This window comes from Poecilia reticulata, chromosome 15, assembly GCF_904066995.2.
Source record: "Poecilia reticulata chromosome 15, P_reticulata-male-v2, whole genome shotgun sequence".
Lineage (NCBI taxonomy): Eukaryota > Metazoa > Chordata > Actinopteri > Cyprinodontiformes > Poeciliidae > Poecilia > Poecilia reticulata.
In genome coordinates, this window is record NC_088844.1 from 15,281,312 (window position 1) to 15,508,192 (window position 226,881).

A 226,881-nucleotide genomic window follows, 5' to 3' on the forward strand; every position below is an offset into this window, starting at 1 on the left:
TTTGCCAATTTCTTACATTTCTGAAAGTTTTCTGGAATTGAATTCATTCTTTTCCAGTTCCCAGAAAATGTTTACAGCATTTTACTCTGCATTTTCACAGGAAATGCAATTTTTTTCTAGTTTCAAATACTAGAAAAACTTGTTAAGTCCAAAGGAATCCTTCTGGTAAAACAGCGATGCAATCTTTCTTGAAACACCCTCAGTAGCCTTTTTAATTTTGAAATCCACTTATAACACCAAGCACTTTTTTTTTCAAATTAATTTTACTGACGTGCTCTAAAACTGCTCTTCCATGTTGGCTTTGTTTAATGTGCCAAAGCCGTTTTACAGCTGCTATCAGTTCCACAAACCCCCGCCCGCCGACCCCCAACCCCACCCCACCTCACCATTATTGACTGCAGTGCAGAGTCTTCCTCCACACTACTGTAGCCAGCCAAGCGCAGCGGCCAGTCTTTGTAGTCATGTGTGTTGAACAGCATTTTAAGTGAAATCAACAAGGATTTTTTTAAAAAGTCAAACAGTTCACTGAACAGCCACACAAGTTGACTTCAAGATAAGAAAGATGGACAAAATATTTATTTGTATGCATTGAGCAAAATGTGAAGAACCTAACAACAAAAAGTCCACTAGTTCCTGGCATTGATGCAATCTAACAACAAGCACTTTTATGTACAGGCATTTTGTTGCCTGCACACATTTTAACCTCTGTTCACAATCAATGATCTAAAACCCAACACCTCACCATTATTGACTGTAGTGCAGATCCATATAAGGTCTGGAATGATCCATATTAGGTCTGGAGGATGGAAAATTACATCTTGGGTGACACTGTTAAGATTTAAAAATTACATCACTGCCCTCTGCTGGCAGGGAAATTCAACAGTGCACTGGTACTATCAGAGTAGCCATGGAAACACCTTGACAACTCTGTTTTTAAAGAGTATTCAAAGACTTGAATACATAGTTTCTCATTCATCAGGTTAAGTTTATCAAATCTCTAAAGTTCTTACTAGCTGACAGGTTGTCAGTTCATACTTCTAGTTACGCATCCATGTTTTCTGTTGCTCCGTTTTTGCTTGCAAAGTCGTATTTATTGGTGTTTGTATTTTTCTGCACACTGGTGGTAAAAGGGTTGGGATTATACTTTTTGTCATTTTGCAATTTAAACTTCACTGTGGAATTTGATAAGTTTTGCAAATGCTATGGGTGACATCCCCTGTATCTTCACAGCTGGTTTTGCATATTTTGCATTAACAAATCAAACGACACAGTTTTTTTTTTTTGTATTTGCAATTTATTAGTTGGCATGCCGAGTTTTACAACAAACACTAACAAGCACACTGGCACAAAACCCCCTGAAATATCAGTTGCAAACACAACACAAATATAGTAAACAATAATGTATAACTGGAGACAAATCACTTATTAGATTATACATTTTCCATCATGACCCTTTAACTTTGGTACTTAAGCATTTCTTGAAATCAAAAAACAAGATTATTTATGTTTAAAATTTCTTTTGACATGTAATCATGATGGCACACTTGTAATAAAAATCCTTAAAAAATATATAGCAAAAGTTTAGATTTCAAAATATATATGTCATGGTAATAAACAAACTATCTGAAAATCCTGAAAATATATGGCAAATTAAAAAAAAAAAGTCTACATAGAAAACAGGTGCTGCTGTGTAAATGTAGCGTTTAGAAGCATTGGCATGGTGAGCAGGTATGTCATTTTGGATATAATTCATACAGTGGAGGCAGGAACATGATATTCATAGAAACATCTTAATGCTGCAAATGCACCTGACTGCTCATGGTCTACTGCAGGCTACGTCTCCTGTTCAGTCATTGCCACCGCAGAGCTTACTCAGCAGCTTCTTGTAGTCTCCTGATGTGTCTCCCTGTTAATTAGAAGTATAGCAAATTAATGTTGATATGCATCTTGCAAAAGCATTGCATTTAAAAATAAATAAATACAATATTTCACAACATTTCTGAATGAGGATAAGTACTTACCTGGATGTGTGTGTACAGCGATTTTCCATAGTTCTTAACGTATTCCTGACGGATATCCAGCATGTCAATCTCCGAACGGGAGACCATAACCCGGATCAGGGTTCTGTCTTTAGTTCCAGCTCCCTACAAGAGTTCCATATTTACACATACTTAGATAAGTGTTTGGACAAAATATACATGCAGACATAACTCAATAAATTAGGATAGCATAAAAGTACATTTGTTTCAGTAATTCTAATTGAAAGGTGAAATTCATATTTAATTTTTGGTTTGATTATTAATGTTTGCTGTACCTTCATGGACTTGTAAAGTCTCTCTGCGAAGTAGCCTGGTGTATTTTTAATGCACTTCACTGCAAACAGACACATCAATTATTGGCAATCAAAAACAAAAATGCTCAACACAGCGAAAACCAGACTAAAACACATCACGCAAAACACAGCAAAAAATAATTACTACGGGATAACAATAAGAAAAACGGATAAAGGAAAATAAGTGAAACACCCTGGGGGGGGAAACTATTTTTTTTTAAAAACATGCATCCGATATGTTAATTTCTGCAGTGAAATATCTATCGAGATACGGCATGTCAAGTGAAATGAAACAAACCAACAGCACCAGAATGTACACGCACGCACACACACACACACACACACACACACACGAGTGGATAAAATCTAAATAAAATGTGATATCAATATTCAAATAGGTTACTGTACCATAAACCTTATAAATGTTTGCAAAATCAAAAAGAAAACAGATTATTAGCATTTCCTCAACATTTTTAACATCAAAAGTAGGTCATGGGCCATAAAATATTAAAGCTGTAATGAACATAATATTTGTGCAGCCATTTTAGCAGATAAATGTTCCATCAAACATAATATGGTACACTTAAAAAAATAAAAACAACAAAAAAAATGCATCTAATTTATGGAAAAATACCAACAGCTGTGGTTGCCAGAATTTTATTGTACTTATACCGTAGTCGTTGATATTTTACCGTAAGTTAGAGACGTCTGTTTTTTTTTTTTTACATTGTAGTCTTCCATGATAATACAGGTGGGAAAAAGGGGGATACCAGCACTGAAAAGGTGTCAGGAAAAACTGGAACCGGTGAGAATGCGTTCTTCTTACCCACTGCCAACATGCCGCTCTCGAGGTCTCCAGACATCTCTCTGCCGATGCTTTTCTCGATATCTCTGCCACACATCTTCTGGTATTCATAAAACACTATACACACAAAACGCACACAGCGAATCAGAAACACAGACATTAAAGTGGAGATTTGAAGGGGTGTAAAACAAATGACATTTTTAATGGTATTTGGGTGTTTATGTCACCACCCAATTCTAACTAAATTACAAACTCATTTGGAACTGGGATTCTTAAGTAACGCCATGAAGAATTTAATTATGTTTTTATAAGTCAATTATAAAATATGTATTCTTTTACTTTTGTTTTCCAAGCCCGAAGTTGTAAATTTAACCTTGCAATGTAGTCACATTTAATAGAACCGCTACTCTAAAAGCAGAGAAATGGGCCGACAATAAATGTCCGACATCATGGAGCCGAGATTTTGACGGATAAATTGAAATAATGAAATGACTCGTGTATTAACAGGCTTGGCTGACTGTTACATTACTTTGTGTCAGAGGTGAGAGTTTTAATCAGCCTTGATCCGTTCAAAGCATGACTCAGCCGTGCTGGGGCAGGGATGCATTTAAAAGCTGCAGAGTAGCAGCTCTCAAAGCCTGCACCTCAGCACCTCTGCCCCACCGGCTTGAGAAGAGAGCTACTGCCCCCCGCCCCCCGTTCTTTATGAATTCTAACAAAAGCATAGAACACATTTTCACAAGAAGCCTGGGCAGCTTGTGAACATGGGAATAATGGCTCTCGAATGTCTTTTTATGTTTTTTAACGTTTACCTGGATTGTGTTTAAGGGACACAACAAATACTTTCTTGCAAAAGTATCAATAGCCAGCAAAAGGTTTTCACATTTTGTCACATCACCACAAATTTTAATGCCATTTATTGGCAGTTTGTGTGAAACATCAATACAAGGTTTTGCATTCAGTTGTACTAACAAATGAAAAAAAAACAAACAAACAAAAAAAAAAAAAAACAGTCTACCAGCTTTGCACACACTAACAGAAAAGAGAAAATAAGGAATAAAAATTATTATATGGAAAGGGTGTGTTAACATCACTCTGGACTTGAACTGGACCAATCTAAACTACACATCTGCTTCGATCTCAATCTGAAGTCTTGTGCAGCTTTTCATTCTTTTCTTTTAGAATTGCCCCATACTTGATTCCTATTTCCCTTCCTTGACCAGCTTTGCTAGCCCTCCTGAAGAAAAGCATATCCACACCATGTTGCCACCTCAGTCATGTCAAAGGGATGCGTGTTTAGGGTAATAGCATTTTTGCATGGTCTTCCACTTGTTTGCTCTGTCCCCCAAGTTTAGAGTTCATGACTTGTCATGAACTTTAGAGTTCATGACTTGTCATGAACTCTAAACTTGTGGTTTTCTTGTAGCCAGTCTTCCTTAAATAACCAATCATAATTATGCATAAAAATATGTTCAGAGAGAAGAGATTAAAAGGAACTAAATGCATACAAACTCCACACTTCTCAGATTTTTGTCAAAAAACGAAAAGAAATCATATGTGCTTTTCCTTTATATTGATGCATCACAGAAAATTCCAATAAAATACATTGACGTTTAAACATGTTATGTGACAGAATAGCTTAACAAAAAGATATATTCTATTAAGTGTTGTCTTTGTACCTGTTCGGAGATGTGGTTTGCTCCTTGCACACAAAATGGCATTGAATTTGGACTCATCTGTTCCAAGTTTGTTTTCTCCAGCAGCATACAGCGCCTGCAGCATAAAAAATAGCACATGTATATAGAATCATGTGCAAATGGCAATGCTGACCAATTGGAAAGGATTGATCCCAGCCCATTTTTTTTTAAACAAGAACCAAGTAGGAAGTAAATTGTAATCTGTTGGCTGTTTCATGCAGCGTACAAACAGTAATCCCCCACATGAGATCGGACTTCACCTGAGCATCTTGTTTAGCCAGATCGGCATCAATATTCTCTCTTTCATCTCGATTACCCTGCAAGATACAAAACGGCAATACACTCATTAGATTTGACACGGTTATGGCAACAGAGCAGCTGCAAAGTTAGACAAGTCTTTTTACAACACGGCTGTACCTGAGCCAGAGAGATCAGGAGACGACGGAAGTGGCCTGAGGTATCGCTTTTGATGGCATCTTCCAGGGATTTCTTATTGTCTGAAAAGAAGACATAAGACAATGAATACAATCAACCTGTAGCTATAGCAAGCAGGTGTTTTTCCTGACCGATTAATATTTTCCCAACAAGACTGGAATATTTTGATGTTTCAATCATTTTTCAACATTTAATAATTCCTTTTTTTCCACATAGCTTCACAGATATCAATGATTGTGCTTTTACATATTGAATTGCATTATTAGAAAGCTGCATATTGACAGTCCTGACATCTCTTACTTTCTTTGTAAATCCGGTTTATTTCTTTGATTTCAGCATTGGAGCGCGAGGACAAGATCTCTATCATGCAGGCTTCGTCGGTTCCAGCTCCCTGTGAGGAAGAACAGAGCAACAAATATAACTCTTTTTCTTTTTTCTTCCAGAACAGTTTCCAACATTTGAGGATAAATGAACTCAGTGGAATCATCATATCTCTTTCTGAGCACTTGCCTTCATGGCACTGTGGAGTTCAGAGGCGTCAAACTCAGCCGGGCTTTTCAGCATGGCCATCACCAGGTTCCTGAAGTCTCCAGAAAGCTCTGAATGCAGATCTTTAATCAGGTCCTGGAAGCGGAAAAGAATTTGAAATGACTCACAGTCATTGTGAGCTGGAAGCTCCCTGGTCAAGTCGACCTTAAGGATATGGGATCTTCCCTCCATTTTACTGCTGGAACCAGCAGCAGATGTCTGCCTGTCGCTCATTTCAGTGGAATGGACTTGGGGCCATGTCTGTTACTATATTTGTAAATGGTGTCAACTATTTTTGAAGGAGGCTATTCTAGAAAGCAGCTCTGTAATAATAATAATTATAACCACAAACAGAAACGTTACCTTCCCGTAGGACGTTTTGTAGGCTTTGAGTAAAGGTACCCGCTGCTTATTGGAGCGACTGCCCAGTAGGTCGATTATGGCCTGCTCGTCAGTTCCTGCGCAGACAAGTCGGAAATGTATTGCCAGGCTCAAATCAGACAGAAAAACGTGGCCTGATTAACATTTAATAGTCTAGTTTTACAGACAGGTTTTATTTAATATTTCTGTACAGTGTGATTGGTTCATCAGTCCAGAAAACTCACCAAAGCCCTTCATAGCTTTCCTAAGGACCTCCACATCTTTCAGCGGATCAGCTCCTGGGAAGTCTTTGATTGTTCCCCTGAATACTCGCTAATGTAAAAGCACAGAAATCAAGATTTTTTTAGGTAAAAATGTTTGCATGCGACAGACAAATCAATTTCTTCTACTTTTGTTTTGCATCCCTTACATTGTTGGATGGAGCGACCGGCATGGCTCCTCCTCCATAGGCTGGCATTGATGGATTTGGTGACGGGGCTCCTCCAAAGCCAGGCATTGATGGATTTGGTGACGGGGCTCCTCCAAAGCCAGGCATTGATGGATTTGGTGAGGGGGCTCCTCCAAAGCCAGGCATGGGTGGGTTGGGTGACGGTGCTTGGGGGTAGACGGGCATCGTCTGTCCAGGTTGACTGGGATAGCCCATCCCAGGATACTGTTGTTGGGGCATGGTGCCTCCTGGCTGTGGGTACAGGCCACATGACTGTAGGTTAGGATAGAGGGCACCGCTTCCACCCACATGGGGGGCAGGTGGGTACCCCCCAGGTGCAGGTGGATACCCCCCAGGTGCAGGTGGATACCCCCCAGGTGCTTGGGGGAGCATGGATGAGTTTGGAGTAAACACCCCCATACCAGCAGAGATCTGGTTGTCCTGTGAAAGATTGGCATTTAATTTAATGTTATAATTATTCGTGGTTTATTTACTGCAGAGAATGTGTAGCAGTTCACACCTTGTTTGCATCAGTAACACATATCTGTGTCTTAAAGTATAGATTAATCCCACAGAAGAGAAACTTAAGTTATTGTTTCTCCTGGTTTTTTTGTTGTTATTGTTGTGGTATTAATTGATATGAGTCTTAGGCATCCAAAGTGTGATCACGCTAATTAAATGCACTTTTTTGCAGAAAATGAGAACCAAAACAGACATAGCGATGATGAAAACAATGCAGGAAAGAGAAAAGAAGCATCAGATTAATGGGAAAATGTGCATGAATGAGACTTTAGCACATGACTGATTTTCATGCAGTAGAACGAGAGGAAAGTTGGCAAAGAAAACTGTAATGCTGAGAACTTTAGGGAGTATGCCTCTGGAGGGAAAAAATCTTACCGTTAAATGTAAGAGCATCAGTTTCCACTACAGGCTGTGCAACTCAGCCTAACTGCAATACTTAACGCAATAACCTGAATGCAGTGCATTACAAGTTTATTTTAACAAATGTATGTTTAACTAACACTTTAGGGCTAAACTCACCATGCCTGCATTGTATCCGGGGTTGGGATAGCTGCCAGGAGCAGTGGAGGGATATCCACCAGAGGGGCCGCCTCCCCACGTGCCTGCAGCAAAAAGTAAACATGCAAATGTATTGTGGAGCAAAGTGCCCAATAAAGTTGACGGACATCCTCCTCAGTGGATTTACAGTCGTTCTGTTTGTTTAATATCTTGATGTAAGAGTGCTGGACAGAGAATGGGAGCAGTATGTGAACTGTGGACAGCAGGATTTACCTCTCTTAGCAACCGCAGAGATGTTTGCTTTTGAGGGGAAAGCCAGACTAACAAAGGGTCCTGTCTCATGACTGTTGTTGCCAGTAAACACAACTTGGCTTACAAATTCTGCCTGAAAGTGTCCCAAAACTTGAGGGCGGGGTATTCAGGAAAATACACTTACTTCCTTTATTTAATATTCCTTTGCGATCAACAAAGTGTTTTTGAATTTGAATTTCTAAAGACATGGATAATACAATCTAATTTCCTTGCATGTATACTGCCAGAGTTTTAAATAACTTTTAAGTTAATAGACTTAATTGGCATTGCTATTAACCGATGTATTGTGGCTTGGTTATTTTATTCATAGCTTTTTAAAAAAAGGATGCCCTATGAGTAGACAGCTAGGGAAAATAAAACACTCCCAACAGGCTATAACAGAATTTAACTTCTATCACAAATATCCAATACTTTACAACAAGGATAAAGTATTTTTGAGCTGTTCTTATAATTGTAAGATGATTTTAACCCAATTATGCAATCTTGTAATTCTGAAGTCAACCAACTAAAACAAAAATGGCTTTTTATTTTCTTCAAATGTTTGCTTACCTGTGGGTAATGGTGCTGGGTAGCCTCCAGCCTGAGGAGGATAGGTTCCGGGCTGCGGAGGGTAGCCTCCTGCTTGGGGAGGGTAACCGCCTGCTTGGGGAGGGTAACCGCCTGCTTGGGGGGGGTAACCGCCTGCTTGGGGGGGGTAAGCCCCAGGCTGAGGTGGGTAACCAGCTGGTTGTTGTGGAGGGTAAAACCCAGGCTGCGGTGGGTATGTGCCAGCCGGAGGGGGGTATCCTGGGTAGCTCATTGCTTTAAACACAAAAATGTAAAGCTAATGAAATATGGTGCCTTGCAAAGCGTGAAAACATTTCACATTTGTGACATTCAAACTTTGTGTTTTAATGTGGGGGATTTTATGCGAGCATGACGTAGAGCATTATTGTCAAGTTACAGTTTTCATTTATTTTGCAATTAAGTTTAAAGAGTGGCACGCATTTGTATTTAATCCTTTACGTCAATACTTTGCAACAACCACCTTTCTCTCCAATCACATCTGAAAGTCTTGGAAAATGTCTCTATTGGCTTTGCACATTTAGGTGAAAAAGAAACTTCCATCCCAGTCATAAGTCTTTTGCAACCTCTGACCAGCTTCCTCTACTCTGATAAAGAAAGCCACCCTCACAGCATGAGGCTGCCACCATCATGTTTTACATTGGAGATAGCGTTATCAAGGGAGAAGTGCAGTGCTAGCTTTTTGAAGCACAGGCAAATATATAGGCCATAAAGTTTTATTTAGCAAGAACATCTCCCACATACATGTCCAAATTTGGAAATTCTTAATTCTCTTGGTTGGTTCCCAGATTATCGGTATTCTTGCTAGATGAAGGATTGAGCTGTGCTCTGCTAGATGTTCAAGAAATTGTTTTCTAACCTAATCCCCAATATTACTTTAAACTTTTCCATAACTTTTATCCCGACCAGTGTACTATGTGCCTTAGTCTTCATGATGATGTTTGTTCGCTAATTTTGTCTGACAATCCTTCACAGAACAGCTGTGTTTATACGGAGATTAAATGACAAATAGGTTGGACTTGATTTACTCACTCTGTTCTGAAGGCAATTTTATGCCCAGTTTATGTCTGGAAACTACCATGTCTAAAGCCTAGTGGTGTGCCGATTGATCGGCCAACGATCATAATTGACCAATTTCGGTGAAAAAGTATCTGATTGGTGATTGCCGATGACCGTCTTTTGTTGCCGATCATAAACTGGTTTACCAGGAAGTATCAGTGATTGAAGAACACTTATTGATATGTAGCATTCAAGCTGTTTTAAATACAATGAAGTAGTAACAGGTAACTGGAAATATCTTTTTTCCCAATTCGTTTTATTTAGAGAGTAAGTAATATGTATTACGCATGTACATATGAGTTTGACTCTTTGTACTATGCATGCAAATAAAAATTTGACTCTGTATATGCTGGCAGCTGGAGTGAAAATATTTGAGTAAAGAGGAAAGAGAAAGTTTCCTTTTAGTTGCATTTGGTAAGAGAAGTCTGTGCTTCACTGGACTAAATTGTTCCATGGTAAAACTGACCTCACTGTAGACAGCCTTCAGCTTTGCATTCCCAGTAAAAAAAAAGTTTGAATAATCCCATAAAGCAAATAAGATATCCAGTTAAATAGACACACTTAAACCAAATGACATAAAGCCGATAGTCTCTACTGTTCATATAGGGTTTTCTAGGATAGTAACTTTTGAAGTTTATTTATAGCTTCTACAAATATTAAATTACTCTTCAAACTCGAGTTGGTGGTTTTCAAGTTAAACAGCAAGTATTTACTGTAAAAAATAAATAAATAAAAATGACCATAAGAGTACAGGTATATAGTTTCCAGGCACAAACTCTTCAAGTTCAAACAAATCTAATTTATTCTGCAAGTTGTCAATAGAACAAGCCTCGGGCCTTTCCAAACCTTCTACTGTGGCGGTGACAAGCTAGCAGATTCACTTTAATCTACCTAGCTTCTTCGGCTACATAGCCTTGTTCTAAGTATCTATCCAAATTTGCCAACTATAAAACAAAGAACCACTGTAGTCTTAGCATGAAAAAGGTAGTGCATAAAGGTGAAGCTATGGCAACTACGTGGCTTAGCTAAAGGAAGTAACACAGGCTAACTAACAACTTCAAGTACGCAGGAGTAGTACACTCCGCAGATAGTCGACACACAAACAAATTTACTCCTCATAAAGCGTAATACTGAGTACCATCAGTTCTGATATTTGAATTAACTTAGCAAGTACTTACTTTGCGTCCGCTTCTCTTCTCTTCCTGGAGTGCGAAGATCTGCTAGGGTGAAGTAGTGTGTCAAATCTTAATGGGTGGGACTCAAATTTTCCATATAGGGGAGCCGCCCATCCCTGTAATGACGTAGCTTTGACACGGCAACTAACAGTTATTACGTGACACCAAGCAGCAATGATATATATATATATATATATATATATATATATATATATATAAAGAGAGAGAGAGAGAGAGAGAGAGAGAGAGAGAGAGAGAGAGAGAGAGAGAGAGAGAGAGAGAGAGAGAGTTGCTATGCCATGTTGCCATGTTTGGTTTTTAGCAAACACAGGAATATAATGACCACATGGATTTTCCGCCCTTCAGACAACAAATCAATTGTTACGCAGATCAGGTGATTCGTCTAAGTGTAATAAGGGATGTCACATGCTATTTTTAGTGACCATCGTTGGAAAATTTGCACAACAAGCCAAACGTGTTCCTGCTCCATTGTAAGTATGAGTAATGACAGTTAAACATGCGAACAATTAGAGAAAGAACACTTGGGATTTTTGCTATTTTAAGTCTCACTGTGTCCCATTACCGGCTTGGAAAATATATTTTATCTTTTTTTTTTTTTACATTGACCTAATAGCTCATCTATGATAAATACTGAGTTCTACTTTATTTTGATGTTTGGTAATGTCTTCCCTGTGGCTCATTAAGGTAGTGTTGGGGTAAGGAGTAGCAAGCTTGCAAGCGTTATGGTAAATTTGATTCTTTTGATTGTCCTTAGATGTATAAGTAGTAAGGATTTGCGTAAATATTATTGGTGCCATTTATTGTTTTAGATTCAAATTTATGTAAATATTGTTTTCTTGGTTTATGATCGCTCCCTTTCCCAAGGTTCACTCCAAGTATTTTGGATACAAAAGGCAGCTAGAAGTTGTTTGTGTGTGATGTTGTTGATGAACACATGACATACTGTTTGAAATAAATCCAACACACATTTATTTTATTGTCATGCTTCTCTATTAAGCATTGAGACACCACTTGTGTCTCAAAGGTGTTTCGGACCTGCAGAAACTGTGAGAATGTCCAAAGTACTTACATATAGCTAATTGCTTACTACTGAATTAAAATCTGTTATACCAGCAAAATCACAGCACTTAAGTGTCATTAAGTGTCTCAAGGCACTTGCTAGTAAGAGCTCTAATTCTGCTTAAGGCAGATTAGCCACAAGAGGGAGCTCTTTCAAAAGTTTTCCTCTTTCACACTATGCAACGTCTCAGATGATGTGCAACCCTTCGGTTTTCTGAATGCATGCAGGGAAAACCAATAAAAATAAATATACGTGACAGAGAACTGTAACTCCTTAGTTGACACTACTTGCCTGACTGTTGGACTCAGTGATCATTGCTAATCTTACATGAAGATATCTTCAGAAAGCTGAGAATGAATAATCATAACCAGAAAGTGACCAAAGCATAACCAAACCAAGCTGCTGCTTAGGGTCTGCAGAGGGTTCTTAGGAATGCCCAAATTCTTACAGATTTATAAACATGAAATTGTTGTTCTCACTTTGAAAAAAATGGGCCCATGCTTATTTGAAGTTTTACAAATAATTTAAAAATATATAAATGATTTGATATGTAAAAGAGCTTAAAAATAAGATGGCCCTGTGTTTGAATTGTTTGCCTGTTCTCCTCATGTATCCCTGGGTTTTCTCTTGGTACACCAACCTCAACTCCAAAAACATGCATAGTGGGCTAACTGATCTCTTTAATTTTCCCATAGGTGTGAGTGTGTGCATGCATGATTGTTTGTCTGGTGTCTCTCAGTGTTTTACTGCGATTGACTTCCAATCTGTCCATGGTCCACTCTGCCTCTTAACCATTGATCTCCGGAGATAAGTTTTTCGCTAAAAGTTGCCGTTGTATAGCCTAAAAGCTAACAACTCTTTTGTCCATTTAGGATTGTGTCACTTAATGAAGAAGCTTGTCACTTAAATAGCTTTGCAGTGCAGTGTTTCATGCATGGGGTGGAGGACAGAGTCCAGGAGTGTTGTTAGTTTGGCTACAGTTCTCCAGTGACACACCAACTGCACTGGGTCGAGGGGACATCCCTGCATAGATATGCCCTTCCTGATCAGCTTATCCAGTTGTTTCCGCTCAGCTGTTGATAAGAAGCAGCTCCAGGAGACCACGGAATAAATTACTGACACCACTGCAGACACGAAAGGTCTTTAGCAGCAATCATGGACTCCAAAATACCTCAGTCTCCAAAACCCTAATTAAAAAAAAAGAAATAAAAAGCCATTTAGTGATAAACTTTCCACTGAATTTAAATTCTTGTAGAGAAAAGAAAAATCCCACTTATATCAATTACAGAAAATCATCCAGATTCTGAAGAAGAAAAACATTTTGCAAGTTTTGATATGTTTTGATCACACCCTTCCAGAAAGTTCAACCATCTTATCTTTCAGAACATGTTCCCTAAGGTCTCAGGGATCATCAGTTTGCTTTGTCAATTGTGAGATTGGTCTGTTTGATTTCAGTTCATGAATGAATGAATGAATGAATGGGCATCCTTTATTAATCTTATAGAGAGAAAGAAAGATGTCTTAGGCTGCAGCCCTTCACCTAGAGGGAAAGTGCCACCCTTCAGTATGATTCTATTCATTTTTTAAGCTTATACTTTAGCTTGGCTTATTTCTACAGGTTAGTAAAATTGAACTTGTATGAAAAATATTGCTGTTACAGAGTGGCCCAACCAGACTTCAGATTTGAATCCAATAGAGAAGCTATCGAGATAGCTCAAGATTGGCAAGGAGGCTTTCCAGCTTTTGTAACTTACAGTTTATTGTAAATAGCAAATATAAATCATCGATGTCAGTGGAATTAAGTCAATTAAGTCAAACCCCTGAAACTTTAAGTAGGGCTGTCATGTGTGTCCATATATATTTCAGAGATGTAAAAAAAGAAAAGAAAAAAAAAAAACAAAAATCAAATTTGATTTAGTTAAGTTTTTCATTTCTTGCTTCATCTACCAAAACATGTATGAAAACTACTTCATAGAATATTGATACACTTTACGCTGATTGGCTGTACGTCCAAGATGACGCAGAGCGCACTCATTGAATATTCAAAAAGAGCGTCTCTGCCCTGCCGCCGCATTAAAGTCGGATAGCGGACCATGGGGAGAAAAGGAAAAGTTTTAATTCTGAGATGTTAGCGCAATGACTTTTTAGTAACAGTCATATGGGACGAGGCTCCCCGGCGTGAGGAGGGCAGGGTGATTTACAGGAAGAAGCGACACCGACTGCCGGGGCAGGGTGAACGGGACAGCGAGAAAACTTGGGAGAGTTGAGACTAGTGCAACAGTCAGCGGTGGAAAATCCAGCTTGCGCCTATTGATTTGAAAGATGAGCTTGCTGTCTGCCATAGATACGAGCGCCTCCGTGTACCAGCCCGCGCAGCTTCTCAACTGGGTCTATCTCTCCCTGCAAGACCCCCACCAGACCAGCGCCTTTGACGCGTTCAGACCCGAACCCAACTCTTCCCACACGGATCTCAGCTTCAGCAAGACACCCGCAGCGGCGGACCTGAGCTCTTCCCTGAACTCCAACTATCTCAACAACTTTTTCCAGCTGCAGCGCAATGAGGTGAAACATGCTCCGCACACACACACACACACACACACAGATCTGAGCCTGTTTGAGATCATGTCAGCTGAGCTGTGTGGGCAGCGAAATGTTCCAGGGGGTTTCTAGCAGGACGGCTACGCAGAACACCATGGACTTTTTTTAAAATTATAATTACTGTTTGGTGGACAGCTGTAGAATATGCCTTTAAACAGTATTCGCTATGAAAACATAATGTTTATATTTATTTACAGGGCCGATCCTATTGTTTTTTGGGCCGTACTTAACACTGTCAGTCACTGGAGCTCCACTAATACCACCCATGTTTATAGTAGTTTGGTTATTATTCTGTAGTTTATAGGATTATATCATGTAAACAGGTGGGTTATATAAGCTGCAAGGCTACTCCATAGACGTTAACCTATTCAACATAAAATATTCTACTTAGTAAAAATTTTCTCCAGTCTGACTACATGATTTTACATAGAGATGCCTATATTAAGCACCCAAAAAACCTTTGTAAACCTGACCTGTGCTAGTACTCTCTAGGACCCCCCACTGGTTTTGAAGCAGCTGCTTTGATTTTGGGCCCTTCCATATCACATCTCGATTATTGTCATCTTTATATTCATAATCCCTTATTTATGCATTATGCATCTAAGATCATTATTGTTGTTATTGTACAACAATAGAAATAACTATGTGTCAGTTGTGTGACCATTCCTATACTCTCTGTTGCCCACTCTTGGGGCCAATACTTAGTTTTTCTATGCCTTAAGTTGATTATTCTCATTTTGTAAGACAGTTATTTCATTAAACTTAATGCAAGAAAACAAATTATATTACTCTAAAAGTGGATCCCTCTTCATCCACAGAAAGAAATCTGGTAAAATTATGAAAACTTTGAGATGTTCACATCATAACATGAAGAATTTTTTTTCATTCAAGCACACAAACTTAATTTACCCTTCTTTCCCCATTGTCAGTGAGTAATCCCTTAATAAAGGGGTCCATTTTCTACATGTCAATATGTTTCAATTAAGGGTGAATTAGAAAATATTGAGTTAAAATATGCATTGCTTGGATATATTTCCTTAGCTGCAGATGAAAATAGAGCTCCTCTCTGTCTGGAGAGAACCGGTCCGCTGCTGGGGTCTGCTGTCTCTCCCTCCTTCAAATAGACCAGGTTGTGCAAACAAAAATCTGTACTTGTTTACATATTGTCTATTTTTGTAGCTCTGTGTAATTTTAGGGACAAATATGCTTATAATGTGTACCGGGTGCTAATCTGATACTCCAGACCGCAGTGTGCAAAAAACAGCACCCAGGCAGGCAACCGCACCCCTAAACCTCAGCCCTGTAAACACACATGTGTACATGCAGCACGCCATTAAAAAACAATTACATACTGAACATGCTAGTGCAAAAAATATACAGCTATAAGTGTTAATTACACATCAGTTTAGTTTACCTGAGGTCAAGGTTTGGACACACCAGTACTGGATGGAGGATGAATGCACCAATTGGGCCTAGCATACTTTAAGAGCTTTTCAACTCATTTAACATGAGAAGTCTGCAGGAAACTGCATTTTCATATTGCATGTCACATGCAGTTGCTTAATTCTTTCCAACCCATATGGTTCTGAAGTGTTTTCAAACTGTGAGAACACACAGAGTCTGTAAACTGTTTAAAAGGTGGGGTCATTTTCAATTTAATGCACAGATCAAGCCAAGTGAAATAACCCACTGCAGACTGGTAATGGATGAGATGAGTAATGCTGAATGCCATTGTTTTTGCAGTCTAATTGGAGCGAAATTGGAATATATTGTTCCAAGGCGCATTCCACAGAAAAGATCTGCTGTCAGTTTAGATTTAATATAAGCTAGTTTTTGGGATAATATCTAAATGAAACTTTTTAACCTTTCTCAACATTTTGTGCAAGTCTAAATCCTTCTACACATCAGTTAAATCCTCTAGTCGGCTCCATCCTGCTTTAAACATATCAGTGTTTGATTAACCTCCCCACATCACATTGTGACAACTCATCCTTTGGATCTGTTTAAACGGCTGCAGATGTGCTGGACTTGCTCAGATCTCTTCAAGCACTTGCTTAAAGAGAGACGGTTCAGAGGTTTTTAAGCGAGGTTCTATTTAAAGGTTATAAGCAGTTAATGCCTAGCCGTGAGTAGATAACTCTCAGGATGTCTTCATTTAGTTTAAGTCAAAATGAGTAGAACCCAGAGGTTGAAGATAGCAGCCAGAGGAGACAGATTTGACTTCTTCAGTCTTAAATCAATTCCAGTCTCCAGAATGCCATGGCGGGTTTATCTGAGTGCCGTGATGCGAATCATGAAGCCATTGTCAAGTGTTCAGTGGGTTGTTGTTTACACAGAGACCAAGGGTTATTTACACAGAAAATAAAGTTAGAGGGAGATGAGGCACCAAAGATCTTCTTGGATGAAACGAGTAATGAACATGTTAAACTTTTGAGATGAGGAGTCTGCGATTTCACAACTTCATTTGGTTTGGTTCTCTTTCTCAATACACAACTGACGAGACCACCTTGGAAATGTTGTGCAGTTACAACATCTGCTTGTTTGTGGCGATATCACAAGAAGTTGTCCAGTATGGAAAGCCATTAGTACATTTAATCGAAACCTATTTCTGATTCCTATTTGAACTATAGATAACTGAAATGAGAGTATCTCCTGGTACATGTTAAGACTGAGCTTTCACATTACTAATTCTAGGCAGGGCGGATATGTGGATAGGTGCAACTGCGAGTCCAATACCCATGAAAGGGTGAAGTTATTTGACCTTGGGAGAATGAGAGAAATATTGATTATAGATAGAAATCAGATCCAATTCTGCAGGAGTGTAGAAAATAAAATGGAAAAAGAGCTGGGGTTACACAGACAGTGAGCACATAAAATTTTCAGATCACACAAACGTGTTCTTTGTGTGTCTGCTCTATCTTCTCAAAGCTACAATTGCAACAGATGGGTGCTAAAACTGAGCTGGGTTCTGCTAGTGGACTCTTGCTAAAAGGGAGATTTTTCCTTTCCAGTGTTTCCACATGCTTGCTTGGGACAGGGGATTGCTGCAAAGTTAAGAAATTGATTCAATTTACTGTCCATCATTAGATAATAAACCTTTTTACCAACTTGCGTAATAAACTGAGCCTGATTGCATTTTCTCATTAGAAGGATGACGTTGGAATAATATAATCGGATTTTAATCTCTTCATATAGTATGAGTGAAATGGAATATATTTATATTCATAAATGAGATCCATTTATTTTGTAAATCTCCTTAATATGAATTTTCTTATAAATTGGCACTAGATAATTACAGTAAACGGACTTGAACTGAACAGAGCATATTAATGTACATCACATGCATTAGCAACTTCACTTTCCTGTTGCACTTTCACTGCAAGAAAAGCAGACCGAGGTTCACTTCCAATTAAACTGTGACCCATACTTTCAGATGAACCAGCCCTTACTTGAACCACAAGTAAGAGCTTTCACACTGACCCAACAGAAGCAGACGATCCAAGGAGTCAAACTCTAGTCTGTTTAAAGCAAACCAATCCAATCAGAGAGAAAGTGAGAAAGTGCTCCTATAGATTTGCACTCTAAAAACTCAAAACAAGATCATCTTAGTCCGGATTGTTCAAGAGACTCGAGTTTCAGCTCTGGCAGAAACGCTCATTTCCTACCATGGAACGGTGGGTTTGCTTTATTAACCATGGACAGGTTCTCTGAAACTGAACTCTGTATTAAATAACCTTGGGTCATTTAAAAACAAAATAAATGTACATCATCTCTGACATCTTGTTATCTCGCTGCTAAGCTAGTCCCACTACAAAGACTCCTCAGGCGTCTCTTTTTGTTTTGATTTGTTTTTGCTTTTAAAAAAAAAACATTAACCAGTGTTTGTTTTTGCTAGTTTTCTTTTCTCGCAAATACATATGAATATTTGTAGTGGGGTAAATAGTATGTCCTACTTTCAAAATTATTCACAACAGATAACAGCATTTATTTATTTAGATGTTAAATTGAATGTCTCAAACTAGATTTATGTGTAGAATGAGAAGAATTTAAACTCAGGAAGCTAGAGCAGCGTTGTGTTTCAGTGAGACTAGATGGAATGCCTCCAATAGGAGAGTCTTAATTTCAGTCATTAGAGACCTGGGACTTGACTTGGAAAAAACAATTTAACTAGTGTTAATAAATCCTGGTCTAAGGAGTGTGTCAAACTGTCTGCAGAGCTGCTGGTGCCAGAAGAAAATCAGCTGGTCGGGAAAGTACAACATTCACGTTGAATCCCACTGAATTAAATTAATCTGGGGATGATAAGGACATTTGTTTGCATGATTACTGAGCCAAATAATGTGATTTGTATAGTTAAGCTGAGTTCCTGTACAGTGATCATCGGTGTAAATTCAAATTAAAGTAGCTCAAACACTTAATTATGTTTATTTCAGTTTATTAATATGGCGCCACTTCAAAATAAATATTACCTGAAGGTACTTTACAGAAAAAAAAAAAAAATCAATTACATTCTTTGACTTCAGATGTGGTGCTTATAGAATTGTAATGTCATGGTGCGGCACTTGCTCTTGGCAGTGCAAACCAAACCAGTTCTTCCAGAACCAGTAAAGGTTCTGAAACGGCTCTGCTGGAAAACCCGCACAAGAAGTTAAACTCCTTATAGCTGTTTTATAGAACCTCATTGAAAAGATTCTGAACTCTCCCTCTGAATGGCAGAGTGCTTCCTCTTTATCTTTATCTTTTGTAGCCACTCACTCAGACACACAAATACACAAAATAAACAAACTCTTCCCCTCCATTAGCGGAGGTGTGTGAAATCTCTTTCTCTTGCGTAGGCAGATAACGGTTTGAAGCCAAACAGAGGGGGGAAAATGTGACACATCATAAACAGAGCAAAGTTTCCCAATTTGTGTAATTGTTGAAATAATTTCACAATCCTCTCCAAATTTTTTCAGGTTACAGACGGCAGAGAATCGAAGCGGCTCCGGGCAGCAGAGAAGAAACACATGGCAGATGGAAAACTCTAAGAAACTAAAGAGCTGTAACGCTTGATTTACAAAGGCTGCATGTAATAAATGAACATGAGTCTTAAGGCTGGAGCTGTTTAGCAAGACAATCTTACAGCCTCCAGATAAAGATTTGGCTTTCAGTCGTGGCAAAGCTGCCAAGGCTAACGTTTCTTTGCTTTGCAACATTAAACACCAACAGTAACATTTCAAGCCAGACATAAACCTGAGTCTCAAATCTTACGGAATGGCTGGGAGTCATAAGAAATAGTGAAAGTGTGGATTTCACTCTGTTTGTACTTACAACTTGTGTATCAGATATTTGCTATAAGTGAAGTTCAACTGCTCAGATTTAAGGCAGATGTCAAGCAAGATTATCTATTGCTACGTTCCCTCATGGTTAATGAGACGACTTTGTGAAAAATGAAAGCTTGTTCTATAACAGGCCTAATTTCCCCGAGAAGCGGGTTGCTGTCTTGTGTTGTGTATTGCAATTTAACTGGGGAAGACAAGGATGGAGAGGAAAGGAGCTGCTGCAAGCATTGCTTTCCCCGTTTTTAATATTCAGAGGGCATCCTCTATGAATTCACTGGGCCTGGTTGCATGCAAGGCTGTGTTCTGTCGCTGACAACAAACCGACAGAGGCTAGTTTACCGCCAACAGCGTGTGGTGACATTGCTGATGGCTGATGACTCTATGGCTGGCCATAGAGAGCATGTCTCTCATCTTGTTTACAGTGAGTCATCCGTCGTAAAGCCCTGTCTTTCTCCATGGCCATGCTCAGTACTTTTCCAGTTCATAAGCACAGCTGGGCTCATTGCCAGATGTTCTGAATTAAATAAGAGAAATGGTCTTGGAGGCCTCACATGTTTTTCTCGCAGCAGAAAATAGAACCGTTAAATATGTCGTGAAAATCTGTTGGAGGAAAACAAAGACGGCATGCTGTGTAAAAGCACTGTGTTGAATCAGAGTCTTGTCTGTTCCTGTTTCGTAGGCCTTAAACAACAACGTGTATAAGAATGTATCTCCCTATGGCTCGCTGAACAACATCGTGGACGGACTCAACTCCCTTACGGACCATTTCTCAGACCTTTCCCTTTCTTCAGAGCCGAGGAAACCCAACAAAAGACCCCCACCCAACTACCTGTGCCACCTCTGCTTCAACAAGGGCCATTACATCAAAGACTGCCCTCAGGTGAGACACACATGTACTCTGGTCTTCTAATGAAACTAATATTATATATATAACAATGGATTTATCAAATGGAGGATATAGTTTTCCAGAACTTACTTAGTAATATTACATCTTGCATTAAAAAGTTAAGCATTCATATTTTGCCTTTCTACTATGTAATGTATAGTATTGACACTCGTTGAACTTTATCACATTCTCTCATGTTAGAAACACACATTTCTATTTTTTATTTTAGTGAGATTTTATGTAATAGACCAACACAAAGAGGTGCATAATTGCTGAACGAAAGGAAAAGGATGCATGGTTTTCAAAGTCAATTTGCAAGTAAAATCAAAAATTGTGCTGAGCGTCTGCCCCATGCCCCTCAGCCAGCAGGTTTAAGGGTTATACACCTACCAGCCTGAGCCTTTTTCTTGACACACATAAGGTGAACCTCCACTCCAGTTGCAGCCACCAACTGACTTTTATGTCTACATTTAGCTATAACCATTTTCTTATCCTCGCCTTGCTTAATATGTGTCCTAAAACCACTACCATGCTAGTGCTAAACTATAAACAGGGATTCTTGTAATTTCTTTTTTCTTTTTTTTGTCAGCAGTGACTTTCTTCTTGTCCCTTCTCCTTTAAAGCCAGATATTTGATGTACACAATTTATGTTCGTCTTTAACAGACCCTCCCACCTGAACTGTGGATCACTGCAGCTCCTCCAGAGTTAACATTCTGGCTCTACAGTATATCTGATTAATGCTCTCCTCTCCTCACCAAGCCTGTCAGATTAGTTGGACCTCCATATCTTTGTAGATTTGCAGTTTTGTAGTCTTTTCTTTTTAGGGTGATTGGCTGTGCTCCATGAGAAATTTTTGCTTGATGTATTACTTTATTACATAACCCTGCTTTAGACTTCTCTATAACACCACCTCAGACCTGCCTGCTGTGTGCCTTTGTCTTCATGATTGTAGTTGTTCTCTAGTCTTCTCCAACCAACCTCTGATGCCTTCACAGTTTTTTATCGATAAAAGATGTTAACCTTTTCACAAGTGGAATGAAATACATCGAGGTTTGTGGTTGTAACATGGCAAAAATGGGAAAAAGTCCAAGGGGTGTGAATACATTTGTAACACGCTGCTAGCCAATGATCTTGCTTCAGTCAGCTCCTGCCTTTCTCTCTCTCTCTGTTTCTCTTGCTCTTGTTGGACCTGGGCTGACCTACTTGTTGAACAGGCTGGCCTCTGTCCCCTCCAGTCATGTGTGTGCGCGTCTGTACATACACTTGTGTGCATCTTCACAGCAAAACACTCACTCTGACTAAAAAGACGTTTAACAGCCAATAATTTGTTGAGATATTTTCATTTTTTTCCAGATAAGAAGTTGTTCTGTGTTGCATCATTAATTGTTTGTATATTTAAGAATCAAGGACCACGATCAGTCACTCAGGGATCCATGTTTTGCTAACTCACAATCTGAACTTGTGTTAACCTTTACCTAAAGAATCTTGAGGTTTAAGCTTCTGATTTACTATTTGCTGAAGCTAATAAGACAAGGTCTTTGTTTCTGTTAAATGGTCCCGGGCGATGCAAGATGCGCATATTTAAAAGTTCTAAAATCCACTGGAAAGAAACAAAACAATGACCCAGTTACTTTACATTCTGCTGCATAAGCTACACAATATTCACACGTCGCAGGAAAAAGACCTCCAGGTCAAGTTGCTGCCGGCTGCTGTTGGCAGGATGAAAGAAGCATCCTCACACATGAGGATATGGGGACACACGAAGTTCAGAAAGGGAAAATCACTACAACAGGCCCAAATGAAAAAAAAAATTGTATAGTCTTTTATGCTTTGTACCTGAAGATGGGATGAAATTTTGTCACGTACAACTGTAGAAACCATGGATTGGTGCTTATTTTTCATTTCTAGTGTTAGTTGTTTTTTTGCATTTTGCATCAGATTTAGTTTGATAAATGAGTTACAGAAACAGTGTTTGAATGATTGCTAGTTGAGCGATTGAGTAAATCCTCTAATCTGAGCTTCAGCTTCTATAATGTGTTGATATTTTAGAAAAAGAATAACTTTCTGAAGGATTTTACTTTTTTCCTCTCCATAGATTGATACCTTCCATCAATCTATTGAGGACAATACTTAGCTCTCTAATCAATGGTGACTGTTTCAGCCACTCATTACTAGGGGTGCATAATATATTGCTAATTTATCACCATTGCAACTTTCATATTGCAAAGAACCACTTGGATTGTAATAAATGTTATCTAATTATATGCCATGACGCTAAAGCAGACCAACATCAATACTTGTAAGTCAAAATGTCATTTTGACATATGACTTACATGATATTCCAAAAACATTGCATGTTTTTATAACTTGCAATAAATCATAGAAACATATAAAAACACATTTTTGTAATACATGCAATGTGTGTATTATAAAAGCATGCATGTATTATAAAACATGTATGCACAGTATTATAAAAATGCTGCATGCTCTTATAAGACTATGCAGCCCTACTCAGTTAGCCTGGGTCACAATAAGGCATCATGGTGACTTTACTGGTCCTTTTTTTGTTTTGTAGGCAATTTTGAGAAACAAAGTCACAAATTATAATCTGTAGCTCACCACTTAGTATGCAACTACACTGACAAGAAAACAAGACAGATTCTAGCTTTGTAAAAAGCTAGCATGTTCTTACAAAGCTATAGCTTATATATAAGTGCAGTACATAACTTTTATGTGTACTTGAGCAGGTACTGTGTAGCAGCTGGGTTGTCACTGTAATAAAGTCCCTCATGAAGGCAAACTTCATAGTTGGGACTGAAGCCTGAATATGATCTAATTTTGTAAAGGGAACAGCATGGCACTTTCCCATGGATGTCAGCAATGTTTACATGGAGATGTATTTTTTTGTGATTTGACTCAAGCACTTGCTAATCTTTGTTGGTTCAATTCCTCCCTTTTTGCCTCCTCTCCTTTGTCCTAGTTGAGTTACAGTTCAGCCCAGGCCTCCTAAATTACGTTTCTATGAAATAGTAATGAGGAGCACATGTGAGATTAAAATGTTTTGACTTGTTTTGTGACATGTGATGACTGGTCTCCGGCGGTCTGTAAAAGACCTGTGTGCCGATAAATTTTTTTTCCTGGACAGCTCAGAGCTTAGTGTGTGGGAATTAGATCATCTAATAAAAACTCTAATGGGAATTTCAGGTTTTATATCATGCAACATGTAACATTTACCTTTGTTTTTCCTTGGAGTAAATCTTCACCTTTGACTATTAATGAAATTATATTACTTAATAAAGGGAGAAGGTGTACTCCAAGTCATCTTCAGTATTTACCTGATGAATAAATCAGTCTTATTGTCCATCAGATGTCAGATGGATGAATTCTTGCTTTGTCTTTACCAGACAATTCAAAATTACATGGATTTAATTAAGCCACAATAAATACACAAACTGCGGTGTGAAGAATAATAATCCAAATTTTACAATTATATCAGATGAGAAGAGAAAGCATTGAGAAGGAATTGAAATGTTGAAAATATTATTTAAACTTATTAAAGATTATAGTGTTTACTAGTTTTCATTAGATTAAATAAAGGTGTTCAGGATCTGATTTTAGGAATAGAACAGAAATAGAAATAGAAACAGTCTTTATTGTCCCAGAGAGGGGGATTCAGGTGTAACAGCAGCAGGTATATAGGTCCACACAAAGAAAAGTTCTTAAAGTGTTAAAATATCTATCTATCTATCTATCTATCTATCTATCTATCTATCTATCTATCTATCTATCTATCTATCTATCTATCTATCTATCTATCTATCTATCTATCTATCTATCTATCTATCTAATATAAAAACAAGAATAATAACAACAACAACAATAATAGTACACTGAAAAAGAAAAACAAGTGGTCCAACTTAAAAAAAATGAAGTAATTTGTTAAGTCGTTAATTTAAATGTATCCAAATACATATATTAAGTTTATGAAATTGTCACGCTAAACAAACGTAAATAAATAAAGTTTGGCAAACTTAATTTGATCACAAATTAACTCAATTATTTTTAAGTTGGAGCTCCACTCTCTTTTTCCAGTGTAATGACCACAACAGAAAATACGGTGCCAATAAAACTATCGGACTCATGATCCAAGGGATGTGCAACTGAGTCGGATCACTTTTCCAAAAATGTACATAATATGCATGTGCATTGAACATAAAAAAATACAGACTATTTACAGTACAACATGTCAGTTCAGAAAAACAGATGTGCAATAACAGCGGAAATATTATTTTAAATTGATTTTGACATATTTTCTACTTATATCCAAGAGGGACATAAATGGCTGGATGGCTTAAAAGTATCAAAACTACTTTTAATTGAACCAACAGAGCCCTCACTGATCTAATTGAATCACTGCAGGTGTGTGGTTCCCACAGTCCCATCTCTCAGCTTGACTTATGGGGAAATATTGGCATGAGAAGCTGTTGTTCCAGCTGGAAGGTCACTCAGGCTGGACGGCTGATTGTTCAGTTCCAGTTTGTTGGATGTTTTGGTGGTTCCACGATTTGGATTCAGACCTGGGTTGAGTAAAACAAAGATTTTTCTTCAATTAGGTTGCAAAGTGATGAGTGATTACTTTTGAGGTGTGGTGTAAAAACAAAGCAAAAGTCTTGCAGGAAAGTCACAAAGTTTAGATGCATGGAGTAAAGGATAGAGCATAGACAAGAACATTTGTTGCAAGCAGTTTCTGCAGGGTAACGAGGCTTTCTGACTCAGTTAGCCTGGGTCACAATAAGGCATCATGGTGACTTTACTGGTCCTTTTTTTTGTTGTTCTCTCTGTCATAGTAGTCAGAAACCCACCTCAGCTCTTGACAGCATGTGCTTCCTGAAGAGGAGTTGTCAAGATGGTCTGGATCAACCAATCACAAGTGGACTAGTTTTAACATCAGAACTATTTCACATTGCAAGGGCCAAGGAAAAGATAATAGAGATAGAGATCTATAATAGAAACTGTCAGGATAGTAAAAATACCTATTTCACCTGGAGCTAGTTTCATATTTAAAGTTTCAAACTTAATGTTTTTTCGAAAAAAAGGCTCACATTTTACGATTTAAGAAACCGGTGAATATTTATTAAAGTAATTATATCTGTATAATTCAAAAGTCTTCTGATCTTCTAACCAAGTAAAATTTGCCAATTTATGCTAGAAAAGTTTTGACATTATATTCGCAGGCATTGAAACTTATGGGACTCCACTTTTTATCCACACATTATGTGAAATATTAAGTCTCATGTGTTCACTTGCGCCACAGTTGTGTCATAAAATATGCAAACAGTACTTTTTAAAAAATTAAACTGATACAAGTTTGTAAAAATGCTGCCATACTACATGAAAACAGTTGGACAGCTGGAGCTTTGCAGCTGATTTAGGAATTCATCTGAGCTTGTCAAAATCACTCTCAGACATCCTCTGGTTTGTATTTCAGCTGGTCATTAAACTGCCAACAGTAACTCAAAAACTACCAAAGTCTCCAAACAGGCTCTACAGTTCAGTCCCATTGCAGTTATTTAGATTTCTCCTGGGTTTTTTTTTGTCCTCCATCAATTTACCTACCACATGTGCAACGCCTTTTAAACTCTCATTGAATGCTTTGCCAGCGGACAGTTATGCCTTACATCTGGCCCTTTTCCATCACATAAGTTCAGGACAATGATTTAAGGCTGGTGTTTTTCTTCAATGATTTTATGGCTGAGAGTATTGTCTAAAGCTGGCACTTTATGTACTTATGAAATGAAATGTTGATTAAAGATAACCGGAGTAAACAAAAAAAAAAGCAGTTTACAACTCAATTTCATTTTTCAAGCAAGAAAGAGCTTTTAAAAGCAACATAGCCTTTAGTAAAAGGATAGCAGGATAGTTAATCCACGCTTTTGTTAAAGCGTGGATTAACTGTGTTTACCATTGTCACTAGCCACATCAAGGCCTGATCTCTGGTTGACATTTAGACTTGAGAAATTACTCATTTAGCAGCTGTCTGACAACACAAATAAGGCAGAAAGATCTCTCAAAAAGCAACGCAGTCCGGAACAGTCTGGAAATGGTTACAAAGCCATTTGTAAGGCTTTGGTACTCCAAACACAGTGAAAGCCAATTTACACAAATGGAGAAAACACGGAACAGTGGTGTACATTCCTAGGAGTGGCCAAACCTACCAGAAAGACTCCAAGAGTGCATCAACAACTCATCAAGGTCACAGTAGACCCAGAACATGTAAAGCACTGGAAGCCTTAGTTGCCTCAATTAAGTTTAGTGCTCATGATTAATCAATAAAAAAAACAGCACAAAGAGCTGTCTTAAATTTCCAAAAGAAAACATTTTCATGATCCCCAAGAGTTTTTGGTCATGTATTCGGAGGACTGATGAGTCAAAATAGAACGTTTTGAAAGGTGTTCATCACATCTGGCCAAAGAGTGTGATGGTCGAGGACTATTTTGTTGTTTCAAGACCTAGATGACTTGAATCCATTAATGCAACCATGAGTCTTCTCGTTTTTTTTTTTTTTGAGAATCTTCAGGGAGAAAATTTGCCCATCAGATTGAGGTTCTAAATTCAAGCACTTGAGTTGTGTAGGAGGAAAATGATGGTAAGCACAAGTCAATTTCTAAATGTCTCCAAATGCACAAAAGCAAGATTTTGGAATTGTCTATTCAAAGTCTGGACTTCAGTCCAAACCCAGTTGAAATGCTGTGACCCTGAGCAGACCATCAGACTGCTGAAGCATAGCAGCTCTGCAAAGCAGAATGAGTTGAAATTCCTAACACAGCAATGTTCTCGACTTTTTGACAGTTATCACAAACAGTTTTTAGGGTTTGGGAGCAGCTACTTTTTCCACCTTTTTTTCCCTTAACGGATGCCATCATCTTCCAAAAGCAGAATTTTCTATTTACTCACTTTATCTTTGTCTAAAATTAAGATTTGTTTGAATATCTGAAACATTTACGTGTCACAAAAAAGGGGGGAAAAACATTTATAAAGCACTGTGCAGTGTTCCACCTCTACTATACACAAGCTAGGACTTTACAGGTTAGCAGAAATGATCTTTTATAGATTTTAAATATATAACATTATTTATTCTTATTCATTTGGTCTTACTTATTTTTCTTCTCAAGCATAAATACTGAAAGCACGGAGAGTAGGCATGTGAGAATTGGAAGAAAAATGTGTTGAAGGCTCTCTTGTAGCTGAGTGAAAGCCACAGGCCTGGCAGCAGCTGCCCAGTGCTCCCTGTCATGGGGACAGAGGTGTTATGTAAACTGGCTTTTATTCGGAAAATGAGGTCGGTCCCGTAGTTATGAGCAGAATGCCTCTCATGGCTGTGCTTTGGCAGTAGTTCAAGATGTCTTACACTTTGCACTTACACTTTGGTTTTTGCTCAGAGGCCTGATTCCCTCAGCAGCTGGACGCGGCTCTGATTTGAGTGATCAGAGCGATGGCATCTACTTGCTCCCTGTAGGAAGATTAATTCAGAGAATGCATTCACCACGGTGTGGGTGCGTGGGGGTGAGTTCTGTTGCCGTTCATGTTTTTTTTTTTTTTGTCGTGAAGAGAGAGCGGGCTCTTGAGTATTATTCCTGCTCTTCCTCAAATATTCAGGTTCTCATTCATATCCTTCTGAGTAAAAAGCATGTATTTTTTATGCATTTCTTAGAAAAGCACAAAGGAAATTCCTGCGGCACTATCGGTCACTAGAACTGACAATTTGACCCATCACTCTCTTCAAGTATTTTGCGTTTTTAAATGTAGAGATATGTTTGAATAAGTACATTTTGAATACATCTAGAGTACCTAAACCAGCATTTATGTTTTAACATAAACAAAAAATTGCATTATTTTATATTCTTCTTTACATGGCTTGATTCTAAATTACTTCAATGTCTTGCTTCCTTCCAAACTACAAGCAAGCATGTTTAAATGAATGTGCAGGACAACATGATCAGGGCAGCTGATTTATACTGCTGAGGCTGAAAAAACTCATGTGAATTACCAATAAATAGTTATAAATCCTGAACAATATGCCACTCCGACTCCCTTTGAGATTTCAGTTTGTGATAAAGGGCATCATAAATAAAATAGCTCCCTATTATATTATTGTGTTTTTTTTTTTAAATCAACATAGCATGTTTGTTGACTGGCAACAAACATTTAAGTGAATATAAATATAAGTATATTTTAAACCTGTATATATGTGTAAAACATGACACAGAACTATCTAGCCTTCCCACAAATTGTTTTCTATTGCTCTACATCTATAAAAATCAATAAAGCGCAACAGAAAGTTTGAGGGATTTGTAATGAGACAAAAGGATTAAGTCTAGGTCCCGTTCTGTTCTTTGTTTATGTTCTTCATCCTGCCCTGCTCCTCTCCCAGCAGTCTTGTAAATCTTGCAGGTTGTCATTCTGAAATTATATTCTGTATGGCTCAGAAATTCCTCCCTTCTGTTGATGGAGCTACATTTCAGTGTTTTTAATTATTTGAAAATCTCTCAGTCCTTTTGGCTCAGAGCAGCTAAATATGTCAGACTTGAGCATAATTAAAAATAACCTGATTAATTTTCTCCAAAGTTTACGGTCATATTTGTTAATGCGTTCTGGGACATCAGCCATACGTGTTATTACATTTGCAAGTGATACCGCATTAGTTATCCTAATAATCCTTTGTAAATAAGCTGAGGCATATTTTCTCAACTCTTTACGAAGCTCTCCAGGAAAATGACAAACATTTTTTCATTCAGTCCCAATTCTTACATGGGTTTTTAGATTTTCCTTTGTCCGGAACGTATTCACAAGTGAGCAAATTTTTGCTCAACTTTTTTGTTATCTGCTTAAAGTGTTGCTGTCTCTCGGTATCACTTGGCATACTAATTACTTTTAAATAGCTGCTTTTGCATGTCCTCTGAGCTGTTGTTTTAACCACTTCATTGTCTCCCTTACATGTAAGTCAATGGGTCCATGTAGACACAAGTGTCATCAAGGCAGTTAAAAAGTAAAAACAATTTTAAAAAACCCTTAATGGTACTGAAAATAGATAACTTAGTAAAAGAGTCTACACTGAGGGGTGTTGCTGACTGGAAAATGCATTTTTGAGTTTTCAACTAACCAGTCACTGGTCAAAGCTGATAAAGCTGAAAATCCTCTGATCAAAACCACAAGACAAATTCTCAGGCCATCTCTAGTTCCTTCAATAGTGTTATCAGGCTTTATGTATTTAAAGGACAATGTTTGCAGCGAACTGGAGCAAAAATTGTTTGTTAAATAACTGAGGATGGATGTTATTTTATTATCTTCCCTCCCCCCACTGTTGCTCAGGTTAACCTGAAATGTATCTGCGGCCATATGTTATCCCAGCTCCTGTGATACTTCCTCACAACTCATGTGGTGTAAACTTCAGCAATCGTCTGTCCTCTTTAGACAAATGGTCACCATGGTCTCCCCTAGCAGTGTAAGGACACCCAGAGGGCCTCTTCACACTGAATGCAAATCACACTTGGAGTAAAGTGTGAGTTGCCAACATGTGTGCTTTTCCTTCAGTCCTGGTAATAAACATAATGACTTACCATTACAGCCCACCATGACAAATCTCAGTGGCTGTTGTTCTCACAAAACATGTTTGTTTGCCAGTGCTTACCTCTGACAAAGCTTTGATGCCTTTTTTTTTATTGGCTGGTTGTCATGCTGGGATAATTTGCAGCATCTAAAAGAGGTAACGTAGAGGGCATTGTTAGAATAAGACAGTAAGAATTCAAGATATGTGTGCGTGTGGGTTCAAACTATGAATGTGGGTAAAAAAAAATACTACAACGATAGTTACCTTTTATTGTACCATGCATGATCGTTGCATTGAATCGTGTTTTCAAATTTAGTGATTTCATGTTCTCTTATGAAACCAAAACTGGAAAAAAAAAAAAAAAAAGGATTGTCCAAACAGCAAACGCACCAATCCCAACGAACATTGAAGTGTTGAGGTTTGAGGATCGATCAAAAATGATCAGTCATTGTCACGATAAACCAGATTTGTTTTGATTGTAATGATAAATTGTATTATGATTATCTTCTGTTGGAGATATGAAAAGAAAATGCACACAATCACTGAAGCAACATTTATTACAGTTTATAAGGAAATTGATGGGTGACAGCTTTTTATATTAACTTGTAGCTAGTATTCAGAACATCTCTGCGTGAGGTTATAAATCCTTGCACTAAAATCCTGCAAATAAATGCCTTAACTGGATTGCTGGTTTGTTCTTTTATACACAGTCTAGTGCAGGGGTCACCAACTCCAGTCCTCAAGGGCTACCATCCTGCAACTTTTAGATTCACCTCTGCTCCAAAATGTCTGAATTTCCTCACCAGCATTCATTCCTCTCTGCAATAGGCTGGAAATGAGCAGTTTATTTGATCCAGGTGTGTTTGAGCAGAGACGCATGTAGAAGTTGCAGGACGGTAGCCCTCGAGGACTGGAGTTGGTGACCCCTGGTCTAGTGCTTCTACTGTTCCAGGGGTTATAATAGCCTTGAAGTAGCTGAAAATATTGTAAATATTTAAATGAATCTGCATATTGAAAGCAGTGCAGATGTTTAAGAATCATATCGTGTTTGCTCTTGCTTTAAATGACATTAACAAACTTAAAGGGAGGGCTTTAAGTATCCATTGATTTGTCTTTAATTCCATCCATAATAAATGTCGTCAACACAGAGTAGGTACCTTTGGATTGAGTTTGACAATCGCATTGTCTTTGGGGCGAATTGCTTTCTAAATATGCTTGTTAAACCTTTATGTGGATCCTAAAAAGGGCCCCTCTGAGTTATTAAAGCAAAATTGGTACAAGGATTAAAGAGACATTACAGTAGCCAACATTTAATTGCAGTTTATCCGGATGCAGACGCTGTGAGCTCCTATAGTGACGTATAGCTTCTATCTCACATTGAGAACAGCTCTACCTTAAATCTGCGGCTCAAGATGTGTTAGTTCTCGGTCTGGACACATGCAACTGAATTTATTAACAGTCTTGGTAGCTCTCTGTTTGATACTCAGCCTTCTGCTGATTTTACTGTAGTTCCAGGGATTATGTGGCCTAGACGTAGCTTTAGATATTTCCTGTGTGAGTGGAAAGAGCATAGATCTACATTTTTCCATTAGTTTTCTGTAGCGGGTCTGTTTAACCAGATCGCACCAGAAAAAGCACAATTTTGCATTTCTATTTCTTCTATATTCTCCCTACTGTTTGCCTCTTGTGGCTCGCTAATCCATTTTTCACCAGCACAGTCACACTTCAGCATTTGTCAGGAGAGAAGGCTTCACATGTCACCGCCGCGGTCCTCGTCACTCTACAGAGAAAGTTCTGACGTGGTTGTGATTATTTGCTGTGACTAGCAGGCACTTTAGGCGGGTCCCTGTCACGCCACTCAGGGTTTTTGTGTTTGCATGTGGCAGGTTTTCACAGCACAGTCTTGAGAATGGCACTGAATCTGGGAGGCAGCAGGAGACAGTGACAGGGGAGTGAGGGCACTTCCCCTGAAAGGAAATCAAAGTTAAAAGAATGATAAACGTGTTGTTTCCTGCCAGCTGGTTTGTGTTCTGGACAGAAATCCCATTCTTCCTCTCAATTTTTGCTGAGACAACAATCGCACCACTTCCTGTTTTGTTAACCGTGACACTGAAAACCCCGTTTCTGGGAGGCGCCGCGCTGCTACAGCAACTGAAGTCAGGTAAAGTTACAATTGGATGTGGAAAACACTGATAGCTGATTTAAAACCACAACTGTTGTTAAAGGACAAAAAAAAAAGGGTATCTACTAAATAAAGTCTAGTTGACCATCAAAAAAAGAAAATGTAGGCTGTAATTTACCAAGATAGGAGTACGAGATACATTTAATGCTCAGTCTCTCCCCTCACAGAGCAGATGGCTTTAATTACATACTGATACACTCCTGTAAGGTCCAGCAAATTTGAGGAACTGTGATGCCTCCTTTTTCATGCCAGGTTGCAGTATTGCTCGCTTCTCGATCTAAAAAACGACTTTCTGTTTAAAAAAAAAAAAAAAAAAAAAAATCAAAAATAGCAGGTACAGAAATGACAAAAACATAGAAACATATTCTATTCTCAGTCTACAAACAGATCAGGATGGTACTTTTAAATCGATGGGCCATGTGGATTTTTTCAGTTCACTGCTACAAATTGCAAAAGACACTGGATTGATTCATAGAGTAGCAGATTTTTTTCCAAGAAGTGAAGTTTAACATTTTTAACAGCTTGAACAATTATTACATGTATTTTAAACTAATACTCATTGTAACAATTTACGACATAATGTTAGGATCAAAAACAAAACACAGCGGTCATACATTACTGTGAACAACTGGTATAAAATCCTCATGATATGATTACTATATGTATAAATACTTTGGAATCATGGTACATACAAAGATTCAATGCAAAAATGTATATATTCATTTAATGGTTATTACTTTAAACACAAAAGGCACCTGAATAAGAGTGTGAAATGCCGTGACTTTCTACATGACTACTGACTCAGTAGTCTGCTATGCCCTGGTGCTGCTCATCAGCACCAGGGCATAGCAACAAGTGGTGGAGGGGCAGCGCTAAATTACTCTTATTTGCCATACAGGTAGGCAAAGCTTCAGCAATTCTCATTTTCTCTGGGTTCTCTATAAGAAAGACTTTAAGCAGAAGCACACAGTAGGAAATGAAGGAAGAATTACACTTTCTGTTGTATTCTACTTTTGTTTTATTTTCTTTCTGTGGGTGAAATTAACCGCCTGCTTTCAGCTGATTGTAAACATTCCTCACAATCTGCTTGTCCTAAACAGCACTAGTCTTTGAAAATGCCACGATTTCAGCTCTGATTTACGTAAATATGCATGGATTTTTGTGGCCTTTTTTCAAATGAATGCATGATTCTGCATTTAAATGCGGAGGAACTGGGTCGGCACGTAGGGCATTTGCTTGGTACGTACAGTTTTAAAAAGCAGATTTATGTATATTTGGATTTTGCGAATTAAATGGTGGCAAATTGGCAAATTGCTTTGTGGGTTTACCTGCTGGGCATTGCTTTGGGATGCTCAGATGTTCCTGGTCAGTTTTTTTTTTTTTATAAATGAATTTTGCACATTTTACCTTCTGATAAATCAATTTCTAAAAAAAAACCTTAGAATAATGATATTCTGTGAGACTGCTTCATTAGCCTTGTCTGTGTTTAGTGTGTTATGTAAAACTTTGCTGAAGAATAATTTTTTTCAGACACACCGTTAAGCCAACTCTGTAAAACTGAAGCTGGTATAAATACAAAGCAAATAAACAGCAGCGTGTTTGGGGCATTCACATTACCTTATGTAATTTGTTGATTTCAGCATGAAGCAAACCAGGTCAGCTCTCATTTTAGAATGTAAGTTTTTTTTAGTATTCCAGCATTTTCTTTAGTTAACCACAACACAAAGGCACCTTAAAAGTCTACTTTCGTGTTCCTGCTGGAAACAATTTGACTTTACCTACGACCTGCGGTGGAGAATATATGGCGACAACAGCATTTATTGTGAAGCGATAACATTTCAGCCTGGGGTTTTAACACTGCTGCAGTGTAACAGAGGCCATTATGGCATGGAGTTGACTTGAACTTGAACTCACATACGACGGGGCTACTTTTTACTGAAGGTGTTGGGTACGCTGGGAGTTCAAAGGTCAGAGTTTCACTATTTCTCACTAGAGTTTGACGTATTTGTCAGTTACAGGAAAATGTTTCTTTTTAAATGATATGAGATTATTCTATTTATCTATGTTTTCTTATTTATGCAGTGAAGTAACTTAATTTTAAATTGACTTTTATTGCTCTGTATATTTGTTTGTGACTAATGGTAGGCTAAAGTAGGAAAAAAAAGTTACAAAATGTGCCTCTCCATTTCAAATTCAGGAAAAGTGCGAGATAGGTGGGATTTCTGAATGACCCAAACACTGAACAAGTGATTTCCCTTATCATCCCAACTGGTTTGTTGGAACTTGTTTAAACTAATGAGCCACTGCAGCACCTTTGAGTTTTGTCAAACCGAGACAACAGCTTCCTTTGCGACGCGAGCCTGGACTGAAATACGGAGACGAAGACGAAGACGAGACGAGGCTGAAGCTGCGAGCGTTGGCTCCCTGGACAGGAGCTGGTGTCAAGAGATCAGGGACTGACACTGCTGGCTTTGTGTTACGCTTGAATGGGCACCTCAGGGAGAGGCTGTGGTTATGAATGGCCACCACTGGGGAAAGACCTAGTGGTGGGAATGGAGTCTAGTAATTAAGGCAGTCATTGTGTGTGTGTGTAGGATATGCTAGAACGAGAGGTCAGGAAGGCAGGGCTGTATTGTTCCCCCAGCAGAGCCCTCTCAGCATTGCAGTGGTGTGCCAGACTCAAGTATGTTTAGGCAGAGGTTTTACATCCTAGCAGGGAAAAAAAAAAAGAATTTCAACAACAAACATCTCTGTTTTGGTCCTGTATTGTCTTCTGCTATGTAGGAGATTGAGGAGCTTATGTAGTTTGATTTTGTTGCACATTTTCCCACTTTGTGTTGACATCCACCTTTTTCAGGTTGCAAACAAGCTTTACTCCTTTTACATGTCATTGCTGTTTAAATAATACCCCGTTATACTTTTACTTTGTCCATGATACATAAGAAAATGGGAGCAGGCAGACAACAAATGTTTCATTTTTGAAAATTTGAAATGATAAGTTAGCCGTTGAGGAAGATCATGCATGTTGTAGAGGTTTCCCTGGACCCAACACCTCTGAATCAAATGCAGTAAATAGATCCTTAGCAGGATCTCTCTGAACCCGTCAAGGAGATCATTCTTGCCTCTGTTGGTTTGTCAGCTAGAAATATTTACCAATATTTACCATTTTGTTATGGTATGTAATTTGACTTGGCTTGGCTACTTTTGCCTTTCTTGGTTTCCTTAATATTTTGTATCCCTCAAATTTTTTTTACTTAAATTTACTCTCAGTCCATTGTAGCACCTGGACTCAAAGTAATATCTGTCTGCTAAAGGTGTGCAAGATCCTGTCTCTTTGGGACAGAATGCCTGATCATTTCACCAATGAACAGACTTGGACCAGTTGGAATTTTGTGGCAGATTTCCTTTTAAGAGTCAAAGGATAGAAGAGCGGCATTTAAAATGTTAGTTGTCCAGCACTGCTATAGGCTGTTGCTAATTATTTTTATTAGTTGAAAGGTGAGGACACACTGTGTGCATGTGTGTGAGAGAGAAAGAGAACTCCCTCTAAAACATGGTTTTACTACTATTTTAAAATAAGGACAATTGGATTACAGAGTTCTCATTATTAACCGTCTCTTGCAGTTTATGTTAGCAAGTTGTGCAGCTAGCACCTTTGAAACAGCAACCTCCCTGTTTATTCTTTGGTTAATGTCGATCATTGTCTTGACTTAGAGGTTTCCAAACATTTCCAAGCATGTTTTGAAAGGAGAACATGGGGTAACTTTGCTGTCTTCCTTAAATGCTACTGAAAATAGCTAAGCTTGTTGTTTTTTTAGTGTTGCTGTCTATGCAACCCAGAAGCACGTAAGTACAGTGCGCTCCCTGATCAGAAAATCATTTGCTTTTTTTAATTTCCAACATGTATAAGGTAGAATAAATGGACATGCACAATCTCGTCACTGATTTTAAAACCAAGTTGCTGAAATAAAACAATCTACAGTCAATGTTTTCGCTATAAATACATAAAAGGCTTGAATACAGTTCCTTAGTTAAACTTTAGTTACTTTTTTTTGTTGGTTCGTTTGTTCTGTAACCACGTTCTGTCACCCAACTTTAATCGCGGAGCTTTTTGTGGTATTGCTTACTCGTTGCTATTATGAAGAAAATTTAAAAAAGACAATTTGCGTCTAAATAACGAGTGTTTTACCGAGACACTTTCTCTGTCTCTGTATGCACTTCCCTGTTGAGACGTTCCTGGCAGGGATAAGAGCTTGGGTGGGGGGAGGAGCTCCATGGGAATGTTTTCCAAGTTTGACCCCTGATCTTCCTTCCAGTTGCAGCGAAGGCGTCTGTCTCTTCCCAAGCACTCACTCTGTCAGGTTACCAAAGACCGGAGCCTGAGAGCAAGCCGAGGCCCTTCTGCAAACAGATAAGGCTTATCGCGGATGCAGGGGATCTGTATTATCATCTGTGTTTTCTGTTTCATTGTGTCACATCAGGCAGAGGACCATCATCACTGCAAATAACTCCCGACTGTCGAGATGTTTTATTTTTGAGGAGTTAAACAGAGAAGGCGCTTGTGCTGGGCTTGCCATTGAGAAACCATATAGGGCCATAGGTCCAATATAGAATTCAGTATGAGTGACACTCAGATTAGCAACACACATGCACAGCGTATCCGGTAAAGTAACTGTCAGAAAGGTGACACTCAGACACACTCACCCACATCAGAATTACTGCAGATCTCCTCCTGCAAGTTACATTTAAACCGGACAGCAAAAACACTCACTTCCTGTGACAATGTTTTGTGCACCTCTGTATGTCCCAGCGTGTGTGCCCAACCTGGCCTTGTCATTCACTGGACTGGAAACATAACCCTGCAGCGCAGGAGCACAGCTTGCTGGGACCAGCGGGACTGTGGTTCAGTCCAAGGCCGAGAGAGGGCAAAGGGTAAACCCGTACCCTCAGCTTCACTTTGCAGTGGCCCTCAACACGGAGTAAATGCGTTAAGTGTGGGAGCAGGACAAGCGTAGCCTACGACGACTTCTGTGTCAAGCCGGTGCGTGTTGATTCAAGCGCACCTCTGTGCTGCTCTGTGTTTGTGCTCTTTATGAATATGGCGGGAAGTACGAAAAACGATCCAGTGAAAAACATCAGGTTTTGAAAGAAGAGGGTGTCTTTGTTATGAATCTAAACACCCACACGCTCGACTCTCAGGGGTATCCATCCGTCATCTAAGAACATGACACTGAGATCCGTGGCCGATTAGGGAAGCTGCGTTGTGGAAATCTAGGAATCTGGGAATTTGCTTTTGGCAAAACGATTCTGACCTGAAGATATGTCTCTGCAGCTGTCTTGGACAGCAGCAACAGTGGTGTGTTACTGAAGAGAAAAACACAGATTTATATGGTGCGCATGGTGTTTTTGCATCGTTTGGCAGGTCTGTAGTTTAGATTAACAGCTGAACTTTGGGGGCAGACGAATCAGTGGAACTGGGGGTGGGGTGATCTCGTAAGTAAACGAACCTGCAGTATTACCGTAAATTAAAATCAAATAAGTGCATTTCCTGTACCTGCTTGCAGAAAATTCATTATTAAAAAAAAAAAAAAATCCACCTTCAGTTTATGAAAACAAGCTAAAATTACAGGTCATGACATTCAATTTGTGAGGAATAAAGTTAATAAAAGGGACTTAATGAAGATTTGGTTTAATCTCCATCAACAGATCATCATATTGGATGCTTAGCTTCCAGAGCTTTGTTTAAAAGCTACATTGGTCCTTGCACCTCAAAAGATGTATTGCTCTTTTCCCTGAATTTTACTGTTTTGTCACGTTACATCCAGAAACCCTGGTGCGTTTTACTGGGAATTTTATTTTGTGACAAACCGACAAAAAGTAGAACAAAATTGTGTGTTTTTTATTTTTGGGTTTTCTTAAAATGTTTTACAAATAAAAATCTGAAAACAACAGTGTGCCTCATTTGCTCTCAGTTGTCTTTTTTCTATCACAACTAAATCAAATAAAGAGAAACCAAGTGCCTCAAGAAATGTCCTAATAACTAAATAGACACTGCCTCTGTGTAATTTAATTTCAGCATAAATCCAATAGTTCTGTGAAGGCCTCAGAGGTTTGTTAGAAAACATAAGTGAACAAACAATCGTACCGACCAAGCAACACCCGTCTGGTGTCTTTAAGGTTTTTTTATCCTGGAAGCAGGTTTACGGTTATGAAACCATTTGACAAATATTGAAGCACTTTGACATACTGTTCAGCCCGTCATATGAAAACAGAGTATGGCACAACAACAAAACTCCCAAGACATGGCCATGCACCTAAGCTTACAGGGAGAACATTAATCAGAGAAGCAGCCGAAAGGTCTATGCTAACTGCAGGAAATGCATAGACCCAAAGCTCAAATGAGACAATCTGCTGACAGAAAAAATACTAATACATTCCACAAATCTGGCCTTTGTAGAAGAGTAACAACAGCAAAGCCTTGTGTAGCATTCAAAGAAGCCCATCCAAGTTAGGGTGGTTCTACAAAGTATTGTCCTGTATGCACGCCACTGATTTTAGATATTTGTGAAACGTATAAAAAGAATGTTTCCTTCAACTGTATGATCATAAGTGTTAGTCTGTCACCTAATACCCCTACAAAATACATTTAAATTTGTTGTGATGTGATAAAATGTATAAAGGCTTTTAATACATTTCCAAGAACTTGCAATGATTGTCTTTTTTGGGGGGTATTTTCCTCCAACAAATGAAACTTCTCTATTGGGATTGATGCCATTAGCAAAATAAACCAACATAAATTTTTTGTGTACTTTTGAGCAACATGTCCCAATCTATCTGGATAATTGGAAGCAGTGAGATGTTTTCGTCTTTGCTACAGCTCGTCTTGATTTAGCTGTTTTTTCTGGGTGATATATCTGCATGTCAAAGGACAGACTAAACAGCAATGATTCTCTCATTACTGTTACATAATCCCTCTGCAGTCTGAAAAAAATTCCTAAAAGGAGATCCTTATTCAGGTTTAAGATTGTGTGTGTGTGCGTGTGTGTGTGTGTGTACTGTGGCCTAGGATCAGTCTCCTGCAGCGCAAACGCACAAGGCAGGACTTTGATGTGCAGATTCTCACTGCGAGCTTCTGCCAGTCAGGACCATTTACTAGAAGAAACTGTGTTTTGCCATTTCTATCGCTCTGGAAATGGACTTTCGGCAATGGCTAATATAATCGTCCTCCCCTTCACGTCACAGTGAGATAAAACACACATCTACGAAAACATGTGATCACAGAGGTTAAACCCAGAAGCACATTAAGGAGATCCTGAATGCCACTGCTCGCATAAAAGTAATCAATCATATGCAGACTTAGCTGCTCACCGCTCTGTTTAGACACATCCATTTGGGTTTTTGAGGCTTTTAGGAAATGTTGCTCGGTAAGAGTGCAGTTTTGAAATAGCTGTGGATTTGATTACATACCAAAATTGTTCTGAGTTTTTTTTCCACATACCACATTTATCACATCTTTTTTTTATTTTTTATCCCAAATGCACCATTTTGGTTCAATCAAAATGGTACCTGACGGAGATTACAAATAAAAATCAGCTCATTTTGCATTTTGAGATCTGAGAACAGGTGGGTTCTACTGCCTTTTTTAGAGTAATAAATGGCAACATATATAAGAATAGCTAGAATAAAGAGCTTTTAGAATATGAAACCAGTTTTTTAAGAATAGCCCACAGTGACCCACATGAGTTTAGAGCAGGTGCAGAGGAGAGCTCTCTGAGTAGATGACAACCGTGATGAAAAACTTAGAGGGGAAGTCGTATTTAGTGAGAGGTCATTCCATCTGATGACTAATATTAGAAAATATAATGAGCGTCTGTCTGCTTGCGTATTTATATATCATATTCTGGCTTCTTTATTATTAGAGCCTGAACATTTACAGGCAGCATATGTGAATGTTTCTGTCATCTTTTCAAACCATGTATGCTCACCTTGCTGAAAGTTAAAACTAGTTTATTTGGTGGGACTCAACTATAATGGACATTTACAGGTTGATTATATTCATTGCTTTAAAAGGATAAAAAAAATAATATTTCTGCAAGTATGTATAAAATCTTCAGCGTAAACATATACGCTAAAGGTTTACCATGTTGGTATTCATCGAAGGAATATGATGGTTGGTGCAAATTTACACATGTATTTTAGTCCAGAAGAAAATCAAACATCTTTTCATAGATGCTCAGATTATCACAGCAAGATTCTGCCAGTCAGTAGATTGGCAGCTTTCTTTTCACTTTGTGTTAAACATCCCATTTCAGGTGATGTCTCTTTAAAGATGCTTTATATTAAAGAGACACTGGGAAGTTGTAATTGTTGGCTATGATTGCTCAAATCTGACGAATGAGAGAACTGGTCTTTCTCTTCTTAAGCTTTATGACCCTTTCAACGCAATTAAAATATGTAAAATATGAAAGAATCATTGGTTATAGTTTTATTGCTGAAGATTTTTTCTTACATTTACAGAACAGCTACCCTGAGAAAAGTTCAGGGTAGCATAATGAAAAGATGCTTTAAGAAAAACAACCTTCTTTTTCTTATTTTTGTTGACATGTACATATCCAGCAAACAGTGATTATTACACTATATATATACATAATGCATGCCAATGCAACATCAGCCAATCAGACCACGTTCTTATTTGTTTTATGTTTTGGTAGTATATTAGTTTGCGCTATTTTTTCATTTTTACCTTGAAGTTTTACTGAGTGTTACTAGCTTAGTGAGTTTGTTGCTTAAAGTATTTTAACTGGAAGGTTGAATTATTTTGTTATAAACATATTTTGGAGAGGAGCTGTTCATGTTTATGTAGTATGTGTGTAGACCTTTCTGTTCAGATATGTTAGTGATGAATTTAAATCTTTCATCTGTTGTTATTTAATATCTTAAGCCATTCCAGGCAGTTATTCATAGACCTTAAGTGAGATTTACCTCAAACAACTGTGGTAAGATTAAAGATAACCAGAGACTGTTATTTGTCTACCTGGAGCATCTTGAGTGTCTTTTATGCTTGAACATAAAATTAAATCTGCCAAAATGTTCCATCACCTTAGCTAAAACACCCTTAGGTTTACAATTGATTTCAAAAGGACTATATCACTCGGCGCAGTCAGTTTTGAAAAGATTTTTTGTAAAAGTGCATTTTACTCACTAGGATCTTTGAACTTCCTGAGACGCTAGGCTAACGTTAGCCTGTGTCCTCTCTCACTTGTCAATAATTTGGCACATAACTAGTTTTGTTAGAGTTCCCAGTTAGTTGAACATGGTGAAAACTAAAGAGTTGTTCTTCTATTTTATAAGCTATTGCCTTGAAACTCAAAAATATTAGCATCTGGTCTCAAAGCTGCATTTTCTGACATGGTTGCTGGGTGAGCTTCAAATGAGCGTGCCCTAAAAATAAGTTGAGTGGGTTGACTTGCCCTCTGGTGCAAAAGGTCCCCTAACATAATGACTGGTTCCATTGCGTCTGGTGAGGTTTATTAGACACATTTAAAAGTCAATTATAGGTAAGGCTACATTGTCGAATTATCGTCATTTGCTATCATTTCATTTCATGAGTTTGATAGAAACCTGTGACGTATTATGACTTCTATGCTTTGTGAAGCTTGAGCAGACTTGGAGCCACACTCCATGTTCTGTGTCTGCAAAATAACTTGCAGGGTTCGTTAGGTGTGCTTGGTGGTGCAGCTATTAGTAAGCGATTGAGGTGGTGTGCAGCAAATTATGTGTGATTCTATAGTTTATATTTAGAGACAGTTAAGGAAGATAAGACTGCTTATCTCGGCTGTGTGGCGAAGTCTGTACACAGCGCACACAAGCATCAAAGAGGTTCAGCCTCTACGAGCAACATGTTGGAAATTTAGGCTGAAGCAAAAGCAACCAAACCACATGATTAATAGATATGGAGTTACTAAATCTCTGGAAATATTTCCTGTGATATCTTAGAAAAGAATCAGACTTGATTGATCCTTTGATCCTTTTGATGTTTCGCAGAGGAGAACAAGTTCTCAGGTTCAACCTCTTGTCCAAGTTTCTGCCCCTGTAGCATTCATCACAGAGCCAGGGCTAGCACGCTAACCGAAACCACATTAAAGCAATTAGAAGCCTTATCAGAAATACCACGCTTAATGAGCAAACCAAACAAAAACCCAACGCAGAAAGGCCGAAAGCTAACATTGTGAAGTGAACCCTGTCCTCGCTATCTGTCAGCCTATCCGTTTCTGAACGTCAGCCAAGCTCAATACAAACTCTGAGATGAGGACACAAGACCAGACACAGGCGCACTTTTCCCACTCACGGGCACATGGAAATGCAATACACACAAGTTGAGTGCCGTTTTGGCATTCCTGGGCTGCTCTCTGAGTGATGTCCTGGGGGATGTGGAGAGTCAGAGCGTGGCCTGAGCTCCTTCGCTGCTCCTTTGTTTACACTGATGGTTTCCAGATGCGAGCCGGTGACTGGAGCTCAGCAGAACACTGGGGAGCGGCCCAGCAGTTCAGAGGCAACTTGGACTGAGGCAGCTCCATCGTGAACGCTTGAAAAACAAACCGAGGCTCATTTAATGACTCTGCAATTGTTTCCAAAGGGTGAGAGGGTTTTGTGGGGTTGGGGGGAAGCATGGGGGGGAGTCTGTATATGGTTTGGTTTGTCCTCATTAACATCAGCGTCACGTGCAACTGCCAGTGACGTCATGGGCGATTAGAAGTAATTATTAGTTGCAAAATGTAGACCTGGATTAATTTCATCTGACTGCAATTAACATACTTGTTTTCCAATCTGATTGCATGTTTCTTTTAAAGAGATACTAGCCAAGCCTTTGTTCTGAAGCTGATTGCAAAGGAAAATTCTGCACACTATAATTTACCCCGACTTGTTTTTCCTGTTACTTTAAGTACATTGTCTGTCTTCTCTGTGCACCCTCTCCTTCAGATGAGATTATTTTCACGAACAGAGGTGCATTGTGCTCGATTAAGGCCGAACGTATCCCTCAATCGGCGCACCTGTTCCTTCCATCACTCTCAGCCTCAGCCACTTTTCCTTACAGGCATTATAAAGAGACAGCTGCACCAGCAAAGGAGCTGACCAGAGGGAGGGAAGGAGGTGAGAAAGACTTCAGGGAAAAAGAGGGGAGGGGAGAGAGAGAGAGAAAGAGAGAGAGACGAATGACCAGAAAACAGTGGCTGTATTTAGAGCTTGCAGTGCATGGTGGGATTGATAAACAGTTCCCATAATGCACCTGGCTGAAGTTCTGGCATGAAGCTGCAGCTGTTTACCCTAGTGGCGGAAACAAGCAATAAAAAATGCTTGTCCTGTGCGCAGTGGGACACAGCTGAGGTGGTGACAGTGCCATTCTTTTGAGGTGCTTGAAGTTGCGACCATCTGCACGCCCCCACTTGGTCCAGAGTTCTGGCCGACAGGCGCCCTCAGATCTTTTTTTTTCTGTCATCTCTGTTATGTCAGACAACACATTAAACGTGATGGTTCCACAAACTCCGTTTTCCTGTTTTCACAGTGACAGGTATACATATCTCTTCCACATGTGTGTTGCCTTCATGTGGTCTACAAGACTGGCCCTAAATGACCCAACAAAATGTTCTTGCTTTTAACTTTGTGGTCTGTAAAACAGCCTCAGACATTCTCTTTGAATGGTTGACACTGTCTCAGTTTTCACAAAACTTTATACTGTGCGAATAGTTTAACACGTTGAACAAAATCACATCACAGAGTGGAGTTTATGCCGCATCGTTAACTTGACTTAAGCATTAACAAGTGGAAAAACTGAGAATGTAATTAATTAATTACAGAGGCTTAGCGGAATGTACAGCAGTGTGAAGCTTAGAGTTGCCTTTTTATATCTTTTAGCCTACTTCATGTTGTCAGACAGATTCTAGTTTTGGTGTTGCTATTAAATGAAGCCAAACACAGCTGTCCAAAGAATGTGGTTTGCTACAGTTAATTTATGATTGAATGTGTGGGAGACTTTTTCCACTTGCATGTTGGTTTGAATTGCTTGTTGCCTTTAATAAACGAAGTAATTCGAAAACAGTTGTTTGTATTTAATCAAAAATTGTTCAATGATCTGAAAAGGTGTGGCTAAAAACAAAGACAGACTAAAACTCTAAAGCTCCATATTCATTCACCTGTTGGTACTAAGAAACAATAGAGTATTGGTAATATGTAGCATAGAGGACAAGGTCACCAAGTAGATAACAAAGCACAGACCAGGTGCAAAACTGGTGTGCAACTCTTGACTGAGAAAAACTAAACAAACAGGTAATAGGCTTATTGTATCAGCTCAGCTGCAGTTCTTCCAAGGGACCGAGCCATCTGTTCTGTCATTGATTACAAGTGCAAATGTTTGCACTGAAAAAGGTCACATAGGTGAGGAGATTTGGCGTGAAAACCACGAGACTGCTTCAAAACAAGGTAACGTACTAATGTTTACTCAGAATAGCCTAGTGAGCAGAACAGCCTAAGTCTTACCTAAACTTTCCTTTAGGTCAGATGCCAACTTACCCAACATTCTTTACCTTAAAAAAAATAGTATGACATGTCACTCTCACACTTCCCTCTCAAATACCCGTAAAGCGCATTTTGAAAATTAATAGTAAACTCTGGTCCTCATCCAGCCTCTTTTGTCACCAATCGAGTTGTTTTAGGCTTTTTAAACGATGGTCTTGTAGCCGTTTCCTAACCTGTGAAGATCGACGCATGCCTGTCTTACTTAAAGGCATCTGCTCTTGTCTGTCTTTTTTTCCCCAGGAGTAACTGGAAATGGTCGTTTATTTATCAAATGCATTAAAAATAGTTCTGTTATGTTTGTTATATATCGGGGTGACTTTGTACTGCAATAAAAAAAATACATTTACAGATTAGATCATTTTTATAGATGCCCTAGTTGCTTTATAAACCACTTTACTCAATTGTTTTACTCATATAATGCTGAATGAGATTAGACATTTGCACAAAACGTTCTGTAGACTTTTTCTCCTCATACTTTTTTTGTGGTCTGACCTCGGGTTTAATATGAAGTCCTCACTGTCAAAGGTGCACGTGTTGTCCGATATATTTTGAGAAAGTATGAAATCTTGTCCGCAACCTTGAAAGCAGCAACCTCGGTGATGATTCCTGTTGGGTTTGACTTGGACGAGGGTTTTAACGTTAAACCAAGGCTAGCCTCTCCTGCAGACAGAGGATTAAGGTTTCAGGTTTTGGGGAGGTGTCTGCAGTCTGGGGTCTGTCTGCTGGTCATTATTCGTATTGATATACGAGATCAGCTTCGACACCACCTTTCAGCCTCAGACAGTGGTCAGGGTTGCATTTTTGTCCGTGGTCGGTGATAGAAATATGCTTAAAACGTTCACTGAAAGAAAGCTTTTACATGGGCTTTGTGGCAAAACGAGGTTGAAACTGGAATTTTTTGATTAAATGTCTGAACCGCATGCCTTTTTAATCAATTTCACCCTATTAGCTGGGTGTCGTCTTGCCTGGAATAACCAATTTAGCAGTGTACATAGAAATGGTGCTCGTGCCTTGGATTCCTGATATCACTCTATTTGTGCATGTCTGACACATGTACAGTCCCTCCTGAAGATTGCTTTTTTCTCACTGCATTCCTTCACATAATGGGTTCAATCCAGTGTCGTTGTGGCCAGAACTTCAGTGGTATGTTAACACTGTTTCATCCCCCCACCTCTCTGTTTCTGTGTCTCTGAAATGTAAGGTCTAATTGAAAGCAGAGCAGCAATTTTACGACAGCTCTCAGTGTTCTGCCCCTATGGAGGCCATCTGCTTTGGATTTGGATTTCCTCCTCCTCCTCCTCCTCCTCCTCCTCCTCCTCTCTCTGTTTCACCTCCCCCCCCGCCCCCCTCTCAAAAATTAAAGGCTGATTGGAAGGTCTTTCTATAGTTGCTTGTTGAATTTATCCGCTTTCCTTTTCAATCACTCTGCAGGTTTTTAAGTGTGTTCATCAAATCCTAAAGAAGTTTCTCTCGCTAGAGTGTCTCCTCCTTCTCTCCCATTTTTTTGTTTTTTTTGTTTCAGTGTTTCAAGTTCAGCGCTGTTTATTCTATTTAATGCAGTCTGTGAGCTCATTAATCCTGCGATACGAGCCAAGGAACGACTTGTGTACTCCTGGGGGGAGTGGGGTGAAACAGAGTAGGAGTACTGCCGGAAACTGTGCGCTGAGACTTTCCAGTCGGGCCCTTGAGAGTGTATGAAAACCCGTGGATGTGGGATCTGTTCGGTTTGCGTGTGTCCACTCTAAAGGACTGGGAAGCAGTATTTGTCCGTGTCGGTGTGTGGCCACGCTAGTCTTGACGCAGCCTCTGTGAGTGCGTGCATCACATATGCGTACATGCCTCAATTAACATCTCGCTGACCCAAAGTGTGAATGCATTTGTGTGCGATACGAGGACGTGTTTCTTCTCCGAGCACTCTGTCCTCTACACACTCTCTGACCCTTATCTTACTTCAGCTCACAGGCCTTCAGCCTCGGGACTTAAACAAACACCAAGCACTGTTTAAAAAAAAAAAAAAAAAATGCAGTGACAAACTCCACTTGCTGCCTTTTGGCACAGAAGTCAGCAGCTGTTTTGCAATGTTTTCCTGGTTGACAGACAACTAAAATGCTCCAAATTGCTGAAATATGTCCATTTAGGTTTTACTCTAAGCTTTTTATTGAGTAGTCCAAAAGGAAAACATGCACAAAAAAAAAAAAAGACTTCCCATGCAGTCTCATCCCCCATAGTGCTGTGTGGTGTGATGACGCAGTTTAATCCTATTACTCACTGAGCTGAGTGCATTGTGTACAGTTAATAAATTCAGCTTTTCTGGAAATCAACTCTAACTAAAACATTTACAGTGGAGAGTTTTAATCTGCTTTTCACCGCATAAGTAAAAACAGAATGACAAAAGTCTCTATATGTATAAACAAACCTGTTTTCCTCTGCTCTCTCCATTTCTGCCGGCTGTTATGACACGGCCGTCCAGATGTTGTTGTGGCATCGTTTCCCACGTGTTTTGTGGGGGCCCAGTGGATTGCACAGCACCAACCGGGCCTGCAAAGTTGGTGACTTCAGCTCCTAAACTCGCTGCTTTTGCCTGAGACCTCCATGACAGCCAGAGTGTTGCAATGGCCCCGTAACAGCTGACCACAGTTTGAGTGCAATGCCGAGATTTACAACTCCAAGTGTCCAAACGAGCTCCGTGGTGATTTGCAGCTATGCAAAGCCAAATTTGCACAGGGAATGTACATAAAAGTGGATCATTTTAAAAATGAAATATAATAAAAAATGATTAACACACTTTTCTACGAGAGGATTTAACTGAACAATATTCCTGAAACTTCATGGAGGATAGTAATAGAAATTCCTAATTTAATTGCTTAGTGGTTGATTTTGATTTGAACTCGGTAGTTTAGTGTTTTGGTAAATTAAGAAGATAAATGTTTATAAAATACTAACATACACAGTTGAAGACAGATTTTTACATACAATGAATAAACAAACTTTTTTTTTTTTTATCACTGAAGATCAGACGAAACATTTCTTGTTTTAGCTTAGATAGAATTACCAAAATTATTTCTATTTACTAAAAGCCAGAAAACTGTGAGAATATATTTTAGAATATTTTTTGTAACTTCTCAGTGTCAGAAGTTTACATTCCTTTGTTCAGTATCAGGAATAACTTGTATTTCAAAATGTATGACTTTGGTTATATAAATAGGAGAAGTTTGTGTTTCCTTCCATAAACTTCTGATAAACTTCTTTTTACTGGTGAGCAATTGTGAAGTGGAAGAAAAACTGTACTTTGTTTCACATTAGAGTTAATTGGAGAAACTCCTGTGGATGTAATTTAAGACCACATTTCCGTCTTGCTTGATATGATGGGAAGGTCAAAAGTATCAGCCAAGATATCAGGAAGAGAACCAGCTGCACAAATCTGGTTCTTCCTTGTGAACAATTCATCAATGCTTTAAGGTTCTGTTCAAACAATTTCATAGAAGCTCAGAAATAAGATGGATTCTGTGTCCTAGAGATTAATGTGTTTTGGTTCAATATTTGCAAATTGACTCCAGAACAAATCCAAAGAACTTATGAAGATGCTGGTTTCTCACAAGGACGAATCAGACTTGTGCAGCTGCACAATCCTCTTCCTTATATCTTGGCTGATTCTTTTGACCTTCTCATTGTGCCAAATAAGACATTGATGTGTTTCAGGTGTGGCCTTAAATTACATCCACAGGTGTGACTCCAATGAACTCAAGTGTGTCAATTAACATATCAGAAGTTTGTGGAAGAAAGTCCAGAAAGTTTAACCCAATTCATATAAAAAAAATAAATAAATAAAAATAAAAAAAACAGTCATCCCTTGAATTTCTTTGAATTCAAGAAAAGCTACAAAAAAAAAATCTAAATATTTTCTTGCTGGGTTTTCTGACATTTAGCAAATAGAAATAACTTTAGTAATTCTAACTAAGCTAAAACAGGAAACGTTTTGTTTGTCTGAACTTCCGACTGTCATAAAAAAAAAATTAAAAAAAAAATACATGTATATGTGTCTTTTATTCAGTGTATGTAAAAATCTGGTTTCAGTTGTAATTTCATTTCATTTTGGAAGAATGAAAATGTTCTATTAATGGTTCGGCCCATTTTCAACCTTTGTGATATTATACACTTTGAGCCCCGATTAGACCAAAAACACACCGAGTGACCAAATTTGGCTGGAGTAGATTACGAGTAGATTGTGGAAAGAATACTGAAATCATCAGCTGTCCGCGCATGTGAATAAATTATTCTGTGTACAAAAAGTTCCCAATGAAAGTACTGTACATAGTGAACCATGTTATGTTCTGTGTCAAATATCTTACTCATTAAAAGTCAGGATGTGTACAACATGATCAGAGGTTTAAAAATGTAACATCCATCTTTTTCATACAACACAGCTTGGTTGTCCAGAGAGGTCTGAGGTAATCTGAAAGTCTTAAAGCAAAGGCAGATTGCGATGTGCAGCCAGAGGCCAAGGGCCAGATTCTGGAAACTAGCTTTGAGCAAAATAAGGAATGGTCATGAGGTGAATGAGTTCTGTTTCTGTTCTGCTCAGTCTTGGCTGCAAAATCAGAGATTTTAGCTTTCACATCAGGACAAACAGATCTGGCTGGAATTATCCTCTGCGTTTGGGTTTCTAAAGGAATCTCAAGGGTTAAGAATATACCCTCTGGGTATTAATCTCAGTGCTCCCAGACATCTCCATAGTGTTTACATCATCGTATTTAGGCTTTTACAAACGAGAATGTCAGCTGGTTTATACTTGGACCATATAGTAGATGGATAATTTGCAGGAAAAGTTTCCAGCAAAACGTTCTCATAGCACTGATTGCATTAAGCGAGCAACACCAGGCAGAGTGAATGCGAACCGCTGTGGATAAGGCCAGCAGGAGTCAGATTTTCCAGGCTGCATGCGTTCTCAGTTGAAGATGCAACACTGACAGTTGGGGCTTGAGGTCATGGTCCCATAGAGCCAGATGGAAGCCCAGCCCTGCATACTTACTCTGGACCTGCTAGTGCTGATGCAGAGTGCTGACGTCTGTTTGGAAAGCACCAGATGCTGCTGATTTAAGTTTCTATTACTCACACTCAGGCTGGGACTCGCAGCGAGGAATGGCCAGGAATACGGTGCCTTGCATAAGTGTTCTTAGGCCTTGAACGTTTTCACATCTCTTTACTTGTGAGCAATTGTGAAGTGGAAGGAAAACTGTTCTTGGTTTCAGCATTTTTGATGAATTGATCAAGCAAACCAAATCATCTGAAAATAAGCAGCTGCGAAAATGCCAATGTTTATTTGTCCGCCTGATCTGACCGGGTAGAAAAGGAGAGCAATGTAAAGTTTATTATTCCCAAGGGTAATTTGCTTAGAAAAATACAAATACCATTGGTAGGAATACAAATAACCACATTCATGGTACAACCAGGAAATGAACATAGGCGTCTTTGTTTGTGTCTATCAGGTCAAATAATTTATGAGGCTCACACTAACGGGAACAAATTAACATTTATACCGTTTTTCATTGCGCTATATAACCACATATCTGCAAGTTGATGGCATCAACATGTAGCTGATGTGGTAAAGAGTGGTTTACGTCAGCAAGGGGAACTTTGACCTTTCTTGAAACTCTAATTCAGTGGAACTGACGGAGCTCTACAAGACTTATTCAAATTATTTTGATGCACATTTCCACAGTACTGTTTGAGCTGTGCTTATTTTTCCACCAACAAATAAAAAAAGTAGTTTGTAGATACGCAAATCAGGTCAAGACAAAGACTGTAACTGTAAGCTGTGGTGCTATAAGGAATTAAATCAGGGGGATGAGTAAAAATGCATGTTTTTACAGATTTTTAAAAAATTTGTTGAGGATGGATCATATATCATTGTCCTTCGCTTATCAATTGTGTGTTATAAAATTATAAAACGAAGGCTGCGGTTCTAATGTGAAGAAAAATGTGAAAAAGCTCAAGGAGTTCACGTTGGCAAGGCACTGCTCCGACTGTCACCTTCCTTCTTGTTCCCATCCGCCCCTCATCATCCACATCCAAGATGTCCAAAAATGATCTTGCTTGGAGTCAGGAGTGTCAAGATAGTTTAGATATCACTTAAAGGCCAAAGAGCTTCCTGACTTTTTGGAAAGCTGCCATCAGCTGCATGCATGCTGTGCATCAAGATTTCTCTTTTTTTTTTCTCTGCCACATCTGATATCACTCGGTGCAAAAAAATAAAAAAGGCACGTTAAAAATTTCCCTTGATTCCACTTATCTGACAGAGAGCTGGAGCCGAGCAGAGATTTCAGATTGATAATGACACGCTCTAACAAACCAACAGATACATTTACATTCGGGTTTATTTTGGCAGCCTGCGATTTATGCTGTTGATGTCATCTGTGGTGTATGTTTGCGACAATCTTCTATATGGGGGGAAAAAAAATAGTCTCTTTACTAAATGTTATTATAATGGCCCAAATACAGCTGCCAACATGAAGTCATGGGGCGGCGCCTTTTGACAATATCGTCCTCGGGCCCATGCTTTTTTTTTTTTTTTCATGGCTGACTGACTGTTCGCAATCATCTCCCTGTTGAGAATCAGAGGAATAATTTAAGACAGCTGTAATGGAAGCAAACGTCATTTATATGACCGCATATCGAGCCAAAACCGTGTGTAGGAGTGTTCCGCGTGTGATGAAGTTTGATATACGAGTGCAACAAAGATGGAAACACCCAGTTGTTACCCGTGTGCTACAGAAGTGTGTTTTAAAATGTCCCTCTGCAGGACAACAACAACTTTGGGCTGTTGCTTTTTTGTTGTTGTTTTATCATATCAAGGATCTAAAGCCGAATGAAATTCTTATTTTTCTGCCGTGACAGGCCAGACCCAAGGGGGAAGGACTGACACCCTACCAAGGGAAGAAAAGATGTTTCGGCGAGTACAAGTGCCCCAAGTGTAAGAGGAAGTGGATGAGTGGCAACTCCTGGGCCAACATGGGACAGGAATGCATCAAATGCCACATCAACGTCTATCCACACAAACAGGTACGTCAGCCAACGTATCGTGACTTGATCAGAGTGGGAAAATGTTGCACACGGAGTCTGGCTCATTTCAGCTGAAGTTAACTGAATTCAGACTCTGGTTCAAGGATTTCCCAGATGGCCTCACTTACGGGAAATAAAAACCTCTTTATCTACACTGATGTACAAACGTTGAATAAACAAATTACATTTCCTGACGCATAAATGCTTAGAATTAGGCAGTTAATCTGCTCAAGACTCAAAGAAAAACGCATTTATGAATGCCTCACTTAGAAATTTATGCCATTAAGGAAGTGACAAAAAAGTCATGACATGTTCAGGAAGATAACATGAAATCATTTTAGCCATAAGGTTTTTTAGTTTTTTTCCAAACCACACATGCTGCCATTAACATGCTGCACAAACAGTGTTTTGCTTTCTGTCCAAAAAATGTTTCTCAGAGCTTATTTTGGTGCAGAGGCAAAGAAAGAGTCCACTGTTTTCCAGCTGGAGATATATTTATCCCAAACACTTCATCTTTTAATATTTATGCTTCTCCACATTCCTACAATTCCACTTCCAGAAATAAAATTAGGCTGACTGCTAGAGGCCCAGCTCTCTGTTAGCCTTTGCAAAAACTGAAGCTGGAAATAAAAGATTTCCCCCCATGTGTCACAGGTCAAACAATTGAAAGAAAAGCTTCAATTTGTCAATTTGGTTTTAATAAAAATGCAACTTTGTGAAATGCTTCCTCATCCAATCCCTGAGAATATTGACCAAACTAACTTCATTCTTCTTTTGTAATCAATAAACTTTAAATTGTTATTTTGATTTGAACTGTATCTGGTTACTGCTGCTGCTAGTCTGGAGGAATTGTGTGGGGGAGGGGTGCTCTGTGAGGTGGAGGCTCTGCTGGAGGCTGCCGCTTCAAGAAGGACTTTTGAGGAAATAGGTGGTGCTTTGTGATAGCAAACGTTCAGGTATCTACTTTAGGATAGCGGCATTTGAAGTGAACAAAAAGCTCAACAACTAAATACCTAAAAAGGTGCCATTTTAAACTATTTTTTTCAGCATTTTAGTGATTGATGGCCTTATGAAACACAGACATGTTCCAGATCCTAGAACACACATAACTTTTAACAGAGTGCTGACATTTCTGCATCGCATTTTCTCCCTCAAAAATCTAAACTAAAACAACTTTCTGATATTCAGTCAGCTGCTGGATTTATTTCGACATCAAACAGAACCACTCCTGGATTGGGATTATGTATCTGTGGCCTCACCCTGATATCTGATCTAAGAAAAACCCCAGATTGGATCAGAACAGTCCCAACTCTAATATTTTCACACTTCGTCGAATCTTGATTTCACGGCATCCCGCTGTTACATCACACACAACTAGTTTTCAATAGGACAATAGTAGCCAGTTAACGTCCTCAGTCTGAATGAGTCTCTTGCTCCACTGCAGTTCAGCAGGGGAAAGAGCGTCCACCACGATTCCCTGAAACCACTGTGGGAGCACCATAAAATGTCCATTAGATTTTCCAGTTTTGCTTTGGGACTTAACATCTTTGACACAGCAGTAGTAAAGCCCCAGATCTTGCTGGAAGAGTCATTAGTGGAAGTCTGAAGTATCTCTTTGTAATGACCCATACTAACCGGGTTTCCTTTAGTTAAAGCAGTTGGAATAAATAAGTGTTTTGAGGTGGGGAAAAAAAAATATAATAATCCAGAGAAGAAAGGAATAAATGAGAGGGAAAAATTTCCAGATGGGCTGTTAAAATCACCTCCAAACGTGCTCGCTCTGAAACGTTTCCTTTGTAGCTGATAATGATTCCAAGAAACCTGATGCTATTATTTCCAAACGGTCCATCATAATCAGATGAAAATTTCCCTCGTTTCTGGTACAGCTAACGCATGCTGAGGCTTTACGTATCTCTGAGCTGACTGTGCTCAGTCCAAACCTGTTTTATGAAGAACTTCCATGTGGTGTGCATCAGGCCAAACATACTGCTGATAAAACTGTGTAGTAACTAACAGCTTTACTTGATTTAAATGTGCATAATCAATTCAGTTTTATGAGTCTCCATAAATCATTTTGAAATTTGATTTCCCCCCCCCTTCTAAGTGAAGGATTTCTATCACAAATGGGGGATTTATTTCTGATTGACATCAAAATGTTTACGCCTCAGTTAAAATGGAGAGATTATAAGAAGAAGAAACTTTGTGAACAGGATTTGATGTAAACGTTTACCACCGGAGAGGTTGCGCCTGCCGATTTAGGGAAGGAGTTAACTCGTGGGACTATTCAGCCAATCAGAGTGTGGGCTCTGGTATCGATGTGTAAGTATTCTGCCAGAACTGAGAATAACACTTTAGGACATAAAAACATTCAGATTTGCACCATCTGTTGGCAATAAGAGGTTATGACTATATCAGGATCTGGCAAACGACCTGGTGGAAAGCACTTCCTTGCAGGTAACAGGTCAAAACCAAAGTGTCATTCTTTACTTAATTAGCCTGACTCACTATTTGTTTTGTTTGTTCCTCCAGCGACCTTTGGAGAAGCCGGACGGCCTGGATGTGTCTGACCAGAGTAAAGAGCACCCACAACACCTGTGTGAGAAATGTAAAGTCCTGGGCTACTACTGCCGCCGCGTGCAATAATCATCTCTACCCAGAGGGAAAGAACCTTCCCATCATAACTCATGTTATCTGCCTATTGACAAGCAGGTCTTCCCCTCTTATCCGCTCTGCTTCCAGACGGTAGCTCTAGTTTGCTCTTTTTATTTGACACCTTCCTTCTGTAAGATCAGGATCATTCATCTTGCACGCAAATTGTAAAACCATGTACTAGAAACCGCATTACTCCAAATGTGTATTTAACTCCAGCAAATTAACGTGTCGATGAATTAGCACCAAGCATGTATCGTATTGGTGTCACTGACGATATGTTTAGTGTCAATACCTCACCGTGGGGTTCGTTGGCTTTGTGTTTACAGAGATCTGCTTTCCTTTTTCCTGCCAAGTGAAGTATGCGATGTGGTGAACATTTTAGTCAGGGGGCTTCTAGCGATGGTAAAACAAAAAAAGAAGGCCTTCGACCGTTCGTTTTCGGGGTCAGCAGCACATCTTACTAACTGTGAATTAACTGAGGGATAAAGTGCCATACATCCCGAGCTTACATTTCACATATTTATTTCCTTTTTCTTCTAGTGTGCAATTTGAATTTTAACTGGGACATATGGAATATTTTTTTTTTCTGTTTGTGTATCACATTGTGTTACTGCGTCCATGTGTATTTAGGAACTACTGTAGGTTCAGTCGTATAGCGTCGCTCCTCAGATGGATTTTTGAAAATGTTGACAGAAGCGGTTTCACCGAACCCCTCTGGAGATTTTTCTTAGCTTTGCAAATTTGGAGATAGCTGTATTGAGCAGCAGCAGACGTTGGACAGATTACTGAAGCTTCAAATCAAAAGAAGAGTCGATCTATAGGACAAGTTTCTCTCTGAATATGATCTTGTTAAACAGTATTCTTTATAGCAGTGAAGTTCTTGCCATGCTTTATAAGTTTAAAAGTTAAACTGTCACACTAGCATTTGACAAGCCAGTAAAGGAATTGAAATGCATTGTAGTTATATCTTGTAGATATTTCCAAAGCCTTCACCATTGTGTCCAGTAGCTAACTGCTGAGTAGGGAGGCTATGCAGGAATCTAACGGTATGGCTCAGGGTATTTGAAGAGAGGTTTTGTTTAAAAGTTATGTGACGCTTGTTTGCGTTTTTATTTTTGCATAAATCCAAATTAGTTGAATCTATAGGCTGAAGCTAACCACTAGTCTGAGAGGGGCCAGCAGTTTGTAGGAAAAATGTCTGGTATGAACCTTTAAAATGCTATCTCTTGTACAGTGGGGGTTATCTGCACAGGAAATGGAGGTATGAGGCAGTGCACCACCAATGATCTTCCTGTGTGATTCAGGTACTGAAAATGCCACGTAGGGGTTTTCTTGCCAGGTCAACTTTGTGATAAAAAAAAATATATATATATATATATATATATATGTGCAATTTTATGTATTTTTGCACTGCCTTACTTTTCTGTCAGGTAAATTACTCTTGGTAAAAATTTGGCTTATTAATACTGCGCCAATTCACAAGAAATGTCTCCAGGCGATTCACAAAATCTTTTTTCAGTTCAATCACACTTACATTCCAATTGATCCTAGTTATCAAACAGTATTTTAAGCTCAGTTTATTATTCAGTGTGATGTCAAGAGGGGAAACCCAGCATCTAGTCTATGACTTGCAGCTTCCATGCCTCCTGGATGAGCTCGTAGCGACAGTAGACGATCACTTGCGTTGTTGTTGACTTCACAGCAATCCCTCATACCGAGCAATCATGTTGCAACAGGGGAGAGGAAAAATGGCCCTTTAATAGTAGCAGGAGAGGGAGATCGATTAGTTGATGGAAGCATTTTCTCAGCCGACGCCTTCCTCCAGGAAGGTACTACAGCGGAAGCAAAACCAGACAGAAACGGAAACGGACTAGATGTAGCTCCTACGGAGAAAAAAAAACAACACAGGAAACAAAAAGCTAACACTTGAAATGTGAGCAAATAATACAAATTATAGAGTAGAAGAAAGCACAGCATGATTTTATACAGGAAGATTATTGGTGCTCTGCCTCCTACTTTCATTATTTTCCTAATATTAAAAGTAATAACTGACTTTTGTGTAAAAGCAACCCAATGCAAACGATTTAAGGGTTTACAGGTTCATTAAGTAGTGCCTGCTTAAACTAAAAGTGTTGGATTTGGCAGTGGGCAGGAGCTGGTTTCTGATATTTAATCTTCCTGAGGTTTCAAAGATACAATTTCAGTACCAGAAAATGTTTCCATTATGCCGTTCATTCAGTTTAAATTTTTTATGTTGAGATTCAAAAGAGACTGCAGAAGTCACCAGCGTCTTCTTGGACAGCATGGAGCAATAAGTATCTTTATGCTCCCCCTCCCCCACATGTTACTGTGGACTGCCAGATGTGTGGCTGAAAGAAGGATACTAACCTTCCCAATTTTACTCCAAGAGTAAAATCATAAAGTCAAAAGGAAGTATAAGAACAGAAAAACTACTACTAAATCTTATGGGTGTTTTTAGAGTTTTTAAGTCTCTTAAAATAACTGTAAGCAAATGTAAAATATAAGATTATTATAGCAATAATTAGCAATATGTAAATTATTTAGCAGCAGTTAGAATAATTGTCATTCTCCTGTTATAAATTAATTAGACATGATATGCATTTTATATATATGTATTTTTTTATTTTTTTCATTTTTGTGTAAATACTGCGATACTCTAGTATTGTTACTCAAGCTTATCATACTGTGATAATCTAATACTGGCATGTGCCTTGTGTAGGATGGTAGCTGTTTGCTTTGGTCTTTGCTTTTCTTTTAGGAAGTTATCTACTGCTGGTAAGATGTTGGTTAATTATAACTTTTTAATGGAACCTCACTTTGAAAATCCTGACGTATCCGTTTTAAGATCAGAATAAGTGCAGAGATCATTTCTAAGTGGAGGAACTGAATTCAAACTCTGGCTTGCGAAAGGCAAAGCTGATAATTGTTATGTATACTGAAAGTGATGTAACACAGTCCGTTTTTCAGTGCCTTCTATCATAAGCTTTGTGACGTCGGGAGGTATTATCAAACTGTAGATCTGAAGAATTACAGAGGGACTTTTGTATTAGTTTCAAATGATTGGAATCTACCTTTCAAGGATTCTCTTCCATGCGAGTTGTGACCCCAGTTATATGTACTGTATCCGAATGCCTTTTAAACGCTGGTTGAGTATATTTTTATACCGTAACATGTACGTGCCTTCAAAAGATTTCAAGAGTGACGGGTGAGTGCCGTGGGCTCAGAGGTGGAACTGTGTATGTGCGAACTGTGATGTTCAGAAAGTCTGATGGAGGTTCAAGATGTGACAAAGGATGAGAAAAAGATTAAAGCCCCTCTATTAGCGGTTGAACTGGCATGGCGGGTGTTCGCTTCAGAGCAGTTTGCTGGACCAGCGTTTCCAGCTGGCAATAACAATCCCACTGTGGTCTGTTGTCATGGAATATCAACATAGATGTTATTTCTTTTTAGATCCTCACAACAGAACAAAATGCTTATAAAACTTTGGACCTCACGCTTTGTTTTGTTTTTCCTTATAATCTGTTGTGGTTGCATTTATCCTAGAAAATATTGCTTTTGTCAAAAAAAAAAAGAGGAAAAAAAGCACAAAAAAACAAAAACACGTACACATTTACTTGCAGTATTTGGAGTCATACTGGTACATTGCTGTGTGTGTGGAAATGAAGCTAAATGCCAACTTTTCAGTTAAAAGGGCGCTCCAGGGATTTAGTCCACAAAGCTGAAAGGCTTAACACTAACAAAAGCAAATGTCTTATTCACTTTCAGTCACTTGGAATAAACTCAAATTCCCACTAACTTGTTTTCCATATGGTCCCATAACATAATATTTTATAAACTACACTGCCTGTTAAAAGATGACATCACACCTGGCATTAACTTGTGTTTTTGGGGATGATTAAATCACATATGGAGAGCTGAAAGTACATCGACTCATGCCTGGCATAAATGTGATGTAATCTGATTTTCCTGCTAAATACAACTAGCTTAGAGGATATTTGTTTGCAAAGACCAGATGGTTTTTTTTGTTTTTTTTAACCAGTTATAGGCTTTAGTGCATTTTCATTTCTCATCTGCTTGCAATGAAATGCTTATGCAAACAATTGGCACCTAATTGTAGCACAGAACTTGTTTCTTATCGAGTACTAAAGGCATCTGGCCATATGTCTACATAAAGACCACCTCTTATTGTGCCATTAACAGTAGGATCACGTTGCATTCACAGGACAGGTGTAAAGATCCCTTGTGATTTGATTTCCTGTGAACGCCATGTGGTGTCAATGGTCAAGATGCTAATATTAGAGATCTCCAACCTGTTGCTGATCATTTTCACCAATTCTGAGTTCTTTAAGAGCTGTACAAAATAAAACAGTGCTTTCCGCAATCGAAATAGAATGCAATGAAACATAAAACTAAATGACGTTCTCCAAAACCAAAGTTAGAGCACTGAAACTTACTATTTCTAACTGTAAACAACAGCCTCTTTGTGTGCATTTGATGTAAAAATGAATGGACTTTTAGCTGATTTCCAAAACAAAGCCAACACTTTCAACTCCAGTACACTTCATAACAGGCAAAACTGGATTCATCAAAGGGGAAAAAAAACAAAGGAACCTAATTAAATATGTTTGGCTCCCTGTTATCTGCAAATGTCTCGCTCCCTGTTTTAAAGTAGCAGTCTGCAGGAGGAGGCAACGTGTCTCTATAGAAAGTTGCTCCTTTCTGGAATCTTCTCACAGCCTCTGTGCTTTACTTTAGATCACCTTAGCAATACCGGAACAGCTGAGTCTTCTTTCCTCCGTTACAACTTCCACACTGAAGAGTGTTGTCAGTGTAAACGGTTGACTTAGCTATGACACATTCACTGACGTGAAAAATGATCAGGTGTATAGTTTTTTTTAGGGATAAAGTCAGTCCTAGTCATGAGTTGTCTTCTTGATGCATTTCTGCTTAAAACTCAGAAGCCTTTTACTTGGCATTTTCAGATTAAGTGAGATTACGTGTCATTAGGACGCTGGTGACGTCATTTTCTCAGTCTTGAAAAGGTGTTACTTTTTCAAAACCTGAGAATGGGCTAACTTTATTTATTAAACTGGCGGAGTGCCCCTTTAAACAGAAGATTTGGGATTTTTTTTTGTTTTTTGAAATTTTTTTTTTTTCAGACTTCTTACAGTCATTCGTTAATGGGAACAATCCATTTGTCTTACTGTTAATGTTCTCCTTTTGCTTTGTTCAGTGACACTAACTGGTTTGCCAGGCTACATACCAATGATGCCTTATAAATTAACCTCATGAGTAACAGTGTTATTTGGTTCCACACAGAAACGGGACATAATGGTGCCATTATAAATGACATCTCTAGAATCAAATGACAGAAGACATTAAAAACAGAGAATGAACTTGTAGACTATTTTGAATTTTCTAGTACATCATCAGATCAGAATTTGCTTCTTTTTTTTGTTTTCTATGAATGAGATGTGTATTTTGGAAACATTGCTAGATGTTGAAATTTCTAAAGCAATCTGCAACTTATTTCCCTGACTAAGATGTTTTATGTATATATTTGATGGCCATGAGTTCCGATGTTTATCGATATATAGCTTTTTTTTTGTTTGTTTGTGTCTATGAAGAAGGGCCTATTGCTGAGAAATAATCAAAGCTGGGAAATCGTTTTTGTTTTTATTTTACACTCGTCTGGAGGAATATCCTGCAGAAATATTTATGGAAAGACTTTTTACAACACTTTTTGTATAGAATATGCAACAAAGTTTCACTAAGAAGGAAATATTGATGTCTACATAGAATGTTATTAGAGAAAAAGCTGGTACATAATTAATACCCTTTCTCATTTATAAGCCATTGTATTTTCCACGTGGTAGCAGTGATAAATAACCCACATTGCTATGCGACTAACCCGCCTTAAGGCCGTTTGTATTCTTTTTTGTAAACACTAATATGCAGATTCATTGTGTTAACATGCAGAGATTATGTTTTAGTTGTTTCTTATTTAGTGATGGATATTCACCACTGTATAAGCACATTAAACTGTGAGATGTAGTTTGCTTAAAGCAGCGACGACAGGAAACTGTTAGAAAAAAAAACAAAACAATTGTTTGTAGATTAGGACGTGCTATGCTTTTGTCAGGAAGGTGTGTTTGACAAAGAACTGTCCCGAGTTTGCATGTGCATGTGTTTGGATTTGGATGAAATATTACTTTGTGCAATTTACACTTATTTAAATCCTTTACAGTAGTTTTAACATTATCAGCAACTTTAGTCCTGAAGTATTTCATTTAACAGAAGTGTAGCCTCTATGATTAACACATATTTACTGAATGTAATGTGTTAATACTTAAATGTGGTCGAGCTGGAATGTTCTGTTTCTCTCTGTGCTGTGTGCGTGCGTGTGTGTGTGTGCGTGCGTGCGTGTGCGTGCGTGTGTGTGTATCTCTTGAGATGTTTGCAATGCAATATTGCAATAATGTTATGTTTGAATTGGACGGAACGCAGGCGAGAGGTGAATGATTTAAAAAAATTTTTTTTTTTTTTTGGGAAACATGGACCGGAGAGGTTTGGAGCGTCGGCTACAGGTCTGTTTTTCACGTCCATGAAACGGCATTCCAAAATGTGCCTTATTTGATAGATGGGAAAACATTTTAGTGCTTTGGAGCTGTTGAGAGCTTGATGAATAAAAGGCAAATTTATAACTGCTCAAAGTGTGTTTTGTTTTTATTTATCTTGTGTCGGTTTTCAGCCAATACCTCCTCATTGATTCCTGATGTCTCCAGTACAGTGTAGAAAAACTTTCTCACATTTTAGCATGTTGCAACAACAGATGAAAGTAGTTTAAAAGGAATTTATAAACTACCAATGGAGAGTGGTGCCATTTACTGTAGTTAGTGGAAAGGATACCTGAGTTCTCAGTTTGTTATTGTTTTTACAGATAAAAGACGAAAAGTGAGGTGTGCATTTGTATTTAACCCTCTGAGTTCATAGCTTAAAGGAGCGTCTTTGGAGGATGCCTCTACCAGTTTGCACATTCAGTGACTTTCTCCCACTATCCTTCCAGGCAAAACAGCTCTAGCTGCTCTTTTGCTTGACCATTTTAATCCTTTAATAGGTTTTGATTTAAAACCTGGTTCTAATGTTTGGGGTCATTGTCCTACGAGAAGGTTAACCTTCCCACTCAGTCTCAATTCTCTTCCTGGCTCTAGCAAGCTGTTCTTCCAGCGTTACTCAGTATTTTTGCTCCATCCACTTTCCCATCGACTCGGACCGGCTTCACTTCTGCTGGGAGACGAAAACTTCCCCAGAGCACGGTGATGTCACTGCCACTTTTTATTGCTAGAATAGTGTGTTCGGGGTAATGTGCGGTGTTGGTTTTCCTTCAAACAGCACAACGCATGTCATTTTTAGCACCTCCTGTATGTCTCTTGTAGAATACACGGTTTCTTACGGACCTTTAAACGGGGTTTCTTTTAGCTTTTGTTGTGTGTTGCCTGGTCTTACTGATGCCATTTGCTCCCTAATGACCCTCTGACCCCTTTACAGAAAAGCTGCATTTGTACTCGGATTCAATTAGCCACAGGTGGATGTTGGAAACTAACAAGGTTGTAAGCAATTGGCTGCACTGGATTTTATCAAGTGATATCAGAGTAAATGGTGTCTACACCCTCTTTCTAACACTTTACAGTAAAGCACTACTTTATGTTGGTCTATCACATAAAATCTCAATAAAACGCAGTGAAGTTTGTAGTTGCGATATAACTTAAAGGCCATAAATAGTTGTGCAAAAATCTGTTTTACAGTCGCTTCACTTCTATCTTCGAAGGCTCTAGCGCCCACGCAGGACATAGATTACGGTGAAGAGGTTCCTAATGGATTATCCGTGGTAGTTGTGTTACGCAGTCGAGTGAGACATGTTTAAAACCCCTTTTTTTTAAAAAAGAAAAAAGAAAACATTCCGTGAAAGTGCTGAAAGATAGCAGACAACATAAAGCTGCCAGGCCTCGCATTTCAACACCCGGAGTCTGGCTGTGGATAGAAAACCCCCCAAAGACACATAAAAAAAGAAAAGAAAAAAAAAAAAGGACACTCGCTGACACGGGTGCTGGGTGATAAATGCGAGTCGTTTCGCGGAGAAAGCGGCCGGTCCCAGCTGTCAAGACGTCATTGTTTTGCACGTGTGTCGAGAACAGCGCCGCTCTCCTCCGGGCTGAGCGTTCTTATTCACAATGTTGAGCCTGCGATCCAAATGGCTACAAACTAAGATAGGGTGGAGACCCAAATTATACCAAGTTTGTTACAACATCTTTTAGCCCAAACAGAGCGTGAGCAGGAAAAAAATAAAATAAAATAAAGTCACTATGGCAACAATGTAATCTGAGAATTCAAACAAACGATGGAAGGTCAGGACACATGTGCTTTCATTTAGGGGCGAGAGCTTGCCTTTTCACGTCGCTTCATTATTTACTTTCATGAAGTATTAGGTTGATGAGCAGCACCACCCACTCTCAGGCTTTCGGGTTGGCCCGGGCCTCCTCCCCTCTTCCTTCTGCCTTTCGAATAGAGATCCTACGTGCAAATCTAAACACATCCTCAGGTTCCTCTGTGGTTCCAGAAAAACCAAATCACTTGCACCGACTGAACCCGGAGTACATATACCGTAGTTCTCATGTTCATCATCTGGTAACTGTATTCAAATCGGGGGGATGTCACATCCTGCTCCAAAGGACAGGAAGTCGGTTGTGCTGAAGTGAGAGTCTAAAAAAAGCAAGTGGAACGTTTTTTTTGGGTTTTTTTTTTTTTTTTTTCCTCGGGAAGCTTTAAAACCAGCAGGATCGGTGGCACAAGGGAGCACATGTCCTGTAATCAGACCGCAGCTTGTAACAATCTATAAAACAGCTTCTTAGTTGTGCATGAAAGTACAGAGTACGTCCTGCTTTTAAAATCTCATCTCTAAAAATAAGGAGACGTTGTAAAACGTCATTCAAGTAACACAACAACGGAGTTGAGCGAGTATGAAGAAGTGCATGGTGTGTGTAGCAGTTCAGTTATTGACAAGGTTTTGCAACAAAAGGCGAGGCCCTTCAGAAAACCTTTCCACCTCACAACCACTAGCTTTATGGATTCTATTGTATTTTATACGATAGAGGAAACACACATTAGTGCATAGCTGTGAAGTGGTAGAAAAAAATGTTTCACCCTTTTGTTTTTTCTACTAATGACAACCAGACATTTGTGGTATGCATTTGTTTTCAGTTCCTTTTACTTTGATATCCTTAACTAAAATCCAGTGCAACAGCCTAATTTAGTATTTAGAGTCTCAATATAAATAGTTGTAAAAAAAACAAAAAAACATTACTAAACATGCAGACAAGAGCAACAGAATGACCCAGTGACAGTCCAGACCTAAATCACATCGAGAATCTGTGGCAAGAAATGAAAGAAATGACATTCACAGTCGATCTCCTTCTGACCTGGCTGAGCTCGAGCTCATTTGCAAAGAAATGTGGGCAGAATTTTCAGACTCTGGATGTGAAAAGTTGCAAAGGCACATATCCTAAAAAAAAAATGGGCAACTGTTTTTTGCCGGAGAAAGCTGGTTCCACAAATACTTTTTTTAAAATACACAAATTTAAAAAAAAAAAAAAAAAAAACACGATTATTCCCATCTGATTTTTCTTTCATTTCACAATTATGCAACACTCAGTGTTGGACTGTCACAGCAAATTCTCATAAAAAATGTGTAATGAGAAGCTAAAACATTCAAAAGCTCTTAGCTTTTGAAGGTACTGTAGAAGCCAAGCTTGAGTATTTTGTATGTAGTAATAACAAAAGATATTTGATCCTTCTTATCACACGGTAAGGAAAGTTAATAAAAGCTGTATTTGTCTGTATGGTCTTCAGGTGTTACTGTGTTTAGGGAAGCAATCTAAAGAAAGAAAGTGTAAGCCTATGGCATTAAAGCTTGACAGAGGCTGAGGAGGAAAAAAAAAGTAAAAATAACTAAAGAATAGGAAATTGTATTTCACTCTGACAAATCTGGGTGCTGCGTTTAAAAGCTGAGAGCTACAGGCTGGAGTCATTCAGTATCTCAGAACCCAGCTGTGACTGTGTGTGTGTGTGTGTGTGTGTGTGTGTGTGTGTGCGTGTATGTGTGTGTGTACGTGTGTGTGCGTGGGTGCATGGGTTCTTGGGTTAGTTGCACATCTGTGAAGTCCCCTCTTCCCCACACAATAATGCTAAGCTATATTCCATACACACGTTTTGGACCAATGCAGTCACTGTTCCCACGCAGGTGACATATTTGGGAAGGTTACATTTCAGCAGAACCTACATCGAAAGTATCCATAAGGAGAAGACCTTCAGTAGCTGAACAAGCTTCCTTCACACACTGACACATCTGCCTCGCCACAAACAAAACAACAGACGCAGATAGCTTGACTCTTACGCAACAGAAACCCCATACCAAGAGAAAATTGCAAAACATTTGTGATAGAAACAGGGTTCAAAAACACAGAGGATGTGGAAAAAAACCCCATCTGATTTTATTAAACGTATTGCATAGATAAGTCGGATTGTACAAAGTGTATTCTTAGTGTATTTTACTGAGCAGCACTCTCAGTAACAGGAATATGTCTCAATAGTACTTATTGCATTATTATATCAATAAAGTCTGTACACATTTCTAAATGTTCCTCACTTGAGATGAATCACATTGTTCCTGTTTTGACCAATATCTTGATTATTTCACATACAATGTTAAAGATAAATATCATTTTTAAACAAATCCTAATCATAGTGATCATAAACACAGAGAGCATAACTACTGCATTCAAGAGTAGCCTGTGCTTTTTATTTGATCTCTCCACAGTCAGTGATGACTATTGTCTTGAGCACTCCTCCATCGTGCAGACCAAAGGACTGCATCTTCATGACTGCATCCATGCCGTCCGTCACCTGCCCGAAGACCACGTGTTTTCCATCCAGCCTGCCAATTGAAACGCAACAGCTCAGCCCCGCAAAGACACACACTTGGATGCCACGGGATTCTGTGAAGACGTGCGAGTACCTACCACTCGGTTTTCGCTGTACAGATGAAGAACTGCGAGGCGTTCGTGTGAGGCCCCGAGTTCGCCATCGAAAGCGTCCCTGCGGAGATCGAAACACCAGTCGGAGCGTTGTCGCGCTCCAGAACACCTCTTTTACTTTGCCCCTTATCCGAGGACATTAAGGCCTCACTGAAGCACATGATAAAAGTCAAGAAATGTGTGAGGAAACAAAAGAGGCCTGTTTTTCTTCCCCCACAACTTACGCAATTTCTAATCGCACAACAGAACGAGCCCTGAAAAAAATAAACTCCATGTGAAAAAAAAAAAAAAAAATGTTGATCTGAGAAAATAAATTATTTTGATTTGTGCATGTTGGCTCATTGAAAAGTAGGTCATTCACATCAGGATTGCAAAATCTATATGACCAGAAGTTTGTATGGCTTCATGAGCTTAAGAACTGCCATCTAGTGGAGAGGAGCAGTAAGTTCATCATATATATATATATATTATTGCCGAATAATAATTGCATTTATGGGAACTGTCAGTCTAACTTTGAACAATATCACAGCAGTAAAATGACGTTTAAGAGTCCTAGATGACTGCCTTTTAACTGTTGACTCAGCCAAGTCTGCTGTATTTAATTATTGTATTGCCTTCTGGTTTCATCTTTAGAAGGGAATCTGTTCTTTTCACTGCTTTGCTGGTGATATTCACAACCGTTTACATATAAACCTGATAATAAGCTACTTTTTAAAAGTGTTTATATATATATATTTTTTAATATTAAATTATGGCAAAAATTTTTGTTATGTTCGTCTCACTGAAAACAAAACTGAAATCTTTTTGTATGGGAGGCCACGCTATATTCTAGAGGCTCCTTATAGTCTTTCCCATGTGAAGGACCTTAGGTGTAATTCTCGACGGTTCTTTTAAACATCAACACAACAAACAAACTTTCCCCAGTCAGTCTTCTAGTCACGTTAAAGTTCTGTTTGGGTCCCAGAAATTTGGAGAAAATCTTTATCACAACTATGCGGACTGATCTAACTCTGCGTACAGGCATCACTCAGTCATCGTCTGCAGCTGGTGCAGAATGTGGCGTCATCTTAACTTATCACAGGAACTTGGGAGTGGGGGCGTACAACTCCAGAGTTGGCTTCACTCCACTGGCTTCCTATTCAGTGTGGAAATGCCAAAGATTTTAATTTTAACTTATAAGGTGCCTAACGGTCTGACTGCGTCGGGTCTTTTACGTTGCCAACTTTAATGTAGAACACTGAGGGCTGATAAAAAACAACACTTTAAGTTGTTTTTTTTAACAGTATAGGTCTCAGATGTCTTCTGTCCTGCCACTTTTAGATGTGTCTCTGATGGCATTAGCAGGACTCTGGGGAACTGGACGGCACCGAGAAGCTAATTCAGTCATATGATTCAGGTGTGTTGGACCAATTGGAACATCTAAAAGTTGCAGGACAGTATCCATCAAGCCCTGGAGTTTTACACCCCTTTTATAGTTGATCACACCTCTTCTGTTACTATTCCTATGTTGTGAAGCGGCTTGCCTTTTCTGGTCCCTGTCTTTCAACTTGAGCATAGATTGGTGACATGACTTTATATATACACCTTTGTTTGTATTTTTGTTTTATCTCAGCTACATTTTATTGTCTTCTGAAATTGACTAGTTAATTTAACACTTTTATTTCTTTAGTTGTTATATAAATAAAGTTGATATTGACCATAAAACCAAAACCCAGGCGTGAGAAACCTGGAACAGAGGGGGTTTGTTAGAAGATTAACGATAAGTTAAGACAATGTACTTCCGACCGATGGGCAGAGAACCACAAAAAAGTGGTTTACCACTTCAAGATTTAAAAAAAAAAATTTTTAATCCGTGTTTATTAATGATGTGAAATAAAAACGTGATAGCAAAATGTGCTGACTTATACCTGGACGGGTGTGTTTTAACTTGAAGTTCTCATCTTTGAATGTTTTTCCAAATATAGACTTGCCTCCTGTGCCATTGTTGTTGGTGATATCTCCTCCCTGTGACAGAAAACACAGAGAATGGTCACCGCTCTGCAATTAAAAAAACAAACAAAAAAAAAAACATCACTTTGCATCATTTTGTCTCTTTTAAAAAAACCTGACCTGACACATGAAGTCAGGGATGATCCTGTGAAACCTGCAGCCTCTGTATCCAAAGCCATGTTCTCCTGTGCACAGGGATCTGAAATTTTCTATTCACAATTAAATTTGCATTAGAGTTATAACAAATAGATTTTTTTTTTTTTTTGCATGTTTATTTAAAATTATACCTGCAGTCTTCGGCACTACATCCGCGTTCAGCTGCCAGATAACACAGACAAATGCGTTAATATGAGTTATGAGAGTGGAATCGATGTCTATGTCAGAGAGGCTAGTGTGCTAACTGGAGCTGCTACCTCAATGATTACTTTTCCAAGAGGTTCGCCGTCGGCCTCAATGTCCAGAAACACGACGGGGTTCTTGACGGGACCTGAGGAGACCAGCCTGGCAGCAGCGAGACCCAGCGGGCCGTACCGCAGGCGGTTTTTAATTTGTAACATACTCACTGAAAACAATGCAGAGGAACTACCAGCTGCTTCTATGGTTGTGGGTGCTAGTGCTGTTTACATGTGACGTCACAAAAAGGAGGCAGACCTGCCGCAGAGTGAAACAGCGACACCACGAGGAAGGAAGTAAAATGACAAGACCAACTTTATTTTGTTACCTCTTATTTGCTCCAAATGTTGGCCTATTTCTAGCTCACTTCAAAGCAGGTCAGTAATGTTAATGATTTCCGCTATTCGTGCAAAAACAAAGAGTAGGGCTTTTTTTACATTGTAACACTTTATTTGGCCCTGGATGTTGGCAAGATTCTACAACTGACATTAAAATAAAGGAACTTGTATTTTCAAGAGAAAAATACACATTTTTAAGTAGTGAACATATACGATGCTGTGCAAATTTTGTGTGCCATCCAAGCACATAGGTTTTTCTTGGTTTCTTCAATTAGCATAAATCCAGATCAGTTAGTCCTGGAAGCTAAAACTAACCTGAAGGAGCCAAGGGCAAAAACTTACCACTTTCTCCCCTCCCCCTTTAAAGTTTATGCTAACTCCATTTTGCGAACCATTCATCATGTTTGCATTGGATAGTTATTTAAGCCAATGATGATTTACACAGGAAATAGAAGTAGGAGGTGGTGCACCACCAATGATCTTCCTGTGTCTGAGAATGGGACATGTAAAGCATTTCCGCTCAGAGGAACTGCTTAAAAGAAAGGTGAGGCCATGTCAAAAAGAGAAAGTAAAACAATAGCCTTCACCTAAACTACAATATATATTTGCTTTTCACACTAGTGACTTTAAATCAGGCACCGATTCAAATGCTACACTTAGGAAAATGCTGCAATAGTCTCTTGCTGATTCTGGTTTCTGTGACCTAATTGTGGACTCGGTGTACCCCTCTTGGTTTAAAAAAAAATAAATAAAAAATTTAGTCTTGTATTCTACATACATGGGCAAGTAAAACCAAGAAGACATTAATTTAATATTTTTAATGCTTTTCATGTTCTGTCCTGAAATGATGTCGAAAATGTGCAAAAATGAGTCATAGTATAATATGACGTCTAAAAAGTGTATAAATGACTCATAGTATAGTATGATGACCATATATGAATGGTTTTCATATCATATATGAAAACCATGAATGGCATATTACCTCCTACATCTGTTTCCAAAGTTAATAGTCATTAACTTTTTATGAAAAAAAGAAAACAACTTGTTGACAATATAGGAGTCATACAATTCTAGTTGGCCCTTCTTGAACTACCTGTTAGCTTCACCTGGCATGACCAGCTAACATTGATTCATACAACATGAAGACACCGGGACATTTGGTAATTGTAAGATTTTTCTGTTTATGACGTTTAAACAGAGCATTGCTTCAGTGAATCTGAAATATGTCTTTAAATATGATCTCAATGTTTCTTCAAGCATGTCTCCAAATTTTAATTTTTCTATCATATTTTCCTTCATTCTGTTTTATTTCATTAAATAAAAATAAAAAAACGTGACAAAAATGTTTTATTTCTCATACATATTATAAGGATTGTTATATTTCTGTACTCTTTTTAATTTGTGAGTTTTTGCTCACAACAATTAAATGTGCTAAAATTCAATTTCATTAATTATGTTATTCTAATAAGAAATGATTATAGTTTTAGTCTTTGTAAATATTTTAGTTTGTACAGATAGCATGTTAAAATAAAAGCCCATAAAGCAGTTCAGTGTGTTTCATCTGAATACATATTTATTAGATAAATATTAGGATGTCACATCATCTAACTACATACAGATTTGCAAGACTAAAAATCACAATGTTCTTCTGACCAGTTTAGAATATGAAATGATTGTACACAGAATGTACAAAAACCAAATAAGACAATTGCCACTTGTGCCAATCGCTTCAGATTGTACCTTAACAGCACATTTGCCAAATTTCAGAAAAGTTACAAATTTGACAAAAATTTTGTTTCTACAAACTGTAAATTTTTGGATGCCACACTCGGGAGCCACCCGAGACTCAGTTATACCTCAAAAGCTTCCTTTTTTTTTTTTTTTTTCTTCTTTAATAATTTTGTAGCACCTTTAAAAAGTACACAGGTAAGAGTGAAAAACACAGAGGTTTAACATTACGCAAAGCAAAACCCTCTTTTTTTTCTGTTCCTGAATCCCGTGAGAAAGGTGGCATTAAGTATCTTACATTGAACAGGCGTGGTTAGAGAGGTCTGCACAGAGGCAATCAAACAATGCAACGTCTGACAGGAGGATGCAAGCTTTACAAATTCTAAATACACTATGCACACTCCCACTGGAGAAAAATGAATACACTTCTGTTAATGTGTCTCTATTTTGTCATTTACATTATGTACAAATATCCCTTACATCCCCACCCAAAAAAATCCCCCCTGTAAGGAGAATCCTCCTCTGAGTTCTTTTTACAATATCAGCCATCCTCTCTTTGAGATCCCTCTGCTTCATTTTCAGCATCCGCCATCAGAAAATACAAATCGGATTGCAAAATTTACAAGACATGTTTCTGTGAGAGCTTATATGTATCATCACACACTGTGCAGGGGGTGTAAAATCTCCCAACGCGGCAGTGCATCGTCTTAAAACAAAATTTGATTCTGGAAGGTGATCTGAACTGAAATCGGGAAGCTTCAAATCGTTTTTTTTTTTTTTTTACTGTATTATAACTGCATAAATCAAATCAGACTGGTCGTAAAAAGACAAACAAAAAAAGGAGACATTGGACAAGAATAATTTAAAACAATAGAAAATATGACGAAAACACAAATTCTGCTAAGTGTGGAGATAAAACACTCGATATCAGGTCTCGTTTTGCACATTCTTACTTTAAATAAAGAGGACGAGTTTGCATGTTACAACAGTAAAGAAAATGTTTGTTTTTTTCCGGACAAATTTGGACCTTGAAGCTGCATTAACAATCCTGTAGAAAGAAACACAGAGCTCAGTTAAAGCTAATCTGATTTTACACACATATAGAATATAAAAATAAGAAAAATACCTCAGAATAGCCTGCAGGATAGTTTTAAATATTCTTTCTGCTGATGCATTGTAACAGGTTTGGAGGTTAAAATACACAATACACTCAGTACAAGGCCAGTGACAGTGCATAGGGATAGATTTCTTACAATATTAGGTTGTTATCAGGGATTGTGTATGTGTGTGTGAGCATGTGCAGGCCTGGACAGACACACAGTACCATGACGTAACCACTAATAGTTTTAGGTACAGCACTGTACAGTCACAAGGGGATATAATACACACGACAAGTCTGCTGGATCATCATGCACGATGGTTGTTTTTTTTTTTTTTTACCTAAAAGTATGCCGTTCAAAGGTAAAAACATGACAAAAGGAAATCAAGTACACCTACACGTTTGTTTTCCTTTACAACACGGCGATTTAAAAAGGTCGGATCGGATTAATTACAATGAGCGGTGACGGTCAAACGTGAACAAGGACAACGAGGAGGAATTAAAACCATGAGATTTAAAATGAACCCCCACGAATGAAGACACGATCGTTTGAGCACGTTTGGGCCGGACGAAGACAACAAGGGGTGTGTTGGCACACATGCACTTGTGATGGAAACGGTGCAAAACTTGACAAGGAAGGGCAAATCATCACGGGGGGCGAGGAGTACAACAATGCCACGATCGCTCTTCTGCTTTTGGGCTGCTGCTTTTTTCCTCCTGCTCTCTGCCTTTCACATGAACTCATAAGGGAAAAAAAAAACTGGACGTGTTCAAGTGCATCTCAATGAATCAGAAAACCATCAAAAAGTGGATTTGTTTCAGTAAAGCTACAAGTGAAACTCACTGTGTAAATTCAGTACACAAACTAATGTGATTCTCACATGCATCTCTGTTCATTTTGATAATGATGACTTACAGTTGATGAAAGGCTGCACAACACTGTCTGAGAAAATTATATTATATGATATAAATTAAAAATATGTTTATGTAATGTACGGTATGCTCTCAGTGCTTTGTTGGGGTTTTTTTTGTTGCATCAATTACTGCATTTGTGAGAATGATGGTGCTGAGAAAACACAGGTTGCATTTGCATTGATAACTCTTCTCTCTCTCATCTTCCTGTGAAGCGCACCGTTTGATGAGGTGAGTTTCCTGGCCAATCAGGTACAGTGGTACTATGATCACACTTACCTTTATTGTTGATGGTGTCAAATCAGTAGTTTTCCTTATTATTGTGTAGGCCAAAATATAAAATGTCTACATTTACAAAAACAAGTTTTTCTAGTCTCATGTAACATTCAAATTTTCTAAGATTCTGAATTCTGGGTTTTCATTCACCAGTAGGATATGATCATCAAAATTAACACAAAACGTTTGAAATATTTTACTCAGAGTTTAATGCTTCCATGTAATGTGAGATGTTTATGCATTTCTTTATGAGATAAACGCTTTTGCTTTGGTCAGCACAAAAACAAGAACAGAAATCAAGAAAGAACTTGTAGGATAATCCTAGCACAGCTTGCTGCTTTTGTGGTGTTTCAGAACTACATTTAAACATAGTTAACATTAATTTTAACAAAAGGTCTGTTTATTTTTTACACTTTTATGCTAGTAAGTGGACTGGGTCAAACATAGGTACATGTGACTTTGTTTCACATTCAAATTTTATTTTATAATTCGCTGCAAATGAAATTGCCCTGTGTTGTCAATAATAGCCAGAAGCTAATAAATGGTATAAATTGAATTGAGCTTCCCTATTTTAATTCAATTAAGGATATGTAATAAATTAACCTTTCAATAATATCCTAATTTATTGACATGCACCTGCATACAGACAAACATGCAACGCTGCACAACATGCGCTCACTTCCTCCGCAGACACAGATATCAGTGCTCTGAGTCAGAAGAGTTACTCAGCTGTCACACACACATACCGGGAAGTCTGGGGTTGTGTGTGTGGAAGATTTGGAAGAACAAATTTAGTTTGGGTTCAAAAAGACAATTTTACAACACAATGGCTTTCCCTCTGACTCCTCTTGTGTCAAGGGGAAAATTATATATATATTTATATATATATATATATATGAAAGAAAAGAAAGCTACAACACAAGGCTTCTGTCTGTCTCCTCTGTGTTGTCATATATGATTATAGCTGCACAGTTTTCAGTTGAAAAGTCACATATATATATACATGTATATATATATATGCTCATATACACATATAATTTATGTGTATATAATATATAAATATTTTTATATCAATTTAGTGCCCACCAACATGGCTACGGATGGTGGAGCCAGAGGAGGTGGAACTGGTGTGTGGAATCTTTACACAAGCTGAGTAAAAAGGGGGAGGGAGGGGAGTGCAGGGATCGAGTGTTGACGTCCCGCTTCCTTCACAGCCGCGCTCCTGCGCCGCACGCCCGTCGTCAACACGGAAACAGTTCGAGCAAGTCCGCGTGCGTGAAAACAGGTAGCTGCTCCAAGTGTTCACAGGAAGAGGGCGAGGAGGGGCTAGTTGTTCTCGAAAAGGGAGAGTAGGTCGTCGTTGCTGTTGGAGGGAAGGTCGGGGGGGTCCAGGTAGGAGAGTAACTCTTCCGGGTTGGCTAGCTCTGGAAGCAGCTGAGAGGGGAAAGCGGGAAAAAAATAAATAAATAAATAAATCAGTGACGGCAAGTCGCCTTCGATATCTAGCTTCAGTTCAGTTGTCTTCACAAGCGATTTGTGGTAATCAAAGCAGACAGCAAAGAGAGATGAGAGCAGCTGTAGCAGACATTGTTAGCTGTTAAACAGGTAGCTTACGGCACCCAGAGCAAGGCTCACTTACATCCAGGGAGGGTTCGGGCATGTCCTGAGCTCCCTGAGCCATCTGCGTGTCTGAGGAGGGGTTAAAGCTCAGGTCGCCGTGGGGATGGCTGTTCTGGCCAGGGTGCTGCTGCTGCGGCTGCTGCTGCGGCTGAGGCTGCGACTGGCGAGGCGGCTGTGATGATTGGGCGCTGTGATGCAGGGGCTGCCCTGACTGGCCGCTGTGATGCAAGGGCGGCCCTGATTGGCTGCCAGGGTGCGGGGACGCATGCATGCTCGGCTGCATGGAGTTATGGGACTGATCTGAATGGGACATCTGCAGGTGCGAAATGCAAACAGAAAGCCAGAGAGTGAAAAGGAAGGATAAGGTACAAGATCGGAAGACACAGAGGAGCAGGAGGAGGATAACGTGTTAAGGCGGGAGGAGGAGGGGAGACTAAATGAGCATGAATAATGTGGAGCAGGCCTTTAAGATGGAAGCATGAGCATGTGAGCATGACTGAGCACACATGCTGGCTTACAGGGACAGGCTGCACCTTGTTCAGATAACAAGACTGGTTTCATTTTAGCATGACATCTGCAGTTTCTTCTCATAAAATGGGACACAAAGACGGATTTACAGGATACGACAGCAGGATTTATAACCCTGACACTTTTCTATTTCTTATTTTGTCACGTTATAACTGCAAGTTTTACTTGAATTTTACGAGAATGACCGCTACAAAATAGTGCATATTTGTGAGGTAGAAAGAAAATGAGATAAAAATTGTTCTACGATTTTGTTTTACAGCAAAATCTGAAAAGTGCGGCCTGCAGAAGTCTACACTCCGCTTTATTTAAGTTCCCCAGGAAAATAGTCACACAATAATGAGTTTTTGCTGCTTTTCTTCAGCAGTAGCAGGGATGGCTTTAAGCTGTTCTTGCAGCTAATGTGCTTTAATAAAGTGACTCAACACGTCATAATTATGTACATAAAATCCTATTAACTCATGAGTTTTCGGTCGTAACATGGCAAAAATGTCAAGCTACTCTTTCGAGGCATTGCTTATTTCAGGACTCGAGTGCAACAATCTCTTTTGTCACAAGTTATAGCGATGTACTCACTGCATCGTTCATGCCGTGGCTAAGCGGCTTGTCCTGGGGTAGAAGACCACCGGGTCCATCAGGGGGATGGGAGAGCTGTGGGCCGTGGATGAAATCATTCATGGGAGGACCGCCTCCTCCTCCTCCTCCTCCTGCTCCTCCTCCTCCAACGCCACCGCCAGCGGATGGGTTCCCGTTAGGGAAGTCAAAGCTACCTTGATTGTGGTAGCTGTTGCCTTCAGGAAGAAAAAAACAAAAGAAAAAGCTTGTTTGTAACAGAGAACATGTGCCTGAGGGCTTTAAAAAAACCAGAATGTGTAACAATTTTTACTTTATTATTGCAGAGAAACAAGTATCAGAGAAGAAACAAATTAAAGCGGCTTTTCCTTCTGGCTGTTCGTTTGTTTAAAACACAGGAGACACACCTGTCGTTTCAGCTGAGGACAAAATGGAAAAAATAAAACAAATACAGGGTTCTGCTATATTTTTAAGACTTTAACTTCATACTTTTCCAGATTCAAAGTGATAAGAGTTCCTGACCCAGTTTGGATTCATTTTTTTTAAGCAGACATAAAAAAATCATTATGAATTTACCACTGATATGGACGGATGTGGGAGGAACAGCGGAAGGAATGTGAAGATGGATTGACAGACAGGTGACAGAGCAGAAGACGGAGGGATCCATGACGGACGTATACAACATGCAGACGATGGATGACGGAATAAAGTGTGGAAATGAAAACAGTCATTTTCTTTCCACTCCGAATAAACCTTTGTCCCCCTGACTGCTTCTTGGTACCTGCTCCGGGGTAATCTCCGTTTCCGCTGGGATGCTGTCCAGGATGGTGGGGGTAGGAACTTGGACCTGGACCTGGCCCCTGCCCGGGTCCCGGTCCGTGTCCTGGACCGGGCCCCAGCTGAGCGATCATGTCCATCACGTTGGGCATGGTCATCTGACTTGGACTCATAGTCTTAAAGCGCTTGGCCAGCGGTCCGTCTGGATCCTCCTTGATGTGCAGCTCAGACTTGATGGGAACTGGCCTCCAGCTACATGTGGGGTCTATAGTGACCTCTTCAAAGTCTGAACTGTTGGAAGAGACAGCAGACCATGTTGGTTTGAGACACACAGATTAAATGAGGAATAATTAACCTTTTAAGAAGAGAAACTTACTTTTGGATGGCATTAAGAATACCCCACATATACTGGTCAACCTCCAGACCTTCTAATAATGCTGTTTTACTAAAGGGAGGGGGAAAAAAAAAACCCAACAACTATTAGAGTAATTCTCAATAACTCCAAGTTTTACTTTCAGAAAATACCAGATTTTCACCTACTTGCACACAGGACACCTCCATGTCCCTCTCTCACAGTTGAGCTGCAAGTAGGACTCCAAATCGAAGCACTGAAGAGGGCGACAAGCAGCTGTTAGAAAAACCTTTCTGTCATTGTTTTTTTTATCTGCTCTCCGAGGTCAAAACAAACCTGCACGTGTTTGCAGTCGTGGCCCCTCGCGGGCAGCTGGATGCGTCGAAAGGTAATGGGACATTTTAGCGACACTTTGATGGCCGTCTGCTCCACGCCGTCCTCTCCGTTGAGAGTGGTGTTGCCCGCCGACGCCGCTACGCTGCTGAAGTTCCTCTTAACTGCGGACGAGTTTCAGAGGGAAATTTGGTTTGCGGACAGTTGGCGGGTGATTGTTGACGGCTGTTTTAGAGAATGAACAGAAAGAGATCCAAGCTGCAGTAATGAGTCATACTCTTGGTGATGCAGTGCTCTGCAGGAAGGAGCCTCTTCTTCAGGAGTCCCTGGAGGACGGAGCGCACAGATGGCCTGTGGACCAGCTGCAGCACAAACAGGTGGGACTGAAACGCAACAAGAGACAAGAGTTAGCCACCTGCTTCTTCTTGTGGAGCACACCGACGTTTTGCTGAATGGAAAGAGATGCATCTGATAGTGCTCGCTGTGAACACTCACACAGCAGCAGGCGGTGACCGTGATCTGGATGGTGTTCCTCCCCGGCTGGCAGACGTGCTTCAGGTGCAGTGGCTTGTGGGAGGTTTTGTTGTCGCCTCTCTCGATGGTGAGCGGCGTGGCGTTCACGCTGACCTGGACCGAGGCCGGCCAGTTGGTGTTCATTTGTCTGTCTTCGTGATGGTAGCACTTAAACTGGAGCTCAAGGTCTGACCTGCAAGAGGAGCAATAACATGGCAGCTATGTATGGTGTATGGATGACTTGATAATGCATTAAGAATCATTTAACTTTTATTTATTTTTACATTTTTGGTGTTTACAACCATAAATGTCACTGCAGTGACAGACTGACACAAAGTAGTTGAAGTGCAACAAACAGGATAAACTTTTTTTTTCTTAGAATAAAAATCAGAAAAGGCATTTTCCTGTTCGTGTAGAAGAGCAGCACTGCACCAGGCTGCCTCTGTCATGTTTTAAAGTGGCGGATGCATGTTCTTAGGGACGTGCAGTGTTTGTTTTACACATCTAATATTAATCAATAATTAGTTGGACTGAATTTTGGTCATGTCAAAGGTTAAACATAAACGTGCAATAGAGTTTTCATACAGTATCTTTTCTTTTCAGTAAAAACTGTTGAAAAACTGCACACCCTTTTTCTTTTGCTTACCAGTTATGCACTACATTGTGCTAGTCCAAAGAAAAAAATAAATAAATAAAAAATCCACAGCAATGCATGAAACTTTTAGGTAGCAAAATGTGAAAAGGTGTAGGAAGAAACACACTCTGCATATAGGTGAAGTGCACTAAGCTCGTGACTAGTTTCTCTAACACGGCTTGGTTTAAACGCACCTCCACATGAGTGTCTGGTGGACGGAGGGTCGCAGATGGAAGACGTGGTTACTGACAGCCAGGTTGTGCTCCAGGCGGAACGGTTCCAGCACCACCCCGTCCCTGACTGGGAACGTCAGCCGCAGCTCCTCGTTTGGGTTGCCTAAAACGGAGAACACTCTTTAATCCTCGCACGTAAAAAACTAGCAGGGAAAAAAAAAAATAAATAAAATACTCATAATATGTGAACCCCTTTGTTTTAGACTTGCTGCCTAACTCACCCGGAGGGGGCGGAAGTGCTGTCATATTTGGTTTCATGTCAGGTGGAAAGGGGGGCTTCACGTCCTGGTTTGGCGACAGATAAGGAGGAATACTGCTTCCTGGGGTCATGGGAGGAGTTGGGTTTCCAGGGACTGGAGAGTGTGGGTAGTTACCAGGCCTGGGGGGCTGCGACAGACAGGAAAAGTGCAATAATAAAAATAAAACTACACAAAGTAAAATAATTTGTTCAGGGCACAGCTGAAATTGAATGGTCTGAAAGGAGGAAGTTAAAACACACCCCACTGCCTTGGTTATAGGAGTATCCGCCTCCAGTGAAGCTAGTGTTCTGACCATTGAATGGTTCTTGCTGTGGGTGTAAATAAAAACCAACGATTGTTAAAGTTCCCAGGCAGCTACAAAATAGTTTGAAGCTGACTGTGGCAGGAAGTGTGGAGAGTAAAGCTGATGTGGGAAAGCTGACCTTGTAGTACTGGCTCATGGCCATGCCAGGGGGGTACTGTCCTTGACCCTGCTGCACTGGCATCCGCTGGCTGGGGTAGTTGGGGGAAGGCAGTGGCCTGGAGGCATTTGAGGGGTACTGTCCCTGCTGAGGCTGGAACTGACTGTTTGGCCCGTACTGCTGACCCCCGTAACTCCCCTGGGTAATTAAAGTCAAAGACATTCAAGTTGGAAACAACAGGTGGCGTTATTCTGAAAGTGGTGCAGTTGCTCGAACGTTTCACTGACCTCCCCGGGATACGGCCTCTTCATCCCCTGCATGGGAATGCCTTGTCGGGGCCCACCAGGGTAACCTTGCTGAGGCATCCTCTGACTGGGACCTCCAAAAGGCCCCATGCCCGGTGTTCGAGCCTGGCTCATGCCCAATGGAGGGCCACTCATGTTGGGGTTGCTCATGCCTGAGCCCATGGCGGCTGGGTTCATACCTCCAGGAGGCCCTCGGGGGCCCGGCTGGTTCATGAACTGGCTGTTGTAGGCTGGTGCGGGGCCCATCTGGAACGACGGGCACATCTGGCGGGTAATAAAAGGCTTAAGTGTTAAACAGACTTTATTTGGGTGACAAGCAGGCAGATGGATGGATGTTCTCAGGCGGGTTCTGTACCTGTCCGTACTGGTTCATCTCTTTATTCTGCGTTTCCTGCAGAGCCGCCACAGTGGCAGTGGCTGTGGCCGTGGCTGTGGCAGCAGCTGCAGCTACGGCTGCAGCAGCTGCTGCGGCAGCAGGGGGAGTGAAGTCACCAGGGGGGCGTGTGTGGGTCGTCATTCCCATACCACCAGGAGGGGCGTTGGGGCCTCCAGAGTAACTAAAAAAAAATTAAAAAAAATAAAAATCAATCATTACACTAAAGTTTAATCAGTTTTCTGTTTGAGTATTAACACCTGACCTCACTTTTCACAGCTCTAGTCAGGCTCCCTACCAATCTACTTCAGCTTCAGTTGTATTGACCCTCTATGACAGTATGGCGATCTGAGTACAGAGTGAGTTTTAGCTTAGTTACACATGGGGGGCTCCCACCAGCAGACACACAGTGCACAGGAAAACAGTTGCAAAAACCTGAGTTTTTTTTTTTTTTTTTTGCCAAATTTAGTTTTAACGCCTGTTATTCTCGCTATGTTGTCCACCGATCAGTAGACAAGATCGGTTTCACAAGTAAGCATTGTCAATCACCCAAAGGAAATTGAGGCCATCAATCTGCGCACCCCTAGAAATGCCCCTTTGCCACTCACTAAAGCCCCTCACTGTTTTAGCAAGTGGACATAAAAGGTTTGTGAAATTAAACATACAAACCTTTCTCTTCCAATCAAACCACAAACACAACTATATCCTGCTAATAGTAGCCTTGGTTTCTGACCCACTGCCAAATAAATATTAGCTTGAGGAGTGTCTCACCTTCCACTGTACCCCCCAGGACCACCGGGGTAGCCGGGCCTGCCGTACATGCCCTGCTGCATGTACGACTGGCCGGATCCTCCTTTGCTTGGGAACTGCTGCTGCTGAGCGCTGAACTGAGGCGAACTGAGCCCTGCTGCGCTGGCCGATATACCCGATCCCATGTGGTTTCCCCCGGGATTCATGTGGTTGTTGCTGTTCGCCATAGGATTACACAGCACCTACAAACAGAAGTTAACTGGTTTCACAAAAATCATGCTTATAAAAAAGTGAATGTATAGCTCAAGTCTGCAGAATAATACGCAAAAAAACAGAGAGGCTGCTTTGATATGGATGGATACCTGACTTTGTGACGTATTAGTCACACCCCACACTGTTGTAACCACGGACAGTGACCCTGGAGGCTGGTTGGTGTTCTGTTGCCAGGGGACAGAGTCATACGGAAATGATCCATCACTGGAAAACAGATAAAAACATTATTATTGTGGTGTTTTGAGGCAAGATAGCATACAAAGAATGGAGAATAAAAATCTTTCATTCATTAGACACAGAAAAGGAACCAAATACGAGCAATTCTTACAGCTGGGGAACAAAATCCTTTACATAAATAAGAAGAAGTGAGCAGGAATTTAAGTAATTTTGAATTAAACAAATAAGACAGAGTCTGGTACATCTAATAAATAAACTACAGCCTCTTGGGTAGAGACAAGTGGTCTGTGCGGAGGGGAGGGAAATGCTGTTTTTGGAAAGCAGTTTGTTTTCTCTCCGAGGCTAGTTCTTGGAATGGACGACATGTTCAATATTTCCTCATAAAAGGCACAATATTCCCCCAAAGATCCTCGGCGGAGGCAAACAGCACTCTTAGCTAATTCCAGGATTTTCTCTTAAGAGGAAAAGAAAAGCAAGAGCACACAATGTTCCACAAAAATATTACTTCACATCAATGCTGGTTTGCCTCTCCACCCCAAATAAATCCCCTTTTGCTCCTTCCTCAGTGATTCTGGCTCTTGGCAGAACAACGGGATTTTTTTTCTTTTTTCCTTTACTTCATAGTTGATAGAATGTCTTGGTGGCAATTTCTTTTCTTCTTTTTTGTTTTTATTAGCCATTCTCCTTTGTTCTTTTGACAGAAACACATTCTCACACATGTGACTGACCTGTGTGTGAGGCCAGGCTTCATGCTGTTCATGCTGGGCTGCATGGGAACTTTTCCCTGTGGTTCGTTCTGCCTGTTCTTCTGATGACGCAGCAAGAGGAGACGGCCCAGCTCCTCACACCACGACGACAGCAGAGCTGCGTGAAAAGAACACACATATGATACAAACACGTTAGTCAACTCTGCATGTTTACGGAACAAGACAGCAGCTCTGATTATTATATTTAACGTTTACTGCAGGAATCAACTTTAGTTCCCAATTCCAACACTGCACAAAGCTCTATTTGTTCCCATTGTTTTAATTCTGTAATTTGGTCATTTGTGAAGGGTCTGGTGTAGAGCCACTCCTGAAACTAATCTTTGTTCTAACAGGTTCTCAACTCAGAGACTAATAAATTCAGCTGATTTTTTTTATGCTGAGACAGGTCTACTGTCACAAAAGATCACGTAAACACAGTAAAGCTCACTTCATATAAATCTTAGCAATCTAGATAAATAAAAATTATTCTTTAAACCTAACAAAGATGATTTGTTAAAATTAATGAGAATATATGGGTTTTTTAAAAATATTGTATGAAAATGTGTTTTTTTTTACCCATTTGCATCCACAACAAAAAACTTGTTCAACTCTCTTCTTTCCGGGTTAGAATATTGCTGCATGTATTGCGTATTCGCGTGGTTTTAAATTGGTCATGTTCTTGGTATTTTTTTTTAACCAAGCATAAAAATAAAGTTTGGAAAAACAGCTTTTTCTTTTGCTCCACATTTTTGAAATTCCAAAAGCTTTTAAATTTTAACATGGACATGTTGTGCTTTTAAATCCTTCATTTTCACATATAAATCATTCACTTGCGGTTTATATATGAAGGAGAACTGCAATGCTTCTCCTTTACGTACAGAATCATTACATAAAGGAGATCTGCAAGTTTTAGAGCAACTCGTTTTACCTTTTTAAATGTGAAAGAGGCATTTCAAGCCCCGCCTACTTCATGTCGCAGAGCGTTCCACTCCACCCAGTTTGTTCGATAGCAGCGATACAATTATCTATCAGCAGCGAAACGTTTTATTCCCAAGTTGATTAAAGATGTCAACAACAGAAAACTTGACCATCCAACGTTACATGCTGGAATCGGATTCTGGCCCAGAGCAGGGGAATGAAGACGACAAACCTGCAGAACCATGCACTCAAATGAATGCATAGCAGTTTTGTTATTACTGTATTTACAACGTCTTCATCCATACCAACTACCTACAATGCAGGAAAACAAATTTCAATAAAAACTATTAAAATGTAACATGAAAGCATAAGATATCTACACAGCACCATACTCAAAATACACAAAAAAGATTTATTTAAGTGCTAAAAATCTGGACGCTCCCTTTAAGACATGTTGTTTTTGAAGATCTCTGTAAAGTGAAAGAAACAAGCAACTGTTTCAATTGGCCTTTTATTAGTAAGTAATTTCATTGCATTTTAGGTTGTTTGGATTCTAATATTTCTATAAACTTATATAATTGCAGTGTTTCTTTTTTTATTAACCTCCTTTTATCTTTCATGATTTTTTTTTTCTCCCCCAATGAAACTGCTTCATTTTACGTTTTATGCTCTTAATTGGAAGGGATTCTCTCATCAGCTGCTTCCTGGGTAAATAAAGGCTTTATTGTGTATTCTATTTTAAAATAGAATCACAGAAGCCTGGCTGTGAGCTGGTCTGCCGTGTCAATGCTGCACTAAAAATGCATGCTTGCTTCCAAAGCCTCCAGAGGGCAGCCTAATGCAGCACAACCGACTCGGATTATCTGCCGCTTTTATATTTTCTCTATGCCATCATATCTACCTGCAGTGTGAAATCAATCTGCAATACAAAAGGGACCTCCTGGCTCTCTCTCTCTCTCTAAGCGAGAGGCAGAAATGTGGCGCGAGAGCCGAAGAGAGAGACAGAGCGACTGGGGTTACAGATAAGATCAATGTAGGAAGTAAGAAAAAGTGATATCTCCACTGTCCTTCACTTCCTGTGTTCAGCACTGCCACTCTACGCCAAGAAGCATCTTCTCAGATCTCCCAGGTGTAATCAGACTGCCTCAGCAAGAAAGCAAGACATTTCTTCCTTAGGCATTCGTCCTAATTTAACTTTTTTTAAATACCTTTTTAAATCTGTCTTTGTGGTCCATTTAAGTTTAATTTTTATCTCCTCAGACAAAATGCTATGAAATAAACAAAACTCATTAATTCTTTAACTTTTTACATATAAAGATTTTCCTGAAAAATAAATGGTTTGTCGGACAACCGACTGCTTACTCTCAATATAAAAATAGAAAGAATAAAGTGCAAAGAAGAGAAGCAGCAGTGATTCCTTCTGTAGGATGGAGAGAGCCAAGCCTCCTTGTTAGAGTGGAATTATTCCACCCTGCCATTAAAATGAGCTTATCTCCACACTAAATCACCACCTCCACACAGTGCAACTGTCTCTTTAACTAGCAACCCACCATTCAGAAACCAAACTCTGAGAACGAGTGGCAAAATCCCTTTAAAATACAGATGGAGAGGACTGAAAAGTGTTAGCCAAATCAGAATAGAAGCAAATTGCAGAAGCCGCCTGCAGTCAATCACAGGAATGTTGGGTCTGGACATTGTGGAATATTCCACCGAGTTTATTTGTGTGACCTTTATCTGACCTCACATTCCTTTTGTTTGTGACAAACCCCCCTTGAAAACACCATCAAAGTCTGGGACTATGTTACCACCTCTTTACAGTTCGTCTCTTTTATTTACTAAATACCACCAGTATGAAGTCGTCTTTCTGAAATCTTCCTCATTAAAAAGTTTGTTAATGTTGTCGGCAGAAAAGACAAAGCATCTGATGCCAAGAGCGGAGACAATCAGCCAACAAAAACGGGAATGAAAAAGCCAAGGTCTCCGCCTAATTACGCCTCTCTTTCATCTTTTCACTTATTCCGATTTCATTTACACTGAAGTCTTTACAGTTTAATTGCATACTTTATAATGAAGACGCTAACAGCAGCCTGATGAAGATGAGTCAAGGTTAACTGCTCACTGGCTTTCTGTTAAAGACTCCCCCCCCACAACCACACTCATATGGAGCTTCACTGGAGAAAACGACAGACTCCAGAATTATTATTTTTTTAATTACATGAATGAAAAAATAAAATGAATCAATCAATCAATTTTAGGTTATTCTTTTAACCCAAATGGTGGAGTTAGACATTGAGCAATTTCCACCAATCAATTAAACAAAAGGATGTGTGGGTTCATTCTGTTAAAGAGACCACCGTTTTGCATAAAATGACCTAATCTGATTTCACTTTTTTTTTAAAATGGTGGACGACATTTCAAAGTCATCGCTGTGTCTTTTTGAGATGCCAGTCACTCACTTGAAATAAAGCGACTTCTCCTGGTCCAGATAAGGTACAAGAGGACGCCGTAATACATTCATATTAAATAAGTATGACATGCGTATTCTGCTGTGCTCCCCCCCTTGTGCCTGTTCTCTGTCTCACTTAGCAGAGCAGCAAAGAAGGAGCTACTGTGTGCATATAAAGCAGATCAATAGATTCAGTTTGTTCATAAGTGTCATAACTCTGGTAAAGAAAGAGAAACTAGCTCACATAAGAAATTTCAGCTGTAGAGTTGTAAACAACACATGTCCCTTTCTTTGTTTAGTGTTTATTTTTACAGTACTTAAAGTAGCGTGCTTGGCTTGAGATAACAGCTGGACTTTTAGTCAACAAAACAACTTGAGTTTAAGTAACATTTGAAACATACAATCACATTTCCATTGACAGTATTGTAGGTCACGTTTGTTGTTGGTTGCAATGTTAGCCGTTGCTAGAATTATATCCAATTTGTATTTAGTGTATCATGTGTATCATGAAACATAAACTCGAAAGCTCGTGAAAAACAACAACTAGCTTTTTTGTGCTTTGAAATGAATTCTGCCACAGACAAGATCAATAAGCCGTAACGGTTATGAATAATACATTTCTTACAATCTGCATAAGCCATTTCTCATAACTGCATAGTGTTTCTGGTTGTATATTTGACCTTACTGTACAATCTTTTTATTATTATTATTGCTTATCTTTATGTGTATCTCTGTGCTTCCGTTTGGCTGTCACTGTGCTGACGATACACCCGAAGGATAGAAAGGATCATTAAATTTTTTTATTTTTTTACACCAAAGTGGGATAAAGTCAAGGTTCCATTATCATTATCTTCCAAGTCTTTACATGCAGTTTGACCATAAAACTCCAGTTTTTTTTAAACCTGACATCTACAGCTGGTAACAGCCTGGCTACAGCTTGAAAATGTTTCAACACTCCAGAGCTATGGACAAAAACACAATGCTGCTGCACTGTGAAACAGAAAGCTTATTAGAAACATGCTACATTGGTCCCCGAGGGCTTATCCTCCTGAACTGAAGGGATGTTTGTTGCTGCTGCGCATTGAAACACTCGACAACAACTCAAACATGAGTGTTTCTGTCTTTAGCAGCCTCTACAGGGAAGTTAGGTGGTAGTTACACAACTGTGGTGAATTGTAAAATATGTAAATGGTACCATGGCTCCACTGTGGATTGAACAATGTATTTGCTTGCTTAGCTCACTCATTCTACGACAGAATGTCAAGGTATCTTTGGTAAAAAAAAACAAAAAAACTAAACATTATAGGCAACTAAAATATGTGTTAAGATCAAAATGTTTAATATAAAGTTGAGCACATCTGTTCTTCCAAAAAAAAAAAGAAAAAAAAAAAAGAAAAACCCTTGTTTTTAAACGTTGTTAAGAGCCATTAGGACACTTATCTAAATAAACACGGATGAATACTAAAAACATACTTATGAATATTTTGGGCTTTATTCTCTATACTGTTAATCTAATATCAAGTAAACTCCAAACTTAGTAATAAAAATATTAGTAGAACAACAAAATGTTTCACGAGATCCGCCCAAAACTAATCTTTTAAATTCTTATCTACTGTTTTGCGAGAAAAAATATCTCTGCAGGTCATCTGAAGCTCCTTTTCACCGTACACCAACGTGCTCTCACCAGCTCCTTTAACAGCAATAACAATACACCAAATTTTCATAGCGCTTTTCGGGACACTAGGATATGCTTCCTTAACAGAGCGACTCTGTAACAAGTGCTCTGTTCGTTTGTCCAGCAGTGACATCAGGACTTAAGCCGGAGCTCCCAGGAAGCTCCGTTTCTTAGAAGCTGAGGAGTTTTAATTGAGTAATGCCCGGTAATGACACATGGGACATATGGGTCCTCCACACTCAAGCTGTATTTAACGTTGTGCAGCTGACTGATAGATAGCGGGAGCTCTGGCGCGTTCTCACCTCAACTCGACCGCTCCTCCTGGGAGCAGCCGGGAGAGACGCAGAAAGCGAGCCAGGCCCATTAACTAATGACAGAGTGGTAGTACAAGACCTTTTTTACAAGGGAACCCAAATGCTAATTACTATGAACTGTGAGGGTGCTGAGCGTGCACAAGCATATGCGGATGTGTTGGGGATTTGCTTTTTCTGTGCAAATATTTTGTCGAAGAAATCACAGCCCCCCGGATGTATTTAAAATGTGCCTGTTCTAACATAAAGCTGCTCAATTGGTAATCTCACTTCCTTAATGAGCATCTATTGTGTTTTAAAAATAAAGATGTTGATCTGCTACATAATCAAACACACACACATGCACGCATACATACATACACCAACACTACGCTGATGCAGAAGCAGCAACAGAAAAGTGTTAATAACTTGCATATTTCCCAGATGTAAACTGATGCGTAAAGCCTGATGAAATTCTACAAAAAAAACTAGTTTTAGAAAATGAAATCCAATTTATGTCAATTTCTCTCAAACATTTATGACTAACTTCAGTGTGTTATATTCTCTTCCATGTAACCAAGCAGGAGGTGTTGTCATTTACTCCACAATTAGAAGAACTTAATCATGAAATATGGCTTAATCTTGAGATAATCAACAACAATAAAACACGGTGCTGCAATCACTGGTTTGCCACTTGATTTCTACAGCAGTGAGTTCATCAGCATGAAGAAATTTTATTATCAATCTTATAATAAAGGCTAAAAATAACGCAGACTACTGGTACTGAAGCATGACAGTTTCAAATGGTTCAGTTTTGGTCCTTTTAATGAGACGGTGTCGTCGTTTTTCTCTGGGGTTTTGGAGCAATGTAGCAATTCCCTTCTCCCACTTGTTGCAGGTGCACTTCTGGTCAGCTGGCATAAACATAAGGCCACTACTTTCTTTGCATATCAGATAAATTTGCCTGTTTGAAAATGTTTCCAGGTTGTTTCAAATTTCCCCATAAACAACAAGAGGAAAACAGAATTTAAAAAAAAGGTGGTGTGGCGTTGAAAGTAAAACAGAACAAACCACCACTATTCTTTAGGGTAATGTGGAAACTGGAATTGCTGCCTGAGGTTCAGTTGCCGTCACACTTGAGGAAATGAATTTGGAAAAGCACTAAATTCTGTCATGTGCAAGTGTTTTTGTGCTCCATTTTGAAATTATGAATTTGGGTTGTCCAAGTCCAACTTGGAACTTGCCATGTTTAATCGTGCAGGACTAGGCATATTGGTTTTGCCTTTTCATCAACAGTCTCATTTTAATTTTATTAAATTACCCTTCAGGAATTAAACTTGAATGCTTTACGGGAGCACCCGTGTTGTCATTTAATTATTAGCAGAATTAATCAGAAAGTAGGTCGTGGCATCTGTATGACTTTCAGCTTCCAGCATGAAACATGCTGGTGTAAGTGAAGCGTTTGCATGGACTAGGCTGACATGAAGGAATGTTGTTAGCGAGATATTTTGATTTTGCAGCCTTGGTGAATATATGGAGCTCACATGAACTGTGAAAGGTGTGACTGTTATGTAGCTACATTTATCCAAGCAACAAGTGGTGCAAGCTCTGCCTGAGATGACAGCCTGACTAATTAGCCAGCTAGTATAGGGATGCTATCTGTACAAAGAGCAAAATGTCAAAAAAAGGTGTAATAATCTGCACATTTGAAAACTACTATTAGACAGGGTGGGCCACAAGTTTCCATACATAGAAAAATGTAAAATGTATATTTCTTTTATATTTCAGATATCCAAGAAGATGCGTTTGACAAAAGAGCAAATAATTGAAAACATACTGACGGCTGGATCTGGGAAGCGGTCGCATGGTTGCACGAAACTTTAACAGAAAACATGGAACAAGCGTCACACACGACACTGTGGCAAAACTTATTTGCAAGTTTCAGAAAACTGGAAATGTTGCAGATCAACCACGAAGTGGTCCAAGGCGTACAGCGATTACAGAGTCCCACAAAAATAAAAATGGTTGTCCAATATAAAATGTTAATTGTTTTCTATGTATGGAAACTTATGGCCCACCCTGTATTTAGCAGGTGCTTGTTCTTTATTTTGCATTGCATGATTATGTATTGAAATTGAAACAAATATCCTAGAAAGCTCTAGCATAGCTCTAGTGATTATGTAATTTCAGCATCAGTAGTTTTTTTTTTATTACATTATTTATTACTTTTTAAAAATTTTTTGTATAAATACCAAACTGCCGTGTTTTCCGCACTATAAGGTGCACCTTCAATGAATGGCCTATTTTAAAACCTTTTCATATATAAGGCGCACCGCATTATAAGGCGCATAGAATAGACGCTACAGTAGAGGCTGGAGTTACGTTATGCATCCACTAGATGGAGATGCACTAAACGGAATGTCAACAAAACAGTCCGACTCGGGTCAGCGAGGAGAGCCTTCCGCGACTGGGCCGGGGGGTGGCCAGATGATGGTCACCCTTCTCCGTTCGCGCACAGTATGTTCGTGGAGAACGTGGTGCTAAATGACCTGCAGATGACTTGATTCTAGGCGGTTGGTAGGTAGATAGGTCAGTCAAACTTTATTAACAAACTAGTGTTCTGACAATTATCCCAGCATGCACCGCGCGCTTCTTCTTTTACGGGTGAAAATTAAGTCGGCGGCTGCTTACCGTATTGCTAGACCTGCTGTGGCTCAATATTGGTCCATATATAAGGCGCACCGGAATATTAGGCGCACTGTTGGCTTTTGAGGAAATTGAAGGTTTTTAGGTACGCCTTACAGTGCGGAAAATACGATATAGTTTTTGCCTATATATAGCCAATAGGAACATGATAAAATCTTGATTATGATAACATATGTTACAGTATGCATCCTTCAAAATACAGCATTTACCAGAATGATACACTTAAAACTAAAAACAGTAACTAAACACTTCAACTAAGTTAAATGAATCTAAGATAAAAGAAAAGACTGTTTGAGTCACAAGTCATAAGACATCAACAGTATGAGTTCAGCTATTCAGAATGTTTTAAAGCTGAATGGGACCCAATGTCTGTAAAGCAGGCACTGGCGAATTTGAAGCACAGCTCCGAAGGTTAAATGAAAAAATTGAACATCATGAATTCAAGTCTACATCAGCTTTGTCATAGGTTCTTTTTTGCAAATACATAAATGAAGGAATTACTAAATGAAAAAATTACATTTTCTGAGCGAGAAACAAAGCAGCACTAGACAAAGAAGCCTTCTGAGACAATGCGTGGGATGATAAAGCAGCGATTCATGATAGATATTAAAAAGCAAAACTCCGTAAAACACCGGCAGGTAGGCCTGTACTGTGTGGGCACACGATATTATGCAGAGGAAGAATATGGAGGGGGGAAAGGGGGGCGGGTAAAATAAATCCTTTGAATTATAAATAAAAAAAAGAATAAAGTCATGCTTTTTGCTGAAGTGTAATGGAAGCCATTTATGTAGTCGATGATATCCCCCTTCCTGCCCCCTCTCTGTAAAAGCCAACTTCTTTTAAGAGAGAAGCATATCAAATGGGCTTTAGTCTCAACAGCTCGGAGGCGGAACATCCTAAACATGCCCTGCAGAGAGACAGCTCTGTCAGAAATCATACTTAGCCAAACCTAGTTCACAGTCAGAATATTTCAAATCTAAAGCTCCTGCTACAGACAGGCTATTTTGAGAATTTGTTTTTCCCCAACAGTTTTCTGTCCTGCTTTTTGAGAATTTGAACTGAAAAAGAAAAAAATAGAGTTGTTTTCAAATCTGACTAATTTTGACAGTATCCCCTCCACAGCCTCTGGTGGTGCACCAGATCTGAGACCAGACAGTGGGCAGGAGATGATGAATGAAAAGACTGAGAACAAGTGGAGATGAAGGGAAGTGGGCAGATTCCCGCCTCCCCGGCGATGCGTGTGTGTGGTTTCACAAAAGCCAAATAAAAGATGCTGCAGCCCAGAAGGGAGGGTATAGCTCTACCTGAATCACTCTGACATCTCCTGCAGGTGCTGGTTTCTGTGGGGTTCAAATTACAGATTTTTAAATTGGGTCAATGGTAGTAGAAGAAGAAGAAGAAGAAGAAGAAGAAGAAGAAGCATAGACACCAAACAATAATGCAGTGTGATCTGACCAGAAAGCGAAATCAGGGCTATTTTAGTCACATTTAGCCACTAAATGAAAAAAATATTTGTTTATTTTCTTCTTATGGTATACTGGTTTACTGAGACCTATGCTGACACTCCATGTGAAGATGTGTACATTTTTTTTTTAGGAGATTTCGAAAAGTACTTGCAATGAGTTATCTATCTTCAAGATGTTTGCTGTAAAAGAGAAAAGTACAAGAATCAAAGTTACTTTTTGTTTTTTGTTTTTTTCAATTTAAGGCATATCAGAATCCAAAAATACATCTAGATCAGAAAAAAATATGAAGAGAATATCAACTTTTGGTCAAGGTCGACCAGCTTTTATATGACCAAAGCAACCAGCGCTTCAGTCACAACTTACCAAAAAAAAAAATCACTACAAACAATCTGAGCTGATTTCACTGGTTCGTCTGGGGAAATTGAAGAAAAAAATACCTCCCAAAACAAAACATCAGAAACAGGCTGCGATAGAAAACTGGCAAAATCATAGAAAACAGAGAATGGTGATGTTGAGAGATGGAAGGAGCTTGCAGAACTGTAGCAGTTCCTACAAGTCAAGGATTTGCAACAAAGTTTTAAACTTTAATTTTCTTAGTTTCATTTATGTTCTATGATGTCAATCTCCTAAGTAAGGCTGCATAGTGACATAAACATTCCGTAGTGACTTTACCTAGGTAAGTCACTACCAACAAAATACCTAACCCCTAAACTTTCCAGGGATTTTATACAATATGTGAATAGCATGGGCTCATTTTCTATTCAGCATCCCTCAATCAACACTTTGTGGAATCACCTTTTTCTACCATGTATTAGGAGCTTTTAGGGCTATTTTTCTATTTTAAGCCTAAAATAAAAGTGAACATCAATTTTCAAATCATATTTTAAGTGATCAAACAGGTTAACGTCTAAGTTTGAGTGGCTCATTACAACACACTTTAGCTGTTGCAGCTGTCGGGGTGTTGTTTGTCCTGCTGGAAGGCAAGCCTTCACCACTGGAAATCTTTTCCATCAGGTTTTCTTCAAGGATCGTCCTGACCTTAGCCGAGTTCATTGTCTTATAAAGTCTGACCAGCTTCCCGGTCCCTGCTGAGGGAAAACGCACTCAATCAATGACACTGCCACCACCATCTTTCAGTGAAGGGATTTAATGCTCATGACTATGTGGTTTGTTCCTCCACACAGTTTTTTCATGTAAGTGGAAAGGTTCAATTATTGTCTCATCTGAACTGAGCATCACTTTCACCCATGTGGGCTGCAAAAAACTGGAAACATAGTCTCTCATTATGGCCTTCTTCGTGCCAATTCGTCCACGAAGGCCAGGTTTGAAGAAACCACAACTAATAATGGTTCTGTCAACAGATTTTCCCACCTAAGCTTTGGATCTTAAGCTGCCCCTTGGCTGCTTAGAGTTAGCTTCTCTTCCTCTAGGCTGCTCTTATGATTAATGCTCTCCTTGCCCGATATGTCAGTTTAGGTGGAGGCCCATGTGTTGTAGGTTTTGCAGTTACCCCATACTGGTTCCATTTTTAGATAGTGGATAATAGTGCTTCATGAGATTTATAAAGCTTTTATGACTTACGCCAGCTTTAAGCCTTTCCACGATTGTATCCCTGTCCCTGATCATTTTCTTTTAATGATTTAATGGTTTGTCCATTGCTGTTCTCCAAGAAACCGCTGAGGCCTACACAGAATTGCTGCATTTATATCTGAATTCAATTTGTTACGTTAGACTTTATTTAGGAGAATCAGAGTAAAAGGGTTTGACTATTTCCACAAGACACTGTATGTCTTAAGCCCATGCATTATGACTTTAACCTTACAGGCATGACAGACATAATGGGATGTGAAATTCAGGTGACCGGAGTTGCAGTGTCAGAGGTTTGATGACCGTCCTGCTCAGCCTTTTACATCTGTACGTGACATTTCACAATCCCAGCTATCATCACAGCAGCCCCCACGCTCACATCGATGAGAAAACAGAACACATCCAACTCAAAAAATTGTTAAAAATCCAGCTAATGATCAGCTGTGAGGACACAAGCATGCATGCTAAGATAGAAAAAAAAATAAGTAAGCAAACCTAAGTGTGCATTAATGAGTAAACAAACAAATTCAACGTCTGGGCTTTGTGGAGATGAGCTTATGCGGAAAGGCGCCTCTCGCTGGCTGCGAGGAACATCAGAGAACAGCGGGCTGTGAATGAACTGCTCTTATCAGCCACGTGCAGTTCCCCACCACTGGAGGGGAACTAGTAAATATCACATGCTTAATTATAACCAGACAGCTACTTGTCTCAGTTTTCACAATGATGCTTTCATCTCGCTCTGGTGCTGCTTCAATGAAGGCGTGAGGGTGAAAAAAAGAAAGAGAGAGAGAGAGAGAGAGAGAGAGAGAGAGAGAGAGAGAGAGAAAGTGAGAAGGGTTCTGAGATTTCTTTTCATTCTTTAAAAATATCAGTTGAAAATTAGGAAGTTTTCAACATTTCTTAAAAGAGATCTGCTGACTATATGAATCAATCCTGCTGCGTAGCCAGGACCCGTCTGCGAGCTCCTCCCTCGCCGTTATCAATGCGAGCCATCAGCTTGCACTACTACACATTCCTTCCCCAACTGTCAGGCTCATGTAGCACAACTTAATATGGCCACTTGCTGTTAGTGGGAAGAAGGAGGCGGCTGCCAGGCACGACAATGATTCACAGAAGAAAAAAAAAAAAAAAAGCAGAAACAAGCTGCAAAAACAAACGTAGGCGCGCTCACACACTCCAACGCCAAATGTCACCAATGAGTCACTAAACAGTCTGATGGGAAGTGCTCAGCGAGCTGTCAGAGGAGGTCACTACGGTGCGTGGAGTCAGTGATACGAACAAAGCGTTGAAGGGAAAGAGGAAGGTTGAAGAGTTTGTAGTGTGTGGCTGTCAGCTTCAGGATGCAAATGGTTTCAGTGGTTTTTCAGCCTGTGCAGGCTAACAGGAAGTTAGCTGGCTCAGCTCGCTGGAAGCGCCGACGAGTTATCGCGTTTGCTTCATGGGTCAGCTGAAAGAGTGAGGTGTTGGACGTGGGAGACGTTTGACTAATTAAGTTGTCAGTTTTAAGGTTAAACACTGATTGAGAAGCTCGCAGAGAGCCATTTTGGTTTTTATAGCCCCAATGCCCTTTTACGCATTCAAACTGTTTTCCTCCATGAAACACACGCAATAAGGATTCCATCAGAACTATAGAGCTCAAATGGAAAGCATGGCCCATTTTAAGGCTTCGATATTGGTAATGAGCGCGGACGAGCTCTGGCTTCTAGCAGAATGGTGATTTTTAAAAAAGAATCCACTTCATCTTCATCTTCTCCAGACAGAAATAAAACAAAGTGTAAAGCCTGCACTCTTAACGCCAACATGCTCATTAAGGTTTCATAAATTGGAAGTAGTTATTGAGGTAGGGGCTTCATCATTTACATCAATACATCAGTCTCACAATCAACCTCATTATATATCAAATATCTGTCTGAAGGATGAATTCTTTCAGTCCAAATGAAAGAATACATCACGCATTTAAAGAAGTTGAGAAAAAACTAAGCGTAAACAAGATTCTTAATTATTTAATTGAGTAAAAAGAAAGATAAAAGCAAATTTATAAAAGCAAATATGCCAACACTCTACAACCTAATATTTCAAATATAAGGTAAATTTTTCTAAAAACAAACTTTAATGTTTAGAATTTTTTCAACGCTAATTGAAGTCTAGCTCTAAAGTTTCATCTCAGGAATTAAAAAAAAGGATCTGGAGACAAATGTTGAGATCTAACAAACAATCTTGGTGTAAGAGGGACAAAAATAGAAATCGGACGTTTATAAAGCATCTTTGATCAGCATCAGCATCAGTTTCAACGTCAGATTGGCCAACGCCAATGATTGAACGGGAAAAAGACGTGCCAGTGTGAGTCAGACTCGCATTTCTGCCATCTCGGTCTCTCACAGGTCACTCAGAGACGATAAGTGGTACTTTGTTTCCTGGCTCAGTTAATTGGATGTTGGGTTGGTTTCTCTCTTTGGGTTTGAAATTTGACGACATGAAGGAAAATATTGTACAACTCAAAAATCTAAGGAATGAGGTGACATGTATGTTGCCAAAACTACAAACGTATAAAAACAGAAACGTTTATTCAAGCAAAATCAAAACAAACTGATCAGGGCTTTTAGGCATGGAAAAAAAAACAAATCTGGTTCTAGTTGTCTGTGTTTGTCATGACTGAGTTATAACACTGCTCCGCTCAGCAGACAGAGCTTTGAGGAAGGAGTCATCACAGGGCTCTAATTAACCAATTGGAAATAGACTTGGGATAATCCAAAGAGATTCATTATGTTAGATGTGAAAAAGACGTTTTTATTTGTGGCGTAAATAAAAACTCTTGACTGAAGCTGTGTTGAGATTCAAGGGATGCTGGAATAAAGAGACAAGTTCATATTTGGATATTAACAAATTAAAACATGTTTTAAGGTTAACTTATTATTTACAATTAACTGATTATTGTCTGGATTAAAGCCTTCTGAACTTTTCAATTAGCTTTTCATAACAATTCATTTGAGAAATCGCAATAGGTATTGACAGCTGGGCTACATGTCATCAGGAAAACCAACAACATGTGAATATCACTGCAAGTTCCAATGACAACAGAGGCAAGAGATAAACACATTTTTACTGAAAGCATACATAACCTGTGTGGAATAATATATTTTTTAAGATAAATCTAAATGTCTGGCAAGATCATTTGAAAGTAAATGGTTGTTGCTCAGGCATGTGTTGAGACTGATTTATAAATCTGCCAAGCTTTCATCTGCCTAGTTCCCAGTGCCAGAAATTAAGCAGCATTCTGAACCATGAGTGCATGCTTGCACAAAGACAAAAAACCCACACATAATAACCAGAGGGCAGAACAGCATGTAGGTCAACCTGTGGTCAGCTGATCTGGACTGATCCTGTCTCTGTGTGAGTGAGTGGCCAGTGCTTTTGAACCAAAGTAACACCAACACACGTCTCTCTCTCTCTCTCTCGGGAAGGATTTTCAAGTCTAAAACGAGCACTTCTGCTTTTTGACCGGTCAAGAGAAAACCAAACTGGTTCTGCTTCATTTACGACTCATTTTCAACGCAAACAAAACTTAGCCTTAAACCAGCCGTCCGACCCACCCCCCACGCTCACCTTTGATCCTGCCTCGTCTGTGAGGACACACGCAAAGAAAACAACGCACTCTCACACTTACCGAAAGCTGAGCAACGCTGCACATCTCATCTGATTTCCTCCATAGTGCAGAGGAAAAGGCTCAATTGTCACAGATGCTGGCGATCCCGCAGAGGCCAGTGGCAACTCTCGAAGCTTTCGCTGCTTTCAAGTCTCCTGCCAGCACCTTCTCACTCTCCCCCCTCGCACATATCCTTTACTCTGTTCTCTCTCTTTCTTTCTCTATTTCTTACTTCCCCCCTCTCCTCCTCCTCCTCCTCCTCCTTCTTCTATCTATCTTTTTTTTCTCCACCCTTGCTCTCTGATCCGTCTCTTCCCCTTGTCCGGCGTCTGCACAATATACATCAATTATTCAGAAGCAGTCTCCCAGTTTCTTCAACTTATCCAATCAGAGTGAGGCTCAGCGCTAATGGGCTCCTGCTGTACCTGCTACCGGCTCCAACACACTCTCGAGACATTGGGTTGGGGGGGAGGAAGAGTGGGAAGGACGGAGGGAGGGAAGGAATAGAGAGGAAAAAAAAAACAAGACAGAGGGAGCAGTGGAGACAGTCGAGGAGGAGCAGAGGATGAGAGGAAGTGATAAAGACAGCAAGCCAACGCAGACAAACAGGAGAAGAGATTAAGGAGCCAAGATGTTCGAGTGCTTCTCACCTTTGTCGTAATGGATGTGTTCAGTCTAGCTCTCCATTTCCTTGTTTTTTTAAAAGAGTGTGCAGGGAAGCACGCATGCATAACACAACCTCTGCAACTGCCATTTGTCAAAGAAGGGCAAAGAACATCAGAATGAAAAAAAACAAAAAAACCTTGCAAGCTCAGTTTGCAAACTTGCATAAAAGGGCGGAGTTTATTTTGTGATGCGGGCTGGCTGGGAGGCAAAGCGCAAGAGAGGAAGTGGAAGAGGAAGAAAAATCAATCTATTTAGAGGCAGACAAGTAGTAATTTATTTGTCTTATCAGAAAGAAAGAGGGGGGATAGGGGGGTCCCTGCCTGGAGGACAATATAATCTGATCATGTCCCCCTTTGTCTTCATCAGTGGATCTAACAAGCACATCAGAAGTGAGCAGAATGTCTGAGGGAAAACGAGGAGAAGCAGGTCAATGAATTGGAGTTCAACCCGACAAGAAGAAACAGCCGAGCTGTCACCTAAATGCAGAGAAGCAGGCTGAGAAAGAGAGAGAGAAAGAGAGGAGGAGAGGAGAAGGAGAGGGGGTTGGGGGAAATGAAGTGGCCTCGTGACAGCAGAGGGAAGTTTTCGTTTGTGTGGCTTTTTGTGCAGAACACTCTGTCATCAATGGTTTTCACAAATACTCCACGCTGCACTGAAAAACACCCACAAACATAGAAATATAACTTTACAGGGTGTGTCAAATGCCCCCTCTGCCCCCCCCGCCCCCCCACCCGTGGGGGTGAAGGGGCAGAGCTGGGGCGGGGGAGTTTAGTCCTGAGGTGTGGGTGCCGAATCAGTCAAGCAAGAACAAAAAGAGGATTTAAATGATTTGCTCATCCGGTTTTGTACGAGAACAAAGTCCTCTGTGTTTGGATTACGAAGTGCAGGCGCAGCTTGGGATTCAGGCGGAGAAACGAATTTGCATGCAATTGTGCAAACCGAACCAATTAGGCAGAAAGTGACGGGAGGACCTGATCAGCTCTAAAGCGTCCTCCTCCCAACCACGCGGGCTTCACTTCTGTAAACTCCAGAGAAAAAGTTCTGAAGGTGGATTTGGGATTGCGAAGGGGTTTCATCATCTGAAGCGCAACCGCTAGAGAGTGTCAGAGGAGAGGCCCGCATGCTAAAAATAACTCCCGTTTCTTCTTAATAATTCAGCGCACTGCTCTTACTCAGCAGTAATTAAATATAAAAGTCTGTAGGGTTGATTGGGTCAGTGATAAAGGATCTATATCCTTAATCATTCAGGGAGAAGATGATCAAAATGGATATACTCCCTCCAGAAAAGTTTTCTTCAATATATTTTTGGGATGTGTTATGATGGACCAACACCAATGATATGACTTTATTTTCAAGAAAAAATAATCAGCTCCATCTACCCTCATACACCTAAACACAATCCGGTGCAACCAATTGGCTTTAGAAGTCATCCAATTAGTATATAAACTCCATCTGTGTGTAATTCAATGGCAGTATAAATATAGCTGTTCTGTGAAGGCCTCCGTTTCTTAGGAAACACCAGTGAAGAAACAGTATCACAAGCATTAAGGAACACCAGACAGGTCTGGGAGAAAGTTGTGGAGGAAGCTGGGTTGTGCAACAAGAAATATTTCCTCAAGATCTGAATGCAACACAGAACTCTGCTAGATCCATTAATTAAAAATTGAAAAAAGTACGGTTCAAATGCAAACCTACCGACACATGGCCATCTACCTAAACAGGTAGCATTGGTCAGAGAAACGGCCAAAAGGTTTGTGTTCACCCTGGAGGAGCTGCAGAGAGCCACAGCTCAGGTGGGAGCAACTTTGGACAAGACATCTTTTAGTCATGCATTCGACAAATGTGTTCTCTACAGCGGAAGAGCAAGAAGAAACCAATCACTGAAAGCAGTTTGCCACAATCTAGCTCTGCATCGCTGTGAGGGAAACGCACCAAAATAGCTGCAGCTGTAATAGTAGCAAAAGGTTGTCCTAGAGGGGTTGCAAGCAACATTTTGTAGACCTTTACTTTTAAAAACTTAAGAAAAAAACTCACCAAACAACTTCTATCAACTTTACAACTATGCCCTAATGCGTTTAATGTTTTTGTAACAAAAAAAAACAAAACAAAAAAAAATGATGATGATTATGGCTATTTCTCATGAAAACTGACACTTTTGAATGATAATAATACCAGTTTTTGACTATTTTTATCCGCTTTTTGTTTCACAAGAACATCTCAGTACATTTGCACCACACTACGTAACTTGTGTGCTGAAGACGTTTTATTTTCAGAGCAGTATTTGGCTATGTAGTGGTAATAAACTTTTAAATCTTTTTATTTTAATCACTTTTATTAATGTTGGAATAAATAGTTTTAGTCATATTGCCCATTCCTAGAAGCATTGTGACAAAAAGTAAGAAAAAAAAGTTTTTACTGTGGTATCTGTAAGTATCACATCGCTGTCACCTAAAAGCAGAAGAAGTGAAGACTCTCTTCTGAAAGAGTTTAATGGAAGTGCCTGCGTTGACTTTTCTGCTTTAGGGTTGTGTGTCGGTCAGGGGACACGAGGTCAGCTGCAGCCACACCCGGGAAGTTTCCTGTCACTGCTGACAGAACGGCTGTCCTCCTGATGTAACTGCAGCAGGTCTCACTCTGTCCACTGACTGAGCTCTGACAGCTTCTGTCTGCAAAGGTAACTCTAAGTGATGCACATGTGAGCGTGTGGGAGGAATGCAAGCAGTCTGAAGAAGAAGAAGAAAAAAAAGAAGCATTGCTCTTAGTGTTGTTTCCCACCAAACTTTCATTCTTCATCAGCTAAAGCCAACACATGACTAATACTGAAACAAATGTTTTAGTGCTGTGTAAATTTCTCAGCCAAGAATACTTAGGATAGTCAACTGGGTCAGCAATTTAAAATAAATAAATATTTCTTTAAGCAACACAGAGAACCAATGAGCAGCTACTATATCTGATAGAACCATAAAAAAAAAGAAAAAGAGAATAAATATCACTCCAAAGACGAATTATCTGCAACCTGGAGAATGTCATTTCAAGCTCAAGATACAACTCATTTGAAAATGCAACAGTTTTGACATTTAATCCGAGTTTATCTTCATAAAGAGAAAGGCTACGAGCTTGATGACAGACTGGCATATTCACCGAGGATGGAAACAGCAAAACCCTGGAGGGATTACGCCGATAATCTGATTTGCTGTCTGCTGAACTTCACAGTATCCCAACAGCTCAGTCTGTTGGGTTAGGTTGTATTTGTAGGGCAGCTGCACACCTCGTTTATGACAAACCTCTAATGAGCTGCGAGTCTGCTGGTATACAGACTACAGATTATCAAGTGCGAAACGCTTACAAGGATTTGTGAAGGACGTTTAAAGAGAGAGCTTCTGTATAGCACAGAATGACGACGCAAACCCAAACCTCAGTAACCACCGATCAGAGACCGAAAGCTTCCATCCACAGGTACAAGAATATAAACAGCATTAGAGCCGAGTATCTTTACTCCAAGAATTAACTGTGCCAATGTTACATTGCCTAACAGCAGATAAGTCTCTTCACTGGCTGATTTCAGATTAGAGCAGCACAATAATCCTCCAGGCTTCACTGCAGGGTCACAATCTCCAGACAGCTCATCAGCAGCAGCCTGCTGTTGCTGAAAATCTCTCCACTTGGTTGGACAGGTCGCACAGGGAAGAAGAACCAGGCCTTTTATAGTTCTCTGAAATCTACAAATGACAAAAAGCTGACACACAAAACAGACGTCATTTGTTCTGGATACTAGCCTTCTCTTGTGGCCCAAACTGACAGCAGATGTTTCAAGCCAATAATTGTTAGTTTTTGTTATTCTGAAGCTGATTTTTCTTGTAAAGAAAATGCAAACACCTACTGAACCACCTGAAACGTTGGCCTATCTCTTTTCTTGTCCTGCATCTGTTTCGGCTTCACTTATCTTCAAAGTTTAGTCCAAATCAACAGAAAATGGCCCAAATCTCAGGGCTAATCATGGTCTGCAGAAGTATTAGACTGTAGACTGCTGTAATATCTATTTCAATTTACATTTAAATTTGGTTTCAGTTGTAATTTTTTATGTTTACTTGCACGGCTTTTCTTCTCTGATTGCATTTTTGAGTGCCGTATTTTAGTTTGTTGCTGAATCAAAACAATTTCTCTCGCAGGATCAATAGAAGGCCTGGCTTTTATTAAACATGTCTGTCTTGAAAAAACAGCTTAGCGCATTTCAGGTTTGATTGATGTTTCGAAAGTAAATATTTCCTTGACAAATCATTTCCTCGAGGAGACTGAAGACAGCACCCCAGACTCATCGGCCCTGTTCTGGGCTCTCAGGTGTCGGATTCGCAGGCCTCTGTCGCCATGCCGACTGTCAGAAGATTACGCTGAGGCAGCGCAATTGGCCATACTTCCCATGAATGCACAAACTGATAGTGCGTCTTGCGAGAGGAGGAATACTTCCTCAACTTTTTCACAGCACAACAGCAAACGTTATTTTTTTGCTAGATGAGGTTTACTGACACAAAGCAGCGCACAACTGTGAAGGAGAAAATTTTGTTTTGTTTTTTTATAATTGAAACTGGTATTCAGTCCTATATTTGAACACTATACAGAACTCTTTTCTTGCAATAATAGCTGAAAACGTGTCTAACAACCTTTGAAGACAGAGACATCAAACTCTTCTCATTTTATTTGAAAAACAGAATAAGAATCAGGTAAGATCACTTGTAAAGTCTTGCACTGAGGACTGTAGTCTGACTGAAAGGTCAGTTTGAGGTTGTTTGCAGCCTCCAGTGGGTTTAATTCCAGGATTCAACAAGATTTAGGTCCATTCATCTTTCCACTAACTCTCATTGATTAATTACTTTGTCTGTATTTAAGGGTAACAGAGTAAAGCAGGCTGAATACAAATGCACGCCACCCTTTCCAGATTTTTTTTAATAATGAAAAAAATTACATTTTATTTTATTTTTTACTGATTTATTTCGAACATGATAGAAGTATAAAATGATGAATTAGGGGTGGGCATTTATCATCTTGCATATTATTTATATTTATCAAGAAAAACTTTAGAAAAACACAAAACTGACAGTGGTAGTAAATGTTATTTTTGCTTTTTTCTCCACTGTCGGTCCCTTGAGAGCTTCAATAAATATAACTAAACTCTAAAATATGAATGAATGCAGTTACTGTGTAGTTTAGTGATATAAATCACACTTTTAATTAAGTGGCATCTTGGAGAAGCCTATTTAAATGAGAATGTTTTTCAAGAACAACATCTCTCTTTGTGAATGTTGTCACTGACGTAGTTACCTAAAAAATACGTACCGTAATTTAAACTTTATCAATACAACAGTGGGAAAACAAAATATCGCACTAAAATTTTAAGAACATTTTGCCCACCACTAAGATGAATCCATCTCCTTCCAACTCACAAGTATGAGCAAATTTGTATCTGTGTGTCATGTGGGATGGAAAAAACGTGAACGTTCGTGTCTTGTGAACAGAACAGTGAACGTAAACCTAATCTGCTTCGTTTACTTTCTCCTCCATCCCGTCTGGTTTGCCAGACAAACGTGGATGATCCCTCTTTACTCACAGTCCGCCTGCCGTCCTCATACGATGAACGCCTGGATCATATCTCCTGCTCTGACCCTGCATAATTACACTAAATCTCCCATTTGTCCAGCATGTATAAACAGCTTTTCCTGAAACTCCACATTGCCTCCTAATAGATCCCAGAATCATCAGCAGGCCTGAAGATGATTCCGACTGTCAGCCGGGCCCAGCCAGCCAGTCCGGGCCGTGCCTGGATGGCAATCACATTATCCCGACACAAGAACACAGACAGACAGAGAAATACAGCGATCAATATTGTGCGCTGACGTCTGTCGGAGCACTTAGGGTTCCTCCCAACAAGATGCTGTCTGCCACAACTGAAAGAAGATATTCAGCTTTAGTAAATGTACTTATCGCGGACAATGCGAGTGAAAAACGCCGAGGCTGATACGTTTCTGCCTTCTGAGCGGCAGGCTGCAACAACAATGGGGCTTGCGTGGAGAATAATGGGATAAGATTACAGAGCGCCACTCTCAGTCACCGCAGTTCCTGTTTTGCGCGTGTGAGATAATTGGCTTGTCAAAAACCACAAAGAAATCACAGCGTTTAATCAAAATATTTAACTCTCCTGCTTATCTAACCAGCTGAGCAAAGGTTTATCTGTGCTTCGTGTGGCTGCCGGCGGCCTTATGAAGGGTCCGGCACGTATGAGCGACACATCTCCAGCTATCCATCTCCTTGTTTCCCTCCCCTCGCTCCTCCGCTCTGCCTTGGCATGCTTTGCTCTGACAAATGCGCAAGATCCAGCTGCTGCTGGAGAAGCACAGGAGGTTGGGAGGGGAGGTATGGATTGGAGAAAATTGGATTTGATAGATAAATGTCTGAGGATAGCATTACTGCTCTCCCTTCCCCGTTACATGCGTGCGCGAGCATGCAGCTCACACTCCACACGCAAGCGCACTCGCACAGGTAGGGCCACACAGCCTGCTGGTGTTGAGTAGACTGTTTTTCTGAGGGGTTCCACTCAGACAACTCATCTCAATAGCACATTAATGTTTAATAGGATCTAAAAATATCATGACACTATCATACTCTGGGCTTTTTGTGTGCCGCCTGTTTAGTTGCTGTTGGTGGAAAGAAATCAAACACTTCCAAATCTCAGATTTACGGGGACTTTAACATGTGCGTTTATTTGCTTTTGAGCACTTAATGGTTATAGGTCCACTGCATAATCTGGTAAATTAACAGCGAGTTAAAAGCTGTGATTTAATGAGATAATTTTGTTTTTCTAAGTCAGCAGTACTAAAATGGCGTGATGGATGAACATGCATCAGCTTGCTTTTTTCTTTTTTTTTTTTTTGGCTGGAGGATCTTTACCTGCAGACTTAGGAGTGAATTTGTCCCGGTTGGCAGCGCACACAGCAAGCAACCTGTAGCCCAGGTCCAAGTCGAACCCCTGCTGAGCGGCAACACGGCTCACCACCTGCAGAAGGAGTCATAAATCAGGAAGTGTCTCTTTAGGCTGTGTTAAAACCCGGCAATCCATCTTTTTTAGCCTCAGTGATTTGCGTGTGATTTCTTTACTGTACATAAACCTTCAGCTCTGATCAACACATTTTAGTTGGTTTTCAGGTTTAGACTCCCTCCTTCACATTTTTAAGCTTCGACAAATACTGACAATATTGTAAAGTCATTCAGATGATCAGAAAGGAAAAATTATGCATCATTTTGAAATCTTTTCTACAAAAAAATAAGAATAAAAATGTAGTATGCATTTGTAGTTATCCCTGTATAATACCCAGTCACTTAATCAACTCCGTTTTCTTGTTGTTGCTAAGCTAAAACATCCCCAGAGCATGACACTGCCACCACCATGTTTCACTCTGGGCATGGTGTGTTCAAGGTAATGTGAGCTTTTAGTTTTCAATTACAAATAACTTACTGCATGTAAAAAAAAAAAATTAAGGGTTATGAATATTTTTGCAAGGCCCTGTGTTGAAATAACTTCAGGGAGAGTGTCAATTATTTTAGTGACAATAAGTAAAACCTCTAGACTTTAACATTATATTACAGGAAATCCTGAGGGATGCGAAATAGGATTACATAGACATATGCAGAGGGGAACTACTTCAACACACACTGACTTTCATCTAACGAGCCTTTTACAACCCCAATAGATATTTATCACAAACAACAAAGCAAATACATCAACAAAAAGTGTCAGTAACTAGATTTATTAGGCAGGAATTAATCATCATAAATAACTTTATACTTCCAGTGAGTGTAATACATTTATGTGGACATGTTTAGGCGTCATCAGCACGTCAACATAATCCATCCGGCCAAAACTATTATGCAACCTCTGCTGAAAAACGGTCAAAGTAGTTGCTGTCAATCGTTTGATTTCCCTCGTAAGTGGGTTGGCCCCTCGGTTTACACGAGGCAGGCGGCCAGCTACGAAGGCCAGCCTAGATTCGACATGGATTTAACAGTGTTTCACCTCATAAGCCTTTTTTTTTTCAGCCTAATCTCCCTCGGAGGATGTGCATGCGGGCCCATAGTTCTGTCAATATGAAAACAGTGTTGGAATAAGTGCTGAGAGGTTAGTGGGTTGCTCAGATTTGTGTCTATCTCTCCTTCCTGGAGAAAAAATAAATAAATAAAACAAAAACAGCTTTGTGCTTTAATCTTGCTTGTTGCTGGAAATGGACATCCTATTTTGCCTCAGGTCAGCTTCTGATTGACAATAACCTCTGATAGGTCCAGAGGAGACGGTTCTGTAAGCTCATTTCATTTCATACAGTTGCCTGGTACAAAGATCATTCACCCTTTGCACAATTCTCAAGATAATTCAGAATCCTGGGACCTAGAATCTCCAATCATTCCAGGCAAATATATGTTTTCTTCTTTCAAGCTGTTAGAACAACCAGTTAGCATGTAGATAGTTGGAGATAGCATGTAAATAAAGACCCAAATAGTGACCCCCAGGATGCCACTATTTGCAGCAATTCTCTAACAGTCAGTCTCTGGGATATTTACTCAACCTTCTCAAAATAAGCTTGAGAGCTTGTCCAATCTTTTTCACTTCAGTTCCAGTTGTTTTAGAGCTTTTAATAAACCCTGATGGCGTATTTAAGCAAGTTTAAGCATCCATCCATCTTTGCAGCATCATCAGGGAGCGGGTACCCATCTCTAGTGGTTAGAGGTCAAAAGGTTGGACACGTCTTGGACAGACTGTCAGTACATCAAAGGAACACATAGACACATGGGACAATTAGCCATGCACACACTCAGACCTAAGGGCAATCTAGAGAAACCAATTAACCAAACAGTCATGTTTTCAGAATGTAGGGGGGAAGCCAGAGAGCCTGGGGAAAAACCGCACATGCATGAGGAGAACATGCTAAATCCATGCAGAGAGACTCCAGGCGGTCCAGGACCTTTTAGATGCAAGGCAAAGGCTTAGGTATGTGATAATTTTCATGTAGTCATTTCTTCATCTATGAATTTTACTTTTATGTAAATTTTTTATATACATTTGTTGAAACTGTCACTATATTTACTCGGTTTTTGGTTGTTGTTTTTGTTATCTGCAAAAAAAAAAAAAAAAAAGAGCACCTCTGCCTCTAGTGCTAACTAGAAACAACCAATCAGAGCTCAGGGAGAAGTCGTAAGAGATCGATCTTTTCGCTAATTATCTGTCTCATATTACACTGCCAAAACTTTTCATAACAGTTTGCAGATTTAATTGAATGCCCCTTTGTCCATTTTGAACAGTAGTTAACTCCACATGTTTTGTGTCATGAAATATGTATACGCAGAGAACACAAGAAGTTATGCACTATAAAATAACTGCAAGTAAATTCAATTTTGAACAGAAATAAATTACGCAGCACATTTGCAGCCACTGGCTTTTCCACACCTACTTGACACAGAATGCACATATGCAGACAAAAAGCTACAATTACATCTCAGAAAATAAGAAGCTGATGGCAATGGCAGCAGCTGTGTCACTGTCATTGCCTCTGGTGCCACCGTGGAAGAGCTGTACATGCAGAAGATCACAAACAGAACAAGCAGCCTCGCATGTGGCATCCGTTTGATTTGCAGAGTTACTCATAAGAATGCTTCGACTTGTTGCTAGCAGTAATTCTTCAGATAAGCAGCAATTTGTTCTCAGAGTCTAATGAAACAATTTAGCTGATGGAAGGAGCCCCATGCTGAGAGGGATTCTGGCAGTGGGCTCCATTGTACAGCTCTTTATCACCCTTTAAGAGGCTTTTATTTTGATTTAGACGTTAACGATCATTTATCTGTTTGCTCTCGCAAGAATATTGGCTGGAAACAATAACCTCGGAGTTAGGCTTTTTTTTTTAAGTTAAATATTTATGCTTGCTGGAAGGGCTCAGGTAGAACTAAACGTGTGCATGTTGTTAGAAAGAAAAATCCTTTATTTTGTTCCACCAATTTAAAGAACAGGATGCCAGAGAAAGTGCTGCCGGGGCTGAAATTCTCCGCATGTAAAAAAACCCCTCTTCCATCTGTTGCTGCACACTGACTAAGAGAAGACTGCTAAACCTTTCCCTAAAAAGAAAATGTTGCTATTTTTCATGTAGCAAAAAGCAGACTGTAAGAACCGCGTGACAGATATATGCTGGTGTGCACCTTCTCTTACGTTACCAATAACAGCGTGTCTGAACAGTTCCAGTCTGGTTTACAGAGACTGTACCTGTATAAATGCAGCCCTGGTCAAAATCACAACTGACTGAATTTGTGTTGCTAACCATCAATCAGAGTTTTGAATCTGATAATATCTCTCATTATGTTCTCCAGCAGAGATTATAATCAGTTCGTCCCATTTGCCTAGTACCTTTTGCACTTCGACTGGTCACAAATGCCGCTGCCAAGGCTATTACCAGACTTCCTTCTGCCGAGGATTTTCTGCCCTTCAATAACTTTATTAGCGTCCTGTTAAACACCGCATTGATTTTAATCCCCTCCTTCTTACTTTGAAGTCTCCCCATAATGTTACACCTCCATATCTGTTGTATATTGACTCACTGATGGTCCTTCACAGATTCTGAGATCCACATCTTCTACTTCCTTTGATTTACCACATTACTCACGATGCTAACACTGACTTAACACTGAGCGATCATTCCTAGGAAGACTCTCCCACAACCAAGTTAAAATTGATTAAAAAACAGTTTCTGTGTTTTCTTACGATGTTTAATTTTGGGGAGTTTTTTATATTGTGTTTTTGCTTTTAATAGCCATTTCCTGCATATTGTGATTTGGTACTATAGTTGTTGTCCTTCAGCATGCTTTTATTTGTTTAAAACTATTGTTTTAATACTCAAGGTTATTCTAATGTGAGAATCTCATACCTGGTTATAATTAGAATGCCTTGCCGATAACCTTTTATAAATTGCTTTTAAAGCAATTTGCAGAAAAACAAAGACACAGTCCAAACATTGAAACATAAAAGATGTGGACACATTGTATCGTCTTCTGTTTTTTGCACTAAACTATGCGCGTCTAATTATTGTTTTGCTCCTGTCTTCTAAAAAGTACCTGGAAAAAAAAGAAAAAAAAAATCGACCAAAACCATAATTGTAGTTTGCATACCGTCAGACATCCCATGAGACTTTGCTCGAAAGGTCGCTGGAAGGCCCGGGGATCTCCACACCAGTCGAGCAGCTCCGTAGCAGCCGAGTGGAAGTTGGCCGGGTTCTGTAAGTGCTGTGCAAACACAACATAGACCCATTAGAAGTGAAAAGAATAAGTGTTATTTCTTTCCTCACGTTTAGTACAAATTTAAAAAAAAAAACCCCACTGAAAACCTAATCGTTCTGCAGCCTCCAACCTGCCTTGATTTAGCGTCTTGTGTTTCTGCACAACCCTGTGAGGACCTTGACTCTTTCCAATCTACGCCCACTTGGAGCTCTGCTGCATTGTGGGAAGAAGATCACACCCATATCAACAATGATGCCAGTGTTTCTTGCTAATCTCTCTTGGCAACACCCATCCCTCGCCTCCATGACCCGCACAGCAAACGAAGCGTTCCCTCCAATCTTCTCTCTCCCTCTCCCTCACTCTTTACCTTATTCATTGCCGGTTTGCAGAGTGTAACACACCAGAGGTCCACTGCCTGACTTGGCTGCGCACAAAGAAAACAACCTTGGTCCTGGCAGCTATGTGTGCAGGCTCAATGTGAGCCGTTGGTGTGTTGTCTAATCTCTTTCACTCTCTGTCTGCCTCTCTCGCTTGTTCACTGAGGCCTGAAACAGTCGAGTCTTTTCTTCTCACTGTTCGAGGGCTTCTGAGGCTAGCAGGACACAATAAGCGGTTTTTAAAATTGAGCTCCCTTTCTTCACTCCTCAGAAGGTTAATAGCTCTGAAACGGCGCAGAGCTGCGGCTTGCTCAGTTGGCGAGACTGGAGCCCACTTGAAAGCTTTTATTATTCCTATCTGGAGCTAAAGCATCTTGTTTTGTGTTTTCCTGCAGAGGAGGTAAAACTATTGTTCTTAGAGGGCAGCGGAGGTGAGTGTTTTCTGAAAGAGCAGCTATTTGACAACAAAAAAGGACCTTCCTTGCAAACATGACGGGGATGCCTATAGAAAAACCCCTCTTTAGTGATGTCATGGGCTTCGAGAGAGACCTTGGAAGAGTTGGGTTCGGACTCTCGAAGGTGTTTGACTGATAGCAAGACAAGAACGGTGAGTGAGAGAGAGAGAGCGGGAGATGCTCTTGTTGATTAAGAGCGAGAGGAGAAGAGCCTCTTCTGGATGAGTGATATCATCTGGCATTACTTCTGCCTGATGGGAGGCGTATCAGCCTCCAGCATGAGGAAAATCAGACCTTGCACAGCAGGGGCTGTTTGTCTTGATCTGAGCCCAGCTCCGCCTGATGCAGCGGTCACCAATGACAACCTCAGCTCTGGTATGAGAGGGGGGAAGAAGATGATGTAAAGAAATATCTCTTCTGAGCTGGTGAGGGTGGGGCGTTTTACAGTTGTTCCTGTAGTTAATGCCGTTCAGGGGTCGGATAAGGATAAGAACGGGGGCTGCAATGACCACCGGTGACGACTGCAGCGCGAAAGAAGCCGAAGAACTGACAGAGAGCCCTCTGTGAAATGATTTACCTTCTCTTCAGGCAGCTTTACATTCGGCTGCTCAGTTTCTACCTGGCTACTTGCAATAAAACACACCGCTCAGCTATCTGCCAGATTTTCCCAAACCAAAGAAACACCCTTCTGGCAGCTCAACGCTCAGTGACTAACCCTTTCAAGTTGGCTTTACTATGACTTATTTTACAGCACGAGCTGGCATGTGTATAAACTCCACTAGAGTTCTGACTTTCATCAACTTAATCAAAGCAGCAACAAAAAAATGACACAGGTGACTTGATTTTAGGAAATTAATTTGAAATCCCTGACAGTTTCAATGAATCTGCAAACCACTTGGAAATGTATTCTTACAAACCACAAAACATGACTTGTTTTGACAGGGCAACGATTAGTCATGAGCTCCACAAATCTGGCATTTATGGAAGAGTGGCAATAAAAGCCAGCGTTAACTGAAAGCCATGTAAGAAGTCACATTTGCCGTTTGCCACAGTCCGTGTAGGAGACAAAGACAAACGTGGAAGAATACGTTCTGGTCACAAGGCAGCAACATTAAATCTGCATGTGATGGAAAGTTAATCTACAATGCCGTCATCTTATACACGCCGCACCCATGAAAAACATTGTTTTGGCAGCATCATGGAGTGGAAATGATTTTATTCAGCCGTGTTCAGAGCTGGTGGGAGGATGAGTGGACTGTAGAAAACCTTGCAGAGGCAGCAAAACACTAACAACCAAAGTTCACTTTCCAGCACCACAGCAACAATGAAATAACTTGGATCAAAGCATACTCGGGTGCTGTAATGGCCCAGTCAAAGCCTAGACCTTAATCTAATTTGTTGCGTGATTCAAAAACTAGTTGAAATTCTTTTTCCCCTTATAATTGATTAAAATAATGCTGTGTACTGTAACAATCATTAACTAGAGCACATTAAAAAAAACGTTGTCTTTATTTATTATTTAACACGTGACAACAACATATTAGCTGAAGCGCTTTCAGCTTCAAAGTACAATTGTGTGATGACGATAAATTACGGCATCGTTTATTCAAAATTGCTCCCAAGCCAATTTGACACAGCTCAAGTTATTTTTGTCCTCACAATTTTACAACTACACACTACGTCTTAAAGCAGGGGTCACCAACTCCAGTCCTCGAGGGCTACCATCCTGCAACTTTTAGATGTGTCTCTGCTCAAACACACCTGGATGAAATAAACTGCTAGTTTCCAGCCTATTGCAGAGAGGAATGCATGCTGGTGAGGGAATTCAGACATTTTGGAGCAGAGGTGAATCTAAAAGTTGCAGGATGGTAGCCCTTGAGGACTGGAGTTGGTGACCCCTGGCTTAAAGGGTATGAATACTTTTGGACCAGCTCAGGCAATCAGTTAATTCTGCTCAGCAGAAACACAGAAGGAGAGATGTGTCGTCTCCTAATCTCAAAATGAAAGCGCTATTTTACTCCATTACTATCCTCTTCATTTATTTTTTTATTTTATTATTATGACAAGACAAGGCATCATTTAGATGTTGTAAGATATAAAGGCTCACACCCACGTATCATAAACAAATATGCCATCAGCCAGCCAGCAAAGTCAAGCAGCCCATGAGCTCTACAGACCATTAATCACACGCAGAGGCGGACGCCCTGGGATATGTTAGTGTCTGTGAGAAGTCTTCTGAAAGCTGACAGTCAGGGAAGCATTTAGGCAAAACGGCAGCGAGGGCTGGCATACGTCAGGAGCTGGCAGCATGATGTCAGAGAACACAGAACGAGGAGAGACAAACTCCCGAGTCCGCTATGCAGCTTTGAAGTCTGCTCTTGTGTTCATAGGCAGATTGCCTCCCTCTGTGGCCCTCTGCAACATGATCTGTATGACTGAAGCTGAGGGCCCAGACACACTGATGCCTAAATAAGGTGCTGAAAGGAGAAAGTAAGGCTGGGATTTCTTTTTTTTTTTGTCTTTGCCCACTTGGAGTCCGTTTTCAAAGAGCAGTAAAGAAAAAAAAGGAAAAGCAGGAGTTTCACTTTATGCCCACCTGTTTGATGCACTGCAGCCTGTCGTTGGTCTGCTGGATATGCCGGTCCATTGATGGTAACGTGTTCATCTTGACGTCTCTACCGGGACTCCATTAAAAGTTTTTTTGTGTGTGTTTTTTACTCTGCAAAAAGAAAACAAAATAGGAGATGTACATCTGTTAGAACGGTCAGGACCATTGTATATGTAGTTTTAAGCCTGCGAGGTTCAAATAGCTTTTCAGGCATTTGAACAGAAAACCTGATCAGACAGAAGAATGGACCAACAGGACCATTTTCTCCATAATCTTTTACTAGACCTGTAAAACCTTGAAATCAAATTCCACATGTTTCCATAGTTTTCCTGAATGCACAGGAGCCACGGGTTACCATGATATTCTTTTCGGATCAGTGAGAACCAACAATCTCGGCCCCGTATTCTACAACTCCAACCATCACACAGTGGAGGATTGAGTCGGGATTAATAGGTATCGTGCTGGTTCACCGATGAGGCCTCCATCCCCTCACCATCCCTCTGTGTTTATCTCTGTCAGCGTTGGTCCTTCCCACATTCCTTCACACAAAAGACCAACTGAGGAACCACAGGTGGGGGGTGGAGGGGCAGGGCTCCAGAAAGCTGCTCGGCACTGATAAAGGGTCCCTCAAGATTCCCCACCGAGTGAAACCAACATAACAGAAGCAAGACGCTCGGTCGGGGAGTTTTCATTTCAGTCTGGAGTGCTTATCTTTGATTGACTGCTGCATAAATGCACAGCATTTAACTTAGACACACACATTTAAGAGCATGCGAACTTAAAAATGCTTGAATTCTTTACTTTGATAAAAGCAACAAAAAAAAAAGGTGGAAAACTTCAAAGGAGCACTTTGAGAATGACACTGTATTGCTAATCCTCTCCGGTTTAAGTATTACCAGGGTGGAATTACCTGGAGTGCACTTAAACACACAGCTTGCATGAATAAAGAGAAATTCTGGAGGAAAGAATTTGTCAAAAGACCTTATTTATTCTTATCGCCTTCTGCTGAGTGGTGTTTATAAAAGCAGTCAAAACCGCCTTCCTCTGGGTCTAACTGCACAAATCATAACCATAACATCGGGCGGCCTTATCCTGCCGAGCTGCTGTGCCTCCCAGCGTCCAGCAGATGTCTCCCTCTCCTGCTGCTAACCACCGCCTCCCTCTTTCATGCTTTCCACCTGCAGCAAGTCGTCCAGAAAGGGCTCCTTTAAAGCCTTTGACAAGTGCTACAAATCCCATTCAGCAGCAAACGGCTCTGCCTGCCGCTAACAGAGCACGCTCCAGCCCGGCGCTGGCCATCTGACCTTGTGGCTATTGATTAACTGGTTCTCCTGCAGCTCCACACCCGGCCGTCCCAACACAGTGAAAAGCAAAGATGTCACGCCTCTTTTATGTTTCTCTGTCTGGGTTCATTTTACACAGTGGTCTCACCTCTGATGGGAAACATGCACCACCTTTGTTAGTCAATGAAAAGACAGACCTGTAGGTTCTGAAAGGAAAAGGCGAGTGAGGTTGAAACAGCTGAGCAGGCGTCGTAACCGAGATGAGAATCCACCTGGCAGGTCTTTTAGTGGCTGTTGCTCGAGCTCTGCGCCCCTGTTCAAAACAATATTGTGTGACCAATTAGGTTTCCCTGCAAATAGAGCTGAACTCCTTCTGCTTCCACCATTTTTCAGAAAATATACACATGGCTGTAAAAAAAAAAAAAAGCTCCAAATTTAGCATTTGTACAGATTTGTTTCCCACTGTAGTTTGACAACAAAGACAACCAGAGGACAGTGTTCTGCTTATGCTTTTTCCGCACTGAGGATTTCAGATCCACATTTAAGTTTAGATATCCAAGATAATAAAAGTATATACAAAATGCAGCTTTTAAGCAATCGCATTTATTTTTTTAAAATAATAAAAGTCAGCAATTGGCTGCAATCTCTGGAGGATTTTTGGTCCACTCTTCTTTGAATAATTCTTTTAATTCAGCAAAGTTGGACAGTTTTTGAGTGTGTCTGGGCTGTTTAAGCTCATCTAATAGCATCTCAGTTAAGCATAGACTTTGACTAGACCACTTAAAAACCTTCATTTTGTTATAAAACTGAACTGATTTCTCAAAAAAAGAAGCTGAATCATAGTTAAGAAATAATTTAACAAGGAGTGGGGGTGATTTTTTCACATAAGACAAGGCTGGTATCAACAGTTTATCTCCCCTTAATAAATGAAATCACCATTTTTCTAATAGTACCTTTGACATTAAAAATTGTTATATGAAATTATGTGACAAAAAGCCAACCGGAAGAAATCAGTTACAGATATTAAAGTTACTATTACAAATTAGACATTTTACCACCACTGTATAGAGGTGCAAAACAAACAAACAAAACAAGAATTACACATTCAGTCATGAAGCGCACATTACAACCTCCTTTTTAAACAACTGAGGGAGGATGCAGCTGCGTATCAGAGAAGAGTAACAAGCCACATGTAACACCAACATCCGAGGAAGCGTCTGTCTCCTCCTCTTGCCGTCTTTCTTTGCTACCCTCCCTTTGCTGCATGTCTTCGTTCTCTGAGCAAAACAAGCTGGGGAAGCAGTGTGGGGAATGCGTGCTCTGAAACAAAAGCACAGCAATCCGAAAGGCGCTGGAGTATGGAAGCAAGGGGGAGAGCAAGAAGGGCTGGGCTTGACGAGGAGGAGAGGCAGAGGAAAAACACAAAGAGCGTGTTGGAATTATCTTGTCGTTACACGTCCGCACACACTTTACTGTACGATCACTCGCAGCATGAGCGAGTTCTCATTTCAGACAAATGACTACCACATTAGTCAGGTGCAATGTGCTGCGTGAAAGCGATCAGTCACTGAGGGTTACATGGAAGTATCCATGCTGGCGGTCCTGACAGATGTCAGTACTAGCAGAATTGGATATCGGTAGATATCACATGTTGCCATGGCAGCATAAATACAAAAAAAATAATACAAAAATTAATTGTTAGCTTGTACAATTCAGTTTTTCTGTGGAGCTGTGTAACACAGGCTGCTCTCCCTCTATCACACAAAACACAGTGATTGAGAGTCAGACTTGCTTGATAAACCTGTAGTTGTTAACTCGTATTTATTTTGAATAAATCTTGTTGAAGAAACACGAATCTCTTGTGAAGTGTAGCACATTACATGTACCTGGATGCAAAAAGAAGATGAATCTGTAGTTGTAAATCTGTAAATGAAGTATGCTTTAGTTCTTCTTTAGCTGAGTTATTAAGTGAAACATGTTCTATATTTTACTGTATTGTTCGATTTCCAGTGCTATATATACTTATGTGAATATTTATTGAATCTCTGACTGATAAAGAAACATAAAGCAATTTATTTATTTATTTTAATCATAGTAGAATCAGGTAATCCTGGCAGAAAAAACTAAGAGAATTTAATCTGAAGTACATTTTCTGGACTTTATCATTTTAACATTCTCCACATTGATCAAAAACAGAAAGAAATTCCCAAAAAGTATGGAGGGTTTTTTGAAATGTGCTAAGATATAAATTAAATTAAATTAAAACTATCCACTAACGAGTAAAAATGTCTATTTTATGTTATGAGGAACTGTGGTTGGCATTAATATTAAAATATCTGCTTTGGATGTCCACTGCAGTCGTCCTCTCTGTGTTATTCTTGGCAGGACAATTACTTTTTACAAGTATCAACAACAAGTCGTTTTGCCAGCAGCAACACTCTGAGGACACTTTGCTGCCATGTTTATCCATTTCTAAAATAGTTTGATTGATGGAAAACTGTCCTATTTCATTTTCTTTTTGACTGCTTTTCAAAGGTTGCTTCAAACATTCATATCCCTTGCCTATTTGGTTTATGCATCGTTCAACATCTTCATCAAAATAAGGACACTTATAGAAGCGTGCAAATATATATATATATATATATAAAAAAAAAGAAATTAATGACTATTTCATGGGATTAGTCCAAGGTTAAAATGCCGTCATTGTAAAGCAATAAAAAAAAACCCAAATCAGTCCTATTACCAACTAAACATCCTAGAGAAACATGTGAGTTTCAAGGTGAGCCTTAAGGGAATATTTTACTTAAAGCTGTTGATGACATTTTTTAAGGTTTAGGGTTGAATAGATTTCAAAAAGGCCTTGAGAAGGAAGTACATTCAATACGTAAAAAGATTCGCTGCTCCGGATGGCATCTTCGTAAAGGCATATTAGGGAAGGTGCTGCTGCTCTCTCTTCTCAAGCTCTGGTTATTGAGAGACTAAAGTGCAGAGGACACCAACATAGAATATAAAAAAGCAATCGCTGTGAAGTTTGGCGTGATATCAACTTCATTAAGGAGAGGAGGAAACTATTCCTTCTGCTCCCTTGACAGAGGAGAAAATCCTCCTCTCCTTTTCAGGACCACACCTCCTCCCCCTCTCCGCCCCTGAAGCCCCTGGCCTCTCTACCTCTCTGTGTGCTTTATGCTCTTCTCCTCTGTAGCCCTCAGACATCATTAGAGCCACCCAGCATGTCACTTCCCTAACACCACCTTCCATTTTCTGTTCGATCATTTTCCTCTCCTCATCCCTCATATCTCAACACTCCTGCCACTCTCGCACCCCCTCCTCCCTTCCTCCTTTTAGCTCTCCTCCTCCTCCTCCTCCTCCTCTTCCTTCTTCCCGTGGCCCCAAGTGGGAGCTGCCATAACAGGAGGTGGAATGGATTCATTTGCTCTAATGTGGTTTGGGCTGCAGCGTGGCACGGCGCAGAGCGACACTTTATCCCAGCGCACAGGGCTTCTCTCCCTCACCGTCTGCAGTTCATGTGTTTTCAAACAGGCCAATCAACACCACTCAGCTGCACTGGCCTCTATCTCTCATTCCCTCCCACATACACCGCTCTAAGTATGTCTGCAAAAAGCCACCAGCCATCTCTCCCTCTCTTTCACACACACACACACACACACACACTATTATCTCTAATGGCAAACTCTCATAGCCAGGCAGTCCCCTTTGCTGCCTTCATTTCCCCGCCGTCCAGTCTGGCCTGTCCACAGCTGCTGGTTCTTCGTTGCCTCCAAACCGACCTCCACCGTCACTCTTCCCACTCTGCGCATTTGCCTTGTTCCTGCTTATTTTCTTGACTCTGTTAATCCTCTCCTCCACTTAATCTCTCTTGCTCTTCTTTTCCCTCTCAGCAAAGCCAACTATTAGTCATATTGCCCCCACTGGGCTTTATAAAACTCAGCCCTCTGCACACCCTCACAGCCACTTGGCTCTATAAAAATGTGAAATGACTTGTCCCAGGGGTGGAAAAAATAAAAAATAAAACTCCAAATAGTCCCGTTTGTTTATCTTCTGTTTTAATGTGACAACTACGGGAGCAGCGGGCAGCTATGTGACACCCAACACTGCAATGCAAACAGCTGTGATGTGGAGATACACGAGCCGCTCTGTTTCTGCCTATAAATACGGACCTTCAGTTGTGGACTATTTCAGGTATGCGCCACGAGATCCTCCCCCTGAAAACTGATGATTACTTCACCGCTGAACGCGCGAGATCAGAAAGTGAAAGCAGGAAAGTTCAGCTGATTCTGCATGAGATTTGAAACACTGCACAGACTTGAACCTCGCCACAACAGCAACAAACGCAATACAAGGACCACTGTCAACTAATACAAGGTTGCTTTGAAGATAATATGGCCTGTGTTTTCAAATTTGAAACAAAAAAAACAAAAAAAAAATGAAAAGATAATGGCGGTGTTGACATTCTAACCTGCTATTAGCATCTTATTTTAGCAAGTAGCAAGCTTAGCAAAGGTAGATTTACAAAACTTTCCCAAAAGGCTGCCTGCATAACTCAAATAACTCAAAGCAACTTTACCTTATGTTCAGTTTGTTCTTCCTGTTGTCTACTGAAAGTTGTGCTCTTTCTGACACCCAAGAGCAACCACACACATGCCTAAACTTGCTAAATTAAAATAAAAAATAGTTAACCAAGTCCATTTTTATGTGTAACAGTGTTCACACCGAATTGTGTTGACAGAGTTACCTAGCGGTGTTTAATAGGATAAGGTTCCATTTGAAGATTTTTGAGTCTCCGACTCACCGGTCAAAAGTCAGTGCCACCAGTTGACGTCTCTGTGTATCTTTAGTGTTTATGCATAATATCGCTAGCATTTTTTACTGCGACAGGTAAGTTGGATCAAGAGATACTTTTTGCTTGTAATCTGCAAACTGGGACGCTAGATGACACGAAATCTCACAAAGTAAAGCTTTCAACAAGAGTGATGCTTCCAAACCTAAATATTCACAAAAAACTGATCAAAAATGCACTTTTATCTAAATGAGCCTCTAATTAAAATCAGCCTAAATAGATAGTGGAAGGCACCAACAACTCAACAACTGGACAACAGCGTGGCTCTCCCACTCTTCATGAGTAATTCTTCATTTAAGGTATTAGAATACCAAAACAAATGCGTTATTTCCAGAGCAGCATAACGTACGACAGTTTCATTTTTAAACAGAGACTTTTATTGTTTCTATAAACAATAAAAGGGCGGTAAGGGGCTAATGAGACACTTGGAACTGTTTCATCGTAGTCAATATGGTTCCAGTTAACCCAGTAAACGAACACTACAAAAGGTTTCATCAGAAAGAAGAATCAGCATATAGAGTATGAACCGTAGCTGTGGATTGGTTGTAGAATAGGAACCGTCTTCCGCTGGGGGTTTAATCCTGAGCACGTTGAAGTGCTGAAATATCCTTGGGCAGAGTACTAACCTCCAATTGCCTCAGATGTGTGAGTAAAATTCTCTGCACATATAAAGTGCAAACATGTATTATAAGTGCTCTATGAGTGTGTGTGTAAATGGCAAACTCTTTGCAGTAGCGAGATAAAGTAAAAAAAATAATTTAAAAAATGGTGTTACATAAACGTGGACTATTCAGCTGGAGCTGCAGGTTTTTCTCTACCTTGAGGAAATCCTTCACAGCTGCTGTCTCAGATCAGCGCAAGATAAAAATCGTACCTACATCAAATGCAGTTCTGGGGTTTTGTTTGTAGTCTCCTTTAGCGGATCATGTTTTTGTTTTTTTGATTTTTTTGCATTCTTCTGTGGACTAACAGGGAGGGGTCTTCTGTTTACTGATGAGATCGAAAATTAGGTCATCTGCGAGCAGCAAAAAGCTCGCGCATCACATGATGAATGAATGAACTCCTTATTCCACACAACGTTCCAGTTGCCGAGGACTATAAATACCAGCTGCGGAAGATTGTATGTCCTGACTGCCACATGCAATTTTCCAGTGTCGCGAAAGACAAGATTGTATCACTAGTGATGCTCAAGACGTAGTACGTGTGTAAGGAGAGAGCTCAGGGCCGGAATGTGCATATTTTAAATCGCTGGACCAGCTCTGCTCAGGAAAAAGCCCAGAACGGTGAACCGCACGAGGTTTATTAAGTGTAATCTCATCAGTCTTCTGTGATTTTAGAGTAAATGTAAGAAGATTTGACAGTATATCAGAGGAGAGGAGCATGATTGACAGGGCAGTCTGACAGGCTTGTGTAAAGCTAACCTTACGGGCCCGGCTCCAGCAGAGCTGTTAGCTCACACACCGCCCCCTGTGGCTGCTGAATGGGTAAACTGACAAATTCCATGTCCTTCGGTTTCAGCACTGACAAACTGCTGACCCACATGCAATTAAACAACATCCACCGAGGGGCGAATGCAACACACCGGACGTACGGCAGCAAATGAGCGGTCTTCTGCGAGAGGACAGAGTGATGAAGTGTGTGCAGCAAAGAGAAACAGAGAGACAGGGGCAGAGAGTGAGACTTACAAAGACCGAGTGTGATTCAATCTGCTCACCAAGCCATGAAATGGTATTGGTGTCATTAGGGAGAGCAAAAATATATCTGTGCCAGCCTGCCCTCCACTCTCCTTGCCTGTGACACTAAAAGCACAAACCTTAAATAGAAAAAAAAAAAAAAAAACTGCAACCGGTTCAACCTTTCTGCACTTGGTGGGACTAAACAGTCTGCACTGCAGCTGAGGTTTTATTGGATGAATCTTATAATCAGCTCCTAGTCATTTCCAATTAGAAGCAATGCTGAAAACACTGGGAAAAAAAACCCTGCAAACCCTCTTTCCCCCCAAAAAAACCTGCCTTTTCCTGAAAATCTGGCAGCAAAGTAATTATTAGGCGGCTCAAGGACTGTTTTCAAAAATTACGCTTTTTCAGGCTTAAATGTGATAAACAAAAAACAACAACATGACCTTAAGCTTTCAACTATCACAAAACTGATCAACAAAAGTAATTTAATCACACTGATGAAGATAGTGAATGTCTTGTGACTTGACACCTCAGCAGTACAAAGCATCAAGAATACATGATCAAAAAAAGCCAAATCAACACTTAGTTTGAGAAATAAATGTCAATGAAACAACTCCTAGTGCTTTCATCTGATAGCAGACAGATTTGATCATTTTGTTCCAATCGTAAAGAGGAGAAATAAAACACCTGCATAACCAGTTTGTTTAATTATTTTTCCTGAACACAAACACAGGGCCCCAGTTGGACGGTTTTATTGGTAGGTCAGTTGTTGATTGGATCACAGCTATCTTAAGAGATGCACTGAATACAGGGTTCATGCGTATTGTTCAGGCAGAAACTTTTCCAGATTGTGAAGGATGCATGTGAATATTTACACAATAAGAGCAAATAACATGCAAGTCAACAGGTAGATAAGAATAGACAGGAGGTTTGTTGCTTCTAGAGATCATTTTACATTAAAAGCAAAGTAGTTATTTAGCCACTATATTTGAATCTAGACACACTTTTTTTCCAAGTTTCATAAAACTTCTATATTTAGAGTAGGTTTGGGTATCTGAGCTACTTCTACAAGTATGCCACTGGGGAATATGATGATTACTTTGTCCTCCCTCTGATCTTTTCTCCAGTTACTCCTCATTTCTAAATTATGTGCAAATACTGTCAATTTACTCTCTCTGTTCTTCCCATAGAAGGTGTGCCAGGTCTAGTTTTTTTTCTCTATTTAGCTAGGTCTCTTCCAGGAACTGACAGAGCCCCTGTTATTATTAACACTGCGTGCACGCTGTTTTTGTTTCCCATAGAAAGTATTCCTAACTTTGAGAGCTGTAATCTCAGTGTCTTTTTGCCCATAGAAGGTAATCCTGCCTGAGTGCTTCAGGGCTTACCTGTGAGTCAAACCCAGAAGAAGACACTGATGGCGCAATAGCTGCCACTCCTCTGATGAACTGTATCTCACTGCTTTTTTTTTTTAATCATAAAAATTAATTATGGCTTAGTGCGAGAGCTGGATGACAAATTATGTCAATATGCATCGCAAAAATCCCCAAATTAGAAATAGTTTTTTCACATTCTGAGCAAAGATACTGTCTATTTTATACATTTCTATCTTTGAAAGTTGCTGATGTTTGCACTGAAGATATACAGAATCAAGTTCTTTTGTTTTCAAACACGGACATCTATTTTACTATTTAGATTTTTTTTCTCCCATTGAAGCCTGAATTTATGTTCCAAATCCTTTCTTATTTATTTGACATATACAAAAGAACATGTCCGCTTTTTGTTCTGTTCTCCTCTAATGGTTGATCTTTTTAATTCAAAGCACTTTTATTTATCCAAAGCAGTTGCACAATGTCCGATGTGTTATTCTTTCGGTTAAAAGGGAGTGATTCCTTTCTACTGTCTCCACATGCGAAGGATTGCCACAAAGCCAAGAGCTCAATACAAGCTGAGCTTCCTTTCACCACCTGGCATAAAATGAGCAAACGCATTCGGCGAGAAAACAAGATAATTTAGACCAAATTAAATTAGATCTAAATTGACTGTGGCTAATCTTGGAAAGATGTGATGTATTTGAACAGATCTCAGACTTAAATTTGTTCCCTTTATGTAAATATGAACTGGATGTCTTACAAACTGCATTGAGGTGATATTCGTTGTGAATTGGTGTGACATTAAAAAATGGAATTGGAAAAATAATTTTGATGTCTCTACAGAAAAAAAAGTAATAAAACAGATTAAGATATTCAAAGGTGCATTTAAAAGACACAGCCAAAAACCTCCTGACCTTTTAAGCAGAGGATCTGCTTTAACAGAAGAAAACAAAACCCCAAAAAGGTTTATTCAAGGACGCCGCAACAAAGCGGATATTTAATAGTTCATGTACCTTGTTCTCCGTTACGAAAACAGCCTACAAAACCCAGCGATGCAACAACACAAACAAAATCATGAAATCTACTGACAGGGTAGCTTTACACAAACAGCAAAATAACCTTTGAGAGACCTTCCTACGCAGGTACATGGGAGAATGCTGCACTCATTCATCTTGCTCTGTTGAGTTTTTGTTCACCGCTGCGCGAGTGTAAGAGCCTCAGCAGCAAAGACGACAAAACATCTGCTCGCTGGAAAAAAAAAAAAAAGCAAAAAAAAAAAAAAAGGAAACGGGCCTAATGGCGTACGCAGAGGCTCCAGATTCATTCACTGAAGGAACAATTCATGTAGGTATTATCTAGCACAGCGAGTGGATAAAACAGTGCTGAAAGGATAATGTGTTTCACTGCAGCTTTTGCAAAACACTGCTGCTGTGTAAATGTTTATTTGTAATCTTAAATGTGTCCCATCAACTTGTCTTTATGCGAGCATGTGTAACGTGATGTTTGACATGGAAGGCACTGAAACCGCGAGAGGCTTTAAATGTGTGTCACCGAGCTCCAACGCGCGTTTACTGTTAAATATTTCTCCTCTGGCTGAACTTGGAAGCGTCGAGGTGTACGGATAGAGGGGGAGGGGGGGGAAGAAGAACAGGAGAAATGACAGTCATGCGACATATTACATGCAGGAGGAGGTGGGGGGGGTGAGTCAAGCAGAGAGAGATAGGGGAGGATAGGCCGCAGAGCAGGAGGGAGATGGCGAGAGGTCATCCTTGGGTAATTTGTTTTGGTCCTCTCAGAGCGCAGACACACGGGGAGCAGGTAAACCAATTACAGTGTGACATGAATCACTAAGACCTACAGGCAACCACACAGCTGGCCAGCCAGCCAGAACACATGAGCAGGTTGCCTCTTACCCTGAGTGCTGGTCAATCACGAGACGCACTGTTTGTCCCTCCTGTGACCACGACCAGACATCTGGAAGAGGCTGAGCAGCTCTGACGGCTCTTTAATTGTTTTCCTCTGACTTCTGCGGGAAACGTTGTTTACTCACACCAATGCAGAGCCCGCCGTCAGCTTCCCGGCAACTTCGAAGGGTTTCAGCTGCGGAAAAAATAAATCTAATCGTTCTGATTTCTCAGTTCCATCCGATCTGTAACTCCAGAATGACAGTGATAATAACAATGACTCCTCTGAAGACACGAGGTTTGGATGTCGGATCCAAATGGATGCTAACGCCACGCCAAACACTCCAGGCTAAGTATTTACACGACAAAGACTTTTGCAATTAGTTTAATTTCGTTAATCGGCTGAATGCTGCCATGACGATGTTGTGTCAGGCCTCGGTCGTATCAATGCCACCGGCGATACAACAGAAACGCAGGAAGGAACTTAAACAAACAAGCATTTAGTTCTCGCTCGCTGTGGAAACAACCATAATCCTCTGGCTGACGTTGAACTGACAACGCTGCTGCTAAAGTCCAGCCAGACTGGGGGGGGAAAAAATGGAGAATAGAGGAGAGGAATTGGACTGGATTAGATGCCCCCTTAATACTTTGCTGTGTTTGCAGGGTGCTTTGTAGATTGAGAAGGGGTAAATATTTGATGAAGAGTGTTGGGCAGCTTTTTGCCAAAAAATCACCAGAGAAGGACCCGAAGAGCAAAGAGGACTCTGTCGCACCACCATCTAGGAAAGAAACTTTTATTTCTAACCATAAATATTCTGATTTCAGTGAAAACGCCATTGAAGCTACATTTATTCACCGTGAAAAATATTTCTTTGAAATTCCATTTCAACAACACAAAGAGAATCAAGAGCTACATTTTCTAATTTGGACTTCATATGAATACATGGATGACTTAAAAATGTTCTGACCTCTCTGTATGCAGAAAGTCAATTACGATTTTCAATAACTTTTACACGTAATCATGGGTTTTTGTGTGCAACTTTCACCAAAAAGAAACAAAAATATGTCCATATAAATCCTCGCTCTATTGAGCTAAAGCAGACGTCAGTTCAGTAAGTGCTTCTTTTGGTTGAAGAACTGCAATGCTTTGCAGCCGTGAACCCCTAAATGTGCATAGTTTGGCTGCAGAGAGGTGAAGTTGGGTGGAGAATCCCTGAGATGTTAAATCTACCATCATGAGGCCCATTGATATTAATAAGGACCCCTGAACTCGTCTCTCTGAGCCACTAACTGGTCGTTTGTACCGCCCGCCTCCACAGAAAAGGGAACTCTGGAATTCCTCTCTTCTTCTCTCCATCATGCCCTTTCCTCTCTGTGTCACTTCCCCCCTCCACCTCTTACACTTCCTACATTTTCCCTCCATGTCTATTGTCTTTCCTTCATCTCTTTGCAACAACTTACCCCTCCTCTTCTGACTCCTTGTTCCCTCCCTCTCTCAGCCTCTCCTCTCTCTCTTCCTCCCACCTCCTCCTCCTTCCCTTTTTTTTTCTCCTCTTCATTCCTCTGGCCCTAAAACCAACCCCTTGGCCGCCCGCTTGAGCTCGCTCAGATGGCTGTTACCATGACAACCCTGTTCTTTCAGCTCTCACAAAATAATGAAGACAATGTGTTTTCCATTTAGATGAGTTTTCTAGTGCAGCAGGGAGATATGGAGTGTCCATCTTGCCTCCTCTTTCTCTGCGGAGGAAATGTAATAAAAAAAAAAAGGGGTTTCTAACCTCCGTCTACCCCGACTCTCCTTCGCTTTTGCTTCGCAGTCGTCTCTGCAGACCGCTGCGCACACAGGTGAGGGCGCATGAAGCCTGCTGGGGGCTTAAGTAAGCTCAGTCATTTTTGTACAAAAATCCAGCGGCAAGAGGCGAATGCGGCCAAATTGTTACCTCTAATTGAACGAAAGGTTTCAAAAGAATAATAAAACTACAAACCAACTTGTTTTGAGACATGTCACAGCATCCTGCTCTGAGCTGTCACATTGTAGCTATGACAATGATAAACGGTGAACATTTCACATCTTGTTTTTGTTCTTTTTTTTTTTTTTTTTTTGGATCACCCTGATGATATTTTCTCAGGATAATACTCCACCACTAGAAGAAATGCCATGACAACCTAAAATGACGGAGGGAGCTTTCCTTTCAATGTCTCGCATGCTGGTTTTATTAACTTGAGGAGCGAGCGAAGGGGGAACCGCAATACAACCACTTGTTAGAGCTAAAGAGCAACGTTTACGCTGCTCTTAGATGCAATTCATTTGAAACACGCAGGTATTTTCCACACTGGGGTTCAAGGTAAACAAGCTAATCGCGCTGTCTTTCGTCTAGCGCTTCAGAGCAATCTATAATGACAGCTGTGTCATAAAAGGAGCTTGGGATGTGACGATACAACACAGATTTTGTGTCCAATTAATTAAAGTTAAATAATTAAAAAAAAGTTTATTTTCCAATAAGCAGCTTTTAGATCACTATATTACCTTAAAAGTAGAGGTAGAAAATCTGCCAAATCAGTAACTGGTTTTCCGGAGCTCACCATCTGCCACATCGTGCACAGATATATACACAGCTTTCTCCCTGAGAAACATATGAGAGAAACAGAGGTGGGAGCAGTATAATATTTGTATGTCTGTCTGTTTACAGTGGAAATAGTGAGTCTGGGACATTTTTTATTATTTTTTTTCTTTGGGTCTCTTTTCCAGTGTTTATGGAGAGCGGTGAGGAACAACACTTCCTGAGAGGAAAGCCAGCTTTCCGAGTCCAAACCCCATTCCAAGCTGCTCAGACGGGGAACGCTCTGTCTCCAATTTGTGCTTTCCACCCAGTTGCAGCGTAAACACGTGGACAGAGAAACTGGCGCGTGGAGGCGCTTTCAGATAATCTGGGCGCGCAAAACAAAGGCATACAAGCAGACTAATCACAGACAAATGAGCCAAAACTTCTCACGCAGTGTTTACCGGTTTTGGTAATAATTCGTCTCTGACAATGCTGCTGCAGGAACATTAAAAAATACAAAGGTTGAAGCTTCACTGAAATCCCACTCCCCTGACCTCCACCCATCTACTCCACGAGCCTTACCTTCACTGCGCCGTCAAGGCAAGGTGAGATCAAACATGCAAATTAAAAGAAAAGACTCTTCCCTTTTCCTTGTTTTTTTCCCTCCAAGCCAGCCATCCCCTACTGACTTAATTAAGCTTAGATCAGACAAAGTCAATTTTATTTAAACAACACCTCCAGGACATGTCAAATCAAGCTATTGGCTGATTGTGTTTAAACTCAAAAGAATAGTTCAAAAATGTGTGTAGAAAAGCGCTAAGTAACAGTAGTAATTATTAGCTAAATTAATCCCAAAGTAAGTCAGGCTTCAGCCAGTTGCAGACACTCCAGGTAACTGGCATGAAGTGGATTTAATAATCCTTCTGAGTGTAGACCAAGTGTCTACAGATTGTAGAACGAGTTGAAGTTATTATTGCATAAATTTCATATTTTTTGACATGTCTAACTCTTTTATGTACTTAGAGCTTTGCATCTTCCTTGGCTACTAATAAAAAAGACCACACCAGGGTCTTTATTAATGTTCTGTAGACAACTATTGAACTTTATAACCACAAATTTGGAATAACCCAAAAGATTTGCATCTTTATCGGGAATCAAAATAACTGGATTCAACAAGATTTAAAAACATAAAAAGCTGATCATGTAGAAACAGGAGTAAATCATGAATGCTTCTGATCAAAAGTTTGGACACAGCTTCAAATTTCTGTCCACAATGTCTTAATTTTGTATTTATTTTTTTCATATGTTCATGCCCCTCCACCCCCCATAACAACAGAATCAGCAAATTCATCATCGTATCACAATTTTTTGGTATTTTTGTTATAGTTTTGTTGTACACAATTTTGAGTGTTGGAATTTGTTGTTTAGTCTCAGACGATACAAAGGGTAATTTTGCTCAGTTACACAAAGTTTCTGACTGAAATCAAATTGGTGGAAAATGTACCAATAAAATGTTTATAAATCCCACATACTCAAAACAGAAAAGAAATGAAAATCCCTTATTATCCAGAAACCAAAGATCCGATGTCCACGATGTTTGCTTGAAAAGTTACTCAGAGAAGATTCTGGGAGGTGAAAAGCCCTTGTGAAACATTTTTGGATCACTTTTTTTTCTTTTCCTCACACTGTTTACTTGCCTACAACGGTGTGCGACTTTTTATGCTGGACCCCTAAAGGGTACACTGCCATCGATTCTCGTGAAAACGCATGATCAAACACAAGGTGGGAGGTTGCACATAATGCAGTGCCGTATGCATTCAGTAATGGCAGCAGTGTAATGAACAAGCTGCTTTTATTGGGAGGCCCTAAAATGCTCCAGTCACGCAGTTTCTTCTGTCAATATGGCATGAGGTCGGGGGGAACGCCCTCTGATCTTCTAAAGACGCAGTGGTAAAATGTTTACATGTGTAAACTCAGTCTCTGTCTTTCCACTGTAACATCACCCCCTTCGCTGCCACCTGCACTGACGGTGTCCACATTCGGCCCAGACAAACCCAAAAACACGGCACTCCATCTCATCCTGTGAAAAGCCTAGTTAGTGAAGATCCAGAGTGAAGACAAACAGGAAGATGGAGTGAGAAAAGGACGGATAGATGAGGAGTGGGTTCATCATTACACAGGATTGCTGAGCTGGTCAGAGATCAACAAGGAACATGCACTTTTCATTAGCATATGATAGTCAATTTTTTTAGCCACACAGGAGCCGTAGCAGGAGAACAACTTGCATTAGAAGCAGGAATTAATCTTTAAATATTCATCTTATCAATTACAGAAAGTAAGAGCAACAGAGGGTAATATTTACTTTTATTTATTTTATTCAATTTGTTAATTTCACACTAAATTGCTTGCAACTCATCAACTATTCTTCTAACTATAAAAGCCATCATACATTTTGACTCAATTTGCTACTCTTTTCCACTTACAAGATTAAAGACGTTTGAGTAGAAAGCAATTGTTTTGTTGAGTTTTATTAATGTTTTTTTGACTCTTACTACAAAACCAATTCAGCATTTATGCGTCTGCATTTTGTGTGCCCACAGCATAAACCCTGACATGGTTTATTCTTTAAAGTCATCCAGTTAAGAGTCACAGAAATCCCAGGTCAATTTGTCAACTCTGGTTAGTAGCCCTCCATTTGTGTTGTTCATTATTTTCCCCTGCATCACTAGGTTATAATTAACAGCTATTAAAATAAGTGGCTCTGGGAAAGACACAATTAGAAGAACAAATCGGGAGAATTTGCGCTGTAAGAGTTCAATTTCTATCTTCCACAAAGAATGTCTTTGAAATGAATTATTCTATACAGGATGTCATATTGCATACACTTATTTGGCGATATGGTAACTATTGTAATTAAGTCATCCATAGTGATAATAAGATTTCAGCAATTAAAGCTTGTAAAAAAAATTATTTAAATAAATCTAACAAAACTACTTTAATTCAATAAAGGATTACTGTTTAATTTTAAATTATTCGATTTTGTTGTTATTATATGAAAATTAACATTTTCTGGTGATTGCCCAATCACACAAGCAACTACTGAGCTTTCCTAATTACATGTAAGGGATCTATCAGCCAGACATATCTATATATACAGTTAGCAGAATAATGTACTACTGTACACTGTTTGTGGCTTACTAAAACTTAGGAGGAGGTTAGGGATGTGTTCGTTTTACACATACATTGGAAAATTGTTGCTATTCCTTCATTTTTGAATGGATTTATTACCAAAACATTTTTAAAATGTATCAGTTGTACCGCGATAAAAAAAAATGCTAGTAATTTTTGAGTCGGTCACAATTAAAATCGGAACCAGTCAGAAAAAGCCTGAGTAAAATTCAGTAGGTACTCAGTCAATAAGAGTAGCTCTGTTATTCATACTCTGCAGCAGGAACCTTAGCAAATAAAGCACTGACCGGCAGCAACCAGGTCCTCTGATCTGTCAAAGCATCCCATAATGTTCAGACTGAGTAATGTTTTACATGGCAGAAGTCTCAAGTGAGCATCAGAGGAAACCAACCACAAAAGTTAGGAGACTAAATGTGCTGACAGCAAAAAAGGAGAGAAGTGCATCTGAATTAAGACATCAATAAGCCTTTTGCCCTGAAGGGCCCAGCCTGGCCTGGTTTTAAACCTGGGCTGGGTGTTTTTGCATAAGCCTTCAGGGCCCAGTTCCAGCCCACTCTCTGGAACTCTGACAGCTCCAGGAAGTTCGTTTTTTGATACGACGATTCCCGCCCACTTTCCAGGGGACACTCTGCTCAATGCAAACACAACCAGGCCCAGAGAACAACGTCATCGGGCCAAATGCGGCTGGACACGTGCAACCCAAAGATGATCTAATTTCTCTTGTTTTTTCCCTTTTAGAAGGGAATACTACTTGAACTACCGCCTCATAACAACGTTAAAAATACTGCAAGGTAAACTCAAAAGAAAGCAATCTGACCCAAAGAGAAACAAAAGGTCAGGAATTCAAAAGAGGTAGTCAGAGGGATAAAGAAAAGGAAGACAGAAGGGAAAGATGGCAGCTGGAAGGAGTTTGATTAATGACATGTTCCCTCTCCAAACCCTACGGTACTTCCTTCAGAGACCCCACAGACCTCCCTCAGCTTCCCGCTCTGAAGCCCTCCACAAAATCTCCAGTATGGGTCCATCCATCAATGATAGAGCCAGCCACATTAGCCTTCCTGACTCCCTTGTGCTGTAGCCCTAATTCTGCCACAAATGAAGACTCCCCCCAACCCCCCAAAACTGACTCCCTCCCCCATCTCACCGTCTGTCTTCCCACCTCTGAGAGCAATGATCACTTCAAATAGTCTAAGAATAGCTTTCAATAGATCTACATTTAACAGTTCAGAGTGGCGTCTTTTTTGAACTTGTTATACAATACGGAGAATAAATGGCTTCCTGCGGCCATATAAGGCGTGTGCGCGACCTACGCGCTCTGTACATACAGTCCGTTCAGGTTTCTGTTTAGACTGTACCGTGTCAGGGTGGTTAAACAGAGCATGCTGTCATCAGGTTGTGGCTGCTCTCTTTGATGTGAGTACAAAAGCTCCACAGCGGATGTGAGCTTTCCCCGCGCCTCCGCCACCGCACATCCCCGCCCCGCCGCCCCTCCCCCGCCCCCCTTCGGCCAGACAGCCAATCCTCTCCTCTGACTGAGCAACAACTCCGCACAAAAACACACGGGCAGAGCTCAGCATAAGCATCTGGATCACACAAATGAATTCTATTTTCTGACAGCAGACAGACGGACCCGCTGGATGGCCGGCGCTAATCTGCCACCACCCCTCCTCCCTCCTCCCATCGCCACCTATAATCCCTGCAGGGGACACAGAGAGCGAGAAAGACAGAGTTTAGGACAGTTTGGGGGGGGATAAAGCAGAGAGACAGAGGCAGGAACATGTGCATGCTGGTGAAAATAGGCTTGATCTTATCCCCGTGGAATGACACGCTCTACCCCGATAGGCTAAACACTTGGAGGCAACTTTGCTAATACTACTCAACACAATGGAAGACAAATGATGTTTCAATCACAGTTTTGGCTGCCCTGTTTGATTTGCTCACAGAACACGGTTTATATACCAGGAAAAAATAATAAACTTTATCGTCCAGTGCGCGGTGCAGCTGCGTGCCTCTCACTTAAGGCTAGTTAGGCAACCGAAGACGCGGTGCCAAACAGATGAGAGCCATCTTTCTTCCAGTAAAACAAAACTGACTGGTAATTTAGCCACGATATCCTGTGGCTTTTTATGTGACCCCTACCACTGTGGTGAGCAAGTAAGGAGACAAAAAAAAAAGTGTGTTTTTGCACCACAGTATGCGCTTTGTATTCATTGCAGATAACAGGAGGCCGTTGGAGTGGGGGCAGCGGCCATTGATTTTGTGTGCTGGCCAGGCTTTTCTCCGGTCCAGAGTCTGGTCGATACATACACCGAGGGCAGGGAGAGCTGGAGTGGTAATACACCGCTCCGGACAATGCATACTAGCACTGACAAACATCAACAGTCAGCGACAAGTGGACATAAGGGCCACCAGGTAATCACGCCGACCTTATTACCTGCCAACGCATTCCCAAACAGATGCAGAACATGTACAAACGGAGGCAAATACCACCACTTTGAAAAACATAAAGAGCTTGGATGGAAGCTGGATGAACAAAGGGGATTGAATGAGGATAATTTTTTTTAACTGCAATAAGGTGGGGGGGCATGTTGCAGCATTAAATCCTTTATCAAGTAGCCAGCAAATCAAATGCTGATTTCCATGAGGCACCATGCCGGAGGGCAGCACGGACCTCCCTCATTAACCAAGGCACCGCAGACCACATACACACAACAGTGAGGGCATGGCGACAGCAGCCGCTAAATGAATTTCCTGTTGAATAGTAAAAGCTGAAAATCTGAACTGGAAGGAAAAAAAAGGGGGGGGGGAAAACATTTGGAAAGCTATTCTCTGTGTGGCTGGATTTGATTTGAAGCCAAAGCAGGGCAGCTTTGATCAGAAATGAGCAGCCTCACCAGGACAAAGTGGCCATCAGAGGGGCACAGTGACAAAATTGGCACTTCAATTCATGTTAATGATTAATGACATGAGAAAAAAAAAGAAACGCTGTTTGTTTTTTGTTTGTTTTTTTTTATTCCTGCCCATGTTGTGCCATTTGAATATCAGCACATCAAAATATGACAGAAATCAAGTCTTCACTGATCTAAAGAGTAAAGAGTTTGAACTCCTACTTGCTCAAACTTTTCATCAGGTCCTTCTTATGTGATGAAAGAAAAGAGAAAAACAAAGCTGTCAACCTGTCAGCGCAAAACCATATCTTGACAGAAACAGGAAAAGAACGTTTTCACAAGAAGCTAAGTGCAAAAATAATAAGTAAAGTAGTCCATTTGGATAGACGCAGCTGAAAACAAATTGAGTATGTATGGAAAATTATTAAAATCAAAAGCTTGGTTGCATGAATGATAACACGTCAACACTACTATTTGAATTTTTTACATACATGTAAATGTATTATCCTGCTCCCTATCTGTCCCAGAGTTTCAAGATCTTACAACAAAAGCACATTATCTCAACTGTAAAATTAGGCCCAAAACAAGGAAGATGTTTGTAAAACGGTGTCATTAGCAAGCACAGAAAGTGCTAAGAACCCCTTCACTGACATTTAAACTTCACTCAAACTTAAAAATAGAGACAACAATGAAGTTTGTAATGTATTGTCCAAGATAATAACTCTCTTTCCTGTCTGTGTGCTAGTGAACATTAGCACTGCAGCTCTAGAACCTTCTAGCTATTATATCAAAAATAAGAATTACTCATAATTATTTTGCATGTGGTGATATTTTTGGTAACCATTAGCCAGGTAATTAATAGTTACAGGAATTACTAGGTATCAGTGAGGGTGCTGCATTAATGTTGGGTGTTACTGGCAATCATAATTACAGTTCCTTAAGTATTGACTCATATGCTGCCATTAAGCCAAATCTGTGTGCTCATACTTGCATGCCAGAGCACAGTGATGGATTGCCACAGTGAGCTCAGTAACTGCTTTGTGAACTGCAGTTTTTAAAGACATGTGTTGCAGTTTGACACTTACAGCTAGTTGTTTTCTTAAAAAGAAGCAATCCCATTTTAAATCAAAAAGGTCTAGCAAGAAAATAACTGTTCAACCTAAAAATTGGTTTTCATTGGATGTCAGTTGTATTTTGTTGGGGTTTTTTTTTTCTTATGCTGCTCAGTTTTCCTTTTTCTATAATCAGTTTTGTTGGTATTAGTTTACTGTCACCCACAGATCAAGGTAATAATATACCACAGTTGGCAACTCTCACTTTTCTGGAGTGAAATTCAATCTTTTCTTCAATTTCTCACTTTTTCAATCCAAATAAGCAAAGTGCCTGCACTCAAAGCACAATACTTTTTTTTCTACACTACTGTTTGTGACTGCATACAGAAAATATACTGGAATTTTGCTTTTTTTGGTGCAACTGCAGAAATAAGGTTACACAACAGGAACTGGTTGGTGACAGAACCAGATCAGAGAAAACTGATCCGAGCTATGTGACTCTGCCTAACTCTTCTAAGCAGCGAGATGTTCAAATCATTACTCTATTGGTTAACTAGAATCTGCAGCACCTTCCTTATTCTGTGTTTTAGTCCTTAGAGTCCAGATTGGTCAAAATCTAAATCCTCAAAACAAAACCGAACATTAGAATAAGCATAGAAAAGGCCGACCAATGAATCTCTGTTCTTTATCTGTTCGTATACCAATTTTGTGACTCTTACAGGTACAGTGATCATAAAAACAGATATAATAGATGGTTCTGTGTTATTTATTCCATGAGTTAATCGTTTTAACTCCATGAGTTAAAACTATTGTATTTCTATAACCGCACATAAAATGCCATTATTCATCGTCGATTACACAGCGTCCAAACAATACATTTTAATGAGCACATCGGACGAAAAATGTCAAAAATTAAGTAAAACAACGCAGAGCTCACTGAGGCATCTCTTCAAACCAGCTTGCTCTTGTGAAATTAAACTGTTGTGACATTTTAAGCTATTAGCCGAGAGCAAGTCTGAGAGAGAGGACAACTAACATGCACACACAGGAGTCCAGAAACATACGCATGTAAAGGATTCACGCAAAGGAAATTAGGAAAGCAGGCTCAGGAACTTTGTCGGCTCCTATGTTTGGACAGTTAAGAAAGAGAAAAGGTGGGGAATAAAGGGTGGGAAAACAGAAGTATTCAAAATGTATTATTTTAGGACTTATGTGGATTAAGAATTTTACAAAGCAAGCCAAGAAAAAGTTGCACACACATCAAAACATTTTCCCACACGCAGACCTAACAGTAAAATAAATAATTCAGATGAACCAATGTGTCTGTGCTTCTAAAGCAGTCCATTCCTCCGTGCCTGAGCCGAATAAACTTTAACCTCTGAGGTCAAAGGAGCAAGACGGGAGAGCCACGCTGAAATCTGATCTCCTGGGTTTCCTCTTAGACACAAAAACAGACACCTGAGCCCCGCTAGGGAATGTGGACTCAGCGCCACACATAAAACCCACAATCAACAACACCCAGCCATCTAATAATGCAAAACATAATATCAATAAAAATAACAGCTCAACCTTTTACTCGAGAGACTTTTGTAATATTTCACATAATCTGTGCTCAGACAAGTCTCGTGAATCACTGTCCTTGTGCGCAGAAGGAGATCTCACTTGAAGAAGGTGTGAATGTATCTATTGTATGTGTGTTTCAGAGAAGAAAGCATGTTTCTGAGAAGAATTGGAGAAAAAAAAAGAAGCAGAAAGCATGTTTTCCAAGAAGTAAAGTCTGGTAATTAACAAGCAAAGCTGAAAACAAATGAAACTGGAACAATTGGTTGTACTTTTAGTTCATATCTGCAAGATTCTGTCACTTTCCATTTCAGCTTTTTTTTGTGGAATACAATTGCTAAAGGAATCAATAATTATCTTGATTCATTAATTTTTCACTGGAGTTCCTTCAGCTTTCATAAAAAAAAATTTCACTATGTATTTCATGGACAAAGGAAGGAATTAAAGATATAACAACTCTGGAAATACACATTCAATGTAAATTCAGTGTAAGAGCAAGCAGATATTAATGATCTTTGACATCGACCGATTGAAAGTTTTATATCTTCTTCTTTCGGCTGCTCTCACCTCTATCCTCTTCAACTGTTACACCAACCATCTCCAAGCGCTCCAGTTGTGTCCATCAGTCTTTGGGGTCTTCCTCTTTTCCTCCAGTCAAGCAGCTCCGACATCCTCCGTACTACGTAGCCGTCGTCTCTCCTCAGATCATTTCTGAACCATCTCAGCGTTGCCTCTCTAACTTCACTCCAAACCCCCAAACTTACGCTGTTCTTCTGATCTAATTTCTAATAATTTGCATCCTGGTGTCTTCAGCTCTTACCAAAAAACATCTGCTGTTTAAAATAACACCAGATGCAACCCTGCTATTGCAGACTTTATTGTTATTAACGTCAGTGATTCCAGTTTAATACAAAAAAGGAGCAATAATGCAAAAAATATATATATTTCTGTTCCATAGGTTTTTCTGTAATCTATTGACAGTAGGAATATGTACGAATTATAATTACATGTTAATATTACTCAGTACTAATTAAGGTGTTAAAACTTGCGGCTGTACTTTATTTGTATAAACAGAGTTGAGCTACATTATAAATGGCCTGTCCTTGTGTGTGCTTGTATGCAAGCATGTCTTTTTAATTTTACCAGTTAATTAAGAGCAGCCACTTCAGCATGAGCTGAATGGGGGAGCAGCAGCTCCAGGCTCATTGTAGATCCACTAATCCTTCACTTATCTGCACAACGTCAATACTCCTGCTCGGCCCCCCACCATACTGTGCTTCACTCTCTCCTTATTCTCCCTGTGTCCTTCCTTCTACCTAACCCTTGCATCTCTCCCTTCAGCCTTGTTCCCCCCTCCTGGTCTGCTTGAAATCCATCCTTTTATTTATCCTTTCCTCTGGACAAAACAGGCAGGTTGTGGGGAGTAATAAGACAGAGCAGCAGGGGTGGTTTAGCTCTACTAAGGTTATTAGGGCTCACGCTCAAACACACAGTTGCTCACATGGTGACTGAGGTGAAGCCCCATGAGGTCGGGGGCCATTTCTGCTGATGTGTGTGTGTGTGTGTGTGTGTGTGTGTGTGTGTGTGTGTGTGTGTGTGTGTGTGTGTGTGTGTGTGTGTTGAAAAAGCATTTTATGTGAATGCTCTGGGAGGGGGGAGGGGGGGTAATGAGACCACACACCTTTTACTGAGTCTCACAACTGAAGGTGCTCTGTGCTACCAGACAGTTCAACAGAATGATGATCAGACTGACCAAAATCTGTTTTCTTGAAAGCTGGGTAAGCATGCAATTGCAAGCCAGCATTTGCCTGTATCAGTTACCTTTATCAGAATGTTAAGCCACAGCAAGGACTGAAAATTGTCAGAGCTTATCTGGCAATACATTTCTGCAGTTTTAAAGGTTTTTGTAAGATTCGGGTTGCAACTTAGACGCCCTTTTCTTGTCTTTGAGAGTTTTCCAAAAGGGCTGAGGCTGCAAAGTGGGGTTGAAGATAAGCCACTACAGTTGTGGCTCTGAGTCAAAACGGTGAACTTCTTTGAGAGTTAGCCATCTTCGCAGCGGTGTTATATTGCATCATTGACAGACAATGCTAGTGCAATGAACACAAATAACTTCTTGCCATTAACACACACTGGATGTGTGTCTGAGAAACAACAAATCCCTCACTCCACCTAGCTTCTTTGAACGCTCATACGTGCAGATACTGGATAAAGTCACCTCAGTTGATACTTCTGCTTACGGTGGATTTAGAATGGAACCGTTTTGTAAAAGAGGCTAATAAAAGTAGAGGTGCTGCAATATTTCCTATGTGTTGCTGCACCTTGCTGCTCAGCTGGCTGAAGAATTAACTTTTTGTTCATTCACAAGAAAATCAAATTAGTCTGTTAGAAATATTTCTAGTTGCAAAACATAGACATGCATGCTATGCACTGTCTTACTGAAGGAGACTATACCCATTTTGTATTGTATTTACTTATTTGTATCTATATAATTTATCAACTTTGATTCTTTTTTTTCTAGAATTTGCACTAAAACTGAGCAACTATAAGAACATAAATATTGATTATAATTTTGTCTCAATTTTGACAAGCCGTAATATGCTCCCTTGAAGTAATCATGTAGTAATAATCTGTTACCATGACATGCTTAATCTGAGCGAGACCTGCCTTATTACAGTCTGTTACTGCCACACTCTGCAGTAGGTTAACTATAAATACATCGTGCATAGAGCCGTTGGATTTGCCAAACGTAACAATGTGCACAGTCCACACAGAAACATTGCCTTCTAGTTATCTAGTTGTAACTAGTTCTATATTCACAATAGTAAAGATAAAAAGATGCTCTGGCTGGAAACTGGAAGTTGATACCGCAGTGCAGTGCATTGTTTTTGAATTTTTTAAACCAAGCGTTGCCATTTTCCACTCATGCCACAGAGTGAATATGTGAGTGCGGGCATGGTGGGGGTGTAGTGGGAGACCATCAGACATAAACAAAAACCCCACAGACAGTGTGACAGGAGATGGGAGGGGCTACCAAGCGAGGAGTGCTGTGGCCCGTTTCTTGTGTTTTCCAATAGTGCAGCTCTGACAACATGAGGCTGGGTCCTTCCTCACTGCTCAGCTGAGCAATCAGGTCACCTCGTCTTGACAGACACAAAAACACAAACCCACACAGACATAAACACACGGCGACAGTAACACACATGCACAGACACACTGTGCATGCAGCCCGCAGCTGTTGCCAATGATGTCAGTCCTGATTTGGCCAAACTAGCCTTTTGTTTCGCAGCATGAACGCAGAGCAGAAGAGGAGGCTTCATTTGGCAGTGAAGCGGGAGTATTTTCTATCCCTAAGGATTGGATTAGGACGGACTGAGCTACTGGTTGCTGACTTGGAAAGCCTCAACACAAAACAGACCTTTCCTTCAGGATTTAAAGTGGAAACCTTGAAGTTGATGGTACCTTTAAAAACTGGGTTGTCAGTCAGTTTTAGCAGCAGAAGCGCAACGCAAACACTTGAAATTAAGACGCATGTTAAGGACCTCGTCAAAGTCAAAACAGGACAGCTGTTGGAATGAGTGTGAAATTAGTCAGGATGCACTGAGATTCAAGCATGAATATAACTGTTGACATCCATCAGTGGTTTCATTGCTCCCACTGGAAAGTACAAAGATTATTTAACCGTAGGGAATGATGTGCAACGGACATGTTTGATGAGCAATGGAGGAGAATATCATCGCTGAGTTATGAGAGACCAGCTTCGGTTACAAGCTTTAATCTGGTTTATTGTTCATTTTTAAATGTACTTTTCTGACATTACATTGTGTTCATTAACAGGTAAAAGGAATGCCACTAATTTTCTCCTATCATGTTTATAGGCGGGTAACTATTTTGTCCTCAAAGTCGATGTGTTAGTGGGCCTGTCACGATAACATATTTTGCTGAGCGATTGTCTAAAAAATTATTGCGATTAACGATAATATTGTTTCAAGACCTTTTGACACTGATTTAATGGAAATGACGCAATAATGCATGCAATTTTCTGCCATAGATCGATAGATACACTTTATTTTCAAAAGAACACATAACACTGGGACTGATTAACTAAATAAACTAAACAACCAAAAACAAAAATAAAATGGATTCTCAGTCTCCATTAACAAAAAATTTACTTGAATAAAAACTAAACAACATAAAGCCAAAGTGGAAATAAATATTGCATTCAAAAGAGTGCAGATTATGAAGTCTGAATTCTATATTGCCCTTCAGTAATCACTAGATTTAAATAGAGAAGATGGGCACATCCGACTACCTATTACCTAACCTCGTTCATACTACACGACTTTTTGCCCCCATTTCCCCCTTATGACAATCTTAGAACGTTGGCTGTTCTAAGATTGTCGCTGGTGATTTTGAAACCGATTATCATGTAATGTAATTTAGATCGTCGTGGCAGCTCCGATCGAAATCAGGGGTTTTCCCCGACTGGGAGCTTAAAGCAGCCTGTTGAATGTGACAGGTAGCCAATCAGAAAGCGCGGATTCTCCTCCGTGCTTTCTGAGGGGAAATTACCGAGGGGAATCCCAAACAGCTGACACGGCGCAACCCAAAATCCAGCGGACATTGGAGATGTTATGTGGAAACAACATTAATATTTATTCAACATTTCGTGCAAAGAAGATAGAAATGACAAAGGGAGGAGTTGGAGCCAAATTGCTACCGCAGTTGACAAACGCGGTAACTTTTCAGCTGTTCTTCGTTAATGTAACATAAATAAGTTATAATGATTTTCATTCAGTCAGGACTTTACGCTGACTCTAGCGTATCACATCTAGCGCATCACAGGTAGATTCTAGTAAAGCATTGAGTAATACCTGATATTAAAATTAGTTAACTGGACTTGTAGCCATTATTTTGTGCCCATGTGGTAAGACACCACAGGGCACGACGAACCCGATCGAACCGTTATACCTAGGATTTCTGTCGGCCAATGTGTGGTCTCTCAGGTTTTGAAAATGGGCCGACGGTCGGCCGACAACTCGTGTTGTGTGCGCTGGACATTACACTAAGGAAATGAGGAAGTGAGGGTCAATGGAGAGCACCGGAGCAGAGCCTTTTTTCATTCAGTGTCATCAACAGAAAGAAAAAAAGGCAACAAGAGACAATAATGTCGATAATTAAAATGAGGTCGATAGGTTTAATTTATCGTGCGATTAATTGATTTATCACTTATCGCGACAGGCCTATGTGTTAGAAGCAGGAAATATGGGCAAAAGTAAACGTAGGTTCAAATTTGTGCCAAGTTGGGATGGATCAGATGCTCGCTGATGCACATTGAGAAGAGAAGGCTTGCTGTGCGGTCTGCTCAGATGATTTACTGGACTCTAAATCTGCTGAAGTTAATGGTGATTCTAATAGAAAGGTGTTAGAACAGAGCAAATCACGGTCTGTTGCATGTGCACCAGCATCAAGTGGCCATGTTGACCCCTGTCCACCATTAAAGTGGAAAAAAGTGGGCTGGTCTGACCAGGGGGTTGTGTGTCACTTACCTGAGGAACACATCACACCTGGATCCACAATGTAAAGAATGCTGTGAGAACGTTTTGGGTGCCTAAATGTGTAAGTCCTTTTACATGTATCCCCTACCTAAATATTCTGAGACCATCTACAACCTTTCATTGACTCGCGTGACTCTGGCCTGGTTCAACAATGGGAAGAAACAAAAAAAAGATCCAAATTCCCCAACAATGAAATCCAGCAAGCATCTGTGGGACAAATAAGTCCACAGAGGCTCCGTTTCACAACTTGTGCCACGGATACCACAGCCCAACTTCAGGGGTGTGGTGTCCACGCCTGAAAGGGTCAGTGCAGCTTTGGGAGCAAGATTCAGACCAACTCACTATTAGGTAGGTGGTAATGATATTGTGCCTGATTGGAATAGAAGTATTTAAGATTCAAATGATTCAGTGCACATATAAAAAAGTAAGTTCCCACAACATAATGATAATCCTATTTGGTGCAAAATTAAATCATCCATCTACTGCACCTACTTAATTCAGTGGTCCATGTTGCCGGAGTCAACCCAGGACAGATTGCTAGTTCATCACATGGCGCATTTCCCAATGAAACCAAGGGATTACCTAGAAATCAGTTTCTTCTTACAGATGAATCTGTGTGTGTGTGACGCGATGTCGTACGAGGTAAAAAAATAAAAAATCAAGGGAACAAACTTACAGCGACTGAGCACAAAACTGTCAACAGATAAATATGAAAGGCAACAAGCTCTTAATAATTGCCAGCCTCCTCAGCAGGTTATGAAAGTACAAAACCCCTAAAAAAAATAAAGTTTGACACAGTGGCTGTGGTGAAACGCCCCCTAAGCCCCCCTCCTCTCCCCTTATCTAACATGCACACACAGACACATGCACACAACACTCTCCGCCTCCAACCCTCTGATGTCTGTTGGCAGATCTGTCTCAGGAGCCTAATTGGTACTTTCTTATTTTTTTTCCCTCTTTCTCACCCTCTAACTCTGTCACTCTCTCATTCGGCTGTGTGCGTGCACGAGAACTCAGATGCGCTTGTGTCTGTTGCAGCAGATAAAAAGCATAGGAGTCCTGTGTGTGTTTTCATGGCAGGAGGATAAGAGCGTGGGTGCCACTAAATGAAACAGAGGCTGAAGCAACTGCACACTCTGTGGCTATGTGATAGGGCGAGCCAACTCGGTTAACCAAATCTTGGAATGAGCCGCTGAAACCAGGCGTGCGCCACTCAAACACACACACGAGCACGCACGCATGCATGGCTACAGACGAACACAGAGAGACACGCACTGACAAAAAGTTGTCCCAATGCCCAGGCAGGAATCCTGCTGCCAATAATGAGGAGGTTTGGAGATGTGCATTTGTTTGAGCAGATCCAAAAGACACACTTTAATAGCTAACTGGATGGCTTGCGCACACTGCCTAGCGCACACCAGTTTTAGTCCACAGATTGTTGATTTTCTGTGTAGCTTCTTTTATAAGGAGGCACACACGGTTACATATCACACCTGCTGACACGAGATACAAACATAACACGAGACATTCTGCTACTACTGCTATTATTCTGTCAGTGACATTTTTTTTTTTTTTTTGAAAGCAATCCTCGTTCTCTTGACATTTCACGCGGCGGCGGCTGCTTACAGTAAACTCTTGATCTGAGATGCGTTTCTTGGAAGCACGGCAGCCAGGGCTTGCTTGTTGGAGCGATGATTTGATTAGGGTTTTTGCGCTGATTACAGTCTTGTTGGTTACAATATACCGTTCTGTCGGGGAGAGCAAGAGGGCAGGAGCGGGAGTGATTGAGAGTGGGAACGTCAGTTTGTCAAGCTGTCAGGAGCGATGCTGTATCGTGCTTCTGAGGTGTTTGTGTGTAGGCGAGACGCTCAAAATGAATCAGTTTAGATCAAAGAGTACCAGAGAGGGTATTAATACAAATCTTTTAGCAGCTACAAGCACTCGACAGGGCCATACATCTGAGTGTGCGCGTGCACGAGCTCCTTTGAATTAAATGGCGGCAATAAGGAAAAAAGGAAAAGCGTACCTGAACGGGGCTTTTCAAAAACCAAGTGCCTATACCCTCAGAGTTGCACTGGAGAACTGCAGAGTTGCCGCAGCTCAGATCTGGTGTACAACGTTAGCTAAGAACAAATAATATGATAAGCCTCAAAGACCCTTTGCCTTTGTAAGCCTTATAAAATGTTAATCAAATTAATCTAGCTTCCTTTTCTTTAACTCCAAGAACCTGCCGTGCAGTCACTGATTCCCTGTAAATCGACAGCCTCTCCTGAGATTATTTCAAAGAAATGCAGCAAAGCATTTGATCTCCGAAAGCCTGGGACAAGGTGTAATTATTCCCTTCCGTGTATTGTGTTTTCCGTTAATTGGACGTATGCCACCGAACCTTGCTATGATCGTTTAATTGACAGCAGCGGAGACACAGAGGCCCGTCTGAACGCAGGCCGTATAGCCAACATGGAGTGCGCCTGGCAGAACATGTAATTATGACGCTGTGTGAGGCCTAATCGCAGGTCAGGTCTGTGTTGCACCCTGTGAAACAGTATCTGAACACTAGAGATGCTGTGATCTGTGTTGACAGCTTTCGTGAAGCTTTAAACCATGGACACAGATTTTAGATGATTCTCCGTAAGGGCTATACTAAAGATGCTAATTATGCAAAGTAACATTATACTTGGGCTTTTTTATCATGCCCACAGCAAATATATAGTCATAGTGACTGTGATAATAAAGAGATGCAGGACATTGTGACGAACAAAAAGAAAAAATAAGAGCCACAACGATATGGGTTAATCTTAATCAACATTTACAAAATTATGATACAAGATTGCAATTATACGTTTTTCTGGGAGTTGTACTGCCTTAATTAAAATAATGTGTACTAACCTCTCTTCTGTAGATAATTTATATTAAAATTAAAACCAGTAGAGTTGCACATCTGACATTTTAAACAGTCTTTAGCATCTTCTATTTAAGATGAGAGTGGCAAGGCGTCTCAGAACAGCAGCTTCCATCTGTATTACCTAGAGAAACCTTCCCTCTCTCAAGAAGCTCCCAACATATCCAAATGTCTAACCTAGAGTCCACCTGCAGTCACAACTACAATACTGAGGAGTGTTGCTGCTGCTAGGGTTTAGCTATGCTGAATTCGGTGGTCTTTACTGATCAGGAATGTTGAGTTTCTGACTGGACTCTCTCCAGTTAGGGCAGATCAGGCTGAAAAATGTCAGATTACAGCCATCAGTCAATTCCTCGGTTCATGACTTAAGAAGATTATTAGTTCTTTTGTTTTGTCTTTTTTTTTTCTGGTCCAGATTTCTAGATGTCTTTAGTCAAAACAAAAGAGCAAGTTTTACTAGCAAGCTGAAAGAGTTTCACCTTCAGAAACATGCAAAGAAACAGAAACACAAAGTAAATCAGAAAATTGTCTGAGAGGATTTTATAGATTGCAGATTGGGGGGAGGTGGGGAGGCAGAGAGACAGATCAGAATTAATCCTCTTTACTCTTTGTTTGGTAATCTGATTTAGTCAGATTTTTCTGCTTCTATCTCTGGTTGTGGTTACTGATGCTGTCCCTGGACTGACCACAGCGATTTTCACCTTCAGTGCCCCCTCGACTCCCCGCCCATGTCCCCTCCTCGTCCCCTTCTATGTTGATGTTTTAGCGTGACACATAAACAAAATAGGGGGGTGGGGGGGTAAACATAAATCCCTCGCTGCGTTTGCCAAATCCTGCTATGCGTCTGCGTGCAAACTATTTTCCGTTGAAGACAAGTACAACGCGGCTGTCCCTGCTCCACATAAATGACCTACTTTGCACATTAACACACATTTACATGACAGCGAGATCCAAGGCAGCTTCATATTTTCTGTCTGGCTTTAAAGTGCAATATGACTCTTGTTCAATTCTTAGAAGCCGCGGCATTTTTAGAAGCCTCCCGTCATTTTGGAGGAGATCACAGAGACAGCAAAGCTGACTGGAGTTCTGTTAAGCCACAGTAGGGAAAACGTGCTCATAATGTGCGGAGCGCTCGCGAGCAGAATTGTACTTTTGTCGTGCAAGTGCGTTGAAGGGAGACGAAGCTGAGACAGAGGCCCACCTAAGGTGCTCTCAGCTCAGGCAGAGCTATTTCCAGACCAGCAGCCCCTCCCGTCCCTGTACCTCCAACCTCTGGTGGGGGAAACCACACCACTGCTCAGGCCCAAGTCACAGACACGACTCAAGAATGGATCCATTATTCACACAGACACACATACCATGCTCAGGGGACTGGCGCACACGGCTGGGATGTGGTAGCGCTGAACGAATGCTCACTTTTACTTAACTTCACTTAACTAAAATGCCCCAGCAAGTCACATAATGAGATTCGAGTTTGTTTCTTTTCTTTTTTTTTTTTTTTTTAAACAACGCACTACTCAGCTTTTTGTGTCATTAAAAATGTCAGGCGTACCCTCTGTGATTTGAGAACACAGAGTAAGTGAAACAGCCTGGAGCAGAATGGATTTGCTTTTCTGTGAAAGAAACAGAGTAGAAATGCACCGATCAGGTCGATTTCTGAGTTTCCCCCAATTCTGACCAATTCCTCTGTTTTCCAAAGAGTGATAACACCATAAAAGAGCAAAAAAAATTCTTAATAAAATTAAGAAATCAAGAGAGTTATGCGAGTTTATGTCCCCATATGATCGAAAATTAGTTTTCAGTTAGATGTACTTAATGAAAAGGAGGGAAAAAAATCATATTTTTCTGTTTTTGACCAATCAAGGACCAATTCCGATCTCTTGCTGGTTGATTTGTGCATCTCTATTGTAAACAGTGCACAAATATATATTGTATATATATATATATATATATATATATATATATATATATTGTATTTTTTCTTTTTTTTTAAACGACAGTCTAAGAGTGATAAAAGTGAACACATTGTACGAAGTTTAGAGAACGCTTGACGGCACAACACAACTCCACGAAACTTGACATGGATGAATATGTAAGTGCTCTCCCTCTCTGTCTCATACACCGACACGCACGCATTCACAAAGAGCCCAGATTGCATTCGAGTTTTGCTCATGGACCATGATAAGAAAATGTGGTAAATGCATAATCTGATATGCATGACTGGAGGTTTCTCTCTGCCTTTCTTTCCCTCTTGGAAATCGCAGGTTGCATCCATAATTTACACCAGCCTCCGTCTGTTTCTCTCTCCTCCACGCGGCTCCCTCCCTGTTTTTCTTTCCTCTCCATCTCCCCTTCTCTCTCCTGGCAATCTGGCTTTTGCAGCTTTGCTCATTAGCATACTGCAAAATGTGCAGATGCCACCAAAAATTATTCACCTTCCAGCGCTCTGATGCCGTTTCACATGTACACAAACTACACCGTCGACATTTTGCACAAACATCCCCGACAAAGGCGACGAGATTAGATCTCCTTTTCTTTTAACGGGTCTGAGAAATAATATGGGATCCTTTGGTCTGCTGTCTGTTGTTTCCTTGCAGCCTCATTCAACCCGATTACATCATCCATCATGGTGGTCAAAGGTTTTCGACACTGCGATGATGACTGCCATGGGTTTAAATAGACACTTAGAATTTATGGAGTCCAAGGGATAGGCAAATGCATAACACTCATGCTGTTCAAAGGCTAATTGAACACAATATTCATGCATTTTTTTGCATGAAATTGATCCTGCAGATTGTGGAGCACGAAGCAAATGTTGCTTGCTGGTGAAATCGAGATGAAAATTTGTCCTTCTTTCAAATAATATTGTTGACGAAGGCAGATCGATGGTAATACGTGCCAAGTTCAAATTGGCTCAGCGCTACTCGGCTCATTGCAGCTTACGGTGCAAAAGTATTCATACCCTTTGAATCTTTTTTTTTTTTTTTTTTGCATTTGGTAATGTTAAAACCACAAACCTCAAGGTGTTTTATTAGCATTTTATGTGACACACCACTACAAATCAGTGCATGCTTATGAAGTGGAAAGAAGAAAAAAAAAAACATGTGGTTTTCGAATTCGCTTGCAAACAAAAATCTGAAAGGTGTGAAGTCAATTTTTACTCAGCCCCTGTTAGCGAGTACTTGCAACCATCTTTGGCTGCAATCACATGGTCCATTTTTTCCTTGCAAAATAGAATAAAAGCAGTCAAATTGGGTGACATTCTGTGAACACTAATGTTCAAGTCATGCCACAGATTCCTGGTTTACTTCTTCACTTAGACTAGGCCATTCTAACGCACGCTTTAATTCAAGCCATTTTACTGCAGCTTTGATTGATTTGATTAGAGTTTATGTGCTGCTGGACGGTGAACTTAAAAGGTTTTCTTACTAGAGAACCTTGTATTTAGCTTCATTCAGCTTCCCAGCAAGTCAAAATGTTCAGTCTAGGTCTTGTCTGACCAAAAACCTTCCATCCACAAGTTTGTGTCCTGCATTGTTTGGTGCAAACTGAAAAGCTTTCCTTCAGCAATATTTTTACTTCTATATAAGGAAAATGTGTGCATTGCACATATCAGCTCCTCTGTTCTCCAACCTGAGGTGTTGATCTCTGCAGCTTCTCCAGAGCTGCCATGAACCTCTTGGTTGCTTCTCTGATTAAACCTCTCCTTTACTGCCAGCTTAGGTAGATGACTTGGTAAGTCTAGGTCAGCTTGCCGTTGTGCAATTTTAGACAAAGCTAAAATTTTTATAAGAATGTTGAATTTTGCATCAGTGGTTCTCATTTTCCTCAATAGTCTCATTCTTTTCTACCATCACAATGTCTCCATCACTCACCCTGAGCCTTCTGATTAGGATCAGGAGGATCTATATCAGCTGTCTGCAAAAAGGACAGCAAGAGTCTGCCTAGGTGACCAAATAGATTATTAGAAAGCAGAGTTTCAATCTTTTCCATCTGAAATTTGATTGCACCAATGCGATCCATAGTAGCTGTGATGCTGCGCACACTGATATTTCAATAATAAGTTAGTGTATCGTTCAGCTCTGAGATGTTCAAACCTTGTGGAGATTGTTTTACAACCCAATCCTGCTTTAAACCTCCCCGATCTGTCTGACTCATGATGTTTGTTCACAACTGTTCTCTAAAAAACCTCTGAGGTCATCACAGAGCTGTAATTATCCTGAGACTAATCAACACACAAGTGTGCTAGATGTACTAACAAGGCACTAGATTTTATCCAAGCAAAAAAAAAAAAAACATTCACAATTAAGCACTGCTTTGTTTTTAGGTTGTCACACACAATGCCCATTAAATGGACAGAAGCTTGTGGGTGTAATATGGCAAACAGTGAAGTAGCTTAACGTGAATCAATGTTTGTGCAAGTCACTGCATAAGATTGGGGTCTTTCTATTGACATAAGCCGCAAAAAACACATCAGCAGTAAGAACTGTTTGCTATTCTCAGAGACTGAAACTGTTCAAGTGACAGGCGTAAGTTGTCTAAACGTCCAAACAGAAACACAATGACATAAATATACGTATATCCATATTTAAAGTAGTATAATATCATGAAAATTGTCATTGGTTGCATAATGGTTGGTGCAGAAAAAAATGCTTTTCTTTGCAAATGACTGGATATTAAGATAAAACTCTGTTTTTTGCTCGTCAGAAAGCCTGTTTTCACACTCTCCTCTGCTCCACCTGAACAATGTGAACACTGTTTTCCCAGGATAAAACCTACTACTTGCTTAAAGAGGCAAGCGTGACACAACAAAAATCTAAATCGAAACCGCTGCTTCTCATCTTGTGTTTGAGTCTAAGCGGTCATATCGACATCGCAGCTCACACCGAGGCACTCGGACAAAGAAGGAGGGGACAAATCAGGAGTCTTACCGATTCGGATGAGGAGGCTCCTGCGTTTGCTGTTAGGCAAAATCGGCTTCTTAAACTTCATCAATCACAGAGCGAGCCTGAAACCAAAACAAAACACAATGCAACAGATTTGGTTAGCGAGTGTTACGATGCAAAATGTGGTTTTTAAGTAATAGGAATACATGGGATAGCTGGTGTCATTTATTAGGATGTAATAATAAAGCACCCTGCTGTTCATCTGACAAATTGGAGGCAGAGAACTGGGGAGATACCTAAACATACCTAAACAATAAACATGAGACGATTCCTTGCAGAAGCAGCCGTCTTTGAACTCTCCAGGCTCTAATCAAGGAGCAACTATTCTTTTCTTTTGCTTCTGGCTATTTTGTAACAGGGATGTGTAGATTTTCTTATGGGGCCCATTAACAAACCACTGCATACTTCACAGAGCTGCATCCTTAGCTCATCTAAGCCTATGTTTTAAACTTGATGACGCCGTTTTTGAGCATGTGAACAGATGAAGAAAAAAAAAAGAAGAAAGAATTAAAACTAAGCATTACCCAACATTTAATTACTATTAACACCAGTTTGCAAGCTAAAAGCGTATCCACGATTCCCCCCATATCTGAATCAAATTAAATTAGTCATGTGAGTTTAATTAACTAAATACAATCTGATGCTGCAATTTCACACTTGGTTATGGGGAACAGAGGACGGTGCTTGAGTACGGAGAAAGAAAGGATGGCAAACCTCTAGTCGGTATGACGCTGTGTAGTGGGAGGCTTGGAAGTTGAAGACTGCCACAGTTTGATGAACAGACAAATCATTAAATGATTACTTAACCCTCAAGCCTGAGAGAAGTAGTACTCGCCAGATTATTTAAAAAAAACCGAATACTTTTAACAAAACAAATAGTTTTTTTCCCTTTGCATTATAATTTTCAGTCTTTTCATTATCATATTAGCAATAGTAATATATAATTGGTCTGAAGATGACTTCACTTGAAGCTGATCAGACATTAAGGTCAATGTGAGGAGGCACATTCCCAGTATACATTATTTCATGGTGCACTGAAGTTTAAGAGCCAATAAAACAAAACTAAATAAATAAAGAAGTAATTGTAGAGCTGAGATTATTCTGTTTTAGGCACATCCTTCTTTCTAACGTGGCTTAATTTTTACTGTGATTTTATTGGAAATGACTGAGCAATGACATTTTGAGATGATATACACTTTATCAATTAGATTTAATCAGAAATCTTATGAGAAAAAGGTAAAAAATATAAATATATTTTATTCCTGATTCATGGGTAACAGTGTATTTGTGTAGGAAAAAATTATTCCTATAATCTAATTAGACATCCACAAAAAAAAAAAATTGATTTATTTATTCGCGGTTTAATTTTAGCTACGTTGCATACAACAAGCGTATGTTGATTTATTTTATTGCATCGTGGCACCTTTGGCGCACCACAAATATTACTGAAAGCGACATTAGCTGAATGACTCAGGATGCTCCTAATCAGGGTTTACACACAGGGAGGCTACCTTTATGTGTGAAGAAACAGAAACACTCCTCTCACATCATTATTCACTGCTGGTGTCAGTCACTGAACCCTAACTAATACAGGTAACACCCTTTATATTTTCTGGAACCAGCTAATTATTGCCACTAAAGGCAACAGAAGTGAAGCTCAGAGGATTAAAATAGAAACAAAAATGAGGACAAATAAGAAACAAAACTCAAAGAATTTACACGTTTATGGCAAAAACAAGGTGAACACGATGGTCTGTTGGGCCTCTAAGGAAAATGGCTTATTAAAAAAAAAAAAAGCTTCTGCTCAGTTTAAAAATAATGAATACATGTTTGAGAAAAATATTCCAAACAGTAAATTATTGTAGGCACTTATCTAAGGAAGGGTCATCCTTCTGCAGTGAATCAATAATTCTCACCAAGACTGAGATGCATTAACCACAGGACCGCCTGTGTGTTCTTGTATTCATCTGAGCCAAGTAATTTCTACTGTGTCTTTGTTTGACTGAGAAGTTCTAAAGCACAATTTCCAATGCTGGTATTATTTCCCCATTCATACAAAGGCTCCATCATGGTGCTAAATGAGCTGCAGTGGGTGATATAAAAGAAAAGAGAAAACACACACACACACACACACACTTACATACACGGTAATTTACTGATCCTCTGTAATGAAACACGAAGCCAGCCAGGCATGTTTTCTCACTCTCACCGAGAGAAAATACGGCTGCCGAGATCTACAGCGCCTCAGAAAAAATAAATAAATAAAAAAAAGATGCTGTCACACCGCCTAAAGAGAAAAGGCAGAATTATAAGAAAGGGAAAAAAAAAACAAGAAAAAAAAACAAAAAAACAAACCAAATGGAGCCATTGATTCACTACTTGTTTATTTACAAGCCTCTCTGGAGAAGAGATAAATTCCCCTGTTGAGGCTCTGTTTCCCCATCACACGACACGACGGGATGCATGAGAAGAGGGGCAAGCGGGCCGCGAGCGCAAATGTGAGCACGCAAACACAAACGTCTCGCATCTGGATTAATCTCCAATGGGCGTCATCGCAGATGCCATTAAATGTAGCAGAAGGCGAGAATCATTCAAGAGAGAAAGAGAAAAAGAGAGGGAGAGACCGCCATCTGAATAATTTATTCCGAGGCTCATCTTGTCTCGCACCAGGGGGATTTCTGCTTTCAATTTACACCGTTTTCCTCCCCATATTCGAATCAGGAAGCAGATTTGTTGTGATTGGCACGCGGAAGGTCACCGTTCGCAATCTAGTGTTGTTGGTGCTGCCCTCGGTGGGGTTGGTAGGCCAGGTCTATTAGCACGCTAGGAAGCACCGCATGTGGTTTTTTCCTTTCCTTTTTTTTTTTTTGTCCGCCTTTGTTTACATGCTCGGTGACGCTGGAGAATAAGGCCCGTGGTGCATGGAGACATCAGTGTGTCTGAGCTTATTAGACGAGCTTTCCAAGGACACAGTAGGCTCTAGAAATTACACTGGCTGAGGGGGGGGGAAACAAACACTATAGCTAATCATAGCAGGAGGATGTTAGGAATGCAGACGCCAAAGCGAGGAGCGAGCGAGGGGGACAGAAAGGACAAGACAGAAAGGGAAGGACAGAAGGGAAGATGGAGGAGTTGGGAATGAGAGCATGAGAGGAGAAGGTAAAAGTAGGAGAGCGCAAAATGAAGCCACGGCTCTTGTGCCTGTCCTCATGATGTGTGTCACAAAGGGACTGAGAAAAGGACACAGAACAGTTCACGGAGGCTCAGGTCAACTGTGACAGAATGAGCTGCCATTAACCAGACAAGCAGAGGGAGAACTCTATCTGAGTGACAAACTCTAGCTGAAATCTGCAGCCTTCGACGCGGCTCGAGGGATCTGCTTTGTTTTGTGCCGGTGTTATACAACTCCTCTGGGAAAGGATCAGTCTATCGCGCCGCGCGCTCAATCCGGGAGATGCGCACGTGTTGGGACGGAGGGTATGGGCTGTGGGCGTCCTCTGAAATGTAATCGAAACTTTAAAAAAAAAAGGATTATTGAGTAGCTTTGAGTCGGTGTGCTTAGCAAGCAAACTGCCCCTGGAGGAGTCAATTGGTGTGAGCTAGCTACAGCCGGATGACAAGACTGGGCTGTTTCTGGCCTCGCAGGCATGAATAGCCCTGCAGCAGGCGGGCACGGCGCAGCGGTTCAACAAGGCCTCTTTAACCAGCAGAATGACAGGCAAGCAGACGGGCGGCCAGCCAGACACAGACATGCAGCTCTGGCTGCTGCGCCGATGCCAAATCAGTTCCACCACATGATGCAAGCGAAAGAGACTGGGAGAGGACAGTCTAAGTATATAAGTGTCTCCACAGTTAGGTCACCAGACTGCATATATATATATATTTTTTTATCTTGTTTTCCATGGATCCCACCCTCCATAAGGCACCAGTTTTTCACCATCGTCTGCCAGCTCTCTTACGTACGCTCGTTCTGTTTCTGTGGAGAGCATATGAATGACTTGTGCCTTGTTAAACTTTAAATGCAGGAGTCCATGGCCTCAGGCGCTGCATCAGTGCCTCTGCGCGCTCTCCGCCTTGTGGAAATCTCCGTGCAAACCGAAGGGAAACTCGGCACCACTATGACACAGCATGCAGGAATGCACCAGCGGATGTGGCTCGCTCTCTCTCTCTCTCCTTAACTTCTCAGTCAGCCCTCCTCCCCCCTCTCACTGTGGGCAGGTCCATATGCACCCAGTAATTATCAAGGTTATTTTCTCCAGAGGACCAAATCCCTGTTTATGGGCATAAGCGTGTGTCACCAGGGCCTTGGCTGTCAACCCCACAGGACGCTGACTCTAGTGGACAAGCCCTGGAGAGAAATCTCTGCTTCTCACACAACGGAGCTGCTTCTTTTCTTTTTTTCATTTTGCGCACACACACACACACAAAAGAAAACATTTGCGATTCTCGGCCGTTGTGCTATGACCTCAACTAAAGACATCAAAACTGATGTTCCTTAAGAGCCTCAAACCTAGGATTTATCCTTGAAAACCCTCAACTGATGAAAAAAAATATTGGTTCAGAATGGGGCATATAAATCCTTTGACAACATATTTAAAAACTTAACTATAATAAACAGATTTTATATACTATGCCTTGCAAAAGCATTTACGGACTTCAAACTTTCCACATTTCATCACGTTACAGCTGAACAAATGTAGGGCATTATGGGGGATTTTGTGAGGCAGACCAATACGGAGAGAAAAAATACTAGATGGTTTTTCAAGGGTTTTTAAAACAGAACTCATATTTATGTTCACTATTTGTATTCGACCCCCCATTCCCTCTGATGCACTCAAATACAACCAGTACAACTAAATAAATGCCTTTAGGAGTCACCTAAAGGACAGGAAAAGAACCGATTTATTACTACTAAGAATGACAAACTAATGACGGATATCTGAACTCCACTGTGATTAGTCGACTTCTGGATTCAATGGTGTGCTCTGCATTTTATTTTGGGGTGTCAGAATAATTACCAATGCACACCACACTTCACCAGCCACCAGCTTTGCACATCCACTGACTGGAATATTTGTGACTAACGTGAAAAATTTGAATGTCTTGAAGAGGAGCGAATCGTCTTGCAAGGCAGTTTATGTAAACTCTTTAGTCCCTGCAGTCGTGAGAGCAAAAAGCACATGTTTATGTTGGATGGAATGAACTCTAAAAAGGACATTAATTTTTTTTTTACTATCAGAAGTTCAATTCATTTCCCTCACCCCCCACAGTAAGAGATTCCTTGGAGAATTGGGATCCAGGCTACAGCACACATTTCACATTTCCTTTTTGGCAGTGGTTTATGAGGAAGCAAAGACTCGGAACAGCCAGTGGTTAACAAGGCCTGTAAAAATCACTAACCAACACAACAAGGTAGGCATTATACCTGTTAATTAGAGGCAAACAGGAGGCAACTTTGTTTTGTGAATGGGACACAGAGTAGGCTTGTTCTCATGGTACATTTGGCTTGTGAGCAAACAAGAGCCCGGAGCAACCTGAATTGCGAGCTCAAGAGTATATTTGCATGCAACAAACTGTTAGCTGGGGTCAGTAGTGCACACGCACACACACACACATGCACACACACACGTACTGAGAAACTGGCTGCTTTCCTCACACAAAAGCTGCTTCCTCTTTGTTTCATCACGCAGGCTGGGCTTTGTTGGTGTGCGGAAATACCTCCAGAGGGAATGAAAATACTGGCAAGTCCCTGCAGCTCATTCTGGAGCGAAACACGGGCAGCGGGGTCGGTCCTGCAGCTGCAAGATCACTCGCGACGCGCATGCATGCCAAGTGCCTGTGTAGGCTCGGCGCTCCAGTTACGCACGGAGATAACCGTGTTAACCTAAAGAACATAAACACCGGGGTGTAGTTACAGAGCTATCGGGGAACTAGTAGAGCCAACACTGACAGAGCAGAAACTGAAGCTGGACTAATGTTGTCAAGGAGGCTGCAAAATTACTATCAACGTCACTGCTAAGAAATGGGAAGAACTCGGCGACTTCACGTCTCAGATTTACTAACTTCTTGTCAGAATTTGGTGAAAGAGTTCAAGAAAAGGTCAGCAGAAGTCGAGATGTTTCAGGAATGGTGAGTCACACGAAGCTGCATGTACTTGGGGACTCTGCTACCAATTCATCCCAACACTGGGTTGCACACATTCACCCAATCTCAACAAAACTGGGATGCCAGAAAAAACATACGTCGAGTCCAAAAGAACCTTCACTCTACCCAACTCCACCACGGCGCAGCCCAGTACCACGCTTTTCTCTTTTCATATTCCATTACCTCACTCCGCGGACATCCATACAAGCGAGAAACACGTGCTTGTAATCAGACGACAGCATTCTCCACTGATGACTAAAAAAATCAAAGACTTAACAATCTGCACTTAAGGCAAATATACGCCATATTTAGTAAGATGTCCAAACCTACAAGTAGGAGAGACAGAAAAATGTGGTCGTCTGTGGAGGTAAAGATGGTAAGCGATGAAGAGATGCATTTTTGGAAGTATTTCAGCCCAACTCTTAACACAGATGGATTTTTAGCTTTGCAGTCTCACTTTGCTACCTACGCGCGTGTTCCATTGACCCAGGAAATTAAAAACGACTTGCTATTTTCATCAAAAACTTCATGTCGATTGCACCTCCTACATAAATCTGAGTGGCTGCGACATCTTTTTAGTACGGCTACTACATGTTTGTTGAGAAAAATCCTACTTCTAAACTCTGCGTGGAAGTTAAAAGTACAGCCTATTTCAGAATCTCCAACACATAGTTGAAAGTCTGAACATATCAGTAAAAATCTGAGAAAAAACATGGGAAAAAACTTTCCAGACAGGAAGTGCATGCAGGGGCTGAGCTGCTTTGACAACAAAAGGCTTCTAGCGCAACATTTTGCACAATTTATGAAGTCTGGTTTTTTTTTTTTACTTTTTTTTTTTGGGTGTAAATGCTGCATTACCGTGGCTGTTTAAAGTCTGAACAAGACAAAGCACTTTGCAAAAGGCAAAGATCCAGCAAAGCACAAACACATCACCAGTGGCTGCTAAGAAAGATGCAGCCAGAGCGAGTCTGGAGATCAGCACCGTCCTTTATAGGACACCTATATTACACATATTTATATCAATCTGTGGTAAATACTGATGCAGTGCTGTGTAATTGCAGATTTTGCTTGGCTGTACAGTACCAATCAGCCTGTTAGGTGACACCAAGATGAAGATTAGTCATTATCAGGGCACTGCTTGAGGCCAGAGTTGCAGATAAGTATTCCTTGACTCAAATGTGCTCAGCAGGTTGTTTCGTTTCTGCCCTACCTAACAAGGATTGTCATTACACCAGCCCCCGTGGTTATCAGAGAGTGGGAAGGGGGTGGGTGTGAGAGTCATGGGATGAAAGGATCTAATGTTTGAGGGCGATGAATTGTGGTTATCAGCTGCTACTTGTTAAACAACCAGCAGCTGACTGAACTGTGGCAGGTTCTCTGTTTTCAAATTAAGTTTCCTTTGACTTTTTTTTTTACAGTATTTTACAGAATTCTAATTAGTGACTATAAATATTCTATAGACTAATGTTATAATGTTTTGTGATGCAAAAATAATAATAAATCAAATACCAAAATAAATAGAGATTTTTTTCCAAGACAGGATCTTACAAAAAGGCTAATACTACTGCTGAAGAAGCTGTAGAATATTGTGTATAATTGGACATATAAATACTATGCATACATTGTTCGTATATCTAGACAACAAAGTAGGTTTGAAAGACGCAAGATTTGTTCCTTCAAAGAAAACCTCTGTCTTTTTGTGGGAGAACAAGCTACGGTCTTTTGAAACCACAGTAAACGTTTGACACAAAAAGAACAAGGCACATCACCAAAAAAAAAACAATATAGCCCCAGTGAAATGTGGAGATCTACTTTAACATTATGTCTCAGGTTAAAATAGAGAACAAATCTCACCATTTTTAAATGTCTTTTATAAACACCATCCCAGTTTATATTTAAATGACAAATCACCTTGATTGAACTGAATGAACTTAAGCTTTTAAATATTAAGAGTCTTGCAGGAAAATCTGGCTAACCGTCGTCTGTGGTTAAAAGCTTAACAAAAAAATAAAAAAAACTTAAAAAATCAGGTTGTAAGCAACTTTCCTTCTTATCAAGTTAATTACCATTAAATCTTAACAAGTAAGCTGTGCAACATCCTGAATCCCCCAAAAGTGCTAATTTTTCAGCAGAAACACTCCATCTTTTGACTAAACAGCTGAGTAAAACAACTCTGAGCAGATATCAGGGGGAAAGCAGATTCTAGATGTACTGAAAGAGGGGAAGAGCTTTCAAGACAGCTGTTTGAGTTTTTTTCTATGTCACTCTCGCTCAAACACACACACACGCATGCACACACACCCCGAACTCCCTCTCTCCTTTTTAGCCAGTGACAGCAGGCACCCAGCGATGACACAAGGAGTGTCTCTGGCAGCCTGTAAGGCAGCACTAAACAGACAGAAATATCTGTTCTGACAGACGGACAGACCGTCACCCAGCAAGACATGCATGCAGCTGTCACAGAGCGCACTGCACCTCTTCGCGTTTGATTTTTCTATTTCTTATTTTAACTCCTCTCTCAACACCGAACACAGTTTTAGTCATTCTTCTTCCCGTTGTATTGATTTTCCACTCCTACATTTACGAGACAGCGCCGAACATGGTTTATCTTATGGCTGGAGAGAGTGTGGACTAAGTTTCAGTGTCGTGACCCCGACATTTGAACATCCTGCAGCTAATCAACATCTTTGCTGCCTTCATTTGTTTATTCATCTCTTACTTTCCTTTCAGGAGAGTCTGTTCTCAATTTCTCCGGCTGTTTAGCCTTTTCGTTCTCAGGAACAGCCGTTCCCAATTAGGAGGGTCAGAGTGCGGAATAACTCATTCACTGGTATCTGACTTTGGAAGATCCACAGCAATAAGAAACTCCTGCTATAAAACTGCCAGGTCTAAAACTTGTGCACAGACTGTGTTTGCATGTGCATCTGTGTGCATAAATCTGCACTGTGTCAACAGGTTGTCAGGAGACTCTGACATCCATGTTTTACAACATGCGATTATGACAAACCTGCTTACGTTGTGATTGATGTAAAAAGTGCAGTTTATAAACATTCATCTGAAAATATAAGGTACTGAAACAATGGAAAATCTCTCCTGGTCGGTCAGGCGCACCCATGCACCAAAATCTGCACCCTGTGAAGAGAAAGCTGCTTTAATGGCTTTGTTTCAATAGTCCCCCCTGAATGCTGTAGAAGCTGGCGGCTGCAGTTTACAAGGCACATCTGCAGGTATTGCATTTCAAGCAGAGAAACTCAAGCTGTGAGAAAGAATATATACACAAACATTGTCACAGACGGAGGAGTATTCAGACGGGTTGCCTCTTCGTCTCTTGTAAAAAAAAAAAAAAAAAAAAAAAAAAAAAGGCACTGCAGGTGTGAGCTTTTCTACATGGCACCAAGTCTGAAAAACAATGGCACGTCTGAGGAAGGTATGGTGACAATCTTTGTGTTGTTCAATAAAAATACTCGCTTCAGTGTGAATTGATGGACAATATATGGTGAAGTGCACCATAGTGAGGACAGGACTGTAGAGAGAATGAACTCATCAGTGTACATTCTCAGATAAGCATTTCATACTGAGACTGAGTGCAAACCACTACTCCATAGACCTACAACTGTTTTGTGCATTTATAAAAAATAAGGGTGAGTTTCTTACATCCTTTTGAAAAACCTAAATTAAAAAAACAAAACAAAACAAAACTACAATTTACCTTTACCAGTCAGTTGGAAACTCATCTACCTAGTTGGTGGTGAACTAACACTCCTTAGTGTACGCCTATAGTGATAGTAAGGTGTTTAAAAATGAATTTCAAAATGTAGGAATTTCTAGAAGCAAAGCAGATCTTTTCATAAATGCTCTGACACGGCTGTGGTTCACTCTGGCTTCCAGCGAGAGCGAGACTTTCAGCAGATAACAGTAAGGATAATCAGAGTACAAAGAAGTTGCTTTGTTTATTCCTCTTCAACATTCTACTCTGTATGTTATCAAACATGGTGGAAATGTTCAAAGCCTTTTGGCAAGTATAGTCAAAGCACAGACTTTCTGACCTTGTAATGATGCGCTACCCATGTTAAATACTTCCATGAAAAGCTAAAAATGCAAATTTTTAAATCCAATTTTTGTGTTTCAAAGTAACAGTGACTTTGCTTGTAATATAAAAATATATGGGCCAATGAGTCAGAAAGTCGCATACAATTGTGTGAATGGTACAGTTTTGAAGAGAATTGGTTAAAATCAGTATTACAAAGATCTTAACAAAGGCAGGGATTGGAAATCTTTGGCAACAGTAATTGTTGTGTCAAGCTTAGTGTACGCCAGTGTTTTATTTTAGGTACAATTTCAGATTTTACTTAAAAAGCATATAAAAATAACATTATTTGCCATGAGTCCAACATTTTGTTGAACCCCGGTCATATTTATGAGGTCAAATTAAAAATTTTAAGTTTTTTTTTTTTTATATATATATATTTTTCCCATGTCTGGGATTTTGGGGTGTATTTAATTTTTACTTCTATTAAATTATTTAATAAATAATAAGAATGTGGATAATGCAGTGTGTAGTCTTACACACTTAAGCTCAGATTTGAAGAATTTTAGAGGCTGGTACAGACCATATTTGACAATCAGAAGGGAATCGGATTTATACTGATGGGCGTTTTCTGTCCATGCATCTTTAACAACTAAGATTCCTGGTGATGCATCTAGATATGCATCAAATGAGCCATGAATCACATATCACCTACATGTCCCTGAAGCCTACGAGGCAGGACATTGGACTGGAGCAAAAGGATGCCTTCATGCAATTATATTTCCTTGGCACACCTCCTCCCAACACGGACTCCTCAATAAGCAGCTCTTACAGAGAAATTTTCACCATTTTAATTCGTAAGCTCTCGCAATAATGTCTCTGAGAGAATCAGATCTATTTGTTACAGATGAGAGTGGAGTGGCTCGGAGGATCATGGGTACTATCTCTCCCAAATCAGGGAAAGAAAGAGCAATCAGCAAAGCTTCAGATGGCATCCAACAGATCTGAGCTCCTTTCTTCAAGCACCGTTATTGTGGCGCTCCCACACACTAGTGATGTGTCGCACGCATTTCTGATCATTTAAATATGTCACAGATGGACAAGAACGCGTCTAATTGAGAAACATATGCATCACACTTACAGGGAATAATAATTCCAACATGTGTGTCGTTTCCATTCGGTTCTCATCGTTCACTCACCGCGAGTTGCAGGAGACCGATGGTGGCATTTTCCTGTACAATTTGTGAAATTATGCAGATGATGACACCGTGTTTCTTTTGTTTACTGCTACCGGGTCGGAGCGTTCCGGAGCGTTATTTTTCAACCTCACACTACAGCTTCCTCTCCTCAACCTCCCGTCTTTCTCTCTCTGGGAGTCCTTCCTGCTTCGGCATTGGAGGAACGTCCTCGGCATTATGAGAAGCCATTAATGAGTGTTTGGCGTGGCATGTTGTGATGCGCGGCATATTACAGCCATTCATCAGAGTCAGGAGACACTTGACAGGCGGACAGCCAACAGGTTGTGTAATCATATAACACAGCCATGTCAGGCCTGCCACGGCTCCGTGTCCCATTCAGGCCTCTAATGTTGTTTTCCTCTGGGTAATTGACAATGCCAGACATAGAGACCCAGTGATGGATAACATAATGGACCCACTGGCACACAAAGATGGCGGCCGTCTAGAATGATGTCATCTTCAAATATACAAGCATTTAGAAATATTCAGGATTTGTTATGACTCAGTCGTTTTGTCTGTTTTTTTAGGTAACATTTATTAGGATGACTTTGTAGCTCGCATTAACCCTCGTATTATTCTAGTTCTGGGTATTTGTTTTTCAACAAAGGGTTTTGTCATTTGTTATTTCTGTAACTTAATCAGTAGAATATTATATTATATGTTTTACCATTTTTTTTGTCTTTATATCAACCACACTTACTGTAATATGCTCATGTTTTTTTTTTTACCACTGGGCTATCCCGTCATTGTGGGTTTGCTTTTCTGGAACAAAATTTGGCTTGTTGATGGTGCATGTTACGCTCCAAAGGGCTCCCTTTCGTCCCTGACCCTGTTTGTGGTTTTTCCGGACATAAACTTTATGGATAGTTATGGGAAAATATTAAACCACAGGGTGTCATCCTTCCTTTTGCAGACAATGCAGTTCTGTTTGATTCAACGCACACTGAAACCGTTCATGAGTCCAAATGAGAGTCAGCTCCTCTAAATCTGATGCCATGGATTCACAGGTAGTATAAAGCGGGTTGCTCCCTGCAAGGCGAGGGTCTGCTCAAGCAAAACTCTTGCTTAAAAATTATAGTAGGATTGTGGAGAAGATGGATAGATGGATTTGGGCTCCTCCAGTCTGTCATAGTACAGAAGAGGCAAAGCCAAGAAGTGTAGCTCTTGATTTTAGTTTTCCGAGAATGAGCTGAAGAGTGCCGTTACCCCTCTGACAAGATCTTGATTATCAGGTGACAATGGATGAATGAATCAATGGCAAACCATCCATCCAAAAGAACAGATGGACGGAAGGACAAACTTCTGAACGACAGAGATAGTCGTTTCTGCAAGTGAGAAAAGTGTTTGTTCAGCCAGCTAACCGGCTGTGCTCAGCAACAGGTGTAGAACATTCCATAAAGTCGACACTTTCCAGTCCACCATCTTTTGTCGCATCCCATAAAAGCACCTCTACTCATAAGAATGGTATAAGATTTTTTTTTAGTTTTTTTTTTTTAACCTCGACTATAAATCTTTGGAAATCTTCATGCCGATATCGCTCTCCTGTGCAATGACGGACAACTCCACTACTGTGAAAACAAAAAAAAAGTTTTTATGTTGAAAGGGCTCATTGCATCGTTCTAGTCTTCAACTAATTCTATCCGTTCTTGATGATACTCATATCAGTACTTTGGCAGAGACTCTGAATGCAACTTTGTTCCTGTCCCGTGTTGCCCAAGGCCAGGTTTTCTTTGCAGATGGAATCCGCTCCTCCTTTCAAAGACTTTTCCAAGGTTGTTGTGTATTTTAATATTTGTGGTACCATCATGCCAGGGAAGTATTGTCAGCCTAATCTCTCTGGAAGCAGAACAGGGTGGACACACTTCTACAATGAAGGACTTCAAAAAGCATGTCAAACACGGGCAAGAAGAATACTTTTTGAGATCATGTGGGATGAATATAAAAGTTGCTTAAGAAGAATGGAGCTAAACAAAAAGGAATGCCATTCTCATGGTTAAGCCAACAGCTTGAAACAATATGCTTTTACCAGATTTATATATATAAAAAATATCAGAGAAAACTACATTAAGATTCAAGATGAAAATGTCAGGGTTAGTCTGAGACAAAGCCTCGTCTTGAACAGAACTAAACCAGCATCTCTAACACAGTATATTATTATTATTTGTCTCCTAATTACTGAAGTAGTCATTGCTTTGCAATAAATTATCCCTAACCTATAAGGAATGCATCACATTAGTTTAAGTCACTTTTTGAATAAATCTTTGAGAGAAATTGATTTGAGTTTATGCAATAATTATGCACGTGGGTGTGTAAAAAAAAAAAGTCAAAGCGAGACTTTAGCAGCTTCAGAGTTCTGCAGAAACAACACAATGCAGAGAAACGTTTAGTTTTTAACTAGACAACTGCGTCAAAGAAGCAGGGGTGACCTCAAGGCAGGGTGAGACATTGTTAAAAAAGGAAAGTATCCTCACACAACCTGTTCTGCTCTGTCCCTAAGCTGGAAAGGAAAAGACAATGTTCTTTCTCATCCTCCCACTCCACACAGCTTTTTTACCTCTGGTTGTTTGCGAAAAATCCTTTGCAGCACACAATCCCCCCCCCCCCAAAAAAAGGGCCGGTTTATAAAAGTAAAAAATGGGCTGCCAGATGAAAACCAGAATGAATCCAGCAGGGATAAAAATACACATCCTTGCCTTTTGAACATTCTCGCTGTTTCCCGAAGGTGGAGATAGGACACCTAAGGGAATCATATGTTTGATCATGCTAACATTTTAAAACACTTGTCTTCATTTATGTCTGGATCTGGGTGACTGTCAGAAAAATAATGAGAGCACAATAATTGACAGGTGTTTATGTGAACAGGCCATCAGATTATCTTAAACAAGGCCTGCTTACTATTAATCAGAAATAATCTAAACTTCATTGATTACAAAAATTGTTCGGTTTTAAGAGCAGCTGTATTTTAGTCTTGTTTGGCTAATGAAGTTAATGTTATAAATATTAAGAGAATTCAGTCTGATGACAAGTGAAAAGTCTGAAAATTAGGATCCCGGTCAAATTATTTTTAAATGATTGGCAGTCTTTTGTCTCTTTCACCAAACATTTCCCTCATAAACTCAAAAAGACGATCTGCCTCTGAGCCACCTCTGGCCGTTCGTAAATCACAAGAGGTGGCAGCGATATCCTGCGCAGCTGTGGGCTTTCAGAAATGATGCCGGCAGTGCAGGACAGGAGACGTGGTGCAGCGTGGGTGTTAGCACATTAAACCTTTGCCTCTCCATAGCGTTCTTTTCACAACAATAAAACACATGTTTTGCCCAATAGCTGCAATTTTATGTTGGTCGCAGCTCAAGTGAGCCTTGCAGTTGCATTTAAGAAGATGATTTGTTCTGATCTGTTTGTGTGTCCTTGGCTTTCAAAACTGTACTTAGGCCATGCAGGCAATTTTAGAGAGCTAATAAATTTTGGTTTCTCTAATGATCGTGTTTTATTTTATCCTGTCGCTGAAAAAAATGAATAAATCAGACTGCTATGTCCGGAACGTCACGGATGAGTGACAGTACTAATGTAGAACAGTACTACTAAAATGTAGCGAGTTATTCTCCTGCAGTCTGTGGTTTTGATGCTATACTCAGATTGTAACTCTGTATCTGCAAATGCCTTATTTTAAACTACTCAGATCGCCATCTGAGACAAAAAAAAAAAAAACTCAGAGTGAGACATCCCTAATGAATCATTTGATGTAACATTTTGCAGCTCTTTTATGTGCTTCACTGAAAATGATCTGGCTGTGTATTTGCCAGCATGGTCCTTCCTTATCTCAGATTTGTTTACATCATTGGTATTTGCTCATACACACACATACTCTGTATGATTGTGGGGGGCAGATGTTCTCCAAGCTGTGTCTCGGAATTAAGCTAGATTACCTGGCATCTTTATCCATTATCTCTGTCATTCTTTTTTTTAAACACCTGAGAGCAATAACAAAAGAATAAGGACAAATAAAAAAGTACAGCTGCAGCTATTTTGTAAAGTTGGCACTACAACTTTGCCAACTTAAAACAAAAACCTTTTTATTCTAGGAAAATAAAGCAACGTTATCATCGGAACCTACATTAACATAAAACATTATGCAGTCTAAGACTAAAAAAACTGTCACATGAATCTGACAGCCACAATAGTCTGGATTTATTTTCTTTCTCATATCTGGACAAAGTGGAAAGAAACTCTGAATCATTCCATCATGTTTCAGTTGATTTTTCCAAGTATTGACACTGGCCACAGGATTCTCAGTAGGGTCTGGCTGAATTTCTTTCCCTGCAGAGCCAAACAGGATCCTGCCCAGCTCCTCATAAACAGCAGCTGCAGTCTGCTGCTCAGTTTCCAGTTCCCCCAAAGCCACCAGCACTGGACGGCCCAATCAAAACCAGCAGCCGGCGCTCCCTCACTCTGCTTTCACAGAGACTGAAACAAGAAACGTCCCACAATCAAAGATCCACAGAATAAAAGAAATATCCTTTTACCTGCGTGACCTCAGAGGCGCTCGTGCTGCAGCTGGCACCCCCCCTCTCCCGCCCCGCCCTTCATGTATTCCTCCCGCGCGGTCCGATGCTGACCTCTCCTTAAGAGGAGATCTGAGAGAAGAGGAAGACAGAGGAGAAGGTTGTTAAATTTCCCCTTAATGGAATGCCGGGGAGAACCTGGTTCAGACAGAGGACAAATGTATCACAGAGAAACACACCACGGTGTTGAAAAATGTATGCAGGAAGCCATGAGGGAGTTTGCTATACTGCCCCATTTACTACCTCCTAACCCTGCTGGAGAGTCAATGAACCAAAGAACAACTGCACCACCAATCACACGCCCTGTGTAGCCTATATACTGCACCAAACCTGTTCCAACACCCCAATCCCCCCCCCAAAGCACAGGAACAATGTCCTTCCCAAAGGTTATCAGCAGTCTGCTGCTTGGTCAGCCCCTCATCCTGAGTCCATTACACACACACAGAGTGGTGAGATTCCCTGCCTTAATACACCCCTCTTAGTCTCTTCTCACTGCTTCACTGCCTCCTTTAACTCCTCATACAAATCCAGCATAGGCCAAGAACACCCACCCACACTGGTTTTTGAGATTAGCCAATCAGAGCATTTTTTGTGTATCTCAGCGTTGCTGTAAAGACGACAGCATTTGACTTGATTATTACACATCTACTCCATTCATTTAACTTCAAGTCCCAAGAACAAATACACAATAAATAAAATACAAGTTATCCAAGAAGATGAGGAAGGTACAGCTGTATTAAAAATATAAATACATCTGAATATATGTCCAACTGGAATCATTTGTTAGGTTAAAAGCACATCCTGAAAATAACCTTTAAGCAGGTATTAAATATTCTTTTCATTAAGCCCAATAAATGTTTTTTTTGTCAGATTTAATATTCTAATCCTCAATGCCATGTTTTCATCAGTGTAAGCAGACAATCTCCATAATTAACAGAAGTAAAGGCTTTAAAACACGAGTCTGTGTGTAATTAAACTGCATAATTTGTTTCACTTAGTAAATTGACTTAATGAAAATAATGAACTTTAAATAATATTCAAATTTCCTAAACGGGTCTGTGAGAAAGAATGTTTGTTTTTTTTCTTTAAGTTGACTCTTGCTCCATCCTGCCCATCAATTCTAAAACGGGTCAAAATCACACTAAACAGCTGAATATATTGCACTGACTGACAATACTTCTTTACAAAAAATAGTATCTTGTCTAGTGAAATAAATAAGCGATGGCAAAAAACAAGCTGTAAATAAACTTCACCATACCGCAACTATAAATGCTGCTGAAGTTATCATCCACTTCCCAGCTTCCCATTGGTGATAAAATCAAGGGCAATTCAGCTGCTTTTTAAGAAATCAAGAATATACGTAATCATTTCTGGCCCAAAATCTATAATCTGTTGATCATATCTGTAAAAATAATTAAATCACTGCCACATTTGTTGGCTACTATACTCCAAGTGTTATAAATTCATGCTTTTCTTTTGAAAACAAATCCAACAATTTCTAATTACGTAAAATAAACAACAAATCAAAATCACATGAATAGAACACAATCACATAGACGGGTTAGATTTCATGGCCCAGTCTAATCTGATCCTAAATATGCGTAATTTAGATTATAGAGCCATTATGTTAAGAGTTGTGTATGTAAGACAATCCGGCCACCAATCCTTCCTAATCAGGAACCAAGTGGAGACATTAAAATCTGCAAACATTTCACAATCTATGCTGTGCATGTAGACAATATTTGTGTTTAATGTAGAAACTGTCAGATAAATTAGGTAGGTCTGTACGGTTGAGAGAAATGTATGAAGGAATACAACATTATAAATGAAATGGATTATAATTAAAAGACTTAAAAGAAAATGATGCAACTTAAGCTCCACAAAGCTGAACCAAATTAGAAATTGGGGTTTTGTCTTGTTATTGGGCTAACAACACAAAATGTTCCTTCACGTTCTGAAGGTTATAGCAACTGACAGCAACAAGTCCCGCAGGAGGATGCAACATTCGTCTTTCTGTTTCACCTACAACGTAGGAAACAAACTTTCTTTTGCTCAGCCTGACTTCTTATCAGAGTTTTCAGCACTGAACTATAAGATAAAAATTTTTTTTTTAAAAGTTAATAATTTGTCTAACTGAACCCAGTGGAAGAAATCAAGAAGGCTAGAAATAAGCCTTAAGCCACAATTCTGTGAAACGCAGAGATAAAACGATCAAAAGTGATGTCATTTGCTTTGTTCTTGGAACTATATCTCTCACTCTGCTGATATTCGGAAAACAACAAAGATATTGTTTAGAAGGAAGGAGTGTGCGGAGAAAACCGAGCACCCCCTCCGTACAACACAACACCTGCTCGCTCATTTAATCCACGAGAAGAAGGCAACGCACTGAAGAACATAATGTGGGAAGAGGGGGTTGACTTTGGACGGAGGCCAAAAAACCAAGAGGACAGTGTGGGGGGGAGGAGAAAACCATAAATACGCAGGGAGGCAAGCAGGTGTTGCAGACAAATGTGATTTACAGCTTCTAAGTCTCATACACTGCTGACAGGTAAGCCTATTAGGTTGATATTACACAGCTATAACACACACACCGGTGGACCCTTTTAAAAGCATTTGTGTACTAGGTGTGCAAGGGTGACCTGTTAAAGAGAGATTAAACGAGTTGTTAAGGCAGCCGTACGTTAACTTCCTTATTGTTTTGTTTTTCCTTTTTATTTAAGATTATCTTAGTCGGTAGCAGCGAAACATGATCCCGTTTTATTACAGGTCAGATAGAATTGAAGGGTAAAAGAAGAGTAAATGAATGTTTTGTTCTCATACTCTAAAAGTCTTTTAAAAAGCAAAAAGAGAACTGAATGCTTCGACTGCAACCACTTTTTCTTTTTCTTTTTTTGCATATTGGAAACTGCCAGGGAGCAATCACCCCGGAATGCAAACATTTATGAGAAACTAAATGCGCTAGAACACCGAGATTCGCAATCGAATTTCACTTGTAATGCTGCATGAGAGACAACCAGACTAGAGGAAAATTGCTACCACTTGAGCAGCTCGCTACAGATGGTGTTGAGAGCAACACGGCACAAAGCAATACGTTCCTTAATAACGTGGTGAATGTCGCAGTGAAAGGCTCCGCGGTAGCTTCTGCATACTCAAGCTCTTTTTTTTTTTCCTTCACCCCTCCTGTCAGAAGTGCAAACTCTTTCATCCTGGATATAAGAGTCTGCAGTAAGAAATCCTCAAAGAGACTAATCGTGTTAAATGAGGTTTGTGTCTGTAGCCGTGACTTCTGAGCCTGTGTGCAGCAACGTCGGCTGGGGGTTGTAACGGAGACTACAATTTTTCGTCACCCCTTAAAATCTGAGCTAACTCTCTGCAAAAGCCAGGAGATCTCTATTTTACGACGCCCGATTGGGTTTTAACACTTGACCAGGGTTGGGTAAGATTAACAAAATTTTCTGTGTGCAAAGTCTTTAAAGTGATGCGTACGATCAAGCCGAAGTTTGTCTGGAGAAAAGCCCTTAACGCTGTGACGTTTACTTTAGCTTCCTGCAGGGAATCCTCCTCTCTAGTGGCTACTCATTGACAAGCTCACTAATGTGTGCACATGTGTACATAAACACACCTTATCATCCGGGGCTGAGGAAGCAGGAGGGCTATAAAGGCCGACCTCATCTCCTTAAAAACAGGCTGCACTGTCCCTGGGTGTCTTAACACAACTCATCAACTGTTAAACCAGAGAGAGAAAGGCCGAGCAGTAAAAATCAATGCCCCCAGCACAGCAAACGCCCATCAATTATGCTAGGTGGAGGAGGAAAGAGCAGGAATTTGCAATAGACAAGAAGCAAACAGAAGGAAAAGGAGGAAGGCGAGGATAAAGTCCATGTTAAGTTAAAAGCAACGAGCGAGTACGCTGCCCGGGATTGATTACCTTTATGCAAATAAAAGAACGTGGCAACCGGAGAATGCAATTTTCAGCAGCAGCAGCAGAGGCTTTGAAATCGATCGAAGCCAAGAGAGAAGCCATTTTCCTTCAGCCAAGATAAAACACTTTGCTATGAGCTGTCAGATACTTATCAGGAGGAAATTAGCAAAGGAATGCCATTTTCCCCAAACAAGCAGGTCAAGTGTTTCTCCCAGTGTTTCACGTCTTTCACTCACACCCAAAATTCCTCGTTCTCTCCTGCGTGACGATGATTCGTGAAGAAAACGTTTGAGCATAGCATTCATATTCCACAAGCTTAAAGGTGGTGCTTTATTGTGAAATGGCTAGAAATGAATGCCGCTTTTAATATTTTGTAAAAAAAAAAATATATATATATATATATATATATATATATATATAATAATAATCAAAATCAAATAGCACGCACTGGTGTTTAGACACCTTTAGTCGAATAAACCTGAACACAACCCAGTGCAGCCGACTGCCTTCAGGCTTTTCCCAAACTTTGAACTTCTCATGGAGAAATGTTTAGTCTGACATGTGAAAACAGAAGGAAGATCAGGAAAGACGGGTGTTATGCATCTAATACGACTTAGACTGAGTTGTTTTAAAAAACATTCTGCAAAGCTAGTAGAGACATACACAAAAACACAAAGGGTTGTGTTGGACTAGCTCACAAAATCCTTAAAAATCAAGCCCGTGTTTTTCCGAGGCACTGTAATAAAGAGCAGAGGCATCCCATTCGGCGTGAGCATTAACTTGTTGTTTGAAACATAGAGGATGAGGTCTCTCTTTCGCCTTGGCTCCAGGGATTGACCCCGCAGCCTCCCAGCACCCGCACGTATGCACTGACGCAAGTCTGTCCTCAATCTGCGAGCCTGATCTCACCAAAACAATATTTGAGTTTTTGGCCTGCAGTCTTTGTTACTTGCTGAAAAGAGAGGGGGGGAAAGAAAAAATAAAAGAAAATAAAGAAAGCACACAAAGAACAGAGCACAAAGTGATGTCAAAGCAAGGCAGTGGCCCACACAAGACAGCCTTGTCAGGAGAGAGGGGGGGAGGAGGGCAGCGTGGCGTCAACATCAACACCGCTTCTGCAGTCATCGCTCAGCAGGTAATTATGATAACAACGTGTTCCCTAGGCAGCCTCTCTCTGATTTAGTTTCCAGGCACTTACCCTTCCTAAAATCTCCCCTCGATAACATCTGATATGATTACAAAGTCGAGATCCTTTTCAAGGAGCGCCCACTTATGTGCCTCTAATTTGGTGTACGCGAACCTTCCCTCTCGTGACTACTCTGTGATGTTTCTGGTCTCGTTTTGTACGCTTGGTTAAGACGTTGCACAGTTTGGATTGTCGCATCCGTTTTGGAGAATGCCATGACATCAACAGGCCTCACCTACAAACACCATCTGTTACCGGGAGCGCCGCCGCCTCCGATTGTAAACACGGCGTGCGCCACGTGCGTGGGAAAATTTGTCGTTTCATTGTGCCTCAACATCCAGGTTCACCGGCGGGAGTCCAGCCCTGAAACGAGTCGGCCAGAATTGACCCTGCGATTACCTCCGCGGCGCGGCATTTTCCTTCCTCCGCTTGTCATCGCGGCCGACCTCCTTTAAAACAGCCAAAGCTGCTCTGTAACAGAACTGGGCTGTTGACATACTGAAGACATTTAAGATAATCCCAGAGATGTCTCTGTGTTTTCCAAGATTACATCTTCAAAGGGGAAATGCGCCCGCCAGCCTCTACTTGAAAGGGAGAGAGATGCAGTGGGTCCTTGTTCTGAAGGAGGGGGTGGAATAGCTGAAGAATGCAATCACGGTTTTGGAGTGGAAGGAGGCCTGTCCTGGCTAGCTACGCTGGCAGGAGGGTGAGAGGACAGGAAGGGGTGGAGGTGGCGGTGGAGAATAATCAGACCTGCAGAGAAAACACACCTGCTGGATGGGACAAAGCAGACAAGACTCTCACCTGTGTGACCTGCCACAGGCTGTAAATCACTGAGCCCGCCTGCGACCGGGTTCTGCCTCTCGCATTGTTTGCGAGTTGAAACTTTGATGTTAAACACTTAACCGAGACTGTTTTGATCAGTCGGTTGCTTCCCACCAGTCAGATTCAAATTAGTTAACTTGCAATATTTTAGAGAATTTTTTTGTTTTTCTTTGATCTCAGGAAAGAAAAAAATCTGTTGAGAGGGAATAACTTTGACATTCTTAGCCAAACAGGCTAGATTAACAAGATTTTTCTATTTACATTCCTAAACTTAAAAAATAAAATGATACTGGATTCTAGAGGCATCTCAGCAACTAATCATCTAATCAGGTAGGAGAGAAGAGAAGATTATTTCCTACTTGGTGCATCTAGAGTATTTGTTGTTTTTCTGATTTAAGTTGGAGTAATTCGATCATGGCAGCCTTTTTATTTTTTAGTTTTTGTTTTAAATCTTTGTACAAAAATGCTTAAAATTTGTGCTATTGTTACTCAAGGCTTTTAAGCATGTGATAGTGCTCCAAACCCAATTGGTATTTTATATCAACAGAAAGCCTGTATTTTAAGCTGCTGCAGATAGTTTTCTGACACAACAGATACTGAGATATCAACAATATAGAAGCTAAAAACATTGATAAAAATTTACACTTAATTATTGCAAAATCCTTGGGTCTAGATCTTTAATGTGTCTGTGTTTATAAAAGTGTCGATATAGAAATAATAGTTTATGCGCAAGAAAGAAATTGTGACTCATATCTGCACAAATGTCAGCTGTGACGTCCACCGTGGCGGTGAGCGCCTGCTAATGACTCAGGAAAGCGCTGGCTAACGTGGCTCTGACGGACATCGCCGTCGCTCCGTCCGGGCGTGCTGACCGGCACAGCCGCGGAGCTCCCGCTAATTATAAGCAGTGAGTGTTTTTCACACTGTCCGTGAGTGGGAGCTGCGAGGAACGCAGAACCAATAATAGCAGTTCCTACTACCAAGGCAGAAATTGGGTGTTTGTGCCTCGTTTCAGCTCAAGATGACATCATTAGTGAGTCAAAAGACCAGAGCCCCCCTCAGATGAGGGCTCAGAAAGCACAGGATGAGGTCTGTCCAGTATCACAGGGAACTCTCTGTACAGCACAAGAGGGTTAAAAAACACCCAGACAAAGAGGCACAAGTCACTTAACCACTACAGGGTTATTTATGTGCTGCAGAAGAAAGGAAGACAGAGCAAAACAAATTTGTCATCTGCAGGAGGCAGTGAGTGAGTCCACCAGTCTGCTGAATCATAATTGAGTCTCAGAGAGAAGAACTTATTTTAGAATGAGCAGCGATAAACAGCAGCGCGTTCGGCACTGGGCACGGTGTTTTTGCTCTGGGTGAGCTCTGCGACGGACCCCTCCTTGTCCCTCCAGCCTCACTGGCCACGGTTGAAAAATTAATGCAGCAAACTGACAACACTTAGGGCCTCCCTCCCTCCTTCCTCGTGTACCAAACAGGATCAATTACCAAAGCAGGGCTCCACTCAGCAGCGCTGAAGAAACAAGAGGCACTCTCCATCACAGCTGTGCAACTGTTTCTGTGTGCGTGTGTGTATATATGTGTGTGAGGTTCAGGCCAGCTTATGATGAGCAGAAAGAGGAGGAGGTGGTAATAGTCTGTTTGCTTCTCTCTAATGACAGCAGTAGAGTGGATTAGCGAGCCTCCTAGCCCATCAGCATCACTCCGCCCAGTAAGTGACAGAGCATGTAAATAACCAGTTATGGCCACCAGCAGGAGAAAAAAGAGAGAAGATGGAGAAAGTGAGACCAATATTGAGAGAGAGAGAGAGAGAGAGAGAGAGAGAGAAATGGATGGGCCGTGTGAAATCGTGCATGTGCCTTCATTTGTATGCAGGTGGAGATTTCAAGGAGTTCCATTTCTACAACATCAGCCAAGTTATTCAAATGCAGCACATCTGACTGAAGAGGATAACATAAAGAAAGGCATCAGCAGAAATGGCAGCAGGCAGTAATCCCCTGGCCTGGGCCACTTGTGTTTGCCACGCAGACAGGCAACACTGTCAGCCGCTGCGCCCATACAAGCCTTATCAGTGACAGCCACGGGGCTATTCTAATAACCCTGCTGAGGCTCCGAGCTGCTGGGACAGACAGGGCGACAAGCGGACAGACGGGAGGACACTACCTGGGAAAAGATGGGCCTGAGAACCAGGTGTCGGCCGGTCACTGTGTGCGTTTTCTCGTGTCTTTCTGACATGCTGACAATTTCATCTAAAAGGTACTGCAAAGGTAACACAGAGATGCACCAGGAAAGATGTTGGTGAGCAGTCAGAATTATAAAGCTGCTTTCCATACGTTGTTGGACAAGATGATCTCTGTCAGACCTTTCTCAAACAACTCTACGGCAGAAACGCTGTCTCTAGCCACACCTGAGCTTGATTACTGCCACACAAGTGATGTGCCAACCTCCAATGTGGGTGAAGTTCAACAATTCTGCAAAGATAAGCCAGAATTTCAGATGTTCTGAAGCACAGAACTGTGACAAACATCCAAAAGAATAGGAACTCAGGAAGGGGGCAATTTTTTTTTCTTTTTACACCACTGTATATAGCATCAGAGAAGTTAGAAAATATATTTTAAACATAGTTCTTTTACCTTCTTATGTTACAGGCTTTATCGAGGAATCAGATTTGACTCAAACTGGCATTGGCAACCCAAAACTTGACAAACACCACACATTCGTAATCGTCAAATTTTTTTGATCCGAGTATCTCGACAACCGACCCTACAAGTGTGCACTTTTTTCTGTATCTGTGACGTTGTTGTCCGAAACCCGTGTTGCTGCTCAACTTCCCCTACAAGGGAGAGTATCCATCTCCAGTTTCATCACCGATGTACAAAAAGGTCAATCAGACAGCTCCCAGGCTCTTATTTGTGATTTATGCTTTTGTGTAATAAGCTGTGTTCACATTCATCTCCATCTTTAAATCTAATCACTCTGTTTCACGGCTGCAGTGCCCAGAGCTTTCAGGACAGAAGCCTACGGGATGCAGCTTGTGTCAATACAGCAAATGTTGACATAAGACGGGTAACAAGTGCTGCCTCGCTTCTCTGACAAGACACGACCACGAGAGGTCAGATATGAGGAGCCACCACATCTCTGTTGTTTCTTTTCATTGACAATCGCCACTTATTGCTATCTTTGCATGCCTGGATCTTGATAGTTGTGTCATATCTCCAGGGTTATTTTTCTTAGCTCCTCTTAAGAGGCTGCAGTCTGTGAAAAGGACAAAAAAAAAAGCAACCAGAGTGCTGCAGGGCTTCATTTGTAGTCAATAAATAACTCCAGTATTGACACCAGTAAGTGAGGGTGTCACTCAGATGATGCAAAAACAGAGCAGCGTTCCTACAGAAGTGCTTCAAGGCATTCTCTGTGTCTATGCAAGGCATAATCATTACCTTGGCTTAAGAAAGCCTCCGCAGCCACTCGAAGCTGAGAGATGTAAAAACATCGACTCTTGCCTTGTCTCGGAGCGTTTGCAGCAGAAGAGGCTGGACGCTTTTGCTCAGTGGCTGCCACAAGCAGTACAAGGACTTCATCTGGTCTCCCGTGTGGAGCTGCGACGCCGTTTTCTGGGAAGATTCCCTGCGCAAAGGCCTGATGGGAACCTTGGTGATGACACAGCGCACCCCGCGGGCCTGTCAGCTCGTCTTTAGCCTGCTTGAATCTGCAGTCGGCTCTGGAGAATTTCCAGTGCCACACAGACTCGCGCTGAAACGCAGGCTGGCACGACTCTCCAGCATCACTTCAAGTACTTAGTACTTCAACATCATGAGCTCATGTCAGAAAGTTCAACGTAAACACAGACTGAGTCAGTCTGGCTTACATATTAAATATCCCAATGCACGTAAGAGAGTGGAAAATTTCAGGTAGGGAAGACCCAAACAGGATTGCTGGTTCTCCATATATGGATGTTTTTGAAAACTCAAAATCCCAGTTCAGGTACTTTGTTCAATGAATGCCATATGCTTTAAAACACCTCCGCTTTAAAGTGCAGTAAAACAGCACATACAATATTTCATGGTCTAATTTAGTATTATTTTCTGCCCACTTACACCAGCCACAAATGGTTTTTCAGGAACATGTGGGCTAGTTTTTTTTTTTTTCTTGACAGCAACAGATATTTTGTGCTAAGAGGAGTTTCTACCTTATGCTTCAAAACATATACCTGACATAACACTTTTTTTTTCTACAGGTAATGTCTCAAATTTGAATACTTTTCTGAACTTCTAGGCTAATGCTAGCAATGATGACAGAAAACAAATGTGAGTTTTACGTTGGTGGGAATTTGAGGGATGATTATTTAATTAGGACTGATGTTCATTACTAAAATCCTTTTCCAAACTATCTTAACACACTAAACACATGTTTAAAAAAATTAACTTCTTCTCTAATGCATAAAGTTTGTCTCTAAGTAAGCAATTACTGATGGACAAATAAAGGTGCATAAAATTACCTTTTGTAACTTTTTTTTCTCACCTTTTGGGCTGATCATTCTCTCTGCTTTTTTCCTGTTTCTAGCCAACACACTGATCAGGATCATTCCTGATGCCTGGAATCACATCCGGACATCCCTGATTTCAGGATTGTTGGATTAAAGGTCTGGAAACTTTTCCTTTATGTGACAAATAAAGCTATGATGCCATCACTAAAACATAAATCAATCCATGTTAAAATGCACAACAAGCAACCCTTAGATGAAGAGAGTTTAAAAAAAAATTTTTTTTAAATCAATGCAGCATCCTAAATTCCTTTGACAGATATTATCAACTCAAGATTTTAAGATGGTGACTGATTTTTTTTATTTTTTTATGTGCCACCAAAATGCAAGAGGAGGACTTTTAATAATTGATTGCGCTGCAGCGGGAAGATAACCGCTCTCCTCCTGTTATCAATCATTAATGGAGTTTCCATCAAAAACACTTCAGCCCCTCAAGTATCAAATCTCTCTTGAAGGTGGAGGAGCCACATTCAAAACATCCCACTTAATCGAAGGGCATACAATGTGCTCTGCGTTCCCCCCCCCCCCCCTCCTTCATTTTCGCTTGGGCAAATTAGGATAATAACGTCGCAAATTGCCAAATTGTTCACGGTGAGCGTAAAAGTGGGTATTTTAGCCGAGGTCTACGTGTGAGTGATGAGGGTTAATGGGAAAATACTAAATGTCTAAATGGTGGCGGGGGAAACAGCCGGCCAACCTGGCGCTTTGCTTTCTTTTGCTCTTTGATGTGTGTATGCAGAACTGCTTAAAGCCTCCTCTGTTTATCTTGCTCGCTCTTTAAACCAGCAGGGCCCGTCTGGTCAAAGTCACACAGGACATGATGTGCTTCGGCAACACTAATAAATTACACCGCTAACCTTTAAAACAACGTCGCTGTTGCTTACACGCAGCCCTACGTACGTTTGGAAAGACGCGCAGACACAGGCCTCGGTTCATGGTGGAGTTTACGGCGGAATTTAAAGGATCAGCATGGGTTAAACTGAATAAAATGTATTTTCAGCATCCCGACGCCCTCGGATGTCACTTGCACATCATGCGCACACTAGACGACATAAGCACTGCTGCTATAGCTACAGCTGTAATGATAGAGTATCTCTAATTACCCATCAAGATGGTTTTGACAGTGTTCTGTGTGCCAGCGATCAGTGTCGTGGCACGGCGCCAGCAGCGAAACGGTTCTGTGTGATTTGTAGCTGCAGCTGAGTAGCGGGTGGTACACCGCCGGAGCTGCAATGCCACACACTTTTATCCCTGTCCCCTCATCTCCTTTCTCCATCCTTCATCCCACCCTTTTCTTTTTCTTTTTTTCCTTTCCTCTAGCAACAACCCTCAGCGGTGCAGCACTCGGGCTGTCCTGCATCACCGCCCCGACCTTGCTTGTCATCAGTATTTACCAGGCTTCCCGAAGCTGCTGCACAACCCAAAGAAAAGGGCCGCAGTGAGAATTCTGATGGCAAATATGAGCTTGAGGCTTTCAGGTTTTAAAAGTAGAGGGGGAGGGTGGATTTTAAAGTTGTAAATGCCATTATTTAAACTGGGTAAGGGATATAATTGCACCGAAGTCGTTTTCGGCCAACCAAGCTGCAGACATGCAAGCAGATCCGGCGCGGCAGACCTTTGAGCTATATGCAAACCGCAGCATCCCTCAAAATGATAATGGAGTCATAACGTTAATCATGTCTGCCGTAACAGTTCATCACATCAGCGTTTTATGGTTTCCTAATTAGCGCTGCCTGAGAACAGGTAATGGGGTGCAAAATCGTAGCACTACATCCTAAATAGTGTGCACAAACACGTTGTTATTATCTTTCTGAAAGCAGTCAAAGAACAAAGCAAAACATTTTCAAAAAAATGTGAATATAAATCTAAGAGAACCAGTTCAGTATTTAGGTCGGTGCTGGAAAGAGACTAAAAGTTTAATGATTGGAGGTTAAAATCCAATCCGAAAAAAGTAGCATTCCAAATAAATATGCTTTATTTTAGCGGGGGAGGCAATGTGTTTTAAAGAAGGTGCTGTTAAACAGAATTTTACTATTGTTTTCAAACAAAGGCAAAATTATTGCAGAATTGGTCTTTTAAGCCGTCTCTGGCATTCTACGTTATTGATTGTAAACTGTGAACTGTAATCGCTTGTCTTTATCTCCAAGAGAACCTAGATCCTTACATTAACTCTGGAGATTTGCTGCCATCGTTTCTAAACCCTGCACGTTTCCTAACAGATGAAAGTAAAAACCTGAAAAGGGTTAAGCAAAGCAACTTTTACAGCACTTTGTTCAGCTTTCCACACATAAGTCTTTCTGTTGCCTACATAACCTTTTTGGTGCTCAGTTATGGTGCATTATCAGAGTAGAAAAATATGTGATTTCGGAAATTTGCAGAAAATTTGATTCTGGTCACCAGTTGATTTCGAGATGTAGATAAATCTTTGTAAATGTGATTATTTTTGCCTGTTTTATTAAGCTATTTTAGAGATTGCAGCTAGTCGGCTCACTAGTTAGCTTTGTGATGTTTAAACTATTCTAGGTTCTGCAAATCAGAACAGACTCAGTCTATACTTTGTCCCAGAGGATGTTAATAAATCTTAAGATGAAACAACAGGATGTTGTTGTTTATAAGTGCAGGTTTCGTATTTTTAGCATTTCTATTTGCTCCCTCCAGACTGTTTTTATCTTCATTGAAATAAACTGGTTACACTAGTGTTTGTACGTCATTTTTTGAATTCCACACAATCCAACATACCTGTACTGACTGTTCCAGGTTTGGGATCGGGCTGTAAATTGTTTCAACTTGGAGAAAGTTGCTGCAGTGAGAATGAATCTTTTTTTTTCCCACAAATGACTGCATAGATGGTGTCCGTATGTATCTTAATATAATATCCCCTTAATAATAGTAAGGGGATATTATATATACTCATCAAATAGTGGAGTAAGTGTTGAACCAACCAGTCAATATTTTATGTAAAATCTGCAGACTTTGTAAGTTTTAATGGGAGGCAAATTAATCTAATCAGCAGAGGAAAATGACACCACACACCACAGAGGCTGGATTACATGTTAGCCTTCTGTCTACATAATGTCAACATACACACACGCACACACACACATGTTTATCTTCGGTTTGACCTGAAAAATCATTTACATTCAAATTGTGAACCAATTTGTGGGCTTGGGCTTCTGCCAGCAGTGCGTCACAGGTCAATTATCTTTCAAAAGATAACAGCCGACGTCTCTTCCTCTTATTGTGATTGTAATTTCCTTTACATTGATTCGCACCAAGTGAACAAGATTTACTTTGAAGGGAAACAGGTGTAATAATAGGGGCTAATCTACATGTCACACATGTTTGGCTTTTATTGTGCGGTTCTGCTGACTCAGGTTGGATGAGCCGAATCAAAGCAGCTTCAGATTCAGTGACTCTGGAGATTTGGCAGGCGGAGCGTTTCCAGAGGCTCTGAACTGATCAAATGGGTTGGTTGATTTATCAGAAAGAAACATAAAATCCTGTAGTTTGTAAATCTTTCAATCGCTTGCCAAACCTTCTGCCGTTTTAAGCAATTTAAAAGTGTTTGGGCCTTTTATAGGTGTCCCGCAAGCAGGCCGACAATGCAGTATGTGGCATCAAAATCTCACGGAAAGAGTGAGCAGAACAACTTATCACAAATGTAGTTTACAGATACAACGAATGTGCAGTTTTTTTTTTTATCAAGTTAAAAATGAACAGCTTCCATAACTTTTCTTCCCCTCCCAAACACAAAGCATGTGCCAAAGTTATTACTATAACTATTAATAATGGCAAATCAACTAGTAGTTTTCCCCCTCAATGGTAATCTGCTGATCAAACAATGGAAAATCTAATTTTCCTCTTCTTATCAGAAGATGCGGGAAATCATCAAAATTCTTTGAAACGTATCAAAACTGAAAAAATTCACTTTTTTGCTCTGTAAATGCAAAAACAAAATGTGATTTTCACAGGGGCTTGGTTTTGAGTTTATCTTTTTATCAAAAAGCGACTAGGAATATTTGATTTAAAAACTGCAATTATTTTTTAATACCTTTATTCTCTGTTGAAATTAAAAGCATCACCTCTACCAACCTCTATCAAGTTACCAGCACATTAATTTGTTTAAATAAAAATAAAACATAGTCAAATTAACCAGTGATTTATCTTAGAAGTAAAAAAGGAAGAAGAAAAAAAACACAAAAAAAACAGGAAATCCATGTTAGTCCTAAAAAGCCTGAGCCATGTATCCCCAATTATTATTTCAAAGAAACATCTTGCAGAGTTTTTCCAATAACGTTGAGATTTTCAAATCTTTTTACGGTTATATCACTTTTACGTCTAAGAACTGGACGCTTAAGTTCAACAATTCTTTCTACTGTTTGACACTGAAACTGCAATTCAGAACTTTTCTTTTTTTTTTTTTTTTTTAAGTTTCCAGCAACAAACCGTGGAGCAGCAGGATGTGGAGCCTACTGGCAAAACAAACCCAGGCATACTTGCCGCTGCTGTCCTGCACAGTCATGTGTGGAGGGAAATTCATGTTCAGGATATTCCTCTGCCATTTGCATGGGGAAAAATCCCTACTTCGTATTTGAGAAGTTCATTGCGCTGTTCTTCCTGCTGTTAACTGTAAGACTAACATACCCGAAGGTTTACTAAAATCTTGGCATACTACACATACACATAAAAAATATTCCTGAGAAGGTAAATCAGGAACTTTTCAGCGTACATGTAAAACACTTGACCCGGCCATTGACTTCTTTTTAAGAAGTTCCTGCTCTTTTTAGACACTCTGCCTTAATAATAAAAGTGATATACCGATCCATTATCTGAAAACATTTATCTTTGCAGGGTCACGTCAGAGGCGGGGTAACGCAGGAAATCATCAAAATTCTTTGAAAGAGTCAAATGCATTGTAATCCGTCATAAAGCACATAACATAGTCTTGTTCAAGACGCAACAGACAATTATCTGATCTGATAATTGTGAACGACCCATTTCTGATGCCACCCTGGGCCACCGCCCATATGATGCCCGTTAAAAGGCGTCCCATGTCTAGAAAGACAAAACTGTCATGATGGTACTCTGAAAGCTTTGCTTAGAAAAGATGTTAATATTTTCCTTCAAACGTTTTGTCAGTCTTGTCACTTGGCATCAAATCACTGTTTTGACAAAGTACCTACAACTGAAACACCAATAAATGTCAAAACAGAGACCGCTGTCCCGTATGCAGCCATCAACCTTTCAAGAAAGTATGCAAAGTATCAAACTTGGCTGCTTCAGAAGGCTTCACACTATTGCTTCATGCTCCTTAAGAAAAAGCAAACAGTCACAATTAAAACCCTTTTTGTTCGCTCTTCTCTTCTCTCTGGTTTTGTTATTAATGACATTGCCCCAGGCAGAGGGATCCAGTTTAACTGTCAGAATTGTTCCTCTCTGATCGTCGCAACGGTTGACGGACGGCCTGATAAAATTCCTTCGCTGCAGCTGGGTGTCCAAGGCGGAGCTTCATGAGGAAGAAACGACAGTGTCAGCCCAGTTTTAGTCACAGTCCAAAGGGCAGACGCTCGGCTTGAAGACAGCCAAACATCTTAATACCATTGTGAGTGCTTGCTACTGCAAGCAATGTGAATTTTAATGAGAAACTTACAAAAACAAAGAGAAAAAAATATATTAAATAAAAATAAGGAGGCCTCGCTGCCTGAATGGCGGCTGCTACTCCTTATGACCCCGAAGCTTAGAGCAGATCAGATCAGAGACGCTGCGTGACAGATGTCCACCCTGGTGCTCTGTTCCAGGCACGAGCACGGCTGGCAAACAAACCAAAGAAAGCGAGAAGAGGGTCAACATAGAGCCTGGATTGCATTCACACAAAAAAAGAGAGACAGAGAGAAAAGGAGGGAAATGTAAGTACAATCAAGGAAAGAGGAGCAGAATGAGGGTGTAAAAGGACGGTGTAGGGAAAACAGAATTCAGACATCACATCCTGCTGACTTTATCGCTGGAATGAGATCTGCTCTGCCATGTTTCCGTCAGTCAGCAACGAGTCGGGTCAGAAAGTGACACGACAGGTTTAGACATATCTCAAGCAGTTCCTGTCACTCTGACTGACTTGGAGGAGAAACGGAAGACCTCACGTGCACTAAATCACAACCAGACACGGTTATTGGAATCAGGGCAGAGTTATGGTTTCACAATCTAAAAAACCCTCCATCATACCGTTTTATCTCTATACTCAAGTGTCTCTGCTCAAGGTTATCATAAAGTGAGAATCTCATCGCAGCCCAAGCCTGATCACTAGCGAATTAAAACAATAAAACAAATTACAAATACACGATAAACTGTCTTCAGAGTTCCATATTTTTCCCAACTTGAACTGTAATAATTACCTCTCCTTTCAGTCCATTTTTATGTATTAATACAAAGTCAAGTTAACCACGCAAGTTACAGAGCGACAAAAAACTAAGTCATCATTCCGATCACAATACTTTACTTCCACTCCGAGGAGCAAAAACTCAGAAAAAAATCCTGATAAGAATAGAAGAGAGCTAATTATAGCATCACAGTGGTATGTCCAGAAACAAATGTGATTATCATCATCGTCAAGAAGGCACAAAAGAAACCTGCTGCTGCCACCCCCACCACCCCTCCTACATGTCCGCCACAATCCAATAGAGGGGCTTTTAGCCCTCGTAATGATTTCAAAAGTGACAAGTCAAACAGATTTACGGTGACAGCCTGAAAGGAAGCGGCATGAGCACCATTACCGCTCACGTGATCGGACCTCCTCGCCTCTCGCCTGCATCCTCCCCTCTCATCTCTCGAGCCCCTCCACCCCACCCACGGTTCGAGAGAAGAATGAGGCTGCTTCAAAAGAGGCCGGCAACAAGCCCATTTGACCCCCCCGCCCTCCCACCCTCTACCCAATCCCCCACCCACTCGCTCAACACAAGCCCCTTTCAAATGAGAGGGAAACCCTCCGCTCTGTGGAAGTTAGTTACTTAAAGCGACAGGCCACCAGATAACGATCTGGAGATGGAAAACTTGTGGCTCGGGATAAATGGAGATATCTCTGTGCAACTTAAAACACCATCACCCACAGTTTATCAGCTTTAACGAGCCGTGATCGAAAGGTGAGATCTTACAGCTTTTAACCAGACGCTGACAACTTTTCGGCTGCTGCTGTTGGCCTTTCAGTAGCCTTGAAACACGATTAAAATGGGAATTTATTTACCAAGTAGAGCAGTTACAGTGGAGAATAGGCAATTATTTATCTCATCCTATTCCAAGATGTTTTTATCCAACGTAAACATACAATAATCAATCATCTGAAGTTTGAAACTGTCCTCCACTTTAGGTTGGCTTATGGTTAAAAATCAAAATTGTGTTCATATTCAATGAAGTAAGAACTCCCAACAGTTTTAGTTTCAGAATGTTTGAACCAAAACCATAAACTTAGATGCACTTTTTTGACTTTAATAAAAAATTTTAAAAAATCAGATAGAGGTTAGACACATTTGCTTTGATAATCTCGTAGTTTAACTTTTCTGTTCGACTTAAAGCTAAAGCCTTTTATGTGTTTTATAGTTCTTGTGTAAATATAGCAATTACCAAATCGGAAAAGGCCTGATTGGTGCGTCTCTAATCCAAATGTGTCGTGACTGAAATAATCAACATTGGACTTGTAGAGCTTTGATGTTTGAGTAGCATCAGCTCCTCCGGGTGCGAGGGTGCAAGTCTGGAAGCCGAAAAGCACCTTTGCAGCGCCGAGCTTTGAAAACAGAGCTGCCCCTTACAGCCATCAGAGATGGCGTCAGAATGAGGTGAGCGGGGGACTTCTCAAGCTGCAGAGCCCCCGAGGCTAGGCAGATTCAGTTTCCACCATTCTGGCTCCAAAAACAAAGGAATTCCTGAGAAAATCAGGGCAGGACCTCACCCCAAGCAACCGCTGCTTCTCCTACACCCCACTCTCTCCCTCCCTGTCTCTCTCTCTCATACACAGACACGCACACAGTCAAACGCGCATAGTTCACATAAACACACAGCACGACAAAGGTGATTTCATGCCAACATCAATGAGGCACCCCTTCTCTCTTGTTAAACAATCATGTTAATTTGATATTCAGGGTGACGTGGTTGCAGAGACATGACACACAGAGGTGTGTGTTTGTGAATGTGTGTGCATAGGTAACGTACTGTCAGGTGATAATTCATACGTTCGAGTCTAATATCGGTTCCTGTTATTGTTGCTAACCAGCACAGACTTGCTCAAATAAGAGACACTTATTTCTTTATTTAGTAACACCCTTTAGGACTGAGGGTGAGGCTAGACGCAGAATGGCATGCTGACCCCCCCCCACCCCAACCGTCCCACACCTGAGAGCGTGTGATGTCCTCACATGGGCCTTTAACAATGTCAACACACGCCGTTCAGCTTCCACTCGGCGGGAACCGACATGTAAAGGTCGCAGTACGTCTGTGGAAGCGATACATTAGAGGTGTGTAACAACAGTGGCTGCTAGACATGATCTGGAATAATGAGCTGTAGTTTGGGTGAAAACTGAATGGTGTGTCGCATCCCGCTGCCAAGAGACAATGGGGTTGAGGAGACAACGTAAAATTTTAGTTTTCCAAATAAAGTTCCCACAAATCACAAACAGTGTCGCAAAGTCCGCTTATTACAAGCAACATTGGGCTTGTTTTTCTTTAAAGTCGCTTGCAAATCTTGTGAGTTGCGGTTTGCGTTTCTTTTGGGCTTGTTTTTGAACGTGAAGTTGCTTGCTTGGGCTTGGCTTTCTATCCCAGTAAAACCCCTTGATTATCTCGCAGCTGCCCACAATAAAGCGAAACACGAGTGGAAGATGTAGTCCGTTCTTTCCACGCCCCCCACCCCATTTCCTGGTTATCGCGCCTCGTCAAACCGAGTGGGGTTTGCCGAAGAAAGTGTCTTTCCTTTTAAACTGTTTAAAGATTAAGGTTTTTTTTCTTTTTAATTGTTTACTCTCATTTTGCTGTTTTGTATGCAAAATGCATTTTCGTTTGTTTAGAGTTTAAAAGCATAAGTTATTCAAAATGTTTTTATGGTAAAAGAGTCTAGCATAATTTTGTTGTTGCTTATGTATGATGCCATAATAAATTTATACATTTATGCTGTCTACAAGTGGCCTCTGTTTTACACAGCATGGTGGGCAATGATGGGAATAATAGCATTAAAATAAATGTTATTACCAACGGTGTTGCTCTTTTCAGTATCAAGTTATCAGACGTATTACGTTTTCCTTACCAAGTAATTCCCAGTACCGACAGTAAAATGCGGAGCTGAGGAGCGAAAAGAATCGAAAATGTGCTGTGTGTTGGATGAGGAAGAGTAACATAGTCACTGTAAACCAGTCCGAGGTAGACTGGACTAGTTCACAGTTCTTATGTGTGCAAAGAACTGAGCACACATAAACAAGGCAGACAGACAGAGAGAACCCCCTGACTGAGCCCAGATAATCTAATGTAGTGATTTTTAACTCAAAGTCATTTTTGTCTCAAATCTATATGTGAAAAGCAATTTTTGCCCCGGTAGCAATGTTGTTCATCATTTCAGCTGTAAGTATTTTGGATGTCATGAAGCACCTCTCAACATCACAAGCTTGAGCAAAACTAGTCACTGAGAATAATGTTGATGCTAGCAGTCGCAGCCTAAACTCAGCAGAGGTTAAAATAAGCGCAGCAAATAAAGCAAATGGGGTGACACTGTCCGAGAACATTTGAATATATATGGTGAAATTGTAGTAAGAGGGGATATATATTTAAATAGTTTTTTTTGTTATTGTTGCTTTTATTAAGTTCATTTTAAACTGCATGCTGAATCTGAAGCCTAAGTTTCAGGGTAATTATAAATTAAATATTTGCGTTTAAACTTTCTGCCCCACTGGGCAATGAATGTGGGGAGTGATAAACAGTTAACTTCATAAAATATCAATATCATAAGTCATCTTATTGTTGTCGTGTTTAGTTTGGACTAGAGAGCCTCAGAAATATTTAGAATAGAGTTAGACAGATTAGCCTTCTTCTGTCAGTACGACAATGAAGAGAGTTTATGTGAATTAACGATTTGATCAGATCTGGATCGACCTCGCCCTGCGTTCCTTAATCGTCTCCCGTAATTCATCGTTTCCACAAAGTGTAAGCAATAAAGACAGCTGGATATTATTTGCTGGTACAATCAAGTGGATAGATTTTGTGAATAGTAACCAAGAACGTTGTAGATACAGGGAGCTTCGCTGGTTTGTCAATAATATTTGCCAGATAATTAAACAGCCTTGGGAAGACAATGATAAACATTGTTTACAGAGGGCTGATCCCTGGCAAGCGCCAAGCTTTGTATCATCGCCATCTCCGGAAAACACACGATTACCCCGCTCTCATTACGGATATGATAAACGACGGATTGCGACACGTCTTCGGATTGCTGAGAGGACACAAAACGAGGGGAGGTTAGAAAAAAACAAAAAGGAGTGAAACACACTGCCCCTGTAGCAGAGGGTACAGGTTATCTGTGTTGTGCTGCAGATGAAGCAGGAGTCTTTGCACATCTCATACCAAAACTGGTAGAATTCAAACATATATGACGAATTCCAGCTTCCACTGTTCATTAATTCACTTTTTACTCATACTTCATCACCCCATGGCTTCCCCATCCCTCTCCCTTTCCGTCTGTGTAAAGTCAATTCCGTTGCCCACCAACCCGTCTTTCTTTCTATTTTTTATTTTTTTTATTATTATTATTTTCTTACGGTTGGTGTATCCACACAGAGGTTTAAATATGCCCCTTTATCTGAGCCGCCCAGGCGGGAAAATGAAAGGGATGGCGTTCCTTAGAACCCTGGGAAAGCGGCTGGCTCAGTTGCCAGTGTCGAAACCGAGGGGAGGGCACTGAGCGGGCAAACACACCACACACAGTAACACACTTTTCTGCCACAGAAAAGAGAAATTGGGAAGAAAAATAGTCTTAGTAAGGCAGTGAGGCTTATGATTATATGCCAATATGATTTAAGAGGCTCCCCATAACAACTATGACTGGACGGGGAAATTCAACAGCTAGTGTACATCCTTCTTCCTGCTTTCCAGAACTACAGGGCCTCAAATCCCCTTAAAATTTTGTCTCATTTTGACACATTACAACCACAAACTTCAATTTATTTTGAGGATATCTGAAGTGGTAGATGTCCAGAGTAGAGAATAGTTGTCAAGTGGAAGGAGAGTGATCGTTTTTTTTTTCTACAAATAAACATTTTTATTAATGAGTCTGAAATGTGCAGAGTGCGTTTCTATTCATCCCTCCTAAGCGAATCGTTTGTAGAAGCACCTTATGTTCCACTTAGTAAATACCCAGTTTCAAGTTAGAATGAGCTCTAGAGTTGGACTGAGCCTACAAAAAAAAACACACACAATGCAATTGAACCTCAACCATTCTATTGTATCTCTGGATATATGTTTATGATCTTTCTTTTTGCTACAGCTACAATCTCAAGTTGTTTGAAGCGCAGAAAAAGTTTTTCCTCCAAGCTGTTCATCTCCACATCAACACAGATCAGCTTTTGTGCTCCTGGTTTCATCTGACAAGAGCAACTTCTGTCATATGTTTTCAGTTGATGCTTCATTTGACTTTTGCTAAAATTTAAATAGGACTTCCTATAGGTTTCTTTTAACAGCAAAAAAATTAATAAAACAATAGTTGTCCCATATACAAATTATCTGTCCTGATCTTTGGATCTCTCCAGCTCCTCCAGCGTTGCCATTGGCCTCTTGGATGCTTGATGGTCAGAAATTGCTATATTGCTTCAATGACAAATTGGGTTAATTACGAAGGCTACTGATTGCACTGAATTGCCCGTTTACCCTAAGATACCTTAGAGTAAACGGGCTAACTACAAATGAAACTACACACTTATCGAGAGCGTTGTTAGTGATAATCTTTGAAAACTATCGATGTATATATCTTTCCTTCAGCTTATGAAGAAACCAAATACAATTAAGTTTGTAGTTGTCATAAATTAGTAGCTATGGCCTGTTCTGTCATCCATGGAGATCCATGTGAGACCAGACTGCATTCTCCTTTTAAAACCAATAAAGCAGGCAAACAATAATTGCCATTAGTAAATCTTTGTTAATTTACGTTGTCAGAAAGCAAAGACGCATGTCTCCCTTGGAGGGCACGTTGGAGACATTTTGACCGCCTTTACAGAATATCAGCCATCCCTGTGCATCGCCTGCGCATCCTCCAGCAGAAAAATCTGCATCAGCGTGCACTCCTGCCGACTAGACAAGGAGACTGTTTATAGCACAAATTATAACCACAGCATTGGGTGTTTTATTTTAGAAAAATGATTCATTACGGTCTTGGAGCTAGACAAAAATTGCAAAACGCTGTGGAAAGAGGGTAGCTGAAATAAATTCAAATCCTAGAAAAAAAAAAGAAAAAAAAAACTCCATAAAGATCTATTGCTGGTGCTGGTTTAAAAGCACAGCAGGTTATTGACTCCTGAATCCTGCAGGTGCAGAGGTTTTTCTGCCAGACTGGTCGGTTTGCTGCGCGAGCGGGAGGCAGGAGCTCAGTCCTGTGGGGCTGTCTGACAAACGGAGTCATGTGGGATACTGTTTAAGGCGTGAGCGCCTCTTGGAAGAAGCTGCAGCGGCTTGCAGGAATGCATCTGTAACTAAAGAGAAAAGGCAAATACAGACGAAACAGTAAACCCACCAACCCAGCGTGAGCAGGGACTAATTAGTGACTGTACTTACAATTCAAAGAAAGGGGGATGAGGAGAAAGGAGAAGGAGGGGATACACAAACAAAACACACACTCACACATACACCCAGCACACAGTTGGAGGATGAGGACAATGAGTTTGCTTAGCTTAAACGGGATTTACAAGCCAAACAGACACACGCCAACGCCACTCACTCAGACACATAATATTGCTTTTGTGACACGGCCCTTTTCTCTCTCTGTCAAACCAGCACACACTAGCTCAGCCCTGCTCTGTGCAGATTTCATCAATGGTCCCCCCCAAAAAAGTGAGGGAAATTCCTTATGATGGTGAGAAGTCCTTAGTGCAGGCGGTTCTGGTGGGCAACCAGATAGATAGAGGGAACATTTTGTTCCTCCTGTGTGTTCTTTGACTCTGACTGTTCCCATTGAGGCCGAGTGTCAGTTATGATTCAAGGACCCCGGTCTCTCTCCGGAGAGGGGAGGGAACAGGACGTGGCCATTGTGACATTCTCTGAATTTGTCATCAAAGAACAAACATACAGGAGACAGAGACAGGGTGGACCAGAAACTTTACTCTCCCCTTCCCTGTGCTCTGCTACAGCACTTTGCAAGACTCTGAATGCTTCCTGAGCCTTTTAAAATATGCCCCGTAACAACCACAAACTTCAGGGAACTTTATTAAAGTTTTATGTGATAGAACAATCTGTGGCTCCAGAGCCATATGTGGATCTTTAGCCCCTCTCACATCAGCTATTAACAAGTTTGGCTTAAAAAAATGGCTGGTTTTAGCAATTCTTCTGTCTGAATAGCCACATAAAAATTATGATTAAATTCAATGCAAGTCAATTTTAAGAAAAATATACAAAACTTAAAGAAAGAGCACTTTTTACTTTTATGTTTTTCTTTGTTCCGAAAGCTACAAAACTAATTGCTGTTATTTAAAACCTCAAAACAAAACACAGTAAATGTATGATATCTATAGATATAAGTTTTAAAACAGTCCAATCAGTTGTATGGCCCTGGATAAAATCCATTTGTAGAGGATTGGGTATAGGAAGGTCTCTTAGAGATGTAAAGTTTGCGGACCCCATTACAGACCAACACAAAGTCGGTGACAATGGTAAAGTGAACAAAATGAATGATAGAATGGCTCAGTCAAAGTCAGGATTTAAATCCGAGTGACATTCTGCTGTAAGACTTGAAACAGACGCTCTTCATTCAATCCATCTGAGCTTGATCTATCATGCAAACAAGTTCAAAGAATGGCTAAAAACTTCAGCATCTATGTGTAGAAAGCTGTGACAGACTCACCCCAAAAATATACACTGAAGTTTATCATTGTCACGTGACAAAAAGTGGAGAATTTAGAAGGGTATGAACACTTTTGCAAAGCACTGTATGTTCTTATTGTTTTTTTAAAAGGAAAAGAAAAATCACTAAAAAGGTCTCATTTCTCTGGTGTTGGCACCGTTCAAGGCTGAAGCAGCGTCTCGTCGGGAACATTTCGATTTAATGTTTTGTCTGCGTTAAACAGCGACAATTAATTTCAAGGTAACGGCAAGTTTACCGTGATATAGTCGTGGTTAAAACACAATTCGGAGCCTGCAGCTGGTATAATCTACTTCTCACAATGGACTTTAACAGCACCAGCACCCCACTCAGCACTCCTGGGACTCGTCTACAGTAGGTGGCCAAACAATGCCGCCCATCTCTCCATGAGGTTAAATGCCTTTCTAAGGGACTCAGCATTATTCACAATGACTCTGCCGCCCTCCTCCCACTGCCTTGCGAGTTCAAACCAGCCCTGCCTGAGCCATGAGCAGAAGACGGCGGTGAGGAGCACGCCGCCAAGGCTGAGGTTTCCTTATCCCGACGTCTAATCTTGGTCCATTTTGGCTTCCTGTAGGACGCTGATGTCATCACAGTCAGTCAGTGGGATGACTTATTCTGACTTATCTGCTGGCCGCTACATTTCTCGTGTATTAGTTGAACCGTGATTACCAGATTTTAACTGGACGAGGGAGCTTACCGGAGGCTTATTACGATTGGGAAGAATTCCAAGGTCTGACACAAGGGAAACGGGCTCATAAAATGCCTGTATTTTCAAAACAACACAATTTTTCTAATAAAAAAAAAAAAAAAAAGTAGAAAATGGTAAAATGCAAAGCAAAAGATCGACCTAAAACAAAAATAAAGCAAGATTTCAGACAAAAACAGAGACAGGCTGGCTTCCCCGCTGGACACAAGTGAGTGGGTTCATACTGAAGGCGAGACACAAGACTAAAAAGAATCTGTGTCAAGAAAAAAAAAAAAACTTTGCAAGCATTTTCACAGCACTTCTTTAAAACGGCTCAAACAGTGAGATGAAATGTCGCGTGGCTGTCAAAACATTGATTAGCGATCGGCAGGTTTTTAGCACGTTCAGCAGGCTGCAGCCGCACAGAGAGCAGCGAGGACCGTGTGTGACTTCAGTGAACTGCTGAGCAACAAAAAGCTAATTACTGCAACATGTGCAATTAGTTGTTTTCCTTGAATTCAAATTACCACCTCGCTGCTTCGCAGAGGGCTCAAAAGCCGGGGTTCAGGATGCTGTAGTGCCTCTGTGCACATTGAGCAGACGTGCCTGATGAATTGTGCAGGCGATTTATGTGCTGCAACTTGTAGCAACCTGACGTTATTTCTTGACACAAACATCTAATACTTCGTACCTTCGATGTTTACCAATATGGTGCTTAGAAGGGAATATTTTCTATTTGTCTACTTGTTTGGTGAGGAAACAAGTATGTGATTGCAAGCAAACCTTTATCTTCCTCATACTTAGCTACAACTTGCAGTTCTGTTGTGTTTTTATCTCAGGTTTCTATTAGAATTCCTGACTTAAATTTCACGGGTTTTAGTAATTTAGTAACAATCTGGACTTTTGTGTAAATCTTACATTACCTTGTTTGGTTTAATCATCTGTGCGCTTTGCAGACTACAAAATAACACAAATCTTTTTACTGAGCTCAACAGACTTTCATTGTGGAAGTTTTTACTGCAGGCACACTGAACCTTGGCTCCTTTCAGTGTCAGAAAGATGTTTATAAATGAATTCTTTATGAAGCACAAAAGATGTACAGATTTTCTAGAAAGAAAACTGTATTTTAGGTCAGGGAATTACATTTCTGCAGACACCAAAGATGCTCTGGGTTAGAGCAACTTAGCATGCCTGTTTCCTGGAAACAGACATAGAAAATATTGGATTAGTAAATATTGGGAGTCTTTTGAATAAACTCTGCAGGAAAAACAAACAGCGACTGCTGTTAGTAATGCTAATTATGCTAAATGCTAAAGACAGCTCAAAATGGCAACTCTATAATGGTTTCTGTTTTACTGAAATCGTGTTTTACTACTGAGGTGTGTAACACAGACTGCTCTGACACACGATGTGATGATGACGGTAATATAAATAATTAATGATCAGCCAAAGAATGGTTTCTTAAGACTTATTTTATGATTGCAATGGATGAAGTGCCAATCTTAACACATAATGGTAATTCAGAACATTTTCTTCCTAAATATTAAATTAGACACCATAGTTGTTTATTTGAAAATAAACACATTTTTTAAATTATCTTGCAAAAAAAATAACATCCCTTACATTTTTACGTATGAAGAAAAGAAAAAAAAGGTAATGAGCTATAATCTGTCTGGGAAAGGAAACACAGGGTTTCCCCCAGTGTGTTGTAAGCCTGGCGGGCCACCAGGTTTTACTTGTGCTCCCACCAGGCTTAACATTGCTTATTTATTTTTAAATGTTTGCATTTTTTAAGGCTTTATAGTTGGTGTTCAGATATTAATCTTCTGATCTTCCAATGACACATAATTATCAAGTGATATATTCAAATTTCCTATCAATTTTCAACATTTTTTAATTCAAAAACACAATGAGCCGCTGGATGAATGACTGCTGAGCACCCCAACCACTGGGCTTAGCAAGTTTTTTGAGGGAATCCTTGAAACATATGATGTAATTTTTCACATTTGTGTTTATCTTTATCCTTCTGTCCAATAATTCAGAGATTTCACGGTAATTGTAGATTTTCTGAGATACAGAAAAAGGCATTGCTCTACTTTTACATTTACAAAACAGGTTCAGTTTAAAACCCTGATCCAAAAATCTAAAAAAAAAAAAACAAAACAGAAAAATAATTTTAGTTTTGTATTTGTGTCTTTATTTGTGATTTTCTCATCAAGTTAGTAAACAAAACAACCAATGAACTAACAAGCTTATGATGATCTACATTAAATATATTTTTTAAATCTACATTTCAAGATAAAAAAAAAAGCCCTTTGTTTTTTTTTTTTCTGAAATTCAGAATACTATATTTTTGTTAATTTAATAGGGGAAAAAAAAGACTGTAGACTCCTACGTTTTCCTTTTCCATACTTATCCAGACTTGGAAAAAGATCAAATTGTATCCCAGACTTTGCTAGACTTTCCAAGCCCTGCGTGTTAAAGACGCGAGCGTTTCCCGCCGTATTTCCAGTGTGACCTCTTCACAGTCTGGCACTCTGGAGAGCCAGAGAATCCAACCTCACAGAGTCTGCCTGTATTTGCTCCCATCCGTTGAGCTTTTGAAAACATCCAAATTTGATTTCAGAGTGAGTCTACAGGAGACTTTAGCCTGTTTACTGAATCAGATGCTTCTCTGTCTTGTCTCACAGCCTGCCTGCCTGGCTGGTTGCAGAGAGGCCCCAAGAAGGACAACAGACGGAAAGAAAAGTTACACAGGCACACCAACACACACACACATTTCAAACCCTTGCAGATGACTTTAATTCCTCCTCCTCCTTTGTTGCCAATTTATTTGGTAACCCACTTTGAATGGATGCATCTTCGGTTTTCAAGTTTTTCTGGAATGAGTTACAACTCCTTTTGGTTCGTCAGAAGGAGGGTTTTAAAAGAGAAAGAAAAAAAAATCTGAACAGCAGCACTAATTAATGTGGTGCGCCTGACAAGTGTTGCTACTAAAACAATTTCATTACATCACCAATTTAAATTACAGAGGAAGGAGACACTGGAGGGTGCGCTCGTTCTTAGTGTGTGTTTACACACTTTCTTAGACAGACACAAAGAGGGAGTGGACGTAACGACATGAACACCTGCAATCCAATGCAACTCTTTTGCAATGAATACAACGGCAAATTCAAGAATTAGAGGCTTGTTGGTGAAATGTTCGGAGCTTTATAACTTGTATTTTTAAAATGAAGACAAAAACGTCTTCATCACGTTTTGTAAATTCGAAAACACTTTCAGACTGTTCACTGTAAAAGATATAGGCATTATTAGCATTTCTATAGGGTGAGGTATACCAATTAATTTTGTATATCAGAGCACTTGCACAAAGGTGTGACGTGAGGTTCACACCTACAAACTGAGGCGTTTGCAATTGAAAACAAAAAAGGCAGATGCTTCCAGATCCACCCACAAATGTAAATAGTTTTCAATCTGAAGGCACAATAACCACTGTAAAGTTTAGCTAAAGTGTTCCAATATAGTACATTAGGGAACGGCAGGTAATTATTATTATTTACCAGAAAAATAACAGATAGTTTCACTTTGCAATATTTAACCATCAGAATGACTTTTAAAATGTGTTAATTTTTTTAACAAAAACAGGAAACAGAAAGGAATGTGCTCTGTTTAAAAAAAAAAAGATCATCACAACAAAAACACAAAAATTTTAATTAATCAAAAAGATCAATATCATTTTATTTACAGATCCCTCATCAGAAAGTGCTTTGCAACTGTTCGAACAAAGAAACGAGAACGCAAAACATCAATCCTGCCAAAGCCGCTAACACAAATAAACTAATGATTATTAGACAACTAAAATAAGCGCCATGTAAACTACAGAACAGATTAAACAGAGTTTTAAGGGGGGGAAACGGCAGCAATAAATGTCATAAATAAAAAAATTAAAAATGTAATGAAAGCCTTCAATTGTGAAATACTATAAAACTGCCATCTAGTTTTAAGACTTTATGATGAAATCTAAAAACTAGAACATGCACTCTCCGCCGCCCTGATCTTTTGAGTAACGATAGAAAAAACAGGATAACAAACAACCAAGCAACAGAAATAAACTCACCAAAAACGATTACATAAAATTTCTCTACAGCTGTGAAAAGGCATTGCATGTAGCACAACAATGAGGTTAACTAGGGCCATGATAGCTTTACTTTCAGATTCAGCTAAACGGCATGTAAACTTATCCATCAGGTTTCCGAGCAGAGTGCTGACTCCGGCTGTCACAAACAGTTCACTTGCACTGTCCCAACTTGGTCTTTTCAAGACTCCATGATATTTCAGTTTTCTCACAGACACTTTTTTTATATTATCTGACAGTTTGAAAGAAGAATATTTGCCTTCTTTTGTTAAACAGAGCGTAACAGCACTGTTACAAGCATTGTACTTAAAATGATGTCCTATGTTTTGCAGAGTATAACAGCTGTTGAAAACCTGCACTTGAAGAACTAAAACCCACAAGATCATCTTCATACATAACGTGAGTAATTTCCAATAAATCATCCAGTAAATTCTTATAAACACAACAACAACAAAAATAGGTGGGCATGAGATTATAAGGATATAACTAATTAAACTTTGCTTGCTTCTTTGGACAGGATTTTACATTTTACAAGTATGTACGTATTATATTGTATATTTGTTGTAAGTATACTGGTTAACTAAAAGAAAGTATATTTTAAATATCTGTAACCTGAGCTTATTTATCAATAAGATGGATTTGGAAATATATTTTTGCATCAGATAACAAGAATTACAATGGATGTATGTTGATGTGTGCTGCAGGACCAGTAGCTATTCTCATATCCTCTTGTTTTGGGGTTTTTGTTTTGTTTGTTTACAGGAATTATCAAGTACAAAGGGGTAGGGGCTAACGGTAGGAAACGGGATTCAGGCTAAGAATACAAGCGCTACATCACCCTGTCCTAAACTTCAGCTGTCCTGTAGCAGGCTGCAGGGTAATGAAAGAGCAGCAGTCTCCACCTCCTCCTCCCTCTCTCTCCAGCCATCCCTCCTCCCATCCTGAGCTCCCCCCTCTCTCTCTCTCTCTCTCTCTCTCTCTGTGCTGCGCTCTGCCCTGGCTGGCCTCACATCCAGACGGCAGGAATTTAACGGGGAGGGTCTGCCAGACTTAAGACACAGGGCTGCAGGCTGAGACCAAATGAGGCACTGCTGGTTACCAACACAGATACTGATTTTGGGTTTTGTGCAGCGCAAACAGGATGTGCAAACCAGTCTGTGGAGAAGGATCAAGGGTGGGTGTGCGCTGCAAGATTTCAGAGTGGGCACCAGCTTTATGGCCATCTGGACACTGTCTAACTGTAATATTAAGGGTACAATAAATACGCTTTATTATTTATCAGCTTGAACAAATAATTTTAAAAAAATGGATTTGAAAAATGTTGCAAGAAGGACTTTGATCCCAAATGTCCTAATTGACCTCCTGCTGGGAGATTCTGAAATTCATTCAGTAAATAGTGTCATGCATTCAAACCGAAGTGCCAAACATCACAGAAGCTGCATGACAGGTGTTGTATAACACAGCAGAGAAGGAGTAACACTTGGACATGCCAGCTAATTGCATTACAACAGGTAGCCGATAATAGCCTTGATGGGAGTCAACAAGCCCAGACACACGGCTGACTGTTAGCTAAGTGACATACATTCAACCGAGCCATCAGCTGATCGACCGAGAAGACACATTAACACACACACACACACACACACATAAAATAAACCTGCAGCCACTCTCTTCCGAGCATATTTCCACAGCACTGTCCGAATGCAGTCACCTCCTTTTTAAAACAATCCCAATAAACGTTGCCGCTTCAGCGCAACTCGTTCGCACGGTGTTTACATACAATGGAGGAGGCAGTCTGGCTATTAAAGCGCTCCGTCGCGGCTCACGCAACCAGAATTTGCCCCCTTGACACCAGTTCACCAGCGGCTGTTAAAAGGTTTCCCGGAGGTCAGCCTATTGTTAGCAGGTAGTGGCTGTCCAGAAGCCCCACGTCCAGCATTCAAACCTCGCTTTGCAACAATAATTTAGGAGAAAATAACCAGGCGCGAAACTTACTTTCTGCTCGAAGCTGAGAGGCAAAGCCGCGTATTGTTCCTCCACGCCGCGTGTTTACGGCGCTCCGCTCCTTCGCTCCCTTCACTTCACAAAGACGACGTGAGAGAACCCCGAAGACGGTGTGACTGACTGACTGACTGACTGAATCAACTACCGTAGAGCACCGCAAGTTGAAGTGTCAGATTACACTGGCTATTCAGTTACCAGAGAGCCGTGCGCGGTGGTGGGAGGAAAAAGGCGGCCTAGATTTCCTGCGGAAGGACACCAGTGGTTAGACGTAATAGTAACATTATAACAATACCTCTGCTGGAAATATGCCGTAATTAACTTCTGTGACCTGTTTCTTCATGCACATATTTTTCAGCCATATAATTATTATTATTAGTAGAAGTAGTAGTAGTATTACTACAGACATAACATTTGTTAGTGATATGTATTTATAAATAGGCCTATATTTATTGCTTTATATCTTTATATCTTGGTTTTTACCTGAATATTCTTTACTTGTAATTATTTAGTCATTTTAAAGACACGTGTATATTTAAATGTTCAGGTTCATCTGAAAATTAGCTGAAAAGCTAAGTACTTTTTTCTATTTTTTCTATTTTGGACATGAATTGAATACAAAAATGTAGCAAAAAAATGAGCAATGGAAATTTACAATAGTTTTCAGTTGTCTGTTAAATGTTGCATTTGACTGTTTTATTTTTGTTTTGTATCGTATTTTATTTGTTCAAAGTCTGGATTACTCCTATCAAGATATCAACATTTCATATTTTTTTGTATTTATGTTTTTGCTTTTTAGCTACATTTGGTATTACATTATTTTTGAAATATATATATTAAGGCATTTGTACACTCAATCTGTGTACACTCAAAATACTATTAAAACAAAGTCTTTTGGAGCATGATAGTCAAGAAACAGCCGTACATAAATGATTATAAATGCGCCCACAAGAAAGGTTATTTTGGCGTGTAAATCTTTGCATACTGGGCTCCGCTCCAGCAGCTCCATACGCCGGTTTCCGTGTTTTGCTGGCGGCCGTCCTCCTGTGGAAGCCTCCGAATAACAAAGACGTGTTTGAGAGCAGCGGCAGGCTGGGCTGAGCGCTGACGTCAAGGAACAATGTCTCTCCTCCCGACACGCACGCACCCTCGCGCACACACACGCGCACGCACGTTAGCACGCAATCTCTTTACTTCCCCTGTGTTCCCAGTCTGGCAAGGCTGAACTGCCCCAGAGGGAGGGCCGCTCAGCTCGCAGCGCATCAGATAGAATCATTGACTCTTCATGCGGTTCCTACACGCAGGATTTCTGTAGTGTGCGTGCACGTTGGGGTGGGAATAAACAATCAATGGGGGCATAGATAACGTAATACCACGTAAACCATAAAAAGGAAAGAAGAAAAACAAACAAGCGAACAGGAAAACTAGTCCTGCACGTGCAGTGTGCACCAGACACGCACCATACTTCCTTTGGCTCAAACTTTTGGATAGAAGATCACCAACGAAAGTGATAACAATTGGTGTGCTCAGTTTACGATTTCACTTCACACTGTGTCACAAGTCCAAGGGTCAGATTTCTGTTTGCAGTTACTGGCTCGGGCACCTCTCTTTGAAGGGAAGGAAGTGTCTGCCATCCTTTTAGCTTCCTGCCTGCAGGGTTTCTGACACTGATGCAGTGTACAGCCTGAGCAGGCTATCAGCAGTGAAAGGAGGCAGGCGGCTGGGTAGCCATGTGGGTTGGGTGTGGGGTGGGGGTCTGTATCAATGTGTCTCAAGGACACCCCAGCCCTCTGGTCAAAGCAGCCATGACCACTGATGGGGACAAATGCAACTAGTGACATCAGCTGCTTGGGTAGTTTCTCATTTTTATTTCAGGGAAGCATATTTCTACAATGGAAATGAGGTTAGCAGTCAATGTCACATGCTGTATCTGGGAGCTCATGTTTTTTCTACCTTTAAATGGCCTCTGAGGATGACTTATGTCAATGTGTCCTCACTCTTTGCTCTTTGCAAGCCTCTCCTTTTGCAGAGGAGCCATGAGAAAGAGACAAGGAAAGATTTTAACAGTATCTTGAAAAACGTCTTGAGAAAATTTGGGTAAAACCAAGAGCACCCATTTTTGTGATGGTTTTTGCATTTCACAACATGTGATTACTATTGAATAATTTGGTCTTTTTAACAGTTTAGTTCCCTAAACTATTATAAAGAACCTCTATTTGGTGTAGAATATGTGTTTCAAGATTTGTCAATCTAAAAGTACATTTTTTTTTTATCTAGATTTAATTAAATGCTACTTAGACATCTTAAAAACAATGAAACATCCTTTAAGTTTGAGCTAATTTAGAAGCTGTGGAGGGTTGTGGGAGACGGGAGGTAATGTTATTGAAGCGTAATGTTAGCATTCTCCGGTTCTAAAGTAGAGTAATTTTGCTGACTTGGAATCAGCAAATGACATATCTCTTGGTGACTTTTTCCACTTAGCTTTCAGTCTGTTAATACTATCTCATGTTCTGGTTCATCCATCAAGTTTTTGTTTTATACTAACTAAAAAGCAATAGGGCATGCTATGGGTGTCAAGGGCCTGCAGCTGGTCAGGTCATCCTGCGGTTCAGAAAAAAAATGTCCTGTTGCCGAGCTTTTTGTTGTGCACTTCACCCTCTCCAAATAATTTAGTCAAATGGCTGCCAAGAAGATGGATGGATTTTAATACATATGGGTTCAGACTGAATTGCGTATAATTTCACGTGTGCTGCATTTTAAACGTTAGGCGAGTGCGTCAACGTAAACCAGAAGAAATAAACTTTGACAAGGTTAACCCACATTGTGTTTTAGCAGATCAAATTACCATATGAAAACAACTTAGTCTTCAACACATTAATGACAATCAAGCCAGACTCGTTTTCTGACTTTGTTTAAATTCTAAATGATCCTCATTTCTCTCTGTCATCTTTCTGCTCCTGACATTGCTTCTCTGTCCTGAAGCAGCAAGGGGCGGGGGGAGTGATGGATGCTTCTTGTAGTTACATGATGGAAGGAGAAATTTAGTTGCGCTGAAGCTCTCTTGTTTACATGAAGGTGGGATGGTGGTCGTACTGTGCAACCCAGTTGTTTGCACCAACAAAGTTCTGCAGCGACTGAGAACCCTAAAAATGAAACAAGTCACATTGTCGGGAGGGACTGACACCAGTAAAACCGTCTCTGGTTAGACTTGTGGTACTGTCTTGGTAACAAAACTCTTTCTAAAGTTTGTTCCAGTAGACTAACGGTAATATGACTGTTATAAGGGCGTCAATCCAAAACAGCCAACCACGACATATCGTACCACATTGTTTCTAAATCACTTTAAGAACTAGGCTGAACAAACTACTGAAAAATTACACAAGATTAAAAAATGCAAGCTGCTAAAAGAGACAAGATTCCCTAGTTAATTTTAAAAATACATTCATGTCAGAATGTTCTGAACAAAAAAAGACAAGCTCAAATTAACCGAAAACAGAAGGTGAAGAAGAAATTTGTCCAGGGTTTAGTCGCAAACGTTTGCACAAGCATTTAAAAAAGTTAGTTTTTTTTTTATAGAAACTTGCTGAATCATTTAGATTTAATCAGAACAGTTCCAGCTTGTGGGTCTCATGTTTAAAACGCAGATTCAAATGTAAGCATGCTTTCAAGATGAAGATGTAGTAAAATGGACTTAATTTGTGTAGCACTTTTCTAATCATGCCGACCACTCGAAGCGCTTTATGCCGGAGCCACATTCAACAAGTCCCACTCACTTATGCAGGGCACAGTCATACACCCATACAAAGACCTGTAGGCAACTTAGGGTTAAGTGCCTCGCAGAAGGGCACATCGAGATCTGGCAGGAGGAAGCCACAACTTCCGGATTGCAGGATGACTACTCTTCCCACTGTTGCCTCTGAGGCATGTAGCTCAAGTTCCATGAGATAAGTTTATTTGAAAGTCACACTATGTGAAAGAGAACAACTTCTCCTCTGTTAAGAGACATAAATTGGTGATTAATTGTCAAGAGCATGGCAGCAGGAAGAAATTCTTTGCAGCAAATGTGGAACGCAGCTGAATAGAAAAATGGGAGATGTCAACAAATTTAGGTGGTAAAAAAAAATCCAAATTTAAGAGAAAACAAAAACAAAAACAAAACAAAACATGAAGGAAATGTAATAATAGCTTAATGTCTTGTGACCTGAACTGAAAAAAAGCTGATTTGGCCAACTGTGTTTACCACTCTGAAATGAAAGTTCAATTTCAGCACGCAAATTTATGATATTGCTTCTCTCCTACACAAGGACTGAAGAGCAAAGGTCAACACAGGATATCCTGCAGGTGTTGCTCTCATGTCAGTTCACAAATTTTAGCTTCATTTATCACGAGATGACAAAATGGTAGTCAAGGAGAGTCAACTCAGAGCGGTTATCAATGTTCTTCAGCAAAAAAATAACCTGGCAGTCAACTTCATTAAAACAAAAGAAAATGTTTGGCTTTTGTCAACAAAAAAAAAAAAAAGAAAAAGAAAAAGAACTGGACCAAGACTGAAGCCTTGATGTATTCCTCATGGAACTCAAGTAAAGGCTGATAGAAAACGCACTGATGCTGACACAAAAGATTTACAGTGTGGGACTGAAACTAGCAATTACTCCAGTGCAGAGATAAGGAGCTTCAAAGGCATCAAAGGAAATTGTTGGGTACAACAGCACAAATCCAAAGTCGTCTGTTGCATATTTCTTTTTCATAGTGATTGTTTCTTCAATATATAACAATGCAAATAGATTACAGTTCTCTAAAGCCAAGTCTTAAAATAGTTTTTCTCTACCAAAACTATAACCAGTGGACATTTACGCAAAAGTCATGTAATGTCCAAGAGTATTTCTATGAGGTCAAAACACATCGAAAGACAAAAACCAAAAACACAATGTCAAAAGATACAATGACAACACCACAGGAAACGTATTTTTTTTACTGTTATTTTTTTAGTTTATTGGAATGCTGTATTTTTTTAGTTGTTTGCTTTGTTTTCATGAAATGTTAACATGTTTTCTGAAATCCATTGTTCTTTTGTTACTTCTTGCAAAGCCAAATGTATCTTTTCACTTGAAGTTTTGCATTCTGTTTGTTGAGTTTTATGACACTGAATTTAGTTTTGCAGCTTTCCATTTCTGTTTAATTTTTGTTTGTGTTTATTTTTAGAAGATTTTTTTTTTGGGGGGGGGGGTTGTTATTTGTTATGTCTCTTTGGAGCATTGTTGTTTGCTTTGTAGGCCTAGTGTACTTTTAAAATCAACAGAGTGAGGAGAGAGAGGGTGCACGTCTTGAGCAACTGATTCGATACAAGTGACATAAGAACATTTTGAAAATTTCAGCTTAACGGCTTTATTGGAGGAGGTGAAGCAAGGGTTAATTTTCTCGATATGTCGAGGAGCTGTGGGGTCAGTAAATGGATCCTCTCCTGCGGAGAAAAAAAACAGAGGAGCACTATTTTAAAACAAGACAAGTGAAGTCTGGTTGAGTACACCATTGATCTCTTCTGGCTGTGAGAAGAACGAGGAGCTGAGCGACAGAAACAGGGGAGGAGAGAAAGCAGATAATATGACTTGCCGGCCTCTGGAAGCTTGGACAGCTTTTATAGACGCTGCCGCTGTCTTAGTGTCTGTGCTCAATCCTTTTTCTCTGTTTCTCTTCCGTGTTTCTGTGAATGTTGACCGGGTGGTCGCAAGACAGCACGGGGCCCCATGCTGACTGGCCTGACTGACTGCGGGGAGCAGAGGGGAAATCAATGAGCGCTCACAATAGAGTGCCAGCATCCAGACAGCTAACAGCTCCCCGAGGCCACGCGAGAGAGGTGGTGGAGGAGAAGAATGGAATGATAGAAGAAGGGATGGGGGGGGGGGCGCGAGAAAAAGGTAGAGGAAGGTTGAATAAGGTGGGTGCTTTTCCTTTCTTTTTTTCTTTTGCTTTAATACATAGGTTGTTTCCTGGCCCATCAGTGGTTATAAAGAAAAAGCCCATTTGAAGCACAGAAGCACAGAGTTCCTTCATGGGTGTTCATGTCCACTAAGGCATGTGTATCTTAAGGGTTCACACACAGTTCAGGAAGCAAACTCTCAGCTACATCCGAAGCTTGACACTCGACTTATGAGATGCGAAGTCGAGAGTGGTGGTCCGACGCCCGGAGGGCGATGAACGCAACGTTATTTTTAGTCTGCTTGTTCTTTTCTTTATTGTCGCACAGTTTACTTTCTGCAAGCATGTGTGTGGTGCGAGCCCATTTTTTTTTGTTACATTATTATGCAATGCAGTATATGACCTTGGGAAGAACATGTGCCAGAGGGACAGAGAGAGAGAGAGACAGAGAGAGAAAGAGAGAGAGAGAGAGAGAGAGTTGAGTAAATGTGTGACCACTTCAACCTCTGTGTCATCCTTGGCTGCACAACTAGCTGCCTCAGTAGTCACAGAGCGACTCTCGTGAGGACTCAGAGTATTATTCACTCGATTTTCCCGCTTGTATGTATTGCATTAACACCAAATAGCAATGCAAGAGTTGAATGACAGAAACGAGGACTTTTTCTTTTGCCTGAAACGATAATTAACGCCAAAGGCCTACTCCAAAACGGCTCTCGGCTCCGATCTTTCTGTTGCATCAAAGAACCTGTAACTGGAGTTAAAATGGAAAACAGGCTGCCAGAGAAGCCACCTAAGCTAGCGCCTATTTCTCAGGATGACATTAATATAATAGGGCTGGTGCCCAAAACAACTTTGTATTGATTCGCATAACCTTTTAAGCCAGTCGATTGCAGCACTCTAACTCAGAACGCTGCAGCGTTTCAATGTTTCCGAGCGAGGATTTGTTGCATTGCTGTCCGGTAGACATTTTCCTGTTACGTCTTCATGCAAGCTGTGCCTTTCATGTAAAAATATTTAAAAAGTAGGTCAACAATAACCCCGGCGATGATAAGCTTGTCTCGTCCTGTTGTAATGTGCATTTACAGCTGCTTTGCTGAGTCATGATCCTCAGCAGGATTACTGCTCACCCGCATATAGACCGTCCCCAAAGACAGACGCTTTGGATTCGTCCGGCAGCTACTGAACACGAAGTTGGCTCAAAAGCTGAATGAGGAGCTGAATGCATTGCTAACAGTAAACAGGCCTCACCGTCATTTCATCTTGAATGAGGCCTCTTTATCTCAGATATTATAAATTCATGCCGGGAATAAAAATAATAAATCAAATTGCTCACATCTTTGAATTTTTTTTTTTTTTTTTTTACATTTTCATGTACACAAACTTCATTGTATTTTAGCATTATTTCATTTTGTAGAGCAACACAAAGCAATATAACTACAGCTATGTGTTACAGAGGTGGAGAAGAAAGGTTTTTATAAATAGAAATCTGAAAGGTGTGGCACGCATTTGCATCCATCTCCCTTTTTTTCTGACACCTCAATGTATTAGTAATACAGAATATAATCCGTGTACAGATACAGCTGCACTTTGAACCTCTTGGAGGTTTGTTGGAGAACATTAGCGAACAATCATCTCCTGCAGACTGAGGAACACACCAAACAGTCGAGGGATAAAGTTGTGGAGAAGTCTAAAGCAAGTTTAAAAAACAAATATTTCATGCTTGCTGCTCTGTTTGACCCATTATCACAAAACAGAGTTTGAACTGTAAACTTACCAAGACATGTCCATCCACCTAAACTAACACGTCAGACATTAATCAGAAAAGCAGTCACAAAGTCCCTAAATGTTCTAGAGGAGCTACTGAGATTTATAGCTCATGTGGGAGAAGTTGGCAAAAAACTAAATCTTCCACACAAAGCTGACGTTTGTGAAACTTATGAAGGAAAAAGACTTTGTAAAAATAAAAAAATAAAAACAAAGACAAACCACACCAAAAGTTCACCCTAACTATTGTAAGGAAGAATGTGCACTGGTCAGAGGAGAGCAAGATTAAACTAACACCGAACAACCCCCTGAATGCAACCTCACTACTGTGAAACGTGGTGGTGGCAGCATCATGCTGTGGAGATGCTTTTCTGGCAATAGATGATAGGAAAATGTGTGGAGCTGCATGCAGGCTATTATGAAAGAAAACCTGTTAGAGGCTGCAAAAGACTTGAGACCCGGACAGGGATTCACCTCACAGCTGAAGACCAACCTCAAACCTACAGAGAAAAACAGTTTAGATCAAACCATTTCCATGTCTTTAGGATGGCCCAGTCAAAGTCCAGACATTTGTGCAAATGAGAATATGTGGCTCCTCATCAAATTTGACAACGCTTGAGCTTTTTTTGAGAAGAAGGATGATCAAAAATATTGGTGTCTAGATGTGTAAAAGCTAGTACAGACACAAGATTATGATCGCAGCACAAGGAAAGTATTAAATCAATTCGACTAAATAGCTATGCTCTGTTGACCTCACAATTGTGCACTGTTTTGTGCTAGTCCAATGTGCTTGTATATTGAAAAGGTCAATGGGTGTCAAAACTTTAGGAAGGCACTTTATATCTGTTTAATGCTTATTTTAGGACATATATCTGTTATTCAGGGCCCCAAATGATCACATAATCATATTCTGCATGTACAATTTGGAGCACGCAGTGTATGATTCTAATAGGCTTCTTTCATATGGACATTATGACTTTGAAGTGGACTGGAGTTGAAGAAAGCATTCGTGATGTTTAAACGCTGCATGGGAATACTCACAATATCTGCTTAGCATCTTAACAACAGACACACAGCCTGTAGCCTTCTTAAGAGCTTTAGTATTCCAAATCTCTGTGATTATATACATTAACAATGACTAATCATGTTATACAACCTGCCACTTCTCCGGCTCTCCAATAGGGCCGTGCGACTCGGCTCGCAGACTCTCGTGTGTCTCTGGAGGGGGTGAAAAAGAAAGTGCTTTGTGCCAGAGAGTTCAGGACGGTGCCTCGGAGCAGCAGGAGGAGGGATTGAGTCTCCTCCAGAAAAAATAAATAACGCCCTTGTCTGCAAAGTGACCGGTGCTCGCTCCCAGACTTTCAAGGCAGCTCGAGTTACTGTGGCCCCCGGAGAGGAGCAAACAGGTTGTGTCTGAGAGGAATACCTTCCCACACACATGACATCATTCCTGGGATGGCTGCAGCATTATATAAAAAAATAATAAATAACCGAAGCCTCTCAGCTCGACCAAAAGAGAAGCACACGACCTGATGTTTTCCAGCAAACCCGTCTGAGCACATGACTTGATCTGGTGAGAGAACTGAGGGAGCTGTCGAAGGTTTCGGTTCGATTGCTGATTTTTTTCAGGAAGCTTGTTAGTCTATGGGAAGCTTCACTCTACAATTGTTAACATTCAGGAGTCTGAGAGTGTCACCTCTCACACAGTGAAGTTCTTGATTTAATATCTGCACTCACTCACTCACTCACTCACTCACTCACTCACTCACTCACTCACTCACTCACACACACACACACACACACACACACACACACACACACACACACACACACACACACACACACACACACACACACACACACACACACAAAGAAATAATGTGATCTTACAAGCCAGCCTTAGACATGAGTCTATTGTCTGGTTTGAAATTAGCTCCGACCGCCCTGCTACCAGTGAGGGTGGTCTCCCCTGGGCTCTGTGGATGACATTAAAGGGATTTGTCCGTGAAGATCCGACTCTATTACCGCTGATAATGCGCTGGCTGAAAACCACAGAGAGATCAGAGGGAAAAGTGTGTGGCTCACAAATTGTAATCATGTATATCTTAATAATCTAAAGCAAGCTCGGTCTGGTTCATCTGAATCACCAGACACTTCCTCTGCAGAGCCACGGGAGCTCGCAGAGCTTTAAATGCTGGGCCAAAATGATGTTTCTAGCTGATGGATGCATAGAAAAGTCAAAACATGTAAACCAAAACAAGACGGATACCACAGAAGACAGCACCACCTGCTGGTTGAGTCTGGGAAATGAACAGGGGCAGGAAGGTTGATTGGAGCCCACAGATGTCACTGATATGAACACATCTATGACTGTTCCTGCTTAGCATGCCCGAGAGGGACTGATTGAGCTGCTGCACACATCAAGGCCAGCTGCTGTGCTTTTGATGCTAAAATGGCAGGTTGTTAAATGTCAGTTAAATCCCCGCATTTAATAAAGTTTGGGTAATTGGGGAATGGTCGGGCCCAGTGCCTTGCGAAATGTCTCTTGAACCCTTTCACACTTTTTTTTTTTTTTTTGCAACCACAAATTGGGATTTTATGTAGCGGATAATTTCAAAGTGGAAGGAAAACATTCGGTGGTACAAAGGGTTTTACAAAAAGAAGTCCGAGAGTGGCATACATTTGTATTGAGCTCCTTAGATGACTTTTATTGGAGCTACAGGTGTGAGTGAGTCTTTCGGGATATTTAGAAACAAATTAGGTCTGAGTCTGGACTGTGTGTAGACCTTTCTAACACAGAAACCTGCTTTATTGTTAACCATCTCATGGTAGCTCTGGCTATATATTCATTGTTTTGCACCTTTGAATGTGTTTTATTCCCAATAGTAAGATCCACTCTTCATTCAACCAGCTGCCCCTGCTCAGAAAAATAATCTAAATAGATTGATGCTGTTGCCATTGTTTTCTTTTTTTTCAAAATTTTTTTTCATTTTTTTCACAAAGACGATTATGTTAGTCATGATCGTGGGCCAAAATTGAGGAGATTCAGCCTTTGGCAAACTTTAAAACCAGACATTTCTGTCAGCTTTGACGTTCTTATCAATATTCCACGAAGAACTGTAGAGTGCCCAATTAATGGTTGTCATGGCAACAGATTCCCCCACCTGAGCTGTGGGTCTCTGCAGGTCCTTCAGAGTTACCCTACCTCATGCTACAAGAGTTTGAAAACATATTCATGTCACACATTTTCCTCTAAGTTCATTATTACGCACAGCCTTGGTGATGTTCTTTCACGTCAAATTTCAATAACACTCCCTGCACTGCTGGTTGTAAATGATACATAATGTAAAGCTGTCAAAAAATAGAAAAAATTAAATAAACAAAACACCAGGTTGCTCCCGTTTTCCCTGACGAAGATGTTATGTGTCTTTCTGTGGTCATTCCTGCTCTCCACGATCTGTTGTTGACGTCCCTCTGCGACATGACGCAGCACATAACACTGTGCAAACATCTCAGCTGAGAATGGACTCTGGACTCTGGATCACCAGTGCGCTGTAAACCGCCACCTCACCCACATGTTGCCACATTCAGGACCGGCTGTACAAATGAAACAAAACAAAACAAACAAAAAAAATAAGTAAAATATAAATAAAAGCAAAAGGACTCATGGTTTTGTGGCAAAGGAGCTGCCCGGGTTAATCTGTGCGCGGCGACGACGACGACAGTTTTCTGTAACACCACAGCACCTGACCCCAAGCTCACCTCGCCATGGCTCCGTCTTCCTCTGGCTGTTTGGACTACGTTGCCAGGCAGTGGTCTCCGTAAACACAGCACCTGGCAGCTCCGGCAGGAAACCACCATGAGCTCTGTGGAAAATTAGATGCCATTACTGCAAACACGCCCGTTTTGCTCGGATAACTGGATATCTTCGCAGGAGTCGAACTGTGTCAATCTGTTCTCTTGTTTTTGTATGTTTCACAACAAGAACTCTGATTTTTTTCTTCTTCTTTTTCATCCTCAGCTAACCTCACTCAGATGAACTCCCAGCATCGGCTCTCATTCCTCCTCATTACTACAAGAAGCCTTTCACCAATTAACTCCCTCTCTAATTTACATTACAATTATGGCCAAGAAAGTGTCATTTACTGGACCTCCATGCTGCTTATACCCCGTCTCATCAATTTCCTGTTATTGTTGGCAGTTGAGCTGAAGCCCCAGTATTGATCCCTCACCCTGGGAGAAGATAAGGTGGGGGAATCGAGATGGATTCCATATCTATTATCTAATGGAATTCCTCCTCCCAGAAAGGGCTATGGATTTTCTGCCACTGAAGCTGTGAAAATGTGTGTCTGTGCGGGGCCTCTTCTGTGTGTGTCAGTATATGAGTGTCCTCTCAGAGAGCGGATAGTGACTCTGATTTTTGTTTTTTGTTTTTTGTTTTTTGTGGGGGGGGGGGGTGGGGGAATTAATGCAGTGAACAGAATATGTTGGAACGCAGCACCGAGGCTCTACGGAGTGCTGAAGCATTCAGGGAAATGCTTTCTCTGTGAATGCGTATTGACCTGCTGCTCGTTAAATGGCTCTCTCAGGAAACCGTGGATATATAAGGCCATGTTCTTCGAGCATTGCATCAAACTATGACTCATAAGACTGAGCTTTGTCAGACAATTGCACAGTTTTGTTTAAGTATAATAAAAAACAAACAAACTGATAACTTTCTTAACCCGGGGTTCTTTGCTTAACTTTAATACCTTCTTCAGGAAAATGTTTATTTGAAGTTAAATTAAGTAAGTAAAGTTTTGCAGTGCTTAAATAAACAAACACACACAGACACACAAAAGCTCGATTTAATTATGTAGAGATCTAACATCACTGATCAAATGTTTCTAGTTAAGCCACAAAAACTGTTTCTGGTCAGCTGAAATTTCAAGAAGCAGTGGTATTAGACCTGGCAGCGGCAGTTGGAACAGGATGATTGTGTCCATCTGTTGCACTTAATAAGCTTCCAACAAGACACAAAACAGAGAAAGACCAGGCCTTGCACACCAACAGAACCAGAGCACAAACAAAATAAACATTTTAGGGAATGAGACAGCTGGTCACCATTATATGCCATTTGCAGTTTTGGTTGTTTTCATGGCCAAACGTGGCACCTGCATTGATACAGCTAATCCCAAAAGGATTCATAACCCTGGCTGATTCAGATGTGAAGTTGTTGTTTCTCGTAGGAAACACAGAAACACGACCAAATGTTCGAGAAGCAACGAGTCTAGATACTTTTAACTGGTATCACCTTTAAGTGATATTGTTTTCGTTCTCCTCTGCTGTTGCTTTATTATATCTTTTGTGCCTGTTGTGCTGCACACTATGTGTTTGGGTCTTTGGTATTTCTGTGATATTTTCTCAGACATTGCCAGATTTAGCTTGCAAAGGTGAAACAGGAATCACAGGAATAAACAGACGGCATCACCGAACAAAGCAGAAGTGGGGGTTGGGAGGGGGGGGGGGGAGAGAAATCAGCTTAGAGGAGCAGAAAGTCTCTGTGGAGATAAACGGGTTAATTATTTCATCCACTGTTAGTACAAAAATATTGATTTTTGCCACTTTTATAAATGGACTGCAGCAATTTACCAGCAGGTCAGAGATCAAATGATGCATTTATGGGGTTCACCTCATGAATTAAAAGAATAAAACCATACATGGATCATGATAGAGGGCTACAAAGACAATACTGCATCAAAAAAGAACACAAGCCTTTAACTTCTTCACATTTTTGCCAAATTATACCCACTAGCATTGGTGTTTTTTATTAGAATGTTCTGTTAGACACCAGAACATGACTGCAAAGTTGCGAAGCCAAAGGAAAATACTACTTCTTTTTCATTTTGCAAAGGAAAATCTGAACGGCAAGATGTGCATTTGCATTTAGCCCCCTTCAAACAAGTACCCCTAAATAAAACTGTGTCCAACCAACTTGCCTTCAGAAATAACCTCATTATTTCCTCCACTTTGGAGGAGCTGCGGAGATTGATGGCTCGGGTAACAATGAATAATCCAGCCGTGATGCCTCTGAACTATGTCCAAATCCTGATGTTTCTCAGAGTCTTCCTTCAAAGAACATGCTTTTTTTTTATAGCACACAAGAGACAGAGCCCCAGCACTTTTCCTGCAGGATTATTTATTATTTTTCCAGTGCGAACAGTTACCTCACCCCAGATTCTGTTGAACAGACAAGCGCGCAAATGCACATCCTTCTGTGGCACAAGTTCAGAAACGGAGACTGAAGTCAGTGCTGTAATGGAGAAGGTGATAGCCTTAGTGGGCAAATGAATGTCAGCTGCAATTAGAGGCCCACGTAATAGCATCTAACAGAGAGGCCTCGACGCAGACGGGTCAAGAGTTTACCATGTATCTCCAGAATTACACCCACCCTGGAGCGGACTGTTTTCAACCAAGGACGTCTCGAGGGCGGGGAAGCAAGAAGACGAGCAGGAAGGCTGGAGAGCCCGGCAGGCTGGAGAAATCCCAGAAGAATATATATTAAACATCTTGTTGTCCTTCAGCCTCAGCTGCAGCAGGCTTGAAGATAGATGTGAGCCCTGACGCCATGTACTGATCTGACCTGGGTTAAAATGGCACAACAGTGAGAAGAACAACACTGAAACAAGGCTGTTACGTTTTGACACAAGATACGGATCCGTCAATAAAATAATGTAATCCAATGAATGATAAATGAGAAGTAGTACAAATATATATGCATCTTATGGTTCAAGACAAAGGTGATCAAATTTAATCAGTCACTTATATGTTATGCTTTTACTTAGAAACTGTTGCTGAAGATGATATATATTTTCGGACCATGAGCCGCCACTTTGAACATTTCGATGCGGCTGAAAGACTGGACTGCTGGGTGATGAAGAGGACAGCACAAGCTCAAGAGCAAGATTAAGTGACATTAAGAGCTACAACAAAAGAGAGACAGAGGAAGTGTGTGTGAGGCTGTTCAATTCTGACGCCTCTGCTGGTTGTAGAGTGCAGGAGGAAGACGTGTTGACTTTTCTCGATAGGCTACTGCACTTCACGTGTTGGAACAAACATCCACGGTACGCATTTCTGTTGTTGGTACAAATTTAATTAAAGGTTTTTTAAAAATCTTTTCTGTGTATATATCTCATGTCACAACGTTGTCACCAGCAACTTAGGGACAAGTGGGAACTGTAATTGTATTTTAATTTTTTTTTCAAAGTTAGTGGGTGCAGCTTATATTCAGGAATGGTCCCAAAATTGTATTGCATAATTGTCTTCTTCATCTTCAGACATGGGGTCAACAACAACCTCTAACCGAACTCACTAGGAACTTTCTAGAACGTGTAAATGGCCCATATCAACAAGAAAAGGTCCTAGATTTGACAACACTACCTTTAATACATCTGTCCCTTTGTGCACAGTGTCAGAATACACAATGTGATCTGGGTCCACACATGATTTATGCCCTTTTTTCACATTTGAAGATGAATTAAAAAGGCAGCAGCACCAAAAAGACTTTGAAATTGTTTCCTCAGAGAACAACCAAACTGCAGAGAAGCTTTATTATCTGATTTGACTGTGAATTTATGTTCATAATCTTCCTTCTGTCCTTTGTGGATCTGAGCCCGTTTGGATTTACCACCAACTGTTTTACAAAATAATAACTTAAAAGGAAATTTTCAAAAGTTACATTTGGACTTAAAAAAAGAGAAACAAATGCAGAGCTACATCTTCCATTTCTCTACTTTAAATATCAGTTTCATTTTGCTGAATAAAGTTAATTTTATATACTTTCAAATCTGCAACTGAGAGGAATTTGTAGAAAATGTTAGATTGGGAATGCATTTCTCTTGTTAGTCCAGTAACAGGAGAAATTATACTTAATGTCCTTAAATATAAAATTGCTTGCAAAGTTTTGTCTCCTGCTGGTGAGAATTAGTCAAAAACACCTTTGGTTATGTAGCTGGATGGGTATGTGGCTGTTCAACCAACACAAAAAGAAAAGAGCAAACATTGTTTTCAATGCTGAAAGGTTGATTAATAAATAAATTAACCATATATGAATGTTTGAATACCAAAAGAGGTTTCAAGTCTTGTCTAATTGTTTTTATTGCAATGGATTACATATTATCTACTCAAAGATGGGGAAGCTATCAGTATCGCTTATATACCTGCATTTCAGATTGGACACGATCTCTTCACAAAGACAAATAAATGACTTTTGACTAGGGAAAAAGTTTTTTACCTGTATCTTTGACACAAAATTTAGTTTGAGCAAGTTGCAAAATGTGATTTGGAAATTTTGAAACAAGGGAATGGTTTTGTCTAACTTCAGTCTTATGTTATAGCAACAACACAGTGCTTGTCTCAAATGATGAGACAAACCAAATCACATATGAAAGTTACATGCATTTGTGAGCATATACATAGGAGACAAAGCTCAACAAAGTGGTGCAGGAATGTGAAGAGGAAGAAAAACATGACATGGCTTTCTAAGTCAGCTGTGAGGGAGATGATGTGTTAGTCAGATAAGACCAAATCAAATCTTTTTACAAAGAATTGTTAAGTCACAGCTGATTGGAACTTGGTTGGCGGTATGCTTATCGTGTTTATGTGAACAAAATGTTGAAAACGATGCATCATTTTCCCTCTACTTTCAAATTACACACTATTTTCTGTTGGTCCCTCAGATCAGATCCTAACAAAATGCATCAAAGATTAGAGTTTTAATGTGTCAAGTTTACATATATATATTCTGTAAGAGACTAGCTCAAAAGTCAAACAAAGCCAGTGATACACCTTTTTAATTACAAAGAAAAAAAAATAAAAGCTTTCTGGAAAAATGAAGGTATATTTAATGTTATCCAGCCATGTTAAATTAGTACTTTCCAAACCCTTTAATGCATCCTGTGATAATACCCCACGTCCATGGTAACCATGTTTTTTATTTGCAGCTCCATTGAGCTCAGGTGCTCGATGTTTCTCCACATGTTCCTCTCATGCGCCCCAGCTAACGCCTCCTCTCACAACGCTGCGCAGCTTGTAAGGAGTAAATAAAGCAAACAGCAGAAACACTCAGGAAAACTGTTACATCAACCCTTTTCTGGCAAAGCCTTTCCTGCACATCTGCTTGTGCCATCACCTCAAAGGAGCACCTCTCCACCGCCTTGCTTTTAATTTGAGTGAAAAGTCTCATCATCTGTTGTTCTTTTTTTCACATCCTCGGGGGAGAGGGAAATGTAAAACGAGAGCTGTGTGATGAAGGGAGGGTATAACAGCAGTAAAACATGCATTATAAACAGTGGGAGTAAAAATGGCTTGTTTTTATTATTATTTACATCATTACAAGTGGGATCGTGGAGGATTTTACTTCACCGTGGAGACAATGTGATGAGTGACTCTGAGAAGATTGATGCTGTCGCGGACAAAAAGGGTCAGTGTCGCTGAATACGGAGCATTGCATTATAATGCTTCTCTTGTCTGTTTGCCAATACGACCTTGCCTGTTGAAGATTTCAAAGCACTTTGATTGCTTGTATGACCTTCGGGAGGTTGTCGCATGCATGTCCCCAATTAGATGTGAGCATTTCTGGACGCCACATGGACTGTGCAAATTAAGGCCAGCGTCTTTCCCCTCTTTCGTTACTTTATTTCTCTATGACACGCTTCTAATTCTTCTATGGTAATGGCTAGAATCATCCTCACTGATTTTTTGCAACAAGTTGGGGATCAACGCAACTGCGAGGATCCTTGCTGACTTGAAAACCACAATACTTTCAGAGGCACACACTAAGACCCATTGGTTTTCAAGAAAAATTATAGCGATACAGTAACAATGAAACCTAATAAAATGACACAGTTGTAGAAAAAAAAGTTGTAGGCTTTTGCTTCCAACATGCAAAAAAAACCCCATACACAATAGATTAAATGGTGATTGCAAGCTGACTTTAGGTGCAATTTTACATTGTTTTATCCTGCGCGTCCTTGTGCTGTCCTGTGATAGTTGGGCCTCCTGCTGAAGGAGCACCTTGTTGGAGATATAGAATAATAAGAATAAAGGATATAAATAGAAGGGTAAAATAAGTGCAGCAGATGAATGGATGGGCTATGTTTTGTTCATTGCTGCTATTTTTTTTAATGTTAGAATTACCTCAGAGTCTAAGTCAGTTCATTTTCATTAAATAAAATGTAAATGAGAGCAAAGAGGAAGTGATCACGTTGTTAATGAGCTCATCTGAGTCCCATTCATTTACTGCTCAGCACTCAGAGCAATAATCTTAATGAGCAGCAGTGAATTGTCAAGATGGAGACACTTACTTGCTGTGCAAGAACAGACAGAAATAGTAATAATGAAAAAAAGAAATACTCATTTTTAAAATTTCATATGCAAATGATAAAAATGTACATCAGAGAAAATGAATTATAATTAAGCTTATGCAAACGCACGCCGACGTGCCACACGGGGAAAGTTTGTCTGCGAAAGCAAAAATGTGAACGCGGCTAATTATTTCTTCCAGTTTCTGTTGCGAGGTAACTCGGCTCCTGTTAGCGCTGTGGAAGTCCCGCTCATCACACAGCCATCACTTTGCTTGTGAATAACCTCTCACTGGATCAACTGATTTGAAAATTGTGTTTTAATCCTTTCCATTAGTGATGAAATGGTGATGCCATCTTTTTTATTTTTTTTATCATTCCAAATACATTCCTAAATTATTTTCTCACTGACACTAATAAAAAGACACATGGATGTCCCAAAACTTCCATTTATGGTTTGGAAATGACTAGATTACATTAGATTCCTTCCCACTGAGAATAATGCCCAATCAAGTCAAAAGCCCCTGTGGCTTCATTGTCACACACCTGATATTTTCAGATATATATATAAAAAATAAATGGTTTCAATGAATAAAATCAAGCAAAGTGCCAGAACAAAACTGTATAATCTCCTCCAAACACATCTACCTGTGTTGATGGTGTGTCCAGTCACACCGTTGTGTTACTTACCAGGCAAAGGTGGGGCCAACACAAAGACTTGTTGGTGCGTTTGGCAGACAGTCAGCTCTAATGGTCGCTCGGTGAAACTGCAGTGATCCAGCAGAGTTCCTCTGTCTTTGCAGCCCTCCATCTGTCATTGGAAAGCTGCAGCGCTCCCCCAGGTGGGAACGTTGTGTCAGCCTGGCAGGGTCATTACAGCCAGGCCCGGGTGTGCCGCTGGTGCAGCCCTGCTCCTCTGCTGTCCCTGTCCAGCTCCAACCCTCCCACCAGGTAGCAAGATCTCACACAGACCTAATGTATTCACTCTAATTAAAGCGTGCCAGGCGCCACAAGAGCCCAGCTGTTACAGGAATAGAAAGGCCAACTGTTTGTATCAAAGGATGGCAATGTCATGGACTCGCGCCCAATGCCACCTGCATCACCTGGACTCACAGGATGAGTTTAAATATGGACAAACATTTACTTTGAAAAGGATCCACCGCTGGGATTCTACGTTAATTAGATTTTTGAAACGACACAAGACCAAAGGAGAAATGAGCGCAGGAGAAAAAAATGGAGTGTGAATTCTATTTTTTGGTCTTATATTTCAAATTGATTTACGACTGTAAACCTTGAATATACATCGACAGACGGATGGTTTTTACTTTGTGCTGAATTTGGGTCACTTGGAATCAGATCCTTGAATGTTAGGTTGTTTCTCCAACATTAGCACAACTGCAGCAAGATGGCAATCTTGAGCGTGTCTGTGCTGTGTGGGGGAAGGGTGTGAGGAACGCGTACACAAGCATGATTGAGAGTGATAACACACTCCTCCTAGCTCTGATTGATTATTTCTGATTGGGAGCTGTGTACTTCTGCAGAATTTTTTTTTAAAATAAAAGTTGGCTACTGCAGCTTCAACTGGGTTTTCCTGTTGGACCTGTTACTTAGAAAAATAAAAAACAAAAAAATGTACGTGTCCTATCTGGCAGTGTGGCACTCATGTATTTATATATTAATCTTTATATAACAAGTAGGTTTCATAACACCCTAATTTCTAACCCCAGTGTTATTGTCTTTCAGCTGGCAGTCAGATCATGTTGGATATGTGGCATGACTGCTACTCTTGACTTGTCTTTGAACACTATTCCAATGATTGTCTTACCACGTATCGCGGCTGACCCGCAAGCCCTTGCCTGACAATTTGCATAAATCGCAGTCGAGATCTGACAGTTACTAGGCAGCAAAGGCAGGGAGACGTGCAGCTAATGTGCAAAAAACCAGGCCACCAACCCGCAGGATGGGAGGCTTTCCTGCCAGAGTGACAAATGTGCTGAGAGCCCCCTCTAAGGTTCTCCTTTTGTTTGAGCAGTGTGCACAAGTGTCTGAGTTTATATGCGGGACTATGTGCTTACGAGCGCTGCACAAAAGAATAAGCTGATTTTAGTTCACATTCAGATGCAAAATATAAACATGATGCAGGGGAGCAGAACCAATACTGGTGAAATCCTTTAGGCACAGCGCGTGTGAAATGTTGTGAGCCATGTAAGAGAAGAAAACATCTCACTCAAGTTGATCAGGTGATCTACTCTACAAAAAATATTCAAGAAAAAAAACAAATAAGACCAAGCACATGTGGATTATCGACGCATCAATTCAAAGCACGTCATCAGATTATCAGTCTTTGTTCCCTTAATACATGGAGTCATAGCCTGAGAAGAGCTTTTTGCATTTACCTCGGTTGTCTTTGTTTGATATTGAAATTGGCTTCGTGTTATGGAGCGTTTAAGACTGACAAAAAACAAAACAAGGAAAGAAATTTGTAATATATTCTCACAGCAGTTCACACATGTTTCTGCTTCAGTCGCAAAGCTTAATACAAGCCAAGTTTTTTTTTTTTTTTGACGTGTTCAAAACAGCCCTGCAGCTGGCATTCCAGCTCTATCAAAAGAAAAGGTATAAGATTAACATGTGCAGAGCAACAGCTGCAGGTTAAATTTGGATCATTTGCAGCCATATTAAAAAATGTGCAGATACATTATGAAGAGGTTGGTTTGTCAGATTAAAAGTATCTTTTGAAAATAACCTTTATTGAGGTATTAAACATCCTTTTAATTTTTCTTTACATTTCAGTTTTAAAGAAGTTTTTTTCTATTATTGGTCTAATGTAATATTCTAGTCTTAAATATCATGTTTTCATTAGATTTAAGTGGGATAATCGTCATTAACATTTCTGTACATTTGTCCTATTTTTAAATCATAATAAAAATAATCTGGTTCATACCAGTGTACAAAATGATGCAGTCAATACGTCAGAAAATAAATCTTAAACTTGCTCACATTTTAATAACAAAAACAAAACTAAGCTACATTTCAATTTGAACATGATAATAATAATAATATCATTAGACCTTCATTTGCAGACCAAAATTGAATTTAACCAGTCTGTCACAATTTCATGGAGAAATAATCATCTATTGTTGACTGATATGTTAAAACATTGGTCCAGTTTTAGAGTATGTTAATGTCCAGCTTTTAAATGAACTCTTACTGTTTTGGAACAAGACAAAATGGTAAAAAAGAACAAAAAAAACCAACAAAACAAACAATCCCAGGTTAAATCAGGGTCAGTCCGCTCTCACTCTCTATTTTGAGTACAACCTCAACAAATTGTTATTTCTGACTCATGTTTTATTGTGACATAAAAGAATTCTCTTGAACGAAACAAGCATATTCAAAATGGTGAAGCTCAGCAAGATTCATTAGGCTGGCCTGTGTTGATGAATGTCATCAGGGATACTTTTTACAAAAATGTCAGGCGCAGGAAAGGGCCACGTTTGCAAGTTTAATGAGTTTCTGAGTGCTTGAGTGGCCGCATTCAGAGACACCACAGGGTTTAAGATGGGTCTCTCGTCTCTCCAATTAGATATGAGTGGAGGCTTACTGTACTGCGAGGCCAATCTAAAGTGACAGTCAGAAAACAACATGGTGGGGAGCGAGGGGGATAAATGACGGAAGTCAGCCGGAGCGTGACAGACCAGTCATTTCCCAGTGTGCAGCCCTGACTCACTCTCACTCAGGGTTACAGGGTTCCTACGGAGGTCCAACAAACCTCCACGCATAAAATTCAATACTGTTCCAGACTCAGTGTTCCAGAGTGCTCAGGTTTTTAAGCTTGTCGTAAAAAAGCAATGAAGTTCAATGTGAAATTAGAGCAGATGTTTCTACATCCTGGAAACCTGGAAAAAAATGGAAGGAAGGACGCAAAGAAGGGAGGAAAGAAGGATGGAAAGAATGAAGGAAGGAAGGAAAAATGACAAACACAAGATAGGAAATAATTAATAGCAAAGGAGGTATGGCACAAATAGAAAATAAAAGCACAAAGGAAGATTGGGAAAGCAGAAAGAAAGGCATAAGGATGGAGAAAGGGAGGCCAAAAAAGGACACATTACAACAGTGTGATAGGGAATAAATGCCAATATTTTGCTATATTGACTGTCTTTCTCCAGAGTTTCCAGTCTGCAAAGAACACAGAATAAATGCATAAAAGCTGGTTATTTGCACCAGTCTAATCTTAAAAATCATCATGCTAACAAACCAATCATGAGATAAGTCAATGACAAGAAGTCATAAAACATAAAAATGTCATTTTCCATGCAGTACTCCCATCTACACTGCTTCCACCTATAATAGTATCATAGATACTCCACATCTACTCTGCTTGTGACACCAGTCGACTGGACGGCACGATGTTTTGCCCATGTAAACAGAAAACTGACGATGGAGTTTTAGGTTGTCACCTGCCACTCTGATCCAGTGGTTTGGCTCTGTGTAATCCCAGACATGAATGGGACACAGGCACACACAGCTGTTTATCCCGAAGCTCTATTTTTAATCCCGCTAGTCCAAGAATAAAAAGCACAATCCTTACGTTTAGCCGCAATCTGAGTTTTTATCTGGGTGCAACAACAATCCCAGCAAGACTGTTCGCTCATCTTCTGCTTGGGCTGTATACCAATCGGGACTCAGGTGGAAACATTTAGCGGTGGTCTGACGAAGCCCCCAACACTTCAAAAGCACTTTTGATGTTTCCCCTCTGCTTCTTTCAGGCCAGTCATGCATCAGTACTTCTGTGAAAAACAGGCTCTGAGACAATATTAGAAACGATGCCTGCAGGCGGGTCTTTGAAGCTGAACGGCGGAGCCAGTCAGGCCAGTCGGCCCCGTTGATGGCATGCTACTCTCCCCCACTAGTTTGTATGATGCTGGATGGTTTTCAGTCGGGCTAGAGGGAATACAAAGCAGCCTCTTCCTCCAATCCTTGTCAGCAGAAACGTTAAATCTTAATATCACAGGCCATGCTGCGGCGGAGGCCGATGAAAATCTTGCAGTCGTTTGCTCAGCCGAGCATGTAACATTCGGTATCAAGCAACTCAAGCAGCTCACAATGCACTCATTTCGAGTTAATATAACCAATGTCAAAGACTATCTGAGTGCCTTAAGTCCTCTGTAGTACTGAGGAAATATTCATGATGGCACAAGTTCACATTTCACGTGCTCCTGCTTCTTTCTCTATTTTCTTTTTCTTGAGGGCACAAAACACGTGGAGAAAGTGGCTACAACTCAAAGCGGCTAGGTGCAACATGCTGTTTGTTCAGTGACTGTTCTGATACCCCACTTAAACCCCACTGTGACAATACCACTATCCCAGCACAGCTCCCCGTCCTTTACTTGGATCAAGTTTCATCTCTAGCGTGATTTATTGCCTTTTTGGTTGCACCTTGCTGGAAATAAACCTCGCCAGACATTTGTATCGTAGCTATTCTTCTGCAGAAATGAAAAGCTTTCCGAAGGCATCAATTTGTCACTTTAAAAGCACACGCTTTGGTTTATTTTGTTCAGATTGTATGTGATAGAGCAACACAAAAACAGCACTTAACTGCAAAGGGGACGGGAAATGATACTTGGCTTTCTTCTTTGTTTTTTTTTTTTTTTTGTTTTTTTTACAACAAATAATCTAAAAAGTGTGTCAAGCATTTGTATCAATGCACTTTGAATCAATACTTCTCAAACACCTTTTGCTGCAACGGCAGCTGCAGGTCCTTTGGGGTATGTTTTTACCAGCTTTGCACAATTAGAGACTGGAACTTTTGCTTGTTTGTGTTTGTGTGAAAAAAGTCTGTAAACTATGTATCCTTTTTCAATTCAATTATGGAAAACTTTGGGCTGATCTATCAGGTTTGTGGTTCTAATCTAAAAATGTGAGGTTGTGAATCATTCTGCTTGGCTCTTTATACAGAAACATTAGTGACTAAAACTATATTTTCTTTGGATAGAACACAGTCAACTGGGGGTTTTCTGCCTGTCTTGCAGATTTTGCAAAACCAGATGATGGTCTGAGTCAGTTTTTAAAGCATTGAGAAAACAATATTTTCCTTTGTCAACTTTGCTGGACATCTCCCATCTTGGAATCCATATTTCATAAACACGTCTTACCAATCCTTCCATTCTGTCCCACCTTGCTCTTTTTCTATCTCGGTGCAGCTGACTGCACAACAGGGAAGAGCTTATATTCTAGGTTCTCCTTAATTATTAATGTGCTTCTCAACACGCGGTCTGATCCAGCCACACAACTCGAAGTACTGACACAGGGAGAAACTGCTCTCTCAAGGGTCCAACCTTCCTCTCATAATATCAGACACTAATCCAGTTTCTCCAGGTTTTTTTTTACAGAAGTACGCACTTGTTATCCACCAGAAAAGCTGCAAAGAGTGAAATGGCTATGACAAATCTGTGTTAATCTGTAAAATCAACAGTTACCAGGGACGATAAACATTGCTAGTTTTTTTTTTTTCTATGCAAATTCTGGATAAGGGCTGCACAATGGCGCAGTTGGCAGAGCTGTTACCTTGCAGCAAGAAGGTTCTGGGTTCGATTCCCGGCCCCGGTCTTGTTCTCCCTGTGCATGCATGGGTTTTCTCCGGGTACTCCGGTTTCCTCCCACAGTCCAAAAACATGACTGTCAGGTTAATTGGCCTCTCCAAATTGCCCATAGGTGTGAGTGTGAGTGTGAGTGTGTGTGCATGGTTGTGTGTCTCTGTGTTGCCCTGCAACAGACTGGCGACCTGTCCAGGGTGACCCCACCTCTCGCCCGGAACGTTAGCTGGAGATGGGCACCAGCAACCCTCCTGACCCCACTAAGGGACAAGGGTGTAAAGAAAATGGATGGATGAAATTCTGGATATTAATAGAAAATCCTTTATGTAAATTATGGTGGTGGGTATTTAATAGATATATTTACCCAGTTACACTTATTTGAGTAACTTTTAGAGAAAAAAAATGCTTTAAGTTGTCATTTTATGGTAAATGGTAATATAGTGATAAATAAATATAACAATGCCTTAAAATTTGTTTTTAGGAGCTTTGTCAATCTGGGTCAACATTCATTCTTCACCACCTCCTTATTGTAATAAAAACTCTAAATATCTGAACAGCTTTGCATTGAAGCAGTCGGTTTTTGATTTGCTTTGCAATTATTCAGTTGAAAACATTTGGACTTCTTTCATGAAGTAGGGAGCATTAACATAGCGGGAAGTTGAATAGTTACCAGAGATGTGGTGACACAGGTGCTCATTTCAGGGTTTTCACCAGAGAACCACCAATAAGCAGAGTATCATCAACGCTTGATTGGGTCTATCTGATACTGACTAGAATCAGAGTCTCCACAAAACGCTCAACTGATACCCAGTAGCTCTCTTTAGTACGACTAGAGGTTGAGTTGAGACAGTGGGAGACACACTGTCCTGCTCTGTGGGTTGGGGGTCTCCAACAAAGCCTCCGACAGAGGTAAGGTCAGAGCCTATTGATTTTAACGCTGCTCAATAAGGGAGCAGGCAGCTCGGAGCAGAAGATAACACTCTGGAGTGAGAGTGAAGAAACATGGCCTCGGCTCGGTTACACCGTCTGCAACATCCATTTCATGTAGGTGTGTTATAATGAAAAAGCAATACGGGGTATCTCTATATGATTGGCTTTCCACCTGGATGCTTTCATCCATTTTATCACTCAGATCAGCAATCAGCTTAGAGGAAAAGGCAGCAGGAATGTGCAGGTTTGTCCCTGCGGCAGCTTGGTGCAAAGCGCAGTGAGGCCTTTGAGTGCTCTGCCGTACCTATGGAAGACAAAAAGTGGGGCAGGGAGTCTTTAATGTGCGAGGGAGAATTATGCATCCTTTTCATCACAGCCTCTCCCACCATGCAGGCGTTTATGATGAAAGTGACAGAGAGCCAACACAAAGCTAATTCCACAACTGTCACATTTGATCACCCCCTTACCTTGTAAACGAGCAGCAGTAATGACAATCACCTCATGGCCCCTGTTCACACGCATTTACAGGGAGGGTGGTTGATAGAACCCAGTCTGAGGTAATGTGCTAGAACGTATGTTGTAGAGATGGGTTTTAACAGGCTCAGTCCCTTTTGGATAGCAGGTTCTAAAACCAGGTCATCTTCAAAAAGAAATGGCACGATGGCGTAGAGGTGCAGCACCTTGCAAAAGCCTTCAGACCCCTTTTCACATTTCTTAGAATTTTATCCGACAGACCGATAATATGTAGCACATACGAAGGGGAAGTGCAATGCAATCATAAAGGGTTTAGAAATTGTTCACAAATGAAAATCTGAAAAGTGAAGTGTACGTTTGTATTCAGCAACTTTGAGTCAATATTCTGTAGAACCACCTTCAGATCGGATGGAGAGCAACTTTAAACAAATATTTTTAAATCTACCCACTGATTGTCAATTGGGTTTATGTTTGGACTTGGTTTGGGCCATGATAGCGTATGGACATGCTTTAATCTACATTCTATCCACCGGTCCATCCATCCGTCCATCTATTTATTCTACTTCTTCTGCTTAATCAGTCGGTTGGGTTAACCAGCAGCCAATCTTTCCTCTCCTCAGCCTCTTGGGTGACATCCTCTGCAGCTGTCAAAGGTCAAAGGTCTCTTTTTGTGTTCCAATCTTGTAAAAACATTACAGAAATATTTGCCGTCTCCTATTAGCAAAAGCCAGGCTGACAGTTTGTGTGTGTGTGAGTTAAAATTTACTTTTGTTTAACAACAGTTTCTTTTTCATTCACTGCCCAAATTAAACATGGGATTTTTCTAAATGTTTCACTTTAGTCTAATCCAATAAAAATTGGCCCTTATTTTAGGCTTTTTACGCGTCTTTCTTAGCGGCGCAAATAATTTGCGTATTAGGTAAGACATATTTTTGAAATGTAATTCTCCCGTTCCACCAAGTATTTTTTCTCTTTCTGAGGTTTGGTATGTGCCATTAATTTAACAGTTTGATTTCAGGAGACAGAATGTGTGACACGATCATTCATAAAGCTCTAACAGGATGGTCTACACACACTAACTATTTGGGAAATGATTAAAATTCATGAGAAAATATCTTATCTCACACTCAAACAAGGAGCATTAATTATTCAAGCATCCAACTGTAATATTCTTGATTGGTAATTTAACTTTTCTTTCTTTTACTTGTGCTGAGCATCACTAACAACACCATGAATTATATATGTGTCCAGCAAAAGAACATATTATGGGATCTAAATTGCAATCTGAGCAAATCTTCCTTTTTATTCATCCCAGTCCTGTTTAATGACGCACAAGGAGATTGCTCTCACTGTTGCCATTAATCGAAGCTACTCGGCTTGCTTGATGAGGAGAATGTTATGAAGAGGAATACCAATGAGTGGAGGAATGTGCAAATGTGCAGGCAGCCAAGTGCTTTATGCAGCTCAAACACAACCTTTTTACATCCTTACTTGGAACAAAGTCTAATGCAATCTGACGGTTTTCCACAATGGATTGTATCAAACCGTTCGGTTTCTAAAACAATACCATTTAGACTTTACCCCCATTAATGCTGGCAATTTAAAAGCAATGTGATGCATTTCCTATAGTATACATCTGTTGATTAAAAAAAGGAAAGAAATGGCTTCTCTTTGAAGGACCCTTGCGCTTGTCCATGCCCTCCTAATGTTCCTGAAAAAATTACGAGTTGCATCGATTTCATTTCACATTGCCGTGCTTTGTCCCATTCATAAATAAAACTCAACGAGTACAGTAAGCAGCATTGATGACATTTTGGTCAGAGGGATGTAAATGCCCCTTTGTACGCAAGTTTGGAAGATGTGACACCCGGACTGATCCGTTATTGGATGGCAGAGTTTACCGGTTGATATGACGTACCAATAAACTCAGCATTGACATTTCTGCTAAGCATGTTTACTTCGTGGTCTAATACAATTATGTCATGCAACTCCCTAAGCAGGAATTGGGTGGATCACCCAATACATGGTGATCCATCTAAACTTACAGGCTGGGGAAGGAGAGAGTTACGCAACCACAGAGTAACCAAGAGGCAATCCAGGGAAGTTGGTCAGAGGTGATGGGAAGCTGGGTGGGGGTCCAGGAGGGTCTCCAAAAGCCTAACCAGCCAGAGGTACAATGGAATATTTTTAAAGGCCGTTTGCAATAAACAAATCAAACAGCTAATCACAAAATATATTGCTAATATAGGTTGCTTCCCCAAATCAGGCACAAAAATACAACTTTAATGACTGCTGCAGTTTCAATATTTTTCAAACCTTCATGTTAAGCATCTTCAGTACTTTGAGTCATTTTGCTGTCGTGCCCTGCAGCAAATGCGGCTCAGAGCGGACAGCAGTTTCTGGCAGTGGTGCTGAAGAATGTCAACTCGCTCCTCATGCTATGACCACAGTTTTCAAATCCCACCAGAGATTTTAAATAGAACTTCAGTCAGGCAACTAAGATGATCATTCTAGTATCTTCCAAGGCTTGGTCCTCTGAAACCAAGCCTTGTTGCTTGAAGGTCCGAGCACAGCTTCCTCTCAAATGGCATGACATTTTCTCCCTGGGGTTCCTGATGCTTGAATGACTCTATCTCTCCCACTGAAGGTTCCCAGAGCCAGAAGAAGCAGAACACCACCAGAGTATCACTAAGCCACCACCATGCTTCACCGTAAGCATGGAATCCTTAAAAAGAAAACGTCCTTCTTGTGGCCTTTGGTCAGTAGGCATCACAATCTTAAGTATTAAGTACATGTGTGAGTGTGGAAGTTTAAACTTTAAAGTTTTACGCAGATCTTTTTCAATAAGTTGAAAGTTTTTGACCACACCTGATCTGCACATGAATAATTTTGAATTTTGCCAGTAAACCCAATCTGCAGTGGGGCTTGCATCATTTTAGGTGAAACTTTAACCTATATTTTTAAGCATATATGAAGTGCCCTTCCTCTACAGCCCAAGGACACACACATGCCCACACGAGTACTCGATAACGGCGCTCACATGTACACACACACCTCTCCCGGCCCAGAGAGCACAACCATCACACAGAGCATTCCATCATACTGTCACTCTCATCTGCTGCCCTTTCCCATTACAGCTCTCCCCTGATTTTGCCTCTCTCCTTTAGCTCTCCTTCTGTCTAAAAACCTTTTCATATTTTTTTTCTCCTCTCCATCACAACATCCACTGCCGTCCCCAACTTCTTGTACCCGTTTTCCTGCATAGCATGCACCTAAACCGCCAGTTTTGGCAGAAGCAGAGGGGAGGACGCATTTTGTGCCAGTCCTGGGTCCTTTGAGCCTCAGACGGGATGTTAGCGGGCCGCAGCGATGCATCCGAATACCGCACACATGATTGAGACTGAGAAGTGGGCCACAACTGTCAGATATCATGCTTCTCTCATATGTGAGCCTGTAAAAGTACAGTCATTGGGAAAAACACCAACACAGCAATTTGGCTTGTATACAGTATAATCATGGGAGCTGGGTTTTGTTTGGGCAGATGTGATTTGCTGCAGTCTCTGCATGGAGGAAAAAAAAAAAAATTCCTTCCTTCCACTGCTTCCAGAGCGGGATAAATGACAAAACCATGTCAGGCTGGTGATGCAAAGAGGATAATTAGGATTCACGAAACACAGTTTGTCCTCAAAAGCAAATCACTTCCCTGGTGCTCAGGGGCTACAGAGGCACAGATCATTTTATATATCAGCACCTAGCAACTGGCAGATGGAGTGAACTTGGAGCAGGCTGCCAAAGCTGATAGGACACTGCAGGACTGCAAAATGAGCTGTGATGATTCCCCTGCTGAGGCCAACAAGGGAGACATACCTCATTAAGATGCAGCACATCCTCGAATGCCTAGCCACGCTCTGCAGCAGCAAGTTGCCCCTCTGCAAAAAAATAAAAAATAAATAAAATAAAATTGTTTGCTCTAAACACAGAGAATCGAATGTGATTTAAAGTTGGAGATGAGTTACAAAATCTATAGTTGCTTATTTGATTTTCTGCCCATTGTGGTCAATCAGCACACTTACATGGAGGGAGACGGGTCATTAAAACGGCACCTGTAGTGAGAGTATAGACATATGCTCTTCGTAAGCATTCAGCATACACCAGCACGAACACACACTTTTGTTGTACATGCAGAAGACAGAAGAATGTCCTCATTACACGCCCCTTCCTGGCCTGTAGGAGAGCACAGGCGTTTTGAATTTAGGTGTCTCTTCTGCGGTTCGCTCATTTCTGAGGCGGCATTTACCGAATAAAGCATCCTGCGTCACAGTCGGTTTGGAGCTAAAAACTGCTCATCCCATTCATCAACGCCTTCTCTCATCGCTCCTTGTCAAACTTTTTTTCTTTTTTCTTTTTAGACTCGCTAAAAATCGTTTTTTATTGAGTTAGATGTATAAAATTCCCATCTTATGACATCCTCCGTTCCTGGAATAATGTGAAATTAAACTAATTTTACTTCTCCCCTATACTGAGACAAAGGAAGGCAGACAGAAGAAGAGCAACCAAATTAAGAAGAAGAAAGAAAAAAAAAATAGAGAGGGATGCCGGGAAACAGGGGCTGTTACAAGGAGCAGAGACAAAGACAGATAGGCAGGGACTCCTGGGACGGACCGATGGGGCTGTGGAGAGACAAGCTTAATTTCCCTCCACCATCTGTTACTAGTCCCCGGGTTGAAAGCTCCACTTATGTCAAACCTCCACAGCCTCACAGCCAGCAAAGCGCCACTGAACTGCGTGAGGCGCTGCAGCCTTTTTAGTTTGTCCCTGGGACTGGCTTCATATCCACACCATTGGAGCCAGTCGACCCTCCAGTTCTCATGCTTCGTGCTTACCGGGGAACTGTAACGGTGAGGGGTATGCTCTACGTCAGAGTGGCTTTTGGATTTTGTGTGTCTTGCTTTGGTTCATTTTTGTTTTTTTTTTGCTTTAAATTCTGTTTTTAACTCATGTTATGTAGTTTGGCCTGTGAAAGTATTCACACTCCTTGAAGTCACAACCACAACCTCGATTTTAAATTCGTTTTACACATTAAAATGTGAAAAGTGTGGACTGCATTTCTATCCAGCCTCCTTTAAATATGTCCCTAAATAAACATAAACCTGACTTTAGAAGTCAGCTAATTAGCATAGCGACCCAAGAGCCCCGTGGTAACTGGATCCACAACTCAAGTGAACAAATGTTTCAACAGCACAGCTATTAGTTGTGCACCCCAAAATGTTTGGCGAGTATGAAAAAGTGGTCTACTATTGAAAGGAAGTCAAAAGAAGTCACATTTGTAGTTTTCCACAAACCTTGTGGAAGGAACTCTTATCATGTGACACCAAACCAAAACTTTTTGACCTACATTTTAAACACATATGTGGCTGAAAATCTGCAAAGCTCATCATCCTGAACGCAACACTCATGGTGAAAAGTAGTGGTGGCTGTGTTATGGTTCTAGGATGCTTCCCCCGCCCCTCACAGGAAGGAAGTTGGTTTTTAATGGGATGATGGATGGAGCTTAGTACAGGAGAATTCTGGACAGAAATCAACATGGAGGTTGCAAAGATTGACACCGACGGTTTCCAGCAGCCCTAAAGTAGAACCCAATCCAATTTTGACATACTGACTAAATGGGAAAAAGTTCAATGGGTCTGAATAATGTTGGTGTAGTTTAAAGGACAATCCCAGTAACTATTCTGATTAACCTTCAGTGTTTAATCTTTGCCTATTGGCTCTAATGGAATAATATCCACAGGGGATGCTGGGAGTCTATATATAGACCTCCAAACTGGGAAAGACACTCCGCACCCCCCACCCCCAACTCAAAATGTGTCAATGGACGTGCCTTTAAGCAACTGATTCCCTTTTCGTCCTGGTGATGTAAGCAAAGAGGAGAGATGTCTGGCCTACATTGAAACATTCAAAGCCACAAAAAGATATGGAAATGTTACAAGGTTGAAGATGGTGTTAAAATATCCAAAATAGAGGAGTGTATACTTTAAAAATAATAAAAAGATGTCTTGATGAATATGAAGATTTGTTTCAAATCCAAAAACTTCACCTCTCCAAACAGCGCACTCGCTCTGAAATCAAATAAGAATGGGCGCCACACAGAGACAGGTGTGGAGTAGGGGCTGCCCCTAGGACAAACAATTTCCTGGCATTTTAATATTTAGTCTCAGGTTATTTCGATGCAAATTATTTGAAAGGTCACT

The 226,881-nt window shown here is 40.4% G+C and overlaps 4 protein-coding genes and 1 long non-coding RNA gene across 13 annotated transcripts; 2 read left to right on the forward strand and 3 right to left on the reverse strand.

Annotated features, from left to right (window-relative positions):
* Positions 1-1,271: 1,271 nt before the first annotated feature.
* On the reverse strand, positions 1,272-10,890 carry LOC103476826 (annexin A4-like). 2 transcript variants are annotated; one of them, XM_081616389.1, is made up of 15 exons: positions 10,739-10,890; positions 8,487-8,738; positions 7,647-7,729; positions 6,588-6,857; positions 6,403-6,490; positions 6,161-6,255; positions 5,780-5,893; positions 5,570-5,660; positions 5,252-5,331; positions 5,095-5,151; positions 4,817-4,910; positions 3,159-3,254; positions 2,315-2,373; positions 2,022-2,144; positions 1,272-1,906 (listed from the first exon to the last, which is right to left on the reverse strand). In XM_081616389.1, the coding sequence occupies exons 2-15, from the start codon at positions 8,734-8,736 to the stop codon at positions 1,847-1,849; spliced, it is 1,560 nt and encodes a 519-aa protein (XP_081472515.1). In that variant the 5' UTR covers positions 8,737-8,738; positions 10,739-10,890; the 3' UTR covers positions 1,272-1,846. The 2 variants fall into 2 exon arrangements, with proteins under 2 accessions (XP_081472515.1, XP_008427697.3); XM_008429475.3 differs by having other exon boundaries at positions 6,588-7,046.
* A 2,975-nt stretch (positions 10,891-13,865) lies between these two features.
* On the forward strand, positions 13,866-61,423 carry zcchc24 (zinc finger, CCHC domain containing 24). Its single transcript, XM_008429477.3, has 4 exons — positions 13,866-14,378; positions 20,415-20,615; positions 51,879-52,043; positions 54,573-61,423. Exons 1-4 carry the CDS (start codon positions 14,139-14,141, stop codon positions 54,684-54,686), a joined length of 720 nt encoding a protein of 239 aa, XP_008427699.1. The 5' UTR covers positions 13,866-14,138; the 3' UTR covers positions 54,687-61,423.
* Positions 61,424-65,239: 3,816 nt separating this feature from the next.
* Positions 65,240-68,749, reverse strand: ppifa (peptidylprolyl isomerase Fa). Its single transcript, XM_008429476.3, has 6 exons — positions 68,209-68,749; positions 68,083-68,113; positions 67,916-68,004; positions 67,714-67,810; positions 65,792-65,867; positions 65,240-65,706 (listed from the first exon to the last, which is right to left on the reverse strand). Exons 1-6 carry the CDS (start codon positions 68,350-68,352, stop codon positions 65,571-65,573), a joined length of 573 nt encoding a protein of 190 aa, XP_008427698.1. The 5' UTR covers positions 68,353-68,749; the 3' UTR covers positions 65,240-65,570.
* Positions 68,750-70,077: 1,328 nt separating this feature from the next.
* Positions 70,078-194,810, reverse strand: zmiz1a (zinc finger, MIZ-type containing 1a). Of its 8 annotated transcripts, XM_008429479.3 has the most exons (26): positions 194,608-194,809; positions 163,183-163,293; positions 147,236-147,312; positions 122,625-122,811; positions 111,510-111,632; positions 107,974-108,087; positions 103,723-103,828; positions 90,726-90,761; positions 81,369-81,504; positions 80,553-80,667; positions 80,212-80,432; positions 79,423-79,624; positions 79,050-79,331; positions 78,784-78,960; positions 78,601-78,669; positions 78,323-78,488; positions 78,063-78,204; positions 77,217-77,427; positions 76,999-77,104; positions 76,725-76,885; positions 76,577-76,644; positions 76,413-76,481; positions 76,041-76,327; positions 75,263-75,477; positions 74,181-74,474; positions 70,078-73,975 (listed from the first exon to the last, which is right to left on the reverse strand). In XM_008429479.3, exons 5-26 carry the CDS (start codon positions 111,576-111,578, stop codon positions 73,868-73,870), a joined length of 3,354 nt encoding a protein of 1,117 aa, XP_008427701.1. In that variant the 5' UTR covers positions 111,579-111,632; positions 122,625-122,811; positions 147,236-147,312; positions 163,183-163,293; positions 194,608-194,809; the 3' UTR covers positions 70,078-73,867. The 8 variants fall into 8 exon arrangements, with proteins under 8 accessions (XP_008427701.1, XP_008427700.1, XP_008427705.1 ...); XM_008429478.3 differs by lacking the exon at positions 122,625-122,811 and having other exon boundaries at positions 194,608-194,808; XM_008429483.3 differs by lacking the exons at positions 74,181-74,474; positions 122,625-122,811 and having other exon boundaries at positions 194,608-194,810.
* LOC103476830 (uncharacterized) lies at positions 191,166-194,351 on the forward strand. The gene is made up of 3 exons (XR_001777366.2): positions 191,166-191,225; positions 192,945-193,011; positions 193,375-194,351. It is a non-coding gene; the product is annotated as an uncharacterized LOC103476830 (long non-coding RNA).
* Positions 194,811-226,881: the final 32,071 nt, after the last annotated feature.

Bases quoted from the DNA above. Each gene is read 5' to 3' on its own strand.
- LOC103476826 (XM_008429475.3), bottom strand. From the start codon at position 8,736: ATGAGCTACCCAGGATACCCCCCTCCGGCTGGCACATACCCACCGCAG. The intron at 7,047-7,646 runs GTGAGTTTAGCC...AATCTTTCACAG, and splicing joins CCGGATACAATGCAGGCATG to GACAACCAGATCTCTGCTGG. The intron at 3,255-4,816 runs GTACAAAGACAA...TTGTGTGTATAG, and splicing joins CAAACCACATCTCCGAACAG to TGTTTTATGAATACCAGAAG.
- zcchc24 (XM_008429477.3), top strand. From the start codon at position 14,139: ATGAGCTTGCTGTCTGCCATAGATACGAGCGCCTCCGTGTACCAGCCC. The intron at 20,616-51,878 runs GTGAGACACACA...CTGCCGTGACAG, and splicing joins ACATCAAAGACTGCCCTCAG to GCCAGACCCAAGGGGGAAGG. The intron at 52,044-54,572 runs GTACGTCAGCCA...TTGTTCCTCCAG, and splicing joins ACGTCTATCCACACAAACAG to CGACCTTTGGAGAAGCCGGA.
- ppifa (XM_008429476.3), bottom strand. From the start codon at position 68,352: ATGTTACAAATTAAAAACCGCCTGCGGTACGGCCCGCTGGGTCTCGCT. The intron at 67,811-67,915 runs GTCAGGTTTTTT...TTTCTGTCACAG, and splicing joins TCCCTGACTTCATGTGTCAG to GGAGGAGATATCACCAACAA. The intron at 65,707-65,791 runs GTAGGTACTCGC...TTCAATTGGCAG, and splicing joins TGTACAGCGAAAACCGAGTG to GCTGGATGGAAAACACGTGG.
- zmiz1a (XM_008429479.3), bottom strand. From the start codon at position 111,578: ATGAACACGTTACCATCAATGGACCGGCATATCCAGCAGACCAACGAC. The intron at 108,088-111,509 runs GTGGGCATAAAG...GTGTTTGCACAG, and splicing joins GGCTGCAGTGCATCAAACAG to CACTTACAGAACCCGGCCAA. The intron at 80,433-80,552 runs GTATCCATCCAT...TTCTGTTTGTAG, and splicing joins CTAATACGTCACAAAGTCAG to GTGCTGTGTAATCCTATGGC.